The 206198-nt window shown below is 54.0% G+C and overlaps 12 protein-coding genes and 4 long non-coding RNA genes across 80 annotated transcripts; 4 read left to right on the top strand and 12 right to left on the bottom strand.

Moving 5' to 3' along the window:
* Positions 1-2777: 2777 nt before the first annotated feature.
* RASGRP2 (RAS guanyl releasing protein 2) lies at positions 2778-17337 on the bottom strand. Of its 8 annotated transcripts, none has more exons than XM_073217590.1 (17): positions 17129-17337; positions 14420-14562; positions 13670-13772; positions 13082-13144; positions 12662-12793; positions 11745-11895; positions 11383-11556; positions 11149-11265; positions 9800-10081; positions 8886-8963; positions 8533-8655; positions 8127-8242; positions 4884-5025; positions 4588-4624; positions 4070-4246; positions 3140-3204; positions 2778-2983 (listed from the first exon to the last, which is right to left on the bottom strand). In XM_073217590.1, exons 2-16 carry the CDS (start codon positions 14490-14492, stop codon positions 3146-3148), a joined length of 1827 nt encoding a protein of 608 aa, XP_073073691.1. In that variant the 5' UTR covers positions 14493-14562; positions 17129-17337; the 3' UTR covers positions 2778-2983; positions 3140-3145. The 8 variants fall into 8 exon arrangements, with proteins under 8 accessions (XP_073073691.1, XP_073073690.1, XP_073073687.1 ...); XM_073217589.1 differs by lacking the exon at positions 17129-17337 and adding an exon at positions 16841-16863; XM_073217586.1 differs by lacking the exon at positions 17129-17337 and adding an exon at positions 16603-16729.
* A 718-nt stretch (positions 17338-18055) lies between these two features.
* On the bottom strand, positions 18056-28821 carry PYGM (glycogen phosphorylase, muscle associated). Of its 2 annotated transcripts, XM_017659188.3 has the most exons (20): positions 28503-28819; positions 27370-27471; positions 27185-27263; positions 26994-27097; positions 26469-26600; positions 25136-25247; positions 24967-25049; positions 24406-24549; positions 23992-24084; positions 23610-23756; positions 23295-23458; positions 22887-23001; positions 22438-22539; positions 21960-22107; positions 21589-21647; positions 21319-21460; positions 20680-20887; positions 18837-18971; positions 18562-18628; positions 18056-18449 (listed from the first exon to the last, which is right to left on the bottom strand). In XM_017659188.3, the coding sequence occupies exons 1-20, from the start codon at positions 28743-28745 to the stop codon at positions 18303-18305; spliced, it is 2526 nt and encodes an 841-aa protein (XP_017514677.1). In that variant the 5' UTR covers positions 28746-28819; the 3' UTR covers positions 18056-18302. The 2 variants fall into 2 exon arrangements, 1 of the variants encoding a protein (XP_017514677.1); XR_005055186.2 differs by lacking the exons at positions 18056-18449; positions 20680-20887 and having other exon boundaries at positions 28503-28821.
* A 4230-nt stretch (positions 28822-33051) lies between these two features.
* On the bottom strand, positions 33052-46671 carry SF1 (splicing factor 1). 24 transcript variants are annotated; one of them, XM_036995292.2, is made up of 14 exons: positions 45956-46492; positions 44510-44638; positions 41754-41829; positions 38673-38825; positions 38382-38471; positions 37858-38041; positions 37655-37770; positions 37448-37555; positions 36525-36705; positions 35996-36269; positions 35608-35667; positions 35338-35517; positions 34411-34615; positions 33052-33976 (listed from the first exon to the last, which is right to left on the bottom strand). In XM_036995292.2, the coding sequence occupies exons 1-14, from the start codon at positions 46347-46349 to the stop codon at positions 33847-33849; spliced, it is 2280 nt and encodes a 759-aa protein (XP_036851187.2). In that variant the 5' UTR covers positions 46350-46492; the 3' UTR covers positions 33052-33846. The 24 variants fall into 24 exon arrangements, with proteins under 24 accessions (XP_036851187.2, XP_036851196.2, XP_036851193.1 ...); XM_036995301.2 differs by lacking the exon at positions 41754-41829 and having other exon boundaries at positions 35992-36269; positions 45956-46106; positions 46319-46492; XM_036995298.2 differs by having other exon boundaries at positions 46319-46492.
* A 15-nt stretch (positions 46672-46686) lies between these two features.
* Positions 46687-49256, top strand: LOC140844605 (uncharacterized). Its single transcript, XR_012123162.1, has 2 exons — positions 46687-47184; positions 48876-49256. It is a non-coding gene; the product is annotated as an uncharacterized lncRNA (long non-coding RNA).
* A 4683-nt stretch (positions 49257-53939) lies between these two features.
* Positions 53940-65814, bottom strand: MAP4K2 (mitogen-activated protein kinase kinase kinase kinase 2). Of its 8 annotated transcripts, none has more exons than XM_073217572.1 (32): positions 65643-65812; positions 65465-65522; positions 65138-65228; positions 64986-65050; positions 64596-64651; positions 64253-64300; positions 64126-64168; positions 63663-63735; positions 63449-63580; positions 63309-63371; positions 62853-62934; positions 62653-62760; positions 62151-62229; positions 61823-61881; positions 61304-61347; positions 61185-61223; positions 61061-61094; positions 60831-60936; positions 60654-60742; positions 60541-60576; positions 60374-60458; positions 60210-60289; positions 60064-60124; positions 59864-59981; positions 56591-56649; positions 56407-56510; positions 56134-56311; positions 55194-55262; positions 54992-55078; positions 54719-54789; positions 54565-54620; positions 53940-54452 (listed from the first exon to the last, which is right to left on the bottom strand). In XM_073217572.1, the coding sequence occupies exons 1-32, from the start codon at positions 65736-65738 to the stop codon at positions 54365-54367; spliced, it is 2457 nt and encodes an 818-aa protein (XP_073073673.1). In that variant the 5' UTR covers positions 65739-65812; the 3' UTR covers positions 53940-54364. The 8 variants fall into 8 exon arrangements, 7 of the variants coding, with proteins under 7 accessions (XP_073073673.1, XP_036851597.1, XP_036851596.1 ...); XM_036995702.2 differs by having other exon boundaries at positions 60535-60576; positions 64253-64276; XM_036995701.2 differs by having other exon boundaries at positions 60535-60576; positions 65643-65811.
* A 446-nt stretch (positions 65815-66260) lies between these two features.
* Positions 66261-72617, bottom strand: MEN1 (menin 1). 5 transcript variants are annotated; one of them, XM_073217583.1, is made up of 10 exons: positions 72485-72617; positions 71556-72016; positions 70398-70606; positions 70086-70214; positions 69759-69799; positions 69600-69687; positions 68790-68926; positions 68228-68363; positions 67606-67770; positions 66261-67408 (listed from the first exon to the last, which is right to left on the bottom strand). In XM_073217583.1, exons 1-10 carry the CDS (start codon positions 72517-72519, stop codon positions 66935-66937), a joined length of 1875 nt encoding a protein of 624 aa, XP_073073684.1. In that variant the 5' UTR covers positions 72520-72617; the 3' UTR covers positions 66261-66934. The 5 variants fall into 5 exon arrangements, with proteins under 5 accessions (XP_073073684.1, XP_017514685.1, XP_017514682.1 ...); XM_017659196.3 differs by having other exon boundaries at positions 72398-72536; XM_017659193.3 differs by having other exon boundaries at positions 72410-72533.
* A 27-nt stretch (positions 72618-72644) lies between these two features.
* Positions 72645-96294, bottom strand: CDC42BPG (CDC42 binding protein kinase gamma). Of its 12 annotated transcripts, none has more exons than XM_073217564.1 (38): positions 96016-96294; positions 93417-93508; positions 93253-93336; positions 92778-92873; positions 92289-92437; positions 91665-91758; positions 91202-91402; positions 90828-91076; positions 90312-90391; positions 89512-89609; positions 89341-89421; positions 88951-89057; positions 88677-88856; positions 88296-88388; positions 88038-88156; positions 87889-87961; positions 87561-87667; positions 87364-87478; positions 87018-87166; positions 86849-86937; positions 86578-86630; positions 86393-86491; positions 86241-86300; positions 85862-85967; positions 85452-85585; positions 85236-85375; positions 85059-85140; positions 84156-84372; positions 83120-83182; positions 82402-83001; positions 81201-81298; positions 81035-81119; positions 80781-80901; positions 80596-80662; positions 80254-80377; positions 80061-80149; positions 76576-76606; positions 75210-75665 (listed from the first exon to the last, which is right to left on the bottom strand). In XM_073217564.1, exons 1-38 carry the CDS (start codon positions 96173-96175, stop codon positions 75532-75534), a joined length of 4719 nt encoding a protein of 1572 aa, XP_073073665.1. In that variant the 5' UTR covers positions 96176-96294; the 3' UTR covers positions 75210-75531. The 12 variants fall into 12 exon arrangements, 11 of the variants coding, with proteins under 11 accessions (XP_073073668.1, XP_073073669.1, XP_073073665.1 ...); XM_073217562.1 differs by having other exon boundaries at positions 80545-80662; positions 96016-96293; XM_073217565.1 differs by having other exon boundaries at positions 80061-80146; positions 96016-96293.
* On the top strand, positions 93829-101646 carry LOC118967860 (uncharacterized). 2 transcript variants are annotated; one of them, XR_012123161.1, is made up of 4 exons: positions 93829-93935; positions 94515-94719; positions 101196-101361; positions 101519-101646. It is a non-coding gene; the product is annotated as an uncharacterized lncRNA (long non-coding RNA). The 2 variants fall into 2 exon arrangements; XR_005055150.2 differs by lacking the exon at positions 101519-101646 and having other exon boundaries at positions 101196-101498.
* Positions 101647-102939: 1293 nt separating this feature from the next.
* EHD1 (EH domain containing 1) lies at positions 102940-121612 on the bottom strand. Its single transcript, XM_036995509.2, has 5 exons — positions 121031-121612; positions 117431-117528; positions 106821-107233; positions 104141-104305; positions 102940-103667 (listed from the first exon to the last, which is right to left on the bottom strand). The coding sequence occupies exons 1-5, from the start codon at positions 121432-121434 to the stop codon at positions 103143-103145; spliced, it is 1605 nt and encodes a 534-aa protein (XP_036851404.1). The 5' UTR covers positions 121435-121612; the 3' UTR covers positions 102940-103142.
* Positions 109556-113940, top strand: LOC118967859 (uncharacterized). Its single transcript, XR_005055149.2, has 3 exons — positions 109556-110148; positions 110258-110456; positions 112533-113940. It is a non-coding gene; the product is annotated as an uncharacterized lncRNA (long non-coding RNA).
* Positions 121613-127509: 5897 nt separating the features above from the next.
* On the bottom strand, positions 127510-132176 carry LOC118967887 (uncharacterized). 3 transcript variants are annotated; one of them, XR_005055202.2, is made up of 3 exons: positions 132071-132142; positions 129221-129521; positions 127510-128602 (listed from the first exon to the last, which is right to left on the bottom strand). It is a non-coding gene; the product is annotated as an uncharacterized lncRNA (long non-coding RNA). The 3 variants fall into 3 exon arrangements; XR_012123159.1 differs by lacking the exon at positions 129221-129521 and having other exon boundaries at positions 127510-128383; positions 132071-132176; XR_012123160.1 differs by lacking the exon at positions 129221-129521 and having other exon boundaries at positions 127510-128894; positions 132071-132098.
* A 1158-nt stretch (positions 132177-133334) lies between these two features.
* On the bottom strand, positions 133335-152735 carry ATG2A (autophagy related 2A). Of its 4 annotated transcripts, none has more exons than XM_073217559.1 (41): positions 152458-152735; positions 150243-150405; positions 149980-150132; positions 149719-149821; positions 149193-149328; positions 148953-149051; positions 148560-148656; positions 148311-148475; positions 148068-148208; positions 147337-147574; positions 147116-147260; positions 146936-147028; positions 146355-146558; positions 146010-146253; positions 145605-145701; positions 145350-145509; positions 144566-144708; positions 144347-144486; positions 144081-144241; positions 143497-143647; positions 143160-143359; positions 142982-143062; positions 142653-142759; positions 142472-142564; positions 141424-141494; positions 141135-141211; positions 140449-140619; positions 140179-140305; positions 139877-140091; positions 139135-139343; positions 138739-138874; positions 137116-137331; positions 136834-136935; positions 136666-136750; positions 136432-136564; positions 136286-136358; positions 135998-136080; positions 135629-135750; positions 135329-135483; positions 134088-134237; positions 133335-133999 (listed from the first exon to the last, which is right to left on the bottom strand). In XM_073217559.1, the coding sequence occupies exons 1-41, from the start codon at positions 152626-152628 to the stop codon at positions 133763-133765; spliced, it is 5847 nt and encodes a 1948-aa protein (XP_073073660.1). In that variant the 5' UTR covers positions 152629-152735; the 3' UTR covers positions 133335-133762. The 4 variants fall into 4 exon arrangements, with proteins under 4 accessions (XP_073073660.1, XP_073073661.1, XP_073073662.1 ...); XM_073217560.1 differs by having other exon boundaries at positions 146355-146513; positions 152458-152734; XM_073217561.1 differs by having other exon boundaries at positions 140455-140619; positions 146355-146513; positions 152458-152734.
* Positions 152736-157073: 4338 nt separating this feature from the next.
* Positions 157074-165249, top strand: PPP2R5B (protein phosphatase 2 regulatory subunit B'beta). 3 transcript variants are annotated; one of them, XM_017659199.3, is made up of 14 exons: positions 157074-157420; positions 157880-158335; positions 159102-159298; positions 159853-159954; positions 160115-160207; positions 160325-160455; positions 161617-161676; positions 161776-161884; positions 162356-162409; positions 162481-162531; positions 162645-162764; positions 163566-163693; positions 163955-164056; positions 164457-165249. In XM_017659199.3, the coding sequence occupies exons 2-14, from the start codon at positions 158137-158139 to the stop codon at positions 164602-164604; spliced, it is 1494 nt and encodes a 497-aa protein (XP_017514688.1). In that variant the 5' UTR covers positions 157074-157420; positions 157880-158136; the 3' UTR covers positions 164605-165249. The 3 variants fall into 3 exon arrangements, with proteins under 3 accessions (XP_017514688.1, XP_036851470.2, XP_073073657.1); XM_036995575.2 differs by having other exon boundaries at positions 157075-157420; positions 157880-158217; XM_073217556.1 differs by lacking the exon at positions 157880-158335 and having other exon boundaries at positions 157075-157420.
* GPHA2 (glycoprotein hormone subunit alpha 2) lies at positions 165243-167204 on the bottom strand. Its single transcript, XM_017659206.3, has 4 exons — positions 166469-167204; positions 166004-166106; positions 165660-165844; positions 165243-165560 (listed from the first exon to the last, which is right to left on the bottom strand). Exons 2-4 carry the CDS (start codon positions 166098-166100, stop codon positions 165459-165461), a joined length of 384 nt encoding a protein of 127 aa, XP_017514695.1. The 5' UTR covers positions 166101-166106; positions 166469-167204; the 3' UTR covers positions 165243-165458.
* Positions 167205-168017: 813 nt separating this feature from the next.
* MAJIN (membrane anchored junction protein) lies at positions 168018-190582 on the bottom strand. 3 transcript variants are annotated; one of them, XM_017659202.3, is made up of 11 exons: positions 190452-190582; positions 183922-184036; positions 179117-179162; positions 176767-176842; positions 176465-176590; positions 175601-175632; positions 175186-175277; positions 173908-173971; positions 170279-170351; positions 169421-169538; positions 168018-168849 (listed from the first exon to the last, which is right to left on the bottom strand). In XM_017659202.3, exons 2-11 carry the CDS (start codon positions 184020-184022, stop codon positions 168804-168806), a joined length of 774 nt encoding a protein of 257 aa, XP_017514691.3. In that variant the 5' UTR covers positions 184023-184036; positions 190452-190582; the 3' UTR covers positions 168018-168803. The 3 variants fall into 3 exon arrangements, with proteins under 3 accessions (XP_017514691.3, XP_017514692.3, XP_073073658.1); XM_017659203.3 differs by having other exon boundaries at positions 168018-168831; XM_073217557.1 differs by having other exon boundaries at positions 190349-190486.
* A 10833-nt stretch (positions 190583-201415) lies between these two features.
* BATF2 (basic leucine zipper ATF-like transcription factor 2) lies at positions 201416-205964 on the bottom strand. 2 transcript variants are annotated; one of them, XM_017659208.3, is made up of 3 exons: positions 205767-205964; positions 204422-204526; positions 201416-203291 (listed from the first exon to the last, which is right to left on the bottom strand). In XM_017659208.3, the coding sequence occupies exons 1-3, from the start codon at positions 205803-205805 to the stop codon at positions 202611-202613; spliced, it is 825 nt and encodes a 274-aa protein (XP_017514697.3). In that variant the 5' UTR covers positions 205806-205964; the 3' UTR covers positions 201416-202610. The 2 variants fall into 2 exon arrangements, with proteins under 2 accessions (XP_017514697.3, XP_017514696.3); XM_017659207.3 differs by having other exon boundaries at positions 201416-203294; positions 205767-205960.
* Positions 205965-206198: the final 234 nt, after the last annotated feature.

Below are 206198 nucleotides of genomic sequence, written 5' to 3'. Positions count from 1 at the left end.
GTTTTGGGGGCAGCAGCCCCCTTCTCTCTTCTCCTCCCCAGTGAATATGGTACTGGAGGGTGAAGGTCCCACTGTGTGTGTGTCTGAGTGTGGGAGGAAGAGGACACCCCTTCAGTCCTTCATCCGGTCAAAGGTATACCTGGCACCTAGTGTGTGGACCGCGAAGTTAGACACTGGGCTTCTGAATCAAGCAGTTTTTGTGTGTACATGCATGTACCAGACCATTCTGACAGCTTGCTCCAGGACCCTGAATTCTATTATACAGTCTGTGATCTGCACAGCTGGTGATAGTTGGCACTTCCTTAGCCAGAGACAACATGCAAGGACACTCACATTCCACCACTAATGCATGCATGGGCACAGAGGGGTGCAGTCACAGCCAGGCACACCTATCCATGTGCACACAGGCATTCCTAAAGGGATGCACAGTGATAGCTGCAGAAATGCCCCACCATGGTAAATCACCCACAGGCAACACATGTTTGTCCAAGAATATACACAAACTTGTGCACACAGGTGCCTACATACTCAGAGGCAAGGCATGCCCAGGAGAACAGATGCACACAGGTCATCCTGCCCACTGAGGCACTTTGCAGAATGGTCAGCTACTGAGTAGATGAGTGGGACACCCAACACCCATCCTCCAGAGATCTCCCTCCCTGGCCCCTGATGGGACCTGCAGGGGCTATTTTCTGTGGGTTGGAAAGAGAGATCCCTGAGCTAGGTCTCAGACTTAGGGCTCACTCTGACCTTGGAGAGACCCTCAGGCTGGTCCCACTGAGGCCACAGGAGGAGCCAGAGAATGGGAACTGCTGAGTCAGGGCCTTTGGATGTAACTTCGCCTCTCTGACCCCACAGGCCACAGCCTCACCCATCCCCCACGGCTCCCCTCCCTACAGCCTACACACACACACACACACACACACACACACACGGATTTGTATAGCCAGGCACCAGGGCATAGATGCACAGGGAGACAGGTGCAGTGATGCACAGAGACTGAGACTGTCTCTCAGACCCACCCATAGGTGGGCATGGGAAGAGGTGGTAGGAGGGCAGGCACAGGAAGGGATATAAGAGTGAGCATGTTTCCTGTCCCCACCCCCAGCTCACTGGGCCACCTTTGCCCATCAAGGGCAAGAAAGGTCACCTGGCAGCTGTGCACCTTCCTCCCCCTCTACCTCCCTACCACAGGGATGTCTCCCCCCAAGGTCCAAGTTTCAGGCAACACTATGTAGTTGGATCCCACCACCTCAAGACACCCCCAAAAGGCACCCACCCAATGTGGCCCTTCTCCCATGCAGTCCAGTGGGGACACATGGTGGAGGGGAAATGCAGCAAATACAGTATGCGTGTCCATGCACACACATGCATGCACACACACACACAAGGTAATGCTCATACACCAAGTTCACACAAGCAACCTTGGTGGTAATCACACGTCACACTTCACTCTCAGCTGGGGCACACATACGCATACACACTGGGAAGAGGCCAGGCTGGGGCAGAGGCGGCAGGGAAGGGAGCCGACCAGGCTGCAGGGATGGAGACAGCGCAGGAGGCGGCGATGCAGGGAGTGAGCTGCTCTTCACAACACAATCGCCGTCTGTTGTTATAGCAACTCAGCCCCCAAATCGTGAAACGGATATTACAGCCTCGCCTCACAGAGGGGGAAGGAGGGGGCTAAGGAGGGAAGGAGGGGAGTACTGGGGACCCAGTGGGGACAGGGCTGGGGAGCCCAACAGGGGCCAGAGCTGCAGCTGAGAAGTAACAGGGTGAGAGAAGATGACCCAAATGAGGAGCAGGCTAGAGGTGTGGGGTCTCAAAGGGAGAGACAGACATGGGGTCAGGGAACCCTGAGTGAGGGGCCAGAGACCATTATCAGGCCCCTAGATACATGCTTTCCAAGTAGGAGTCAGTGTGTTCAGGCCTCCGCCCCCAGGACAACCCACAGCTACTAGAGGACATGCCGCAGCCTGGGGGGCTGAGGAAGTAGCTCCTACTCTCAGGACTGCTGTCTGAAGTCTCCTGACCCCAGGGACATCCTGACCCAGCCTTAGAACCTTCAGATGACCCCAGTCCACCCTCCTCACCCAGACAAGCCTTAGAAGTGGCCTTAGCCTTCCTCAGGTAGCAGTGACCCCCAAAACCTGTGTTGCAAACTCAGGAGGGAAGAGCTGGGTTGAGAGAGGCCACAGGAGGCTGAGAGCAGGATCAATATGCATTTCCTCTGGAAGTCACTGTGCTTCCGGCTGGCAGCAGCACCAGGCCAGGAGGCTGCAAACCCAGGGAGCAGAGCCCCCACCCTGAGGCACGGAAGCACACAGACCCTCCTTCCACCACAGCCAGCACTCTGGACTGCCCGCTCCCTCCCTCATTTCTCTGCAGCAAGCTCCCCATTGCTGGCAGCATTCAAGCAGGGGCTCAAAGGCCACCTGTCAAGTGAGGCAATTTCAACTGTGGACTGAAGGCTATGGTTAGACATAACCACAGGGCCCAGAAATCCTGGGAGCAAAGACACGCTAGTTTCAAGTTTTTAGACCCCAAGATTTCTGGACTCCTCAAGATTCTAGGCCCTCCCTAGAGTCTTATGTTCCAAGGTTTTATGGTTCTCAGGTTCTAGCCTCCAGGATTCTAGTCCTCCTAAGATTCCAGACACATGAGACTTCAGATCTCCCAAGAGTCTCTGACTACAAAGTTCTAGACTCCTAGGTTCTAGTCGCTATGATTGCAGGAACCCTCCCCTGCCCCCCAACGAGGGTTCTAGGCTCTGATGGTCTAGGTTAATTACACAGGCCTTTTTATTCCATCTGGAAAATACAAATATTCACAAGAGTCTGTACAACCTTAGGGACACCAGCCCTGGCCCTCTGCTCAGTCGAATGCCACCCTCACACCCACCCCCAGGCCCAGCACCCCAAGCTCCCTGCTTTGGTCCAAGTCTTTTCTCCAAGGCAGGCATGAGTGCTTGATCCAGTAACAGCTGGGAAGAGAAAAACAGGTTGTGAGGAAGACCCGCCACAAAGAAGTAGAAGCCACTTGGCCTGCGTCATTTGGACAGAGTGCCAGTCTTGCTGACCGCCCCCCCTTCCCCCAGCCCTCAGTGGGGAGGCTCTGACACACCCCTGAGAGGACTCACCGTCAATTACAAGTGGATGTCGAACACACCATCCTCCACCTCCTGTACTTCCTCCTCTCGGATCTCTGCAGGCAGGGGAGGTCACAGGACCAACTCCTGGGTCCCCATGCCTTCAGCAGCCCTTCCCCCACTTATAGGTGGCACCCCACTGCATCCCAGAAGCAGCCAGTCCACCAAAAATCAACTCACTGAATGACCAAACAGCCCAATTTTTGAGGCCCTTTTTCTAAGTTTTCTTTCTGCCACAGCCTTTTCACAGCCACAGATTTGTCAGTGCCGTTTGCTTAAATGTCAATTTTGTGTGCATTTCACATTTTAGACCCCAGCACTTCTGGAAGGTTCGATGCAAATGGTTTTATCTTTTCTATTTTTGAGGACTTTTGCCCTACTCATGCCTCTATTTTTGAGGACATATGCCAGTCTGAACGATTGTGGTCAACTTAGACCCCAGTTTAACATTGTTGTTCAGTCTGTTCTCAGCAAAATAATCATTTGAGGAATTGTCATTCATCAAACCAACCCAAAACCACCAGAGTCCCCAGGAGAGCTGCTGGGAGATTTTTGGAGCAAGGGACTTTTCTCAGAATAGTCTCCAACCAGCCATAAGGGGAAATACGGGCAAATCGCTCACCTAATCCCCCCTCTGACTCATTTCAACCCCCCAAACAAAAATAAGAGTGCAACTGGAATCTTGAAGCCTCTTCCACTTTTACTCTTCTTTATATATTATTCCTCCTCAGCTTCAGAAGGTTGAAGGTTCCCCGGCCACCCTCTGGCACCCTTACCTGTCCAAGCCTTCTTCATCACCCCATCAAAATAACGGAATCACAAACTCCGGAATGGTTTCCCTCCTGGATAAGTTAACACTTCGTCCCAATAGCCCTGCCTCCCTCTTTCCACAGGCCAATACAGAATGAGATCCCCTCTCACCTGGAGGCCGGGAGCCCCGCCTTCCCGGGCGCGGCAGGGAGAAGCTGAAGGCGCGATGGTGGGTGGGTGTGGGTGAGGGTGAAGGAGCAGACCCCTCCAGACTCACACTCTGGGCCCGGCGCCGGCACTCCACCGACAGCCGGTCCTTGCACTGCTTGTGGCAGTTCACACCGCAGGCTGAGGGAGGCAGCCAGGGCCCGCGGTCAGAGCACCCTCCATCCCTGCTCTCCAGGCCTGCCCTCTCCCTGGTTCCTTTGCTCCTGAGCAGCTGCCCCATCAAAATAAGTGTTTCCTTCCAAAGTGGTCTCTTCCGTCTATGCCCTCTCCAAAGTGCTCTGTTCCTGGGCAGCTACCTCACCTAAATAAAAGCCCTCTTGTAGGATTCCCTTCGCAAATAATCACCATGCCTCTGTGTCCACGGTACTTCACTCCTTCACTCACCATTGATCCACCCAAATAAGAATCCCCACCGGGATAGTACCTCTTCCCCAAAACTCAGCCCGTGGAGCCTTGCTCACCTCGGCATCTGAGGCCCTGCTTGTAGATGCCCAGGATCTGAAATAGAGGAGGAAGTTGTGCTGGCGGGTGGGGGGGGGGATGCAGAGGTGATGACTCTACTTCCTCCTTCTCAAGGGCGGGACCTGGGCCTGCCCTCCCTGGGGCTTGAGAGCCCCTCAGCTTTAGGCACAGAAGAGGCCAGGCAGCTGGAACCGATAAGATTTGCCCCTGGAGAGGAGGCTCCGGCCGGAGCGGGGCCAGAGGACGGGCGGGACGTGGGTGGGAGGGGCCAGGGCCGGAGGGGTGTCAGGCTCACCAGGGTCTTGCAGTGGCGGCAGGAGACGGGGCGCAAGGAGTTGCTCTCGTGGAAGTTGTGTACGAAGCCCATGCGGCCGCCCAGCACTGAGCTGGACCGCAGGAAGTAGGAGACCATCTCCTCCCTGCTGATGCAGCCATCCCTGCCGGGGAGGGGAGCACTTCAGGAGGGCGGCGCCTCCCCAGGACCACCCGCCACGCGCCTAAACCGTCCCACTGGGGAGCACGTCAAGTAAAAGGCCCTCACCAAACTCCTATTTTGGACCCCTAGTGCAGGGAAGAGAAAGAACACTAGACCTGAGTCAGGCAGACAGACGTAGTAGCTTCTACTGTTGTTGCCATGGGCAAGTCACTTCCCCTGGGTTCCTCCCCAGAAAGATCATTAATTCCTGCCCTGCCCACTTCACAGAGTTGGTGTGCAACCTAAAAGGGCTGTGCACTTTCCCGTGGGATTATCAGCCTGCATTTCCCAAAGTGAGCTCTGCGGAACACCAGTCAGGAGTCCTGAGAATTAAGAGATCTCTGATGAGTTCCAGGACCAGTAAAGATTGGGAAAAGCTGTGTTCGCCTCACTCTTGCATAATCCTGCCAGAGAGACACCTGTAATCAAGGTTTCGCATGTCATCCAGGGCTTCCCACAGAACTCTTCTTTCACCTATTAACATATTTTAGAAGAGAGCCTGTACTCTGGAAATGGACCTCAGTTCAAATTCCAGCTCTCCTGCTTCCTGGCTGTGTGACCTGCCTCAGCTTCCTCTTATGTAAATGGGGATAATGATGGTGCCCACACCTGAGAGGGTTTTTGTGAGGATTAAATGAGAGAGTGCACGTGAAGCTTTTAACAACAGTGTCTGTGTAGCCAATCGGTCCTGGCCCACCAGGAGCTCTTTCTGTCAGGGCTGGTCCTTCCTGGAAACTCCCACCCACTGTATTTGGGGCTCCATGATGTGATCCAGGCAGTTCTTCAACTCACTGGGGCATTGGGACAGTGGCTATTGAACAAAATATATAAACCTAAATTCCTACTGGATACTGTGCATGGAAACTAAATTCCCACTGAATTGAGCACCCGAATGTAAAAAATCTAATTATCAAAGTATCTGAGAAGGTATAAGATAATAATTTTGTAATCTTGAGGGGATGAAGGCCTTTATACATGTAACACAGATCTGAGAAGCCATAAAGGAAAAGACTGACATATTGAGCACACACATTTTTTAAAAATTTTATATGGAAAAAGACAACATAAATGACAGACTAGGAGAAAATATTTGCAAACACATTCAGTGGCAAAGGGTTAATATCCATTAACAGAGATTCTAAAAATCAATGAGAAAAAGACCAACAAACGCAGTGGAATAATGGACAAAGAATATGAACAGGCAATTAACAGAAGAAATATAAGTGGCCAGTCAAAACATGAAAAGATATCCTATCCCCACTGGTATTAAAGAAAGCAGAATTTAACCAAGATACCGTTTGCCAATTAGATGGGCAAAATTGTGAATCTTATTATAGCATCCACCGTTGGCAAGAAGTGGGGAAACGGGCACTTGTTCACCACTGATGCGGGTGCAAGCTGGCACGACCTTGCCTGCGGTCACTTTGGCAGTCTCCCTCCTAATTTAGAATGTGCAGATCTTTTGATCCAATTATCCCACTTCTAGGAATTACTCCTACAGAAATAGTGACCTGAGTGCCTCAGTACAAAGATGTTCACAGCATCATGGTGTATGTTAATAGCAAAAACCTGGGAACAGTCTCCACGTCCATCAGCAGGAGAATGGTGAGGTGAGTGATGGCCCAGCCACACAGTGGAATACTCGGCAGCTGTTCTAAAGAATGCGGGAGTTCTGCATGAATCGTCATGGAAAAATGTCCATGACAAAGGGGTGAGTGGAAAATGAAACAAGTATAAAAAGCAAGACATGCAGTTCTGTCAGGACAGTCATTTGAAACACACACATATACACACACCTGAAAACCCTACTGCTATGAACCTAGATGCTGGTTCAAATATATCAAACATAGCTTAAAATGCATAAGTAAGTTTGCAAGAAAAGAAATGGAATCCCCCAAGTTCCAGAAACAAAGAGGGAGCTTCCAGCTGAGGCAGTGAGTTAGAGCCTGTCACTGCAGTGCCCAGGGACAGGGTTGCTGGTCTCTCTCCTGGTAAGTGAGGTGCTGGGCTTTGATGCCCAGCTAGGGGCCGGGCACCAGGCCTGGGGCCTGCGGGAGATGGGGAGTTAAGCCTGAGATCCCTGCATGAAGCTGGGGCCTCAAAGGTCTCCACGGGCTGCACCTTCACTGAAAGTGTTGCCTGAAAAAAAATCCACCCACCAATTCAGGCAGATAACATGGAACTCTTGTCTTATGGAGAAACAAAGCTACTATACAGTGAATTCCACTGGCAGAGCCACGTTTATACCATCATCTTGTTTGTTTCCATAAAACAGACACAGACAAGCAAAATCAGTATTAACTTGCACATGCATGAAAAAAAAAAAAAGACTGGAAGGATACAGGCGTTGCCCAACCAGTAACACTGCTAATGATATTTCTAATGATAATAACCTCTACACAGGGGAAAGGAGGAAGGGAACTTTCACTTCTTATTTTATTCACTGTTTTCACCATAAATCTATTTTACCACCTGAATTCTTTTCACCACAGATTTTTGCTATATGGAAAAAATCCAGATTTTTGAAATATGGATAATGTTAAGAAATAACTCCCCCTGAAATGACTATCAATTTTAATTGGAGTTTTGTCTACTCAGCAAAACAGGTATGAACATGGATGCAGAGGGCATGTTTAACCTACTCCAGAGAACCAGCTGTTTGTCCAAATTGTCAGCATGTGAATTGTTGATAAGCGAGTGGGTGCTGCTAATTACAGGCCTTTCTTTTCTATTCATTAAAACAGGCTACCCAGGAGTTCAAATTGCCCACACTTTTTGCCAGCTGTGAGCTCCACAAATAAAACGCCATTTATGTAGCAACAGTCCCCAGGCCACAGTCTTTGCAGGATTCAGGTGGAGCCCCCCATCTGCCTGAATGAGTGGGTTAACCCCATGCCTCCGCAGCTGGCAGCCTCCCCGCCAAATAAGAGCCCTCCCTGCACTGGTAGCTTCCTCTGCTGAGATCATCTGGTTCAATGGCCTCATCTTGCACAGGAGGAAATTGAAACCCTGGGGGGGAAGTGAGCCTGCCTTCCCTCTCCCCCAGCCCCCAGCCCTCCTCACTGGTTCTGGTCGAGGTCCCCAAAGGCGCTGAGGTAAGGGAAGTTCCCACGGATGATCTGGAACTCTTCCTGTGAGATGTGACCATCCCCATCGACATCAAAGTTCCGGAACACAGACTGGGGTACACAGAGGGACACAGAGGCAGGAGAATAAAAGGAGCAGCAGCCCCATGTTGCCCACATTCCCAGTCCATGTTGTGAAGGGGTCTCAAATGTGGGTGGCTGTCCCCCAACCACCTCTGTTTTACATACCCCCCACTCCACCCCCACCCCATGCCTTCTGGAGACTGAGCGCTGGCACCGGTGGTGGCTCACAGGATGGTGCCTTGACAAAAACAGCCTTGACTGACCACTGTGGGCCTGTGTCCCTGACCCATAAGGTCCAGAGCCCACAGCCAGGGTCTCACCTCTACCATCTTCTCGATGTGTTCCACCATGAGCGCCTGATCCAGCTTGGGTTTGGCAGCGGAGGTCCACTCATCCAGCACTAGGGGCCGCAGAGGTGGGGTGCAGCTGGTGGGGCTGGTTGGCTGTGGGGATGGTCAGGCCCGAGCAAGGCCCAGAGGTGAGGGAGCCCAGCACCAGGAGAGCAGAGGGGGGACACCCTGGGGAGAAGGGTGCCCGCCCGACATGCAGGAAGGCTGAGGTAGCCTCTAGGAGCCTCTCCTGCCCTCATACGCTGGGGTTCGCAGGCAGAGCAGAGGCAGGGGAGGAAGAGGATGGGCAGACTGGGCACGCGGGCACTCCCGCCCTCCCTCACCGAGGACTTGGAGCGAGGCTCTCGCTGCAGGGACAGCTGGTAGAGCTCATCCTCCGTCTGATACTGATCCAGAGACACCTGGGACACATGGATCTGATCACACCACTGGCCCCTGCTGCTCTCAGGCCCCCACTGCTCAGAACCCAAGGTCACAGGTCCACATAGAGACCACAGCTCAGCCTCAAGCCCAGTACAGAAGCTAGACTCAGAACAAAGGCCATCTTAGAACACACCCCAGCAATGACATGCCAGCCTAGCATACAGACCAGAACCTACAGCTTGACCCCAAGCCTAAAGCACAACACACTGCCAAGATCTCAGCCAGGAATCTGGTCAGAAGCCAGCCCAGAGCTCTGAAATTTACCCACAACCTAGAACCCAACCCAGCATCCAGAATCCAGCTCTCAGATTTCAACCCTGATTCCAATGCAGAGCCTAGAAACAGCTAAGAATACACTGTGAACCCAAAAACCCAAGTTCCAGCCCAATGTCTAGAACCTAGACTAGAACCCAGCTCCTACGCTAAACCTCAAAACCGAGTGCAGGCCAAGCCCAGAAACCCAGAGTTCAGGGCCATATTTGGAAACCACCCTTGCACCCAGAATCCAGATATTGGCTCCAAACATTGAACACAACCTACTGCCAGGAACTTGACCCAAGACCAAGGCCCAGCTGCAAGCCCAGCACAAAGGCACGTGCCAGTCTCAAGATCAGACCTTGGTCCACAGCCCCATCCAGTGCCTGGAACACACCTCAGAGCTCACTCCAAACCCTGGAGCCCGGGTTGGAGCTCAGTTCCTTGGCCAGAACGTTGAGCCCAAGGCCAAGTCCACAGCTTTGTGTAAATTCAAAGCCAGGGGTGGTTGCCAACCCTGGTGCCCAAACCCCCAGCATTCCTACTCCCGGTCCCTCACCGTGAGCAGGCTCAGCAGGTCAGGGTTGGCCTGCACTGGTGGCCGAAGGCTGGTCACCATGGCCAGCTCCTCCAGGATGCTGAAGAGCTGCTTCATCTTGGCCCCATTAAGCCGGGTCCGGGCAGGGTCCAGCCAGTCAGGCAATGTCAGCTGCAGGGCCACTAGGTCCTTAAGGTGCACACCCAGGATGGGGAAGTGGAAGCCCACACAGGCTGCCAGCCGGCGCCTGTAGTTGCCATAGTTGCCCGTTGCTGTCACTAGTTCTGTCAGACCTTCCCAGAGCTGGGGGGGCAGGGAGGACAAAGGGCACCGGTCACACAGACACACACATCATTAGCTCAACTAGCCTCCCCCATCAGCCCTGGAAATGTGGGAAAGGATGAGGGGTCAGAGTCAGGGATGGGTGGAAGGTTAAAATCCTCTCTCACTGTCCCCCAACACTGGCTCCCTTAGCCCCTAGGAGTCAGAGTTCACAGGTCATGAGTTCAAGGCAACACCCACTGCCAAATACCACACCTCTACACCTGGCCTGAGCACAGATTATCACAAGCATGTAACGGAAGAAGCAGCTGAGGCTCAGGGAGGCAAAGCAGCACAAGACAGTGCTCAGTGCTCCAGGAGAAAGCGTTCAGCTGTGTCGTTTGTAACAGCCCAAACTGGAAAAATCCCAGATGGTCAACAGTAGAGTCGATACATAAATTGGGTGGACTAACAAATAAATACTATATAGCAATGGAAATAAATGAACAGTTGCTCTACATGATACACTGTAAGAATGAAAATAGACATAAAATAATATACGACACAATTCCATTCATAGAAAGTTCAAAAACAAGCAACAAAAACCCCACATTGTTTTGGGATGCATACATAGGTGGGACAACTATAAAGAAAAGCAAGGTCAGAATCCTATGCAAGTCATGTCTTTGGTTATCTCTGGGGGGGTGGGGTAGTTATGCTCTAAAGTGCTGGGAGCTTCAGGGCTGGTAATATTCTTTCTTGATGGGGGTGGTAGTTATGCAGGCATTTCCTTTATAATTTTTCTTTAAACATACATTTGTCTTATAAATACTTCCCTATATGTATTTCACCCAATATGGTAAAAAATAAAAAGAGAAAGAAGCACACACTTTGGAGGCAGCAGACCTGTGATCCCCGACTCTGCCACTTCCACGGGCAAGCTCGGAGAAGCATCAAACCCTTCAGAGCCTCGGTTTTTTCACCTATCAAATGGGGACAGAAGTAACCCAACCCCCAGCACTGCTGGGAGTTCTCAGTGAGGCCAGACCTGGAAAGGCTGGCCCCAGGATTTGACAAGGCTACTTCCCTGGCCCCCCGGCCCCAGGCACCTTGATGGTCTCAGGACTGACGTGGCTGTGGGTCTCCTTGAGGCGGGAGATGGAGCTGTGGCTCAGGCCCCCAACCACCGCCATCAGTGTGTTGAAGTTCTGCAGCTGCAGCAGCTTCTGGGGGGCAAATGGAGAGGAGGGAGACAATGAGCTACTTTTTCAGGAGAAGAGGCAGTAGAGACTCACTCTGCTGGCCATGGGGGGAGGTGGGGGGGGAGGTGGGGGGGCAGGCACCTCTGCCACATGGACGAAGTGTGTGATGACCAGGGCCCGCTGTGAGGCTGTGGGCTTGCTGAGAATCATGAGCTGCACCCACTGCGAGACACTGTTGAAGAGGGAGATGAATCGCTCCAGGACGGGGTTGTCCACTGTGCAGCCATGAGTCACGAAACTATGATAGTCCTGGAACTGGGGTCAGAAGCGGCCTCAGTGCCCTTCGGGCCCCTCCCCTCACCGATGGCCATGCCTCACTCTCCAGCTGCCCTTTGGTAATTGCACTGAAACCCCTCACCTACCCCAGGGACTCTGCCTCTCCTGGGACTCCCTCCCCAGCCCACACTCCACCCCGGACCAAAACAAAGGCCCTCAGGCCGCACCAGTATCTTGCAGAAGGAGCGATACTCCAAGTAGGTGAGATGCTCTGCCAGCTCCAAGGGCTCCAGGTGGTCGAACAACAAGGACATCTTGCGCTTTTTCTGTCCTACGGGGTTCCTCTGGGTCACCTGCCTCTTCCACTTGTAGGTGGGGCTGGGGGGGCAGGGGCAGTGAGCCCTTGCTGGAGACACCCCATCCCTTGTGGCCTCCCACTCACACAGACACACCACTCAAGCTGAGGCCCTACACAATGCGAGGCATTGTCCTGGGCACTGATCTCCAGGCCCAGCAAATCCTGCAATCTCCCACTCGTCATGCACTCAGCACGTTTATGGAAGACATACTCTGGCCAGACACGGTGCTAGGCGTTGGGGGTACAGAGAGGAGCAAGACATGGTTCCTGCCCTCGAGGAGCTCACACTCTACTGAGGGAGACAGACACAGACAATCACAGAACTGAGTGGCATGCATACAGGTCTTTGTACAAAGTGCCATGGGGGAACACGGGGAGCAACAAATTCTGCCCTAGGAAAGCCCTGAGCCTTAAGAGCCCACAGACACTCCACACCGGAGCTGAGTCTTGACAACATGGAGAGGGAGGCGAGGGGAACAATATGAGCAGAGCACCATGATGGGAAAGGAGGCAGGGACTGAGAATGGCATGTGGACCCACAGCCTCAGCATAAGGTGCCTGGATGGGCAGTGGGCTGTGGAAGATGAGGCACAATTGCCAAGCTGGCCCGAGACTATGAAAGGCCTTATCCCCAGTGGAGACATTTTGAAGGCAAAAGGGAGCCACAGAAGGTTTTTAAGCAAGAGTGACATGACCCTCGCTCATTCAATTCAACAAACATTTATTAGGCACAGACGGTGTAGGATGCCAAGTGCCCTCCCCAGCCCTCAAGCTCCCCCCACGCACACGCTCTCGATGTCGATGAGGCTGCTGTGCCGGCGGTTGCCTTCTTGGTCTAGCAGAGCCTTCAGCTCCTTGATCTGCTCAGCAAGCTCTGGGTTCAAGTCAAACTCTGCTGGGAATGCTGAGATCCAGTACCTGGCAAAAGTTTGGGGGTCACTCAAGGCAGCCCCCCACCATCCCCTGGGATTGTTGTTCCCCAAAGAGGGAGAAAGAGCCTCAAACTGTTCCCCTTCTCCCAGCTTTTTCTTTCCCCACCCCCACTGGCCGATCAGAACACCCAGGCCCCAGCCAGGAAGAGGCAAGCCTGTGGTAGCACATGCACCAGGGACAGAGCCAGAGTTCAAACCCGCAAGACCAACTCCTGGGCCAGCCCAAAGCCTGGGAGAAGGGAGTAAAGGGGACAGAGCCCCAGGGAAGACTCACCTAACCAGGTGGCATGTTTTCACCTGGAGCGAACTGGAGTTGTCCTTCCGGGATTGTTGATAGGTGAAGGAGAGTTAAGGAAAACAAGGACGGAGGCTAATTCGAGAAAGGGCGTCAGAGGAGAGCCACGCTCTGAAAGGAGGCTGAGGGCGGGGCCTGGTTCTAAGACAAATGCTGGGAGCAGGGCGGCCTGGGCCAAAGCTCTGGACAGGAGGTGCAGGGAGGGGCGAGGCCTGGGCTTCGGGAAGGTGCATGGGTGGGAAGGGGGCTCCGTTCTGGGGGAGGACGAGGGCAGGGCCTGGTTCTGGGAGAGACCAAGAGGCGGGACAAGGGCTGGGAGTGGGGGCCAGGTCCTAGACTGTAAGGAAGAGGAGAGCAAGACTAGGGCTGGGAGGTGGGTGGGGGTCCAGCGACCTGAGGAAAGACGGGGTGCAGCCTAGGCCCCAGAGAGCCTCCTGGCAAAGCTTGAATTCTGGGACGTAGGAGGGGCCCCCGCTCTGAAGTGAAGCCCTTACTCTGCCTGGATTGGGCATCTGGGAGCTCATGGCCTCGGACTGCAGGGCCCTTGGCGAGGCCCGCGAAGGATATATGTGCAGCAGTTTTGCCGCCAGCTGGGAGGAAGGGATGTACCAGGGGTGCATCATGAGGAACATGCGCACCAGCTGTGGGTCCCGCACCTTCCCGGAGTCATCTAACTCCGAGGGATCAAAAAGAAATGGGTTGAACCTTCGTCCCCACCTGAGGTCCCTAAACCCTACCCCACAGCCCTCCAGGTATCTGTCTCCCCGCCCACCTCCTGCTTCCCCAGGACTCAAAAACCAGGAGGCAGATTGGAACGAAAAGCTAGGGTGGCAGGAAAAGACAGGATCCAAGGAACTGGAGGAAGGGAGCATGAGCCGGGGGCATGACCAGAGGGGAACCAGCTGGGGCGGAAGGAGTCTGGGTTCCCTGGGGTCAAGAATCCAGAGGTCATTTCCTGAGTGCTGGGGGGAAGGGATACCCCTGCACCAGATACGACGCCCCCCATCAGCCGGAAACAGCTCCCAGGCCGGAGATGGAGAGTTCCTGCGGATCCCCCAGGAGACAGATAATGGTCCTCCAGTTAGAGTCTGGGGACCCGTCCCTCCCTCCAAAGCCGACAGACTAGGGAAGGGAAACATTTTATCTTTCTGAAGCTTGTGGATCTCTCTACCCTGTTATGAAGTGGAGGCCTTCGTTAAAGAGGATTCAGGATGGAGAGCTGGGTGGGTCTGGGCCAGGGGTCTGACCTCGAAGGCAGGGGCAGGATTCAGGCTCCAGGCTGGGCTCGGGCTGGGTGTGCCCTCCCGTACCACTCACCGAAGGCTTCGATGCAGCCGCGGAGCAGCTCCTCCACAGTGCAGCCCTTGTCCAGGTCGAGGATGCCCGCCATGGCCGCTGGTGCGGGTAGGCTGGGGCCAAGCTGCGCTCCGACAGCCTCCCACGGGGCTCGGACCGGACCCCTGTACCGCGAGAGGCAGAAAGGGAGTCTGCGGAGGCGCGGGCCGGGGGAGAGGCCCTGCGGGCAGGAACGGGGCGGGGTGGGCACGCCCCCTGCTGGGCAGGGGCGGAGTCGTCCACCGCGGCCACTCCCGGGGTTAAACGGTCTGGCCCAGGATGGTGCAACCCACTAGTTGGGAAACGGACCCGCCGAGAGCTTCCGGCCCACCCTCGGAGTCGCGGGAGGGCCGAGGGGCTCCCCGGGGATGCAGATGAGCCAGGACTCCGGAAGGTGCTTGGTGCCCCAGCCTCCCGTAGGCCCTCTTCTCCAGGCGTCCTCTCCCTTAGAGGCACCTGCAGCACCCCGCAGCTCGGCTCTGCGCCCCTCCCGCTTCTCTCCCTCCACAGCCTCCCTTCCCCCGCAGGTTATTTTGGGAACCCAGAGCCTGAGGGGACCTCGGAGGAATTTCTCCCTGGGATGAGGAGAGGGAGGAACCCAGGCGTCCTGCCCGTATCGCCCTCTCCCGGGCTCCCAGGGAGGGAGGCGGGGCCGTGGCATCCCCCAGGGGCCTGCCCTTGGGGAGGCGGGCTGGAGTGAAGAACATTCCTGGGGCTGGGGTTGGGGGAGAGCCGGGAACCCGAAGAGGCCCAGAGGCGTCAGCGGAAAGCCTGAGCCTGGGAACTGCGCTCTCCCCAGCCACCTCCTCCATGAAGGCCCCAGGGGGTCACGCCTCAGCCCTTCCGCAGGCCATTTTCCTCCCCAGCACCAGCTCCAGACCCAGGCCCCGCATACAGCACAGTGGAACAGAGCTCACCACTCCCGCCGGCCACACTCGGGACACACAGAGTAGGGTGCCCAGAAGGGGGCGCTAGCGCCGTGGGGAGGGGGAGAGTGCCTGTAAGACTCCACCAGCAACTCCAGTCCCTGGCGGAATCATAGTCACTCATCCAGGGACCATGATTCCATACACGAGGCCAGGAACCCACAGTGGGGTGCAAGACGCCCCCGCTCACGTACACCCGGGCCTCAGGCACTTGCCTCCCATCCTCTGTCTCTCACAACGGCACACAAACCCGGCACACACCTGCACAAATGAACCCTAGGAGCACATACAGCCATCTCTCTAACCCAGAATTGCAAACCAGTTGATGGGGCCGCCTCCCAGACCTGCGACTCAGTAGAGCCAGATAAGCCTTAAGTTCCGCGGCCACAGCGGCGCTGACATCCGCACACGTGTGCACACACGCAAGACAGTGCACCTACACACATGTACATTCTCCCACACAGGCACACACCCCCGCGGGTGTGCCCACACGCCCATTCCACCGCCCCCTGCCTTCATCCTCAGTCCAGGGCCAGCCCTGTGGCCCCAGAGGCCCTGACATCCCTCACCCCCGGACGCTGGCAGAGCACTGCCCCACGGAAAGGTACCCCGCCCCTACACCTACTCCCCCGGGCGGGGCGGGTGTAGAGGGTGCTCCTCTACGGAGTTCTCTAGTGGACTTTTCCTAGGAGCTACCCAGAGCCACCCCCGCCTGGCTCTGCCACTTCCTCGCTTGTGTGACCTTGAGAGTCACTTGGCCGCTCCAAGCCTCAATTTTCTCATCTGTCAAATGGGAAGTCCGCGGGGGAAGGTCTCGCTGAGACGTGGCTGGGACGAGCCAGGTGCGCCGCGGATGCCGCCCCCTCCCGCGGGTTGTCCAGGGCGCTTCAGCAATCCGGCAGCGCCCACCTATCCCGGACGGGGGCCGCAGACTCCCCACCCATCAATACACCCACCTCCCCCAGCTCGCCTGCGCTGCCCTGGGAGGCCCTTAGGGGCCGGGTCCTCTGCTCGGCGACCCACTATCGCTTGCTCACTCACTCTTGGGACCTGCCGCCACACGGCCCGGCTGCGCCACCTCCGTGCGCTCCCGCCCGCCGGCCTCGCAGTGCGGCTGCGGCTCCCGCCAGCAATCCGCGCCGCGGCCCAGCTCCCCGCTGCCCCGCCCCCCCGCGCCGCGGCCGCCCCCTCCCCTCCCCTCCCCGCCCCTCCCGTCCGTCCCTGCGCTGGGCTTCGCACCGCAGGCTGCGCCTCCCCCCACCAGGGGCTCCCTGTCGTCCCGCAAGCCGCGGTCCCTGCGGCAGCTTAACCCCTCCCCTGCCGCGCCACCCCGGAGACCAGGGCCTCGCGCAGGGGCTGGGCCACTGGCCGCGCGTAGAGTGGGTGAGCGGAGGTCAGGCCGAGTCGGACGTGGAGGGGAAATTAAAGCAAGAGCCCACTCCCCCCACCTCAGACGCCCCTCTGCCCCCCGCCTTGCCTGGTGTTGGGCAGAGGAAGCTGGGAGGGGCAGGAAGCAGACTGCGGTGGGGAAGGGGCGCCCCGCCCAGCCCCCGGCCCGGGTTCCTGTTTTCGAGACAAACCGTTCCCACGGGGCTAACCCGGCCCGTAGCCGGGCGTCTTCCTGCGGGCAGCAGGGGGCACAGGCTGATGGAGATCAGAGGCGTGGGGGCCGCGGGTCCTTGTGATAGTCTGGGGGAGGGGGCTAGGACAAGGGAGCATTTTTGGAAGAGGGGCCTGTGGGAAGGGCGAATGAAAACGCGACTACCTGGATGTCTGGGGATGTTGGAGTCGGGGGCGCTCTAGTTCACACAGCAGGGATTGGGGCCCCCGGAAGCCTGGCTCCCCATGGGGCCAGATGAAACGGGGCAGCTGCAAGTGGCGAGTATGTGCCCGCAGCTTGGAGACTGAGGGCTGGAGGCCTGGGCCCCGAGCAGGCAGGAACTTGGGAGGGGCAGCCGCAGGCCGTTGGGGTCCCCACAAGCGGAGCCTCGGGGAGCTGGTAACCGTTTCCGGCCGTTTGGATCCAAACACACTCACTGTGAAACCACCGGCCCCAAACCTGCCTTCCCGGGCTTGCCCCTCCCTGCCTCAGGGCCAGGGAGGCAAACCTCCCCCACACCTCAATCTTGGTAATGCAAGGACTAGAAACAGGCCCTTTCAGGTTCAGTTTCCCCTAAGTGAGTGGGAGGCAACACTGGCCAAGCCCGGACGGTCTGTGAATGTCCCCCGCCCTAACACTGCCCCAGACTCCGGACCAAGCGTGGCCACCTACTTAGAGACCCTTAAACGCCGCAGTAGGGCGGGACTAAGGGCGGGGTCAATAAGGCACCACCCACCCACAGGCTCCTCCCCCTCCTGAGTCCTGCCCGCGACAGCGTGGATCCCCGGTAGTCCCGGAGGCCTCTGCCCAAGTCCCAGCTCCCAACTCCGGTGGGCCCCACCCAGGCGGGAGCCCCGCCCCCGGCCAGCCTGGCAGGCCGCTGACCTAGTATGGACACAGCACGAAGGGAGAGGCGTGGAGGGTGACGCCTGGAAGGGAGCTGGAGAGCCCTGGGTCCCGCCCCCGTGGGCCGCCCCCCCGCCGAGGGGACGCACCTGCAGGGTGCGGGGGTATGGCACCGTGACTGCGCAGCTGCTGTTGTGCAGCCCAGAACTAAAAATATTTCCCAAAAGAGGGAGGAGTAAGGAGGCGCCCAAGGAGAATTAGTTTATTGAGAGTGGGTCCAGTTGGTCAAACCCGTAATAGGAGGGGCAGGGCTCTGGAGGCAGGATGGGAGCAGTGTCCTTAGTCACGCTGGCCACTGAGACCGCGACGCTGGGGGAACATCGGGGGTACCAGGAAGAGGCTTAGCAATCTAATTCCAGTACCCCACCCTCTGTATGAGGAGCTGGGGCTGGCCCAAGGGATTGCAAACAGACTCAGGGTCTGCTCTGGAGGCTCAGATCTCATCAGGGGCTGGCAGGCGCTGGCGGGAAGGTTCTACACCCCAGATCTGCCGGGCGTACTCAGCAATTGTGCGGTCACTGGAGAACTTGCCTGAGGTGGCTATGTTCCGGATCACCATCCGCGTCCACTCTCTTGGGTTCTATAGGCCAGAAAGGAAATTTGGTTCACTCTGCTGGTTGGGGTCCCCACCTTCGCTTCATCCCAGCCAGGGCCACTGAAGCCCTTCCAACCCCTGGCCCAGGAGCTCTCACCTTATACAGGGCACTGACTTTCTCCTGGCATTTAATGTAGTCTTCATAATCTGCAAAAACTTTAAACCTGGAGGGGAATGGAGAGGCAGGAAGCTCCATGAGGTCAGGGGCCAATCCCATCCTGTCCCGGTGGAATTCTGGGGGCCAGGAGAGCAATGCTTTTTCCAAAGGAGCCAGGTTGCACCAGCCCAGGACCCCTGTCCAGCCTCCCCTTTGCCTGAGTCCCCTGCAGCCCAGCAGCCCTGCCTGCACAGTCCCTTGACTGGCCAGCTCACCGGTCATGGTGCATGAGCATGTTGACAATGTCCTTGAACAGGTCGGGCTGTTTGGGGGAGAAGAAACCACTGCTCAGCTGCTCAATGACCTGCCGAAGCTCAGGAATTCGGTCGTAGTACTCCTGGGCACTGTACCTGAGAATGGGAGACCCTCAGTCAGCACCCTGGAAAGGGGTTTCTGGCTCCTCCTCCAGAGTATCCCAGAAGTCTCAAGCCCCAGGGTTAAAACCCAGGCCCAGCCAGCTGTTGCCTTCCCTGGAGCTGCCACACCCCTCTGGAGGTCCTTTCCGGAGGCCCTCTCCCTTCTCTGCTCAGCTTCTCATGCCCTATTGTGTGGATGAGGACTCTGAGGCCTGGAGAGGGCAGAAGGGTAACTGTCAGAGCTGAGGCCCCAAACCAAACCCTGGTGCTCCCACACACCGTCTCCTTCAGGAAGGGCTTTTCTCACCCTCTATCCACATCCATCTGTGGCCTCACCTTCAGGCTCCAGGAGGAGCCAACAGGTATATCCTCAGGAGCGTCCTTACACTCAGACTGTCTAACCAAGCTCATGGCTGCCCTACACCCCGCTCTCCTCTGGTGCTGTACTTTCTGGGGCAGCACTTTCAGCCACCTGGACTCAAAACTCTCCCCATGGCCCGTCTCATCTCTTTCCTCCCCCCTCAGAAACAAAGGCTACCTGCCTGCCCATCTCTAATCCCCAACCCCAGCACTGGCCCCTCCCTGCACCATGGTGCCAGCCCCCACTGGTTCCCTCCAGCCCAGCTGCCAGCCTGGAGCCAACTGTCCTTCTGGAGCCTACTTCTGAACATGCCAGACCTTACTCAAAACAATTCCCATCTCCTTCTTGTCCAAAGGACCAAGTCTGAACTTTCCCACAGGAGAAATTCCTTTCAGTATTTAAACCCAGCTCTCAGAAGCTGCTGGTGGAGTGTAAGCTGGTACCAACTTTTTGGACAACAATTTGGCAATATGTATCAAGAAAAACTTGTACTTTCTTAACTCGGAAATATCCCCTTCTAATAATTATCTTAAGGAAATAATCAGAGATGTGGACATGGGTGTAAAAGGTTGTTCATCACAGTGACATATATACTAACAAACAGGAACTCAACCTTAATGTTGGACCAGATGGAACTGGTTAAATAAGTTATGGCATGTCCATAGGCTGGGACCCTATACAAATATTTAAAATATTTTGAAGGCTATTTAATGACATGGAAAATGCCTCATCAATGTTGGTATCAGGATTTGAATATATGTACATTATTCCCAACTTTTAAAAACTACATATACATACACACATACATATGTGTAGAAAAAACTGTGGCTATAAATCTAGATGATATGGATGACAGTTACTCTATTCTTTGTGGTTTTGTATTTTTCCAGTTAATGAGCATGGATTGCTTTTATGGTAAGACAAAATAATACTTTAAGCTAAAATTTAAAAATGTAATGCCAGGCTCCTCTGAAGAATTGCATTTCTCACCAAAAACACAGTTGTAACTACTGTGTTCATGTTTCCCTTTTTGCCATGGCTGCCAGGGAGCTAATAATTTAATTTTACTTTCAATTCCAGAAATAAAATACCTCCTAGGATTAACATAATTTTCTATTCCTTTTCTTTCAGTCCTGTGTTACTTCTTTTGTTTCCCACAACATTAACCTTATTATAAGTTACCTCAGAAGTTTTCCAGCGTCCTCACCACAACTAAGACCTTGTGCAGCCTAGGTCAGCCTTCCCAGGCATGCCTCTTATTCTCAGTCCTACCCTCCAGTAGCCACACCTTGCTACCTCCTGCCCATGGACTGTGAACTTTGGAGCCCTTGACCCCCATACCCTTTCTGGTCAAGCTTTTCCACGTCCTCCACCCGCATGCCAAAGATAAAGAAGTTCTCCTCTCCTGCCTCTTCTGCCATCTCCACGTTGGCCCCATCCATGGTGCCAATGGTCAGAGCCCCATTAAGCATGAACTTCATGTTGCCAGTGCCTGAGGCTTCAGTGCCTGCAGTGGAGATCTGCTCGGAGAGGTCGGCAGCCGGGATCACTGTGGGGCAGCAGCAGGGGCCAAGCTCAGCTCCAGGAAGAGCCCCACCCCAGGTGGGGACTCTGGAGTTAGGGCTGGTCCTAGGGTTCGCTGCATTCAGAGTCCCCCCACCAGCCCTTGGTCTTCATCAACTGAGTCTCCCTCACACCACACCCCCCACCTCTGATTGATTCTTGCACATCTGGGATATAACCTGGACTGTCCATCCCCACTACACTGTATGATTTGAGGGACGTCAACAAGGACCTTCTCCCCTATAATTTCACCCTGTACTGCACAAAAGTCTACCATTAGGGAGACAGCCTCATGATTTGAGCATTGTCCTCTCCAGAGTCTTTAAAGTACAATATCCCAGGAAGAGGTGACGAATACCTCTTCCTGAGACTGGACTAATCAGAACCTCCCAGGGTCTCCCTTGGGAATCACCCCACCTTTCTCAGCCAGAGAGACACGGTAGTTCTCCAGGAAGATCATGCGGAGGCGGTCTCCCACCACGGGGTCATGGTTGACCACATCCCCAATGGCCGTGATGAGTTTGATGATCATTTTGGCCATGTGGTATCCAGGCGCAGCCTGCGGGACACAGCCGGCATCAGCTCCACAGCCCAACCCTCAGCCTCCTATTCTGCCACCCAGCCAGGCTGACCTCAAGCAGATATTAAAGGCCCTACTAAGCTCTGGTCTGTGGCCCAGCTTCTCACCTTCCCTCCAATCATCACAGTTCGAGGCACAACAAACTTATTGGGATCCTGCTTGATGCCTGTGGAGAAACAGACGGATGGAGTGTGCCAGTTCCCCCTCTGGGCAGGAGCTCCTGACCACACCCACCCAACCAGGGCCCGGGCTGGGAGACAGTAGCCCTGACTTGGGCAATCACTTGCTGTCTGACCTCTGATCTGCCACTTTCCCCATTTCGAGCCTTAGTTTTTCCATCTGTGGAACGGGGATAGGTCCATGTCCCAAGAGTTGTCCCAAGATCAAAGGAGATATTGATTAGGAAGTATGTAATATGTAATATGCTGGGAGGTACACAGAAGGGTGAACAGAGACCCAGAGCAGAACCAGCACTCACGGTTATACAGGGTTATGACATGGAGGCAGTTGAGGAGCTGGCGTTTATACTCGTGAATCCGTTTCACCTGGATGTCAAAGAGTGAGTTGGGGTTGATGTGGACTTTGTATTCCTTCTCTAAGTATGCAGAAAACTTTATCTTGTTTTCCTGAAGGCAGGGGAAAGGGGAGAGCTCACCAACAGGCCTCAGCCTCAGGAAATCCTAGAGTCTCATTTCTTTCCCAGGAAGGTAGAGGACAGAAGGCTCATTTGCCACCTTCATCCAGTCCTGCACCAGGGCAGACATTGCTAATCAATGTCAAAACTCTTGCAGTGAGGTCAGATGATGCTTTCCCACCAAGGGCTCCAGGTGACTTGTACCAATGGCCTGAGGTTGCAGGAGAGATGAGCTCTATTGGCCATTCCTGACCCAGACCTGGCCCCTCCAGCACTGTCCACTGCAGCCCTGGCAACTGTCTCAGGTCACAGTACTCCTCACCTGCTTCACTTTGGCCACATCCCGGATAAAGGCTTCATCATCCACATAGGAGAGCAGTTTGCGCAGCTGGTCCAAGTCTGAGATGTAGTCCTCACCGATGCGCTGTGGGCAGATGGCTGTCAGTTAGGCCCATGGTCTCCTCTGTCCTCCCTTACAGAGGGGTTCCATTCCAGGTCAGCCACACCCCATCCGCTGCAGACAGCTTCTCCCTGTCCAGCCTCCCGCTGGGGCATCATGTGCACATGTCCATCTCCTCCTCTCCCAACCTTGAGCTCTGATGGCTGACCCCACTGGACCCCAGCAGGCCTTCCTCCTGGCTTTTTCCTCAGACAGGCAATGCCCTCAAGGCCTTGGTACCAATCCCTGCTCCCCTCCAGTATCCCTTCAGATGGAACCTATTGAGCCACCTACACAACCATACCCAGCTGGTCCCCGCTATGACCTCTCACCTCTGCAATGACCTCTGCCAGCCCAGGGTTACACAGAACCAGCCAGCGCCGAGGGGTGATGCCATTGGTCTTATTCTGGAACTTATATGGCTCCAGCTCGTAGAAGTCCTTGAAGCTGCAGGATAGGGTTGTGGGGGTGTGGGATGAAGGTCCCCTGCCCAGAGCCCTACCTGGTTTCTTGATGAAAGGGGCCTGGGAATGAAGAGGGCTTGCTGTGTGTTAAGAGGGAGTCATCCGGGAACAGGACTGGATGTCCGGGCCATGGCGCTTGTAAGAGCTGTGCTTGCTGTGGAAGGGGACTGCTGGGGGTGGCAGGGGCAGGGGCAGTGAGGGGGGCACCTGTGAGCGACTGTAGTTTGGGTGAGTGGGGCCCATCAGGTGGGGTGGGGTCTGGGGAGCAGGTCTCACATGGTCTTCTTAAGGATCTCAGAGTGGATCCAAGCCACGCCGTTGACAGCGTGCGAGCCAGCGATGCACAGGTGGGCCATGTTGATGCGCTTCACTGCGCCCTCCTCCACCAGTGACATGCGTCGCAGCCGGTCTACATCTCCAGGGAATGCGGCTGCCACCCGCTGTGCCACAAGAGCCCAGAGCTCGGACCCAGGGTCGCAGCCCCACACCCCCCGAGTTCTAGCCCTACTTTCCCTACTAGAATCTCAGGGCCTACCTGTACACGCCTTTCGTGCCCACCTCCTACCCCCACCCCATGTGTCCTCCACTCACATTAAGGAAGCGCTGGTTGATCTCATAGATGATCTGGAGGTGCCGGGGCAGCAGTGTCTCAATTAGGTGCACAGGCCAGCGCTCCAGGGCCTCAGGCAGCACTGTGTGGTTCGTGTAGGCACAGGTCCTCACTGTCACATCCCATGCCTGGCAGACAAAATGAGAAGTCAGGACCCCTGGGCCTAAGCCTAGGGCTCTCCACACACACAGCCAGGAGCGCAGGCCCTGCAGCGGCGGCACCAGGCTCCAGGTCGCCCACCCCCTGGGCCTCACACTACTGTGTGTTCTGTGAGACATCTGCTCACATCTTTCCATTCCCCAGACTAGGAAGGGAACCCTGAGACAGAGGGTCAGGCAGAGGTGGAGGGGTCTGGAAGCCCACCTTGTCCCACTCCAGCTGCTCCAGGTCCAGCAGAATCCTCATCAGCTCAGGGATGGCCAAGGAGGGGTGGGTGTCATTGAGCTGGATGGCCACCTGTTGGGGAGGGGACACTGGGGTCAGTCTGGGCTGCAAACCAAGCCTGTGACCACTGTCCTTTGCCCCTCGAGGGCCCCCTCCAAGGGCCTGCTTCTCGCGCCAAGGTGGGGGCAGAGGCCCTCATGGGGCTGCCCCAGAGGAGAAAGGGGAAGGAAGTGGGTTATACGCCTGTTGACCGAGGATCCTGAGCAGGTCACCTCACGTACACACACGGCCCCCAGCCTCCACGTCCCCATCAATGAAATGGGTGGGGCAGGCTGAGACTGGAGGTCAGGGGCCATGGCACCCATGTCAGGTGCCCTCCCTGGGGCCTGGTACCTTATCTGGGAAGGCATCAAAGCTCGTGCGCACGGGGTCGCGGCAACCGAACTTGGAGGACTTGAAACGGCGGATGATGTCCTGGAGTGTGGCTGCCACGACAAAGTACTCCTGCTTCAGCCGCAGCTCCTTTCCCTCAAAGAACTAAGGACAGAGCAAAGGAGGGGGAAGTTAATGTGATGGGGGTGTGGCGTGACCGTGCTGTGGGAGGGGCCAGTATATACTCCCGCCCACACCAGGACTACTGACCGGGAACTGACCCCACCTCCGGAACCCAAGGGTGTGCTCCCACCAAGAAGTAGTGATGGGGGCAGGGGCAGGAGGGCATCATACAAGGACCAGGAGAATGGAGGAACAGCTCCTCCGAAGTGCCAGACCCTAGCCAGCTGCCCCTAGGAGTTGGGCGTCCTCCCACTTAAAGAACTGTGGGGAGAAACAGGACACACAAGGGCCAGCAAGACGCCCTGCATGTGACTAGGGCACCAAAGAGTATCCCTCCCCATCTCCAGCCCTCTCCCAGGTGCTGGGGTTTCCTGCCTGCCAGCCCAGAGAGTGACGTACGTTGTCATTGGGGTATAGGACACGAGAGATATTCTCAGCCAGGTTGCGGTCCAGCACAGCCTGGATGTAGCCCCCGACGTTGACTAAGGGACAAAAGTGGACAGGGTCAGGCTTGGGCTGAGCATGGGCCAGGTGGGGGCTGCTGCTGACTACCAGTGGCTGGACTCACAGTCCTTGAGGTTGAAGTCATTGGGGGCCTTGGCAGACCACAGGCGCATGGTGTTGACGATGTTGTTGCGGTAGCCAGGCACAGGGGTGTCATAAGGCATGGCCAGCACCATCTGCAGGGACACCAGGAGCTGGGCATCTGCTGTGTCTGACTCATGGGGACCTGAGAGCTGGAACTCCAGGTCCCGGCACCTCCAACTCCCAACCTCTGGTTCTTGTCCCAACTCTGGGTGACCACACCCAAAACTTTCAACCTCTGGACCTCATCTACTCAGGCCCCAATGTCTCCACCCAGCCCCCAGCCCTGTCTTGCCCAGCTGTTGAGGATTACAGGAGGCAGCAGTGATGAGCCCAGGGGCCAAGGTGGGGCTCAGCTGGTGGCCCCTCTGCAGTTAGGGGGATAAGCTGGCCTGCCTGGCTTGAGCACAATCTCAAGAACATTCCAGAATCATGAAATGGCTGGGAGACCCTGTGGCCCAGCTGAAGGGGACACACAAGTCAAGTCTGTCCAAGGGGGTTTATGCCTGTCTGACCATAGGGCTAATTAGCAGTGACTAATGCTGCCTCACCTCCCCCAGTTAGCAAACACAGCAGCAAACGCACTCCCCCAAGGGTCACTGCCCCCCCTCCCCCAACACTATGCTGCCCCTGAGGGAGGAGAGAGGAAGCTGCAGCTTGGAGAGGAGAGGGACTGGCCCAAGAGTACACAGCTAGGCAGGCAGCCAAGCCCCTGCCGGACCTTACTGTGGGTGACAGTGGAACAAATGCCCAACTCTGAAAGCCTAGAGATTTCTGAGCAGCCATCTGGAGGCAGATGACCTGCAGCGACAGCAAGAGGACTGATCCAACTGGGACCGGACACCTAGTTGGGCTTGAGGCTCCTTCTAACTTGCTGTTTGACCTTGAGCAAGTCAATTCCCCTCTCAAGACTTTATCTTATGTCCCCCTTTCAGGGCTGTTGCTTTGCTTCCTGTCAAGCCCCAGATCAGATGTCAAGCCACCATTATTACTCTTTTGATGAGTCTTGCAGGGTGGGAAAGAGCCAGGTCAGGCGAGGGCCATTACTGGAGCAGGGCAGTCTCTCTTCTTCCTCCGAGGCTCTGCATTTGCCCAGGCTCCCCTGTGACCCTATCTCCAGCTTCTCCTGGCATCAGCTGTGTGGCCCTGAGTAAGTCACTTAACCTCTCTGAGCCTCAGTGTCCTCCATTGTAAGACAGCACTGGGTCCAGTGGCCTCCGGCTCTTTCCCTGAATCTCCCTGTTTCTCTAGACGCCTCCTCCTCCCCTTTCCCCTCACCAGGTCCTCCCCCAACTCCCTGGCTTCTTCTCCCTCACCTGTGTGTCCACCCACTTGGCCCCCTGGCTGGTGTGCTCCACTCGGCCATAGAAGTGCACAGGCAGCATGAACTCAGGTCGGGCCTTCTCCCAGGGGTTGCCATAGCGGAGCCAGTCATCAGCCTCTTCCATCTGAGCCCAAGGCAGGTCAGGGAGAAAGGAAGGCAGTGTCAGACTCAGGCTCACCCCACAGCAGGCAGTGGGTAGGGAAGGGAGCCGTGCCCTGGTGTGCCCTATACAGGGTGTAAACTAAGGGCTGTGGTGTGTTGGTGGGGGGCTTGGTCCAGTGGGATAGCCAGTGGGTATGTGTAACACATGGTATGTGTGTGGGAGTCTGAGAGATTCCCCAGGTGTGGACCACCTGTTCCAGGAGTGGCCAGCTGGCTTTGGGGGGAGGGGGAAGGGGCAGTGATGCTTTCCATCCAGCCGGGGGCTTGTTCTGAATCTATCCAGAGATGGATGACAAAATGGGGGTTCACTCTGTTATGACTGGGACCCACAAGTTCAAGGCCCAAGGCTGCTCACCTGCCAGCCCCCACAGATCTTCTGGTTAAAAATCCCAAACTCATAGCGGATCCCGTAGCCATAGGCAGCCAGGCCCAGTGTTGCCATGGAGTCCAGAAAGCAGGCTAGGGGTTTTCAGGGAAATGGGTGTCAGGCACCAGCACAAAGAAACCCTTCTGCTCACCCCACCTGCTGCCACACTGCCCACTTACCTGCCAGCCGGCCCAGGCCCCCATTGCCCAGCCCTGCGTCCTCCTCAATTTCCTCCAGCTCCTCCATGTCCAGACCCAGCTAGAGTGGGGAGGGTGTGGCAGTGGTCAGGGCCAAGGGCCAGCAGGTAAATCCCACAATCCCTCGGACTTGCCCTATACCCATCCCCCACAGCACACACACATACCTGGTAGGTGGCCTCATCACAGGCATTCTCCAAGGCCAGGTTCACCATAGTGTTTTGTAGGGTCCGTCCCATGTAGAACTCGAGAGACAGGTAGTAGATCCTCTGCCCAGAGAGACAGATGGGTAGGGGATGGGGGCAGCGCTGCGGGCCAACATTCAGCCAGGCCCAGCTGGGCCGCATCTCCCACACTTCCTTCCCCCTTCTAGGCCCCATCCTGTCCTGGCCCTGTCTTCTCTCAGACTTTGTGATCCAACAGGTAGGGTTCTGATCCCAGCATTTCCTTTGACTCTGGACTCATGACTTTTCTTCTCTGAGCCTCAGTATCCTCACCTGGAAAATGGGGCTGGCTGTATCTGCCTCAGGGATTGTGGGTCTCTGGAGAGGTGAGAGCCCTTCCATGGCACACAAGCCCCTCAGCAGCCCATCAGGGAGTCAGGACACAGAGAGGCACCTCCAAGTGCTCCCCAAGAGGTTAAGGCCAAGGCCCAGAGAAAAAGTCATTTCCTCAAGGTCACAGTCACATTATGACTCACAGCTGGTCAGCCACCTCCTGTCCTTGCAATGCCCGTTGGCCCTCAAACCTCAGCCCCAAGAAGGGGGCGAAGAGGCACCCTGATCCAGGGTGCTGGTGATGCCTGGCCTCCTGGTTTCCTGGGCCCCTTCCTGCTCCATCCGCCCGCCCCTCCCCCACCCCTGCCCAGGAGTGTCAGGTTGCTGACATTTACTCATGACCCCAACAGACACTTGATCCCGCTGCGCCCCACCCGCGGCACAGGCATACCACACACACATTCAATGACACATCCTTCCACTTTGGGGCCAACCCAGGCCGAAGGGGTCTTCTTACCAGCAGCCCCTTCCCTCTCTGAGTGGGCCCTGGGCCTGTGCAACCATCCCACCTGACCTGAGCAACCCTAAACTGCTCCCACCCCAGGTTTCTTCCCCTGGGTTGCCCCCATGGCACCCATGGCACCTGGCACCCTGATCCTCCAACCTCAGGAAGGGGCGTGGAGGGACCCTTATTTTGCTGCAGAAAACCCTGACTTCAGGAAGGGCTGCCGCTTGGTCAAGATCCCCCAGCCCCCCTGGAAGGGCCCCCAACCCATTCCCCACATGGGGTCTCCAAGCAGCACCTTGGGGTCCTTCTCATAGTAGTGCTGCTGCGTGCGGATCCAGCGGCCCACCAGGTGGTCACGTACGGTGTGGGCCAGTGCAAAGTAGTAGTCTCTCGGGGTGGCCACATTGCGGTCTTTCACGAGTGTGAAATGTAGGTGCCGGTTAAAGTTCTTCTTCAGCTCAGCCACATTCTCCACACCAGCCAGGCCACGCACGCTGATTTGCTTCCTCTTCTCTTGGTCTGACAGGGGCCGGGACATGGCCGCAGGAGGGTGGGCTGGACTGGTAGAAGGCGGCCTCGGCGGTGCCTCCAGCCAGGGAGTAGAGATCCCCAGCAGCCTGGGGTTTTAAAGCCCAGCTCTGGGCAGCTTGCCCCGCCCCCCACAATGGGAGGGTCTTGGCCTGAGAGCTCAGGGAGCTATTTTGGGGGTGAAGGAAGAAGAGAGAGGGGCAGGAAGCGCAGTGCCTGAGCTCCACACAGCCAGCCCCAGCTCAGCCTGACTCCTCCACAGCCCTGGGCTGACCCACTTCCTCCAGGCCTCACACACTGGGGGCTTCTGTCTTCTGTCCCTGCCTTTTGCAAGGTCAGAGACAAGATGAGGCAGGCAGAATGCTGGCTTGAGAGGCCAGAGGCTTAACTGGAGCCAATGGGTCATGTCCAACCAAGAAGTTGGTCTGATTTGGGCCCTTCCCTAGGTTATAGATGAAGTGGGTGGAGATAGATTTTACGTTCTCATTCGGGGATCCTTGGAGAGGCCAAGGACCTTCCTGTTGAGACTTGGGCTGCCTGCAACTCATTGTTCATGTCCATGCCCCAGCACTGATTTGACTTTAGGCTGTGTGACTTTAGGATGGCTGCCTATCTTTTCTGAGCCTTGAATGCCTTCATCAAATTTATCCTCTCAAATGAGAATGTCAGGAGGCCCAGACTTATTAAAACAGTTTGGCTTCTATTCTAGACATCAACCCAAAGAGACTGCAAACAACAGGCTGGATGACCTCTGGACAAGCTTCCGTGGTGGCCCTATACTAGGGGGCTGTTATTAGCTGCATGTGTGTGGGGAGACCCATGTTGCGGCAAAAGGGACCAGGACTCTGCAGGGTGAAGGGCCAGGAGCTGAGGGTCAGGGTGCCTTGAACAGAAGAAACATGGCTAGCAGAGGACACTGGGCAGGAGAGAAGGGGGACCAGGATGCTGGGTTCCAGGGGGTGGTCTTGGGGGGTTCTGAGGCAGGGACACTGGCCCCACCCCATCCCCCATCAAGGCTGAGCCTCCCTGAGCTCCCCCTGTTGCTGTCCCTCAAGGAGCTCTGACGTGACCTTTTAAGAGGGACAGTGGTCAGGTTACAGGCCAGCGTTGGTGAGGGACTGCCAGCCTGGAGCAGGGACCCCTGGGTACTGTAGTCCTTCAGAGCCCACAGGGGCAGGTGAAACTGAAGCACCCCCACCACCCACTCATACTACTGGCCAACGGTTTTAGGTCTCATGAAGCAGCTGCCAGGGAAGTGATGGGAGCCTTTGCCCACTCTCTTCCCACTTGAGGCTACATAGTGGACAGGTATGTAGTGGGCCAGAGTTTATAGCTGTGACCTCACCTGCAAAATGGGAACACCTACACCCTGGGAGTTTTATACCATTGATCTTCATGGCCTGGCAGCTACAGGACCTTCCTGTTGAGGCTTGGGCCACCTTCAACTCATTGTTCATGTCCATGCCCCAGCACTGATTTGACTTTAGGCTGTGTGACTTCAGGCTGGCTGCTTTACTTTTCTGAGCCTTGAATGCCTTCATCAAATTATCCTCTCAGACGAGAATATAAATCCCTCCCTCTTCCAGCCAACTGTAGATAACGCTTTGTTACTTAGGCAAAACCCAGAACCTTGTGCTATTTCAAAGGATGCCTGGGCCTCCCAGGATGATGGGTAGGTGGAGGGGAAGAAGCGGATGTTCCAGCCTGAGGACCAAAGCAGAGACCTGACAGCTGCAGGATGCATCTAAGAGCCTGTTTACCAGGGCTCTCAACCATAAGCAGGGCCGACCGACCCTGGGATTACTTGTGTGGAAGCCAAACCTCAAGTCTTTCGATTGCCAGACCCTGCTCTGCGCCTGCCCCCAGAGGGCATTGGCATGCTAGTTTTTGCATAGGGCCAGGCTTCAAAGTGGAGCGAAAAGGTCAGAAGAAAAACCAAAATGCACCTCCTACACAGATGTGATGAGAATATAGAAAACTCTCAAACTTTTTAGTGTTTTCTCATCTTTTTAAAGTCTTTTGTACATCATGTTTCAAAAAATGCCTGGTGACTCTGGTCTCCCCACAGCTCCCATCCTCAGCCTGGCTTGGCAGGGCTCCGAGGCCACGGGCCATTGGAGCTCAGTGGGCTTATGGCACAGTAATCCTCCAGCAAGGCAGCACCAGCTTTCTGCGCTGGCACCTAACCACAATTGTGGCAGCATGCCTAGGCCATCCAAGCCTTTGCATTGACCCCTAACTGCCTACAAGATTTTATTTTCTGGCTACTACGTTCCTGCCCCCAACAGACCATTTCCCTTGTCCTTACCATACTCCCCCAGTTACTCAATACTTCCCCAGCAGTGGGCCCCAGTGCCCACCTTTGTCTGCACTCAAGACACTTGTTGAACTGGGACGTCATTTGTACAGACGAATGTACTTTTGTTTCTCCAATGACCTTCCTTGTGGGTTCTGTTGTCAGCAGCCCCAAGTATTTTCCAGGCCTCTCCCAGGGACCCTTCTATTTTGCATGTCTCCGCCTAGCATGATGAGACCTTGAAGGCTCACACTGCACTGAGGCACTTTGTTTCATGTCCCCCCTCCATCACTGGCCTTCAGAGTTGCATGTGCAGGTAAAGAGCTCTCAAAGTTCACATTTCCAACCTTGAGCTGACTCAAGGTTAATGTCTGACTAGGTTTTTAACCAGAAACCCTGCCTCATTCCTCAGATCAATCTTGGGTTTCTCCAGAGCCCCAACAGTGACCTTTCCCAACTGGCATTCCTTTCAGTACTTCGAGGGGGCGGGGTAGCCTGCTGCAGCAGCAAAAAGAGAACAACAGAAGCCCAGCCTTCTGCAGCAGCAGGGTCAAGTGAAGGCCTTTTCCTCCACCCTAGGTGTCTCCAGGCCGGTGGGACAGTGCTGCCACCTCTCCCTGCTCTGCCACAAAGGCAGGTGCTTGCTGAGGATGAGGGCCAGGCCTTCCTGCTGTCTCTCTTCCATTTCAGGGCCTCAAGCTGCTTGGAGAAAGACCCAAGACTGATGCCTTAGTCAGCCACTTTGTTACTTTCCAAAACCTTAACAAAAGCTGACAGCAGGGAGCAGAGAGAGAGGGAGCACAGGAACGGGGCTGGCCCCAGGGGAGAGAGACGAGGAGATAGCCAGGCTGTGGTTAAGTCATTTATTGATTTTATTTCTAAAACCCACATAGCGCCACTTTGCCTCTTCCAGAGCTTCAAAGAGCTAATTAACCGCCCAATGAGCCCACCAGGGAAACCAAGCTTGTAGGGGAAGCAATGAGGTAAGGCCAAGGTCAAAGAGGGTTGCCAGGCCCCAGGCCCTGCCCCCATTCCATCAGTTAAGGACAAAGAGAAAAGATCTTTCCCTCTTTCCTTTAGTCAACCAAAGCTTAGGATCCCCCAAATTGCCTTGCTTTTGAGGCTTCATTAACCCCTGCAGGCCTATAGCAAATAAATGAAGGCATACTGGGTGGGGGACCCAAACACCCTGGCTCTACTCTGGATAAACAGCAGTGGTCAGCCCCAACTTCAAGCTGGTAAACAGCCCAGGCCAGTGGTCCCCATTGGTCAGCAAGAGCTTGCTGGCCCTTAGCCTCCCCAAAGGAAGGACAGGTCCCAACAAGCTCTCTCCAGGGACAGTGCAGCACATCAGCTGGGCAAGGGCCCCCCCACTACCCCGTGGAGACCTGACTCGGCTTTTCCTAGGGCCACATGGGTGCTGCCCACGACTCTAGACACAAGAACAAAAAAGCCTAAGACCCTTTGCAAAAAGGTGCTTACAAAGAATAAGGTGGGGTGCTTTCTCTTGCCTCCATCACTCCCTGAAGCTTGCAGTGCTGGCAGGCTGCAAGTCACCAGCAGAGAAAGAAAAAGCCACTTGGCGGTTTTAATTTTAGCTGCTCTGTGCCCAATAGGCAGGATTAGTGAGCTTGACCTTTAGTGCTGATGCCTCCCTAGGCCCTGGGTCTGAAGTGGCAGCTTCAGGCACTAATAACAAATGAATCTCATCAAATGTAGGGGTTCTAGCCCCAGGGAAAGGCCTAAAGGACAGGGACTTGCAGGGGAGGGGAGAGGCAGAAGGGAGGAGAACCTGACTCTCAGCTATCAGCTAGTAAACAAGGGGGAGACAGTGGGGCCACTGGCACATCCGACTTCCACCAGCAGACAGGAGGCTTCTTAACATACCCCAGGCTCCCCAGGGAAAGGCTAGATTACTGGGGCCAGGTGCTCAGCACAGGTGGTACATAACTAACCTTGGTGCTGCTGTTGGTGGTGGTGGAAGGGGCTTAAGAAAAAAGAAAAAGAAACAGACCCCAAAAACCACACTGCTCTTTTATTCAATAGAACAACCCCCTTTTAACTCAGTTTTGAATCATACACAGAAAAAAAAAAGCCCAGAGAAATTTCTGCAGATAAACCAGTGTGAAGAGAACGCGCATTACACACTATTATCAACATAATCACTCCATGAAGAGGGAAGGGGTGTTGGGGGAGGCGGGGGGAAAGGAAGCAGAAAGAAAAACAAGGGACACTGTAAAAACATTCAGACGTTTGGGATTAAAATAAAATTTAAAGGGAAGCCTTCCAGGAAAGAGAGGAACAAATGGAATCTGAGGCAGATTAGGTGTTAAGGGAGCGTGGAAAGGGCTGTCCCACGGCAGACAAGTCTAAGGGGGCTTGGCTGGCCCCACCTACCACTGGCAGGGGTGCTAGGATGGCTGTGAACCCCAGACCTCAAAGTTAGCCCTCTACTCTACAAGGGTGGCACAGACAAAACTCTACAATTAAAAAAAACACAACCCACCACCACCTCTGGGAATGGCCATGGCACCTTGATAATCTTAGAACCAAAGAGACAAGCCCTCCCACTAGCCTGACATTAATGGCCAAAGCCTGTGCCTAAAACCATTTGCTCCCCTCTCCTTGGAAAGGTGGTGAGGAATGGAGAAAAGGGAAAAGAATCTAATTGCAGCAGAAGACCGGGGAGAGCACCTCCTTGGACGGAGTCTGAAGAAAGGAAGAGATAAGGAAATAACAAAGGAAAAGAAAAAAAAATTAATAAAAATTTCACGATATGGAGCCAGCGTGTTCCGATTCCGTCCACAAAAATAACTCAGGCTGCTTTGCCGAACCATCCTGTCCACCAGGGGCGCTGCTGAGGCTGTCTGCCTGGAAGGGTCACCAATGGGCGCGGAAAGTCCTCATTCTCATGGCTCGGGCCATCGCCGCCGCGGGGAGGGATCCTGGCGGCCCAGTTTGGGGAGAGGCAAAGGGAGTTGGGTGAGGAGAGAAAGAAGACAAAGAAGACACTCGATGCTACGGGGCGCCAGGAGAGCCCAAGCTGGCGTCCCTACTACCAACTGCCCATTCCCAAACGAGTCCTCAGTCGCTTGGCCCAGCCCGGTGCGTGCACACACACACATGCGTGCACACAATCACATGCGTGCGTCCCAATGTCTGGCTCCATATGGTGAGGTTTCGGCGAGTGTTTAAACGAGACCAATTCTCTCTCTATATAATATATATTTTCTTAAAAAACCAAGTCTAGTTCTGTGGTGGAGGCGGTGGGGGAGCTGGAGGCATCCCGAAGGGCGGCATGCCCGCCACCCCCATGCCCATCATGGTGACAAAGTTAGAAGGGTCCATGGGAGGCGGAGGAGGAGGGGGCGGGGCATACATCATGCCGGCGGAACCAGGTGGCGGAGGCGGCGGAGGGGGAGGGGCCCCGGGCGGCAGAGGCGGCTGGACCCCGGGGGGCAGGGGCACCATAGTGGGGTTGCCTTGCATCTGAGGGGCTCCTGGAGAAGCTGCGGCAGCCGCCTGCTGCTGTTGCCATGGCGGGATGGACCCTGTGCCAGCGCTCGTGGTGGTAGTCGTCGTATCTGGGGTGGTAAAGAAGCCCAAGGTCACACGCGCGGGGGCACACCGCGGCTCTCTGCGGCTGCTGCCTTGGGATGGGGGCGAGGGGCGTCTGCTCCTTCCTTGGCATGCTGTACGGTGGTGGGGGGCGGGCGGGCGGGGCTGTTCTGATGATGGGGAGTGGAGGGGTGGGCAGGACTACCCTGGGGTCAGCCTAGAGGTCTCTGGGCTTAACAAGTAAGCCTTTTGTCACCAATGCCCCTTAAGGGCGGAGGGGAAGGTCCAGACACAAGAACCAGCTCTGACATCCCTCCGCCCATCCGCCGCCACCACCGAACGGCACATTCAACCTCAAGGCCACAGCTACTCTTCCCATTGCCCGGTTCCATCCCTGCAGTCTCTCAGGCCCCAGTCACATCCCTCTCCAGAGCATGCAAGCACCCCCACCCTCCCGGCCATACGCACAGGCTCTCAGGCCAGCCAGCAGCTCCCTCAGCCTGGGAGCCTGGACTCTGGCGCCCTACTCACAACAGCAGGCTCCCTTCCAGGCCCCACAAACCTCTCCCCAGACACAACCACAGCAAACACCAGCTCTTCTCCCCGAGATCCCCAGGGCCACTGAGCCCTTGCCATCTGCACCCCCAGCAGAGACTGCAGTCTCATTTCAAGGCATCAGCTGAGGCCCCAGTGCTCTCAGCCCCACCCTCGTCCCACCCACACCCGAAGCCCAGCCTGCCCCACTCACTTTGCTGCCACGGCAAGGGGGTACTGGAAGCCATACTGCTGCTGGGTGGCGGGGGCGGCGGGGGCTGCTGCTGCTGCTGCTGCCATGGGGGCAGAGGCCCAGAGGGGGGTGGCGGGGGCTGCCCACTGGGCGGCGGCGGCGGAGGCGGCATCATGCCCATAGGCGGCGGTGGCATCATGCCTGCGGGTGGAGGAAGCGCAGTGAGGAGTGGTACACCCCACTTGCTCAAGACCCAGGTGATGCCCATGAGTCCATGGCAGGCTAGCTTACCTTTTCCTTGATGCAGGCGATAGACCCCAGAGCCCACAGGCGTACTTCCCAGGTACTGATCTTGATGGAAGGAAAGAGCAGGGACTTAGCAGGACATTTGAACTGGCCAGAAAGACAACCCCGCCAACAGACTATCACCACATAGCCGGCAATTGCTACCCTTACAGGGGCAGTTCTGGAGCCTTGCCCATCAGAGATAAGCCTGTGCCTGCCCCACAGAAATAACTTCTTGAACCAGAATGGAGCCTTGCTCCTTCTGGAGCTCCAGCATTGGCAGGAGACCCAGTAAATACTCAGACTCTTCGACAGCCATTTCCAGTTCACAGCAACCTAACGTAACCCTAGCTTATCCCATAGCCCCAAGATTTCTGGTCTGACACTTACTTACCCATTGGAGGAGGGCCATGGTGCCCAGGTGGGTGGGGGCCCTGGTTCATTGGTGGCGGCGGCGGCTGCATCCAAGGGGGTGGGGGTCCATTAGGGTTGTGCGGCATGGGATGTCCACCGTGCCCACCTGTCAGGCTGGGTAATGGGTGTGGGAAGCTGTGGGGGCCTCCTCCAGGCCCACCAGGACCACCTCCATGCATGCCATGGTAGGGCCGACTCTCTGAAGGGCCAGAATTCATCCAGGGCGGCCGGCTCTGGGTGGTGGACATGAGAGACTACGTGAGAGCATTTCCTGCCACCGTCCCTGCCTGCTCCCCCTGGTGGCAACACTGTTCTTTCGGCTATGCCACAGGACCAGACACAAGGACAATCTTCCCAAAGTGAGGTCCCCAAATATCCTGACATCCCGGAAGAACAATGTTGCCAGCTGTGTCCATCAACCTGCTTTATCCAAAGCACCTGGCCCTAACCCCCAGTTTCTGAGAACAGAACAGGAGGCCAGACCACGAGCAGCAGCCCCTAAAGCTCACCGGTGGAGGAGGGTTGTTGGCAGGAGCAGCAGGCCGAGGTGCACTGGCCAGGGGTGTGGTGGCAGGCCCAGAGGTAGAGCCCACAGATGCTGGCACAGGTGCTTCACCCAGTTCGGCCATGAGGGACAAATATTCTTTATCCATCCGTGCTTTATCCTGAGCTGACTGGGGATCACCAGGCCTGAAGATGGGGTGGGGGACACAGAGAGGAGGAGGAAAAAACTGATAAGGAAACTTACCCTGATGAATTTACACAGAAATAGTTTGGCTGGGTTCAGTTATCCTTTCTAACCCTTCCTCAAATAGTCTGAATAGATCTTCGGTTCTGAGCCAGCTCTGCAAGCAGTATAACCATATGTATCCCAGCCACAGCAAAGACCCAGGGACAAGAGCAGAGGGGCAGCGCCAGACCACAGCCCACCATACCAGCCAGTAAAGTGTAGATTCTTCCAAAAATCAAGTTTCATCAAATTCTACGTTCCCAGTTTGAGGAAGGAAAATCTTTCCAAGACTGAAGCAACCTGCCAGAACTTGCTAGCAGAGCCTTTCAGATTTTCCACCCGAAATAGATAAATGTTATCAAGAACCACTCATAGTAGGTTAAAAGTCCACAAACTTAAGTCTTTCTAAACCAGTCTTTAGCAACAAAAGGTAGTTAATTTAATACTGAGCCACAATTAAACATGTATACCCAGGATGGAGGTTTCCAGTTTTCTTGAGCTCAAGATGATCTACAAAATAGGGATGTTCTGCACAGGCTGTTTCTAATAATTCTGGGCTTTAAAAATCCCACCATTACAGACCACATTCATAGAAAGGAATAGTTTCTCATGGGTCCACAGATTAACAGCAACCAAACAACATAGTAAAGGAACTGCCTATACACCATGGGCTACCAGGAAACCACAACCCCAACTTCTTACCTTTGGAATTTGCAATCGGAAGCAATGTGGCCAGCCCCTCCACACTTGGTGCACACTGTGGTATTGGTAATGCTGCGGGTCTCTGAGCTCTGCCAGGGTCTTAAGATCCTGTTGAGAAAAGCAAAATCCAGGGATAAGGCCTATCTCCCCACTTCGTGCAGGTTCTTCAGGTCTCCATGCACTCTCCCCTCTTAACTGATTACACACCTGTTATCATCTTCCCGCAGAGTCCCATTCAAGCGAGCCAACTCCCGAAGCTGCATCTTCCGCAGATCGTTCTGGTCCTCAGGGGTCTCAATACCCTGCTTCAGAATGTTTCTTATCTGGGGGAGGGGAAACAGACATTGTTATGTAGTGCTGAGGCCACCACAGGGAGTTCTGGCAAGAGGCTTCCTTGCTGGCACCCTCACCTGTTCTACTGCTTTCTTCACATTCTCCATGGTATTGGCAGTAACCAGGGCATGAAGTGGCTCATCTTCTCCCGGCAACATCTGGCCATCTTTGCGCCCAACTTTCCCTTCTTTCACGGATCCCTTCCCCCGGATCATGATCTTGGCATTACACTCCTTCTCTATGTTCTTCAAGGTATTTCCCCTACCAGAGGCAGAAAGGACTGAGTCATTATACCTGAAGGGCAAGTTCACATGCCAGAGGGACACAGGGTAGGCTGATCAGGCACTGGTAGGAAACAGTGAGTATGGAGAATTGGATTTTCCCACCAAAAGCTCTATGATCTTTAAGGTCAGTCATAGCAATCTCCAAGATTTGACTTCTCCATGGTAACGGGGAAGTTAGAGATTTTATCACAGAAAGGCATGAACTTAGCTAAAGCTAACATCAAGCAGTAAGGCAAGTCACCAATGGCACCCAATTAGGCACGAGACAGATGGTTCTTAAGGAATTCTATATCCTACAGAACAGTAGTTAAACTCACCTGGGCCCAATCAGCAGCCCCACAAAGTTGATTTCTGGATACTCATCTTGTGGAATCATTACTTTATCACTCACACGTGTTGCTGGAGGTCTAAGGAAGAAAAGACTCATAGACTATGCACATTTCTGAGAGATGACATCATTAACAAAGGCTCTTCTAGAACTAACCCTTGGACCCGTGTGCTAGTTACTGGTGATTAAGGTAAGTGAAAATTTAGTACCAAAATTACTCTATCACACCACACATGACCTACAGTGTCCTTGTCCCAGACAACCTAGCCCTTCTGCTTACTTGTAATCTGCAGGTGGCTTGAAATCCGGGTTGAGGGCAACCATCTCTGTGATAAGGTTGTGCCGCTCCTCTTCAAGTTTTTTGCGGGTACGGAACTCACGGGTGTTGAGCCGCTTCCCCTCGCTATTGTAGATGGGCTCAGGGGAAGGGGACCTGTGGGAAACAGGCCACCATTACTGCTCTGCCTTCACTTGTCTCTCAGTCCCACACGGGCTATAATAAGTCTTCCCCAGACCCTCTGCCTCTCAGACCCTAACAACAACACCCTTCGGAGGAACCGACCATAACGTGTGCTATTCAAGATCGTGTGGAATGGGGAGACGGAAGCTGGCTTAACATTAGGGGGAACTGGGGTGTGTGAGAGAAAGGGAAAAAAAAAATGGCTTTGCTTCTAAAAGTGTTGAGAGGGAAAAAAAGTCTGTCCTTCCTGGGGAAAAATCTCTGGATTGTAAATGGCAAGGAACAGTACCATCCTCTGGAGTCTTCTTGCCAAATATGGATTCATTTGAAAAAAAAAAAAAAAGTGCAATATTACAACTTAATGAACCATGGAAACCCCAAGTTTAGGTAAAATGGTAACTGTCAGAGCTCATGCCCTATTAGGAAGAAGTGTCTGCACCCCTACCACATAGTAAGGAATGAGCTCTTTAACCCAACTGGGACTCAAGGCTACTGCAGCTACTTGGCCCCACAATGGAGAGAGATGGTTCAAGGCTTCGTCTCTGCTTTTCCTTCAATGGCCTGGCTGGCTCTGTCCAAGGCCCAGGAGTCAACCTGTTTTCTGGCTGTTCGAGGGTGGGGAGTCTGGGTAGAGAAAAACGTTAACGTGCTAAAGCAGCTTCTGAGAGAGGCTGCAAATGCAGATTTGGTCAAGTACTTGTCTAGGGTCTGAACCTGCAAACGGCAAGGGGAAAACCTATGATTCTCCACCAGAGTTTACAAGTCCAGAAAGCAGATTTTCTCTCTCTCATTTTTTAAGGAGTAAAATGCTGTTGCTACAAGTAAAAAATAGTAATGATAAAATGGTCAGTTTACCACAGCTGGATTTTGCGGTAATAAAAAAAAAAGAGAAGTTACACTCCTAGAATTCTGAGTTAAGATTACAAAAAGGACCATAACTTGATATTATGAAAATTTAGTAGCAGCTGCAAGAAGGGAAGAGACCATGTGGATCAGGTTATTTTAAAAACATCCTGAAAGTAGTCAAAATTCCTATACCCTTGGTTTAGTTGAGAGAACCTTGCCTAGTTGGAGAGCAAGGACTGAGCTCGGCTGCTCCCACTGTCTTCAGCCTAAAGGGAACCATGTCACACCACGTTACACACACGATGGAATAAAAGGTCAGGTTTGTTCATGGCTAATGACGGCTAAATGACACCTCCGTTTCTAGCATTTGTATAAACTGTTAGCACAATAGTGAACAAAAGCAAACATACCCCAGCTCATTAGACTATCATCTTATACATGTAAATCTATAGATTTTAAACATTTTTAACTGTGCAACTTAAGCAACACCAAAATGGCACAAAGTGGCTTAATATTGAGAATACACCTTCTTAAGAAATAATCTTATTAAGGTAAGAGACTCATACATTTCCCTCCAACCTGGGCTCAAAAGCAAAACCAATCAGCCATTAGGCCTCTTTCAAACTGAATACAAAGGAGGAAAAAAAAAACACTGCTCTGGTATTATTTCTAACATGTTTGACAGTTCTAATTCCCACCCCATAGCTGTCTAAAATTAAGCATTTCTCACTAGTCACCAAAACAAGTTTTACCAGAACCAAATGGGTCATTTAAAGGCCTTACAAGTTTAATCTCTTCCCAAATTGTGGATGTGAAAGTACTTAATACTCTAGAGACTAGAGTGGCCCAACTTCTTCACTTCCAATAGGCATCACATAGATCAACTAAATTCTAATCTCAGTTCTCCAGGAAGCAAAAGTTTGTTAAAAATTCAACCTTTTGAGGAATTGCCTGGTAACCTGTGAACGTATTATTAAAGGGGAAAAGGCCAAAAAGGCACTAATCAGTTGTGGTCTACAATCTACAATGCAAATCTTAAAAAAACTAAAAATAAATTTAAAATGCCAAAAGAAATATAAAGCACAACCCTCCAACCAAAATGGACAGGTGAAAAAATAACAAATTTAATTAAATAAACTTGAAGAGTTCATATGGAGAAATGTTGTTTCCTGGCAAACGGCAGCAAGATGCTTAAGTGAGTGGCTTCTAAAATCATTACATCATCTTCCTGATTTAATAAGCCATTAAGTGGATAATAAAAGCCAAAAAACATTACTTTTTCAGGCAGTGTTTTCAACTACGCTGCACACACTAAAAGAAATTTCACTGAGAGGGAGAGGTGTATTGTCTTTCTACTAAAGGGACCAGATTTTAGCTGCTCAAAGATAGGTCAATAGAATTCCTGTTTGAAAAGTTCATTTCCCTCAAACATTTCAGTTTTCAAAGGTGAAATTGTAAACTGAAATGACATGACCACAGCTGTCTGAGGACCACAATCCCCTTAAAAACAAAAAAGGTAATTTAGGGTTGGTTGCTTGCTTTGCCCAAAACAGGTAATATTTTAAAATCATCTCAAAACCATGAGCAAGAAGACTGCAGCAATGAGCTGATGAGCTAATAACCAGATTGAGTTCTGGTCTGCTCAAATTCGGTGATGCTCAAAAATACTCTTAACCCCTGCATCGTGTACCTGTGAGAAAAATTCTACACCCTGGGCTTTCAGCCAAAGCAGGTATTGAAAAGGCTGGTTAATGGGCCACCTCACTGTCCCTACCAGTGGGTAAATTAGGTTAAAATCTACATGCTTACCAATTGGAAACCAGTTGACCATTTTCCTGTAACTTTTTTTCCTGCTAATAATTAAGTTCCATTCCAATTTTCTAACTGATGACTGACCATCTGTATTGCTAATTAAACCCTAGTCCCCAGAATGGTCAGATTAACCAGTCGTCTTACTAGGATTTTAATGAACTGACACATTATGTTGCCACCAGTAAAACGTATTGAGAAAAAGGTAAAAGCGTTACTGTCAGCTGGTTAAAACTGTTTCCCAACCTGTCCTCAGGGTTAGGGGGGATGCCCAGGTCTCCTGTGCGCAGTTTACGAGTCAGGTCTTCTATCTGCAGTTGCACTGGAAGAAACCAGGTTAGGAAAGAAAAAAAAAAGGATGGAAAAAAGACAATGTTACCAAAAAACATCTTAAATCTCAACAACAAGCATGAAGAACTCGGAGACTTTGAAAGGGACGACTGATCAGTGAACACCATTGAGGCAAAAACCCCCAACCATCTATCAGCAGGAGTCCATTTACATCTACAGGTATTTTTCACTTCAAAATGGTTATCACTTAAGGAAGCAAACAGTTTGTTGGAAGAGGGGTTAGCAGTAAAGACTGTTCACTAAGGCTAACATCAAAGCAATTACTAGGTGGTGTTTCACCTCTCCCTCCCCACCAACTGGCACCCGGAACCAAACCGCATGTTATCAACAATATCTTGTTCCCATCAAATTACTTTGAGGGCAAGACTTGAGAGCTTATTTTTTTCCTTTGCTGAATATTAAACATAGCCCAAAACTGAAACCTAATTAATTAACATGGGACAAGGAAAAATACCAGTTGAACAAAGATCACTTTCATTGATACCAGGCTTAAAATTCCTTTAACAATTAACGCATTTAGTAACCAATTCAACATCTCATAAAAGTTTGTACGCACTCTTTCTGTACAACCAGATTCAGGCTAGTAACTCCCAATACCTGCTGCCTTTATTCATATTTTAGATGACAATCCATATACCTTAATAATAAACCAATAACCGTTAAGATGCAAGAGGTCTGTCTTTAGACTTGCTCCTTATGTGAGAAGCACAGGGATGTAGAGGACAGAAAGTGTGTATCAAGGAGAATGTGTGTTGTGTGGCCCTCAGACCTTGACAAATGAAGCTGTACACGGAAGAAAGAGATGAGGGTTTCACATCAGTTCAATGACTCCAGGGACATGTTACCCCACTGATTTCTCAAGATAATGGGAACTGCAGAGCCAGAGCGCCTTCAGTGTACTGGATAATCACCACATGTTTCTTACCTTTGCAGATCTGAGTTCTGAGCAGGCACTGTTAATGAAGCAGGCTAGTCTTACAGGATTTAGCTAGTTGAGTTGGCTCCAAAATAGGATTAGTGCATGTCTAACCCAAGACACCCTTCTAATTTTAAATACATCCCACAAGAGTTACACACATATGTATTTCATACTCTGAAGAAATGAAAACAATTGTAATATAAAGAGGAGATACTGGGGCAGTGTGTACCATGGGACAGAAAATGAGTAAGACACCTTGCTCCCCAAGCTCTTCCATGCAGAAAAGTTCTGACTTGGCCATCAAGCATTAAGCTCAACAACTCAAGGTTAAAGTCACCTACCTTCTTTAGGTAGGTGGGGGCAGGCAGTCCTCTTAACCAGATTGTAAGGGTGTGGGGTCTGATCTGAGGAAGAGCAGGCAATTAAATCCAAAGGTTGCTATCTTCCTTGGGGCAGAGATCTACACTGGCCTTGGCTCTGATACCTACTTTGATTAAATGATTAAAGCTGTAAGTAGCTTAGGGATCAGTGCATTAACTCCCCCCACAACTCAGTTGTTTTTTCCATTTTTCTTGTGTTCTTGGGATATCACTCCACAAGGGACATTTTCACAAGGTGGTAGACCCAGACTATTCTAATAAGAGTCATGACAGGGTGGGTGGGAGTAGGTAGGAACAGTGGGGAAAGAAGAAATATTAGTACTGTGAAAAGGAGATTAATAATTCCAACAGCTCAAAATTCTCAGCAGTCTAAAATACAAGAGATTAAGAACTTCAAGAATAACAACATGCTGGCCTTGAATCTTTTTATTTGTGAAGGCCATGGCCTCATAAGCCTAAGAGACCTTTGCCCTAATTTACTCCAAAGGGGATGTTTATTTGATAATAAATGTTTATCAGTTAAAACTTTTCGAGACACCTGCACAGGTACATAAATAAAAGTAAAACTGCATTAAGAACCATGTATTTTAAAAAGATAATTTTGAGGTTAATTTCATTTCCACGGTGGATTATCATCCCCAAAAATTTCTCAACAGTTAAGATCTTTTATCCTACCTTATTCCACAACCAAGTATTACCCCTTTCCCAGCAGAGTTCGTTAGCAGCAAATACAAGAGCCCTCATTTTAAGACAGCTCTCCAAAGACCAAACCAGAAAAGATGCTGAAGGTTAAATTCAACAAAATGGTAAAAAGGGGTGCACTGTAAACACACTTTCAGAACCGCTTTTTGATTAAACTGAAGTTTTTTTCCCTCTTTCAGAAAGTACCTATAAGAAGTAAAAAACCACATTTTAGGGGAAGGGAGGAATATGAAATTATGGTAAAGGCCATTCTGTGAAAAAGGTACTTGGTTTACAATACCTGCAGTGTTCTCCACTGAGGCCACGAGGTAAGACACCCACCTACCTCATCAATTGGCAATGAACAACAGCTAAGAAGGGTGGGACAAGGTGTTGGACTAAGGACTATTCTCACTAAGTGGACCCCTCTACCTTCCCGGCACTCACGGAGAACACTGCTGTTATGAACAGACCAAAACAAGGAGCTGCAAATGCAGGACTTACAGAGTATAAACTGATGAATTATGTCAAAGTCATAAAAGTATACCTGACCATACCCTCACCTCACAATACAAAACTTTATAAAGTCTCAAACTTTTAAAAGATATGATGTTGCTCATAAAACACAGTAACAACGTGAAAACGCTCTTGGATGCAGAACGTGTATTTACCTATATAAGCTCGCTCTTGTTCCCGAGTGAGTCCAGGGGGGATAACCGTAGGCATTCCTGGAATCACAGTCTTCTGTTCCATTGTGTCTTGGTTCCAGCGGCTCCTCTTCCGCTTCTTGCTTGGGAAGTCTAAAGACAGATAAAGCCCATCAGATACAAATATACAACAGAGTGACCACCAACAGGCAGTTCAGGGTACTTAGGATCTATTACACACAACCTCAGCAGACTACGAAACTGAGAACTTGATCTAAAATGTAAGTGGCAAAAAACAAAAGACAAATCTGAGATATCAGACCCACACCGCCATTATGAGGGTACCTGGACCTGGACTGGATTAAGTTAACATTTCACATTTTAATTTCTGTCCAAAGAAAGTGTGAAGTATATAAACATTGTAACATCTTAATACTTAAGATTCCAGATAGTGAAAAAAAGGGCTAAGATATATACATGTCCATGAATGCCTTCAAATTCCCAGAAAAGAGTAGACTGAATTATCAGACATGTTTGTAAAGCAATAATGGCGGACAGCTGCTGGCTTACCCCCACCTCCACCTTCCCACCAGTTGTCTTTCTAAATGGGCCAGAACACAACTAAGCTTATGGTTATTAAGTGACAAAACCCAATTCTTCAACAAAATCACTTTTTTCTTCTTAAGTTTAGTAAATAAGCACTCAATTTTCCTGGCCAACGGGCACTTAGCACCTTAACCCTTAAAGGATGTTCATCAAAAGTTCAATGAAGAACAAACTATGCAACAGGAATCAAATGCGCCTTTCCCAAGACAGGGGAAAACTCCCTACACATGTGGCACACAAGTCGTCTACTTCCCAGAGGCCCAGGCGAGGGGAAAAGCCCCAACAAGGAGGGGGAGGCCAGTCAGATTTTCTAAGGTAAAATGACTGTTTAGGAAAAAGAACTCCCTCACAAGACAAAAGCAGTAATAGATGAGACCCAACCAACTCCTTAGGAGTTTGAATCTTTCCTTCACTGTAGCGAAAATCCTGCCTCACTGCCGAAATATTGGAGCTTATTCGTGGTACGCTGCTCCCTTTCAGGCTGCTCTCTACCACCAGGAAAGCGATGGCTCCACATCAACAACCTCCTCACGTGCATACTCAGCATCCCCGGTCCCCAACCCACCCCTCTCCCCTACACGAGAAGCTGAAGACCAAAGGGGCCCCTCAGCTATTTTAGTTGGGCCTCAAAACCAGGCGGCCACAATGCGCCTGCGCACAGAAAACCTCCCGCAGCTCGCCCCCACCCACAGCGCGCGTGCGCACCAAAGGACCGAGAACCAGGACGCACGCCCCGTGGCGCAGCCGCTCGGCTCTCCCCGTGCGCGTGCGCGTGCCGCGTGCAGCCGCCGTCGCCGCCGCGCGCCCCTCCGCCGGCCGGGCCCGTCCGCGCGACGCCTCTCGCGCTCTCTCGGCCCGACTCACCTCCTCCGCCGCCGGCCGGGCCCGGCTGCTGGTCCTGACACGGCGGCTGGGGTGGCGGCGGCTGTGGCGGCGACACGCGCTGGTAGAGCGGCGGCGGAGGGGGCGGCTGCGGGTACGAAGAGCCCGGAGAGGGCGGCCGCGGCGGTGGCTGCTGAGGAGGCGGGGGGGGCGGCGGCGGCGGCGGTGGCGGCAGCGCCGCGAAGGGGAAGGCCGCGGTCAGGGGCCCCACCGAGCCCACGGGAGCGGGCGGCGGCGGCCCAGGCACCAGCAGCCCCGCCCCAGGGCCGGGAGCAGGCGGAGGCCCTGGCTCGAAGCCCCCTTTAGGTCCGGGAAGTGGGGGAAGGCCGGGGGGGCCCAGCTTACCCAGCGGCGTGGCGTTCGCTCCGGTCGCCATGGCGCCCCCGGGGACCGGCACCGGCAGCTCCTTTCAGGCGGCGGCGGCAGCTGCTTCTCCTTCGCGAACCTTCTGGGAGAGGGGACTCGACTGCGCTGCCGCGGAGCGCGCGGACTCCGGTCCTCACGCAGCGGGCGGCGGCGAGCGGCGGCGCGAGACGCACAAAGAGGGAGGAGAGAGGGGGCCGCGGGGGCGGGCCGGGGGCGACCAGGTTTGATCCTGGATTGGGCAGGGCCGAGATGAGAGTCGGTGTCGGCAGCCTCCGATTGGCGGAGCCTTGGCCCTTCTCGATACGTGCCGGGATTGGCCAGACCGTTAGGCCAGGCGAGGAAATGGCGACGGAGCCTGACGAGCTACAAGGTGTCGCAACGCGTACTTCATTTGTTACTGCGCGAACTGAGCTCGGAGTCCAGAAGGGAGGAGATAGGGTGGGGCGAGCCCTGTGACGTTAGAGCTGAGAGCTTTCTCATTGGCTGAAGTTGATGGAGTCATTCAATCTCGTTGGTCGTAGTGTGATGGGATTGGCTGTCCGTTCGATTCTTTTGCTAGTCCCCTCTCGGGGAAGTTTCGCTGGGATTAAGCGAGCGGGCGGGCGTGGAGAAACCCTAGACGAATGAGGCTCACGCTCGGGGAGGAGTGGAGCAGAAGTGCGCAAACGTAGGTGGGGCAAAGCCGCCTCTCACCTTAAAAATAATTTTTTTGCTTCACGGCCGCGACCCCAAGGTCCGACGCAGAAGCCCTAAGTGACGTCAATCCTCAGTTTCCATGGTAACCCGGAACCGAGTGGGGGGAGGGACCGGCGCGCGCCGGTAAACCCGTTTTGTTGACTCCTCAGGTAAAAAGGGACTTCCTGTTTTCTTTGGGCCGGGGTGGGGGAGAATGTAAAAAGTTAGAGCAAAAAGGCTGTAAAATAGTCTTACTGAAGGATTGAACACTATCTGTACTGATGAGAACACATAGTCTTAGGTGGAAAATTATAAAGTTGCCAATTCCAAAATTAGGTTTCAAATAGGCCTTTCCCTTAGAGTCCCAAAGGGTTGAGGGGTTGATTAGATCATCTTAAAATCATGTAACTATGAAAACAGGAAATTTGTAAACAAGAGGAGGCCCTAGCCTTTCCAGATACGCAATATAGAAGACACAATAATAAAACAAGTGGTATTGTTGTAGGAAAGATGGATTAGCGCAAGAGTCCAGAAATAGATTCCCTATGTTATATAGGTAGAGATATCACAAAAGTGGTATTTCAGTTCGGTAAAGAAAAGATTTAGCTAGTAAATGGTATAAAGTTCTAGATCAGAACAGTAAAACAGACACAATACAGTTTAGGAGACTATTAGTCATCTAGCGGTTGAGACTTTAAGAGAGGAAATTCAAACTATAAAAAGATACTTGATTACTAAAGAAATTAAAACAAAAAAGGGAAGAGACAATGCATTAGGAAAATATATTTGCTGCACACTATAAAGGGATAATTTCTGTCATATTCAGAGAAGTCTGAAAAGCTAATTAGAAAAAAGAAAATTAATAGAAAATGAGTAAAGACTGAACAGGCAAGTCTCAAAAGAACAAATCCAAATGGCCAAAAAACGTGAAAGGGTACCAACAGCCCAAGCAGAAAACTGCAAATTAAGGTGATAATGAGAAATGTATGTTACCATCAAAATAGCAAAAAACAAATGTTCTAACACTGTGAATTTCTTTTTTGGAAAGCATTAGATTGTCTATTAAAATTGTACCCCTTTCAGGAAAAATAAAAGATAATCCCTTTCAATGTAGCAATCCCACTCCTGGGAATCTGCCCTAAAGCAAGACATTATATACTGTGTTAAAGGCCTTTTTACTGTTCAAGGTCTTGTAGCACTGTTTTATAATGACAAAAACCTGAAAATAAAGTGAATTTCCAACAATATGTGAGTAGCTCAATGATCCAGAGCCTGGATTATTAGCTTTGAAAAGCAGTTAATCCATACCATCTGATCTCGAGGGACTTGGGTGCTATACTGCTATTAAATGAGAAAAGCAGAGAAATACACATTACATGTAAAACAAACCATGTATATGTGTATATGTGCGCTTGCATATAGTTACATGAGCGTAGAGAAAGCTGTGGGAGGATGCACACCACATTACCAGTGAAGACACCAGAGAGGGAAACAGGTACCTCGAAGTTATCCAGTACAGTTTAAGAAACCCAACCTATTTTTAAAATGTACTTTATACTTTATTAAAAGGTATGATGTGATCCCATTTATATAACATTGTGTAACTGTATAGATATAAAGAAATGCATTGACGGGATTATGCAATTTTGATGGTGGTGGGATTTCAGGTAATTTTTTCCCTCCTATTTCTACATATTCTATATCCTGTTTTAATTTTTTGGACTGAGTGAGTATTATTTGTATAAAAAATAAAGCTACTATTGTGGACAAGAAAGGAAAATACAAAATATAGAATGTTCAAATCACCTGCTTGAAAATGAAGGAAAAAGTAATTTATTCAATAAATACAAATTCTTTGCAGGAAGGGAAAAAAGAGATATGCAATGTTTGAGCAGCTTGGCAGATATCACAGTGAATGAAATTCAGCTCCTGCCTTCCAGAAAACATAGCCTAGCAAAGGAAAAAGATGAGCACACAAATAAAAATGTACTGTGGGTACTAACGCAGCTGCCATGCCAGTAAGGGGAAAAGCCACAGCTGGAACTGTCATGTGGGGCCGTTATCTTCACTGCTTTCTAGTTGTTTCAGTTTAATTTCCTCCTCTGTCCTGGATTTCTATGAGAGTGTTTTTTAATTACCAAGTTGAAATATTTTGGTCTACTATTAATTTCTATTTTTGTTAGATTTTGCAGAATAATATGGCCTTAAAAAATCTTTTTCTCAATAAAGAATGATTTTATGATCAAGTGTATGATCAATTTTTGTAAGTGTTCCAAGGACAAATTAATAGCTAAGAGTTTGGATGGCTGTTCTAGGCTCTGAGTTTTTACATGCAATAGCTCATTCCATCCTTAAAACAACCTTCCAAGATGGGTATTCTAATTTATAGATGAGAAAACTGAGGCATAGAGAGTTTAAGTAACTACCCCAAGATCACATAGTCTACCAGTATAGTCTACTGGTCCAAGACTCCTAGTTGTACGAAACAGGATTGGAATGTAGGCCATGCCACTTGCTGACTGAGGACCATGGAGCATACTCTTGCCAGTTTTGAGGTAAGTTGGAGTCGTATAACCCCGGGCCAGCCATCCACCAGCTGGCAATAGGCAAGTCATTTAATCTCTCCATGCCTCAGTTTCTTTGTATAACACAGACACTAACATTACTCTCAAGGGTACTGTGCTGGTTCAGTGACATCAGAGGGCACAGTTGGTTTTTAACTGGGTATCCTGAGTTACAGGTGCAAGAAGTACACCCAGATTTCAGACAGATGCCTCTTGATTTTATATATAAGGGGCAGCAGTATATACATATCTAGTCTTTGTCCTTAGATCCTGGCAGAGAGCTTTAAAAAATCACTCAGGGATTTCCTGAGTGATGGAGGAGTGTCTTTAGTTAGTCATAATGAGCCCCACTGGACCATATCTGAGTTAAAGCTAATAGGGTGACTTATTGTCAGCTCTCAGAGCCCTGAAATAGCTTCGGGATTGCTGGCTGGTCAGAAAAAACAACCAACTTTCAGCCCAACTCCCCACCCCTGGCTGCGGGAGAGGGGTTGGAGATTACATTCAATCACATGGCCAATGATTGAATTAATCATGCCTATGTAATGAAACCTCAATAGAAGCTCTGCACAATAAGATTTGGAGAGCTGAGTTACTGAGCATATTGATGTGCCAGGAGGGTGGTACACCCGGCCCCATGGGGACATAAGTTCCTGAGCTCAGGACCCTCCCAGACCTTGCTGCCCAATGCATTTCTTTACCTGTTTATTTGTATCCTTTATAATAAAACAGTAATAATAAACAGGGCTTTCCTGAGTTGTGTGTATCATTCTGGCAGATTATTGGACCTGAAGGGGCATCATGGGTATTCCTTAACCTGTGGGGCCTTCACCAGCTCAGGGTAATTTGTGTCAGAATTGAACTGGGGATGTCCAGTTGGTACCAGAGAACTGGTGCAGGAACATAAAGGGTAAGAAATTTCAATCCCTACTAATCCCTGGAATTTTCTTTTAAATCTATATCTGATAGTTCAGACACCCCAAGTCCTGGAAAGATTGAGAGGTAGTCTCATGTAGCTAGCTGACACTGGAAGGACACCTCTCTGGGGTAACCTTTTGGGGTGGTAGAGATGTTGGCTATTGTGATTGTGGCAATGGTCTCATGAGTATGTATATATGTCAGAGTCATTGAATAGTAATTTTTAGTATATACAGTTTATTGTTTGCCAATTATATCTGATGAAGCTGTAAAGAAACAATAGAAGAAACTACAGGGAGAGAGTTCTGCCTGTAGTTCCACACAGGACACTGATTTCATTACTGGGAAAAGAGTATTTTTGCTTTTTTTTTTTTAGGCCATTACAGGGTTTTATTTTTTGAGTGATGACTTTATAATATTTAAATTTACATTTTATTATGTAGTACTTAATACTACATACATAATATGAAAGGATATGTGGCAACTTATGTGAGTTAGGAAGAGTTATAAATGGAACACCCATCAACCTAACACCCAACCTGAGAAGCAAGCTATTACCAATACCTTTGCAAATTTCTGGGGTCCGCCCTTATCCTACACCACATCCCTTACAGGGACTACCACCTTAAATTAGGTGTTTTTTTTCCCCCCTGATCTAATAGTTTTATCACGTGGGTGTATCACCAGACAATAGATGGTTAGTGTTGCTTTTGAGCTTTATAGAATGCTATCCTACTGTGTGTAGTTCTGTGCAATTTGGTTTGAGTATTACATCTCTAATGATTCATGTGTTGCTGCATTAGGTGTATTACGTTATTTCCAACCGTCCCAACAGCCCTGAGGGCCCACTTAGGATATGGTCCACTCAGGAAAAATATAACTTAGCAAGCTGGCCCAAGTTAGGGCCATGATACATTCTTCCCCAAACTCAGGAAGCATGATTGAGGGCCTACTGTGCACCACGCAGTGATCAGGTGCTGGACATGCCCCAGTGAACGCAGTCAGTCCTCTCACCCTCCTGAAGCGTTCTGGTTGTTGCCTTGACCCTCACTTACCTAGGTGTATGGGTTACTTATGGGAACATCCCAGGGTGCCCACGCCTCTTTCACTTCAACCACAGAATGGCTGAGAGAGGCTTCTGCTCAGAGAGGGCAGTTTGACAGTAGCTATCAGGGACAAACGCAGCCACCTCTGATCCAGCAATGCCACTTCCAGGAATTTAATCTATAGGACACTTGACTAAATACACAATGGCATTGGCATAAGAATATTTATTGCATAAGAGTATTTATTGCAGTAATGTTTATAATATTGAAGTAATAGATTTCTGTCAATAAGGATATAATATTGAAGTAGTAATTTCTATCAGTAGGGATATAATTACAGTTAATTAACATTTAGTTATGCAAAACCCACATGGAGGAATACCACTAGCTATAAAAACAATGTGGGAGGCACTGATGATGGAAAGCTCTCCAGGAAGGATTTTAAAAGCGTAAGATTCGAACAGTGTGTAGAGTATGTTACCATATGTATAAAAGGGGTGTGTGTGTGTGTGGATGGAGCATACATACCGAACTATTAAATATGCATAAATACTTCCAGAGGGATTCATAAGTAACTGGAACATGGATGGAAGACTTTTCATTGTAGCTATTTGTATTTTTTAAATTTGGGTACCATGGACAAGGATTACCCATTAAAAAAATACATAAAATCACAATTTTAGTCTCTCAGCAAATATTCCCTGGCTTCTTTGCCTTTCTTTGGCTTGTGGCCAGCCTTTGCTGGCAGCAAATATTTTATCAGAGTCCCTAGATTTTCCCAGACCCACCACTGTGGCGCCTTACATGATACCCACCCCCCTTCAGACTCCAGTGGTACTCAAGGGCTAGAGAAACCTGCCACAAGGTGGCGCTGCCTACTGCCCCGGTAGAAGCAGGTCAGTCCTCCCTGGGCACCTGAGGTCAGGGGTCAGGGGCCTCTGCTGAGTGGGAGCTTAGCTCCCCACTCCAGGCATTCCTTAACCCTACATCTCTGCTAAGAAATCTGGGAAATTGGAAGTTAGAAATTGTACCTGTCACCTCACCATGTGGCCCATCAAGTGCCCTCCAGGCAGGTGCTGACAAACCTTCAGAACTTGGAAGGAACCCCACCTCCCTTGGGTCTCACAGAGAATGCGAACATGAGTGCCCAGCACACCGGAACTGCATCTGCTTTCCTGATTGACTCCCTCATTTCAGCTGAGAAACCCTCCCTGTCACTGGGAGTCAGAGCAGTCAGGGCTCTGTTGGCAGGTGGGCAAGGGGACAATATGACAGCCTTGGGATGGCCTGGGCCTCTGCCAGGGGCACTAGAGACTGGGTTGCCACAGCTCTTCACATAACCTGCCATCTACCCACCACCCAGCCATATGTTTCATTCACTTATCAAATATTTACCAAAGGCCCACTAGGTTCTTATTCAAACACTCGCCTTGAATATCAAAAGGGAGATGATGGGGCCAAACTCCAGACCTGGTTCCTGGGCCTTTGCTCAAGCTCTTCCCCCAGATCCAGGGCCTTCTTGCCCTCTGTAGCCCTGGTCCTGCCTGTGCACCTGACCCGTCCTTCCATGCCAGCTGCCATCCTGCCCCCTTGGTCTCACTTGCCCAAAGGCTCTGCTCAAGAGCAGCCTGGTCCGTCCTGGGACAACCAGGGGCTCCTTGGCCTGAGGTATAGAGTCAGCCACCTAAGAGGAAAAGTGGGAGAATGACAATGCAAAGTACAAAGTCAGCCATGGGCAGACATACAGACCCTCAAGATGCAGGCCCCAGCAGGGAGGAAAGCTCTCCTCATGGGACCCATCCATACCTTGGCAATGACCCTTGCCTGAGCCTAGCATTTGGCACTGAGGAGGTCCCCCTGGGAGTACTTGTTAAATGGACACAGGCTAATCTTCCCAGCGTCTAACCTGATGACGGTGCCCATACTCAGTCCTGGCCAGGCTAGGCAGCCAGTGGGAGGCAGGAAGGCAGCCCCAGGCCTAGCGGGGGATATGGCAGGCTGTTCCATAGGCCAGAGCCTCCCTGAGGCTGGGTGGAGCCTGGCCTCTCCTGGGCCATGGCTGCCTGGTAAGATCCTATATGGGGCAGAGATGCCCTGGATGAGAGGCCACCCATCAGTATGACTCCTTGGGTACAAAAGCCTCACACTGCAAAGCTGAGGGCTGCTCCTGACCAGGGGAGCCCGCGAAGGCACAGGACCCGAGCTGCCTTCTGGAGCTGCTGGCCTCCCCACTGCCTGTGTCTGGCCTCCCCATGAGGATGCTGCCAGAACACAGGCGGCCTACCCTGCTCTGGTACACCCATAGCACCCAGTGCCACTGAAAGATGTGCTGGAGGGAGGGGAGGGGGAGATGAGGCAGGGGGCTCAGGCCCCCTGGACAAAGAGGGATCAGTGGAGTAAAATCAAACCAGCTTTAATACCAATATAGTCTCTCTATTAAATACCATGTTCCCCAGGACAGGGTATAGGGGCCAGGCTCCCGGCAGGAAAAGTGGAAAGGAAATGTGGAACAAAATGGAATGGATGGCCCAGGGCCCACCCCCCCTCTGCCCAGGACCCCTGCCACAGGGCACTAGGGCCTGGGCTGCCTGCAGGGCAGGAGAGGTGACAGCAGCTTCCTCTGGTCCAGTTACAACAGGGCTGTGGGGTGGGCTCCCCTGCCCTCTGCAGCCCTGAAACTTCTCAGGATTATTTCTGCCCTTCAGACCAGCAGAGCAGGGGCCTTGGGCTCCTCTGATCTGGGCGGGGTCCCTCTGCCTAAAAGGGACGGCAGCTAAGGCATGGGGGTAGGGCAGGGGACTACCACTGGCCACCCGGCCCGCTCAGTAACTGCTCTGATGGCCGGTGAGAATGTAGAGGTTGCTGTGAGCCTCCGGGTTGTCGGTTGGAATGCTCTCAAGGATGATGTCTCTGGAGGGGGTAGAGGAGAGAGGACCGGAGGTGAGCAAGGCAGGGAAGCCACTGGGACACATCCAGGGGGCCTTGGGGGCATCTGAGGGGAGGCTGGAGCACTCCATCGTACCTGTGGGCCCCAAGCACTCGGAAGATCCTCGTCTCATCTGTGATCTCCTGGGTCACCTGGGGAAAAAACGGTATTGAGGTCACCCCAGCAGGCCCTCTCCTAACTGGTGAGGACAGCAGGGTTGAAGGCAGCCATATTCCTCAGTTCAACTCACCTCGTTGGTGTCCAGGCTGCGGCCTTGCATTCCATGGCTCCAGAAGGCCAGCACACTGTCCTGCAGACACACTGGGAGGGGACAGGCTGCCGTCAGCCCTGTGCCGGCCCTGAGGATGCTGGTGCCCCACTGCCACACCCCAGGCAACAAGGATGGCTCTCAAGGGCCTGGAGCACCTGTGTCCACATCCCACTGCCGCCCAGGGCCCTGGGCCACATCATGTGCTCTAGGCTGGGGATATTCCTGCCCACCACCGCTGTGAGCGTTACTCACCCACAGTCTCAATAGGGAAGTCAAATGTCAGCACGGGCGCGAGTGTGGCCGTGGGCTCACCCAGCAGGTTGACAAGCCTCACGCAGCCTGTACAGGGAGAGGGCTAGTGGGCGGGAATGGGATGGCTCCCTTTCAAGGAGGCAGACCCATGCGCTTTTCCTCACCCCCTACCCTTCACTGCCCCAGCCCCAGGGACACTCACGGTCAAAGCAGACTAGGACCGTATCCCTGTCCACCTGGGTCACCTGCTGGGCCGAGCCTGGGAGCCCCTCTGCAGGCAGAGAAGGGTGACAAGGCCTGGCGGAGCTACCAGCCCCCTCTGGCCCCAAGAGGAGGACCTGGGGGACATGCAACAGCCGGCCTCTGCTGCAAGTGCATTGCAGTTCAGCCTGTGACAGCCCCAGGGGGATCAGGGTACCTAATCTCGCTGTCCGGCTACAGAACTGAGACTCAAAGTGGCAGAGTGACTCCCCACAGGCTCCTGGGAGCCATGGGAGGGCCGGAGCTCTGCAGGCAGGAAAACCAGGCTTGTGACTCAGTTGCTATGTGACCGCACATCTCAGCCTCAGTTTCTTCATTTGTGATATAGGCATGACAATGCCTACATTGCAGGGCCACTCTAAGGTTCTTACAAATGTTATCCTGTGTGTGAGAGACCCCTGGCTTGGGGTCTGGGGCACAGCAGAGCCTTACCCAGGGTGCCTTCCCTTCTGCTTTACCTATTTCCGCTCACCCTGCTCCCCTGAGCTGTCCCAGTGCCCAGTGGCCTGCTTCCCTGCTCAGAATGCAGGCCTCTGGTGCTCACCTTGCCCCGTTTGGCTCTATCCTTGCTGCCCCTGCAGTGTTGGTCAGCTTTTTCTTAACTGCTGAGCCCTTTGGTCTAGTGAAATCTTTTACAGAAGCCCAGCTGACAGGAGGCTGGGAGCTCCAGGCCCCCAACCCCCAAGGTCTCTTTGGAGCTGTAAGCTGCTCGAGTGTGTGTGCGCCTGCACATGCACACATGCACACACGCACACACACACAAGGCCTTCCAGCTCACCCAGTGGTATGAGGATGTCCGGAGTCGGACCAGCCTGCAGACGCACGCACACACGAACACGCACACATGCACACACACATACACACACAGCCTTCCAGCTCACCCGGTGGTATGAGGATGTCTGGAGTCAGACCAGCCTCCAGGGGCAGGACATGGAACAGGACTCGGCAGCCCGGCCCCTCAGGGCTCTCAGCCCCCACGCACACCTGGGGCAGCTCCTTCCCGTCCAGCACGAGGGGCTCCAGCATCCCTGCTGGACTGGGCAGGGGACTGGAGAAGCTCTGGGGGCAGCAAGAGTATGTACTTAGGTCTCCATTTCTCCCGCAGGCCCACTGCCACCCGCCTGAGGGTCTCCCTGGCCTCACCGCCCCCACACCTTCAGCAGCAGGAACTTCTGCAGTGGCTCGTACCACTGCAGCAGGAGCAGGCTGGTGGGCAGGGCGGCCAGCAGGAAGCTGCTGCCCGTGTAGGGGTTCCGCACTATGAGAGAGGCAGGCCATGGGCACCGGGCTGTACCTGTGTCCCAACCCCTCCCCGGCCCCACTCAGCTCAGCTCTTACCCACACGACATTGAAGGCATCCTTTGGTGTCAGGAATCTTGGTGGACAGGGCAAAGCGTCTACAGGGGTGACAAGCAGGGTGTGTGTCACAGGTGCCATCTGTGGGTGAGGGCCTGGCAGAGCCTAGGAGGTAAGTACTATCATCTTCCCTGCCTTACAGGTGAGTGACCTCAGTCACTCAGAGAGGCAAAGCAACTTGCCTGAGTAACACAGCTGTGAAGGGCACAAGATCTGAAAAGAATGAGTCTTGTGGCTCAGGCACCCACCTCTACAGACTGCAGCATCTCTGTCAGTCCAAGGCTTTGATAACAGAATTACCTCTAACCGTGCAACTTTGAGCATGTCACTTAACCTCTCCACACCTCAGTTTCCCCATCTGTAGAATGGGGATATCAGTGGCACCCACATCATAGGGTCACTGTGAGGGTCAGATGAATTAATACAGGGGAAGACCTTACAGCTGAGCCCGGCACACTGCATGCCCTGGAGGGCTAGCTTTCATCATCCTAAATAGTTACTTTCCTACCTACTTCCAGCCACTGAAAATCATTTTTAGGTGAGGCAGGGTACGAACAAAGAAATGAGTGCACAGAGGGGTCAGAAGCTAATGCAGGCCGCCCGAGCGCTCAGGCTGGGCCCCACCCCTCATGCCGGGTGTCATGGACGGGCAAGCAGCCCACGGAGATTAAGATGCAAGAAGACAGCAAAGGGCCTGCCTTCTGCTGCTTCACCCCTCAGGGCCAGCAGGCGGCCCACCTTGGTACCTGGGAAGAAGTGGAGGCCTTGCTTGGGTTTTCCCCCAGGAGACCTCCCCAGACTCACGCTTCCTCAGGGGACAGAGCTACATGCCAGCGGCCCTGCTACCTCCTCCCAGCCACCCAGGCCCTGCCTGCACCCTCTGCCGGGATATGGGCCCCACCTAGGAAGCCAGTGCCTGTCTCCCTCTCTGGCCCCTGTCCTCACTTCTCTCTCCCGTTCTTCCCACTCTCTTCTGCACTCAGATGGGACAGAGGCAGATATTTTTGTTTTTGTTTTTCCAGATAATTCTGCAGTGGTCCGTTCTTAGTGCTCATAGTGTACACTGTGACCTTGTGATTTCCCGAACACACACCCAAAGCTGCCTATGACTTGTGGGGGCTCGGACGGGCCTGTTTCCTGCAGGTCCTGGGCCAAAGTAAAGGTTCATTTAGGGCCCAGGGTCAGGAAGGCCCCAGGTGACGGGCCCCAGATGTGGCCCATGAGCAAGCACACTGCAGGAAGGGCCTGGGCCCCCCATCTCCCCAGCTGGTGCAGTCACTGGGCTGGCCCCCCTCCCCATCCCCATGGCTCCCCCTCCTCAGAACTCAGCCTCACCCAGCCAACAGCTGAGGAGGTCCCACTCGCGCATCTGGAATTCAGTGTGACAACACTGATGCTGCTCCACCCACGACTGATGACAGCTCCATCCTTCCTGTGGCCTGGGCCAAAAACCTTGGAGTCATCCTTGACTCCTCCTTCTCCCCCATCCACCAACTGTCAGGAAATCCTCTTGAATTCAACTTTGAAAATATAACCAGAATACAGCTACTTTTCATCTCCCTCACTGCTACCCTGGCCCAAGCTACCATCACCTCCCGCCTGATTACTGCAACAAGCTCCTGACAGGTCTCCCACTTCCACTCTCACCTGCTCAGTCTGTTCTTAACACAGCAGCTAGAGTGATCCCGTGAAAACCTCAGTCCATGTCACCCCTCTGCAGTGGCCCCCAGGATGCTCTGAGTCAAAGCCAAGGGCCTCACGGCTGCATGGCGCTCCCCGATCATCTGTCTCTCCCTCCATCCATCCGACACCAGCGTCCTTGCCAGTTCCTGCCCCAGGGCCTGTGCACTGGCCATCCCGTCTTTTGGGATGCCCTGCCCCAGGATATCAAGTCAACAGGGCTCACTCCAAGTCTTTGCTCAAACAGCACCATCTCAGCAAGGCCCTTCCTGACCACCTGTTTAAAACCACAATTTAGACCCCACCCTTCCTGGTCCTCCCACCTGCTCTTCTTCATCAGCACCTTCCCCTCTCTGCATCACCACAGAATACACTCCCTATCTATGCAGATTGTTGTCTGTCTCTCTTGAAAAGGAAGTCAGAGCGTATAAGGACCTCTAGCTCACGGGTGTATCCCTGCCCTCAGAACACTGCCTGGCACGTCCTCGGTGCCGAGTGAATATAGTCACTGAACGATGAAGGAACTCAGCCCTGGATATCTCATGAGACATGCAACACAATCTGCCCCTCTGGAGGTCTCGCACCTCCTCCAGCTCCCTCACACTCATTCTGGTCTGTCCCCAAATCCTGTCATCCCCACTTTCTCAATATGGCTCTGTCCAGTTCTCACCATTCTATAGCCTGATCCCCATCACCTTGGGTCACCACACTGGCCTCCTTTCCAGGTAAGCCTCCCCAGACAGTGCATCCTTCTCGCTGGCTCCACAGCCGGCCAGCAGATGTCTTGTCTTCATCTGCCTAGACAAGCCCCGCTCTCGGCCCACGGCTCTTGGAGAAGGTACATGCCCCAGGCCTGGCCCTTGAGCTCCTCATCCCCTGGCTTCAATGACTGGCTCAGGGTGGGCATAATCCCGAACTAGACGAATGAGAACTGACCCCTACGCTTTTGTGGGAATTACTTGGAAATAGGGATTCTAGACCTACACGGTTGGTAGCTAGTGGAACACTGGCCTGGAACTGGCCATCACTGCACAGTAAAGTCAGGAAATGAGTGACAAAAGAAAAACAGCCAAGAGATGCAGGAAGAATCTGGATGCTGCTTAAACCTGGATCCAGCTGGGCCTGAAGCTAAGGCTACTCCTGGACTTGCAGTTACATGAGCCACTAAATTTCCTTTGGGGCTTAAGTCAGTGACTTAAATCCCCTGCAACAGAAAGAATCCTGATTGGCATACAGAAGGATCCTAAAATGTTCATGGTGTCACTGCCAGTTGAACAAAGCTCAAATCCAAGCCCAGCAGGAGACCTGGAGCATGGTAAGTGCTCAGTAAGCCCATGCTCCCACATGCTGTGGCACACATCCCATGCCTGTCTCCTTGCCTCCCCACGGGTCTGGGGCAGAGGGCGGGGAGGCTATCAACTACTGACAGATGAGGAAATGGGCTCAGAGAAGCAGAAGTGACATGTCTAAGATCACAACAGTCCCAGGAACAGGCAGGGCCAAATTCCAACCCTGGCTCTGCCCTCTGCCTCCCCTTTCTCCCCTCTCCTGCACAGGCTCCCACAGGGGCCCCACCTGGGGATAATACGCTGGGTGAGGCGGTTGGTAGGGATGGAGAGGGGAACCTGTTGCTGTAGTCGCCGCTGCTCAAACAGGCCCGGGAGGTCATGGGCCCAGATGTGTGTTGATTTCCCTGCCAGGGAGGGAGAATGGGGCTCAGAGAGTGTTGGGAGGGGGGCAGCGTGCAGGCCTCCCTTCCCTGCCCCAACTCGTACCTGAGAGTGACAGCAGCACATTATTCACACAGTAGAGCCAGGCGCAGCGGTGTGAGATCAGCTGGAGGCCGCAGATGACAGATGGACAGGGTCAGCACCCCAGGCCCCCCAAGAATCTCTCCCCTCCGCAGCCAGCCATGCCTCACCTTCTCCAGTGTATCCTCGTGCAGTTCATGCAGGTTGAGGGTATAGATGCCTTCCTCGGCCCCCACCACAAGGAACTGGTCTGCAGGTTTGGGTAAAGGGTCAGAGGTCAGTCTCTGAGCTGGGAATTCCCAGGTCCCTGCTTCCTCCCTGCGCCCTGGCCTACCCCGGGTGACAGGGTGAATCCAGGTGACCGCAGTGTGGATCCGCAGGGGGCAGCCATTGAAAACCTTGGAGAAGCAGGCACCCATCTGGGGAGGAGGCAAGAGCCTGGTGAGGGACATGGGTAGGGGAGGATGGGCGCGGGGCTACAGGGCAAACACTTACGTGCACCTTGGGGGTCGGGGGGAGCCCGTGGCAGGACGATCTCTGAGAGGGAGGGAAGGAGTCAGAGCCAAGGTCGCGCCCAGCCCCCACCTCCCCAGCTCCTCTGTGGCACCCCTCACCTCAGGATCCTCCTGGTGCTTCATGGTGGCCCAGGCGGTGGGAAGCAGTGGGGGGCTGTCGGCGCCTGGCAGAGGTGGGGGCAGGGTTCCTGCAGGCACAGACCTGCTGTGAATTCCAGCCCCAGCCCTGCCCCACACCTGCCTCCCGGTCCTGGGTCCCCAAAGCCAGGGACTCACCTCTTGGGCTGGATAAAGGGTCCTCAGCAGGAGGCTCAGAGGGGGATGGCCCCAAAAACGGGGCTCGCTTAATGGTTCCTACGGCATCGTCCAGGGAGTCCAGCTCCTGGAGTGAGGATCAGAGAACCCAGCCTGCTCTTATCAGGTCACCCTGCAACCTGGTCCCACCCCAGCTGCACCCTCAGCAGCACGCCCCCCATCACCAGCCCTGGCCTCCCCGCACTGCGCACCTGGAGTTCCAGGGCCGGCCTGATGGTCAGGCTCCTGTTAAGGGCAAATCAGAAGACAAGGAGGTGTGAGGTGGGACTGGCTCCAGGCCCGGCTGCCCCACCCCTCCTCTGCCTGGCCCCTCACCTTTCCTCCAGGGCCTCCTGGACTGACTGCAGCAGGCTCCTGGGCAGGGGGGCCATCAGAGGTCAGCTTTTCCTGCTGCCCCCAAGCCTCTCCCCAGCAGCCCCCTCTCCCTCACTCACCTGCTCAGCTCTTCCTTCCCCAGCAGCGTCCATTCCTCCTCCCACTGTGGGGAAACCAAGGCAGAAAGCCCGGGAGGGAGCATGTGAGAGGGCGATCGAGAGATTGTGGGGAAGAGAGCAGACAGACAGACAGACACGGAGACTCAGAGTGAGATGGTAACAGGAGAACTGTGAGAGCAACAGACGATGAGAGAGAACAGGACAGGGGCACCAAGAGCAGGGGGCAGCGAGTCAGACAACAAACACAAAATGAAGGCAAAAAGGTGCCGGACAGGGTGGGGTGGGGTGAAAAGAGTGGCCCCCCTGCCGCCTTCCACAGGACTGTCTGAAAGAGCCTGCCCCAGGAAGGCATCCGCAGCCTCCCGCGTCCAAGTGGGACAGGCCTCCTTGGGCCGCTTTCCTGGGCGAGAGGGCCAGGCCGCCCCTGCCCCAGAGACCCTTCCTTAAAGATGCTCGACCTCCAGCGTGGCTCCCGGGTCCGCCTGGTGCACCACCCTTCCCACACAGCCAGCCCCTCACCGGTTCATTTAGCGGGTCCGTTTCCTTCCTGCGCAGGGCGCCAAATTTCACCTGGTGAACTGGGGGCCCAGCACACACGGAGTCAGGCAGGGAGGAGAATCGATCCCCACACTCAGAACAAACCTGCCCACGCAGCCCCCACCAAACCCCCATACACAACACCCCACCAAAGCCCACAGCCCCCAACAAACCTTACATACAGCCCCCACCAAACCCCACACATACTCCCCCACCAAATCCCCAACAGTCCCCCAATCAATCAAATCCCCTCACACAGCTTCTACCACCAAATATCCACACACACACAGCGCCCCAACAGCGGACTCACACTGGATCTCCGAGGGGGTCCTCTCGGCCTGGCCTCGTTGACCCCGGGAATGAATGGTGTCTGGAAATGTGTCGTAAGTCTAAGGAAGAACACAGAGAGGGGACACACCCCTGGCACTCGCCTCACACCAGGTACTCCTGTATATGCTCTACACACATCGGCCTGTCCCTTCCACAACAACCCTCTGAGATCATTGCGAGATTAACTGGCACCCTAATTTCGCTCATGAGAAAACCAGTGCAGAGAGGCAAGTAACTAGCCAAAGATCACACACAAAGCAGAAAACGGCCAAGCCAGGGTCACGGTCTGACCGGGCCAAGGGCAGGAGCCTATCAAGGAGGGGTACAAGGAGGCAAGACTGGCTCCGGGAAGAATCCCAATGTGGGTGCTCCCTGTGCTCAAAAGATTCAAGCAAACTGTCGCCCTTGCTATTTGATAAATCACTTTGCACTACTTACACCAGGCCAGACCAAGATCCATTTGCCCTTCTTCTCTCACTTACCTCCAGGTCACAGTCTTCTGGGGACAGGGTTCCCAGATGGGGGTCATTGGCCTTGTCCAACAGCTGTGTGAGGAGAGCCCGAGGGAGCTGCTGGGTTGTGAATGGGTGCTGGAAGACCGAGGGGGGGTGCAGATTAGCCCCTGGCCTCCGGGCCCCTGCTCTCAAGCATCAAGCCCTCGGCCCTGCCCCCTTCCTCCCACCTGCAGAAGCTTCTCTGCTGTTGGCCTCTTCTTGGGGTTCTTGGTCAAGGCCAGCTTGAGGAAGTGGTGGAAATTCTGGGTCCTAGTGGGCACAGGAGGACCCCAGACCCAGGTTAGCCCTCATGCAGGGCATCCTGCCAGCTACCCCCTGCTACCTCTCCAGAGGAGTTTGCTAGGCCCACCCAGGAAGGAGTCAGCCTGAGGCTGAGGGCAGCTGGCCAGAGTAACACTACTGTTGTGACATGGCAGTTCCTCCATCACCAGCCATCTGCCCTTCTTCCCTGTGCACACAGGATGCTAGGCCCAGAGGTGGGGCCCAGGCCCCTCCCACAGAGAGTGTGCAGAGGCCCAGAGAGGTCAGGGCTCTTGACGCTGCACCCTGGGAGCTGGCAGAGGGCCCCTTTGCCCTGTGGACTGGTTGGAAAGGAGGCCCCAGAAGGGTGTGTGGGCCCTCACCAGCGAGTCTTGTCTCTCAGCTTGGGTGGCTGGAAGCTGCTCTTTGACATGAGCATCAGAGCCCTGTGGACAGCGCAAGGTCAGGGGTCAAAGATCAGCTGGGCCCTCAGGGTCAGGCAAGGGGCAAGTGTTCAGCTGACCTCATGGGGTGCAGGTGGAACAGAGGGGGCTGTAACTCGCCCAGCTCGATGGCAGTGATTCCCAGAGCCCAGACGTCACACAGCTCGTTGTAGCCACCTTTGCGCTCCACGGCGGCCACCTCCGGGGCCATCCTAGAAATGGGGCCAAACACAGATGGCATGACCTGTGTCCCACCTTTAGCACCCACCCCCTGACCCCAAGGCACAGCCTCACCAGTATGGAGTCCCAATGAAAGACCTCCTCTTAGCTACAGATGCCGTCAGCTCGCCTGATACCCCAAAGTCAGCTGCAGAGACACAGAGCTGCTCTCAGTCCTACTCTGGCTAGTTGTCACCACCCCCTCAGGCTCAGGATGCATCTGGCAGAGTATGATGAACAGGCAGCCCAGGTTCAGCCACAACTGCCAAAGGTCCAAGCCAAGGCTAGGTCCCCCTCCTGGGAGGGGTCAACCTCTGTCTATCCCTGGCCAATGCCTAGTCTCAGGTGAGACCCCATACAGACCCCACCACATCCAACTTCTAGCAGGAAGCCAGGACTGTTGCACTTTCTCAGTGGGGAAACTGAAGCTTAGGCGGTAAAGTGACTTGTTCAAAGGCACCCAGCACTTGAATGCAGATTCTAAGACTCTAGGAGCTCCCACAGAACCCTCACCCTGATTGTGTCCCCAGGTACTGACCCAGCTTGACATCTCCCTGGAGGGTGAGGAGAAGGTTGGCTCCCTGTGGGAATGGAGGAGAGAGAATCCTGTCTGGTGCCCGAGAGCCGCCCCCTCCCTCCCACAATGCCCTTGGCCAGACCCCTACCTTGATGTCTCTGTGGATCTTCCCCTGAGAATGCAAATGGTGCAGACCCTGGGGACAAAGAGGAGCCCCTGAGGGCAGCTACCCAGCACTATCCCACCTCTCAGGACAGGGGCCCCCCACCCAAGCAGCTTCCTCCTCCCCTCTCCCCAAACAGGAAGTGACTGAGCCAAGAGGGAAATGTGCTGCTTCCGGCAACAGGGTTGGGGCCCCTTCCCCCCAGGATCCACAGCCCCTCAGGCCAGCCCTGCCTAAGGTGCTCAGCTCCACACACACACTGGCCCTGCTAGGCTACTGCCCACAGCTCCTGGGGACTGAGTTTGAGCAGCCTTCTGGGCTCAACTACCTTCAATGCCTCTCGGCACACATAGGCAATCTGCCGTTCCTCCAGGGGCCCGGTGGCTGAAATGAAAGGGATAAGGGCTGGCATGGAGGTCTGGGGGATATGCTGACCCTCCCAGGCCACCCTGTGTGGGGGACGCAGCAGGCACTGCTAGGTGACAGGGGTGTTGGCCACATCCTCTCCCTGCACAATCTGGGGTACAGAGCCCAGAGAAGGACAGCATTTCTCTCAAGGTCACACAGCCAGTGAGGGGCCGAGAGGAGCCCAAGTCCAGGGACCCGGGTCTCCCCTGCCGCGCAATGTTGGAGTGTGGGGGTAGGGGGAAGTTCGGGGTGAAAGGAAGTGGGGGAAAGAAGACTCTGGTCCTCTGGGGCCTGGCTGCCGGGCCCTCACCATGGTAAATCTCCTGCAGGGACCCCCCTCCACAGAACTCCATGCAGATCCACAAGCGGTCATTCCTGGGGGAACACAGAGCTGGGGTGGGCACAGGGGAGGGCCACGAGGGGGTGGGCCTGGGAGTAGGCAAGGGTATAAAGCAGCCTCACCTGAGGTAGCTGCCAATGTAGGCCACCACATTGGGGTGGTGGCACTCACGCAGGATGGTGATTTCCTGCTGGAGTGAGCTGATGTCATCCCCTGGGGAGCACAGGGCATCATGGGGGACCTCAGAGGGGTCACCCTAACTCAGTGCCCCCATCTGCAAAATGGGCAGAGTGTGCCTCCTGCCCCCAGGGCAGACGTGTGCCAAGCAACAGCACCTCCTGGGGCCTCCTTCTCAGGGGGTCTCAGAAAGCACCTCTCCGCCCCTCACACCGTGCCCGCTCCAGCGTCTGCCCTCCTCCAGCACACAGGCCCTGGCACCGGGCCCTCACCTGGGTCTAGCTTGACTATCTTGACCGCGGCCAGTTCGGACGTTACTGTGTCGCGGGCCTGCAGGGGCGGAGGGGGTGAAGCGGGATGAGGGGGCGGGGCTGGGGGCTGGATGCCACGGCAGGGCACTGGCGGGCACCCTCCTCGCCGCTCTCCCACCCGGCCCGCCGCCCGGCGCACCTTGTAGACGTCGCCATAGGTCCCGGCCCCCACGCGCTGCAGCAGCTCGAAGCGGTCTCGTGGGTCCTGCAGCGACACGTCCCGCAGCAGCGCCATGGCCCGGCGCCGGGCGGGCCGGCGGGCGGGCGCGCGCGAGCTGCGGAGCAGCCGAGCCGGCGCGGGGCGGCGCGGGGCGGGAGCGGGTGGCTTCGAGGCCGCGGAGGCGGGGCCCGGGCCCGGGGCGGGGCGGGGCCAGGCCGGGGATGCCCGCCGCCCAGCCGGGAGGAGGCGCCCGCGGGACAGGCCCTCGGAGGCCAGGGGAAGCCCCGAGGAGAGCTGACGGTGCCAAGACCCTTCCGCCAGCCACCCATTCCCAGCGCTCTACAGGTGGGGAGCCTGGAGGCCAGAAAGCAGAGGGGGCGCTCCACCTCCCCTGCCCGCTCCAACCCCAATTTCCCAGATTAAACACGGACGTGTACTTTTTTTTTTTTTTTTTACAAAATGTATTCATCTTCCTTGGAACTGAAAAATAAATCTATGTACAAAACAGGAGATCAGGCTCCCCTCAACCACTCGCAACTCCCTGTAGGTTTTCTCCGGGGGCCCCCCGAGACGGGCAGGACTTCGGGGAGGTTCCCAGAGGGTCAGCAGAGATGTCTGCTCTGACCTGCTCTACTCTGGGGCCAGTCTGGTCAGGAAGGGAGTGGGGCTCAGGAGTCGCACAGGCCGGGGAAGGAGTTTCGTGTCCCGGACTCTTTGGAGACAGGGAGGGGAGGAAGCTAGCAGGATTTCCAAATTCTGGAAGCATTTCTTAAATTCTTTGGGTAGGGGACTTGGATTCCCAAGGGATGGAATTCTTAAGCGCAGAAATGTACTCCTAGGGGCTGAGCGGGATCCTACGTAGGTTCTCCGGCTGCAGGCCGGACCTGTGCTTCTTAGGTTTAGGATAAAACTCCAGCCCCACAGGTTGAGAGCAACCCTGGCAACACTGGTCAGGCCTCAGGTTAGAGCCTCGGTTCTGAGGTGCAGGCCTGATCCCAGTGGTTGGACCTTTAAAGATTGGTGATGGCTGGGGTGAGGTTTCAATAGGTCGGCTGGGATTCTGGGGGTGGCATCTACATTCCAGTGATCAGGCAGAGGCTCAGTTTGGGCACTGGGGTAGTCTGTGCTCTGGGAACCTGCAGCCTCAGTTTTGGGTAGGGGTTGGGCCTGTAGGTGGGCCCAAGTCCAGGTGGCCAGGGGCGGAACCTGGGCTCACCTCCATCCAGATTGAGAGCGGGCTGCCCCAGGGCTGACAGCGAGTCCCCAATAGTTCAGAGACCCTTGCGCTGCCGCTTGAGGAAGGAAAGAGTGTAGTCGCTAGGTGTAGACACCTTCTGCTTCTTCATCTGCACTTGGGATTGCGCTGTGAGTTGCAGTTTGATGGCGCTGGAGTTGATCTTGGTGGCCACCAGCAGCTCCTTCATGCCCTTCATCTTCTCACTCTGGAAAGTGAGCACCGGACCCTCCGGCGGTGGTGATGCAGGCGCTGGTGCCGCACTGCCTCCATCAGGGCCCCGGGCACTGCCTGGGGCCGTCCCTGAGGGTTTCCGGGGGGGTCCTGGAATGGCACCCTGGCCCACGCCTGGGCCCTTGTCCAATGCTGGTTTCTTAGGCGGCGGTGGCTCCTCAGGCTTGGACTCCCGCCGAGGGCCCCGCCGCCGGCCTTCCCGGGCTTCCTCTCCCCATGGCTCCTCCGCCTCTGCAGCCTCTGCCTCTCGGCTTACTATGCGCACCTTCTGCCGCACCTGGGCCGGGTGGGAGGGCAAGCTGAGGAAAAGGTTGCAGGCCAGTGGCTGGAACCCCAGGACTCAGCTTCAGTCATGTCTCACTGCACCCAAAGGGGAGGAGCAGATCCCCTTCAGGTCAGAACCACAAGGGTTCTGACTCCTCTGTAGCTGTCACCACCTGCCTCCCCCAGCCACCCTGCATAGCTACTCCTCACCTGTCCCTCAAAGCGGCCCAGGGACTGCACAAGGAAGGTGGCCCAGCCCACGTGCAGCACAGGAGTAGGGCTGCCCTCCTCCCACTTGCAGATACCGTCATAGAATCGTAACAGATGGGCGAAGCACTCTGGGTCCTGGAGGGCGGAGCCTTGGCTCTGGGCACCCTGGGCAAGGGGGAAAGGAGGACACAGTTCAGACTCCCTGACTCACCCAGGACAAAGAGCCCTGGCCTCGGACGAAGTGAGCACAGGCGAGCACATGTGGAGAGAACTCTTACAGCCTTCCTCCTTGTATAAAACCAGTCCTTAGCCAGGATGTAGGGGGAGGGGGAAACCATCCCTTGCCTCTATCCCATCCCCTCAAGCAAATAAGGGGCCCTTACCATGAAACAGAAGGACTTCTACCCCATTTACCTGAAGGCATAGGGTAGAAACCCTAAAATACCCTCAACTCCCTCAAACCCAGGCCCAGGACCTCAGCTACTGCATAAGAGAGCAGCTCTCTCCACACTGGGCCACCTTCCTATGTCCTATGTCCCCAGCCCTACGCAGTGGTCCCCAGGCCCTGTGACTGGGAGCCCTGCTCAGGTGGGAAGGTGGACACAGTCTGGAGCCCCCTCACCTGGCTCTGTTCCCCTGGCCGCTCCTCGCCAGCCTCCAGCAGGCTGGCTGCCTCCTTCAGCAAGTTGGGGATGACGTCATTGGCTACCTCAAAGAACTCCTTGTAGATCTCCTCGTCTTCACGGCAGTAGTTGTAGCTGTGAGAGCAACAGGGCACTGTAGGGTCTTAGCTATGGTGGGTAGTACCCCCAGGGACCTAGTGGGGGATGCAGCCCAGGTTTCTTTTCCTGACTCATCCAGGCCCCAGGTGAGTGATTGGGGTCCTCATTCCAAAACGAAGGTGTTTACGCCAGTGCAGAGCAGGAATGAAGAGGGGAGCGTGAACTGGCAGTGAAGGTTCCACTGCTGAATGATGGTGGTAGGAAACTGGGAGGAGAGGAGTGGGAGGGAAAGGCAAGGCCCTCGTCAGGGGGACCCCCTCCTGATGACAGGCTTGACCACCTAGAGACTGTGTGGAGAGGGGACGGGGCTTGGGACCAGGCCTCACTCTTAGATGAAGGTGGTTGGAAATTGGGTAGAAGGGGAAGAAAGGCCAGGCTAGGCCCTAGTGGGGGAATCCTCACTCCTGGATGACAGTGGCTGTGTCAGCCCAGGCCTGCAGAGCTTCGCGCACATTGCGGTTGCGACAGTGGTAGCCAGCCAGGTACATGTAGGGGTAAATGTGCTCATCCCGGTAATAGGTCTTGGCTGAGGCAATGCCCTGAAGATAAAGCAGGGGGCCTTAGGGAGGCATCCCCCAGGTGGCCTGTATGGCACAAATGTTCCATCAGATCACACCCAGAAGGGGCAATGGGAAGACCCCAGAGTCCCATCTCCAATCCCACTTCCACCCCTGCCATCCTCCCTACCAGGTGCTCCTCCCCAGGTCTGCAGGACTGCTTGCTGAAGTCTAGGTCAGACTTCAGGGGGCAGGGACCCCCCCAAAGAACAAAGCCTAGAGAAGGGAAGGGGCCTGTCCTCCAAGCTCAGGGCACGTCCCTTTCCCAGGTTTCGTCACACACTCCCACACATGTATCAAAGCTTCCCAAGCACAACCCCCACCAAGTTACTATCCCCCCCTCCAGTGCTCCTACCACACCACACACACACACACCACATTTGCCCTTGGTTACAATTCCAGGAAGGACAATGAGAGGCCACAGAAAAGCAGGGCTGAGGAGACAAACCAGGCTCTCCACTCCCAGGCTGGGGGACCCAGGACATACCGCAGACAGCCCTGACTGCACTGAATATGGACATGGTAAACATAAAGTGGGGACTGGATGAGTGATGCCTCCCAATTTACACAAAGCTCTTCTGTCCTCACCCACCCACCCCCAGCCCCCAGATAGAAGGAGACCCCAGCCACTGTTGGGCCTCCCTTGTGTACCCACCTTGTGGTAGAGGGTCAGTGGGTCTGGCCGGCCAGGGGTGGGCTCCAGCTCCTCCAGATCTGCCAGGTTCCCCAGCGCCATGGGGTACCTGGGAAAGGGTCATGAGATCAGACTGCCAACCAGCCCCGAGGCCCCGCCTGGCCACACCCCTCTACTGACCTTTCCAGATGTCCCAGGTCATAGAGCAGCCAGAGCAGTTTCTAGGAGCCCAAGGAGAGAGGTGTGAGCTGGGGGCAGGCGAGAGGGGCCCTCAGACTACCAGGTGGAGGTGGGGTCCAGCATGAGCAGGGGCCTGCCCCAAGTGTGAAGGGCCAGAATTCAGGAACCAGCTCCTTATTGGAGTCAAAGCCCTTTTACATCTCAATTCCATTCTCCCAAGAACACTGGGAAAGGCCAGGCCAGGAATCATTAACCCATGTTCCAGAAGGGGAAGTTGAAGCTCAGGAAGGGCAGGTGTCCCAGCCAGGGTCCCACAGGTACCCTCACCTGCTGCAACTGCAGCAGCTCCAGGGAGTCAGTGTGCAGGTCAATGGAGGGGTTGATGGCACACACCATAAATGCTACCTCCATCTTACGATCACAGCGCATGTATGATCCTTTCAGGTACAGCCAGCTCTTAAGAGAGGACAAGACCAGATGGCTCATGAAGGCCCATGAGCCTGCTCTGGGTATGACAACCAGGGAAGGGGCCCCCAACTTCCTGACATATGGAGGTGGGGAAAGGAAGAGGGGAGTGGCGCCCAAGAAAGCAGAACCCTTGGGTGGCTTGGGCTAGGAGAATGTGAGGGGACACAATACCCGCTCAGCCACACCCGCATTGACCGTCTGGCCCCTGCGATCCTCGTTGCCCTTGCCATGCCAAGTGACCTCAGCTGTTTGCTCTCCATTGGGTCCGAACACGACCCAGGCATGATCCTCAGACAGGGCCAGGTGGACATCCCGGAGACCCAGAGCCTGGCAGGCCCCCACCACGGCAAAGGCCACACCAGAGCTGTCCAGTTTGGTGCCTGTGGAAGGGGAGGTAATGAAAATGCATCCTTTGAGCTCTGGCCTGGGGGACGGGGCCAGGCTCCCTCCCACTCTCCCCTGCAGGCTTGTGCCCAAACCTCTGACGCCCCTGCGCATCACCCTTCTATCCCTTTCCTCCTATATCTTCAAAGCCTTTCCCTCCTCGGCACATCCCCTATGCTCAGCAAGAGACCTTCTTGGATTTTCCGTAGCTCCATCCAGCCTTTGATCCACTCCTTTCTGTTGCTCTGCAACCACATTCTGTTCTTAAAGATTTTTTCCATGTTATTCTATTAGGTTATAACACGGATGGCAAAAACAGGACACTCCAGCCAATGCTCTTTTTTCACACACCCACTGACAGATACTCCTAATTCATCTCTGTACTCTCTCCCTGCTCAACTCAGCAGCAGCCTCAGATTCCTTCTCAATGTGGCACTCAGGGCCTGAGTGTGTCTGCTGGGCTTGGAGCAAAGGAGAAAGCACTTTGCAAGCCTGAGCCTTAAGCTTCTTAAGGTGAAGCCCCTGGTCTGTTGACTTTCAAAATATTTTCATAGGTATTTCACGTCTCAAATGTAGTCTGACTTTGGCTCCTCACTCCCCAAATTTGCTGCTGCCCTCTGTGCCTCATGCTGGGCTGCAGGATTCCTGTAGCTGCTCAGCGGCAGGGATAGGGGTGCTGAGCAGACAGAGGGTGGGTTAATGGATTTGGAGCCAAGTGACTAGGATCCAGTCCCAGCCCTGCCATTCTTGTGTGACTTTGGCACATCATTTCCCCTCTCTGGGCTTCAGTTTCCCTAACTGCAAAGGGGGGAACAACACTTGCCCCACCTCACAAGGCTTACAGGTCTCAAAAGGGTTCTGCAAACCATACAGTGTTGTGAAGAGATGGGCCGAGGTTCTCAGGTGAGAGACAGGATTCTTGCCCTTTTCCACCTGGACCCCAACCTGTGATAAAGCTGAAGAGGGACTGGATGTGGGCCCGATCCTTGAAGTAGGAGCGGCTGAGGCTGTTCCAGATGACATCGGAGACCTTCTTCACCAGCTCACGGCTGGAGACGCCCCCCTCTCGCGGGTAGAGAGACAGGTCTACCGCGCCCCGGATCTGTGCGGTGAAGCGGGCATAGAGCGCAGCGATGATGGACAGGTCAGCCACCGGGAAGTAGGTGAGGCCGCCAGGAGGGTCAGGCGCGGGGCTGGGCTGGAAGGTGAGTTCTGGCACGTTGGTGGGGATAACGCGGTTGACAGCCAGGAAGTGCTCCACGAAGCCCAGAACCAAGGATAGGAGCACCAGGTCCGGCTCCTCCCGACCCAGCTCGGCGGCGAAGAGGCGCACCACGTCGTCGATGGAGCGCAGCGGGAACAGTGTCTTCTGGGCGGCCTTCAGCCCCATGGCGACGGGCCTCGGCCTGCGGACGAGGCGGAGGAGGGAGGGTCGGGCAAGTACGACTGAGGAGCCCCCACCCAGGCTCGACCAAGGTTCCAACCCCCACCCCCACCCACGCCCATACACTCCTCTGCTTTCCCACCCCCTTTCACTCATCTCTTTCCCTTCTTTCGGGGGAGAGACCCCTCAGCCGAGGCTGGAGGGCCTCTTCGTCCCCCCACAACGCCAGGAGCCGCGGCCCCGATGGGGCTGAGCCCCTAGGACTCAGCTGAGGATCCCCAATGGCCGCCCCGCCCCCTCTCTGCGACCGTACCCCGGGCCCCTAGAGTCCGTCTGGAAGACGCCCCTAGGCCAAGCCCCCCAAATCCCAGGGCGAGTCCTGGCCTGGGTCCCCCGCGCCCACCTCCGCGCTTACATCCCACACAAGGCACCGCGGCGCCCGCCGCCTGGAGCCTGCTGGGAAATGGAGTTCCGCCCCCTAGCTCCGCACTGCCTGCCGGGAAGTGGAGTCCCGGGTCCTCTCATGGCCCTGCCGAATCTCGAAATGGTGGCGGGGCCGACCAGTCCGCGATGGCTGATGGGAGTGGTAGTCCAGCAGCTATGCCCGCCCGAAAAGAGGTGAGGAGTGGTGGCAGCGCCGCCTTCCTGCAGTCCTCAGGGACTGGACGTTTCATTTCACGCGGACCAGGTAGGCAGTGGGACCGCAGCGCATTCTGGGAGAGATGTAGTCCGGGGAGTGACCAGGGAAGCCTAGGCTGTCACTGCTCTTTTGCAGGTTATCACCTATGGGCAAGAGGTAAGGAAAACGGGTCCTTTCAAACACTGCTGGAGTACTGTAAATGTGTTCCGCCACTTTAGTTGGGTACTTATCAGTATTCATTAATATGTAAAACTGCCTGCCTGCGTCTAGCATTCTTCTATTCAGCCCATGAGAAAATCTAACACATATGCCAAGAGGCACATCTAAAGAATCATCGTACTTAATTATAATAGGTTAAAAGAAGAGTGAAGTATTTCTATGGCATCGTAAAATAGATAGATCTTCAGGTATACTGTTGAAGGAAAAAAGCTTCAGAACAAAATGTATGAGATTTATATTAATAACATTTTAAAACATTAAACAATACTAAATTTCTACAGTCAGTCAGTCATTCCTTTATTCAATAACCAGATTTTTGGTGCCTACGATGGGCCAGGCACACTGTCCTAGGCACTAGACATATAGCAATGACTAAAACAGATCAAATTCCTGTTCTGTTTCACCAATGTGGGTTTTTTTCTCCCAAAAATCCATAAGCCTAGTTTAATCACGAGAAAATATACGGCAAGCCCAATCTGAGGGACAAAATACCTCACCAATACTCCTCAAACATGTCAACGTCATGAAAGACAAGTAAAGACAGAAAGTGTTGCCGATTAGAAGAGACAAAGGGGACAGGACAACTAAATGCAATGTGATGTTCTGGATTGAATCCTGAGACAGAGAAAGGACAGCAGAAAAACTGGTATTAGGGTGGCCTGGTAACCACCTGGTGACCGTCCCAGTTTTCCCAGGACTGGGGGAACTTCAGGAATATTGGACTTCCAGTTTTAAAACCAAACCATTCAAGTTTTGGGCACCTGGAAGCTCTAATTGTGAAATTCAAATAAAGTCTATAGCTTCATTCATAATTTTCATCAATTAGGTTTGATGACTGCTCCATGGTTGTGTAAAATTTTAACATTAGGGGAAGCTGGGTGAAGGGTGTATGGGGAGGAGGGCACTGAGGACTGAGTTCTGGGGTACTCCTTTGTGTAGAGGTTGGGACAGCCAAGGAGTCTGAGAGGGATCAGCAGGAGATGGGAAGCAAAGCCAGACGTGAATCTGGTGCAGATGACCACGTACCAAGGCAGAGGCCTGACTAACGGTGTCAGATGCTGCTCATAAGTCAGCAAGCTGAGCACCCAGAACTGACTGGATCTGGCTCTGTGGGAATCCCTTGTGACCACATTAAGAGCAGTTTGGGAGCAAAAGCCCAAAGGTCTTGGGCTCAGGAGAAATGGGAGGGAAGAAAATGGAGATAATGATAATACACAACTCTTTCAGAGCGCTTTGCAGCAAAGGGAAGGAGAAAAATAAGATGGCAGCCAGGGGGAGAAGTAGGTTGCTGTCAAAGAGAGGATTGCAGGACTGATGGCCTTGAACCAGCAGAAGAATAGGAGTTCCTGAGTGGCAGGTCCGGCCTTTGCTAGGGCATGAACAGTCTATCCTCGATGACTGGAGAGAAGACACAATACAGGGACACACGTGGTGGGCACTTCATTTTTTTCAGTGAAATAGGGAGTCTGGATGGTCATCCTCCCTCCCTCCCTCCCTCCTTCACACCTTTGCTCAAATGTCACCTTCTCAATGAGGCTGACCCAGAGCTGACCAGCCTACTTAAAACCACTCTGCAAACCAGATCCCACTTTCAATCCCTCCACCCTACTCTATCTTTTGTCCCCTCCTAAAGCATTAACGCCTTCTACACCGCGGTTTCTCGGCCTTGGCACTATTGGCATTTAGGGCTGGATAATTCTTTGTGGTGGGGAGCTGACCTGTGCACTGTAAGAGGTTTAGCAGTGTCCGTGGCTTCTACCAACTCGATGCTGGCAGCACTCCTCCCCACGGTGTGACTAGAAATATCTCCAGACATTGCCAAATGTCTGCTTGGGGGGGGACAAAATTGCCCCCAGTCAAGAACCACTATCCCAGCATATAATTTACTTATTTTATTGTTCATCTCCTACCACCAAAATCTAAGCTCCACAGGGCAGGGAATGTGTCTGTTTTGTTCACTGATATGTCCCATGTGCCTAGAATGGTGTCTGGCACACAGCTGGTGTTCAACAAGTATTTGCTGAATAAATAAATGTATTTATGAAAAGGCGTGACCTGGAATTTAGGCTGTGCGAGGAGGGACATAAGGACCTAAGAGGGCGCAAAAGCAGTGGGCTGTCAGGTTCCAGTAGGGGTCAAAGTATATTGGAGTTGGGGTGCTAGAGAGAGCTGACATGATAGGAGTGTTGGTTAAAGAGTGGGATACTTGAGATTGAAATTGTGGGGAGAAGGTTGTCCTTATTGGCAATGAAAAGGTGTAGAGCAGTGCTTCCAGTAGAAACCTAATGCGAGCTGCATGTGTAAGAACCATTTCTAGTAGCTACATTTACAGAAGTAAAAGACACAGTGAGATTAATTGGAAGTATATCCGAATTTTATTTCTTGTAATCAATAGAAAAATTATTAATGATGATTTATACTTTATCCACACGAAGTCTTTGACATCTGGTATGTATTTTATACTCACAGCACATCTCAATTCGGACTAGTCACATTTCAAGTGCTCAGTAGCCACACGGCCGGGGGCTCCCATATGGGATGCTGCTGCTCCCTGGCACGGTCGTAAGGAAGGAGTGGCTGAAGCAGGATGGATGGAGGACAAGATCATGGGGGAGGAGGGTTCAAAGAACTGAGAGGCTTGGCAGTTGGATCATCCACATGTATATGGTCTCTAAGAGTTAAAACTGGAAAAGGATGGGGAGAGTGACAGCAAGCAGGGGAGCTAGAATTATCAAGAAATGAGTGATCCATGGGGGGTTGGGAGATGTCAGAAACAAGGCAGGTGGTATAAGCTGGTAACTTGAGTTCAAACCTGAGCAAAAGGAGAAAGGAGGAGGGTGTCTGTAAGGGGCAATGAGGCTCAAGGACCCCTCCCGCCTCCAGGCTGGTGGCTGGAGGGATGGTGAAGGTCTGTGGGGCACAAGGAGGGGAGCAGTAATGACCTCAGGGAGGGCAAACTGTCTGCTAGAGCCAGAGGGTTAAGGACTGCGTGCAAGAGGGTGAGGGCATGGGGGATTTTGCTGAAGAAGGACCATCACCTCCTGAGGGTACAGTAGACAGCCATCAGAGCTAAGGGTGGAGACAGAGTCCGAAAAAGGGGTGGCCAGAGCTATGGAGACCCTAGTCGGCTTGAGTATCTTGCAGTGAAACTGAGCAACATGGAGGAAGGGCAGAACTAATTCTGATGGTCTGGCAGTGGTGGGGAGGGGCCAGCTGAGCATGTGAGGGCACAGAGGGCAGAGCTGCCGCCATGGGTACAAAGCCTCCTGAGGCTCCTGCCTGACGCCCACTGACGGAGGAAGGAGGCTGGGGGAGTGCAGTCCTCCAGTCTCTCTGGGCATGCGTGGAACACACTGACAGCCACAACCTTATGGGGGAGGGGAGGCAGTCAAAGGGGAATTCACTCTATTTTACAAAAATAAAAATTGTGTATCATTGCAGCTAAATTAATTTAAAATAGCTTCAGCGATGTCATATTCTTGACAAAATAGCTAAATCTGAATTTAATGAAGAAACCATCAAGTATAAATTGTAGGTCAGTCTATAAAAGAACTGGCCTGGAACCCTTAAAAAGCATTAATATCAAGATAGGCAACAGAAAAGGGGGCTTGTGTTAATGTTAAATCTCTTGAGACAGTAACAGTGGCTTCTGGTGGCTCCTTAAGTCTTAAGAGAGGCCTAGGAAATGTTGGGGTGCACAGTTCAAGATATCTTCAACTTACTTTCAGATGGCAGCAGAATACTGCTCTGTATCTGCATGCATAGGGAAAGACAGGGAGGTAAAGCCGGAGGAGCAAAGTGTTAGCAATTGGTGAATCTCGGTGAAGAATTCAGGGAGCTCACGTTCATCTTCCTATACATTTGTAATTTGTCAACATAAAATGTTGCAAGAAAATTAATTTTTAAAAACTGAAAATGTTTTGGCAAAATCGTTACTGGGCATTGGGGAAACAGCCATTTCTCCAGTTTGGTGAGGATGGCTGGAGGCCTTAGCTTGCAGGAGGCTTCTCAGTGTCCCTGCTGGGCCCTCTTTGGGCTTCTGTATCTCTATAGGCAAAGCACACATTTACTGAGTGACCAGAGGCACTCGTCTCACCAGAACCTCCCGTGATCACCACTTACAAATGGGGAAACTGAGGCTTAGAGAGGTCAGGTAACCTGCCCATCATGGCACATCTAGATTAGAATCCAGGTTGTCTGATTCTCCAGGCTGAGCTCCTAACTGGGCCCTGGAATTCCATCGATACCCTCCAACCCCATCCACAACCTGGGTCCCTTTTTGGTGCTTTTCTCAGGGTAGAGCCATCGGCGCCCCTGGTCTGCCCTGACCCCAGGGCACAGGCCTTACCCTCTGTTCTCAGCCAGCTCAACCTCAAGGCCTAGGTCCTGCCTAATCAGAGACACTGAAGCTAAGAACAAGTGAGACCCCTCTCAGATCTCCCTTCGCATAGGGCAGCAGGGTGCTGCACCCTCTGTGTGCCCTCCAGATCCCCCTCTGCCCTGCTCCATCCTGCTCAGCGGCCCCAGGGCTGCCTTGTGCCTGCTGCAGTAACTGAGCTCTAGCGAACTCTGGCTGTGCTTGGGTTGGGACAAAAGGAGGCAGAAGACAGAGGGAGGGAGTGGAGTGAGGTGGAGGAAATGATTTCCTGGGCTGCCTTCCTGCTGGGCCATGGCCAAGTCCTTCTTAGAGCCACAGCTCCTGTCAGGTCACACCACAGCCTCTTTCTGCCCATGGCCTGGTGGTATAACAGCCCCCCACTATTGCTGGGGCTCAGGGGGCACCGCCACTCCTGGGTGGGTTCCCTTACCGCTGCCCACACTTTTGTAAACCATCCCTTTGCTGTTAGACTCTCCTTATCTACCCTCATTTGAACATGTCGTCTAGTTCCTGAAAAACCAGGAAGACAGCCTGGTCTCTGACTGCCCCTGATAGCCCCACTCTCCCCTCTGTCTCCGATCCTCCCATTTCCTGAACCGCGGGAGACAGATCCAGGAGAGGCCAGCAGCTTACAAAGTTGTCTTTATTGGTTTCTTACTGCCTCACAGAGCGTCAGGGTTGATCCCTCCCGGGACTATGGCATTTAGGGAGATAAATACTTATTTTGTCCCCCACTCATCAGTAGGGGGAAGTTTAATAAAAATAGTAATATAATAACAATAATAATGACTGTGATCAATAATAAAATGCCCCTTATGATCCCCTAATACACAGCTGGTTGAAGCTTTGAGAAAAAGGATCCCCCTTTCTGGGAAGGGCCAGAGTGTACCCAGACACCCTCCAGTGGCCCCTGTCGGGTGCCCACCTCCCACCAAGTACCCTCATAAATACCCTCCCCATGCCATCCCTGTCTAGGAACTCTCTCCCCCCTGGGCAGGTTAGATGCCAAAGTCAGTTGGCTCATGGAGCCCTGCCCTGTCCCCAGCCCCGCCAAACTCATCCCCAGAAAGGACCCCAACTGTGTTCTCCCTCTGCTCGTGCTCCCTCCTCCTCCTCGTGGCTCCTCCTTTATCCCCCCTTCTCTGGATGGCTTTGTCACCTCCTTCCATTCACTTGCCTCTCACCCTCCTTCACCTACATGCTTCCCTCTCCTTCTCTCCCCTCCTTGCCTCTTATCAGAGCCTCTCTTTCCCACCCTGACTTGGAAAAGAAACTGCAATATGCCCCAGCTTAGCCTTACTGGGTTCTGGACAGTCCAGAGCCAAGACCCCAGACTGTTCCACAGGACCTGGCCCTTCTCCATCCTCACCCTCTCATGTACAAGCCTCCTGGAGCTTGACACTGGAAATGAGAGCTTTGGCACAGTCACCCCTGGACATCAGAGCAGAGGGGCCCCTAGGGCACAAGGGGGGCCACTCTGTTTCCAGTTGGGCACAGCCCGGGGCTAGAAGCGGAAGGGAAAGAAACAGATGGGGGCTGGGAGTGAGGCCCCAAGTCCTGGGAACCCAGGCCAGCCTCCCAGTTGCTGCCTAGTCCAGCCCCTCCGAGTCCAAATTTCCACATATCCCGGACCAGCCGGAGTGTGGCATTCCTTAAGCTGTTTGCTCCCGCAAACCTCAGTCCTGGGATTGGGGTGGGCCCTGCCAGAGGGTGTCAAGGGGAGCTCTCTGATTTAGGGGCTGGGGGGAGACTCCGGGGCCGTTCTGAGACCTGGGGGGGAAAGAGAAGGAAGTCAGAGTGGAAAAAAGAGGGCAGGACTCTTTCTTCAGCAGGCCAGCCCCTCCCAGGGGTCTCCCCAGAACCATCACCCACTTAGCAGGGCTCTTTGAGGAGACCAGATGTGAGGTGGGGGTGAGGGTACATGAGAAGAATCTGGGGAGCTCCTACTTGACCCTGGGGCCCAAGTCAAAGTCCCTTTGTTCATTCATCCTGTTCTCCATTCAATCAACAGAGGTACTTCACTCCCGGCAGTAAGACATCCCGCCATCAAGGAGCCCACAGTTGAAGAGGGAAGACTGGTACCCAGTGAAAACCACAGCACAGCAGGATTGATAGGGATGGGGTGGAGGAAGGGGGGCACTGAAGGTAGCGCCAACCCCAGGGAGGCAGTGACCACCTGAACAGGCAGCCAGAAAGTGATATTGGTGCAGAGTCTGGACGGTGGCCTGGACATTAATCAGGTTCAGGTCAGGAAATGGCATTCAAAGCAGGAGTGGGGTGGGGGTAGGGGAACAGCAGGGGCAAGAGCCCGAAGGTGTGAAATAACATGACAAGTCCCAGGGCCCTGATATGGCTGGAGTAGGGGTAGCAGTTAAAGACGTGGCCGGAGGGTGACTGGAATACTTCCCTGTTCCCCTTAGGTCTTCCCCTGTCCCCAGAGTGGATCGCTCCCTCCTCTGACCCCTCGCCTACTGGCTGGGGCCTCTGCTAAGAGTCCCCAGAGTGCCACTTCTGTGGCATCTCCCACATGCCCAGTACTATGTTGAGGTATCATCACTCATACAGGTCTCCTGATCAGACTTCACTTTACAGGTGATACAAGGGAGGCTAGGAACCTCGCCTGTGGCCACACTGCTGGGACAGTCAGCCAAGATTCCCACTTAGGATGATCTGCCTCCAGGCCTCTGCTGGGGCCTGCTGTGGGTGAGACAGGTTATGAGTGTGCACCCCTCTTAGGACCCAGGGCTGGGACTGGTTCAGCCTCAGGGCCCAGCACAGAACTGCCTGACCTCTGAATGAGGGAGACCCCCTCTCCCCCCGCTGACTCACCTGTATCAGGGAGGCTGCGGGGCTCAGAGATCCCTGGGAGCAGGACACCGACTCGTTGGACAAAGATGTCCAAGGCTTCCGCTTCACTGCTCCAGGAACAGAACGAGGGGACAGAAATCCAAGATCAGATCGGACGGGTTCAAAGTGGGTGGAAACTTGGGGTAGGCAGTAGAGGCTATGGGGCTGTCCTTACTGGGGTCTGCGTCTCCAGCGAGCCCATCGCTGCCCATGGAGGCTGGGCGCCTTGGGGCCTCGGAGAAGCTGTGGGGCCGCTGCGGGCCGGAGCTGCGGGCGCTTCGGCCCTTCCCTTCCGGAGCCTGGGCACAGGGGACAGTGCGGATGGGCTGCAACCAGCACAACAGACCAGTACAAACCGTACTCAGCCCCGAACGGGGACCAGAGGAGGTCCCGGGTCCAGGTAAGCAGAGGCCCATGATTGGCTCCGCCTCACCAGGGAAGCTTGTGATTGGCTCTGGAGGATCACCTGAGACAGGTCCCTGGCCCTGGGCTTCCCGTCGGTAGGGCCCACGTGTACCAGGTGATTGAAGTTGGTGGGTGGTGAGATGAGCTTGGAGCGCACAAAAGGGTCCTTCAGCATCTCCCTGCGGGCGAAGGGGTCGTTGAAGGCGGGCACCGAGGTGAGGCCTCCCGGCTCTCCACCCGGGCTCGTCCCGCGCCGAGCAGGGAGCCCCGCCCAGCGGCCGCGCCGCGCACGCGCACCTGCGCCGCTGCTGCCGCTGCTCCTCAGACAGCCGGAAGAAGAAGCGGCGCTTGCTCTTGGTGCGGAACAGCTGGCGCCAGCTGTTGTCGGTGAGGTCAGGGATGTCGAACTCGTCCTTCTCTGTGGGAGAAGCAGAAAGCTGGGCGGTGCTCAAAAGTCTCCAGGGCCCGTCAGCTGGAACTCAGGGTCACACACCCGGGTGCATAGGTGGATGCACGCCAGCGTGCACACACACACGCGCACACTCCCTCACCTGCCAGCAGGTTCCTGAGGTAGGTCAGGCGGACCTTCTCCGTGCCATAGAGGAACAGGGAGCCCTCTGGGTTTAGGGGTCGCACCTGAGGCAGCAGGCACAGAGGTCACGCCATGGAACCCTACTGCACCCCAGTCCAGACCCCGGGATCTTGGCGGGCCCTCACCTTCTTGAGTGGCACCGTCTGGACCCATTCTGCTTTCCTTACATCAAATACATCAATGGAGTTCTCGCTGAACACTGTCAGGTAGGGGGCTGCGTAACCTGCAGGATGGGAAACTGCCTGTGCTGTGCAGCCCCAGGCTCCCCTCTGGGCTTGCTTCCCCCTCTGTATCAAGGGAACACCCTGTGCCCTGCCACAACACAGTAACTTCCATGCCCAGCCAAAGGTCCTTCCAGCTGCCCCACCCAACTTCCATAACCAATGGGAGATAAAATCATGGAGCAGCTAGCTATGTACCATGCCAGGCATAGTTCTAACCACTCTGCATAGTTTCCCTCCTTTGATTCTCAAACAACTCTGGGCAGGTAGCACTATCACCTCTAACTTAGAAATGAGGGAATGGAAACCCCAGAGCTAAGTAATGGCCAAGGTCACCCAGTGGTGATTGAGAGCTGGAAACTGGCCCCGGGCAGTCTGGGTCCAACGCCTACATCCTGAATGTCTGTGCTACACCCAAGCTACAGGCCCCACCCCAGAAGAACCACTGCTCATGAAGGGAGCTCTATCCCTCTCTTCCAGCCCATATGCCACCACACCAGTTATTACCTGTGTTTGGGAATGTGGATCCCCCACTGACCCTTTCGTTCATTCGTTCATTCATTCCTCCAAACATTCATAAGCCCCTGGGGTGTACTTGTCTGGGCTGGGCACTGGATGTGATGAAGAAACCAGCCCAGCCCATTCTGCAGGCCTCCAGCGTGCCAAACCAGTCATTCCAAGGTGCTAAGAGCCAGGGCAGAGGTTTGAACAAAGAGGTAGAGGAGCAAAAAGGAACAAAGGACCAATGATGGAGGAAGGAAGGGCGTGGAGCATGACGGCAGGACTGACAGTGATAGCGATCACAGTGGCCGTCTGTGGAGGGCCTGCCAGCTCTAGGCCCTGACTGGGATTGGGGCTGGACTTGGTTAAGTTTGCTAGTTACAAAAAAAGAGCAGTCTAGGCAGGGGGATGAGCATGAGCAAAAGCATGGGAGAAGCAGACCCATGTGAGCCCCGAGGGCGAGTAGAGTGTGGTCAGGCGGGAGGGTAACACTGGCCTCCAATGCCAAGCTCAGGAGTTCGGGCAGGATCCTGTCTTCCTCTTGTCATGTGGGATACACTGCAGGTGCCTGGCACCACCCAGCCTGGCTCTCCACAGGCCTTACCCCAGCCTGTGGGTGCTGCTGGCCACAGTAGCTCAGGGATGCGAGACTTGCGGCCCGCACTGTCCACGTAGACCCCGGCAGTGGTGAAGAGCAGCAGGAACTCACTAAGGCTGACCTCCACGGCGCCGAGTGCCTCACCCAAGCCCCCTCGAGATGGTGGCAGATCCTCAGGTACCAGACCAGTCCCCAGCACCAACGGTGCAGCCTCATTAAGCAGCGGGTAGAGCAGGAAGGCCCCAGCTGCGCCCACGCACAGCCGGTCGCCCAGCAGCCCCAGGCTCTGCACAGGCGCAGGTGCTTGCAGCTCGCGGATGCGGTGCTGCCAGGGCCCTGGGCCTGGACCCAGCTGGTAGCAGAGCACCTGGCGCTTAATGGCCATACAGAGCACAGGGGTGCGGGCCTGAAGGATGCGTCCGGCTGCCAGTGTCTGGCAGCCTCGAGACTCAGGGATCTTGGTGCCTGCCACCTCTATGTTCTCCAGTGCAGCCATGGTGAAGAGGCGCACGCTGGGGCCTCGACCGCACAGCACGACCAGAAGGCCTGCAGTGGGGACCATGGCCAGCCGCTGCACCCGCCGGCACTCGCCCACCTGGAAGATGTCTGTGGGATGGGCAAGGAAAAGTGTCAGTGATAGGCAGGTGGGCAGTCCAGTGCCCATCCTCCTCCATCCCCTGGGATGGCCCTACCCAGGTCTGCCATAGCCCAGCCTGCCACATACCATTGCTGTGCAGGTGAATCACAAACAGTCCTTCCTCAGTGCCCAGAGCAAGTCGTTCCTGGTCTGGCAGAGAGAGGGGAGGGTCAGGTGTTAGAGACCCTCCAGCTGCAGGAAACTGGCAGTCTGTGTGTCCTTGCAGAGACTCAGTTTCCCTGACGATATGGGGGTGTCCCTGCTGCCCCTGTATCACTGTACCCTTCTCTCCCAGAGTCTGGACTGGCTGTAATGGGGAAAGGCCATAGGGGCAGGGCAAGAGGCCCCACACCCTGAGCTTGGGCTTTTGGGTAAATCGTATCACCTTGGTTTCCCCTTTGAAAAGTGGAGACAATAGTGGTACCAGAGCTGCTGTGAAGCTGTGAGGAGATGAAGCAATGCAGGTGGGTGTTAAGCTCACAGCAATCCCGGCTCAGGAAAGCCCCCATCCTCTGGCTCCTGACGAATGCAGGAGACTGGAGGACCCGTGCAGTCTCTCCTGTGGCTCCCGCCCTGAGGGACTGCAGGGAGAGGTGCCAGCTCACCAGGGAGGGTTGGCTCAGGGCCCAGGCTGCTGGAAGAAGCCAAGGACCACAGCTGCCTTGCTTCTAGCCCAGCTGCTGGTTACGGAGGCCCTGCTGAGCACCAGGCTCCTGGCTGAAGCAGCAGTCCCGCAAGGGATGGTGGGAGGCTTCGCCACACCCAGCCCCCTTCCTGGGCCAGCTGCTGCTGCTAAGAGAGCCTGGCCTAGACCCCTTGTTTGTCTCTTAGTAAAGCCTCTGCTCTTTTTATTCACTTGAGATTTTTTTACAAAAGCAGAAACCAAGGCACAGAAATGGTGTGGCAGAAAGCAGGCCTCCAGTCCAGCCTGGGCTGCCTGCACAACCATGCCCAGGGGAGGGTGGAGAAGGACACGTGTGCAAAGCAGAGTGTCCACAGCTCATGGCTGCGGGGACTGAGAAGTGACATGGGCCCTCATGACTGTGTCTGGCCAGCACCATTCCTACAGGCAGGACTCCTCCCCCAGGCCTGCCCTGGGAAGTGCCCCTGGTATGAGACTCACCAATGATGGCAGCGCAGAGCGCATGGGGCAGCAGCGGCAGCCCATTGTCATAGGCCTCCTTGAGAGTGTATACAAGCCGGGGCCTCGGCTGTGCATCCTGCAGCAGCCGCTGCAGCTCACCCAGCACCTGCAGCCAGCGCTCCCGCTCATCCGCGCTCTCCGCCAGCAGCAGCACGGTGCATGTGGCTGGTGGCACTGTCAGCTGGGACGCCGTCACCTGTGGATAAGGACCCAGGCTGAAGCCAGCCATCCTTCCTGCCTTCCCTCTCCCCAAGCTGACGTGAGCCCACCAGGTGCAGTGCTGGGAGCTGTCTTAAAGCAGGTGACGAGCAAGACAGGGTGGTCAGACAAGCACAAGGGCAACTGCTGTCATAGGGACAGGACGGGACAGAGCAGGGCCCCCTGACCAGGCTAAGTGATGGAACATAACCTCCCAGAGAAAGACACTGCTGGAGCCTGGGGAATAAGCAGAGTAACCAGGAATGACTGAGGTTGGGAGGAGCTGGAGGCCTGGCAGGAGGCTGAACAGAGGGAACAGAATGTGAAAAGGTCCATGGTCACAGGGCATTTTCGGGGCTTGAGAGAACAAGGTGGTGCAGGGCAGAGAGGCTCCAGGGAGAAGCTGGCGAGGCCTGCAGGGCAGAAAGGTGGGGCCTCAAGGTCACTGTCAGGAGCACTCTGGGGGCAATGCGGAGCCACAGAAAGGTCCTAAACAAGGCAGGGCACAGCCAGCTTCGCAGATGAAAAGCTCACTGTGGTGCAAGAGGGAGGCTCCTGCAGCTGTTTGTGTGGAGGGAAGGGGTCAGGATGAAGAGGGCAGCCATGGAGATGGAGGAAGGTGGCTGGAGTGGTGCCAATGGGGAGACAGATGGTGGCCCAGCCCATCCGGCCCCAGGCACTCACCCTAAAGATGCGTGGCAGGTCCTTGGATGGGGCGTGGATAACATCAGAGGCCAGGACAGGGGTGGCCGAGAACTGGGGGTCCCTGGGAGGTTCATGGAGCAGGTCAGGGGTCACACTGCCCCTGGCTGCCCTCCTAACCCACTCATCCCTTGTCCCGTGTCACTGCCTGGCACCCACCTCAGATCCAGCACCTGCAGGAGGGCCCCATTGGCTGGGCTGAGCCGTGGGTCAGGGGCATCAAATAGCAGCAGGCGCGAGTCACTGAGGGTTGCGAACACTCGCTGCCAGCCCCGCCGGACGCCAGAGGGCCGTGGCACCTATGGGGAAGGCAGGCATGGGAGGGCCTGCCAGGCTCAGCCGGCCTACACACACCCCCATCCAGCCTCAGCTCACCGACAGGAAGCCCTCGTAGGCAGTGCCCCTGCCTGTTTCAGGGTGCACTCCCAGGGCCATGTGGAGGAGGTCGGGGGACACGGGGCAGGGCGGAGCCTGTGGGGCACAAGTCGAGTGACAGAAGTAGCCGCAGACTGTGGGGAAAGTGGAAGAAGCAGATGGTGTGAGGCTGGGTGGGGACGGCCCAGGACCAGGACTCTGGGCATTCCCAGCCCCAGCTTCCCTGAGGCCATGGGAGCACCTGAACGGTCACCAATTCCCCGTCAAGTGAGAAAACAAAGAAAAACCCAGCAGTGGGCTGGGCTGATAAACAACATGGTGCGTCAGGTTCAGGGCCATTCTCATTCCTCCCACCTAGGGCTGTGCTTGGTGCATGAGAGATGGGGGTGCGGGCAGGGTGCGCGGCTCACCGTCACAGCCCAGGCCCTGGCGGCCCAGGCCCAGCATCAGCGACGTGCAGTGGAGACACTTGGTAGGAGACGGGAAGCTCCAGAGACGCAGCATGTGTGAGCCAGGCTGGGGAGGGGGGATGTGTCCATTACCCATGCCTGACCTCGGCTGCCCAGGGCCCTGCACCCCACCCCAGAGGCCACCCTAAAGTGTCAGGTGGGACCAGGAAATGAGCCAGGTGGCTGTATGAACTCTGAGCTCCAGCACTCAAACTCACTGCCACCACGGCCCCTCACGTGGTCTGCTGGCCACGATGCACGCAGAAACCTGAGCAGGTCCTTGGAAACCTGGCAGAATGGCTTGGTGCCCCCACCCTGCTCCACCTCCCCAGGCACTGACCTTTGCAGGAGGACCTTCTGCAGGGGCTGCGGTGGCAGCAGACACTCTGGGGAACACAGCCTGTGGACAGGGTGAGCAAACAGGTGAGGGGCCGAAGTGGAAGGTAGGCTGGTTCCAGCCCCCGTCCCCAGCCGTGACCCTGCCGTCCTCACCCTCCGGCGTAGGCTGCGGCGGCCCTCCGACCTAAGCTCCAGCTCCACCCCAGACCTCGGGGCCTCTCCTGAGTTGCCAGGATCCTTGGCAGATTCTTTCTGGGGATTGAGACGGGGGCAAAGTCAAGGCCCTTGTGCCTCTCCCCAGGACTCTTCCCCAACCCGTGCCTGTACCTGGTTCTTACCTCTGGGCTCCGGAAAGACAGGAAGGGAATCAGGGAGTTTGAGGCCTTAGCGTCTGCAAAAAGAGAGCATGGGGCACTGGTTACCCAGCCCAACACCTTTCCCGAGGAACCAGGGCCCAGCAGGGGCCTCAGTGTTCACCTCCGTGAAATGGGGAAATGACCACAGGCTGGGGTGGGGGGACTGGTATACACCAAGTGCTCAGTAAGCACTGGGTAACAGATGCTGGAATCTGGGGCTCTCTTCAGGACAGGCACACAGACGGCCACTCACCCCCTGGCCCGTGGGCCCGAAGCTCGTCCCGCAGTGCAGCCAGCTCCTGCTGCAGGCTCTGGTTCTGCTTCTTGGCCTCCTGCAGATGGCTGAGGGGGAACCGGGGGGGCTTACCACAGGCCTTTGCAGGGTCCCAGGCCCCCTCATCAATGCCTGCCCCTGGTCTCACCTCTCAGCCCGCAGCTGGGCCTCCTGCACCTGTGTCAGCCGCTCTTGCAGGCTCTGCTTGGCCCGGATCTCAGCCTCCAGCGCCGACTGCAGCTCCAGCCTGGCCGAGGCCTCCATCTTCTGCAGCCGCCGTGCCTTCCACTGGTGGTCCTGGCGGGCAGGGGGAGCCTGGCTGTCTCAGAGGCCATCAGAGCACACCACTGCCCATGCCACCTGACCAGACTCAAAGCCCAGCTCTACCAGACTTGCTGTGAGCTTAGGCAAGTCACTGATCTGTGAGTTGTGTTCCCACCTGCAAAATGAAGCTATAGGCACCCCCTCCCCTGAGGGAGTCTCCAAGGACCCACCAGAGGCCGGGCAGGGAGAGTCTGGGTGCCCACGTTCCGCAGGGACTCCAGCTCCTCGGCCATCTTGGTGGCCAGGGCCTGCAGGTAGCCTCTTGAGACCTTCTCGTCATTCACCCTGATTGGGAAGGGAGCTCAGGGTCATGGGCTGGGCTCTCGGCCCCCGCTGAGCTGGCCCGCAGCGCCTAGCCAGTACCCACCAGCTGAGGATATCGGTGATCTGGGCCTCCCAGTTGCTCTCCGTCTCCCGCCGCTCGCCCTCCAGCTGCTGCTTGCTCTGCTGTTCCTGCTCCAGCTCTTGCACCAGCTGTGGGCCAGGAGGGAAGGTGGGGTCAGTCCCCAGGGGCCCCAGCACCCCTGGATCCCGTGTGTGTCCACTCTTGTCCACCTGTTACAGCGGCCCGCCAGCTGTGAGTACTCCAGGGCAGGAGAGACAGCCTGCCCTGGGGCTCTGGCCACCCACCCCACCGGCTCCCTACCTGCCCCACTGCCTGCCTGCCTATTCTGCCCTCCATCTGCCCTGCTCACCCGCTCCTGCTCCTGGCTCAGCCGCCGGTTCTCCTCCTGTAGCTGGTGCAGAACCTCCTCCTTCCCACTCAGCCTGGAGAAGAGCAGATAACCAGGTGACCCCCAGCTCAGGCCCACACCCAATCCACGGCCCCAGCTGCCCAGCTCACCCATGGCGCTGGGCCTGCTCCAGCTGCACACACAGGGCAGCCACCTCCTTCCTCAGCCGGGCTTCCTGTGGCCTCTCTGGTGATCCTGTTCCATTGGTCTCCGAAGTGGTGTGCACAGTCTTGAGGACGTGGAGAGAAGGCAGGGAAGGGCCTGAGGAGCCATGACCCACCTTACCCCTGCAACACAGGCCTGGCCCTGAGGGCCCTGAGTGGCTCAGGCCAAGGGAGGTGCCACTGGCAGGGGTAAGACCTCACTACCTTGACCTGGGAAGACTCCTTCTCAAGGCTTCGCTGCTGCTGTCTCCGGAGTTGTGTCACCTCCCGGTTCAGGGTGGCCACCTGGGCCTGCAGCTGTGATAGATACAGAGGCAGTCCGTACTGACCTAGTTCACGCTAACCCTCTGCCCCGCCTTGCTACATGCAGACTCTCAGGCTCTGCCAGTCCCAGCTGGAGTGGGGGTGGTGAATCCCTGGCCCACCCCACCTGAAACGTCATCCCCTTGCTCAGGCCTGTCAGCCACAGTGGCAGGTGCAAAGTGTTCTTAGCACCTCACCCCAAGCTCCCCAGCCTTCCTCCAGTCACACTGAGGGGCAGGGGGCAGGGATCTGCTGCTGTCCCCGACCCTCTCCATCACTCACCTCCCTCCTGGCATCTTGGGTTGCCTCCAGCTGGGAGCTCAGGGCCTGCGTCTGGCTGGCCATGGCCACCTCTCTCTCCTGGGCCTCCTGTAGCCTGTGGAGCAGCTCCTCCTGCCCCCCCTGGGCTCTGCACAGGTCTTGCTTCTGCACCTGAAGCCTGGCCTTAGCCTCAGCCAGCTCCTGGGGGACAGGGTGGGGAGGGCACAGCATGGGTCAGGATATGGACTTCCTTAGCATGGAGCCCTGGGCCACCCCCACCTCACCAGGCCCTCACCTGTAGGAGTCGGTCTCTCTCCTGCTGTAGGTCACTGGCCTGGCCTGGGCTACCAGCAGGAGGCCCATCCATCTGGGACAAGGGGGCCTTGTTGTTCTTCAGCATCTCTGCCGGGAATTGTCACTGAGACCCACACATACTGACCACCTAAGCCAGGGGGCACTCCACATGTGGTATCTCAAGGAACCCTTGCCATAGTCTGGGCGGTGGGTCTCCTTGGCTTATTTTCTATATGCAGGCTCAGAGTTTAAGCTATTTCTCTAAGACTACACAACACATACAGAACGGGCAGGATCGGAACCCAGGTTGAATTCAGGTATGCTGGGAAAGCAGCTTAGCCACCAGGGTGAGGGTAGGAGGAAGAAAAGGGGCGGTGGGTGGGGCGAATACCTGCCAGCCTGTCCTGTAGGGTCTGCACCTCTTTCCGAAGCTGCTCTAGCTCCCGGTGGTCTGAGGGGCTCTGCAGGGCTTCTGCAGTGAGGACACCCACGGGTGAGTAGCCGTCGGCAGCAGCAGCCCTGGGTCAGACCCGCACCCACAGCCTATCTGGTTCCCCTGTACCTTGGAGTTTCTGGCTCATCTCCATTTTCTCCTGCTCCAGACAATGGAGTTTCTGCTCCAGAGCAGCCAGCTGCTCAGAGCCACTCTCAGGGCCGGGCCTGCGAAGAGCAAGGCAACACAATTTGGCAGAGACCCAGTCCCCCAAAGCCTCCCCCATCCTCCTGCATCCAATCATTCATTCACCCAAGAAACAACAACTGTGCATCAGCTTTGTACCCAACCCTGGGCTCTGTTCTGGAAAGAGAAACACATCAGACAGACTCTGCCCTCAGGAGACCCACGGGTAGCAGCCCAAGGCAGGAAAATGGAGGCAGTAACAGGGCCTCTCCCAAGAAGTGCCAAAAGGACTCTGAGATGGGCCCAGATGGCCCGCACCCAGCACGCTCTGGGCACTGGATGAGTGCGGGCCAGTCGCATTCGCCTGTACATCAGAGCACCCTCTCATGCCGGACCTTGCTCAGTCTCAGGCTCCACAAATGGAATTAGGTCATCCCGCCCATTTCATACAGAGGCACAAAGTGAGGCTGGGGGACCATAAGGGCTCTTCCAACTCCAGGCCTCTGGGCCCAAATCTGGTACTCTCAGCCTGCGGTGGAGGGTACCGCGAGGGGCAAATGCTGGAGCAGGACTCAGAGGGCACATGGGTGTGGCTTCAGCGGACCCTGAACCCTGGCAGGCAGCCTCCTGAGGACTCAGAGCTCACTTCCTGAGCACCTGTCACATGCGGCCCTTTTCTCCCAGCACCCACCAGGTCAGGCAGCCCCCCAGCTTCCCACAAGGTATGTACAGACTAGACTTACCTGCCTGAGGTATACGTGAAGCCCACAAATGGCAGGTGGTGGCCCGAGAAGGCCCCATGGGAAGGTGGCGGCAGAGTCCCCTGCAGGAGGGGAAGGAGACTCAGAGTCAACAGGCACAGCTCCAGGCAGAGGCTCGAGACCCAGGATGCCCCCTGGGGCTGGGAGTGGTGACCTCCTGCTCAGGTGGGAACTAGGAGAGTACCGTAGTCCCCACCTAAACAGACTGCAACTCCCATGAGTCCTTGAGGTTATGGCCTCCCAGACACTGCTGGGGATCTTTATACCACCTCTGGTGAATAGGATGACACCCTGGAGGTCAAAGGACCCCTGCTTGCCACAACCCACCTCGGTGCAGGTGAACCAACCCAGGTGAACTGTAACTCCCATGAGCCTCTGAGGTCCGGAGGCCTCATCCCCAGCCCAGTAACTGCTTTCGGGAATGAGTTGGGGGTTTCCCACAGTCAGCAATGTGATGGTCAAGGCAGTTTTCCTGCCTCAGTGAGACCCACCACTCACTGGATAGTTGGGGGTGTCATCGTCCACGTCAAAGTTGGAGGTGTCTATGGGCCCGCGAAGCTCAGGGATATAGGGGGCAGTGCTGGTCGCCAGCTGCTCCCAGTCCACGCCTTCAAAGAATGGGTGGTTCCGGAAGTCGTCCAGCCCCCCACGGCCCAGACGCTCCTCCTGACGGCACAGTAGCTGGCGGATCAGGTCTTGGGCACTGGCTGGCACACCAGGCACATCCAGGGGGAACTGCAGGTGGTCCTGCAGGCCCAGGGAAGAGGTGTGGGTGGGCATGCAGGATCCCACCCCTGCCTGCGGGCATCCCCACCTGTACAGACTCAGGAGTCCCACTTCCCTCCTGGAAGCCCAGAGCCTGGTGGCCAGACCTCATGGTTCATGATCTTGCCATAGGTTTCCACCAGGGATTCAGCATAGAAGGGCGTCTCCCCAAAGAGCAGCTCATAGGCGCAGACTCCCAGGGACCACCAGTCGCACTGTTGTCCATAGTGGCCCTTGCCCTCCTCCATGGCCTGTAGGATCTCAGGGGAGATGTAGTCTGGTGTCCCCACTGCTACAGACGAATCTACCTGTAGGTGGTGGTGTTGATGATACCACGAGGAAGGACAGTGTTGGGCTTGGCTGAGGCTGCTGGCCCCTCACCATGACCACAGGTCTGGGCCTGGCACCCCCACTTGCTAGGGCTCGGCTGGCCTGGTGTCTCCCTGCCCTGGCAAGCCCTTCCTTCCCCTGGGAATCTGATACCCTCTAGGCTAGGCCTGGTGCCTCCCATTCCCTTGGGAACCCTCCCAGCGGGTGTCCCCTGACCCAGCTCTGGGGCGAGGTCCTTACCATACCACTGTTGTTGAGACGCAGACAGGAGCCAAAGTCAGCCAGGCGGATGTGCCCATTCATGTCCAACAGGACATTGTCAGGCTTGACATCCCTGAGGGAGAAGAAGGAGAATGAGGGGCTTGACCTGTGGGTATGTGCATCTAGGACATGCCCAGGTATGCATGCACCAGCGTGTATATGCTCACACGTGTTCCTGTGAGCACATGACAGTAACGCGTGTGCATGCATATGGGAGGTGAGAAGGCTGGTGGCCAGGCTTCCTGGCTCCCAAGAAGGAAGGAAGAAGATGGTTAGCCTGGAGAATCTAATCCTTTCGGATGACCCTTGGAGGCAGCAGAGGGTGCCGTGGGGGATGCAAGACTCAGAGTTTCCCAGGGCAAACCAAAACTCAGCCTCTTGCCAGCTGAGTCACCTCAAGCCAGGTGTTTACCTGTGCCAAGCTCAGACTTCCTTGTCTGCAAAGTGGAGACAATAGCAGCCCTCATCACATAAGGTTTTGATGTGAGGACTCAAAGGCATTGTGCATATGAAGCACCCAGCACAGGGCCTGGCACATGGTGAGTGCTTGGCACATGTCACAGCCCTTCGAGCAGGGCAGAGGGAGCTTTTGGGGGTCCCCACCTGTGCACATAGCCCAGCTGGTGCAGAGAGTGGATGGCCAGCACCATCTCGGCCAGGTAGAACTGGGCCAGCTCAGGCGGGAGGCGGTCCTCAAAGCGGCTCAGCAGAGTGAGGAGGTCCCCGCCGGCATAGTAGTCCATCACCAGGTACTGGTTGGGGGGTGGGGCGGGGCGAGAATCAGATGGGGAAGGTACAGGCACCTGCACCAGGGCCCCGCTTCCCCCTTCCCAGTGGTCCCACTGGGCTCTGGAAGGCAAGGCGGTGTCTCCCAGCAGCAGCTCTGGGGCAGCCAGCAACCAGCTGGAGTTCAAGCAGGAGGCTCTGGTCCCAGGAGCTGTGGGAACTGGGAGCTTCCTGGCCCCAAAGGAGGGCTCTCTCTCTTTCTCTCTCTCTCTCTCTCTCTTTCTTTGGACCCAGTGCCTTTGGCCCCCAAGGACCTTCTCCGTTGTCCCCAGGCAACCCTCCTCCAATATCGCTGAGTATCCTCACCAGGTACTCCTCATCTTGGAAGGCATAATGCAGAGCAGTCACCCAACGGCTGTCCCCCTTCACCAGAACATCCCGCTCCTCCTGGAAACAGGCCGTCTGCAGCAAGTTTGGGGAGCAGGGGTTGCATGGAATCAGAGCCCAGAGAACCCACCTTGCCAGCCCAGGGGATGGAGAAAAAAATCACTAAGTCGGGGAGCTTGGATTGAGGTTGCCTGCATGAGCCCAAGTCCATGCTTTATGGCTCTGAGCCTCAATGTTACCATAAGGAAAATGGGCACTCTGCTTCTAAGAAATTAAGAAGAGCTTACTGTAAGGAAGGGATGGGGAAAGTTGCAGCTGTTGGGGGCAGATTCTCTGCCTGTTCAGGCCTTTCCCGCCCCTCCCCCTTCCAGGGCATGCCCAATGCCTCTTTGGAAGTGCTCGCCTCCCCGGCCCATCTGCTGAGTGCCAAAGCCCCATCAGACCCCAGACTGACCTCGGCCCTCTTCAGCATCTCCCATTTGTGCAGCATTTTCATGGCAAAAATCTGCCCACTGTCCCTCTGCCTCACCACAGCAACCTGAGGCCAGAGGGAGCGCTGGGGTCAGCCAGCCTGGGTGCAAACACCCTCCTCCCACCGTCCCCAAGCCTCTGGCTCACCTCCCCAAAGGCCCCTCGGCCGATGACCTTCAAGATCTCAAAGTCATCTCTCTGCAGCCGCAGCTCTTTCACCTTTGTTACGAAGGGGCTGGCTGGGGAGCACAGGGTTGGGCTCAGGGAGGCTGGGAGGGTCCCAGGAGCTACAACTCCCATGAGGCCATCCAAGGGGCTGATAGGCACTGCCTATGATCAGGAAGCAGGGAAGGCGGGGTCCTGGCTCTGCTGACCACCTGAATCCATGGCTTCCTGACCTCTGTCTCCAGATTCCAGGTGACCCTCATCCCAGGGGCTGATGGAACTTGTAGTCTCCCCCAGCCTGGGGGTTGAGCCTGGCTGGCCAGGTGACCCTGGGGACATGAGGATACCATTCCCACCCCCAGCTCACAGTTCTTGGCCCCCTAGCAGGACCAGGCTGGGGCCTGTCTTGGGAAACTGGACAGGCAACATTCCTTGTCCCCAGAGAGGCTTCTGCCATTGAGGAGCTGTGGGCCCAAGTCCTGGGACCCTGTGGACACAGAGGTATCTGGCTGGGGGTGAGGCCTGGGGCGGCCGGGGAGGACAGGTAGAACAGTGGTTCTGCAGGGCTCTGGGAGCACAGCCTGTGTTCCCCAAAGGGCCTCCTCCGTCTGGAGGCATAGATAAGTCTGCCCAGGTTCTCACAAGACTCAAAAACAGAGCCAAAAAACCTTTCCCTGGCACCTGACGCTGGCACCTGAGGGTGTGAGGACTCAGGGTCTCCTCCAGGCCTGACCAGCCCGACAGCTCTGCCTCCCGATCTGGACGCAGCCTTTAGCTGGCAAGAAGCAGCCCATCCTCCCAGTCCCTGATGTTCCCATGAGTATCTCCAGCCCCTCCCAGACCTGGGGGAGGGAACTGGGGCCTGGGAACTTAGGGAGGCATGAGTGACCAGTAAGGGTTGGGGGCAGCTGCAGTCTGGCTCGCTGCCTCAGTTTCCCCCTGCCAGGTGGTAAAACTCCCTGCCAGCTGGGCGGGGCTGTGGGTGGGACAGAGAGCTGCTCCACAGGTTTATCAGGCAGAACCCCTGCAGCAGGGGCGGTGTGGAAACCTCCTCACAGAAATTAATTGTTTCTTTCCCAGGTCTGTGTACGCAGCTGGGGAGGAGTAGCCACCGGCCTGAGGGGGAACTGAGGCCAGGATGGCTACCCATTAGCCAGACAGGGGCCAAAACCTGGGGCCCACAGCCAGGATCCAGGCCCCCGGGACAGATGGCCCAGTCCCGACACCTTGCGGCAAGTGATGGGGGCTCCAGGCCGGAGCAAGGACGAGTTGGTGCAGGAGTGGAGTGAGTCACTGCCCTGAAAGTTACCTCGGGAGATGTCAACAGACAGGCCCCCATGCCGGGGTCCCACGCAGAGGTGCCAGAGGCAGGCAGGGAGGAGCCCGTGAGTGTGCAAACACACACGTGTGTGGGTGTCACAGGGGATGATGACGACATGGACACACACAAGAATAAGGTGCGGAACTCCTGGGGAGACAGGCCCCCAGCAGAGGCAGGGGCACTTTGCCCTCACCTTGGAGGAAAGGGCTGAGGCTGGGGGCCAACTCACTGGCATGTCTCACAGTTCCCCAGCTGTGCCAGGCCAGGCCTTGCGCCTGCCCTGGGCTCAGGAGTGCCAAGAACACTAGAAGACCACTGGGCAAACAAACATCCATTTCCCTCAGCCTCCTGGCAAGGCCCCTATGCTCTCCTCCCCAAGGCCTGCCCAGGTGTGACCAGGGAGCCCTAGTGTTGGCACGGGTACCCACACTGGGTTCAGGGTCACCCCAGGCCAGCCACTGCCAGTGACTCAGATGAGTCAACCAGGAAGGGGTGCAGACCCACCTCAGCCAAGGCCCCCCTCCCTGGCCCTGGGGAACAGCCTTCAGGAAGCCTGGCCAGCGGCTTGCACAAAGAGGCTGAGGTTTGTTCCTGAGTCCAGTCTGGGGTGGTCTTGTGTGCAGGGAGATAGAAATGTAGGGGGCTGGAGGAGGGTGATAGCTGCAAGTGTGCAATACCTACAGATCTGTAAACGGCAGTAGGTGAGTGGAACAGCCAGTTGGTTGGGGGTGCTCTCCAGAGTAAAGCATAGGACTTCCTAGGCGTCTTCATGAGCCATGTATTATTTGAGTGTCTCGACATGTCTGTGTGGCATGTGGGAGACCGTGTGTGTTAGTGCATGGCATGCAAGGGGTCTGTGTGTATGAGTGTATTCTCACTGGTGAGGAGGTATGGCTGTGAGTGAGTAATCCTGGCCATGAGTTTCTATAGAGCCTGTACTGTGTACACGTGTCTGGTGTCTATCCCTGAGACCAAGTTTGTGTGTGTGTCTGTGTGAGATGCGTGTTGTGCACGCGCGCCGGGTTCTGCAGGTGAGGAGGAGTGTGTGTGAAACGGAGCAAGGTTAAAGTATGCAGGTGACAGAGGGCCCGCGGGTCCGGTGGCACGTGTCAGGGCCGGTGCGGGGCATCTGCGAGGACAGCCTGTGGACGCGGATCCCTGCCGGATGGTCTGGAGGTGTGGAGCGGGTTGAAGGGGGCGAGGGTCCCGGCGCCGTGTCCCTAGGGTCCCAACACCCTGTGTCGCCCCGGGGCCACTCACCCCAGCTCAGGAACTGCGCCACGTTGCGCTCCCGCCGCAGCGGGGCGCTGCTGAGCTCATGGTGCAGCCCCAGCAGCAGATCCAGGAGGCCGTCGAGCCCGGGTCTGCCGCCGGCCTCGCCCCGAACCAGCCGCTCCAGCGCGCGCAGCCGCCGCTCCATGGCCGCGGCCGGAGCCCCGCGCCCGGGCTATAGCCGGGCCTCCGGCATGCCCGCCCGTCAGTCTGTCTGTTGCTCCGCGGGTCGTCCGCGCGTCCTCCCCCCACCCTCCCGCCCGCCCCGCTGTCACCTTCCTCCGCGGCAGACTGCGCGCCCTCACCTGCGCGCTGCGACCCGCCCTCCGCCCCGCCCCCGACGGACGGACAGGTGAGCGCTGGCCAATGGGGGACGCGACTGGAGGTGAGGGTGGAGGGGCGGAGGCTCGGGGGGCGGGGCCAACCTTCGGCCAGGAAGTTGGGGGTGCGAACTCCAAAGAGTAACCTGGGAGGGGCAAGGGGTGTCCGGAGGGAGACAGGCAGACAGCCTACGTGTCCGCACGGCCCCAGATCCAACTCTACCCTAACCTAGGTGGGGAATTCCCGGGGCACTGCAACTTCCTCCGTCCCCAGGGACAGCAGCCACTTGTCTCTCAGCTCAGGGAGAGGGGCTTGGGGATGCCCGCGGCCCCGGAGCCGGACGGGAGTTGTAGTCCGCTCCCTCCCCGGAATGCCGGCGCGCTTGGCACCCCCGTACGAAAAACTAGGTAGTTTCTGATTTCATTGCATTTGCATTATTACAGAGGATCTGGGAGTCAGGCAGGTGACAGAGATGGTTACACCCATTTGGCAGATGGGCACATTGAGGCGTAGGAAGGCGTGAGTGAGGAGGGGCTGAGGAGGAGGAGGCCTTACAGCTAGATTCTGGAGTGGGGCTGCGCTGGTAGCTGACCTAAATGTGAGGGCCAAGGAGAGTCAGAGCTGGGCTGAAGGAGGTGGCAGAGGGGAGGGACTGAATCTGTCCAGTGGTATTCCTGACTTCTTGGGCCAGGTCAGATGCCATGCAACTGCCTCTGTCCCAGAGGCGGGATCAAAGGGCAGGGCTTTTAGTGGCTTCAGACAACAAATTCTTCCATTAAGAGATCTCTTTGGGGATTTGGCTTCCCTCTCATACAGGCACCCCCTTGATTCTAGACAGGGCCAAGTTGCCAGCTCTGAGGGAGGAGGTGGTCTCTGAATGTGGAGCTCCGCTGAGCCTCGTTGGTAGCACCTACGAGCTTCCCAACAGGTCTCCCGTTGATGTCCCCAGAGACCTGCCCTTTGGCCTCATAGCGCCTGCCATCTGTGACAAAGGGAAACAGAGTCAGGCTGTCTCACTGAAGTCGTCCAGGTGGGGGAAGAGGTGACAGGATTCAAACCCAAGACTGGGGATGACATCACTGCCTCTGTGTCCTGAAAGGGGTGGAGGGCGGGAGTTCAGGTGGTGCGATTGAACCCCTCCAGGCTCTCACCTGAAGCACTCTAGGCCCTCTGTGTGGAGGTGGAGCAGGGGTGGGGCCCTGGAAAAGGGTTCCTGCCCTTGAAGGCCACAGGGAGGTGCCAGAGAGCAGAGGAGGGCCAGATGCTCAGGGTGGGACCAAGTTACCATCTCCTGGAGTAGTAGAGGGTAGGGAAAGGGTCCTGGGTGGGAAGATGGGCCATTTCTCATTACCCCTCTTAGGCACGCTGACCCCCAGCCCCACCCCACCACAGCCCCCAGGGGGGTAGTCTCAGGCCAACTGGGAAAGCCTCCAGGTGCTGGCTCACTCCTTGTGTGACCTCGGTCAGTTTAACAAGTCCATCCCCACATATTCCAGTTCCAGAGGAGAAACTGAATCCCAGAGGGCAAAAACTGTCGTACTGAGGTCTGCGTGGGGCAGAGCTGGGACTGGCACTTGGCACTCCCCACCCATTTGGTACTTAATTCTGTTTAGTCCTATATATATATATATATATATATATATATATATATATATATATATATTTGGTCACATCCTTGTTCCAAGCCTCAGTTTCCTTGTCTCTAAAAGGGGGTCCGGTTTTCTGCCCACTCCTTTGCAGTACCAAGGTCAGAAAGCCTTTAAGACTGTGCCTGAACACCTGCTGCAGCCCCAGCCAGCAACCAGGCCTACAGCCCTGCCATCCGAAATGGGCCCTGCTTTGCCCCAGCAGCTCTTTTCACAGATCCTGTGTAAGCCATACTGCCAGGGCCACAGAGGCTTTGCCCCAGGGAGCCCTGCATGTGGCAGGGACCCTGGCCCAGCTCGGTGTACGCTCAGAGGATGAGTGAGTCTGAGCAGGAGACCTCCACCACCCCCTCTTCCCACTTCCTCTTCACCCACACCCCAGTCACTGCTTTCCGGATGCCCCCCCAGGTGCAGGGCACTGGCCCCCCATGACTTCTCCCCATTCTCAGCCTTTGGTATTGAGGTGCTGGCACTAACTCTTGGAGACAGATCACGGTGATAGCAACTTGCATTCCAGCAGGGCTTCTTAGCATTTCAAAATGACTGCAGACGCTATCTTTGCAACCGGAAAGAGTTATTATCCCCCCACCCGGTTAGCAGCTTAATACCTTGAGGCTGGGGAGGTGGGAGGTGGGTGGTACCGACAGCCCTGAACTCCTTTCCCAGTTTCTAGGCCTAAGCCAGTGCCTGGCAGTGTGTTGTGCTGAAGCTGGGGACAGCGGACAGGGAAAGACCAGCCTGCAGTGGATTTGATTTAGGATTCTGTGAAGGGCCTCAGATGGTGAGAAAAGGAAACTGTCATTTCAGCAACCCAGGCCTAGCACAGAGGATGGTTCAGATTGAGGGAACCTCAAGGAGAGGGGGAAGGCGAGAGCCCAGTGCAAGCCAGTGGCAGGGAACCCAGGTTTTCTGACCCCCAGAGTATAGCCCTCCAGGTCGGAGAAGAGCCCAGACCCAAGGCAGGCTCTGGGGTCTGTCACCTCCACAGCCACATCTCAGGCCTCTGGGGCCTGGTCTATGGCTCCTTTTGCCCGAGGTTGAGATTCAGCCCTGGTGGCCGAGGATGAGCCTCTGCCTGAGGAAGCTGGCTCTCAGCAGGTGCTCCTGAGGGCTGTCTGGGATGGCAGCCACCTCTGCCCTTGGCCACCAAAAGGGCAACGACCCTCTCCTGCCCTAGGCAGCCAGGAAACGAGCCTGGCTATGAGGTCATAAGGCCTGCCTGCCATTGACCAAGAGTGTAGCCTTGAGAAAATCACTTCCTGGGTGGCTATTTCTGTGTACAACTGAGAACTGCTCCAGCTCAAGAGCAAGGTTCCTAATAAACGGTATACGGAATGGACACCAGCGGTTGCCGGAGCATGTCTCTCTAGGAAGGGTATGTGGTTAGAGGGGTAGGGAGCTCCTGTAAAGCTGCATTGCTACTCAGGAACCTGGTTTTTAAAGGTGTCTATCGGGGTGGCTTTGGGGAAGGGGCTGACAAGTGACGGCAGGGTTGAAGGTCCCCACTTCCCAAGCTAGTCCTTGGCAGTCACACGTTTGCTCCCCTGCCCAGCCCGCACACCAGGGGTGTGTCCTTTTGAGAAGTCCAAAGCCCCAAATCAGTGGACATATGGTGATTTCATCATCTGGCTTTTCTTCCAAAGCCCTTCTCTGTGCTGCTCCAACACGCCAGAGGGGCTCCCACGCTCCACAGCGCTGCAGCCCCACATGGTTTTATAATTATCCGCCCCTCTGGGTGTACAGGAAGCCAGGCTCAGAGCCCCCTTTAGACACCACCCCTCCATCCCATGAGCACCACCAAGTCTGCGAGCTGCTTCACGGAAGGGTGGGTCCTCCTCTTTGTTCTGGGGATTGGGTGGGGTGCTTGACTCCCAGCACTAGTCCTAACCCAACCCTGACCAGCCACTCTGGGCCACCTGAATTGGACACCTGCCCTGTGTGCTTTCCCACCTCCTGGGCCTGGACTGGTGAGGGGCAGGACTGGCGGCTGAGTGTTGACCTGTCACCGTCTTGAGCAAGTGCCAAGAGCCCACTGGAGATAAGAACAGGACACCGGGTTGGTTCATGGCTCTTTTTCTGTTTACTGAAGTGTAGAAGGACTGTTGATTCTGATGAGCTCTCATGTGGAACCTCACTGTACACCTGGGCTCTGAGGCGTCACGAGGGCAGACGGCCCCAAAGGCCTCACTCCAGGGGCTCCGAGGGCAGGTGGGAACAGCTCCTTTGCCCCAGATGAGCCTCTGTAGAGGGGATTTCCCCTAGGATCCTGGCCAGCTAGGGAGCTGGGGAGGGGGAAAGGAGGCAGGGGCTGGCCCTCAGGAGGGTGGCTACACCTCTGTCCACACTCACTGGTCCCCCCTGAACCCCCATCCCAGACTGGGAGACCCTGAGCCAGGGGTACAAACTCCGGGCAGGAGGAGGCAGGCACCTGCCCTCAGTCCCTTCAAGCCTCAGAGCAGCAGTCATTTCCTGGGGTAGCCCTGGGCCGGGGAGGTAGCACCAGGTGTGGAAAGTGCCCGGAAGCCCCCACACTGTACTGGGGGCAGCTCAGTGGAAGGGCAGAGCTGGACGGGCTTCTCATGCCCATGCCGAGACCGGCAGTTCTGTTCCCCTCGTGCTCTAACAGCTTGAATGCTCTACCCGGAAATTGAGGGGCCACCCCAACCCTTCAGGCCCCTGGGCTGCAGTGACAGCACTTAATCTTCAATGTGGGCTTTTTAAAGCCATGCCTGTAGCTGAGGTCTTTGGGGGTGCAGTGAGTTGTACGCTTTTTTATTTTGAAGTATACTTTCGACACCTACAAAGGTGGGGCTCAGGCTGTGGAGGTGAGCAGACCCGGGTTTGAATCTCCTCCCACACGCACATGCTCCGAACCCAGCACCAGACCAACCCTGAGGGGGGCCCAGTGAGCTGCCGCTACCTCAGAAACCGGCCATGAGACTGGATGCCTGCCACACAGGCCACCACACACAACCTGGCCCTCATAGCCCATTGGCATCTGTTTGCAACCTGCCTTTTGCTACAAGTGCGCCCTGAGCAGTCTCCCCCGACCCGCCTCAAGGCTTATGCTTCCATGGCTTGCCAGCTCTCAATTTGTCACCCTTCCCTCTGCTGGTACAGTCCCCTATCTGTGACATCTGCAGGTCCCACCCCTCCTAATTGTGTTTTTGTAGCTGGTTTATCTGCTTGGTCTGTCTTTAGAGTACCAGCCTCACTGCCTCTAAATGACCCGGGGGCTAGCACGGAGCCCAGTGAAGCCTCCTGCACTTAACCCATCCCAGCCCCGAGAGCTGCGTGGGTGCCCACCGTCTGTCCTGTCCGGCAGAACCCAGGTGGGAGGAGCTGCTGTGAGGACCTCAGGAGGCAGGTAATTTCTTCCAGACCCAGCGGGGGACCAGAAGTGCTCCTAGCCGCTTCACCCCACCCTCCCCCAAAATTAACTACTGCTAAGCTCCCACCTTGCCCAAGCAAAGGGGTCGCCAGCCCTGCTGGCAGGCCGCAGAGCTGCTCCCTCACCATGGCAGGCTTGCCGATCTGTCCCTGTCGGCGTCTTGGCCCGATGCTCTGCCAGCGTCCAGCAAGCCCCCAGAAGAGATAACTAAGCACCGGAAGCCAGCTTCAGCACAATTATACTTTTTTAATTCAAGAAAAAGTCTTGTCTTCAGTTGCTTTTTCTTCCTACTGGTGAGTGTAGAGAAGTCACTGCACCTCAGTGAATCCCCGACGAGGATGCTGCCTCCACCCTCACCTAACACTGTGTGGAGTGGCGGGCTGAGGCCAGCCGGAGGTAACAAGGCCAGTTCCCAGTGACCTGGGCCCAGGGGAGGCCCAGAGGGCAGCACTGGGAGGGGAACGGGAGTGGGAGAGGTCAGAGTGGAGGAGTCCCTGAGACCCCCATGGGAGCGCCTGATTGGAAGCCCACTCCCCCTGCCACAGTAACATGGCGATGCTGCTCCAGGCCGTCGGCTGACCACTGGCCAGCAAGAGGCTAGCAAGGGTGTCCAGGCACGAGGCTGTGCTGGGACAGCCTGGCCAAGGCATAACAGATGGGGCAGCCCGCACTGGCCACTGCCACCCCAGGTTTCTCACTGCTCAGCCTGGAGGGAGGTTGTTCTAATGGCATCCACGTCATGTCACCTTCCCCTGCTCAACAGAGTAGGAGACGGCTTCCATTGGAAATGAAGAAGGGTGAGGAGGGAAGGTGCGGGTCATCCCTGGTCTCTGCTTTCTGGACACTAGGCCCAGGCTGAAGCACCAGCCATTCAGGTTCAGGAGGACCCCCCACCCTCCCAAGGCTGGGGAGGAGGATACACTAGCATGTTCCAGGAGAGCGAGAGCGTGAGGAGGAAACATAAGCCCTGGGGGGCCTGTTGGGGTATACTCTACATGTACCCCACACTGAAGTGCTCCTGGGTGGAAACGCCCCCTGGAAGGAGACAAAAATCACAGCTTCTGAACAAGTTGTTGAAAAGTTACTGGAAAATTCAGTCAAGTATGAAAGCTATCACTTTACAGAACAAAAACTGGCTTATATACATTTCTGGAAGATATTTTCACACCCACCCGTCCCCTAGACTCCTGCAAAAAAAGGTACTTGGGCCTAGCTTGACTGCCAAGCCAGGAGGGATATGAGAGAAAGAGCAGGCGCACACACAGGGGGCTGCCAGGGAGGGGAAGGAGGAAGGCACAGAACCAACTCTGCTGGCTAGCGTGGGGGAGGCGGCAGAGCTAGGGGGGAGGCCGGCTAAAGCCACACCCAGCCTAGAAACCAGCAGGGGACCCCAAGCAGTCCTGTCCAAATGCAGTGGCGGCCAGGAGGCGAGCTGGGGCAGCAGAGCAGGCGGTTTCCTGTGGTACCAGAGCCTTCCTGTGCTGGGCAGCGGAGCCAGAGGCAAAGACAGGGGCTGTGCGTGGGGCTGTCAGACAAAGAGGCAAGAAAGAAAGCTGCCTCGAATGTTATATATTAAAAATATCCATACTTCTTGTGCACAAAATTTCATCATTCACATACGAGTAACACCCGCCTCCCACCTTATGAGAAAGATGGTGGTTTTCCTTTTCAAGAGCTGAGGAAGCATCTGCTCAGTCTTCATGGGTCTCAAGAACTGGCGACCCTTCCCCTCCCCAGTCTCTGCCTGGCCTGGCCAGTCACTGGTGCCTCCGCTTGGAGGGCGGGATTAGGTGCGGGGGTAGGTCTGCGGGCAGCTCATGGCCCTCCAGCTTGACTTTGATGAGGTGGTTGGCCAGGGCAAACTCCTCGTCATCCAGCAGCCCATCCTTATCCACGTCGGCCAGCTTCCAGATCTTCCCCAGCACCGTGTTGGGCAGCTTGGACTTCACCATCTCCTTCTTGGCGTTGGCACCTGTTATCTTGCCATTGACAGGCGACAGCGTGTAGAAGATCTCATCGTAGGTGGGCTTGTCCTTGCCCACCACCCACTCGACATCGTCGATGCCCTCCCCAGCCCCCTCGCCATAGCCGTGCCCAAAGGGCCCATTCATGGTGCCTTCGAAGGCGCCACCTTTCACAGCCTGGGAGGGCATCAGGGACTCCTCCTGGCGCACCATCACCATCAACCGGGCGATGTCGTTGGCCAGCATATCGTCCACCGTGTCCAGCAGCTTGGGCTTCAAGGCCTGGAACTTGCTGAAGTCCTGGGTCTGCAGGAGCTCCTGCAGGGGGTGGGGAGGGAGGACAGAGTCGGGCCTTCAGACTCCAGGCACAGTGGGTGATGTGACAGTTTCCAAGCAGAAAGAGCTGGTTCCATATTCGGCCCCAACCACTTAACAGCTTGGGCAACTCAGTTAACCCCTTTGGGCCTCGGCTCCCCAATCTGTAAACTGGAGTGGACAACAGCACCTTCCCGGCAGGGCTGTGGCGAGGATGAACTGGGCTGACGCTAGAGGGCCTGACGCAGCCCGTCCTCTTCCTGGGGCTCATGGTGAGTCACCACATTCCTGTCCACAGTGTCACGCCTGAGCCAAATTCTCCTACTCGGGTGGGGTCCTGGGGCTTAACACAGCTGCTTCCACTGGGGAGGCCCCATCCCAAGGGCCAGGGCTCCCCGCGGAGCCACTGCCCCACTGCCCGGGCCTTCCTACCCCCAGGTCACCACCCGCCCGCCTAGGGCCCAAGGCAGCTCTACCTGCATCTTCCGGAGGCTTGGGAAGTCACCGGGTGAGATCTGATGCTCCCGCTCGATCTTCTGGTAGATCTCTCCCAGGTTGTTCACCAGCTCTTTCTTTTTGCTCTCTTTCCCAAAGACGTTGGGCATCTCCTTCTTGAGGGAGCTGATGATGTAGGCGTGGACCTGTGAAGACACAGGAAGGGCAAAGTCAGGTGCTTCCTGGACACTGTGTCTGCCCCAGACAGTGGGGATTATAACAAGGAACTGCCCCAAGCAGCCGCAAGCCCACTTTCTTTGCTTCTCCAGGCCCACCCCCTCTCCCCGCTGCCCTTCCACGCAGCAGAGACCCGGAGCAGGTTACTACACAGCCAGGTGGAGCCCCACCACCCTGCCTACACAAGTTTGTGGATGCTGATGTCACCGCCACAGAACTCCAGCAGGGCCTGAGCTACGCTCCGCCTTCTCATGATAGCCTCGGGATGACTAAGGATTAGAAGAATCCCATAAGGGTTTTCCCAGATGTTCTGAACTTTGAATTCAATACCTTGCCTAGACACTGGCTAGCTGAAGGCAGCACACCCTTCATCTCACAGCGGGCTGGCGACCCTGGCAGCTCTCGAGGGCACCAGCTCTCTAATCCCTCTGCCTGGCCAAACAATGCCCACCCATGCAGGGCTGCAGGCAGCCAGGCATTCCCCCTCCCCTAGACTGCCAGCTGTGCCCCACCAGATCCTCCGGGCCTGGCCCCGTCTGCCCCAGGCTGGGCTGGGCCAGGCACCTGGCTGAGAACTGCCTGAGGGAAGCAGGCCTGTGGAGCGGCAGTCACCACTCCGCCTATCACGGGCCAGCGCAAGCAGGGCAGAGAGCAGGACTCACTCCAGGAAAAGGAAGCGGTCTGGAGGCAGCAGGTGCTGGACAAGATTGGAGAGCATGGGGTTTTCCAGGCCTGGTGACTCAAAGTGCCCAAGGGCCCGGCGCGTACACGCCACCTCTGCAGGAGAGCCAGCCAGACTCGCCTGCCCTTTGTGCTGGGAGAGCTGGGCTGGGGCACAGGAGGCAGCAGCTGAGCGGTGCGGGGAGGCAGTAAGGGTTGGGGGACAGGGTGGAGAGTGCCTTTCCTGGCTGCCAGAGCAGAGGCTCCACTAGAAAAGGGGGCCAAGAGCAGCATATGTGGGTTTCCTCATGTGTTTCCTTCTCAGAACCAGCTCCACTCACAGGAAGATTCCAGAAGGGAGAAATTTTGAAAAATGTGCAGCCCTGTCCCCTCCAGAGCAGGTGTCTACAACTGTGCTGTGCCTACAGATCCCCGGGAATTGGTATTCTAAAGCAGATTCCGCTTCAGTAGGGCAGGGCAGGGCCTGAGAAGCTGCACTTCCAGCATGTTCCAGTCTGGCCCATGAGCACTTTGGGTAACCAGGGTGGAAATGCAACCCAGTGGTAAAGGATAAAGGATCAGTTCTCACTACTCAGGACAGAGGGCACCCTGACTTCAGGCCTCAAGATGGTGTCAGTATCCAGGGCCACTGTTCAGCCCACGGCAGAGTCTCAGAACCTCTGAGCAACACAACACGGGCAGCTGGTTCCCTGGTGGCCGGAGCACCACCCTCAGGGCTCCCCTTGGATCCTCCAGGACCTGCGTCCTTCATACCTGGGAGACCAGAGTGGCTGTTTCACTGGCCACAGGATGGCCTTCACCAAAGGCCAACGCCCACAGAATGCACGCCACAGGTAAACACCCCCGTTCTCCATGGCCGTTTCACCAGACGCGGTGATGCGCACCAGCGCTGACCGGCATGAGCTGTCAGCCAAGCCCTGTTCCCCAGGGTCTGAGAGCCTCACGTGCACACTGACCCAGCCTGAAGACTTATCCAGGCAGGCTCATGAGGCAGTGCTTGAAGGGTGCACAGGTGGCATTAACCTTTGTTCCCCTGCCCCAGCCACCTCGGGGTCTCACTGACGTACCTGGGCAGGTAATGAAATTCAGCACTCTGGATCTGAGCAATTCAGATGCTGCCAGCAGGTGCCAATGGGCCTGAGCTTCACAGAGGTGGGGGGAAGGCTTAGGAGGCTTCTTGGGGGCTGGGGCTACCCAGCATTTTCTCAGGACCCTCAGGCTTGCACCCCATCTCTCCACAACTAGCCTGTCCTGCTTAAGCGTCAGCTCCCTCCCAAGGCCCCCCGACCCGCCTGCTTCAGTAGAACCCCATGACAACACAAATATATTGTGCTATATTCTCTTTGTGTGTCTGCTTTCCCTATACGGCTGACGAGTGCTAGAAGGGTGGGGACTACATGTGTCGGTCCCACTGTGTCCCCAGCACCCAGCCCATGCTGAGTGCACCTCAGGGCCAAACAGACCTGGGCAGGATGCTGTCCCCACCCCCAACTGCTCAGGCCGCCTCTGGGTACAGCAGCACCTTCCGGTTTCATGCTTACATGCTTTAAGAATCTTAATTTATACTGTGTATCAACTTTACTCCAGTAAAAAATTAGTAATAAATTTTTTTAAGTTAAAAAAAAAAAAAAAAAGAAAAAGGATCAGTTAAGAAAATGCTGCCTGAGGTGCAGAGGGGACTGGTTTAGACACAGAGCAAGGTGGGTGTGGTTGTAGGTCTGCAAGGATGGGTCCTGGGTATCCCAGAGGGGATGGCAGACCGATCCTGCCCACAGCAGGCCAGATCCCCACCTCCAGGCCTACCTTGGCAAGCCGTGCACGCTTGATCAGGTCATTGAGCTTCCTCAGAGCAGCGTTTCGGGGTAGGGACTGGATGTCTTTGAAGAGGTCTTGCTCCTCGGCCTCAAAGAGCTTGCGATTGTCAGGGATGAGGAGTGGGTGGGACCAGAAGGAGCCGATGTACACCCTGACCACCTCAGGGGTGTTGATGATCTTCCCCAGGGACCACATGAGGGCCCCATACACCCGCATCAGCTGCTGGGTCTCTATCTGGTCAGCCTTGTTCAGCACCACTCGGATCTTGTCCTCGTGGTTCTTGAGGGCCTTGATGACTTCTGAGAACTCATCAGAGATGTCCAGCTTGTGGGCGTCAAAGAGCAGGATGATGCGGTCGACTCTCTCGGCAAACCACTCCAGAACCGCTGCAAAGTCATAACCTGCAGGAAGAGAAGGGTGAGCTCTGGGGCTCCGGGGGCCGGGCTGTCCTGTCTCCGACTTGGCCTGGAACTTCTCAGCCTGGGCTCATTTTCATTTCTATACTGTACTCTCGTGGACTGCACAGCACCTGAGGGCAGGGTCATCAGGCCTCCCATTTCTGTACCCACCATGGTAGTACCCTCACCCAGTGGCACCTGGCACAAAGAGGCACTTAACAAATAGACAACGCAAACCAAGTCACAAAGTCCAAGCTCTACAGTGGGTCAGACCATGGCCAGAGAGGGACCCCAGCAGCATGAGTCAGCACAGCATGGTGAGAAGGCTGGGTGCCCTTGGGCAGTAGTGACAACATACAGCAGCAGTTAACACCTGCAGCTGCTACTTATTCAATGCCTGGCTCACTATTTTGCAGGAATCTCCTTTTTCTCTACAATAGGAATTAAACTATAGCTCGAGGGTGAAATCTGGCCTATCATCTGTTTTATAAATAAAGTTTTATTTGAAATACAGCCAGGCTCATCTGTACGGTCTATGGCTGCTTTTGTCTACAATAGCAAAAGTTCAGAGGTTGTGATGAGACCATAAGGCCTGAAAAGCCAGAAATATTAACTCTGACTCTTAACAGAAAATGTCACTGGCCTTTGCTCTACAATAGCCTATGAAGTACTACAAATGACTTCCCCTCTCTAGGTATTAAATGCTTCTCTAACATGAAATGGTTAGACTAGATAAACTCTAGCTCTCAACTGTTTTCTGTGTTGTTTTCCACTAACGAATTAAGACCCTTTGGTGAATTGTGCCATCTGTGGCAGAGGCTATTAACTGGAATTCTTCCTTTAATAACAAACAGAATTGTCTAGTTTCAGCTGGATCCATGGCCCCCCCAGCTTAAGACTGCATTTCCCAGCCTTTCTGGCAGCAGAAATGGACAAGAAGAGTTGTATGAGTCCTTTGTCCTTTCCTCCCTTCCTGAGGACCGGAATGCAGATGTGATGGTAGGAGCTAGAGCAACCACTTTGGGTTCAGAGATGAATGCTGTATACTCATGATGCCCTGGACAATTATTTTTCATAGAACTATCTGACATCTGATTTAAACCAATGGATTTTTCAGTCTATGTAACAGCAGTTTAATTTGTAACCTATTTTATAACTATGTGTCTTCAAAATGTTTGTACTTCTTCCATTGCCCTCAGAAGTAAAAATTCTGTTTCTCACCTTCTAGGAATACTGAGAAGTAAAAAGACAATGTATTAACAGTAGCCTGAGAGTTCTTTGGGAAGCCTGGGTCCCAGCCCCTGAGCTGCCATTTCCTCTCTGGGTGATTCTGGGTAAACCTGCTTGTCCCCAGGCTGTCTCCTCATTCTTCACCTGCTACTCACAGGCCAGCCCTCTTAAGAATTACCAAGTACTTCAGAGCATAGCCAGGCTCCTGAAAATAAGCCAGAGAAGGTATTCCAGAAGAGAAGAGCCTGGGACTCTGCCCAGAAACCAGCCCAAACCAACCCCCTCATCCCCCCAGCATCCCGTGCCTAATCTGGGATTTAAACATGCATTCTCCAGCCTGCAGGGAACAGAAAAGTAGTAGGTGGAGGCACCAGAGAAAGGGACCACATATCAAGAAAAGGTCCAGAGCTACCTATAATGCCATGATGAGGCAGCCCTCCCCATCCCACCCCTAAGAAACCTGCGGCCGGGCCTCCCAGGCTGAACGCAAGTCCACGGCTAGACTCCCATCTAGGCCAGAACCCCAGCCCCTCACAAGGGCTTTACGAGCGTTAACACTGTGGGGCATGCCTAGGTGAGGCTCCACTTAAACATTCCAGCTGCCAGTTGGCCGGGGTTAAAATGTGCTCCAGAGCTGTCTGCACGCCTGATGCCAGTGCTCCAGGCCTCTCCCCACACTCGGGCACCCAGAAAGCACACAGTGTGAAAGAGGCAGCTCTGGATCCAACTCCTGGCTCCAGCCACTGACTACTGACTTTAAGTTCGTAACTTCTGAGTCATGCTTTCTTCATGTGTAAAGTTCAAAATATAACTCCTCCTCCAAGACCGCAGGGAGGATTAAATGAAGTGATGTTCAGGCTCCCGGCACAGGCCCCGGCGAGGGGAGAGGTGGCAGGGCTCAGGGGAATGAGGGGCTGAGTGGTCCGGAACCACATCTCTGGTCAGGAACTATGTGACAAAAGTTTGACCTGACCAGCTTTCATCGTGTAGCAAGACACTGAAATTTAAGGAAAACCCCAAGTCTACTGCTTCTGCTGACGGAGCCTTACTTGCCAGGGCAGTGCAGGCAGCCTGTCCCTGTCCCAGCACACCAGGGAATGGGATGCTCTCATCAGAAGCAGCCCACCGGCTGGAGTCCCTCACAGGGTGGAGGGAGGCACAGTTGGCGGCAGAACAGTCCCTGTGAGTCTGAACTTCAGCCCGAGCAGGGCAGCAGCCAGCCTTCCAACCCCGTGCAGACAGTCGGAAACGGCCAGGCTACCAGGTGCCCAGTGCTCAGAGTCGGGGAGGCAGGGAGCAACTGCCAGCTGCCAGCCACCACCAGAGGCTGCTGGTTCCAAAGTACAAGGTCCCCACAGCCCCAGACACTGTGAAGCTGCTCCAAGAGCCACGGGAAGAGACACCCAGAGCCAAGCCATCAGCAGAAAACCGGAGTAGGAAGGCCGAGGAGGTGAGGCTGGGAGCGGCTGAGGAGGCTGCAGGGCCTCCCCCCGGCCCAGCTCCACGGCCTTTCACGGCTGCCTCTGGAACACAGGTCAGCGCTGAGAAAGCGATGACTCAGGACTGTACAGCGGCTTCTTCTCAGCAAAAATGAGGCCCAACTTCTCCCCATCAAACTGCTCCGAGACCACCGCAAGCTGACGAGCACAGATCCACACAGCTGGGGAAGCGGCCAGGCCAGACCCGAGGTAAGGAACGGGGCGCCCTGATGGGCCTGTGCGGGACACAGCACCTGGGGGCTGAGCTCGCCCCCCAGACTCAACCGATGGGGCCTCACACCCTCTCTCCTGACGGCAGGGGGCCCAGGATGCACAGGACGGAGAGAGAGAAAGAAGGAGGAGGGAGAGGCAGCCTCTGACCTGCAGCGGCGGAGTCGAAGCCGGCAGGACCACGAGCCCTGAGCCGGGCCCAGCGCCCCCACCGTCCTGCCAGCAAACCCGGTTACTGGCCAACACCTCAAGCTGCAGCCAACAGACCTAAGTCCATTTTTTTGCAGGTGAATGAAATTTCCTGTTTATTATGAAAATGCTCACACTTTTGGTGAGAGAGACATGATGGCTGGCCAAGTACACCCATAGGTCATGAAAAGGTCACAACACTCAGACTTGTGTGATGTCACTGCAGATGTAGGACAACACACAACCATGAGGCTGCAGCCACCACCAGGCTCACCTAACACCCCTCCAAGCCCTCACCGGGCATCAGAGACAGGCTCTCAACAGGCACCAAGGCGAGACCTGCGGCTGCAGCACTGTGAGCACCGATCAGGTCCCTGCCACTGGAGGGCCAGCAGCGACGCAGCCAGTGCTCAGCCTGGAGCTGGGTGGCAGGTGACAAGGACAGGGACCAGGGGATAAGTACAGGGATAAGCGTGCGGGGCCCCCACCCTGCCCCAGCACTGCAGGCTTTGGGACATACTAGGAGTCAACCTTAGGGACTGGATACCAGCCTAGGAATCAGGCACTGGATGCCACCAGGAGCGCAGCAATCTCACCGCACAGTGGGGAGTCAGCGTGCTCGCTGCAACTGTCCCCAACCAGAGGCAGGGGTATGCTGCTGCAGCTTCATTGGGCACAGGCCAGGGCGGAGTGAGGGGGCTGACGCCGGCATCCCCAGGAAGGAACAGACAGCACGGTCCCAGGGGGTGAGCTGGAGAGAAAAGGCCCACCCTGCAGAGGATGCAAAAGCCAGTGTCAGCTCTGGTAAGGGACAATCTCAGGCTCACAAAGTTCTGGGACCTTGAAGACATTACGGAATAATGAAATAAATCAGTCCCCAAAAGACAGATACTGTTATGATTTCACTTATATGAGGTACCTGGTCAAATCCAGAAGACAGAAAGCAGACTGGTGGGGTGCCGGGGCTATGGGAGGGGGCACGGGGAGTCACATTTCCTGGGGACAGGGTTTCAGTTTGGGAGGATGAAGAGACTTCTGGAGATGGATGGATGGGGGGGATGCTTGCACAACAATATGAATGTCCTTAATACCACTGAGCTGTACATTTAAACTGGTTAAAAGGGTAAATCTTACATGTATTTTCACACACACACATAGTCCTGGGGGTGGGGAAAGAAAGGGAGAAAGAGGAATGGCTCTGGGTGACCAGACTGGGGGCTGTGCTGGGCCTCAGCATGAGCGTGCAGGCTGCGTGGAGAGGCTGCACTGCAAGGTGCCTCTCCTCCGGGTTCCACTGCCGCCCAGCGCCCTCGGAGCCGCTCTCCGGGCCGGCGGGCCTCCTTACCAGGTCCGCCCTCCTGAGGAGACTGGGGCCACCCCCAGCACTGGCGCCGGAGTGGAAGAGGCAGCAGCTGGGATGCGTCCTCACACTACCCTAGCACCCGCCAAACACAGGTAGTTCCAGCAGCTGGGGGGAAAGCTGCTTCATACATTCCTGAAGTTTCTAGAACATGAACAATAGTAGGTTTGTCTCCAATCAACTTTTGTTTCCTGCCATTCAAGCTGTGTGGGCCTCGGTATTTCTTGCCATGGCTGTCCACGTGCGTTTCCAACTGTGCTGGGCCAGAAGAGCAGAGCTGAGGTTAAGGAGCTAAGCGCCTGCATCGTGAGGTTTTGTTCCTGAGCCTCCTGCAGCCCAAGCTCTTAAGGGAAGGGCTTTCCCAGTGTAGAACAGCTGTTATGAGAAAGGGGCCTCCCCATTCCTAGGCATTAACCAACAGAAATAAGAAATTAAGATCTGCACTGTGCACAAATGTTTACAGCAGCTTAATTCAAAACTGGCCCAAAGTGAAAACCCCAAATACCCTTCAGCAGGTGACCACATAGCAGACAACTCACGGCGCAGCCACACATGGGGTATGGCAGTGAGGGGCGGCGCGTGGGCACTCTCAGAGACGGCCTGCACCTCAAAAACACACGCTAAGGACCTTGCTATACTGATGGACAGCGACTGCAATGGGGTATGTGGGGGGGAACTTGATAATACGGGTGAATGTAATAACCACAATGTCGCTCATGTGAAACCTTTATAAGATTACGTATCAATGATACCTTAGTTAAAAAAGAAAAAAACATGCCAAGTAAGAGACAGACCAAAAGGCTTCATCCCGCAGGATTCCACTGAGATGACGCCCAGGAAAATGCAAGACTTTAGGGCCAAGTATCATATCAACGGGCTGCGAGGACCAGGAGTGGCCACAGAGCACAGGGAGCCTCCGGGGCAGTGGAGGAACTCTACACCTTCACCCGGTTGCGATTCCACGACCACTTCAGAGCTGGACACCTACAAAGGGTGAAGTTTCCTGTAGTTCATGTAGACCTCAATAAATGCGACTTAGAAATAAGCCACAGGATGGGGAAGTGGAGGGAAGGCGGATGGGCCCTGGAATCAGGCCCCCGCGTGAATCCTGAACCTGCTCGACAGCCAGCTGTGTGACCCTAGCAGGCCGTCCTTCTTCCCTCTCCCAGCCTCGGTTCCTTCATCTGTAACATGAAGATGGTGGGCTTCCACCTCACAGAGCTGCTGGGACCATCAAGTGAGCGCCTGGCACGCTGTGTAAGCGCTCGTGTTTGTATCATTTACCACACGATTTGTATTTTGGGCTCAAGAAGCTTAGATTCTGATGGGTGTGTAGCAACAACTGCTTCTAACGTGTTAAGAATGCGTCGTACCCCAAATAGAAACCAAACACTCACAGGCGCCAGGGCCAGCTGCTGTCCAGCCAGCCGCCAGGCTCACAGCCGTGGAACAGGTGCTGAGCTCCAGCACTGGCTGGTACCGCTCCCCAGAGGGCAGAGCCCACAGCATTCCCATCAAGGGCTGGGGCAAAAACTCCTGCTGGAGCCAAGGCAGGGAGAGACAGGGGCGGAGGAGAGAGAAGGCTCTGAGGGGCGTAGCTGTGGGGAGGCCCACAGTGCCCTGAGGAAGTCCTGGCATTTGCAGGGGAACCCCAGCTGAGACAGAGCTTCCCCCTCTCCGGCCTCCTCAGAATGGTATTCAGAACATCTTCCTCATCAAAGTCTGGGAATCCCTGGATTTTTCAGTGTCTTTATTTTGAAGGAGCTGACATTTGTTGAAATCTTAAGTGTGTACCAGACACCAGGGCAAGAGCTTAACACACACACATTCCATCGTCATCCACCAGAACAGAGAGGCTAGTACTGCTAGTCCTGTTTTACTGATGCAGCTCCAGGGGTTGCAGTAACCCTGGAGGGCCCCCAGCTCCTAAGGCATCGAGCTGGGGCCTGAACCTCCTGTCCCGGCTGTGCTGTGGGCACTGGGGATCCAGGAGGGGCACAGCACTTGGCCCTGCCCAAGGACTTCAGGCAACCCCCGGGAGCAATCTGTGGGCTGCAGGGAGCCCCGGCTGGAGGGCTTTTGCGGGTGGAGCATCTCAGAAGGCAACAGGAGAGCCAGCAGGAAGGGAGGGCTGCCCACAGCGCAGACTCAGAGGCTCCGGGATTGGGTTGGCAAGGCCCTAGCCAACTATTAGGATGGCCCCCGGGCTTGGATGGAGCCTGGGAGCCAAGGACAGTCAGCAGGACGGCAGGTGAGAAGCCAGGGGACCAGCCACCTTGGCCAGGCCTCCCAGTACCCATCCATGGGTGGCCTGGGGACAATTTCTCGCTGGAGGCAGAGCATAGAGAAAAGAAGATACCAGCATTGTTCAAAGACCCGTTCCTCAACTCCATTTCTGGACACGCAGTCTGATCTCAGGCTGGGAGAGAAACAGACGGGGTGCCCCTGGGCATTTCAGGAGAGCTCAGAAGCCCTGTGCAGTTGCAGCCTAGGGATGCGCATGTGCTCTGAGCTCTGGGCGCGCCCTCGGTGCAGAGCGTCCTCTGGCAGCACAGTGCGGTGAGAGCACAGCATCCGCTGGGCTCCCATCCGGGCCAGCCTGTGTGTCATCATGAGCTATTACTTAATTTTCCTAAGCCTGGGGTTTCCTCATCTGAAAAGCAGTAGCTTCCTCACAGACTATGATAACTAAGCAGGGCTGGTTCACGTGGTGGGGGTCCATAGAGAGCCAGGCACAAGGCTGAGCTCCCGTCTCCTAACCCAAGCTTAGGTAACACTGCCCTGCTGACATGACTCCCATGGGGGAAACCAAGGCACCAATGTTCTCATTCAGCTCACAGCCATGCAGTGACGACGACCTGGAGCGCAGTGGCCAGGCCCCTGCCTCCAGGGCTGGGGCCTGCCCGTGTGTGCCTTCTGCGGGCCCCCCAACCCCCCGAGGACCTGCCGCAGAAGAGACCCTGCTCCCTCCCAGACACTGGCATGATTCTACAGGTGGGCAGCAGCCTGGGCACCACCCTGACTGGGCCCCAGATGCCCTCTGGAACACCCTTTATCGGTCACATGGGTAGCTCTCAAGAGTGAACACTGTCCTCACCGGTCACCTTTTGCTGCTGACACAGGAGAACGTTATCTTTCAAGTCACTCAGGAGATTAGCAGCAGGGCACCCCCCACCAGAGGCCCCTTCTCCTCCCGTGGCAATTCCCAGGGGTCTCTGGCAGAGCCTGGGCTACATCCTGATGGCTTTGGGCCTGCTCAGGCCTTGCGTATCTTTCCGGGCAGCATTTCCGGCACACACTGGGGACCATGGGGAAAGAGGGAAGCAGTCAGGATGGGCCAGGCAGGTAGGGTGGGAAATGCAAGTAAACGTAACTAGCAACTCTCCTGCACATGTGACCTCCACAAGGATGTTCTGTTTCCAGCGAATGAGGTCAGCAGAGCACAGGAATGCATGCTGCCTGCCCAGGACCTTGTTTGCTGCTGGCCCTGTCTTTCTGAGAGGGAAACACCTGCTTTCCACGCCATCAGCAGAGGGGCGGCCAGGGAGCCTGGGGCACACTGCCCTTCTGATTTCCTCTGCTGGGCAGGGCGACAAGGGACCTTTGCAAGGCCTTGGGGGTGGGGCTCCAAGGAGAAATCCACTCCTCCATCCACCTAGCGGCCACCACCTGCGAGGCCGCCCCCAGCACATCTAAGATTATGCTTACACCAAATGTGCACCACAGCGAACCCCAACTCGGTAACTTTTACTAACTTTAAACCAAGACCTGGAGAGTGACAAAGCGAAAGGTCCAGTAACATCAGTTTGATCTTTAGGTACTTCAGAGGAAGAAAGCCCTCCTCCCATCACAGGGCTGCACTGATCTTCAAGCCATCCTCCTCCCCCTGACTCTGCATGGGTAGCCCGGAGAGGGAGAGGGGCCACATCTTACACTGGGAGGGGCGCAGGCAGCAGCGCAGCGTGGCCTACCACCTGCCTGCCTTCCTCCTCCAAGCCTCTGCTGCCTGCATGGTCAAGGTGAGGGCCAGAACCACCTTGCACACCATATCACCCCCTGGCAGCCCAGTCAAAACGTGCCCTGTGCCTGCTGACTCACTGACTGGCGGGTGCTGAGGAACTGCTCCGGTGCCAGTCCAGAGAGTGCAAGCATGGACACACTGCCCGCCTTCCTGCTAATGGGGAAAGGAGGCAGACAGAAGTGGAGGCATCCCAGCCGGCAGGGGCCACAGAGCCCACGGCAACAACGGACAAACTCCCAAGTTCTCAGCCTGAAGTGTGGAAGCCAGCCCGGCAGGGGAATCTCACAGCCCTGGCGAGAACAGCTGTTTCTAAGTCCCCTTTGCACAAGACAGTGGGGGCCACAAGAACCCTAGAGCCCCTCCCCCAACTACCATAACTCCCAGCTCTGAAGGCCGCACCGAACGCAGCATTCTCGGAAGAGGAGCCTTTTTTTGTGAGCTATTTTCCCTTCTCCTAAGACATGTACAAATCAACTGACCTCTGGGGCAGGGAGCACGGTGCAAAGCCCAGGGGAGGCTTAGCTGACGGCCCCAGCCAGAAGAGGGTCCTCCACCTCTTCCTCCAGGTCACTAAAGAGATGACCTTTTGTGGGTTTCTCTTTAAAAGTGAGTTAGGCAGATTTTATAGCTTTGCTTTAGCAAATGACAGGGCTTTGCTAATCAGGCATTTTCTTAAACAGGTTGCAACAAGAGCAGAAAAACCAAACTGGTGTCTGTCTTTTTGGAAAGGGTCCCCAAGTGTGCCTCTGAACCCTCAGGAGTGTCATTATCAGGGCTGGAGAAGCTGAAAGCTTAAACCGGACTTAGCGAGCGCAGGTTCGGTGCGCTCAGTTGCGATCCCGCAGGGGTGGGGCCCACAAGCCTGCAGAGAGAGAAGCAAGGTTGCTCAGGCACAGGGGCCCCTCGTAACCACAGTGGAGACCTACACCCCAAAACCTCAGGCTTCTGGCTTCACCCACAAAGCTCCCCAACGTGGAGAAGCCAAGAGGGAAAGGGGTGCAGGAAAGATCTGCAAGTTAATGACAAGCCAACCTGGTCACTTGCCCTCAATCCCTCAGTTTGACCTTATTTCATCTTCACATCTCAGCTGCAGACTCCACTCGGAGCCTGCCAGATACCACCCGCCTGCCCTCCCGCGCCTCCCAGAAAGCGCGCATGCCCAGGGCTCCCCTCCCGTCTACAAAAAGGAGCAGCAGGAATGGCGCTCGGTGCAGGCTGGCTCCTTCGAGCCGTCCTGTTCTCTCGCAGGTCTGCTGGGCCCGCCACGAACTTACACGGCTTTGGGAGGCACAGTTTTCAAACACAAACTGAAGGGGAATGCGCCCCAGGGGAGCCAGGGCCTCTTTCAGAACGCAATACTGGCTGAGGAACCCGGAATGCAGACACTGAGCGACCTCCTGTGACCTCGCAGCCAGCCCGAGGCCCCGTCCTCTGCTCCAGCATGCCCCAGCGGCTGGAGAGCGCGAAAGCCATATGGAACTGCCTGTGGCCTCACCCTGACGGCTCTTGTAACCCTAGCAAAGGAAGCCAGGAGGAAGCAGCTCCTGCCCAGGGCTTGGGGCACTGTGGAGATACCAGGCTGATGTAACAAGCTCACTTGGCCTGGGACGGAGCTCAAGGGCAGTGTCTGGTCTGCTGATGGACATCAGATGGAAGGTGCCCTGGGCTGGGTGGTGTCAGAGCCTGTTTACCTCTGCTGATGCGCTGTTTCTCTCCAGACAGGATCCCGGGAGTGTCGATGATGCTGATACTGTCCAAGACGGGGTTGGGCAGCTGGGCACACATGAACCTGCATAGAGCGAGAGCCGGAAGGGAGACATCAAGGCTCAGCTGTCACCGCCAGAGATCTGAGAATGGTGCATGCTGTATACCTTCATCTCTGCCTCTGGCTTCCTTTCCAGAAGCAAAGAACTTAAAGAGGTTTTCTATTGCTTTAGTTTCTGGGGTTGCCAGCAAGCTACATATTCTCTTGGCTGGGAACCCAACCAGCCGGCTCAAACTGACCTACATCAGCATTTCCTGCACATCGGCTTCTCCCACAGAGTTGAGAGTTCAAATTCCAAGTTGCTGCCGTGTTAGTAAAACTGCATGAGCCTAGGTCACCATTCAATTCCAGGGGAAAACATAAGGGTGAGATGGGGTCCTTAGAATTCCACTTTAAAATTTTCAACCGCTTAGCCAAATCTCCACACACCATCTGGGCCTTTCTTCCTGTTGCCAGGCCCGCCCTCCTCTTTCACCCGGCTGCTTGGGTGAAGGGATGGCAGTGGGCAGCCAGTGAAAGCTGGGGACCACACGGGCTGGTTGGTGGGGCCAGGAGGTACAGACACCATTCTCTGGAAGTCGAAGCAGGCCAAGGAGAAGCGAAGCCACAGAGAGGGGAGCAACTCACGGTGCGGGCTTTGCTGTGTGTGCCCAAGTCTCCTCTGGCCTTAGAACAGCCCAGAACAGCAAGGGGCTGTCCCAACTAATGGCAGAGATTCTTAACTGGGCACAGGGGAAAAAAAGCTTCTCTAAAAAAGTTACTGTGAGCAGAGCAAATGCTGACCTGCTGTCTGTGGAATGCAGGCTTTTAAAGCTGTCTTTCCAACAGTGGGGAGGAATCCTAGCTATCAGCTTCTCCTTAGCCTTCTTCCCCCCAAGTTCTAGTGGCCCACAGGCTGGAGACAACTGGCCACGGTGAGAGGTGCTGCCTGCAAGCACAACACAGCAAAACTCCCCTCAGGGAGAACAAACCTTGGACCTCACCCTTGCAGGGGCCAGCAGCAGAGCACGCATGCTGTAAATAAGCTGCATGCCAGACCCAGGGCTCCTGCTAGAAGGGGAGTCACTGAAGAGGAGACCAAAATAAATGGATCTGAAGAATAGGCTCTGAGAGGTGACATACTTAAAAATGCTTGTAGATGAACGATCTGTGTGATTCAGAAACAAGTTGCTCTGCAAAGCCCAGGAAGTGTGGCACAAAGTAAGAAAGGAGCAGCAGTACAGAGGCATCCCATCTCACTTCCCACCAACGAGGACGAGGATGCAGATTTCACCTCGCACTACAAGCAGGCAGGACCAGTTACACAATGAGTTTCACAGGATGCTCTTAGGACACCCTGACTGTGCCCTGCCTTGGTTTCCTCCATCTGATTTCAGTCTTAAGCAGCCACTTAGGAGGAAAAGGCCGGAAAGCCAAGTTCATGACTCAATGGGTCTCTTTAAAGTGATGGGAGAGGCTGTGCCGGCCACAGAAGAGACCCCTTTGTGTGCCCTGGCTAGCTGGGTAGCACTTAGTGTACTGTACAGGCTGACACAGCTTGGGGCCTCCGCTGCAACAAACCAGGCCCCACCCCCCCTTGGCTGAGGAGGCCTCTTTCGGCAAAGTCATTTTAGATCAGGAACCCTCTGGATGTGAGGTGCTGGCAGCAAGGAAACAGAAGTGTGGGTCTTGGATCCTGTGGGCACCATCATCATCAGACTGCCTGTCTGGGACCCAGCACTCCTGAACTGCTCTTTTCTTTTGGGTAGAAGCAGCAGTAGGTGGTAACTGGCTGCACAAAGGCCAGACAGTAAGCGCTGTATTAACTTGTAGTAAGTCAGCCTGTAATAAGTTAACTTGTAATAAATCAGCTGCGGGTTTCTTGGACCAATGGGGTGGAGGGTGGGAGGTTGCCTACATGTCTAAGATCCCTTCCAGCTCTGAAACTTTAGGTCTCCAAATTCAGAAATCAGGTCAGAAGCCCATTTCTGCTCGTCTGCTCACGATCCCAAGTGGTGAACTGAGGAGAGCAGAGACTGGGGTAGCTGCCCTTCCTTCCAGCTTCCCAAGGTTCTGGGTGAAAGCAGAGGCCTAATGATGCTTGGAATTTCCAGCATCCAAACTTTCCACTAGATCACACGGCACCCACCAGCCAATAGTCTGAGCCAATGACTTATCTGCAGGCACAATAATTCTAAAACACTAGTGTTCTCCGGAGGATGGCTCAAGACCAAGAAGGCCACGCCTCTTCAGGAGTTCCCCCAACCTCCATCCCAAGGCTTTGCTCAACTCTGGCCCTGACACATGAACACAGAGGACAAGCTCAAACGCCTGAAAGGGGCAAAAAGACTGAGAAGGATGCCCGTCTTCTCTGTTAAAGATCAGCTCTGTGCACAGGGGTAGGCCTGGCCACAGCCTTGGGGTGGGGGCAGGCTGGTCCACCCTGTGGTGGGTGGACAGTGTCTGGAAAGGAATGTGATCATGCAGGGTGGAGGCCTGGAAGACAAGAGTCAAGAATTCCTTCCTAGGCTCTCCCCGGACTTAGGTTTCTAAAGGCATGTGGAGTCACTCCCTGAATGGGAGAGGTAGGGGTGAGGGATGAGAGAGAGGGCAGATCGTTGATGTGCACTGGTATGTCCCATGGGAGTAGGGGTTGAGGGAAGGATTTCAGAACCACTAATGCTTTTGGGTTCTTTTAAGAGTGAGCTTAGCCGTTGCACTCCTTAAAGTGTTTTGTTTGTGGTTATCGTAAGAGTTAGAATCTTGGAGGATTACACACACATCATAAGGAGGCAGGTTTCACCCATTTAACTGGGGAAACTAAGGCCCCAAATAGGTTGAGGAACCTCCTAGAAAGTCTACAAGACAGACTCAGAGTCTGAATCTCATTTCAGGGCTCCGCGTACCACGGCGGAGGCTGCTTCTTGAAACCCCTAAAGCAGCACAGACACATTAGAGCTGCCCCTGGGAGAAGTACTCACACCCCAACTGTCTGGTGTCCCCCTTGGGCTGCCCCAAACTCAGCAGGCCACAGCAGATCCTCCGTGTCCCTCCAACACAAAACCACCAGTCCCAGGGGAGGCACAGAACACCACAGCAGCAAAGGGAATGGCTAAAAGTTTCACAGTATTTTTCCAGGGCACTTAAGAAACAGACCCTTGAGGGGAGGGAGGGAGGAGGGACTGGTCTGAATGAGTTAGGTGCGTCCAGTCCGGCGAAGGACGTGGAAATAGGGATCGCACCTTCCTAACGTGGCCCCGGTTCTGACGGATGTGGGGCTGGAATTTGCGGGAGGATTTGGGAGTTTAACTGATAACCTGGAAAATTCTGGGGATAACAGAAGCCGGGGGAGCCAACGACTGCCCACTCCCAGACTCCGGGTGGGTTTTCTGCGGGAAGCGGCACGGGACCCTATCCCAGGGAGTGGTCGTGGGGGTCTCGCTTGGGCCTCGGAGACAAAGGACGGCGGGGGAGGCGGCGCGGCAGGGTCAGGACCCAACTGTAAGACTGAGGGCGCCCTCCGCCCCCCGGGTCAAGGGGCAAGTACCTGTTGAGGAAAGCGTTGCCGAAGGCGTTGAGCTTGCGGAAGGGGCGCCGCGGGTCGACGACGAGCGCGTTGCCTGGCACCACGCCCTCAGTGGGGCCGTGCATGACCGCGATGAAGGAGTCGGTGGTGGGCTCGGGCCCGATGCGCATCCCTGGGAAGTCCTGCTCGATCAGATGCCGGATGAAGGTGGTCTTGCCCGTGCTGTACTGGCCCACCAGGAGCACCATGGGCTTGTTGTCGAAGTCGGCGTCCTCCAGCGCGGGCGAATGGAACTCGTGGAAGCGGTAGTGCTCCTCCAGGGGCAGTAGCTTCTGCGCGTACAGCTGCCGCAGCCCCTCGGCCACCGTCTGGAAGAGCTCCGGCTCCTTCTTGCGGCGGGCATCCTTGCTGACCCAGCTGAACATTCTGCGGGAGACCGGGCTGGCTGCGGCAGAGCAGAGCGGCTAGGACCAGGCTCGGCCTGCCGGCAGAGGGGCGGTGGGAGCAGGGGGCGGGGAGCGGCCCGCACTGCGCAGGCGCCCTGCTCGGCCCGCGGAGCGCCCTGGCGGAGTGGAGCGCGCGCTTCCCGGTGCGCCCTTTATAAGGCCGGGCACCGTGTTCGGGCGCGCGCGCCGGCGCGGGGAACTGGGAGGGGGAGGGGTGCCCCGCCCGCGAGCTCCCCGCCACGTCCTCCCCTCCCCCGCCTCCCATTGGCAGGTTCCAAATCTCGCGAGCTCCGCTAGCTCCGCTCCCCGCCCCTGACCGGGTGCCGTGGCAACCACACTGGTTTCGCCCCACGCGCAGGGGGCTGCTTGTGCCAAATGCTGGCGGTGGGAAGGGGGGAAGCGGGAGGCTGGCGCGCTTTCCCGCACACGCGAGCTGTCCAGTTAGACACCGCAGCTCCGTGACTACGAGCCGCACCCGCGGCGCCCCACGAACGGTTCTCCTCCCACCGGCTCAGAATCCCGAGGCATCGGAGGACCCCGGGCCGCGCGCCTCCTTTCCTCACTGCCCTTCCTTGCCTCCTCCTCTCGCCCCTGTTTCCCTGACGCTTCCTCTCACCCCCTCTTCTTTATCTGCTTTGGGAGAGGAAGAGACAGGAACGAGGTAGTAGAGGAACTGCGGGAGTAGAACATCCAAGGCCGCGTGGTGACCCGGAAAGAAAAATGAGCGGGGAGAGGGAGGCTCACGGGGAAAGTCTGACCACAGCAGGGGGCCTGAGCGCCCCGCAGGCCAGCGGGGCTGGGAATCGGGAAACGGACACAAGCAGTGCAGGACACCCAAGACATATGCCCCGTGGGGTAGAAGTGCCGGCCTCGCTAAGGCGGCTGCATCAGTGGAGGGTAAAGAGGAAGTTGAGGCCCTCTGGTCCATCGGTTTTGAAGAAGTGAAATCGGAAATTCCCTACGTGGGGAGGAGAGGAAATATGGGGCAACAGTGAAATCTTGTGGGAACTTAGGGGGAATTTAAATACCCAAATACTTCCACTTTCCTCTCAGGGTCACCACCAGTTACCATCTAACTCTGACCTCTGGCACCCCCTTACCAGTGCCTGGCTGTTCCATTAGGCTCATTCCCCTTCCATCATTCTCGGCCTCACACAGGCCCCCTTGGCTGTCCAGGCTGATGAGAATCTTCAGTGATGTCAGAGCTTTGGGGACTGTGATTGTTATGTAACCAGTACCAGGGCACCAAAGTGCAGGAGGGGCTCCCTGGGGGACTCCTGGGCAGATCTAAAATGCACCTGAGCAGTTGAAGGCCTCATGTCCAACTTCCTGGCTTCTGAGCAATGTGGGAGCCTGGGTGGGCTGGGTACCTACATCAGGGAAGGAAACAGGCTAGCAGGCCAAGAGCACAGAGGCAGGAACTCAAAGCTGAGAACAAGCAGACTTCGGGGAGCTGAGGCAAGTGAGGTCAGAGGGCAAGATGGGAGGTGTGATGGCCCATCCAAGTGGGATCAGGCCTCGGTGCCTTCTGAGGGAATGGATGATGCAACACGGCTTGTCTTGCCCTCTCCCCATCTAATCGCTGGAGAGCCTGCCTGCAATCTTAGGTCCCTGACTTACTGCTTTTATTTGGGATTTCATTAGCATTCTTTTCATCTATCGCCGTAAAAACACAGAAGCTATGAGATTTTTTTTGGCATTCTCAAAAGAGGATACTGAGATTCTTAGGCGGGGCTGCCACCAGAGGCTATGTGCCAGCTAGTGACCAGGGGCCTCCGGCGGCAGGCCCAGTCCCGATTTCCTGGGCGAGGCTTAGAAGCCAAAGGACCTGTCTTCTACATGGAGTTTTGAGGGGCCCACCCCGGAGATAAAGCCCCTGGGCTGTTCCAGGGAAGGGCCCAGAGCTGGACATCCTGAAAGGGTGGCTGTTCAGGGGCCTGAATGAGGCTTTGGTGAGGCCCCTCCCCAGCAGCACTCACATTGACCCACCATGGTTTTCCCATCTCCCCAGAGTCCTGCATGCTGGGAAAAGCCAGCCCTGTAACACTGAAAACAACAAAATGTTCCTGGGTTATTTATAAATGAAACCCACCCCCTGTTTGTTATGCACGACTTTCTCCAAAGAGCTCAAAGAACTGGAAGAAGGGATCTCTCTCATGAGGCTCAAGCAGGCGAAAATTAGTTTCCCCATTTTCACCGAGTTAGTACCCAGCTCTGGGCAGCTTCCTCATGTAGTAATGCCCCAGACTGTGAGAAATGTCCTAATTTTCTTTCCTTCTTGTTTTTTGAGTAAGGTAGTTTATGTGTAGTGGACAAGTTTCACACAATGTGAGTGAACGATTTCACTTTTGGTTTCTCCTGCTTCACTTTCTGTCTTTGCCTGGGTCCCAACAAAAGATCGAGGGTGGCTTCAAATATTTTCCTTTATCTCAGAAATACTGCTCATCTCGTACCCCCAGTGTTTTCTTCTTTCAGATTCAAAAACATGCCTGCAAAATCTGGCCTTACGGTGCCTTGAGGACTCCTGAGAGACTGCCCTCAGCTAGCAGAAAGGGGGTCACCTGCCTTCCCTAAAAGCAGTCTTCTCAGTCCCCTAATGGCCTGGTCTAGAGAAGTGTATAGACACAAGGCTCCTAAAACCAACTTTACAAAAAAGGAAATTCATCAAGCTGTACACAAAGATCTGTTCATTTTATTATGTGTGCCTCAATTAAATGGAAAAAAGTGGGGGAAGGAAAAGAAAAATGGAGTTTTTCTCCAAATATGGCAGAAAAGTTAGGCTGGGAAAAAGTAAAAAACACGTGGGTTTGTCCCTGGGATGAGGAGCCGTTCCTTCTTTCCACCGAGGAAGTACTGATACGTGGCCCTGCTTTTCCTGCAGTCATGAGGAATGGGTTCAGCCAGCAGATGAGTTTTGCCAAAATAAGGTAAAGAAATGGGGAAGTGCCTCCTCAGGCCAGGGTCTCTGGCATGGGACAGAAGGGCATACTCCACAACCCTGCCCCCTAAGAGGCACGTCAGTGGACACGGCCTGGGAGCCAGGGTTCTGGGGAGGGTGGCTGGGCTCCAGCGGCCTCTGTAGGTGTCCGGCCTCTGGAACATGGCCGGGCTTGGAAACAGCCGTGTCAGTGCTTGGGATCTCTACCTTCAAATCCCCGCGAGAAAACGCCTGAGGCCCAGGAATGCCGAGAGCTTAGCTTGAACAGTCGCCAAGGCTGAATGAGAAGCTGGGCCTTTGGTGTCTTCACACTATGCTCTTTCCACACTCAGGCCTCAAAGTTGCAAAGCTGGGCTGGTGGCAAAGCAGAGGAAGAGGGTCTCAAGAGCTGGGGTGAATGTGCCCTGAAGCAGCAGCTCTCACCCTGCAGCTGGGGCCCCTGTTTGCATGTTTCCCAGGGTGCTATGTACCCATGACCTCACGGTACTCTGCAGAGCAGAGCACAGACGCCTCTGGGTGGTTTGGAGAGAAACTCTATTGCTGAGCTGGAGGAAGCCATCCTCGGGCCCCATCTTGTAGGGGATGCTGAGGCAGGAGCTGCAGCTGATCACAGGGTGCAGTGTTTCCCTTAAATCCCCTGGGGTGCCCAGGCACTATCCTGGTCTACACTGATGATAATGGTGGGTGTAACCCCGATGTCGCTGCAGTCTTAGCAGACTGACAGTACACACGAGGCATGGGGGTGTTACTGTCCTGGTGACCACAGTCACAGCCCAGTGTGTCGCACCTGGCCACCAGGACACGGAACCCGGGCCACGTTCAATGAGTCCAGGCCCTCACACCCATACCTCAGCAGGGGTCAGACATTGTGCCCACAGCCACCTTCTGTCCCCTCCACTGACCTACTTCTCCATCTTCCTCTCTCCAGTCAGCCTCCATGTGAGTGCCTCTGAGCAGCTGCTCCCACCCACCTACTCGGCCAACTGTCAGTCTCTTACTTCCATTTTGGCCCAGCTGGACCATTCCTCTAACGTGTCTTCTTCATCCTGCCCTGAAGTACAGGCAACAGGGACTGGTCATCTGGAAAAGGGCTGGATCCAGGGAGATGACTGGGCCCACATCTGTCCCAGCTCCCTGCTCGCTCCTAGCCGTACATGGTGGGGCTTCTCCAAGGGCAGGGATACAACGGGTCCCTTCCCAGAGCTGGGCCAAGCCTCCAACACCTGCTCATGCAACCTGGCCTCTTGACCCGTGGTTCCAAGCCCTTACCCTGAAACACCCCTCTTGCCCTTTGGTAATCGTGGTAGGCAGAATTCTAAGATGTCCCCGAGATCCCCACCCTGGTGCACCCACCTGGTGGAATGCCTGGGACTGTAAATACGGTGTGTGTATTCCTGTGACAGGTCGTGTTCCACAGCACAGCTGACTTCAGAGTGGACACTAGCCAAGTGACCTGACCTAATCACACAAGCTCTTGAAAAGCAGAGGTTTTTTTTTCCCAGCTGGTGGCAGAGGAAGGAAGTGAAGAGATTCAAAGCACAAGAAGCATTGAGTGTGCCACTGTTGGCTGGAAGATGGAGGAAGCCACGGGGAAAGGAATGTGGGCAGCCTCTAAAAGCTCAGAGTGGCCCCCAGCTGACAACCAGCAAGGAACTGGGGATTTCAGTCCTACAGCTTCAAGGACCGGAATTCTGCCAATTCCTGCCAATCAAAAGAAGGAGCCAAGTGGAAGCAGATTCCTCCCCTGGAGCCTCCAGACCAGAGCTCAGCCTGGCCAGCATCCGATTTCAGCATTCGAGACTCTGGACTTCTGACCTATAAAGATGTGAGCTGGTAAATGGTGGTTGTTTGAGGCCACTAAGTTTGTAGTCATAGGGTTGCATGGCAACACAAGACTCCTACAGCAGTGGGTATGTCTTTCTGCTGATCAGTGATTTATTTGGTTGGCAACACCTGGCAGCTGTTCCGCAGATGACGAGGAGAAAATGGAAGAAACTAAAGTGAACCTGGCGTACCGGCAACTGGGAAAGCAAATTTCAAAACTGAGTACAACGTGATGCACACGTTGCCCTAGTACACACACACACACACACTACCAGCCACTATCACTATCAAGAGGCCGTATAGCGCAAGGGCCAAGCGCATGGTCAGGTTAAGTCCTACTGTCTGTGCCATCTTTAGCGATACTCAAGGTCTCCAGGACTGCCGGCTGTAAAACAGGCTAAGAAAACAGCTGCCTCCCAGGATTAAATGAGTTCATGTACACAAGGCACAGAACACCAAACTCAGTTAACTCAAGTGATTACAGAAATTGACTATAGGGCCAGCCTTGCATCAGAGAAACTAGACCAATTGTTTACTTTTCTATAGTATCCAAATTTTATATAATACACATACTTGATTTTCTTAAATGGCAGGCGGGTGGGAATGGGAAAAAAACTAGGGACATTCTACAAAACATTTCTCCTGAACTCTTTAAGAATGTTAAGGTCTTGGAAAACAAAGCAAGACTGAGGACAGTTCCAGGTGAAAGCCGACAGAAGAGACATGACAACCCAACGCGAGGCCTGGTCCGGCCTTGCTGGGACGGTCCTCTGAGGGCGGTCGGCCGGTAGATCATGGCATTGCATCACTGTTGCCATGCCTACGTTGGTAACTACTGTGCTTGTGAAAGCAAACGGATGTCATTAGGCGGTACATGTTGAAATATTTAAGGGTGAAGGCTCATGACCTTTGTAACTTACTCTCAAATGGTTCAGAGAAAATGTGTGTGTGTGTGTGTGCATGTGAGACAGAGGCAGGAAGGGAGGGAGAGCAAATGAGGCAAGATGTTAACTTGCTGAATCTAAGTGAAGGGTATCTGGGTGGTCTATGTATCATTTTTGCAGCTTTTTTGGAGGTTTTGTAATTGTCAAAAACAGAAACAAAAACGCCTATAAGGAGGTACTCCTCCCTTCAGGCACCACGTGGCCTGATCTAATATTATATTTGCATGACCTGGTGGTACCAAAGTCCATTTATAGTAAAATGGATAGATCAACTGTATTCTATTGTACAGTGGAATAGCATACGACAGTGAATGAACGTGGACAAACTACAGCTCCAGCAAGCACATGTTGACAGCCAGACAGGCAGCAGAATTCATTTATATAATAAACATGTAACAAACCCAGGCAAAATGATCACACCCTGTTTTGGGCTGCATGCATGGGTGGGGAACTGCAGAGAGAAAGGCAAGAAGTGGTTACTATGAAGGTCGCGAGGGGTCACCTGGAAGAACGTATTTTGTCTGGGGTTCTGCAGCACAGAGATTTTCTTTCTTGAGTAATAGTTACACAGGGTCTCATAATTATACAAGTATTCACTGTACATTTATGTTTTATACACACATAACAGCTGTAAAAGTCCCATCAGGAACCCCGCTTTGTGCCAGGTGGACGCTGTAGAGTGCGGACATCCCCGCAGGCTGGGAAGGAGTCGGTGGGGAGAGGCCTCGCCCAGCTCGGAGGAATGCGGTCTGGCGCGCCCCCTGGTGGTGGCCACAGGGAGCAAGACTTGCAGAAGAGGACGCTACGAGGCGGGAGGGAACAGCCCACCTGCCCCAGGCCTCGTCCCCTTTCCGTGCATTTGTCCTTGTTATTCCTTCCTTCTCCTGTGCTCACGACCTGTCACTGAGCTTCACCTCTGCGAAAGCTTAATTCAAATTCAGCTCCTTCAGGGAGACTTTCCCTATCACGGCTGCCCAACACTGATCCTCTTCCCGCCACCCACCTTTCTCCGAGATTGGAAAATGGTTAATTTGCACACATTCTCAGGACACCTCTTCAGTCGGCATTGTGTTCTGTAAAGATGACGGTGATGAAGATGATGGTGGGCAATGACTGAGGGCCTCCAAACGTCTGATGTCTCTCTCCCCATGAACACCTTCTCGCGTACGGTCAGTCCTTCAGCATGTGTTATTAAGCACCTACTCTGTGCCAGTCCCCGAGGCTACAGGAAGCAAAAAGTCAGTGGTTCACAGGCCGGGGAGAAACAGCCAGGCATTGGTGATGGAGTGTATTTAAGATGTGTGATGGGTGCCTAAGAAAGGCCACAGAGCATCCTGGGAGCCAGTGAGTGGGGGACCAGGGCAACCAGGCAGGTGTCCTGGAGGCTTGGGAGGAGTGACAGCAGTTTCCAGACTAGGCAAGATGCACACAGGCCCAGAGCCTGTGGAAAAAGCCTACATGTCAGTGGAGATCAAGGTGCCAGTTGGAGAGAGGTGGGTCTACCTCACTCAGGAGTTGGGACCTGGTCTCCAAGAGCCATCAGAAGCTCTGGAGAAGCCATCACCTTCCACCCTAAGCCAGTGCTCTGGCCCTAGGTCCTGACAGCCCCTAGAGGGTCAGAGTTTAGCTCTGTACTGTTCAGCCAGTGATCTTGAATACTGTGCTGAGGAGGTGGGTGTCCAAGAAGGATGAGTGAGTCATGGACTTTGCCCTCAAGGAGCCTGAGACCAGCCCTGGAATTAGATAAGCAGGCAGAGCTCTCAACCCTGGATGGAACGAGATAAGGGGCAGTGGGAGAGGCCCACAGAGCCCAGGAAGAGGAATGGGGCAGCTCCTGCAGATTCATGGCAGGGGAGTCTGAGCTGGGCCTCCACAGAGGATACGGGGGTGCAGGGATCTGAAGATAGGGCAATGTGTCCCCCTACAGTGCTGTAGGGGAGCCAGATGCTTGTCAGCTGCATAGGGTCACCAGAGGGAGAAGGTCCAACTTGGTCTGTGACTTTAGCAAATGCTCATCCTCTCTGAACCTGTATCATCTCCCGAACACATTCACAATTACCTTGCAAAGTTGCTGAGAGGTTTCCAGATGATTGACATATCCAAGTGCCCAGCACACAGAAAGGGTTCAAGAACAAGTTCCTGTTATTAAGCAATTTGGAATTTGCTTCTACATCTGTGTTTCCAATTTAAAAATGTCTATTTTTTTAGCCACAGAAAATTTTTTATTCAAATGAAAATTTCTGCAGAACCCCACTGTATAAAAACTCAGTGGGAGGCTGTTGGGGAAGCTGGAGCAGGGTGAGTGGGCTTGACCAGTTGGCTGCCTCCTTCACCAGAGTGGCTGTGTTGCGGGGACATGACTGGCAAGAGAGAGGAGAGAGGGGCAGGGAGGGGAGGCAGGCTCACGCTCCTTGTCCTGGGCTGGGGGATGGGGGTGCGGTGGAAGGAGGGGTTCCAGCACATACTGGGGCCGAGAGCCCTTGGCCTCCCTTGTCCATACTACACAATGGAGATTCTTCCTCGAGATGTAAGATGGAGGCTTAGGCTCTTCAAACACTTATGAAGCACACCCCTGGGCTAGGCCTGGGTGGGGGGGCTGAGCTCACAGGTGGTGGGAAGACAGAAACATTGGGTGAGTGCACTGCTCAGGGGAAGTATAGGGTGCTTGGGGATGCTTTGTAGGCACTTAGGATCAAGTGGGCTTCCAGAAGGCTTCCTGGAGGTAGCAGATGCTTGGGCAGAACTTGGAACAGTAAGGGTGAGCCTGGTAGAGACCGGGAAGGGTGCTCCAGGCCAAGGGAACAGCACGGGCAAAGCACAGAGGCATGCCACAGTGCAACCAATATAGGGGGGAATCTGAAGCAGTTCCAGCTCACGGAGCGGAAATGGAAAGGTGGGAATGAGACAGGCAGGAGTGGGGTCTCGAGGGCTGTGCTCAAGTCTTCATTGCCCAGCAGACACCCCCTAGCCCAGCCCCTTCCCCATCAGGTCCTGGCGGCTGGCATTGAGGCGAACATACCTGTGACCTATGGAATTGGCAGCCAGAGGGGACACGAGAGCACTGGCTGTCAATTCATAGGTCAGAGCCCTGTGCACTCGATCATGGCAGCCGACTGACAGCCTGTCACTCTCCTGGGCCTGGGAGAGTGGCTGGGAGGCCCCTGCTGGTCTGCTGGGCAGCAGCTGCCTCTCCTCCTCCGTGGCCACTGGCCTCCATCCCAGATAACAGCAGCCCCACTGGAACCAGTGGGCACTTCCACATGGAGTTGCTGTTACAGGGGGTGGAAGCCGATTGGAGGCCTGGGCCCTGCCCACCTGGCATCTCCCTTTGGGCAGAGGTCCGGGAAATATCCCACACCCACCCACCTGACCCTTGGGTCTTTGGGGCCCCAGGTCCGTGGTCTTTTTGAGGCTCCTTATCATCTGAGGCCCACCCCTGGAGTCTGATGCCAGCACTCTGCTGGGCGAAGTCCAGTCTCAGCCCCAGAGCTGCTCGTAAAGCCGGGAGTGGCTCTGGTTTACAGCTCATGGGCAGCCTTTGCCCGCCCGACACCCCACACCCTCTGCCCCTAAGTTCTTTATTTCCTCATTTCTTTCCCAACCAAAGCTGAGCCCCAGTTTCAGGTTTGGCCGCAGTAGCCTCTGCCCTCTGTCCTTTGCCCACCCTTCCTGCTGTGGCCACAGGGCAGAGGGACTGCGGGGGTCGGCTGGGCATCTGTTGGTCTCTAGGGACCCCTGAGAGCCCAGATTCCTGAGGCCAGCCCTGTAGGAGAAGCTGGAGATGAGACCTAGAGTCAGGCAGGGATGGAGGGAAGAGAAAGGGAGAGCGAGGCAGAGAGGCCAGAAGGGAAACATGAGACAGGCATGGAAAGGGACAGAATGAAGAGGTCAGGGAGGGCCAGGGAGGGAGAGGGCGTCAGAGGCCCTGGGAAGACGCTGAGGCACAAACCTGCTAGCAGGAGGCGCAGACAGGACTGTATGCAACCACCCAGCTGGAGGAACACTTGACATCTCAGTGGCCTGAGAGCCAGCAGGGGCCTAGGGGCTGGGTGACCTTGAGCGTGTGGCTTAACCTCTCTGAGCTGCTGCTGGTTCATCATATCATTACATCAGACCTTGTGAGACTGTCCTGCACACTGGCCTAGACTGATGGGAAGCCACCCTTTAACCTCTGGGGCCATCCCTACTGTGAGGAAAGGAAGGAGCTGAACTGGCCCAGGGCCCCGAGGAACAGGCCTTTCTCCTGCAAAATGTGTTCTCACCCCCCACAGACAGGCCCCGGCCCAAGAGGCTTCAGTGACATGTTCCAGTGCCAGGCCTACCAAGGCCTAGGGAAGCTTTCAGATACCCCAAAGATTCTGGAGAGGAAGAGAAGCTACGATTCTGAGCTTTTAGAGTGGACTTGGGCCATGCCCCCCTTTCCCAGTAGGGGAAACTGGTCCAGAGAGGCAAAGGAGGCCACCCACGGTCACAGAGCAGGGCCTTGGGGTCCACCCTGCCTGGCAACCTCCCTGAAGTGGGACACAGTCAGGATGGGATGAGGGTATCCCTTGGCAGGAGTCCTCTGCCTGGGAGGACAGGCCTGCGAATGAAGACACGATGGCTGGTGATACTGCCCTCCTACACCCCACGCCTGGCAGGCCCTCCTACACCCCACGCCTGGCAGGCCCTCCTGAGATGCCTGGGGAGGCCATGGCAGTCCCGCCCGGGGCTGCAGCTCAGGCAGTCCTGGTTCCGCATCCCACAGGTGGGAACTGAGGGCCGGGGCTGGGAAGGCTTGCAGCGTCATCAAGGGGCTGCCTAGGTCGCTTCTTCAGAAGGGCTGGGACCCTGCAGACAGGAGGCTGGGCTCGGGAGCACCCTAGGACGGAGGGGCTGTAGGGGTCTGACCACGGGGGCAGGCTCTTACCTGGGCACCTGGCTGGCCTCTGGACACAAGGAGGAAGTGGGGACGCCCAGGGCCCAGCGCCTTTTGAGCCGTTGGCCCAGCCCCTGGCAGCAGTTAATGATTATCTGGCTGCTTGTCAATACTGATCACAAGTGTGGTTGGAAGGGCATGAACCCCTGGACTGTGCCCCGGGAGGGTGGGGCTGTTCCAGGAAGCATCAGGCTGGGCTCCCATCTGCCCCACCTGGTGGCATCAGACCCCAGTCATCCGCAGCCCACCAAGGGCCCACTGCCCCAGGTGACCACAGGCAGGGAGTACCCCAGGGTCCACCAGGACAAAACTTCTGCCCTGTTCACATGGTGCCCGGATCTCCTAATGAGAAAGGGAAGCCAGGGATGCAGAGAAGAGCTGGGAGGACCTGTTGACCCCAGAGAGGTCCGTGGACGCCCCAGCTAGGTGACAGGGTTCCATGTCTGTGACTCCCAACCTGAGCCGTGGTCTTCTCACAGGCCCACCCGCCCACCTCCGTGCTGTGCTCCAGCGAGAAAGGAGCAGGAACAAGGGGTGTATGGGGGTGGGGTGGACAAGGGGCATTTTCCAAACCCATGTCAGTTTCTGCACAAATGCCATTGTCAGGGCCCCTTCCAGCCAGAGCTGCCCCAGTGGCCTGCCCGCCCCGGTGCCCTGGACCTGGGACTCTGGGAAGAGGCTTATCACCTGAAGAGCCCTCTGCTAGGGACAGCACAGCAGCCTACAGATGGCCTGGCCTTCCAAGATGGCCTGACTGCCCCTCCTGGTCCCAGGTCATGGGGCAGTAATCATGAGGAGGGACTGAGGCTCAAACCAAAGGTGTCGCTACAGGTCACGTGGTCGGGGCCTGCGCCTCTCTGGGGCACCCCACAGCCCTGCCCTTTGCTCTGGTCCAGCATCTTCCCGGCCATTCCTGCACACCTGGCCCCAGGTAAGGCAGGACGGGGGGTCTGGCAGGGGTAGAGTCAAGAATCATGGTCTGGGCGAGACAGAATCCAGGCCCCTCCTGTCCCATCAGAAACGGGACCAGGGTGGTGCCACCCCCCCACCTCCCCAGTGGGGAACAAGGACCAGCCCAGCTAGGCCACAAGGGCAGCCAAGGGAGGGAGTACAGGGGTGGGCAGGTGGCTGGGTTAGAGGCCTGGGGGCAAGGAAGGAACGGTGACCCTTGATGGTGACATGGGAGGTGCTGATGTAGATGTGGCGATCTGGCCAGGCAGAGGCGGAGGCCTTGAAGGTACACAGGACCAGGGGCTGGCAGTGGGCAGTTTATTCCACTTCATGCAGACACTGACCCACACACTCAAGGAGCTTAAAAATAATACACTGAACCACACTGTGTCTGTCCTGACAGCTCCCTCCAGACACAGAAAGACACTTGGCTGAGTGGGGTTGGGTACAAGAGCCTCTGGCCTGGGACAAGACAGCAGTGTGGGCCCAGGCAGTGGTGGAGGCAGTGTCCTTTCTCCCCAGAAGAAAAGTGCAGAGATGGGGCCCAGGCCCCAGGCAGGGAGGCCCCGCCTCTGAAGCCTGGCAGCAGGTGGGCCGGGCAGGGTCCTTCCCAATCTTCCCCTGGAGGGCCTGGCCTGCCTGCCTGTGGGCCAAAGCTCTCACCAGGAGCGGGAGCCCAGGTGCTGGGGTGAGCTGGGCGTGGTGGGCAGCAGCGTCTTTGGGTCCTGGCGATCAGTCCTGGGTCTCGTCTGCGCGCCACTTGAGAGCGTGGTCCTTGTGGGCATCAGGGAGTATCTGGTTTCGCATCCCCCCCAGCAAACTGGATGTGGCCTCTGTGGCCAGAATGAGAGGCTTCACCACTGTGGGGGGCAGCTGGCGGATCACACCCCCCACAGCACCTGTCAGCCCCTTCTGCTCATGGCCCCGAGACGCCACATCGCAGATGGTCTGAGCCGTGTCCAGGATGCCCTGTGGAGGTCAGAGGTCAACACAGAGGTTTATGTGGGGAGGCTGGCACGGATCGACTGGGACTGGGGGCAGGACAGGGCCTCAGTACCTCTCGAACTGTGTCGTAGGCCTTGGCCACACCTTCCCGGAGGTCTGCGGGCTGCTGGCCCTTCCGCCTCCGTGTGGGGCGCTTGTCCTGCAAGGAGCGGGGGATGGGTGCCGCCGGGGACAGGATATCATACACGGTCTCTGCTGTGGCCTGGGGGAGTGTTGGGGACACTGGATGAGGAGAGCTGGACTGGGCAAACAGGCCTGACCTCTGGGCCCCCTGAATCAGCCTCCAAAGACCCTGCTGGACCCCAGGGCAGCTCAGGGAAACCACCATCCCACCACGTCCCATAGCCATGCTTTCTGGGGCTGCTCCTGGGGTCCTGCTAAGGGTCAGGGGGCTTCAGATGGGGTGCACGCCTCCTGAGGGGATTCTCCTAATGTCCTCCAGACCCAAATGCCTCCTCCTGCCAACCGCCACATCCATGTACCCCCACCCCGTTTGTGGGGTGCCACGGATAGGTGTGCATCTGCCTCCCCCAGCCCCGCCTGCCCGGCCTCACTGGCTCTGGGGGCAGTCCCAGTAGAGGCCTGGGATCCCCCTCACTCAGCCCCATGGGTCCAGTGCGTCCATCACCTGCCTTCAGCCTGCCAGCTCCTAGTTCTGCCCCCCTGCCTCTCTCCCAGCGTCACCCCTTTCCACTATAGCCTCCCCTGGCTGTGCCTGCAGGGGGCTCTTGGGAGCCTGCTCATCTCTCCAGCCTCCCCTCTAGAAGCCCCGTTCCAGCTCCATGGGGCTGGGTTTGCAGGTCCCAGAAAGCACTGAGCTCCCCACCTTTGCTCACTCATCCCCCACCCACTACAACTGGTCACAAATGCCTGCCTGTCCCCAAACCTTCCACCACAGGACTCATGGCACTGGATGACAGCTGCTCAGGGGACAGCCCCTGCCCTCTCTGGAGATCCGTCCAGGCCTAGCAAAGCACAGGGCCTGAATGAGCCAGGGCCAGTCTGGGCCACAGTTTCTTTGTCTGTAAATGGAACCACACCCTCTCTCCCCTTCAAGACAGCCAGCTGCAGAGACCCAGCAGGCTGCAAAAGCCTGGGGTGCCCACCCTCCCACACGGAACCACTGTGGGCCCCAGGCCAGTCGCTCGGCCTCCCCTGTCTGTGACAGTTCTTCACAAAATGAAGCCATGAACCCAGGCTACCCACTCTTAGTAGAGCTTCGGGGTCGGGATCAGGTGCTGTGAAGCTGACCCTCCCTGCCCTGCATGGCCTGGACGCAGGGCACCTACTCACCTGGATAGCCTGCACCAGTCGGTTGCTGAGTTCTAGGGCAGCGGAGGCTGTGGATGAGCCAAAGGAGGCGGCCCCCCGCTGAAGCCCCCGCATGAGGCGCCCATCTTTCCTGTACTGCTCGATGGGCAGCCACAGTAGGTCCCGGAACCCTTGGACTAGGGGGATAGAGCTGTCAGAGATGCCCAAGGCTGCACTGCCCCTGCCCACCCTGTCATAGAACCTCCACCTACCCCCAGTGGCAGCTTCCAGGCTGCCCAAGAGGCAGAGCAGTTTTAAGAGCCTCCAAAGCCAGATACTCACAGAGCTGGACCACTGAGTGCATGGGGCCCACGCCCCCCAGCAGGCCGGGCAGCTGGTTCTTGCGGATATCCTGCAGCCACTCATTGAGAGCATAGCCCAGCACCTTGTCCACGCCCAGGAGCCTGGGAACGGGAGAGGAGGGTGTGGGGGCAGAGCCACACACTGAGGGGGTCACCTTAGACACCCGAGGTGCTCTGGCCCCACCCAGTCCTGTGCAAAGGGGTGACTGAGACTGTTTTCCAGAGGAGAAACTGGGGCTCCACAGGGGTGACGACCGGGCCCGAGTCACCCAGCCAGCCAGGAAGAGAGCAAAGGGAAGATAGGCAGAGGCTGGAGAGAGGCTGGGAGTGGAGGGCGAGGGGGGCTCACCCATGCCGGCAGCAGAGCCGCTTTAGCTTTAGCTCGGAGCAGTTGAGCTGGGCCAGGCCGATGAGGAGGCCAGCAAAAGTGCCCTGGGGTCACAGAAGGGGTTCAGGTTTACATGATGGGGAACAGGGACCTGCCCGGCCCATGGGAGCCACTGGAGGCCAGTCAGCAGTTGATGGTGCCTAGACACCATCAAGCTCTACACCCCAAAGACCAGGCCATACCTGGGCAGAACAGGGAACCCAGGAAGGATCCAGCCCGTGTGGCCACCCTGCCCATGGCCCCTCTTACCACCTGGTCCATGGAGACGTGCTTGCCATGGTAGTCCAACCAGACGGGCACTTCGGATGTGAAGCGGAACTCCCTGGGGGGCAGGGGTGGGCGGCTTTGGTCACTGACCCGCCTCCCTGTGTCCTGGCCCAGGGCCCCAGCTCTACCTGAAGTAGATGGGCTGCTGCTCCGCAGAGGAGTTGTGGCCACTGCCTGGGGTCTCCTGGGGGCTGGTCGTCTCTACACCATCAGGCTGCCCTTCCCAGGGGCTGCTGGCTTGGGCTCGGGTCTCAGGGCGAGCTGGATGGGGAGCACAGACACGGGGTGGGCCTAGGGACAGGCCTGGGGATGGCTGGGAGGCAGGAGGCCAGCACCCAGCCCTCCCTGGCCCAGCTCCTCACCCTCCGTGGAGCTCTCCGCCGGGACCATGGGGGCGATGCCAGCCACTAGGCTGGTGAAGAAGTCCTTGAGGAAGAGCAGGGCATCCTGCAGCGGAAAGGTGCGGGTCAGGCCCACAGGCCTGGAAGCAGCGGCCCCCCCCGGCCCCGCCCCTGCCCCCGCCCACTCACTTGGTCCACGTTAAGCCGCAGGGGCATCAGTGAGACTCGGAGACAGCACTCGGGTCCGCCCAGGTTGGTCGTGGGGGCCACGTGCAACGCTTTGATGGTGAGCTGTGGGCAGAGGGTGAGCTCGGGGCACCTGCTGGGCCTTGGGTCCTGCCCTCGCTGCTCACCCAGTCAGAACTGCCCTGCACCTGCGGTCCCCTCGGCTAAGGCCGCCTGAGCCCCACTGTTTGCCCAGGCTACCCAACGCACAGATCAGCCCTGCCTGGGGGGAGGCGGGGGCCGTACCATGTTGGCGTGGGCGCGCCGCGGCATCCGCTCACTCGTGTGCAGGTACAGGAACTTGTTGATCTGGGACGAGGCCAGCCGGTCGCGGACCTCCAGCTCCTGCACAATGAACACCTGGCGGGACAGCGGCTGCTCCTCCAGCTCCCGGCCAGCGCCCGTGGGGCCCGTGGGGGCCGCGGCTGGCTCTGCTGGGTACACCTCGTGCTGGAAGCTTACCTGTGGGCGCACGGAGGCCTGAGCTGGGGAGGCTCCCCTCCCAGCCGCCCTTCCCGTCCCTAGTCCCACCTCAGCCCCTGCCGGGCTGCACACCTCCACGTGGCCTGTCACGCAGGCATTTTCAACTCCAGTCGGCAGCACTAACCCCTTCCCTCCCCATTCCCGCCGCCCCATCACCCCAGATGTAAACCTCCCCTTCCAGCTCCCCATCACTGTGGTGGTCAGTTTTGCTTCCTCAAAACATCTCCAATCTCTCTGAACCTCTGTCATCTCCATAGCTGCCACCTGGTCTTGGAGCTTCTGTCACCCCTCCCTGGGACAGCCCCTCTACTTTGCCTCCTCCAGCCCCTTCACCACACCCCCAGGGACCTTCGTAGGGCATACACTTGCCCACCTTGAGTTCTGCAAGCCCCTCACCTGGCCTGGCAAAGCCTTGCTCTCTCTCTAAAGCCCACCTCGGCCCTGCTCCTGTTGTCCTAGCCCCACTGGTCTCTCTTCTGCCCTTGAACAGGTCAAGGTTTTTCTCACCTTCAGGCCCAGGCCCTGGCCTTCCTCTCCCCTCACCCAGCACTGGCTCCCTGTGCCGTCAGGTCCCAGAGGGGCAGCCCCCTCCCAGAGTTCTCCCAGCACCACCTGCAGGCGGGGGAGTGGGTCTGGCAGGCCACTCTCAGTAGGCGCACCTCCACTACGTCATGTCTCAGGTCCTGCCTCAGACACATCTAGTCCCCCAGCCCGACCTGCGGTTCTTCCCACCGTCAGAATCTTTACCGAACCTCACCACTGCGTCTGCTCTGCTGCGGCCGCCCTGAGCAGCCACTGACCACGCTGACTGCGTCTCTAGTCAAAGCCCAGACCTCCACGGTCTGCAGGGCCCAGTACCCGCTCGCAGCTCTGGTCTCTCTCCTGCTCTCCTGCATGTTCAGCTCCTGCCTCGTTGGCCTTCTTGCTTCTGGCACATGCCAGGGCTGCTGCCAGCTTGTGGCCTCTGTGCCCTCTGCCTGAAAACCTCTTCCTGGCTCCCTGCCTCAGGCCTTTGTGCCAACTGCACCTTTGCTGGAGGACTTTGCTGCCCTTCCCCAGCAGCCCCTGTGCCCCAGGCCTGCTTTATTTTCGCGGAGCATGTATCACACTCCACACTGTATTTATCTTATTTGACTCCCTCTGGCGCTCCCATACAAGTGACGGGAAAGCAGGGCTTCTGTCTGCTTTCTCATCGCTGCATCCAGCGCCTGGTGATGGGGGAACAACGCCCGGTGTGCACGAGGCATGGCAGCCACTCCACAAATGCTCGGTGACTCAGCGCATGACCAGGGCCCGCACCAAGTTCCCGAGAAATGGAGTGCAGGCTGGGCAGCAGGGGTGGGCCGCCCCCCCAAGCGGGCCTCTGCACCCTCGCCCGCAGCCCACCTTGCTGAGCTGGATCTCCATGAGGACGTGGTGCTGCCTCCCACTGCCCCCCTGCATACGCCAGGAGTTCTGGGGTCGGTTGGGGCCGAAGCATCGGGAAGGGGAGCCCCTGGGGCCCATGAGGCCAACTCTTGCCCTGGAAGAGGGACAGGGGATAAGCTGACTCAGGGGGACCCCCTTCCTCATGCGCTCCCCTCACAGCGGGCTTTCAGCCTGAGACAGGAGACCCTCTCAGCCCTGGGAGTGGACAAAGAAAGGAAGAACTGAGGCCAGTGAGGTAAGGACATGGTTCAGGGTTCCCCACTGCTGAAGGTCCAAGCTGGACCCCAGCCCTGGTCCCATCTCCTGGGTGGGCAGGCCCTGCTGCCACAGCTGTCACCGCACCCTCCTCCTCACCTGTGGCCAGGGTGGGGGCCAAAGTCTCGACCCCCATAGAGGTGCCAGACGAAGGAGACCTCACGCAGCACCACACGGCTGCTGGGCACTGGGAAGTGGGCAGGTGCCCGCAGCAGGTCCGTGCTGCCCAGCGGCCGTGAGAAGTGCCCGTCCTGAACAATGATGGGGCCTGGATGCAGCTGCGTCACCACGGGCTCCCCATCACGAGGCTGTGGGAGGAGACCAAGTGAATATATGTGGCATATATGTCTTGCTCAGTCTGGCCTCACCTTCTCTCCTGTCCTTATATCTCCCTCCCCATTCTGGACAAAAGGTGACTCGCATGGGCCACCATCCCCAGAACCTGTGCTATGTGACTGCTCTGTCCAGAGGGGCCTGAGTGCCCCTTGCCCATGCCAGCCCTGTCTCCCTGGGAGCTGGGTCTTGTTTGCATGTGACATTCCCACTGGCCCGTGGGGGCCAGGAGGTGAGCACCCAGGCAGCCAATTGACTCTCACCCTCCCAGTGGCCACCCTGTTGCTCTTCCTTCCAGCTCCATGTCCCAGTTCCTCTGCCCGGGACACCAGGACTTCTCTCTTCCTCTGAAAATCCATTTGCTTCTCAAAGCCTGGAGTCCGGGCATGCCTCCCCGGGAGACCTTCCCAGCCTCCCACACCTCTCTCAGCAGGGGCTCCAGAGGGGCACAGGACTGAGCCACCCTCTCCCGCCACTTCTTGGCCTGCCCAACCTGCCCGCCACACACCGGGACTCCTAGGCCAGGAGCATCGAGGATGCAGAACTCATCACTGTCCAGAGTGTCTCCATCCCCCTCCTCTTCCTTTTCATCTTCCTTGGCCTCTGAGGGGGACCCCAGGCTGCCTGTGGGGGCTACCACAGGAGGTGACAGGGGCTGGGCCCCACTCCGTTCACCTGGGAACAGGTAGACTGACACTGGAGAGGCCTGAGGCGGGGGGCCACCTGTGGGAGGGAGAGGCCAGTTTCAGGAGAATGTCTGGCACGGGTGCCTGACCGTGTCCACTGGCCCCAAAGCACCCGCCACCCCACCTGAAGGCTGGGACAGCTCCCGCAGGCTGCGCTCCGTGTCCAGGAGGGCGTCGGCCAAGTCCCGCTGGTTGATGAGGGCTGTCTCCACTGGGGGACACGAGGGCAGGGAGGCAGGGCTCTCGGACAGCTGGGCGGGCAGGTGGGGAGGAGCGGTGAATGAGAGACAGGAGGGAGGGGCGCCCCCCAAGGTCCCCCAGTGCCAGGTCCCTGGGGGGTGTGGCAAGGGAGGGGCCTGGCAGAGCTCTGGTAGCCTGTGTGGCCAGGCCTCACCTGTACCTTCTGGCCGGCGATCTCCGTGGGGCTGGGGGGCCGGGGAGGGGGGTGCAGGTCACCTTCGCTCATTACGTACTGGAGCAGGTTGACTAGCAGGGCGCAGGAGTCGGCGCAGCTGTGCACATGCACCACGTTGTTGGAGCAGCGCAGCTCGAACAGTGGCTGGCTCTGTGGGGGAGGGATGGGGATAGGGATGCGGTGGGGGCGTCAGCAGCCCAGGCTCTGTCCCTGCCATGGTGGCCAGCCTGCCCAACAAGCCCACTCCACAGAGAAGCAAACCAAGCCCGGGGAGTGCAAGGGCTTCGGCAGGGCCACTAGAGGAGGCAGGAGGCACTCCCTGCATGAAGGGCTTTGCTGCCCACTCCTATCTCAGGGAGGCGGAGCCCACGATCTCCATTTTACAGAGGAGGAAACGGGGGACCAACAAGGGCTGTCTGACTCCTGAAGCCCTGCCTTTGCCCCGGCTGCAGCTGCCCTTTGCTGGGGCTCACAGGGAGGGACACCCCAGTAGGCCCGGCCCTTCCTGGGAGGGCCAATAACTGCAGTCCAGCATGAGAAGGGTAGGTGGTGAGCCCAGGCCCAGAGGGCAGAAGACAGTGAGTGGGGAGAGGTGATGCTCTGGAGGCCCCCTGGGCCCTGCATCTGCCCCGGCTCAGGGGACCCTCGGTGGCGGCCACACTCACCAGTTTGCCCGCAGTGTTCCCCTTCCAGGTTTTGATCACCAGCTCCAAGAGGTCGACATCCAAGACGCAGACATAATCTGAATCAGAGGCGGAAGTTCCTATGGCCTCCTCCTACCCAGCCCTCAGCCCGCCGCCAGAGGGGAGAATGTGGGGCTTATCTGGGTGCAGCCCACGTGTATGGGCACTGAGAACCCGGCCAGCAGCTGGGGGAGGGCATCTGGCTGCTCTGGGTGGGGCTGGGGAACACGGACCCGCTGTGGGAAGGGAGCCCGATCCAGGCCCTGCCCACCTCGCCGCAGATCTGGGGTCTCCACCTCACACTTGTCGGACAGGTATAAGGCCGAGTCATCGAGGATGAACCTAGTGGGGAACAGGGCTGAGAAGGGCCCCGGGAGCCGCTGCAGGCGGCAGCTCTACGGGAGCCAGCAGGGGAGGGACTCCTAGAGACAGGCAGAGGAGGCACCCACAGAGGTCCCAAGCCCGCGAGAAACTAGCACAGGACCCTCACTGGCCTCGGTGTTCTTGTCTGTACAATGGGGAGATGGTGCCTGGTCTCTGGGTGAGCCTGCACAGCAGGCGCTCATTCCGGCAATAGTGCTTATGGTTCCCCAGCACTTCCTGCTCCTCCACCTCAGCTGGGCTTTTCAGCAGCCCTGGGAGCAAGTGTCCTGTTCCTCGCTGTAACATTCGTTGTTTATAAGTCCTTATTTTAATGCCAACATAATACAAGCTCCTTTAAGATGCCTAAAACATACAGCAATAAAAAATAATCCCTAACCCTCAATTCTGAGAAAAGCACCATATATAATTTCTTCCCGTCTTTTCTATGAAGCCACATAGAGATGTATATAAATACTCCCTCATAAATCTTCGTTTTTTTTACACATACTTAGTTTTATATCTTTTTTATTTTTTAGGTAAATATTGTACTATGGCATTACCCCATTTTTTCAATGTTATACTTTCCAACTTGACTTTACTGGTTGGATGGGCCATGTTTACTGACTCAAATTGTAATTTGGGGGCACTTAGATTTTAAGTTTTGACTGTTTTGAATTCACTACGAAGCATTTTATTCTACCTTTTTTATCCTTACATTCCTACGACAACCACCAGAAGCAGGATTATCAGGTCAGAGAGCATCAACACCTTCAAGGCTCTGGTTCAGGAGTCTGACTGCTCCATGGAAGGTGGAACCAATTCCCCTTTTTGAGGGAGGGATCAGCACCCAAATTTAAAGAAAGGCTCAGAGAGTGGCCTGGGAACACACAGCAGGTAGGCAGGACTCTGGGGGAACCCCGGACTCAGTTTGGTGGCAGGACGGGGGTGCTGCATACCTCAGCAGGAAGGTGGAGGTGTCCATGATGATGTTGCTGGAGAGGGTGAAGCTCTCAGCGGTGAGGAGGACACGTACAGGGAGGTAGAGGGGCCTGGGGGTCACATTTGCGCTTGGGCAGGCTCCTTGCACGTGAGAGCCTGCCCCCAGCCCCTGGCCCCCAGCCCTCCCAGTCCAGATACCTGTAATCCACGGCGCAGGAGAACAGGTGTGTGTGTAGGACCGTGATGACAGCAGGGGGCAGATAGCCCAGCACCGGGTCATCCAGCACATCCAAGAACTCTGACAGCTTTGGGGGCCAAGGTGGGAGTGGCAGTGAGGATGAGGGGCCTCTTCCCTCCTCTAACACCCCCACCCTAGCGCAGCTCCCCACTTGCTGCCCATCACACCCCCTTGCCCAGGGGCTCCACTAGGATCAGCTCCAGCCTGAGGTCAGCTGGAGCCCAGCCCGTGCCCCTCCCACTGGCCTTCTCTGTCTAGACACCTGCCCGCCTACAGCACCGTTGCTTACCTGGGAGTGCCAGCTCTGTTCTGGCAGGGACATGTAGTGGCGCAAGGTGGCTCTCTGCAGCCGCAGTGTCACCAGGAACTCCTGGGGGTGGGACAGTGAGCGCAATTGGAGCCAGCCCACTGTGCGCCACAGCAGCAGCCGTCCAGCCAAGTGGGTGGGCCAGAAGCAGGCACCATACCTTGACATTCTTGTGGGGGTCCAGGTGGATACGAACGGCTGTGGACAGCATGTGGGGGCCCCCGCCTTGGCCCTTGTGGCCTGAGGCTCCCCATTCGGTCACTCCTTCCTCCGATGGGTAGATGGTTGGGGCTAGCTGGGCTGGAGGAGCAAAGCTGGGCAGCTCCAGGTGGCTGGGCAGCAGGCAGTCATCCACCACCGCTGAGGAGGCATCGGGTGAGCCCCTTGCCAAGCTGGCCAGTCACCCACTCCACCCAGGGCCCACACCCCTCCTGAAAGCCCTGCCCCTGTCCAGGGACCCTAGAGAGCCCTCGGCGACTGGCCCCCAGCCCTCACACCTCGGTGGAAGAGCGCTGCCTTTTCAGCTTCCAGGCAGAAGTAGCCAAGTCCGGGCTGGCCTCGGTACCGGGAGACGCTGAAGATGGTGCCTTGCTCTACGTCCAGCACCAGCTCCCCATGCACGGCCTCTAGCCGCTTCCCACCCTCATCCTGCCAACAGAGCACGGGGTTTGGCTTTACTGGCTGCACGCAGCCGCCCCCACACCCTCAGGGACAAGGGGGCCTCCTGGAGCCCTGGCCTGATGTGGATCAGCTCTGGCCTTGACCCACTCCACTGGAGACCTGGGCAGCACTGCTCGCTATTGCAGAGGAAGTCACCCCTGCCCTGTCTGCTCCAGTACAGATGGTGCCTTGGATCGAGCAGGCACTGGTAAGTGGCTGACAGGGTGCAATGGGGTGGGGACAGTGTGACACGGATGGGTGAGTGGGTGGTGGGTGGGTGCTGCTGGCTGTAGAGGCCACACTCAGTCCCACTGAGGCCTCTGTTTCCCACCTTCCCACAACTTGGAGCTGCTCACACTAGTTTGTTTTCCTGACAATGGGGGCTGGGGAGAGGGGCTCACCTCCCCCAGGCTGCCCTCACCTTGGTCTCACAGAGAGCTGTGATCCGACCCTTCAGCACTGTCACCAGTGTAGAGAAGGTACTCTGGGACTGAGGGCCTGGGGGCTTGGGGGCACGGGGTTGGGGGGTGCCCGATGCCCCTACTGAGAAGAAGTGGGCATCCTCATCGTCCGAGTCTGAGTCTGGGGTGAGACCAAGAAGCCGAGTGGGAAGGAGGCCTGGGAGGGCTACCCCGACCCTGCCCGCTCTGGGGATGCCGGGGGCCCTGCCAGGGGGGCCCCTCCTACCCAGCTTGAAGGCCGACTTGCACATCTTGAAGTTGTCCTGCCAGAAGCCTGAGGGGCCCTGGAAGCTCTGGGGGTGAGCTGTGGGGGCAGGGGGGGGCAGCAGGTCTGCAGGCTCCCACATGAGCAGGTCATTGTTGATCCTGGGATGGGCAGATGCACAAGGTGGTGAGGGTGGCCCATCCAGGCCCCTGGCCACCCCCCTCTGGCCTGTGTCGTCACCTGTTGTAGAGGCTCTCGTAGACCTCCTTGCTGGGCAGGAAGACATGGGTGCTGGGCAGGAGCACTTCCAGGCTGCAGCGTGACAGTGCGAGGGCCCGGCCCTGGAAGGCCCTCATCTCCTCAGGGTCTCCAGGAATCACCATCTGGGCAGGTGGGAAGACGTGAGGGCCTGCTGGGGCTTGGGGATCAGGCCCAGGTCTGCATTCTGACTTCCTCTCACTCACTCATTCTCATTCATTCATTCACATGAACCCTACTCTGCTGGGACATACGACGGTCATCTGGTGTGAAGCACTGACCCCCGGCCACCCTGCTCTGAGGGCCTCTTGTGTTAACGTCTCTATCCTTACAACACACTGTGAGACAGGTCACTGTGCCCCCTTTCCAGATGAGGAAACTCATCTGTAGTTAACCCTCCAAGGTCAGGCAATCCCCAAGATGGCTCAGCCACTGGGTGGCAGGGTCTGCATCTGAACCAGGCCATTGGACCCAGAGGCCGGGCTCCGCACTGCCTCTCACTCAACCCTCATCACCTTCAGTGAGAGGGTCCTGATGAATGTACGCAGCTGCTGAGTGGCTGATGGGATAGGGTCCTGATCTTCCCAAAAGAGGGCTCAAGCCCCTGGGAGTTGTCCCCACTAGTGTCCTCAATTACGGGCCCTGCAGGCTGGGGTGCTTCTGATCCCATTGACCCAAGATGATGGAAGAATGAAATCCTCGTTGGTCTCCCCAGTCTATACCCGCCAAGTGGCTTCCATGAGACCCAAGGGGTCTGGGATCTCACCTCCTCTGTCTCGTACATGGTCCTCTTGGAGGAGAAGGGCGAGGGCTCGGGCTCCTGCAGCTCGCATGGACTCTCAGCCGACATCTCCAGCTCCTCTCCCTTCTCTGGGGCCACCTCCCACTGTGTGCTGCTGAGCTGGGGGTTCAGGGTCACCACTACCCTGCCGAGGCACAGGCCGGTCATCAACCCCCGACCCCTGATCTAATGGCCTCCGACCACCCTCAGTAGCAAAGCCCTGTCCACAGCTCCACTTACTGGGGCAGAAAGTATTTGTGCCCAGGGCTCTTGGGATCCAGGGCTTTGGAAACCCGTAGGCAGGCAACTGGTGGCTTCTCTCCATCTTCGTAGGAGCCTGGAGGGGGTGAGGAGGGGTGAGGGGTTGTCACTGCTGCCTTTCCCCATTTCTTCCCTGGTGCAAGGTGGGACAGGGGGCTGGAGCCTGTTGTTTCCAGTCTGCAGACTTCAGCCCTCCCTCACGCCCACAGTCTGCAGCAGCCCAGGGGCAAAAGGTCCACTCTGTCCACTGCCCAGAGGAGCCCAGGGGCAGGTAATGCTGGCACCCCACAGAGCTGGTGAGGCCAGGGCCCCTTCCATAGCCTCAAGCCCACCTCTATAGGCCAGAGCCCCCTGAGCCGGGTGTGGTTTCCCAGGGGCTCTCACCATGTAGGTCAGAACAGGTAAGTTCCAAGCGGGTGGGGGCTGGGGGGCCAGGCCCACTGCTCAGCTGCAACTGGAACTGGGGCTCACTCAGCTCCAGCAGCAGATGCTCAGTCCGCACAGCCTGGCCCGCCCAGGGGTCCCGCTCAGGCCGCAGGTCAGCAATGGGGAAGCACAGCTGCAGGGTGGCCCGGGGCGCCGAGAGCTGCACCACTGTCTGCTGCTCAGTTGCTGGTGGGGTCTCTGTCTGTGGGGGTTGGGAGGTTAGATCTGGCGCCAAGGCCCCCCACCTCTGGTTAAAAGCTAGGAGATTCAGGCTCCACACCCTGCCCCAGCTGGGCATCTTACCAGCAGGCCAGCAGGTAGCTCAGGGGAGGGTACGGTGGCCAGGTGTAGCAGGGCAGCAAGCCGGTCCAGGGCCCCTAGCTCCACATCTGCCTGGAAGTCGGCCAGGTCCAGGGCCAGTTCTGAGTGACAGTGGCAGGCAGCTGGGCGACGGGGTCGGCTCTGGGGGCCAGGGGACAGGGTGAAGGCAGGACAGGAGGGGACCCCCTTGAGCAAACAGAACACAGAGCCCTCCTGGGTGGTGGGGAAAAGAACTGGGGAAGGGGACCCAGGAGGGAACAGGGAGACCCTCACTACCCTGCTCAGGCAGACAACCATGCTTGCTTAACAAAAGCCACCCAAATCCTGCCACTCCCAGCTTGGAGGCCAGCAGGGGTTTGCTATGAGGAACTCAGTCAGGCTTAAAGAAGGCAGGTACTGGGCCCAACTACACTTGAGCCTCCCAGATGGGCAGGTGTGCTCTACCCAGAATGCAGGTAAGGAGGGTGGAGGGCAGAAGCAGGGGGCACCAGGGAGGCTGGCACAGGGACATCAAAGCACCATGGCGAACAGCCGGGGACCTGGGGCCTGGAGGATGGGGTTACCTTGGACACACGGCGCAGCGTCTGCGTGTGGCGCAGGTGGGCACAGGGCCGAGCTGAGGCCTGGGAGCCCAGGCTGCTGGGGAAGCTCAGGATCTGGGATGGGCCACAGGAAGTGAAAGGGTCAGGCTGCAGCCCATGCCCATCTGAACCTACAGGCCCGCACCTGCCCTGAGCCTTCACCTCTGTGTACTCAGGCTTGGGAGCACCCCTGGGCCACAGACATTCTAGCACTTCAAGCTGCCCGAAGTGCACTTCTGTGCTGGTGGTCCGCCGGCCCCTGCCTGTTCGCAGCTCCCAGGACACCTGCACGGCTGCGCCCGTTAGCCTGCAGGGAAGAAGTTGGACATCAGAGGGTGCACTCAGGGGCTCCAGGAGTCTCAGTCCCCGGCCTCAGCTCGTACCGGACATGGCTGCAGGGGCAGGCCCTCTGGAAGCGTGGTCGCAGATGGTGGAAGTCTCGGGAACCAAAGGGCCCCTCCTTGGTGGCATCAAACTCCGTAAAAAAGTGGGTGGTGAGGTCAGGTGGTCCAGGAGGTGGGGCAGAAGTCTGAAGCAAGGTCAGGGTCACGCCCCCCAAGGTCATCTTCAGCAGCGAGTCAGGACGCAGGGTGTCCGGGAGGGGCATGGGGGCTGTCCTGCCTGGGAGGACAGGAGTTTCACAGGGGGCTCCCTGGAGCTTATGGCACCCCAGGTAGGGTGAAGGTTAGACACCATGCTGGGGGCTGGGAGAAGCTCTGGCCTGGCTGGACTGTGACTCTGGCATGATAGAGGCTGAGTCCGGGCCCAGTCCAACCCTCTCAAGGGGGCCAGAAGGAGCAGAGGTGGTAAAGCCCTCAGCCCGGCACCCAACACACAATCTCTCAGACATCAGTGAAAACATACAGCCTGGTAAGGTCAGATCTTATTATCCCCCTTTTATGGAAGGGGAAACTGAGTCTCCAAGAATTCAAGTGCTTGGCCCCAGATCACTGACTGAAACTAGGCTCTGTACATTGCATCAACAGCCTCCCCTGAAAGCCTGCAGGGAACCGAGTCACCAATGGCAGACCTCCAGGCATCACTGGCACTGTGTAGGTGGCATCACACTGGCACTGAGGCCTCTGCCAGCTATTCCTGCCTCTGCAGCACTCACCGGCTGGGGGGGCCTGGGCAGACGGCCGGCGGGGGGCCACGTCACTGTGCACAGAGGAGCCCAGGTCCACGTTGGAGAGGGACAGCTCAGAGAGGGCAGAGGCCACACTGCTCGTGAGGCCGGCCATGGAGAAGAAGAGGTCTGTGAACCAGGGGTGGGAGGTCAGGGGCAGCAGGGCATGGCCCCAACTCCGCATCCGCACTAGCTGTCCCACCGACTGCTGGGTCTGGCTCCAATACCCACCAGCACTGTCCAGGTTGACAAGAGGGTTGGTAAGGGGGTCTGGGCCAAGAGGCTCAGCCACAGCCCCTGCCTGCAGCTGCTGGTTCAGGTCCTGCTCAATCAGCCACAGGTCTTCAGCACCTAGTGGGCGGCTCTTGTTCAGCTTGTCGACCAGGCCCTGGGGGTCTACAGGGAAGGACACCTTGTGTCAGTCCAGGTTGGCCAGCCTGTCCCCCACCTTCTCACCCCTACACCACCCAGACACCTTACCTGCAAGGCTCATGGCGCTAAGCAGTTCCTGGAGCTGCTGGAGCTGCCGTGGGGTCAGGAGCAGGTGCAGGGAGCCCAGCTGCCCAGCTACCTCCAGCTGGAGGCAGAGGGGGCAACATGGAGCTTATATGCCACCCAGGCCCTGTGAGAGCTGCAACACATCTGCCCTCACCCTGAGGAGGTAGGATGCTGGTTGCCAGGATAAACTCTGTCACCAACTAGCTGTGTGACCCTGGCCACAACTTGACCACTCTGAGCCTCAGTTTCTCCAGCTGCCAAAAAGGCAATAATATCCTCCACTCAATGACCACTCTGTCCTGGGGAAAATCAGCACTGCTGCAGATGCCGCTGAGATGGGACACAGCCCTTCCTCCCCAGGGGCTGGGGACCCACCTTGGGGCCTGGGAAGGCCTCATTCTGCTTCAATTTCACCATCAGCTCCATGTACCCTGAGCAGCTGCCAATCTGTAAGGGTGGCTCTGGGGGTTGTTCCTGGGAGGCGGAAGGACATAGGAGAGGGCATCGAGAAGATGTGGTCTGAGATGATCAGAAGGGATGGGGGACCATGTGGGCCAAGGGCCGGAGGGGACAGGGGTTAGCTGAAAGGGACTGTGGGGATCAGAGTTGGCCCACCTGTGTAGGGAGCTCCTCGAAGTGCAGGCGGAGCCCCGCTAGCTGCAGCAGCTTGTGCAGGAAGGCAGGAGGCTGGTGCACATCCACTGGAGGGGCCTGGCTTGGGTCCCGCACTGCCTCATCACAGTACTCCAGCCTGGGGAGTGCAAGGTCAGCTCTGGCCTTCCCCTGGCCACCCCAAGCTGGAGCCCCCTTTTCCGCACACTATTTTGTTCTAGGGGTCTGGGGTCAGGGAGTGGCCTGTAGAGTTGCCGCATCATAGCCAGGCCATTCGGGACCTCCAAGGCCAGCGCTAGCGTCTCAGACCCTTCTCCTGCCACTCCAGGCCTGCACCACCTGGCCCTGGACACCACCCCCGACTCACAACACAGCCCGCTTCTCCCCGAGGCAGCACCACCCAGGTCCACCCAGACTTGCCCTCCCTTTCCCAGGAGCTCAGGGGGCAGTGGGGGCAGGGCCAGGGCCATTTGGCAGCCCCACTCCCCCGCTTTCTCATGCCAGCCCACCCCACTCAGCCTGCTCGTACCTCTGCACGTGGACTTCCACCGCCACACCGCGCTCCCCACTGTCTGGTGAGTGCTCCACCCTCACGACAGTGTCCAGGAAGGTCACCTTGATCCTTCGTAGCACTGAGAGGTGGGGAGAGGTCTTAGGTCAGGTGGAGCAGCAAGGGGCAGGCAGAGTTTCCCTGTAGAGGCAGCAGGTTGGCCATACTACTGTCCGGGGCCCCTGTCCTGTGGGCCATGGGGGGGCAGGGGGGCAGAGGGGTCAGAAACGTCATGTTTACCAGTCTCGATGGTCTGGGCAAACATCTCCAGTCCCTCCAAGGGCTGTGGTGGCTCAGAGGGCTCAGGCAGCCCATCCCGCAGGCACTCCTGAGCCAGCTGCAGGCTCGTGGTCATGCATGAGGCCCAGCTCTGTGAGTCGGCAGGCCCTGGCCCTTTGAGCAGGAAGGGGGTCTCAGGGCAGGCAGGTCCAGTTACCTCATGGGTGCCCAGGCCTACTCCCACTTGTGCTCTCACCCCCATCCTGGCCTTGTCCTTCCCTCACCTGGGCCCTGGCGGGGCTGCAGGATGAGCTGGAGGCCTGACACATGCACCGTGCAGTGGTCGGTGAGCAGTGCAGCCCAGGGCACGGCCACCTCAATGGAGCCCACGAAGCCTTCCACCAGCTCCAGTGGTGATTCTATGGACTCCAGCACCTCGTTCACAGACTGGAGCAAGCAGGGCACAAAGCCGGCTCAGGCAAACCCAAACGTAGCTGCCGCACTCCTTGTCTGGCTGCCCCACCGTAGAGAGCACCCTCCCTCCTCCCTTCCCCCTGCAGGCTATCTACAGAGCCCTACCTCTGCTCACGCTGACCCCTACTTCTGGCCGGCCCTAGTACTGCATCACCCAAATATAACCAGTCTTTCCAGCCAGAGGAGAGGGAGCTGAAGGATGACCAGGAGGAAAGCAGGTGGAGGGGATGGAAGGTGGTATGTGTCCCAGGCATGAGGACAGTACATGCAGAGGCCCAGGGGAGACCGCAGCAGCTGCACCCCACTCTCATTTTGGGCAAGCATGGAGCTCAAGGCGAGAGTCCAAGAGATGCAGGCGAGGGGGCTGGACTGGGCCAGAGAGGACCCCCCAACTCCTGACACTCTCTCAAGTTTGAGGTCCTGGTTACAAATGGGGGAGCAGCACCCCTGGCCTGGGAGCTCTTTGAGGGCAGGAGCTGACCTGCCTTCTCTGTGTGACCCCAGGCACTCTGTGTGGTGTCACACAGAGAGGGCCTCCTAACCATTTGTTGGATCCATTAATAAAAAAATACAACAGAACTACAAGGCCCATAGAGATCAAGTCTATATTCTTGACCCAGAGATCCAGAGATGGGGGAAACTGTGGCCTAGTAATGGGACTAGTCAAGTCACCCAACGCACTATGGGGACTGAGACTGCGACCCAGGCCTCTCTCCTCATCCCAGGGTCCCCAGGCACTTGGCTTCTTCTGGGGTCTCCAAGGTAGGGGCTGCAGGCAGAGCAGCTGGGAGGAAGGGCCAGCTACTGGGAAGGTACCTGCATTCCACCAGGGCTGAGCTCCTCCCTGGAGGCCATCCGGTCAGCAGCCTAGCTAGAAATCAGTTCAATACCCAACAGGAGGGCAGAGCAGGGCAGGGTGGGAGTGTTTGCAGGGCTGGAAGTAGCAAGAGGCAACCTAGAGGGCCATTTCTTTCAGGTCAGCCTAGAAGGCTGAGGTAGGAGGTCAGAAAAGGCAAGAGGCTACTAGGAGGTGCCCCCAACTCTGGGCTCAGGCGTCTCCTCCTATCCTAACATTTGCTCAGGAAGGCCTGGCCTAACCCTAAAGCCCAGCTCCTCCTGCCCCAAATGCATTGAGGCCAAGCACCCTATTTGGCCATCCAGAAAACCGAGAAGCCCCCACTGCCATGCCCACCCCCGCTGCTCTGGACTGTAGGGTTGACCCTGTGCCAGCACTGGACTGCTGCCTCTAATTGGTGGCTCCTCTGCAACTTCCCAGGTCAGCTGGGCTGTGATCACCGCCCCTCACTGCCCCCAGACTCAGACCTCGGACCCAGACTTTTCTCCCCTCTGCCTCCTCCTCCCTGCCTAAGGCCAGACCTCTCCACCTTTCCTCCAGGGCTTCCCTCCAGTGGGGATGCAGGGCTCTAGGCCCTCCCCAAACACCCTCCAGTCCATCCCACTCTCCCCAAATCAGGAAGTAGGGAGCCGCAGCAGCAGTGACACGAGGTGTTGATCAACACGGGTGCTGACGCGGTTGTTGACATCCACATCCGGAGGCGAACCCCACCCACTGGGCCCAGGACCGAGGGTCAGGAGGTCAGGGCACCTTTCCCGCAGGTTACCTCGGCAGGACTCCGGATCCCTACCAGCCTTCCCCGACCAGATGCAAGGCCCCAACTCTGTCACGCCCTGGCCCGGCCCTAACAGAGACCCTCTTTACCGTCTCCTCAGCCTCTGACACAACGCTGCCCAACTCAGGCCCCAAATGAGGTGTTCTTATCCTAGCATTCTTCAGACAAGTGACATCCCCCTCCCCAGCCTCAGTTCTCTTCCTGCGAAGTGGAGGCAGGGACCCTTCCCATTCCACTTCTGGTTCTGGAGATCAGCCCGGGTTCCTCTGATGTCTGTAAAGGGCCGGGCTCCCATGGCCTCTCCTGGTCCCCCAGTCCGACCCAGTCTCCGAGAGCCCCAGGTCGCTGCGCCCCCTCCCCACGCCCTTTTCTGGGTTCAGACCAGGCTCCTCACCCAGATCTCCAGGTGGATGTCCCGCAGGGCAACGCTGCCCTTGTATAGATCGAGGCTGAGCTGGTCCAGGCTGAGGTGCTCCTGGAAGAAGTGACCCAAGTAGTGGTGCAGCAAGTAGCGGCAGACCCGCTCTTTCACACAGTTCGACCATGGCCACAGCCATCGTGACATCTCGGAGACCGTCGGGCCCGGGCCTCCTCCGCTCGCCGCAAGCCGGCAATCCCCGTTCGGCTGCGCTGTTCACTACAGCCCCCGGCTTGCCCCGCCGCTTCTCTCAGCTCCAGGCCGCGCCCCCGGACGCTCAGTCACGCCCCCACTCACTGCCATTGGTCACTGCAAAGGGAGAGGCCTAGTGATTGGGCGCAGGGGGCGGGGCCTTAGAGCGCCAAAATAGGACTGGGCTGTCTGCACGATATAGTGTTCCCAGTCTGGATTTACGCCTGCGTAAAAATTCTGCGCGGGAGGACCTTTAACCTCCCTTCTACAGGCTCTAGGAAGGCTGCTGCTTGTGGTCCAGCCCCAAAAAGGACCGCGCATGTGCTGACTTTCCAACTACTAGAGGTAGTTGGGGAGGACTTAAAGGAACAGTGTCCCGTCAAACTTGGTAAAAAGCTTCTCAGAGGAATAGTCGGTGTGAGAGCCCCAGCACACATCTGTAGAAATAATCAAGTGAAAAAAACATTTGCAGTTTACAAAACACTTTACCATCCTTTATCTCATTCAATCCTCATTGGATTGGAGATTATTGTCTTCATTTTACAGATAACAAAACGTTAATAGATTGCTGTGAATCATCACTAAGGAGAACTTTTTTTCCCATTCCTCACCTAGGGTGCTTTGCAGAGTCACTGACCCTGCCTTCTCTCTTCAGTTGTTCGGACCTTCAGCCCCTCTCTGGAATAATACAAATAGTTTTACATACCTCTAATCCTAAAATTAATTAAAAATGGACTCTAAATCTCTTGAGCAGGGGTTTATTGTTTTTGTGCAGCCTGTGAGCTAAGGATGGTTTTTACATTTTAAATAGTTGGAAAAACTCAAAGGAAGAATAGGATTTCATGACACGTGAAAATCATACAGATTGTCACATGGCAGCATCATAAAGTTTTAGTGGAACACAAGACCTCTTAGTCATGGGTGACTTAAGGGATACCCACAGGTAATTATAATTCTATTTTAGCCTTACTAGGAAGATGGACTCTACCATATTCTAATGCCAAAAGTCAGCTTGAAGCAAGAGCTTCACCCTGGACTGAGGAGCAGAGACTTGGATTCCAGTCCCAGCTCTGTGTGGCCTGAGGCAAACTGCTGCTACTGCTGGAAGCCTGTTTTATCTCCAGTAACTTGTCCCAGTTACTTACCTGGGACAGTTTATTTACCTGGAAGGGACTGACAGGCAGCCTCCAAGAGACTTTTGGAAACATTGCAAAGGCTCCATTCAGAGAGGCAGCTAATAGGAGGGCCACTGAGAAAATGCTTGGGGAATGAACCAAGGGATTTCCCTGTCCCCAGTGACAGGCCAGAGGCAGTGTTGTGTCCACCCAAAGTTTGCTAAATAATTAAGAAAGTGATAAATACCATGAACTGAGCCTGTGTGATGTCCTGGGCCCTTGTCACTTTACATGCATCACCGCATCTGTTCTTTGCCACACCCTCAGTGCGGGGGAATGCTATTAATCCCCTCATTTTCTAGGACAGGAAAACTGAAGCTGTGGAGCAAAAGCCTGTGGAGCAAGTGAATGAGCGAACATCACTTCTTCCAAAGGCAGTGAGAACAGAGGGTGTATTCTGGAGTCTAGGAAAGGTGGTCCTTGTATCCAGACTAGGAGGAGGTAACCATTCCCCTGCAGCATACATGGGGTGTGTCATGAGCAAAGGCTGGGGCCACAGGGCTATTCCCAATACTCAGGTTTCCAATCTGGGGTGGTTGCTTCTTGGGTCAGCTTCCCTCCAGTGAGACTGCACCCACACAGTCTCTCATTGTGACTTGCCTGTGAGCCACATCTATTTCTTAGAAGTGGGTGCCTGTAAGTCCACTCCTGAGCCTGATCCCCTCTGTGGCCAGGACACAGTGCAGCATCTGTGCCACAGCAGAGAAATAGACAGGGCTCAGAGGGGCACAAAGTTCCTCCCTGCTGTCTCCCCTAGACAGTGCACTATGAGCTCCGCAGAAAACCAATTCCCAACATGTAGCTATCCCACAACCTGGCCCAGGCCCTTGGAGTAGAAACTGAATGAGAGAGAGAGAGAAAAAATATTCGCAAGATAAAGAGGACAATATTCCCTTAGGAGGGAAGGTGGTATTGGGGATCCCATAGACGTATTTTTAGGGTAAAGTCCCAGGCCCTGCTTAGGTCAAGCAGCCCCTACAAATACACTGGCCCTGGGCACTGCAGTAGCGAGCTTTTACTGCACAGCTGGTTCACGGAGAACTTGAGGGATCTGGGGTAGGATGAGGCCAAGGCTCCCCCTGGCAGAGAGCAAAGGGGGAGGGCCAGGCTTTGTGGGGTCCTTAGGGCCTCCTCACATTAGATTAGGTGGAAACTCGTGAGGCAAACCATGTGCTCTAGACCTCAGGGGCCCTGGGGGGAGGCTCTCCCTTCCCCAGGCATGGCCCACCCAGAAGAAGCCCCTTAAGGAATTTCCTCAGTAGGATCAGGATAGGTGTGGAAGGGAAGATGGAAGGTAGCCTGGGTGCTGTGGCTTTTGACATGGGCCGTGGTACAGGGTCCGGATTTTGCATTTTGTCTAAATTGTGGAAAAATATATACAACAAATTTTATCATCTTAACCATTTCTAAATATACAATTTTATAGCATTAAGAATATTCACATTGTTGTGCAAGGAATCTCCAGAACTTTTTCATCTTGCAAAACTGAAACTCTATATTCATTAAACAACAATGCCAGAGTGGGTGAATTATACAGTATGTGAATTTTATAGTATAGTAAAGAAGATTTAAAAAAGAATTTTCAACCCTGTACTCCCACATGTGACATTTAATCTATTTTGAGACCCAGTTCAAATGCCACTTCTTGCAGGAAGTCTTGTGTCTGTCCTCCACCATTTGGTCCCCCAATCCTCAAGTAAAGCACACCTTTTTTACAAAACACCAACCTTCCATCATCAGCCTGGCCCTGAGACCCTCAGCGTCCAGGGCACTAGCCCCCAGAGGGCCTGCAGTTGGGGGCTGGAGCTGGTGCCATCCTGACTTAGGCTGGGAGGTGTGGACCTGGCCTGTGGTCCTAGCTTTTGATGACAGACTGTATGATCTTGGGCAACACACTTCCCACTGTACATTGGTGTCCTTTGCTGGCCATAGACAGCTTGGTGGGGTGGCTTTCCCTCAGCTTTTCCTGCAGAGATGTGGAAGAGGCTTCACCTCCGCAGCCTGGGAAATGGGCAAGGAGACTGTGGGTTTCCATTTGATAGATGAGGACACCAAGGTCCAGATGGACAAGGCCTGCTGAAGATATCTGAGCAATAGGGATTCTGGCCAGCTCTCCAGTGGTACAGTCCTGGGTCCCAGCATAGCTAAATTTGGCCTTGCTTTCTGTTGCTCAGCAGGTGGGCACCTCTTGGGCACCCAGACTCCATCTACAGCAGGGAAGATGGCTGGTTCATTCCACTGGGGCACTGAGTGGCCACTAAAGCACAAGGCAGAGTGGAGAAGACTCTGATAAGGGCCCCAACCCCTCCCTGACCTCACTGTCCAGTCTTTTAGCCACTCCTACTGCTCACGTGGACCATTTATTCATCTAGGCAAAAATTCTGGGTGGAGATTTCATAGGGTAGCATAGGGGATGGAGTTCAGGGAATAAAAGGTGTTGGGAGTCTAGGGTCCTAGAAAGGGGGCCCAGGACTGTAGACCAGGAACTTTGGGCTTATATGCTAAACCCATAGAATCCCCACAGCAGGGTTTTGAATCAGAGACCCCACTAACACATCTTGGGACCCAGAGGGCTGGGAGATTCATCCAGGGAGGCTGGCTTGCCTGGGGTGGGGTGGCAACCGGGGAGCATCTCCCACTCTGATGCTTTGCCACTCCAAGGCTGGCCCTTTAAACCCCAGACCATGATGTCACCATAGACAGCGAGGGACCGGAGGGGGACTGCAGGCCAGAGGACGGACTGCATTTCCCAGCAGCCTGGGCATGCCACACCCCTCCCAGCAGGCACTGAAGACTATTAACCAGTCCAGTGCTGGTTTCCAAGTGGGGGGGGGGGGGTCTTAAGTCAAGCCATTCTGGGGAGAAGGTGGGGTTCCCATGAGGATGGGGTGCCCAGGGCACAGATAGAGTAGGCCAATCTTTGGGCCTGACATAGGATTGGGCCTCTTTCCTGTCAGGGTCCTGTGCTGGCATCCTCTACCTTCGTGGTAGAGACTCCTGAGTTCTCCTCTCCCTGTGCGGCCTCCCTTCCAGAACCCAGAAGCCCAGCCCCAGTTGGACCCCATCCCGGCTCTGCTTCAGCCTTATCCCCAGAGCTCTCAGGGGTTACCCTTTCTGACTGGCAGCCTCCTTTAAGCGGTGCGGAGACTACATCTCCCAGAGGCCCCGGGAACTTCCTGACGCAGCCCCCAGCGCCCCCGCCCGCGAGGAGGTGCGGGCTGGGCGTTGGGGGGGGCGGAGTGACTTGATGTCATCCTGAGCAGCTGGGCGGCGGGTGCCGGTGCGCTCAGACCCGGGGCTCCTGCAGCGCCGCGCCGCTTCGGGTCCCACGACTTGAGGAGAGGTCCGCGCGCTGCCCGGGCCAGCTCAGAGCCCGCCGGGCGCCCGTGCCCCGACCCGGGGCTGAGCTGGGGGCATGCTCCGGGCCCCCCGGAGCCCGAGAGAGAACCCCGGAGCGCCGCCGCCCAGCGCCAGCGCCTGGAGCGAAACCTCTGCGAAGGAGCCCTGAACCGCTGCCCCCCTCCCCACCCGCAGCCCCTGGGGAAGGGGACCAAAGTCTGGGCTTCTGAGAAGTGAGTGTCCCTCACCAGGGGGCAAATGAGATTTGGGGGGCGAGGAAGGCGCTGAGGTGGGGGAGGGTGCCGGGATCCAGGAGCGGGGTGGCATGGGGCCAGGGCCCCATTCTTGAGGAAGTCCCTGGTAGCCCGGATTAGTGGAGCAGGAATGGGGCCCCGTTCTGTTAGGGGCCAGGGATGAGGCCCCAGGGCCCCATTCCAGGTAGGGGCTGGCTTGGGGGATAGGCCCTATTCCAAACGGGGTTGTTTTGGAGCCTGGGGCCTGGCAGTCTGTGAGAAGGGGGAACATGTTTCCTGTGGGAGGGGACTGTGCCCCTACTTAGGTTCTGGACCAGGGCAGGAGAGAAAAGAGACTTGGGTGCTCAGCTGCTGCCGCACACACCGTCTCTCCTCAAAGAACTGACAGGCGCTCTCTTTTTCTTGCCAACCTTTCTGCCTTGACTTCGTTTTCAAAAGAGGGTGGGAACCCTAACTGGACTCTTCAGGACCCCCTGGAAGGACCTGAGGCCTGAGCCATCTTCCTCTCTACCCTGCCTGCCCCCCAGGACTGGGCAGTTGCCGAGGGCCTGGGGGGGGGCAGGCAGGACTGTCATTGTGCCCCCCCCATGCCCCACAGGATGGGCCCAAGTTAGTCAGCTCCACCTCACTCAGCATCCTTCAGGCCCAAAGGGAACCCAGGGGACTCTGAACGCTTGACCTGCTGCCTGGCCACCATGGAGACGAAGCTGCCCCCAGCAAGCACTCCTACCAGCCCCTCTTCCCCGGGGCTGTCACCTGTGCCCCCACCCGACAAGGTAGACGGCTTCTCCCGCCGATCCCTCCGCAGGGCCAGGCCCCGGCGCTCCCATAGCTCCTCTCAGTTCCGCTATCAGAGCAACCAGCAAGAGCTCACTCCACTACCCCTGCTCAAAGGTGAGCCTGGCTGCTGGCTGCCAAGGTGCCTGAGTCCCAGAATGGGCAAGGAAGGCCGTGTGTGTGTGTGTGTGTGTGTGTGGAGGGGTAGCAAGAAGCAGCTGGCAGCTATCAGAGGGAGTTTGGGTGGCCCCTTCCAGGCGAGGGACTTCACCATTGGCGCTGACCCCCACTCCCAGCCCTCTGCTGACGCATGGCCTGACTAGCCTGTCATTCTTGGAGGTGGGGCATCTGGAAGTGACGCCACCCTGGGGGGCAGACCAGGGCCAAGGGTGGGGCCCACAGCCTGGGTTCCAGGAGGCCCCTAGCAGTCCAGCAGGTACTCAGGCTCTCTGTGATCACCCTATCATCCCCTCACCTCTGGGCCACGGAACTCCACTGGCTGAGCCCGAGGGTACCCTAGAGATCCTTGGCTTTGAACTTCCTCTGCGCTACTAGCTTTTAGAACAGAGTGCCACCCAGGAGAGGCAGGCAGTGGCCGTTTCAGGCACCTGTGGAAAGCCCCACCATCCAGGGTCTGTTACACCTTGCTTTAAAATCAGGCCATTGTACTCTCTGAGCCTGGATTAGGAGGAAAGATGAAGCTCTTTACCCTGTAAGAATGGAGGACAGGACAGGAGTTGTTTGCTCTCTGCGAGGAGTGGGCGATGGCACAAGAGCATGGGGTCTGAGGCCAGGGGAGGCTGCCTGAGGCAGTAGGAGGGTCCGCCCCCGCCCAGAGCTGTGGCGGCTGGGGCCCAGGCTCAGCCCCATCCCTTCTCCCCAGATGTGCCAGCCTCTGAGCTGCACGAGCTGCTGAGCCGGAAGCTGGCCCAGTGCGGGGTGATGTTTGACTTCTTGGATTGTGTGGCTGACCTGAAGGGGAAGGAGGTGAAGCGAGCAGCGCTCAATGAGCTGGTGGAGTGTGTGGGGAGCACCCGGGGCGTCCTCATTGAGCCTGTCTACCCAGACATCATCCGCATGGTGAGCACCTGGCACCCCACAACCCAGCTCTGGAAAGAACTTAGGGGGTACTGGAACCCAACTGGCTTGCCTGTGAGCTGCTGTGCAGAGAATAAACCCCATCTTCTCCCCTCCCCCAGCCCTGCTGCCTAGCACCCTGCCAGAGGTCATTCAGTACCTCCTTGGCTTGTCCCCCCCCACACTTTCACTTTTGCTCTCCTGAGGCCTGCTATGAATCCCCCCATGTCTCTTATCCCCATGGCCGGTCTCAGGTGCTGCGTCTTCCATGAAGCCTCTCTCAGTGTTCAAGCTAGAAATCTCACTTTTGTGCCTAAAATATCCATAGACCTTATTGCTTTCATTTTTGTCTTCCCTGCTGGACTGTCCCTGGTAGAGGTCAGGGATATGTCCAGTCCGGCCTGAGACCCCCATCCCCTGGCCCAGGGCCTCCATGAACTAGATTTCCAAGGAGCAAACTGCTCGCTGGGGCAGGTGCTAGGAGGCCCGTTAGGGAACCAACCCTGGCTTCTGCCTTCAAAGGCTCTTCCTTAAAGAACCCTGTCTCTGCTTCCCAGATCTCAGTGAATATCTTCCGGACCCTGCCACCCAGTGAGAACCCTGAATTTGACCCTGAAGAGGATGAGCCCAACCTTGAACCTTCGTGGCCACATCTGCAGGTATGAGAGCTGCAGAAGTCAGAGATCTGAGTTTCACAAGAGATCTGAGGAGAGGGGAGAAGGTCTCCTTAGATCCTGGACTGTCGGATGAGGACCACAGGGCAAGGGGACTCAGGGAGGCTGTTTCTGAACTCTCCTTTTTGTCTGTCCCCTCTCCCAGCTGGTATATGAGTTTTTCCTGCGTTTCTTGGAGAGCCCAGACTTCCAGCCCTCTGTGGCCAAGAGATACGTGGATCAAAAGTTTGTCCTGATGGTGAAGTGGGAGCTCAGGCTGGGTGGTGCCATGGGGCAGGGGCAGGTTCTCTGAGGGGAGTAGGGAAAGGACAGAAGCAACCTGGACTTGGCCTCTCACCTGACCCTTGACCCACAGCTCCTGGAGCTATTTGACAGTGAGGACCCCCGGGAGCGTGAGTACCTCAAGACCATCCTGCACCGGGTCTACGGCAAGTTCCTGGGGCTCCGGGCCTACATCCGCAAACAGTGCAGCCACATCTTCCTCCGGTGGGTACCTACTGCCTGTCCAGCTGAGCCCTGGGGAGGGAGGGGGAGAGCTGTGGGAAACCAGCCTGAGGCAGAGGCTCCCAGGCTGGGGGGCCCTATGGAACTCTGATTTACCAAGTTCTTTCTCAGCAACATGTTAATTAATAATGTTTATACAAAGCCTGTGAAGTCAGCAGAGAAAGGGTATTTATTTCCATTTTACAGATAAGAAAATGGAGGCCAAAAGAGATGAAGCGGTTTGAGGGACTAGATCATTTGGGCTCTTAGGATCGAGGTCTTTTGACCCTTATTGCACCAGGACATGAGGATGCAAAGGGAGATTCTTTCTGCAAATGTGTGTTGAGCACCCATGCCCGTGGGCACCAGGGGTCCACATGCCCTTGTTGTTGAGACTGGCTCTGGAGCTAGAGGGCCTGTGTTTGAGTTTGGTTCAAATATTTGGGTTATTTAAGCTGTCTTCTAGTTTGCTCATGTCTAAAATGGAAATGATAGCTCTACTAATCCAGGGTTGGTCATCAAACTGAAATGAGGCAATGCCTCCGAAGCACACAGTACGGCTCCTGGACTAAGGCCAGGACTCTGAAACATGAGCTCTTACATTATCAGCTATAAAACAAGAGAGATATGATCCCTGTCCTACAGGAGCTCGGAGTCCATCCACTTCTTAACTTTGGGGCATGTGTCTTTGAACTGCTGGGCCTCACTGGGTTCACAGGCATAATGGATCTAATAAGCTTGACCTCCCAGGATAATTTTGAGAAGTGCGTAGCACAGAGTAGACAGTGTAAGCGCTTGTCATTCTTTTGGTTGACTGGCATGAAGAGTGAAGGATTGAAGAATGCAGGCTAGGTGTCCACTGATAGGATGGGAACCAGGTAGTGAGGGTTAGGGTTTAGGGGAGAGGAGATAAAGGAATGCATAGAAGAGGGGTCTGAGCTGGGGTGCAGAGTGGCACCAATGGCTGGCCTAGAAGGGTGATTCAGAGGTGGGCTGGATCTCAGTGGGGACTGGGTTGGGGTGTTGGCAAGGGAGCACAGCCTCTGGGTTGGGAGGGAGTTGGATTAGCGGACAGGGGGATGGCAGTGGCGGGCAGGGCGGCTGAGAGGGGGCTGGGCCTGCCTCTGTTGCTCTGAGCCCCTCTGCATTCTTCTCTTCTTGCAGGTTCATCTATGAACTCGAGCACTTCAATGGTGTGGCTGAGCTGCTGGAGATCTTAGGAAGGTGACTGTCCCTGGGCCTCAGCTGAAGCAACAGGATTCTGGGAGGAAGGACTGAGGCCCAGTCATCTGAACCTTCTCCTCTCTTCTGCCCCCTCCTCAGCATCATCAATGGCTTTGCACTGCCCCTGAAGACTGAGCACAAGCAGTTCCTGGTCCGGGTCCTGATTCCCCTGCACTCTGTCAAGTCACTGTCTGTCTTTCACGCCCAGGTAAGGCCCAGGCCAGGCCCTGCCACCCGGAGAGCTCCCGACCATCAGGACAGCCATCTGGGTCAGCCTGATACAGGAGCTCCAGCCACACTGAGTCATGAACTTAGCATCCTTCTTTTTTTTCTTTACTAATTCTGTTCCATCTACCTTAGAGAGTTCCCATGACCCTTTAACACTGACCTTAATCGGCTCTGTGAAGCTTCCCCAGCCCCTGCCTTAGGAAGGACAGTTCTCTCCCTTCTACATTCCCATAGATCGTGGCACAGATTTTGATTGTAGAACCTTTTGTAAAATTTATAAGGACTAGTTTGCTGATTGTTTCTCCTATGAGATCATGGCTCTGTCCCTGTTATATCCTGGGCAGTTGGTAAATGCTTCCCAAATGAGAGAGGGAACCCAGTGAGTGAGCAAACATCTGGCATCCTGTCCGGGTCCCTGCTGACCTCCATTCTTTCTCTCTCCACTCCAAAGCTGGCATACTGTGTGGTGCAGTTCCTGGAGAAGGACGCCACCTTGACAGAGCACGTGAGTACCTCTGCGGGGAGAGGCGGCCCCACCCCTGCAGGTCTGACTCCTTTCTGCCTCAACTCCCGCAGGTGATCCGGGGGCTGCTCAAATACTGGCCAAAAACCTGCACCCAGAAGGAGGTATGAAGGGCTTTGACGTCCACCAGAGAGGGGTTGGGAGGGCCCAGCTTCTGGAGGGCAGTCCGGAGTGTGCTGAGGGGGATGGCAGCTGCTGCCCCATGTCCCACCCCCAGGTGATGTTTCTTGGGGAAATGGAAGAGATTCTTGATGTCATTGAGCCCTCTCAGTTTGTGAAGATCCAGGAGCCCCTCTTCAAGCAGGTGGCCCGCTGTGTGTCCAGCCCCCATTTCCAGGTACTGGGCAGGGACTGGAGACCATTTGACCTAACATAGCTCCCTCTACCCTCAGTTTCTCCTCTGGATCCTTCTGGATCTGATAATGGGGAGACAGCGTACTAGGGTCAGGAAACCTAGGGTCAAGCCTCAGATCTGCCTCCTACTGACTGCAGGGCCTTGGGCTAGTCATTAACTGTGAGTCTGAATAAGCTTCCTCCTCTGCAAAGTGGGCCAATCTCTTCACAGGATGGGGATGAGATCATAGTGGAAATGTATTTGGTAAACTGAAATGTGCCCCAGAATGGGCTGTTATCACTTCTCCCCTTTTCTCTGTGCCCTTGGATTTCATTAGTCCCACCTCAGGGCCCAGCTAGGCCTCCCTTCCCATCAGGCCGGTTGTAAACTCTGTCTTCCTGAGTGCAAACAGCGTCTCCTATTCTTAAGAGCCATACATGGTGGAAGTCAGTTCTTCCCCATAGTGACTCTGCTGTTCAAGTTTATTAAACACCTTATGTGATTCTTAAAACAGCCCTGGAAAGATAGTTATTATTAGCCCCATTTCACAAATGAAAACACTGAGGCTGAGAGGGTAAATGCCTCACCTAAGGCCCTGCGGCTAATGTGCAGTGGAGCTAGGATCTGGCCCTGAGCACTGGACTCCAAGTCCAGTCCTCTTTGCTGCCCACCACATTGCTTCTCCCAGGGGGGCCTGATGAGCATGAGGATGGCTGTGTGGAGGGCAGGGCCGCAGGGTTTTGGAGTGGGCGTGGGTAAGGGAAGCCACTGCCAGGTGCTCGCTCTGCCACCTTACTACTGCAGGTTGCAGAGCGGGCTCTGTATTTCTGGAATAATGAGTATATCCTGAGCCTCATTGAGGACAACTGCCACACTGTGCTGCCTGCTGTCTTTGGGACCCTCTACCAAGTCTCCAAGGAGCACTGGAATCAGTGAGTGTGCAGGCCTTGACCTCCCCACGGAAGCTGGGCCCAGGACTGGCCAGTCCAGACCTGGGGTTGCTCCTAGCTGAACAGGGTCATGGAAGTTGTCTGAAGACGGAGGGATGGTGAAAGGGGCAGAAAGAGGGCAGAGCTGTGGTGTCCAGGGCTGCACACTTGTGCTGACGGAGGACAGGCAGAGTGCTGAGAGGGAGGTTGGGCCAAACTGAAGTTGCTCTCACCTTCTCACCCCTCTCCCTTGATCCTGCCAAGAACCATTGTATCTCTGATCTACAATGTGCTCAAGACCTTCATGGAGATGAACGGGAAGCTGTTCGATGAGCTCACAGCCTCCTACAAGTTGGAGAAGCAGCAGTGAGTACTGGGGGCCAGGCATAGGGGGAGAGGGGAGAAAAGCCGGAGGAATCACCTGTTCCTGTTGCAGGGAACAGCCCTCACCCCATCTGACTAGACACTTCAGGTTGCTCCGTGAGTGCCTGGCAGGGCCGGGCCTTCGGTGCCCTACTCCCCACTGCATCCTCCCATCGTCCTCCCAATGCCGCTTCTGGATGTGGAGCTTCTGACTCCCTGGAGCCTCCTCCCCTCCGCCAGCCTCTCCGAGCCAGGCTAATCTGCCTGCTCCTGCCTGGAGGGGAGCAGTGGCTCCTCAGGGCTCTTCCCTCCGTGGGAGGCTTCTTGGTCCCTGTGCAGCTGGGTGGCTGGAGCTGGACTGCAGGCGGCCCAGTAGGGGAGCTGCCTCGCCCTCTCTCTCCAGGGAGCAGCAGAAGGCCCAGGAGCGTCAGGAGCTGTGGCAAGGCCTGGAGGAGCTGCGGCTACGACGGTTACAGGGGACCCAGGAGGCCAAGGAGGCCCCCCTCCAGCGGCTTACGCCCCAGGTGGCTGCCAGTGGGGGTCAGAGCTAGAGATACCCCAAAAGGGGAGGAGCTAAACCCAGAGCTGTCAGTCCCTCCATCCCCTCTCCTGCCTGGGGGGCCTAGAACCTACCCCTGGCCTTGCTAGAGTGGGCTTGGAGGGCTCCGTACCTGGCCCAGTGTGGGCAGCTTTCACTGCGGGGAGAGGAGGAGAGACGGTGGCCCTATCAACAGAACTCTCAAGCCCTGTGGCAGGACTTGACTAGGGCCAAGTTGACCAGGAAGCTGCCATTGGGGATCTGCCCCTGCCCCACCAAGCTGGGCTCCAGATTGCAGGCAGGGTCCTCACCCTGCTCCTGGCCTAGAGCAGGGGGACTCAGCCCCTTGCCTGCTCTGCCGCGTGCCAGCACGAGGTCCTTCCTCACCCCACCATGGGGTCCATAAGCTATTTATTCCCTACCCCTCCACCCACCCCCAACACAGACACCGTCCTGGGCCTGGAGCACCTCCTTCCCTCTCCGCTCTCACCCTGTACTTCCTTGTCCCCTTTTTATTTATTGGGCAGGGGGAGGGGTGAGGGCACAGGCAGAAGAGATTCCCTATGTCCTGGGGCAAGGTGGGGGTGGTCACAGTCACCATGGTCTGTCCCCCTTCCCCTGGCTGGGGTTAGATTTAATAAAGAGAGAAACTTGAGAACTGCTTGTTTTATTTAGGGGTAGGGACAAGGAAGGAAGGGAAATAGTGAAAGCTGGTTAGGAGGCCTAGCAGAGGTAGAAACATCCCCCTTCTCAGGAGGCAACCACCACGGCTTTCAGGGGTGGGGCTGCTGTCCTCAGGGAGGCTCAGGATATACAGAATAAGCCCCAGCTCAAGCCCTCTGACCACGGGGACAGGGGAAAGATGGGCTAGTAGCGGGAAAGGCGACACATGTCACACTGGCAGGCCCTGGCAGTGAAGATCGCCAGCTCCTCCCTCCGGTCCCCCCAGCACTGCAGCTGCACCTTCACCTGGGGAGGAGGGGTTCCACGTTCCAGGCACCTTCCTCAGGGCCCTCTCTCCCTGGGTTCCCTCACCCCAGCGAACTGCCCCAGGCTGGGCCCCCTCACCTTCCTCAGGCCGCTGATGGTGCAGCACCGAGAGACGGAGGTGATGTTGTGTCGGTAGCCACTGGCCACCAGCACGGAGTACCGGGAAGGGAAGGCACTGGACTCGCAGTGGCCCACACAAGCCTGGGCCACATGGGAGCCCTGGCAGGTGCCTTGGCGGTCACTTCGCACTGTCACATTGAAGGCTAGAAGGAGACAGGCAAGTGGGAGATGGTACCTCTGCGAAGGCTCGTGCGCTCCTGTCACCTGAACCTCAGTGTGGACCCACTGAGGTTGCTGCTGCACCCTGTCCAGTCCATCAGCTCTTTGCTCCCACCCAGCTCTCTGCTCCCAGGGTTACTCACGGTGCAAGTGGCAGCCTGGGCTGGCCACCTGCCGACCCCAGCCTCCAGTGACCGCCAGGACCAGCAGGCAAAGGAGCAGCGTTCGGGGGGACGCCATGGGCACCTAAAACAGTGGGCAGATAGATGTCGCTAAACAGTTTGCAGGTGGGAAAGGGAGTTCTTTCAATACCTCATGCCTCCAGGTAAGTGAACCAGGGCTAGGTTGCTCTGACTGGGGTGAGGCGAGCCTGTGAGTAGGGCTCTTGCCCCGTATCTGTCTTTGGGTGCATCTGCCTGGAAGGCGCTCGGCATGGGTGTGCGTGTGAGAGCTGTCTCTGGATGTGACTTGTTAGCACACTGCAGTGATTCTCTGCTGGCACCTCCCCGACTATTTGCAGCACAAACATCTGCCCCACGTTGCCTGCAGGACCCTCAGTTATGGTCCCCACAGGCCCTCCCAGGGTTCCTCCTGCCCCGGGGGCTTACCACTTCCAAGGCCTAGAAACCGAGAGGCTTGCGGAGCTGCTCCTCTGGACTTCCACTGGTCTCCAGCTGGGGCTGGCTCTCTGGATTTTTATTTGCTGGCATTCTGGAGCCACGCCCTCTTGGAGATCAGTTTTCAGGCCTGCCTCCCTGCCAGAAGCCTCAGAGCAACCCCACCGGGAAGATCAGCCCTTCTCTGAGGTGTGGTCCTCAGAGAGCAGTGTCTGCAGCTTTCTGCCTCCCTTCTGTCCTAGAGCTGCCTAAGGCCTGGGGCTGGGGGAAGTGAGGTGCAGAGGAAAGCCCAGGAGCTGGTGGAGTGCGTGGCTTGCATGCCCCTGGGGAGAGAGGGCTCGAGACTGAGCTGAGTTGTGGCCACCTGGTTCTCTTCTTTGCTATGTGACCTTGAGCGGGACACTGCACTGTTCAGGGCCTTGCCACCCCAGCCTGAAAGCTACTAACTCAGCTGTGCCTGTCTCTTTCATCCGCTGCTGAGAAGAGGCATTGGGGAGGACATTCTGAGGGACAAGGGAATGACTGCACTTGGTGGCAAAGCCAATGGGGTATGAAGGGTTCTGAGTCCCTTTCAGAGACTTACTTTCACGTCAAGTGGATGACTTCTCATGCTGGGGGTCAGTCAGAGTGGAGCTCCCCCTAGTCCCTGGAATAAAGGGCCTGACTTCTGGAAGAGCCTGCAGCTGCCAACCCCCACAGATGTAAAACCACGGCTCTGGTTTTACAGGTGAGGCAACTAAGGCTCAGAGAAGGAAAGTTACTAAAGATCATAAAGCTCATTAATGTCAGGGCTGATCTGGAAGGCGAATCTGCCATCTGTGCATGGTGCTCAGTTACCCTTGGGGCAGGACTGTGGCAAGCTGGGAGCAGACCCCCTAGCTGGCAGTAGCTGCAGAAGCTGGGGCAGGGTGGAGGTCAGAAGGAAGCCTGTGGTGATTTGGCCCCCTGACATCCCAGCGCCACCGCCTCGCTGACCTGCTCAGAAAGGCTGAGCCAGCCACACAGACTGCCAGAGCTGGAAGGAACTTGAGAGCTCGTGTAATCCCGCCCTTTTATGTTCCAGATGAGAAAATAAGAACCAGAGAGGAAAGCAACTTTGCCAAGGCTTCAGTGTAAGCCAGTCAGTCCGAATGGCACTCAGATCTCCAGATTCTGGAGTTGAGCCTCTCAACAGCTTTGGAAAGCAGGCCGTGTTTGGGACAGTCAGGCAAAGGCTGTAAATGCAGCTTGTCCACAGTCCTCCAGTCCTTGTGCTGGTGGCTTCCCCTTTTGCCCTCCTCCTTGCAGGTCGAGGCCCTTTGCAGTGAGTGGCCCACCTCCTCTTTTCTCTCCACCCACAGTAAAGGCAATGACCCAAGGGGACACCAGGGAACCTCAGCCATCCAGCCTCAACTCCCACTCATCACAGGAACCTTCCAGCATCTGACAGATAGCTCTAAAAATGAGGGATGACAAGAGCTCATTACCGCAAAAGGTGGTCCATTCTAACACTGGGTGTATCTAACAAAAAGTGATTCCTGTGTTCTGAGCTACAGTGAGTTTCCCTAAATCCCTTCTGTTATTTTGATCATCTGTCCCAGATCAGCTTTAAGTGACATGAAGACAGATCTCTCAGGTCTTAGGTGACCTGGTCTTCTCCAGGAGCCCTAACCTAGACTGGCGTCCACTTAATCCAATAAACTAATCTGCATTACTGTCAGAAGCCACAGGTACAGGCAGGTGGGAAGTGTTTGTCTACTGAGAGGCTGGGTCCCAAACTGGGTGGATTAGGGAGACAAGATTTCTTGAGGGTCAGCAAGGCTCAGATAATGAGTCTTGCAAGACCCCATTCCCTTGCCTCGCTCAGGGGAGTTTAAGGTTTGAGGTCAGGTTCAGACCTCACCAACCCAAAGCACCCTGCCAACAATAACCAGTAGACCCAGGGGAGATTCCAAGCATTGCTTCCCTGTATCTTGAGGCAAGAGTCTGCATTCTCTCACTCTACTTCACTAAATTCAGTCAATAACCCTTTATAAATAGTTTATTGTCATTAGGATCCTAAGTGCTAGAGATCAAAGACCTAAACTGGCCCTCAGACGAAAGCATTTTACAAAGTCCTATCCTTTTCTTAGTACTTTAAATTTAAAACAAAACAAACCCGTCCATTGTAAAGAGGCAAAGGGTAGGATAAACGGATAAACCCACAAGAGGACTCAGGGAGTTTGGGGCCCTCATTTCCCGGGACTAGAATGTCAACAAGCAGAGGATGGAGGGGGAGTAGACACCTCCCACCGCTGTGGGAAGTGTCACTGTGAGAAGACACCTCCCACTGCTGTTTTCCGAAAGCTCACTGGCTGCTCTTCCTGAAGAAATACCTAAACGGGAAGAGAGAGCTGCAGGAAGGAGAGCAGAGCAGGTTGAGACTCTAGGGGTCCCTTCCCCTCCCAGGTCCCATTAGGGCCCCATTAGCTAGGGCATTTTTGCTCTGGAGGGAAAAGCAAGTCTAGATCAGCATTTGAAAAGGTACCCAAATTAGATTATGCTCAGGAGGGGGAAATAAAGGAGAACCGCAATGGGCTGGCTGAGCTCTTGATAGATAAGGGGATTTGCTAATGTCTTCTGCAAAAAGGACTCTGAAGACATATCCTAGATTCAGAGGGGAGAATGGGAGCAGTTTGGTAACCAAATCATATGAATGACCCAAGCAGCATTTAGAAACCAGGCTCAAAGCTGGACATGTTGGGGTGGAATGGATTGTGTAAAAACGAACAAGATACAGTCTTTATTAAATTCACAGTTAGGGCCCTTGTGCTTAATCTCATGTCCATCATCTGCCCTGGACAAAATGAGAGTATGCAGGCATTCCACTTCCTTCTCTGCTCTGACTTCCCTGAGAGACTCCGTGAGGCAGTCTCCGGAGCAGAGCTCCCCGGGTCTGTTTGGGGGCAGAAGAGAGTGTCTTACCTGAGAAACCCGAAGAAGCCGCTGGATCCCAGCTCTGTGGGTCCTGTAGGTGGAGGCAGATTGTTCTGTGGTGATGGTAGGACAGGCTGCCCTGCTGGGCTGTCCCTCCACTTAGAATCTGCAAGGAAAACACTCAGGCAAGGGAAGGGCTTTGGTTGTTGGGCTGTGGGAAGGCAGGATACCCAGCGTGAGCCCAGTGAAGCCAGGTGAATTGTCTGTGCTGACCTTCCCAATTTAATCTCAGCTCAGTAAAACACTATCTGACCTTGGAGTATTTTCAAATTGGGCCCCTGAGATTTTTATACTGCTCCAGTCCCGGTCACCCGCCACCGCTGGTGTGTCTTACAGGGAATGACATCTTGTTGAAGCACTCGCTCACATCCCCCACCCCTGCATGTGATAACTACAGTCCATCTGAATCCTCATGCTGCGTAAAAGAGCAAGTTGGAGGAGCAACACCCTGACACGCACTCCCTGCCCCTGCTGAGCCTCCACTGCACCTTCCATATTAACGCGAATGCCCCAAAGAAAAGGAGAGAGAGCTTCTCAGAGATGGTTCTCCAATGAGACAGCAAAGTGGAACACATCCCTCTCAACTTTTCTGTAAAACCCATAGGACCCACATGAAGCATCAGAAGCATCATTTTCGCAGTCAGAAGCGCAGGAAGGATGTGCACTGCCTCCCTTCACGGGAGCTGGTGGGGCGCTGAGTACCCGCGGGCAGGCCCGCGCCCTGACGAGGGATGCACAGCTCTCCTGAGCGGCTCAGACTCAGCACACTGCTGCTCTGCTCATCGGAGAACCAGAGGCGACAGGACAGTTACTAAGGAGAAGAAGGAGGAATTTCCCAGATCCTACCCTGTTCCTGGACATCAGTGACATCAAACGCTGGGGTCTCCTGCCATTCCTGCTGGGTTTTTCTTTCCCTGTTCTGGTAAAAAGAGGACCAAGAAAAGTTTTAAACTTTAATCCTATACAGCTTGGTGATCTGAATGCTATTTGCTGGTGAATTCATCTCACATCAGTACTGGGGCTTCTGATTTGCCAAGGCAGATCCTGTATTTCTTTCTATAGGACTGTCCTTTTCCCATTTCAGCTTCCTAACCACTGTCCCTCTAAAATTGTAAGATTTAAGAGTCGAAAATAAACCAAACTGGTTTTAACTTACCATTCCATGTTACTGAGTCCCAACTATGTACTAGTAAAGACAGAATATTGAGGTTTCAGAAATCAGAAGGACCTTAACTTTACCTTGGAGAAATGTGTAATCTATGTGGTAAAGCTGATATATAAACCAAGTATTACGAGATAGTGTGCTAGGACTACCCCAGAAGTCTATGCAGTGTTGTGGCTGCTGAGGACAAGAATAGAATGGGTGGCAGTTAGTCAAGGAAGACTTCATAGGGGAAGTGCTATTTGAATGGGTCTTGATGGATGAGCAGGGTTTTTTGGTAATAGGTATGAGGAGATGGTCAGAGAAAGCAGGGCGTTCCAGACAGGGCCATGGTGCACAAAGGTACAGCACCATGAACGAGCAAATGCAGGTAACAGGGCTCGAGCTGGGGCAACAGAAACGTGACTCCAGTGCAAGCAGTCAGCATACCACCACGCAATCTTATTGTTTCCCCCTGTGCGACTCCTTTACAGAACTTCCTTTATACTTTGAAGGGTCATCCTACAACTTGGCTCTAAGCCCACATTTCCAGTAGACACCTGATAGTCAGAAACATGGCCTATGCATTTTCTTTGGGAATTCCCACCAACTACCCACTCCTATCACCCAGGCGGAACCTGAGGGCCCAACTACCCAGCAGGGCCAGTCAGCTCCTTGAATTGTTCTGCTGGGAAAGAATTCTATAGCAAGGGGTGCAGACTGTCAAGGTGGGTCTGGGAGGCAGAGGCATGGCAACACCCCAGGAAAGTTGGATGTAGTCTCCATCCTTAGCATAAGCTGCTATTTCTAAGATAAGCTTTTCCACAAAGCCTCAAATCCCAGACCAGGTAGACAGCCACCTGTCACATTCCTATAAAAGTGAAAGGGGACTCCTGGGAGAAAAGGAACTCTTACCTCTTCTAGACAGGGTGAAGATGGAATCTAGAGGGCCCAGCTCTGATTTCTAGCTTAAGGGAATGATTCTTACAGATTTAATGAAATCATGGTTTGGGGCTTAAATCCTGGTGCACTGACCATAATGGAAGCATCTACTAAGGTTGGTAGTGGGGACTCAAAGGGCAAAGGCCCAAAGGCAGAGGTAAAGCCACCTCTGACCAGGGGAGATTTCCCTTACAAGACAGTTTAGCTTTTGTGCTCTCCTGAAATCTTGAGAGGTCTTTCCAGGAAAATGTCCTAAGAGAAGAAAAATACTATAGCCTGAAATAAAACTGAGGATACCATCTGAGACACTCAACAAGACATAATACCCTGAAATCTTGACCCAAGATTGTCCTCTGTATGTTCAGGGCCAAACCTGCTTAGAAGTGCCTCCTGCAAGGCAGTCAGTTCCACTTCCGGACCATTTGTCTGCTCTCCCCCACTTTCTATCCCTCTAAAGTGTGGGTCTCTAGGTCTGGGACCTGAAGTAACAAAGGGTCTGACCTTTCTTCCTTTTCTCCCTAAATACCTCTTAAGGAAACACAGACCCTATTTAGGTGCGTATTGTATTCTAAGCTTTCTCTGCACAGGCTCCCAGGGTGTCCAGACATGCACAGTCCACCTGCACCCTAATTTTCCCCAAAGGGGAGAGAAGCATTGGACCAGAGCAGCAAATTCAATTTTTCCAGCTCACTGAGAGTCACTGTGGTCACTTTAATTTAGGAGAAAGCCTCTCTCTGGGAACAGGGTCTACAACGGAGACCGTCTTTGGGCTTTGAGTCAAAATCAATAAACATGTTCCTTTTTTTTTGCTCAGTGTTTTTTCTAAACCCAGTATCAGGTTGAAGAGGTAATTATGTTGAGTAAGAAACTGTGGGTTCTGTTCTTGAGGGAGATGATGTGTCAAACTAAGAATAGGAAGGCATCAAGGGTGGAGAGTGAGGGAAATGTTCCTTTAATAGTAATTATCTTGGTTGTATAAAGCTTCTTTGTTCTCCAGAGCTTCATGTACTCCTCCTGTACTTTCTCATTTCTTCTGCCAGCTCTAAAAGATGGAAAGGTGGGAGAGGGCAACTATCTGTGTATAATTAGTCCACGGGCCAGTTGGCCATGGCACGACAGGGCCCTGTACCCCTTCCCTGCCCCCAGAGGCAGGCCTGCATCCTGAAGGGTTCACTCTTCCTCCAACCCCACAATAAGCTCCTGGAGGAAACCAGGTTTTACATGTCTGGCTGCACCCCAGCACCTAACACAGTGCCTTGCAAACAGGAAATCGAATAATCATTTGGAAATGAAAATCATTTATACTTAAATATTTGAGGGAATTCCTGTCATCTTGAAGGTGGTCTTCTTTCATGATCCAGCCCGCGCTGACCTCTTCTGAACATTTCTCAGCACTGTTCTCTGCACCCAGGGGCACTGGCCTGCAGTCCCCACAGCACTGCGCCCTTCCTTAGTCCTTCCAGCTACCCTGAGTTGCTCTGGGAACCTTCCCTCACTCCCACCCAGTTTGGGTGAGGTTCTCCTCTGTGGTCCCTTTGCACTCTGTGCTTCCATCCGCCTAGCTCTACAAAGTCGGTGTTTTTAGGGAGAGCATGATATCCCTAGAACTTGATACACAGTAGACAGTTAAAACAAGGTTACTGAATGAATGCATATGTAAATGTTTGCTTGATAACCATTCATGTTATGGGTCTTGGGAACATGAGGGAAGTGGGTTGTGAGTGAGTAGGTACTTCAGGTCACAGCTACTGTGCAGAGAGAGGAAAGAAGTAAGAAAAGGGCCCAATAAGAGCTATTTTGAGAGGGGAGGGAAAGAAAAAGGGCACTACTTTAGAGACTACTATGGAAAAGAAGCCCCAAAATGGAGAAGCAGCAGATATAAAAGTATCTCAATGGGGAATAAGCCTCACAAATGAAACCAAATACGACTGGGGCCAGCCCATCACTGCTCTAAATAACATTTTCTCTTAACACTGTCCTGTGCCGATACCTGCCTAGCTCTCTATAAAAACTCAATATTTCCAGACTCAGACCCCAGCATCGATGAAGGCAAAAGGATTTCTAAAGAGAAAATTCCATACTGGATCCCACCTCAGTTCAACAGATCTATTTTCTTATCTCAGCTGAAGAGTACAAGCAGCAGCTTTTTAAGCTGAGAAAAGAAGACCTTTTAACAAAAGGATTTATCGATGCATGTACTCTGCAGCCACTTTTGGGACAAGTTGTGGCAAGGGCGGAATGGCTGAACATTGTTCTGCAGACAGCGAAACCTGAGAATGTGTTCAGTCAACGTAGTTAGTACTGAGGACCAAGATGTGCTGCTAACAAGAATCCTGACTTGTAACAGAGCAGAAACAGCCACGAGTCTGGAAGCCTCCGTTTGGGTACTTACCTTCCTGATTTCCACAGGGGGCTTCTTTTTGCTGGGGCTTTGGCTGGAAGTCCCAATCTCGGCCCTGAGGTGGGGGGGAAGCCCAGGAAATGTTACTGGCAGCAGTGACATCACCACACTTAAGCAAACATGGACCAAATGAATATTTCAGCAGGTTGGCTATTTTTATACCATTCCTGGCCTGCAGAGTAAATTGTGTGGCCAAATTCTCTTTGGGTGCTCCTTTAATTAACAGTAGAATCCCAACTGGTGACATTTAGGGATCTAGGAGTTGAGACAGGGAAAATGTGATTGACAGCAGGTATCAGATTTTGGAAATACCTGACTGCATTAAAACCCAGAGAAAGGCAAGACAAGAGGCATTAACCCCATGGGAAATTCAATCAAATGGAACTGAGTAAAGCTTCACACCTGTAAGTACCTTCACATGCGATCTGGCTGGGAAAGGCGTTTTCTAACCATTCACTGACACGTGCATTTGGAGGGTGGAGGGATCATCTCCTCACGTTTTACTCTTACTGCTCCTGTACTTCTCCAGGCCCCCAGAGCCCCAGGAAAGAGCAGCGGCTCTCTGGGACCCTGGGCTGAAAGCGCTCTGGGCTGGGGGACAAACCACACTTTGGCTTATTCCAGCCCTCTCTGGCTGATAATAAGAACTGAATTGTCTTACTGACTCATTCTGTCCCTTACAGAAAATCAAAACAAAATAGGTAGCCTCCACAATAGCAACCTCAATGTGTTAGGGAGGTGCTCCACATTCCCCCTGACACTGCAGCCCCTCACCCAGTAACTGATCTGTACCCTCTTGCAGACATTTATATTCTAGTCAGGACTGCCTCTTAAGGTAGTGTTGCAAAACTTATTGTTCACTAGGTAAAACAGAATTATATTTTATTTGTTCTTGCTCTGTTGAGGGTTTCTCTATGATCTTGAATAATATTGTGGGACTTCTTAAGCCTCGTGCCTTCTGTGTTTCCTGGTAGTATGACCATACTAAGTACACGCTGAATATGTGTTGGATTCAATTGTGTAAGATCTGATTACATTTCCTCTCAGTCTTGATAAACAGAAGAATCCTACTTTGCTGAGGAAGGGACTGTGTTCAAATTACATTACAAATATCAACCTGCTTCCTTCCCTTAGTCCACCTACTGGAATAGGCAGGTACCAATGAGGCCTGGAAGAGAAAATGAATCGCCTAAGGACAAGACCCACCAACAGCGATGACTGGCAAGGCCAACCAGGAGGCGGGATTTGGACTCTCCCTACACTACTGACCTGTCCAGGCCTGGCCTGCTGGGGGCGCTGGGCACTTGCATGCATTTTCGCTTCCTCATCAAGGCTCCTGCTGCTTCCCTGTCCGGTAGGCCCTGCAGGAAGAAAAGGTCAGCTGACCCTCCTTTGCCAGAGTTGCTCACGGTTCCTAAGGGCACAGTAACAAGGGCTCCCCATTTAAAGTGCCGAAAGGAACTTTAGTAAACTACAGTTTTGCAAGTAAGGATAGACATTGTTAGTGACAGTCCTCAGAAATATGGCCAAGGGGGAAAAAATGGCTTCATGGTCTCATATATTTCTGACTGGACCTGGGCAGCAACTAAGGGGCACAGTAAGAGGAAGAGAAAAGAGCAGGATATTTTGGACAACATGAGGCAATTAAAGCAATTTTCATTTTGTGCAGAAAAGGCAAACTTACCAACCCAAGAGGACTGTGGTTTGTTGGTTTCCCTACAATAAGAAATTTGAGTATCATAATGGATCAAGACTCTGTTTCACCTGGATTTTTGGCTACTATTTATTTCTCAGAACTGGTCCTCGACAAGACTTCCATGTATGCCCTCCTCCCTTCTGCCTGGTACCATTTTTCCTAGAAATACGGTGTCTTCAAACTTTCCCCCTCCTCTATTTTAGAATTACTGTCACCTACAAGCTGAAAAGGGTTTGGTTTCCAAGATATTCTAATGATATGCCAGTTAATGGGGATGATCCTTACTATAAAAGAAAAAAGTGGAACTTCAGGCATCAGTGACAAATGAACTGGGTAGATATTTTGAAGCAAGACCTTTGTACCCTTTTTCAGATCAAACTGCAGATGTCTACCTGTCTTTCTATGAGTAAAAACAGTGATGGCCCTCAGAGATGAAAAATTGGGAGAGGTGAAAGTCACTGAATACTCTAAAATGGACGGATTTATGTAATAGTTACCTTTTCTTGAGTGATTAGGCTAAGCCAGACTTCATACTTTCCATTCACTGGTATTTATATTTTTAATCCTTTCAACAACTCAGTGAGATAGGTACTATTCCTCTTCACCATTTCACAAAAGAGGCACAGAAATATTAAGTGATTTATTTAAGGTTGCACAGCTATTAAGTGGCAAAGTCACAAGAGTTTGACCAGGACATCTGGCTTGGAGCGCTTGCTTCTGACTCTGCACTGTGCTGGCTGGGGCCCTGTCTGGCTGACCATTTTGCCATATTCAACTGGCACTGCTAACCCATGGACAGTCAACCTTCCCTTTTTTCTTCTCCACCACCCACATGTCCATCACTCTACTTACCAAGTGACAGGTTTTCATGACACCATTTCATCTCCACGTATAAAGTGAAAACAAATGGATAGGGGACCAAGACAATTTCCCCATGTCTGAATTTCAGGTGGGACACTCTTTCCCATTTGCTTTTATCTGGGAAACGGTGCTAAGGAGTGAGGAATGAAGCCAGTAGGAATCTGAGTACGACCTTCGGGATGAGGCGCTTCCTCCTCTTCCGGACCCACCCTCGGGCTTCCCATAGGTCTACCGCTCCCGTTGGAATCTGCAGTGCGAGCTGTGGCTATCTTCACCCAGACATGAAAGGATACAGGGAAACACAATGAAGTGTTCTGTAGCAAATGGCTGCAGATGGTCCACATTTCCTAAGACCACACGAATAGAATCCTGTAAAAACATTTGAAATGTCTTTGACCCTGTCTAGTTTCAGCCAATTTTTCCATTTATACTTGTCACTGCTTTTCTCAAATTTCACATAGTTTAGCCATGGTCCTTTCTTATATTCCAGGTACGTATTTTTCTTCTCCTTACCGAGAAATCTCCTTGAGGTAGAATATATATATGCCTGATTTATTTTAGTATTCCTTCTATGGTATTTACCACAGTGAATGATGTATAACAAGTTCTCAATAAATATATATTGAATGAGTGAATAATACTGGTATATACGGATAGTACCTAAGTTATAATGATTTGACTTTTGATTTTTTGACTTTATGATGGTGAGAAAGTGATACACATTCAGTAGAAACAGTACATCAAATTTTGAATGTGGGTCTTTTCCGGGGCTAGAGACATGCAATAAGATACTCTCATGATGCAGGTAACAGCAGCAAGCACAGTCACCGGTCAGCCACAATCATGACGGCAAACCACTTATATGTTGGGCACTCTGTGCCCATCCAACCATTTTGTTTTTCACTTTCACTACAATAGTCAATAAATTACATGAGATACTCAACACTTCATTATACAACAGGCCTTGTGTTAGGTGATTTTGCCTAACTGTAGGCTAATACATGTGCTCTGAGCACATGTATAGTAGGCTAGGCTAAGCTATGATGCTTGGTAGGTTAGATAAGTATTAAGTTCATTTTTGACTTAATATTTTCAACTTATGATGAGGGGTTTATCATGATCCCACTGTAATCCCACTGTAAATTGAGAAAGACTTATATACTTGTATATTTGTAAGTTCTTTTGCTTTTAAGTCCAGCCTTTTCTCCTGCTTTTTAAAAATCTTAACTGATTAATCTCTAACTATGCTTTTAGTATACACCAGTTAAACAATTCGGTATCATAAAAGACTACTGGATTTCTCTGGAGAAAAAAATCTGAATTTCAGTCCTAGCTTTGTCATTTCATCTCTCTAAGCCTCACTGCCCTCATATTTGGGTTCACAGAAGGCAGAAACTGTGTCTTATTCATCTTTGTATTCTCTGTTCTAGCATAATATCTAGCTTATAATTTTAAAAACTAATATTTATTGAGTAATCACTTCGGGAAATATCATTGTTTTTATACATACTAATTTAACACTCACATTTTTATTATCCCCATTTTACAGATGAGGAAACTAAGATGGAGAGGTGAAACAACTTATTCAAGGTTACACAGCTAGCAAAGGTGGAGCCAAGATATTACTATGCTGCCTTGAACTTTTCTCTGCCCAAATTAATTGAAGCAAAGTGAAATAAATTCTGCTCTACTTATAATTAAAATAAGCATAAAACTGTCATGGCCCTACATTAAAATAATTGCTATTTATAATGATGTTTCCTGAGGTCCTGCAAGACTCTAATGTATCTTTCAACACTTAGCAAAAGAGCATGCACCTTTAAGGTTACAACTCAAATTTTTGGTTTCATAGAGTTTTGTGTTTGTGTATTAAATTTATTTGAATTATTTGAAATATGGCAGCATGCCTTCATAAATCACAATGGTCATTAATCACTGAGTTGTGAAGTTAGAAGAGAATAAACTAGTTCAGAACTCATTTTGTGAATGAGGCAATTGAGACCCAGAGAGATAAATGATTTGCCAAGGGTTACACAACTAATTAGTGGCTCAGCCAGAGCTGTAATCCGGGGCCAGCCTCTAGAACTCTTAACTCCTTGCCCAATGCTTTCACCAATTTACAGAGTTGTTCATTCTTCTTCCTGTAAGAGAACCTAAAGCTAGAGGAGCTAGGTAGAAAAGGAATGAAAATGAAGCGGGAATAAAGAAATTGCAAATGTTTCCAATTAAAACGAAGACACAGCAGCCTTAACCATGTATTTACAGTTGAGTTTCCTGAACGTCAAGTACCAGGCAGCGGTCGGATGGTGAGGTTTCCCAGAGCCCTGAAAGGCATCAGTCCTCCAGAAGCTCTCTCTGTGCCGGCTGCCACAACAGAGAGCTGCCCACAGCTGAGAACTCTGGTGGAAACAAACTAACTCTCAGCCTCTAAGGTGCTGACACTTCAACTAGGAGAACTGAGAAAGGATACAGGCTTTAATTTCTCTGGAAAACAGTAGTTTCTTTGCAGGGGAAATGTGGCAGGCAGAAGCCAAGTCATCAAGTGGAGATTGTGCCTCAGTTTGTAAGAAATGATTAAAATCTGGATACAGATGCATCCTTGGCTTAAAGAACTTTCCCAGAAGCTGTTTGCTTCTTTCCTACCTCCAGCTCCTGGATGATGACTTCTTTATTTTCTATCTCTTCCTCTCTAGAAGGTAAACAGACAAGAGATAAGCAAGCGAAGAAGGAAAGCTCTGGACACAGTAGACTCTACCATCAGTAGACAGTAGACAGTAAAGTGAAAAAGAACACCTCCATGGAGCTAAAGAAACATGACTAAATAACAATTGTTTGTGCTGACCCAGTGCTCATGAGAGGAAGTGATCACCTGTATGGCATGGTATGAAAATTGGTACAAGGCTGCACCAAAATTATCTTCCCTGTTAATCTGCCAAAGCCTGAAACTCCCACTATGAAAATTAGTAATTTGTTAGACCAGTTGTACTCAAGTGTAGTCTGTGGACCCTAAGAGGTCCTTAAGACCCTTTCAAGGGTTCTCCAAGAGTGAAACTATTTTCATAGTAATACTAAGATACTATTTTTTTCACTGTGCTAACATTTGTAATCATTAGTGAAAAAGCAACGGGGTGGGGTGGAGCACACAAAATTGGTGGTACTTAGCACAAAACTAGCCAGCTGCACTAAACTATACTAGCACTTGTAATCTTTACTGTCACACAGGGGGAAAAATCCAGTTGCATTAGATATTCTTGAGGAAACAGTAAAAAATAAATTTTATAATATCTCAACCCTTGAATACCTGTCTTTTTAATGTATTATGCGATAAAATGGGAAGTATGCATGAAGCACTTCTGTGCAGACTGAACGATGATAGTTGTCTGGAGGAAGAGAACTTGTGCACTGTTGGAGTGGTGAACTCACCCAGCTGATTTTTTCATGCAATGGTATTTTACTTGAAAGATCAGCTGACAGACAAACTGTGGTTGTTATTCAGACTTGGAAATGTGATATTTTTCTCAAAAATGAACAGTGAGCTTATCAATTCAAGGAAAAAAACTGACAGTACTTGCTGACAGTGATAAATTTTGGGGTTCAAGCAAAAAATTTGAATTTAGGAAAGCTTCAATCCACCACTGTGAGGCTGACAGTTTGCAAATACTTAAACACTCTTCTGATAAGGCTGGTGGTGATATTAGCAAATAGGATTTTTTGACATTATATAATGAAATGTGTCAACATTCGGACCATCAGCACAAGTCAGTGAAACAATATTTTCCAAGTGACCAATGAAATGCATCATGTACAAAATCATCCTAAATATAAGGTTCATTCAAAGCACAAGATAGACCAATGCATTTAACGTATCAGGGTTCAGAAAGTTCACTGATCACTGATATGATTTCAGATTCTACATTGCAACTAAGTTTTTAAAACTACCACATTAAAAAAAAAAACACAACTACCACGGGTCAAGTTCTGTTGTAGGGGCAAAGGAGAAAATATACAATGATCTGAGAATATTAACATATTCCTACCTTTCCCAACTACAAATCTGTGTGAGGACAGATTTTTTAAATATAATTCAACCAAAAAAAGTTACAATGGACTGAATGCAGTATATATAGTAATCTAACAGTCTTCTATTAAGTCAGACAAAATGAGATTTGCAGAAATTCAAAATGATGTCTATCCTCCCATTTTTTGTTTTGCAAAATAGTTAATTTTAATAAAAATGAGTTAACATTTAATGGATATGTAATTTTAAAATTAATATATTTTTAAAATTGTGGTAAAATATATATAACCTAAAATTTGCCATTTTACCTATTTTAAGTACACAATTCAGTGGTATAAATTACATTCACAACCATGGTGTGCAACCATCACCACTATCTATTTCCAAAGCTTATCTCTCCAAACACAAACACTGTACTCTTTAAGCAGTAACCCATCATTCTTCCCTCCACCCAGACCCTGGTGACCTCTAATCTCCTTTCCGTCTCTGAATTTTCCTATTCTAGTATTTCATATAAGTGGAATCATACAGTATTTGTTCTCTCTTTACTGACTTATTTCACTTCGCATAACATTTTCAAGGTTCATCCATGTTGCACATGTATCAGAACTTCATGCCTTTTGTGATTTCTTTTTAGGGCTGAATAATATTCCACTGTGACTATGTATCTCCACGTTGTTCATATATACTATGTATATACCACGTTTTGTTTACCCATTCACCTATCCATAGACACTTGGGTTGTTTCCACCTTCTGGCTATTGTGAATAATGCTGCTATAAACATTGTTGAACAACTATCTGTTTTGAGTCCGTTTTCAATTCTTTTCAGCATATACTTAGAAAAATTTCTGGGTCATGTGGTAGTTCTACGTTTAACTTTTTGAGGAACTGCTAAATTGTTTTCCATAGTGGCTGCACCATTTCATATTACTACCAGCACTGCACAAGGGTTCCAATTTCTCCATATCCTTGCCAATAATTATTATTTTCCATTTTTGTTGTTGTAGTTTTTAGAGTTGCCCTCGTAAATAGGTGTGAAGTGGTATCTCACTATGGTTTTGAATTGCATTTCTCTAGTGCCTAATGATATTAAGCATCTTTCCATGTCATTACTGGCCATTTGTATATTTTCTTTGGAGAACTGTCTATTCAAGTCCCTTGTCCATTTTTTAAATTGGGTTATCTTTTTGTTCTGAGTTATAGTTCTTTATATACTCTGGATATTAAACTCTTATCAGATATATGATTTGCAGATATTTTCTCCCATCTGTGGGTTATCCATTCACTCTGTGGATACTGCCCTTTGACGCATAATCTAAAAGAACTAATGGAGTCCAGTATATCTAATTTGTTGTGTATTTGGTCTTCTGTTTAGAAACCATTGCCAAATTCAAAGTCACAAAGATTTGACCCTATGTTGTTCTAAGAATGTTATAGCTTTAGCTCTTAAATTTAGGTCTTTGATCCATTTTTAGTTAATTTTTGTATATTGTGTGTAAGGTAAGGGTCTAACTCATTTTTCTGCATGTGGCTAACCAGTCTTCTTAGAACCATTTGTTAAAGAGACTGTTCTTTCTCCATTGGGTGGTCTTGGCATTCTGGTGGAAAATCAATAGATCATAGGTGTGAGGGTTTACTTCTGGGCTCCCAATTCTATTCTACTGGTATTCTATATGTCTGTCCTTATGCCAGCACTGTGCTTTTTGATTACTTGTAGCTTTGTAGTAAGTTTTTTAATTGGGACATATGAGTCCTCCAACCTAGTTCTTTTTCAAGATTCTTTTAGCTATTTGGGGTCCACTCAAAGTCCATATGAGTTTTAGTATGGGTTTGTCCATTTCTGCCAAAAAATTGCATTGGGATTTTTGACAGAGACTGTACTGGATCTGTAGATTGCTTTGAGTACTGCTGTCATCTTACCAATATTAAGTTTCCAATCCATGAACACAGGATCCTGTCTATTTGTTTAGGTCATCTTTCATTTCTTTAAATAATTTTTGTAGTTTTCAATGTGACAGACTTGCACCTCTATGGTTAAATTTATTGCTAAAGATAGTTAACACTTGAAAAACATGGAAGTGGGGCACCAACCCCCTGCACAGTCAAGTATCTTGTGTATAACTTTGGCTCCCCAAGAACTTAACTACTAATAGTCTGCTGTTGACCAGAGCTTTACTGATAACATAAACAGCCAATGAACACATATTTTGTATGTTATATGTATTATATACTGTATACTTACAATGACCTAGAGAAAAGATATTTTTTTCAAATGGTCACAAAATTTTTTCAAATATATTTATTGAGAAAAAAATATGCATATAAGTAGACCTGTGCAGTTTAAAGCTATATTGTTCAAGGGTCAACTGTATTGTTTTCTTTTTGATGCTATTTTAAATAGAATTTTCTTAATTTTCTTTTCAGATTGTTTACTATACTGTATACAAATACAACTGATTTTTGCATGTTGATTTTTTTTCTCATGTTGATTTTGTATCCTGCACCTTGGCTGAATTCATTGATCAGGTCTAGCAGTTTTTTTGTGTGTGGATCCTTTAGGGTTTTCTACATATAAGATCGTGTGTTCATTTAAAAGAGACAATTTCACTTCTTCCTTTCCAATTTACATACATTTCATTTCTTTTCCATGACTAACTGCTCTGGGAAGAACTCCACTACTATGTTAAACAGAAATAGTGAAAGTGGGCATCCTTGTGCGGTTCCTGTCTTCAGGGAAAAGCTTTAAGTAGTTTACCATTGAATATGATGTTAGCTGTGGGCTTTTCATACGTAGCCTTTATTACATTGAAGAAGTTCCCTCTATTCCTAGTTTATTGAGTGTTTTTATTACTAAAGGGTGCTGTATTTGGTCAAATACTTTTTCTGCATTAATTGAGATGATCATGTGGTTCTCCCCTCCTTCATTCTATTAATGAGGTATCAATTAAGTGATTGACTTTTGTATGGTAAACCATACTTGCACTTCTGGGGGAAATCCTGGGAAAGTAAAAAATACAAATCTTCTCATTAATTAAAAAAATAGTTATTTTAATAAAATGTTATTTGTTAACATTTATGATACATTATTTTTACATTAATAAGTATGTTTTTTGTTTTGGTTTTTATGTGATAAATATTGACAGGTATATAATAACCACATAATCAAAAACTCTTTGGGATCCTCAATAATTTAACAGTATGAAAAGGTCCTGGGATAAGAAGATTTTGAGAACTACTCTCCTAAAGTTATGCCATCACTAATTTAGAAACGTACAATAATATAGGGAATATAAAATAGCTGGGAAGGAGAGTCCTACAAGGTGCTACTTCAGCCAGTCTCCTGGACTAAGTGAAGGCACAGAAGGGATGGCCTGTGGGAATGTACTAACCTGTGTGCGCAAAGGCTACATTCATAGCTTTAAAATTACCTGTTGCTGTTGCCATATCTGATTTTGAATTTATATACATTGGGTCCTGCATGAAGAAACCTCGTCTCTGGAAATGGGTAGGTGAAGGGTCTTAAACCCATTGCTTCCAAATAGCCTAAATAAAGTAGAAATATTAGAGAATTATTAAAAAGCTAAAGATGACTCCTTATGTACAGGAAAGAGAGCCTACCTATTCTGCAGCATCTCTTCATGCGTGAAATGCCCAGCACTCGCCACCACTGTCTATGTCCCAGGCTCAGTTCTGATATTAACCATCTGGACCATTCTCCTGCCTTCTTGGGGAGGATACATGATGCTTTGGGATTATCTCTATACTTGAAATCAAAAGGCTTAGGTTTTGTTATTCACTTTACAACCTTGCACAAATCACTTTTCTTACATGAGAGATTTACGACACTAACATCTGCTGATTCGCAGGTAAATATCTCTTGAATCTATTCTCCTCCCTCGTCTCCATTTTCCCTGGAACCCAGGCCAATGTGAAGAAGGCTCAAGCCAAATAATGCAACAGTCCAAATGCACCAATAAATGGCACAGTTAGAAGGCCCCTGCTATTAATTTTCGATGAAGTTAAAGGATGAACACACCTCCCTGCCATAGCTGATGCAGCAATAAGGATGCACACTGATGTTTCCCAGTTACGCCAAGGAACGCTTTACCTCCCCATCTCTCAACCACGCTTCCTCTCCACCACTTGTGAGACTGCCCTGTGCCACAAGAATGCCTACCATCCTCCTAGCCTTACTAGTTTTACTTTTCCTATTTCAGAATCTGTGCCCACTTCAAGTCCTCTCTGAAGAAAACTCAGGAAAAGGGAGAGACAGACAAAGGATGGCATGTCTCTTCAAGAGGGCTTCTGGTACATGCTCGGAGGTAAGAATCAAGCACAGTGGTAAGTGATTTTTTAAGTCACTAGGACTTTTCTGTGCCTCTTTTTATTGGTAGGATAATAAACCCTGTACTTTCAGTCTCTTCATATGGAAATTTAAGTAATAAATAATGAGATTAGACGTCCAGAGTTCCGGAGGATCAAAGCTACCCATATACAATGCAAGGCACACTTATTTCAGAGGCAGCTGAGACAGGGTAGACAAAAGAGGCACAAAGTAAGAATCAGTCAGGTTTGAATCTCAGCTCCAATGTCCCTACTTAGTTTCTGTAGGCCTTGGTTTCCTTATTTATACAATAATAACAACAACTTCTTGTCATGCCCAATTCTAAATGTCTTACATATATTATCTCACTTAATTTTCAAAACAAGCCTATGAGATAAGTAGTCTAAACTGTATAGATGAGGAAACCGAGGCACTGAGAGAAGAAGTAACCTTCCCACACGTATGTTAGAATTGAGATTCAAACTGAGGCAGTACGAATCCAGATTTGGTGGATTCCTAACCACTTTTCCACTCTGCATCCTGGGGTTATTAGGAAGAAAAAATAAGATAATGAATATAAAGCCAATTTGTAAGTACTAAAATATTATATATACATAAAGGACTATTTTCACTATTCTTTCCCCCATATTTCCCTGGTACAGTTTCTATTCAGCAGAGAAAACTTATGTTTGGTGGAGTCAGAAGATGTGCCCAAAGAATGGAATTTCCCACAATTTTCAAAGTTCAAGTCTTGGGCTGCCAGTAAAGAGATATCCCAGTGTTTGATCTCTGGTGCTTGGAATTAGAATGACAGAAGCTTGGAGCCAGAGTCCATGAGACTATTTAGACTAGGATTGCAGTCAAAAGTGAAAAGAAACCGTTGGTGCCAACTGCAAAGTTACTAGAGGGGAAATACTGGTCATATCCTAAAAAAAAAAAACCTTGCTCATTCCCAATGCCTAAGGCATGGCAGGAACCCAGCCTAGATTTGATGGTGTTTTTGGTACTGGATGATTTTTCTAAGCAGGCAGGGAGCCCACCTGGGGAAACTTAGGTTGCTGCTATGAAAATTTAGCTCTCAATTATTCAGCAGGTTTTTCTAAAATGCAGTCACCTCTCCCCACAGACCAAGGGCTGGGGCATCAGGGTAAAGGAAATGAAGGCCATTTGCCGGAAACGACAATCCAGAGAGGAAACTTCATGGGCGGCACCACAGTTGGCTATCTGAAAGCAAAAACAGTCTCTTCTAGCTGGGGCCTGTTCCTGTTCATGGCTGGCTGCTCACTTCAGAAACAAACCCCACACACTAATCACCTCATTTGAAAATAAGGATTAGACAGCATAATCCAGGACAATCACATAGTAGTGGTGGTTCAAAGATTTTGCAAGGTTATTTTCCTAAATGATTATTACTGCAGTCATGGTGACACTATGGGAGCTTGCAGATGGACAGACTCTCAACCATTTTTAGGTGATTACAAAACATGATGATTTTAAAACAAAAGAAGTTACAGGCAATAGAGGACAGAGGGAAAGATAAATAAGATTTGGAATTGGAGGACCAAGGCCTGAGTCCTTGCTCTGCCTCTTTTTGATCATTTGACCCTGAGCAAGTCACTTAACCTCTTTATTTCCCAGTTTCTACATCTACAAATGTGGATCCCACCCACCCCTGGGACTGTCATTGGGATTAAGTGAGATAATGCTGTAAATAGCACTTCCTAAACTCTAAAGTACTATATAAACATTAGCTGAAGTTTCTTCTTAATACTTCATTAGAAAAGCAAATTCAAAAGAGGAAAACTGATTAGTTTTAATCTTAGTGTGAAATCTGACAAATCCCAATCAAGAATCTTTCCTTAAAGTCACCAATAATTAGATTTAAATGACACATAGGCACTGTATCTGAAAGAGGAAGATTTTTCCAGGTTTTAGTCATTTGTTTTGCATAATGAAGCATCTGGGTCAGTGCACAGAACATGAAGCAGGGCTGAATGCTGTATGGGGATAATGATACTGACTAATTGAGGTAGAAGGAAATGATAATGAGGAAATACTGTCACTAAAAATATCTGGTGATACTTGATGGAAAAAAAATCCTCCACAGAGTTAAAGAATAGAAGAGCTTTCATAAGCATTTATTCAAAATACATTTACTGAGCAGATCTAACATGACAGGCTCTGTGAACACTAATAGGTGTGGGCAACAATACAGAGAAATCTCACTGACTATGAACTCAACCCGAGTTTTAGAATTGAGATTGAGAACAGATGACCCAATAGCTTCTTCCACATCCAAAAGTCCTTGGCTGGTCTCAGAGGTCTGCCTCGCTTCACTGAAATAGATTCAGACTCTCTGACGTCTTTATTTCCAACTAGAGATTCGTGGTTGCCTGTAGCTGGAAATGCCCTTTGTTTCACAGGGGAAAAGAGGGAAGTGACTTCATTAAAGGAGGAAATGATTTCCACAAGGTCACATAACTCAGTATGGAATCAGGAGTAGGCCCCCCAAGATTGCTGATACCTTTGGCCTATGCATATTCCCTTATAACAAACACATCACCCATAAATCATTTTATTAAACTGTAAACCTGATCACTCTCTGCATTTTGGATGATTCAAGGCAAACTCAATCTGGGTACAAAGGCATAAAACCAAAACACAAGATTTTCTCATTAAATGTTCTTAGAAATGTTGACATATATATATATCTTGGGGTATAAAAGGTTACATTCACATTGTTTGTCTTCAGCTATATTTCCAAAGTAACCATTCTCAATTTCCTCACCTTGCAGGGTGATTAGGATGGTTAATGAGATAATGTGCATATAATTGCTTATCGTAGTGCTCTACACAGAAGTTACTCAATAAAAAGTAGCCTTCCTAAAAGCAAAGCAAAACAAAGTGTTAAGATGCTGGAGCCGAGGAGACAGATCTAAGACTCCCTCACTCTCTCGGCTTCTTCCTACTCTTCCTGGTAAGCACAGTCTTTAAAATGCCGTTGGCATTTGTTCAGGAACAGATTTGCCCCTGGAACTCTGTCCCATTTTGTTTGGTTTGATTTGGGAGGGAAGGAGGAACTAAACCTTCTAACAGAGAGGTAGGAGGTGACCTGAAATGAAATCAAAGGCCTTTGTGCGCAACTCAATGGACAGAAAGGAGTCTGAGTCAAGTCACTCTTTGTTACTCATAAATTACTCTTTGCGAAGCAGTGCCTCTCCCTCTTAAACTTTAACCATCCTAAAAACCAACAAAAAAACTATCTTTGGTCAGGACTACACTCCTTATTCTGAAAAAGCTTAAAAAGCTCTTGTCACCCTGCTCGGCAATTGCAGCTTGTTGCAAGAAGATCAACCTATTAGCATTCACATCACATTGAATTCACTGCGGCACTCTAAAAATCCTACCAACCCCAGGAGCCCAAAAAGCACTTGGATTTAAAACTGCAGGCAATGAGGGACATTTTATTTTTTGGTTACACCATTGGGTGAGTTGCCCTGAAGCAGTGCATGTAGGGAAGAAGATTAAAACAACAACAACAAAGCAAAAAGCTTTGGCAGTTTCAGAAGGGCAACTGGTGGAGAGAATATACTTAGCTAGAGAGAAGGGAACATCTCTTGGAATTTTGAGCTTTAAACTCCAAGTCCTTGACGTACATAGATCAGGGGTCTTAGTGACAGAAGACATATAGGAAAGGGTGGAAAGCAAGCTTCTAAAATAGACAACTTTGTTCTTGGCATGAAACAAGGGCAAATTCTGAAGAAATTAAGTTAATGAGGAAACTAAATTACTTTTTATATATAGAGAGCAAATTTCATACAGGAAATATGAAATATTTTACTAACTTTAATTCTGGTGAGATATTGGGGAGATAAGTATTCACTAGATTTACAAAAAGATATACCTGGCTTGAGATGATCATTTACTTTAAACAAGGTCACACACGGAGGGCAAGACTGAAACTCAGATTTATTGCTAAAGCAACACAACACAGCTGAAAGGTGTCAAGAATGTAGTTACCCTAAGCCAGACAAATACCATATGATTTCACTTATCTGTGGAATATAAAAACAAAGCAAAACAGAAGGAACAAAACAGCAGTAGACTTCATAGACACTGGGAAGTGACGCGTGGTTTCCAAGAGGGGAGGGGTTGGGGGGGATGGTGGGTAGGGCCAGGTGGGTAAAGGGGCACAACAGTTCTCAATCACAATATAAGTTGGTCATGGGGACAGTAGTACAGCATGGAGAATATTCTCAGTGATTCTGTAACATCTTTCTAAGGAGATACTAATGGCACTAGAGGGGTGAGCATTTAATAATATGGGTAACTGTTGAACCACTGTGTTGTACATTTGAAATCAACATAAGACTGTATATCAATGATACTTCAATAAAAGAAAAGAATTTAGTTACCTTATCAACTTGCCTAGACTATTAGCCTCAATTCTTTGTATTTTACTGCCTAAGCACAGCTCTAAAATGACAGAATCAGGCATTATTGTTAAGAAACATAAAGCTTTATACTTTGAAAGACCATCAGACTATATAAATCTGATGGTGAAGAGGCCTTAGCAAAAAACCCCAAACCCCTCATATTTATAAAGCACTCAGCTTATATATTTTCCTACCCTACCTCCCAATATCCAAAAAATTTTTATTGAAGTAGTCATGATTGGTGACCTGATGGAGTGAAGGAGAGAGAATGGTCAAGGATGATTCTTAGCAGCTTAAGCAACTAGCTGAAGAAAAAAAAGTGCCACTTCCTGGGAAAAGCAGCCTTAGAAAGCAAGTTTTTAAGGACAAGCTGTTGAATCCCCATTTGGGCATGCTCAACGTTGAGGTGCCCTCCAGAGAGCCAAAGGGAGATTCTGGGTAGGTCTTGGATACTGTGGTAGGCTTACTACCTGCACATGTGCAAGTGAAGGAACTAAAGTTCAGAAAAATTGAGAACGTACAACAAAATACATCTGCTTGAATCTTTCTGTCCACTTTCTGTCATGGCAAGATTCAAGGAGCTGAATAGAGATCTGAGTGCCAGGCCTCAGAAAATTACTTCCTAGGTTCAATAAGGCATTTGAAAGCCAGAAACTCATTCAAATTATTAAGATGTGACGTGACAAGAACTGTTTCAATGGAAGAAGTCTTGTTTTCATGGTAACGGCTAAGCCTGGGTTAGAGGGGGCTTAGGGACCAGAATGAACACTTCCGTTACCTGCAAAAGCTTTTTTTTAAAGCGGGTTTGGTGAGGAGAGCTGGGGGGGCCTTAGAAAACTGGATCTCTGCCAGAGGCGCCTGAAGCGGGGGGACCCACGCGGTTCTTGGCATAGCTTGCCTGCTCGGCACAGGCCAGGCACCAGGCCGGGGCCCACGGACGCCTTGCCATCCCTGCCACCCCAGCTCTGCTTCGCACCCTCACGGCTGCAGCCTGAGCACCAGGCTGGCGGCATAGACCACGACGCCCTGCGGCGGGCACAGCCTGGCCTTCGGGCGCGCTGGGCGTCCGGAGGGGCCCGCGGCTGCAAAGGTTACCTCAGCGGGCTGCAGTAGGGCGGTGGGCCGGCCTGGGCCAGAAATCTCCCTCCGAACAAAAAAGTCAACATGGCAAAGCACCTGGCCTCTGCGGGGTCGTTACCTGCGACCACGGACCTCCTAAACTCGGCCAGGTTCTGTCTCTCACACTGACTGAAGTTCTTCGCGCCTCCCAGGGGCGGTGTCGGCAGAGCGCCGAGAAAGGCTCTCTGCAGTGCGCAAGCGCCGACCTCGCACAAGGCCTGGCGGGACCGCTCGTTCTACCGCTCGCCCGCGCCTCGGCATGTGCCCGGCGCTCGCCAGGCCATCTGCGCACGCGCAGCCGCGCTCCCTCCCACCCTCGCCCGGCGGGCACGCATTCCGAGGCTGGGCCGCGATGTGCGCGTGCGCGCCACTGCGACACCGCCCTGGGGTCGCCTGAGGCCACAGCGGGGAGCGGGGGGCGGTCCTACCCGCCTGAGCGTAGTCGCTAGATGCGTTTTAGTGGTCCCGGGGCTGTCCACCCACGATTCATTTTGTGCATCTTACGTGCCTGGATTGGTAGAGTTAGGAGCTATCGACTGTGGAGTTCCTACTGTGTGTCGAGCAACTTGCAAGCACTTTGTGTCTCCTTTAACCCTCATCGCGGTACTATAAAGCATTTATTATTAATATTCCAGTTTTAAAGATGTCTGGAAATGGGAGCAACTGTGGAGGCGTAAGGATTCAAATATGGGTTTATGATTCCAAAGCCCAATACCTTGCCTTTCACTTACTGCTGATCAAATTCTGACCTTACTGAGAATTATTAAGCGATTCGGCTCCACATCTCTGTAGGACTGGGTGGGCTGGGAGCGCTGCATTGCTAAAAATGGGCCTTTCCCTAGGCCGCCATTCATCCCCTCAGTCCTTCTACATTCTCCTGCCTCCATCGCCACTGTTGACGCTGTTCCCTCTGTGTAGAATGCCTCCCCTACCCCACTTTAAAACCCTACTCCACACGCCCAGGTAGTAAACTCCTTGAAGACTAAATCTTGTATATCTTCATATTAAGGGCAACTAAACACCGCTATCACATAGTACACACAAAGACCTGTAAAAGCAAGGCAGGAAAAGAAAGAAGTCAGGGAGGGAGGGGGAGAGAGGAAACTGGAACTCAGTTCCTGGATCTCAAAAACTGCCCCGTCTAAAGAGGGGCATCTGCTATCCAGTCTCCTACTGAAGGGAGGCCTGAGGGAAGTGTAGCCTGGGAATGCTAGATCTGGTTTTCATGGAAAATCTGCTAATTTAAAAATGTTGGCAACTGATTGAAACACTTGAAAACACTGTGTGGACTGAAATGAACGTGTTTTATGGGCAGGCACAGCTATTGAGCCACGCATTTATGACTCTGATCTTGCTTGACACAGAGTAAAAGTTGACCAAGTAGGTAGGACCTGAGTGCCTTTGCTTTCAGGATGTGCTCCCTGTCAGACTCTTCATCATTTCCACCACTGTTTTTTTCCTGGACCTCCTATTTAACATTTTCCCTTCCTTCTTTCACTAAATAAATATTTACTGACAGCCTGCTGCATGCCAGGCACTGCACTAGGCTCTAGGGTCACAAAATTGGAGAAGCTGGCTAGTTACAGGAGTTTTACATTCTTATAGAGAGATCAACATACAGCAATTTTTTAAATACAGTGCAGTAAGAACACTGATGCACCTGTATCCCAGGCTTTGGGGTACCTAGAAGATGATACTTAAGCAGCCAGGAGTCAGGAGGGCTTCCCAGAGAAGACAGCACCTGAAATTAGTCCTGAAAGATGGGTAGGGGGTGGGTAAGAGACGCGGAGAGGGCATTCCAGGCAGAAAGGACCACATGAAGCAAAGGGCTGGCAATAAGAAACAGCATGCTTGCCTTTACATGTCTATGAGTAGTTCAGTTTTACTGAGATATATAAATGGGGATGTGGTGTGGCAGGATTTGGGGTTGATAAAGGAAATAGGACTGGATCATGGAGGAGCACGTACTGAGGCACTTGAATTTATCCCCGAAAAGCAGTAAGATGCTTTTAAAAGTTAGATTTTGGTTTTAGAAGAATGTTTCTGGTGTCTTCCTTTTCTACTTGTTGATTCTCACTCATCCTTTGAGACCCAGCTCAAAAGCCATCTCCTCTAGGAAGACCTTGCAAATCCCCCTAGCCAGAAAAATTGGCTCCTTCCTGGGGCTCTTTGCCCTGCTTTATACTTACTGGTCAGTCTGCCTGGGACCTGAGAACTATAATTTACCCCACTTTGGGATCCTCATGAGGTTTGACATGGAATCTAGCATACAGAAGGTGCTAATAAATGTTTGACCAATGTGAATGAATTTGTGAATGAAGGAAATTTTCTGGGCAGTCCAGCTCCAGAACCTGTCAAATTATATCAGTGGTTCTCAAATGCATGGGCATCAGAACCACCTAGAGGGCTGTGGATTGCTGGGCCTAGCCCCCAACTTCCTGATTCACAGGTCTGGGGAAGAGAGGGATCTGAGAACTTGCATGTTGAACATGCAAAGTAAGTTCCCAGATGATATGCTGCTGCTGATAGGGACCACACTCAGAGAACCTGCAGTGTGGCCGCATTACAATCAGGGGCTTCTCACAGCCAAGCCTTGGGCTGGGCATTGTCAAGTAACCCTGTGACCACCCTGGCCCTTAAGGGCATTTCCTGGGTCTTGATTCTTATCCCACCTACCTTGCAATGGAGCTGGGAGTTACTGTACCCTCTCCTGGTTCTTTTCTCCCTGGGACTCCCTGGGGCTTCTCAGGAGGGCCCTGCTCACACCGGATCCTTCACTGCCTTCCTTCGGGTCCTTCACTGCCTTCCTTCCCACTGAGTGGTTCCACCGTGGTGGAGCCCCAGAGGGCAGGACAAATCCTGTGCATGACCTGTGAAGAAGCCCGGGATGTAGGAAGGAAGAGCGGCATTCCCACCCCCCACAACTCTCCCCCAACCCCTTCTCCCTGCAAGACTCTCCCTGTGAGGGTCGGAACAGGGGCTTGTCTCCTTTAAGAGCCACTACTCTGGGGCCTCTGCAGCTCCACAGCTCCTGTCCCAGGCCAAGCAAGGAGCTACTTAATCAAAAGCTCCACTTCCTGCAGCACCTGGGGCTCCTCCTCCCCTGAGTCCCCATCACCTCCCTTTGGGCTTCCTAGGCCAATTACCAGCCAGGCATCAGTCCTTAGCCCTCAGCTTTTGGAAGCTGGAGGCCAGAGACTGTCTGCCTGGACTGCAGGGAGAACTGACCCAGCTCAGAGAGTCAGCTCTGGGGGTGAGAGCAAGAGAGGCTTGTAAGCGTGAAGACTATCATCGGATTGGCCAGTTGTCCCTCCCTCTGTGCGTGTTGGGTGTGAAACTGTGTGTGAGCCTTGTAGAGCTCAGGAAGGCAATAGGGCGGACTAGGGCTCATCAAAGAGGCCTCAGAATCCTTCTGGGTTCAGCTTAGGCCTTGGAGGCCTTTGTGCATTTAGACGTGAGAGCTGATTCCTGCAGGTGGTGGCTGCCCCCCTAGGACAATAGCAAAGAGTCCCAGGAAGGAGGTGATAGAGACTCTGGGGGGACCCCTTCAGGAGAGCGCTCTTGGAAAGGCTTTCGTTTAGATCTAGCTGGGAGACTGAGCCACTAGAGGCTCAAGTATGCCAAGAATCCTCCATGGGATCTCTTCTAGACACTGGGTCCCAGCAGCCCCCAGGAAGCCACCTTAGGAATCAGGGGGTGGGCCGGCAGCATCCTGCATTTGTACTAAGGATCCCAAGTGACTTTTGTCTCAATTAAAAATATATATTTAGAGTGAAAGTCTTTGAACACAGAAAAGCTGTACACCCCACTCATAAACTCTATCATTGCAGTTTAACTCTACTTGTTTCATTACATACCCATCCATCCATCCATCAATCTATTATTTTTTGAAGCATTTCAAAAAGTTGCAGACATCAGTATAATTCCCCCTAAATACTTCAGCATACACAGCATTAGAGATATTGATTTACAATTTTTTTCTTTTGAGATAAAATTTACGTAAAACAAAATGCCCAAATCTTATGCATGCATTTGCTGAGTTTTGACAAATGCACATACCTGTGTAACCCAAGCCCCTGTCAAGATGTGCAATATTACAACATGCCAGAAAGTTCTCTCATGCCCTTTTCTAGTCAACCCCTGCCCCCACTTCCACACTAACCCTGGAAGTTACCACTGTTCCAATTGTTTTCCATCATAGAGTATTTGCTTGTTTTAGGACTTCATATAAATGAAAGCATATAGCATATATTTTGTGTAAGGCTTCTTCCAGCAAGCATAATGTTTTTGAGGTTTATCCATATTTCTGCATAAGCCTACAGTTTTTTCCTTTTAATTGCTGAGTAATATTCTATTCTATGAATATACTACAGGTTATCCATTTTCCACTTGATAGACACCTGGGCTTTATCTAGTTTTGGATATTGCAAACAAATATCTATGAAAACTCTTCACAAGTCTTTTTGTGTACATATGTTTTCATTTCTCTTGAGTAAATACCTAAAAGTAGAATCACTGTGTCATCAAATAGGTGTATGTTTCATTATACAGAACTTCTTCCAAAGAGATTATGCCATTTTATACTCCCCTCAAAATAAGTATGAGTTCCAGTTGCTCCACATCCTCACCAACATCTGATATTGTCAGTCTGTTTTATTTTAGCTGCTCTGAGGGTGCATAGGAGTATCTTAATGACTCAGTAGTTTCATACTAACAATGTTGAGGACATTTTCCTGCAGTTGCTGACTATTTATCTATTTAACTTTATGAAGTATTCATTCAAATCTATTCCTCCCTGCCCTCCCCAAGTGGCTGGATGGTTCTAGCTCCAAATTCAGGGCAAAAACTTACCAACATCTCTCCTCCTGGACACCTGGCTTTGCCTCGAAGCTTCCAAAGCTGGGTATCCAGGTTGAGTCCCAAGGTAAGCCTTGTCATGAGTCTTGTTTGAATAAACAGGCTCTGCTATGTTAAATAATTTGCCTAAGGCTACACAGTAGGTGATAGAATCAGAAATAGAATCTAGTGTGTCTGACTCTAAGGCTGGACTTTCCCCTCCATGTCAGCTGCCTCCCCTGGCATCTGCCAGTTCTTGACAGAGACAAGGATCTTAGCTAAGTCCTTGCTAGCTCCTTCTTCCCCAAGCTAGGTTCTGCCCTCATAGTCTCTGCAGTTTGCTGAAGCTCTGTTCAAACCAGAAGGACTTTCGGAGCTCTGATATTGTCACTGCCTGTGACCTCAATGGCTGTCTCCCACTTGCTATCTCAGACCTCCCTTGGGTGCTGCTTGAGGTCTAGATCAAGCCCCTTTGTGCCACTGGGCACTCTGGGGAGGAGGAGGCAGCCCTGCGGCTGGGTTAGGGTCCCCCAAGCCTAGCCTACTCCATCTCCATAAGCATCCTCTTTCTTGTGTCTGGTCCTTCTATATGCTATTTGTTCTCTTTTTCTGGAATTGTCTCCTTGCCATATGAATCCTCCCCATCACCTAGCCAACTCCTTGTATTAATTATCTATTTCTATGTAACAATTTCCTCCAAAACTTAATGGGTTACAGTTATAAAATATTACTATCTCATGCACAGTTTCTGTGAGTCAGAAATCTAGGAGTGGCTTAGCTGGTCAGTTTGGCTTGGGGTCTCTCATGAGATTGCATTCAGGATGCAGTTTTGGGTGCTGTAATCTGAAGCCTATACTGAGGCTAGAAGATCTGCTTCCAAGGTGCTTACTTACAGGCCTGGCCAGGTGATGCTGGCTGTTGCCTAGACCTCTCCACAGGTCTGAGTGGCCTCCAAGATGGCAACTGGCTTCCCCCATAAAAATGAACAGACTGTTTTAGTTCTTTTCACTCAATAATGTTCCTTCTGGAAATTTATCTTCAGAGAAGAATTCAAAATGTAGGTAAGCATTTCTGCACAAAGGCATTAATTAGCATGAGGTTATTTATAGTGATGAAAATTTTAGAACAATCCGAGTGTTCAACAAGGGATGGATGGTTAAGTAAAGATGAATATCCATGAAATTGGCCTGTTACACCACTATTAAAGTGATTGTGCTGTAGAGTACCTATGATATTCTATTAAGAGAAAGTTTGGGGCTACAAAATTTATATTTACTGTGATCCTAACTATGAAAAGAAAATAATTCATAGGAAATATGCCAAAATGTTAACTGTGTGGCTTGCTATGCTTTAGAATTTTGTTTGAAATAATTATAGGTTCACAAGAAGTTGTAGAAGTAGTAAGGAGAGGTCCTGTACAGTTCATCCATTTTCTTCCAGTGATTACATCTTATATGACTTAGTACAATATCAAAACTGTAAATTGTGTGTATGGTTCTATGGAATTTCATCACATATGTATGTTTCATCACATGCAAGACACAGAATTATTCCATCCCTTTAAAATCACACCCATCCCCTCTGCCTATTATCCCTTACTCTTTGCAACCACTGATCTGTTCTATACTCTATAATTATAATTTTCCCATTTTGAGAATGTTACCCAAGTGAAATCACATAGGATATGGCCTATTGAGGCTGGCTTTTTTTGCTCAGCATAATGCCCTTGAGGTCCATCCCAGGTGTCACATGAATCTGCAGTTCATGGCTGAGTAGTACTCATTGGTATGGATAATTTCCCCCCTGCTTTTCAAATTCCCTACTGAGAATGAAACTTTTTAATTTTTAGGAAAAAGGAAAAATACTGGTTGGGGGAAGGGCAAGGCAGAAAGAAGCAGTTCATGCCCCCAAGGAAATTTTCTGTTGATTAAATAGTAGAATTTTAAGCTTGGAGTACCCTCAACAGTCACCTGGGGAAGTTTCCCATGTTGCAGGGGGTCCTCCTTGCAATATTCTGACAAGTAATTGTGTAGCCTCTATGTAGATTCCCAGTGACAGGGAACTCACTAGCAAATAAAGCAGCTCATCAAATCGATACATAATATGCCTTTTTTTCCTGGAGCTTCCACGTGATTGAAAAAAGATATGGCATAGGTTATTTTTACCCTGCCTGGAGTCTCTTCCGTTTCCCCGCTAGCCAGATAAACACAAGCCTGAAGCAGTGTGCAAAGCCTGCAGAGCCTGAGCAAGCTGTTGGGACACTACGCCCAGGATGGGCCTCTCTAGGGAGATTTCAGCATTCACTGGCTTAGAAAAACAAGGGGCTGCAGCAGACCTTTTCAAATGGAGTGAAATTTTGCATCAACACACACACAGATACTCACGATCCCCTAGGGACAGTCTCCTTTCTGTCTGGTGGGAATGTCCCCCGGAAGGCACTGAACCGCTAACCCAAGAGGAAAGATCTCAGAGTCTCTCCTGCCTCGAGTCCTCTGCATCATACCAGAGATGGCTTCCTAGTCCTCCAGCCTTCCTTGAGAGCGGGCTCTGATCTGTCCATGGTTCTGATTGTTAATAACCTCACTTAGGGCCAAGGCATGGATTCTTCCATCAATTCCATTGCAATAGCTAACATTTATTGAGTACTTACTATGTGCCAGGGACTGTGATATGCTCCTTACACTCAGCCTCTATCTATTGACATATATCAGGCATAATATTGATTGTATATCAGATCAAAAACATACAGCTCAATGAATTTTCATGCAGGGAATACATTCATGTAACCACCATAAAGATCAATAAACAGAACATTATCAGCACCCCAGATGGTCCCTCATTTCCCCTTCTAGTGCTCTCCTCCAACAGTAGCCACTAATGTGACTTTTAGCAGAACTGATATTTTTAAACTTCTGAAAAGAATATAAATGGATCATACAAATTGTCTCCTCTTTTGTGTTTTGCTTCTATAAGCCGACATTATGTTGTGAAGTTTATTCACGTTATTCCAGATAGTTGTGGTTTGTTCATTCTTGTTGCCAGGTAGCATTACCTTACATAAAATATTCCACAGTTTATTCATTTAACTGTTGATGGGGTGTTTGGGTTGCTCCCACTCTTCTACCATTATGAATACTGCTGATATAAACATTCTTGTTCATGTGTTTTGGTGAACATATGCTTTTCTGTTATATATACATGTACATATAGATATGTACACACTTATGCACATATGCATAGGGTATAATGTAGTACACTTTCAACTCCCAGTTTTCAGATGAGAAAACTGAGTCTTGAATAAGTCGAGCCAGGAAGTAGTGGAGCTGGGATGTGAACCCAGGCCTGCCTGGCACTGGAGCTGTCCAATCATCACGATTTACTGCCTCCCAATACATGCACTTTTATAAACTCGTGATGTGCCAGACTAGTTGCTGCCATTGAGGCAGACAAGAAGATAGGAAGGTACATTCACACAAGAAGAAGTGACAGATGCCCGTGAGAGGCACATGAGTGTGATGAGGAGCCTCATCTTGGAATGATTTGTATTGGAAGATTATAGGAGGCTTCCTAGAGGAAGAAAACTCTTTTCACCAAACTCTTTTCTGTCCAGTGGGGTGATAAATAACCATCTCAAACTTAACATGGCCAAAACAGGGCCCCTGTTGCCCCCCCCCCCACATATATATGCCCACCCCAAACTGCTCCTCTTACAATCTTTCCAGGTCTTTGGCATTAACAGCCCCCAGGAGCTCAGGCCCAAGCCTCAGCATCCTCCTCCCTTTCCCCACATCCAGTCCACGAGCACAGCCCATCAGCTTCATCCATAGAGCGCACCCTGAATCTGGCCTCTTCTCACCACTTCCCTGCTGCCAGCCTGGTTGCGGCCAGTATCGTCGCTCACCTGGGTGGCTGCAAGGGCCTCCTCACCCTCTTCCTGCTTCCATACTCCTTCTGGAGGCCACAGGCCAGAAGCCTTCTTTGCCTCTTCCAGCTTCTGGTGACTCCAGATGTCCCTTGGCTCACGTCAGCCTACCTCTGGTCTCTGCCTGTCTGCTCTGCGTCTTCTCTTCCTATTATTGGTGACCTCGTTTTGCTGGCCGTGGAAGTTAGAGCCCACCTGTACACCCGGGAGGAGCTCATCTTGAGATCCTTAGTTTGATTACATTGCCAAAGACCCTTTTCCCAAATAAGTCACAGGTCATATTCACAGGTTCTCGGTGAACATATTTTCTGGGGAGCCACCATTCAACCTACAGAGGTAAATACCAGAAAAATTAAAGTAAAAGAGTTTAAACTGAATTTCAACTCCAGGGAGTGCTTACTTTTCAAAGCATAGAAGACTCTTGGTCTGCATCTACTTGCTATTTCAGTGCGGAAATACGTCCATGCATCATGTCAAAGGTCATTCTAAGAAGGAAGTGACTGCATTGTGCTTGTCACAAGGCTAATTTGGGGCTGAGTCTCTAGCCGGGGGGCTCACTGCTGGGAGCATTGCTGCTGCTGCGAAGGGGCCCAAATTGTTCCCTTCTGTAAAATGATCCCTGAAGAGAGCCAACTGCTAATGCTGGTGGTGAGAGGGAACAAGGGACCCAAGGAAATGCTCTTTCTCCCCCAGGATGGTGGCAGCCTCCCAGTGCTCCCCCTCCTCCCTGTGTGTCCTTGTGCCATCCTCTCCCCTCAAGTGTGGGCTGGATCTAGTGACTTCCTCCACTGAACAGAACGCAGAAAAAATGACAAAATGTTATTTCTGAAATTTGGTTACAAAAAAGTTGTGGCTTCTGTACGACTCCCTTTTTCTCCCTTTCTAGCTTTCTGGTACTGAGGGAAGCCAGCTGCCATATTGAGCTGCTCTCTGAAAAGACCCATGGGGCAAGGGACTAAAATCTCCAGCCAACAGCGTGCAAGAATGTGAGGTCCTTAATCCAACAGCCCTCCAGGAACTGAATGAATCCGACAGCATTGTGAACAAGCTTGGGAGTGGTCTGTAGCCAGCCTTATGAGTGAACTTGGAAGCAGATAGCCCCTCGCCCCTGCCCAGTCGAGACCTCAGATGGCCACAGCCCTGGCCAGCACTTTGGAGCCTGTGGGACCCCTGAACCAGAGGCACCCAGCTTAACAATGCCCAGACCCTGGCTCCACAAAGATTGTGAGGTGGTGAATGTTGGTGAAGCCACTGAATTTTGGAGTAATTAGTTATGCAGCAGTAGACAACACTCAGATGTGGATTTCTAGGATATATTCAACCTTGAGGAAGGCTCATGTGATAGTGGTAGCTGTGTTTACAAATTTGGGGATTCACAGATATTAGCCCACATCCCTTCTCAAGAATCTACAACATCACCTCCCACTCTTTGTCGCCTCCCACTCTTTTCATCTTGTTTATCTTTTTAAATAAACATAATATCAAACTATAGTAACAGCTGTACATTCTATTTTTTCTGTTTAACATGTTGCAAGCATTTTCTCACTTCATTAAATATCCTTCAAAGCATTCTTTATTCTTAGCTGTTTTAGTAGCCCATCATATGAGTATACCAGCATTAATTCAGTCACTCCCGTTTTATGTTCTGAGCTTGGCTCAGAAGCTGGAAGAGGCAAAGAAAGCTTCTCCCCTATGGCCTTCAGCATTAATTTAGTCACTTCTGTTTTATGTTTACGGCTATGTGACCTTGGCTTGTTACCTAACATCCCTGGGCCTCAGTTTTCTTTCTGAACAGTGGGGATAATAACCATGCCTATTTCACAGTTATCAGAGGCATCATTGAGTTAACCCAAGTAAAACATAGCACAGTGCCTGACAAATTTTAGGGTACACAGACACAAGCCAGACAATGGCATCCTCATCCTCCCATCTAGTCCATGGTGGATTTCATCAACTCTTGTCCCAGATTCCAGGCAACCTTCAAATAAAAGCATCTTGGTTCCCTTCCCACCAGCGTGCTCCCCCTGAACCTACTGGTGACCCTGGCTCTGCTCTCATCCACAGTCCCACAACCATCACACCCACTCTTGCTGTGTGACCCTGTGCAAGTCCATCCCATCTCTGGGCCTCAGCTTCCTCATCTGCAATATGGGAGGGAGTAGAGGAGAAGGGCTATGAGGGATTGCCCACCTCTGAGGCTCTAAACTATTCCCTGTGCTTTCAAAGGCCTCTGGTTTCAACAGTATACAACCAGAGCTTTAAACAACTGGGCAAAGCAAAAAGGCTAGGAAAACACTTTAGTTTATTTAAAATGACACATGTGCCAAGACCTGTGCTCAGCATTCTGGAGGGTGTTAACTACTGGCAGAGTGTCTGCTTACATGGTATAAAAATTTGGGTGAAGAGTTGGCATTTTTCACCTTGTGCCCCTTGGAGAGCTTGTCCTGAGTCTGAGTGAGACCCGGCACCCCCAGCCTCAGAGCAGACACTGCAGCTAAGTCCCAGCCGGTGCTGGGCGCCTGCTCTGCCAGCTGCCGCTGGGCCAAAGAACAGTGAGGGGCACTGCTCAGAGGGGCCCATGGGTGATGGGGCTTGGGGGTCGCACAAGGAAGGGTGGGGGTTACCAGAGAAATACAGGTCTCACTGCTGCCAGCACGTGCCTAAACGTGACCTTACTCTTGGCCCTTCCCTCATTCTTCCCTTGTGGGCATGAAAAATGGCTTCCAGGCGTGCATCAGCCATGGCCTTGGGGCGGGGGAGTGGGCAGGGAGCTGTTTGGGAATAGAGCTGAGAGCTGAGAGCTGAGCCTGCCCCTGAGGTCTTGGTGTGGCCACAGGTGCCCCTCCTGTAGAAATCCCAGGAGGGACTGTTCCAGGCTTTTCCCAACTCCAGTCTACAGGTTCCGTTCCTTAGCACTGAAAACACTTCTAGGAGAAGAAAGAGTCCACTTCTGGGCCCTGCCTGGCCTCTCCCTCCACCAGGCTTGGACTGGACCAGGCCCAGCTAGGGCAAGGTGTCAGGGACTACAGGGCCTGTGGCCCTGGGAATGACCAATCAGAAGGGAGAGCCCCTCCCCATTCCCAGCACCCAAACCTCCTTACACCAGCTCTCAGTTTCTAGGACTTCAGACCCTCGGGTGCCTGGGCCAGAGTCCCATCAGAAGGAAGAGCAGATGGTGGTGTCCAAAGACTGTGTAACCTTGGACAAGTCACTTGGCTTCTCTGAGCCTCAGTCTCCTTATCTGAAAAGGTGGAGTGATAATCTGGGTTTTGCAGGATGACCATGAAGTTGAAATAAGATGGTAGTGGTGGCAGGGCCTGGCGGAGTGGGAGGCATGCAGCGATGGCTTCCTTTCCCTGGCAAAACGCTGAGCCAGTTGACAAACCAAGAAAAGCCCCCAGTGGCACCGGAGGTGCTGCTTGGGTGCTGACGCTGCTTCCTGAAAACCAGGAGGGGACCAGCCCAGCACCAGAGGCCAGTTTAGAAGTGGACTTGGGCAGAGGAGAGCAGGGGGAAGACTAGGAAGGGCTGGGGGAGGCGGGCCACACCCAGGCCTGGCCCGTCTGCTGCTGAGGGTTCAGGCTTGCGCTCCCTGCCCTGCAGACAGGCCAGGCCCAGAGCGGCCAAGGCACTGTGGGGTGAGGACCCCATCTTTGCCCCAGCGGGATGCTCCACCCCGAGAGGTTGTGGAGGGCCAGACTGGGCCGGGGGGCGGGGCAGGAGAGCGCTGAGCTGGGAGGAAGGCCTCAGCAAGGTGGTGCTGGTGGGTGAGGCCGACTGGACAGGGCTAGGGGACAGTCGGGCCGGAGCTGTGGTGACTGCTGTGGGGCCAAGGGCCAGTGAGGGGAGAGGGGACAGGAGGAGGCCAGGGGAACCATGAGGCTGCAGATCTGAAGAGAGTTGCAGAGCTGAGGGAGAGGAGACCGGGGTCTGGAATAGACCTAGCTGCTCTTGGCAGTCATGCTGTCCATGGGGCCTGGGGCCCGGGGGCCACTCGCCCTGGCCCCAGCATCCAGGGGTCTCAGGAGCCGGGCAGGAGGCACAGCCCATCAGGCATAGGCGCTGATGCATGCGCAGGGTCTGGGTCCACCACACCAGCTCAGCCCGCAGGGCCTGGATCTCATTTTGCAGGGCGTGGTTATGTTTCTCCAGTGACTCGTGCTGCTGAGGGGAGAAGCACAGGGGCGGGGAGAGGGGTGTCAGCCAGCACTGGCTGGCATGAGCCCCAAACGCTGCCCCCAGGGTCCTCAACCTTTCAGCGCCATCTGAATATCCAGGCGGGGCCCCCTGGCTACTCTCTGGCCAGCCCTCCAAACCACACACCAAGTCTCCCCTTCCTGCCGCCTACTTGGGCTCAGATCTGCCCGCTCTCCACCCCCACCACCCATTCCTTGTGCCAGCTGGTCTCCACCAGCCTCCAGTGCAACTCATCTGGAGCTGCACCAGCCTCCTAACTGGGGCACCCCCCAAACCACCCTATTCTCTTGGTCCAGAGGAGCCATTCAGCAAGTGCATCACAACCCGTACATTAAAGCCCTCTAAAGGCTCCCACGCACTGGTGCACAGGGCCCCAGCTCACACCTCCAGCTTTATCTCTCCGACTTCTGCTCTTCCCCACCTCCTATCCTTTAGAGGGACTCTGTTTCCTCCCATTTCCTGCGTTCCTCTGCTTGGACACTCTCCCAGCACCCCCTACCCTGAACTAATCTTGATGTGGCCTCCTTGTGGCATTGTAGATGGTATTGTAACCTGGACACCTCTAGGCTGCTTAGGGCCATGATCAGGCCTCCCCAGGGCCCAGAACCCACCCACTGAGGAACTGTGAGAGTCATGGTACTATTTTACAGGTCAGCAGCAGCACGGGTGTGTTCTATTCAACATCCCTGAATCAGCATTTGTTAGGTTCTGTTCTGCTGAACACAGTTCTGAGAACCCACCGAGATGATAGTCAACATGCAACTTAACCATTTTGCCTGTACTTCCTGCCTCCTTCCCTAGAGCTGGGGCACCTGGAGGGCAGGGCCCAGCCGTGGACAGGGTGCACCTGTGTGCCCTGAGCTCAGGGTGTTGTGGACGGGGTACACCTGCGTACCCTGAGCTCAGTGTGTATCTGAATACCCAGTTTGCACCAAATACCAGGAATGTCCAAATCTCAGCCTTGGGGCCCTTCCCTCTTCCCAAGCTCAGGTGACTGGGAACACCCACTAGTGGAGGGGGAGCTGCCCGTAGGCAGGATGAAGAGGTGGTGGGCCAGGTAAGTGGATCAGGGTCGGGAAGGGAGGTGCCCCCACCTGGTGCAGGGCATCGGCCTTGTCTGTGTGCTTCTGCCGGCTGCGTTGGGCAGCCACTCGGTTCTTCTGTTTCTTCTTCAGCTGCTTCTGATGCTCCTCAGGGTCCTGAAGGGAACAGGCACAGGGATCCTGTCAGGTGCTGGCGCCCTCTGTCCTGTCCCTTTCCTGTGTCCAGTCCCCAAGGGTCCTTTCCTCCTAGAATCCCTTTCTGGCTCCCTCAGCCCACACATCACCTGGCTGGAAGGCCAGTCTCACACATCTGCTCACAGCTCATGTTGTGGGAAGATGAGCAGGGAGCTGGGAGCCTGGGGTTCAAACCCAGGCAGAGCTGCCTTCATGCCCACCACTCCTCTTGCCAGTTGCGTGGCTCTGGCAAGTCACTCACTTCTCTGCCCAGCTCCCTCATCCACACCTGGAGGCACCGGAGCCTTCCTCACAGGCCATAGAGCAGCAGCCCAGGGCCAGGGGTTGATAAAGGTCAGGGGTTAGTAAAGGGGTTAATATTGTTCTAATTGCCATTATTTCCACTGTCAGGGGCTTGATTTCACAGGTCCGGTTCCATGAAACCTATGCCCAGCCTAGAACCAAAGCTGAGATTCATTTACTCAACAAATATGTATTCAACACCTATTATGTGCCAGGCAGTGAGCTAGGGAGACACAGCTCGGGGAACGCAGCTAGGGGGAACAGAGGGGGACAAAACAAACAAAATCCCTGCCCTCGAGTCATTCCCGCTCTAGTGGGGCAGCATCCTAGAATGAATGTACGAAGAGCCCATTCTGAGCGAAAAGTGGACTCAAAGGCTGACAGGCAACCCTCCCCCTCCCCTGGATCTCAGATTAGGAGCCATGAAATCTAGATGAAATATTTAACCAAATACCCAGATCTTTGGAAGGTGAGACAGGAGGGACTGTTGGAGACCCACAGCTCAAGACCCAACCCACAGGTGACTGTGGAAGGTATGTTCTGAGCGTATGAGCTCAGGCAAGGCCCTGGCCTCCCTGGCTGAGGACTCCTGGGACAGGGGCAGGGCCTCCCAGGGGAAGCATGCCTGAGAATCTGGGCAGGGAACAGAAGGTGCCCGTCAAAGCAGTGAGGGGAGAGCAGGGGCCTCAAGAGAGCAGTACCCAGAGCCCAGTGGCAAACTGGGGGCTGGATCTGCACTGAGAGCTGGAAAGGCCTCGTTTCGATCCCCTGAGGAAACTGAGGCCCAGAGAGGGGCGGTGAGCATTCCACGGTCACGCAGGCCATGCATGCAGAGCTGGGATTAGGGTGTCTGCCGCCGGCCCTCCCTGCCTGGGAACTGGCGTATCCCCTCTCTCATCCCTTGGTCCCCTGTACTCACCGTCCCAGTCAGCAGCCCACTGTCCCCACAGAGGTGCATGGCTTCTGCAGGGAGACAGAGACTCACACCCTGCACCGGGTGTCCCTCAGCCACTGTGACCTCCCAGTGCCCTCTGGGGGCCCAAGGAAGTGGCAGCTCTTTAAATCCCCAGTGGCCAATCCGCCCCCAGCAAGCCAAGTTTCAGTTTCTCCTAAAGCAACCGGCTGCTCAGAATCCCTGGCTCGGGTTGGCTCACGTGGCTGGAATTTCCTAACATGAACTGGCCTTCCGGGCAGGCCCCTTCTGTGGAAGGCGGATGGTGGAGGATGCAGGAGCAGAGACTGAAGGCTGGGTGTGGGGAGGGGGTTCCGGGAGAAGGAGGGGAGGCTGCCAGGACAGAGCCTTGGGAAGAGAAGCCTGTGGGAGAACCAAGGGCTCATGAGGGATATAGGA

The sequence above is a fragment of the Manis javanica genome, chromosome 11, assembly GCF_040802235.1.
Source record: "Manis javanica isolate MJ-LG chromosome 11, MJ_LKY, whole genome shotgun sequence".
NCBI lineage: Eukaryota > Metazoa > Chordata > Mammalia > Pholidota > Manidae > Manis > Manis javanica.
This window is presented reverse-complemented; position numbering and strand designations above follow the sequence as displayed.

Coding starts and splice junctions, on each gene's coding strand:
- RASGRP2 (XM_073217590.1), bottom strand. CDS start 14,492: ATGGCGGGCATCCTCGACCTGGACAAGGGCTGCACTGTGGAGGAGCTG. Junction 11,557..11,744: donor GCTCCTTCTGCAAGATACTG/GTGCGGCCTGAG, acceptor TTCTGACCCCAG/TTCCAGGACTATCATAGTTT. Junction 8,964..9,799: donor ACCTGCTGAGCCTGCTCACG/GTGAGGGACCGG, acceptor CATGTGTCCCAG/GTGTCTCTGGATCAGTATCA.
- PYGM (XM_017659188.3), bottom strand. CDS start 28,745: ATGTCCCGGCCCCTGTCAGACCAAGAGAAGAGGAAGCAAATCAGCGTG. Junction 27,098..27,184: donor GGGCCTGGGCCGGCTGGCAG/GTAAGTGGGCAG, acceptor GAAAACCCCTAG/CCTGCTTTCTGGACTCCATG. Junction 24,550..24,966: donor TCCTATACCCCAATGACAAC/GTACGTCACTCT, acceptor CTCTGTCCTTAG/TTCTTTGAGGGAAAGGAGCT.
- SF1 (XM_036995291.2), bottom strand. CDS start 46,349: ATGGCGACCGGAGCGAACGCCACGCCGCTGGGTAAGCTGGGCCCCCCC. Junction 37,556..37,654: donor CTGCGGGAAGATGATAACAG/GTGTGTAATCAG, acceptor TTTTCTCAACAG/GATCTTAAGACCCTGGCAGA. Junction 36,270..36,524: donor CCAACAACCCTCCTCCACCG/GTGAGCTTTAGG, acceptor GCTCTCACGTAG/TCTCTCATGTCCACCACCCA.
- MAP4K2 (XM_036995701.2), bottom strand. CDS start 65,738: ATGGCGCTGCTGCGGGACGTGTCGCTGCAGGACCCACGAGACCGCTTC. Junction 56,312..56,406: donor AGAAGTTCCTGCTGCTGAAG/GTGTGGGGGCGG, acceptor TGCTGCCCCCAG/AGCTTCTCCAGTCCCCTGCC. Junction 54,790..54,991: donor CTTCCCTATTGAGACTGTGG/GTGAGTAACGCT, acceptor GTCCCCTCCCAG/TGTGTCTGCAGGACAGTGTG.
- MEN1 (XM_017659193.3), bottom strand. CDS start 72,519: ATGAGAGGACCCGGGACTCCACTTCCCGGCAGGCAGTGCGGAGCTAGG. Junction 68,927..69,599: donor CACTGACCCTCTACCACAAG/GTGGGTACACAA, acceptor CTTTATCTTCAG/GGCATTGCCTCAGCCAAGAC. Junction 67,771..68,227: donor GGCCAGGGGAACAGAGCCAG/GTGAGGGGGCTC, acceptor CCCCTTGCCCAG/GGTGCCCAGAGCCAAGGCTC.
- CDC42BPG (XM_073217562.1), bottom strand. CDS start 96,175: ATGGAGCGGCGGCTGCGCGCGCTGGAGCGGCTGGTTCGGGGCGAGGCC. Junction 86,492..86,577: donor TGTCTTTCCGGAGCCCAGAG/GTAAGAACCAGG, acceptor CTCAATCCCCAG/AAAGAATCTGCCAAGGATCC. Junction 80,150..80,253: donor CGCTGGAGACGCAGACCCCA/GTAAGGACAGCC, acceptor CTGTTCCTGGAG/CAGTGAAGCGGAAGCCTTGG.
- EHD1 (XM_036995509.2), bottom strand. CDS start 121,434: ATGTTCAGCTGGGTCAGCAAGGATGCCCGCCGCAAGAAGGAGCCGGAG. Junction 117,529..121,030: donor GGCAACGCTTTCCTCAACAG/GTACTTGCCCCT, acceptor CGCTCTATGCAG/GTTCATGTGTGCCCAGCTGC. Junction 103,668..104,140: donor CAAGCCTCCGGAAGATGCAG/GTAGAGCTGCCT, acceptor CACCCCCTGCAG/GAGCTCCTGCAGACCCAGGA.
- ATG2A (XM_073217558.1), bottom strand. CDS start 152,628: ATGTCACGATGGCTGTGGCCATGGTCGAACTGTGTGAAAGAGCGGGTC. Junction 149,329..149,718: donor GTGGAAGTCCACGTGCAGAG/GTACGAGCAGGC, acceptor TGCACTCCCCAG/GCTGGAGTACTGTGATGAGG. Junction 142,565..142,652: donor TCCTGCGCCGTGGATTACAG/GTATCTGGACTG, acceptor TGTGACCCCCAG/GCCCCTCTACCTCCCTGTAC.
- PPP2R5B (XM_017659199.3), top strand. CDS start 158,137: ATGGAGACGAAGCTGCCCCCAGCAAGCACTCCTACCAGCCCCTCTTCC. Junction 158,336..159,101: donor TCCACTACCCCTGCTCAAAG/GTGAGCCTGGCT, acceptor CCTTCTCCCCAG/ATGTGCCAGCCTCTGAGCTG. Junction 162,532..162,644: donor AAACCTGCACCCAGAAGGAG/GTATGAAGGGCT, acceptor TCCCACCCCCAG/GTGATGTTTCTTGGGGAAAT.
- GPHA2 (XM_017659206.3), bottom strand. CDS start 166,100: ATGGCGTCCCCCCGAACGCTGCTCCTTTGCCTGCTGGTCCTGGCGGTC. Junction 165,845..166,003: donor CCCAGGCTGCCACTTGCACC/GTGAGTAACCCT, acceptor GTCTCCTTCTAG/CCTTCAATGTGACAGTGCGA. Junction 165,561..165,659: donor CCATCAGCGGCCTGAGGAAG/GTGAGGGGGCCC, acceptor CCTCCTCCCCAG/GTGAAGGTGCAGCTGCAGTG.
- MAJIN (XM_017659202.3), bottom strand. CDS start 184,022: ATGGGTTTAAGACCCTTCACCTACCCATTTCCAGAGACGAGGTTTCTT. Junction 179,163..183,921: donor AGATATGGCAACAGCAACAG/GTAATTTTAAAG, acceptor TTTACCTTCTAG/AGAGGAAGAGATAGAAAATA. Junction 176,591..176,766: donor ACACTTCATTGTGTTTCCCT/GTATCCTTTCAT, acceptor ACCGTTTCCCAG/ATAAAAGCAAATGGGAAAGA.
- BATF2 (XM_017659207.3), bottom strand. CDS start 205,805: ATGCACCTCTGTGGGGACAGTGGGCTGCTGACTGGGACG. Junction 204,527..205,766: donor GTGGGCTGCTGACTGGGACG/GTGAGTACAGGG, acceptor TGTTCCCTTCAG/GACCCTGAGGAGCATCAGAA. Junction 203,295..204,421: donor AGGCCGATGCCCTGCACCAG/GTGGGGGCACCT, acceptor TTCTCCCCTCAG/CAGCACGAGTCACTGGAGAA.